At 44.6% G+C, this 288,358-nt stretch overlaps 1 protein-coding gene across 2 annotated transcripts; it reads right to left on the reverse strand.

The window, feature by feature from the left end:
• Nucleotides 1-3,251: 3,251 nt before the first annotated feature.
• Nucleotides 3,252-193,540, reverse strand: RAPGEF5 (Rap guanine nucleotide exchange factor 5). 2 transcript variants are annotated; one of them, XM_087821202.1, is made up of 26 exons: nt 193,316-193,540; nt 157,071-157,121; nt 155,260-155,366; nt 150,848-150,969; nt 149,210-149,378; nt 135,448-135,514; nt 116,567-116,615; nt 96,344-96,417; nt 86,091-86,216; nt 62,703-62,812; nt 62,135-62,223; nt 42,075-42,153; nt 38,230-38,374; nt 36,742-36,839; nt 34,777-34,807; nt 33,835-33,913; nt 31,096-31,245; nt 27,500-27,597; nt 23,862-23,984; nt 21,918-22,096; nt 19,139-19,229; nt 17,041-17,091; nt 15,926-16,013; nt 10,936-11,000; nt 6,737-6,791; nt 3,252-3,823 (listed from the first exon to the last, which is right to left on the reverse strand). In XM_087821202.1, the coding sequence occupies exons 1-26, from the start codon at nt 193,538-193,540 to the stop codon at nt 3,705-3,707; spliced, it is 2,640 nt and encodes an 879-aa protein (XP_087677328.1). In that variant the 3' UTR covers nt 3,252-3,704. The 2 variants fall into 2 exon arrangements, with proteins under 2 accessions (XP_087677328.1, XP_087677327.1); XM_087821201.1 differs by having other exon boundaries at nt 62,703-62,815.
• Nucleotides 193,541-288,358: the final 94,818 nt, after the last annotated feature.

Here is a 288,358-nt window from a genome sequence, read left to right on the forward strand (position 1 = left end):
GCCGACGATGTCACCGTCACCGCAGTCCTGATTAACGACGCGTTGAAGGGCAGGGGTCCTCGCTTCAGCTCGCTGATTTCATCCCAGTATTTAATAAGTGTGATACGAATACAATAAATAGGCTATGCAAATAAATAGTACTCTGCTAAAAAACGTTTAGTATATACAGCTTTGCTTTTTACAGTAGTACATTTTCATCTAGCTTTTTGGCAATTTTTAAAAACTCCGCCTCCCCCCCCCACTAGTTTTCAGCACAGTGGCCCGCTCGTTAATAAGCAGGCTGAAATTTTAAGGACATGTTTGAAGCGTTGAAAAGAAACTCTGTGTTAGACAAGTGCAGTGCACCGGACCGTCCCCATCGTAATGTTTTTGCTTAGTTTCTGAGAAGCTTGGGCTAGTTGTGCCATTTGGGAACACCACGTTTGTGACTTGTGGCTGTAACAAGGTGGCCGGGCTGGGACTGAGGCAGCAGGGCAAGCCCAGCTCTGGGGACCCCAAGTCACCGGCACCCTCTCTCTTTCCTGCAGCCGCTTCTCCCACTCGGAGGTGGGTGGGAAAGCCTCATAGTGCAACGTCTCCTCCTGCCAGCTGGGAGCGGTGGGGTTTTCCTTTATCTTCCTGCTTCTGAGGTCAGTGAACGCTCCACCTGACCTGCCTCTGGATGGGGATCTGGGTGAATGAGTTTATTCTAAGCATAATTAGTGATACTAGACTGAAGTGAATGCAGGCCATAATATTTATCATGACAACCATTTGGCAGGTGTGCAGATTATAACAAAGAGTGGATCTGAAACACTGTGGTCTTTGGAGCATCTGTAAGTATGTATGTCAAGAAAATAAATTCGGGAAGGTTGCGATATTACCTAAGGAACTTGTCTGGTGCTAACTTCTGAGCAGGACTGGTTTGCTGGGATTCAGACGAATCCAGGCCCCCAGGACTGTTGAGAGCTGTGCTGCAGCAAAGAGAATCACTCAGAAGGGCCCATGCACTGCTTGCCGGTGATGGTGGGCAGATGAAGATTTTCAACGTGAATGGAGATTTTATGTGATCATAAAAATCTAAAAGAGCTGGAAAGCAGCTTAGAAGTCTTCCAGTCCACCCGTCTGGCCAGAACAAAAGCTATTCCAAAGAGGCAGAGGCAAATATTCAGAGAGGGAACACGGCCCATCCCTATTAACAGGGAGCTGCTAAATCCCTCGTTGGCCGCTCGTTGCTGGACAGCTCAGAGTTTTAGCAAGAGCTTCAAGTTGAGCTAACCCTGGCTCCAATTCCGCCTTGAATTCTTTAATTCTAGATTAATGTCTCCTCAGAGCTTCTGAAATTTCTGAGAGCTGCTGCCTGGGACATCTCTGGAGACACTTAAATTTCAGAAAGATGTGGACATTCAGAAGCTGGGGATGGAAAAGCAAATCTAAACTAAATGAAATCCTCCCTTCCCTTGGCTGCCCTGAGAGCCACTGACCATGGCTGGAGGAAATGGTGCACAGTACCATGCTCTCCCCAGCCTGTGTCCACCCAGGCGTGAGGCACGTCCTGCCTACAGCATCGAGATGTGTTTAAACTTGATGCATGTGTAGATTTGTTCGACTGTTTACATATCTGAATTGCAGTCTAAATTGCTGGGATTGCAGATATCTGAATTGCAGTCTAAGCAACAGGTACTGACACACTTCTCTCCTAGAGCAACTGAAATAGTTTTAGTTGGAGCAATGTAAATCTTACATGAATAAAATTTAAATTGCAAAACATGGAGACAATGTCAAAATGGCCTTAGATGATTTGACTGGGCAAATGCTACTCCTCAAGCACAGAGAACAGACAAGAACGCCTGTGTGTGCTGTAGGCCTGTGCTCTCTGCAGTAACTGCCAAGAGGAGAGTTTTCCCACTGCTTGGTCAGCCATGAGAAAAGTCTGCCTTCCCTGGTTCCAGCCTCTGGTCTCCTCCAGTGGGTCTCATCCCATTCCCTGCAGCCGGGAGCATTACTCTAAGTGGACCAGCCCTGGATGTGCCTTTTGAGAAAACCCTGTTAATTTTCAGGATTGAATTTTACGTGCTGGGACAGACTGAATCTCTTTGAAAGTTCTTTGAAAGCTCTGTGGCTCCTTCCGGTGACTTCTCAAGCTCAGCGTGGCTCCTGAGCCCAGGAAACAGCACTGCTATGAAGGTGTCGGGAAGCACTGGACGCAGCTCAGGAAGGAGGTGCTGAAGAGACAGAAGGAAGCGGTTCTGCACAGGCACCTGAGAGATGAGCAGGAGGCCGTGTGGAGCGGTGCACTGGGGTTCACAGGTGTGGAATGTGAGTGGACCTGACACAGGAAGCCGGGCCCTTGCATTTTAGCAACATGACAAATGTCCAGCTGGCTGTGGTGGATTTCATGACTGTATCCCACAGACGTTTTTGAAAGCAGAGGGAACTTTAATCAGTTCTTGAGAATAGCAAGTGTCTAATTTACTGGAGAAGCCCCAATCTATAAAAATAGGCATAAAAAAGACTCTGGGGGGAAAAAAAAGACAAACTATAGGAAGGCTGCTGTCTTGGTTGGAAGGTGAACTACAGGACTTGTGAGTGTCCAGCATAGATCAGACGTTTGGATATTTCAGGGCTCTTTTCATTTGCTGGGAGACGGGCAACCACCACCATCTTCAGACCTTGATATTCTCTAGGGAGGGATGCCTTGCACATCCCATCCCTCTTACCCTCCCTGGACAGGTTGTGACCCCTGCACGCTGTGGGCAAGGAGCCTGGGAGGAGTGCAGAGCACTGGGGCACATCAGGCACAAGAGTGCAACCTCTGTGACTCTCGGTCACCTTGGTAAACAGTTACAGAGCGCCCACCACGTGTCAGGCACTGTGCTCTTTCAAAAATCATATTGTTCCCAATAGGAGATGAGAGCCTGCCTGCACATGTCAAGAAAATCCCCAGAAACTGAACAGCGAGTCAATTTCCCAAAGATTCCCATTTTGCCTTATTGGCAAAGCAACTTAGCCTAATTCCTAACTGCCCATAGTTGCAGATCAGTTGTGCAGAAACAAATTTCACCGGCCAGCAGACATCCCTAAGTGATTGTGGGCGCAAAGAAACGCGCGCCCTGACATTTTTCCCTTTAGGAACTGAGAGCATGGATGCCAGCTGCTGGTCCTCACTTACTCCTCAGACACAAGTGGCCTCTGCTGATGTCATCGTTTGTATCGACAGAGACCACGCCGTCTCCCTGGAAATCCAGAGATGCCATCGCTGTCTTCTGGTGTTCAAACAAGCCACTTCTCTGACAGCCTATAAACAATAATCTGCTCCCAGGCAAAGTAAAACTGTTTCCTGTTTCATGCGCACTCTTACTGAAATATTTGGTCACTGTAACACGACAGGCTCCCTTGTCTTGATGCTGGCACATCTCAAATTGAAAACTGGATGGGATCAACAGCGTCGGCATAAGAAACCAGACTCCTCCATTTGAAGATGCTCTGAGTCCTCTGCCCTCTCCTTCTGAGCGCAGCGAGGAGAGGCCGGGCCCCTCCCCGTCTCGGGTGGCTGGCGTCACTTCCTGAGCACGCTTCGGTTGGCTTTCCTGTGTATGTCTTGTGAGTTACTGATAAAACTCAGCAACTTCTTTTCTCGCAGGAAAGGGACGTGCTTGGCATTGACATTCCCGCAGCTCGAAGTGCCGCAGTTACTGGGGGGAGGGGAGGAGGCCGGCGCGGGCTCACGCCCGGGGCTCGATCCTGTGGGAGAGCTCAAACAGGGCCTGCTGGCTGTCAATGACGTACAGGTGGTTGACGTAGGACTTTAACTCCTGGTGCTCTTTTGGAGACATGTCTCCTCCTAATTTTTAGAGGAAAAAAAGACAGTCATTCTCACGATGGCGGCGATGCTATTGCTAAATACCAGTAAAACCCCACATTAAGGCTTAGCATAAACCTACCAGGCAGACTCTCATTAGTCAGAATCACAGAAGAGGGATCTTCATGCTAACGGTGCAGTTACTTTTTCAGCTCAGACTAGGATCCTCAGGTCAGGTAATTAGACTAGCATGGTATTTGTTTTACCCACATTTATATAATGTTTATTGCCCAACATTACATGGTATTCAGTGACTGGGTTATCATCCCCTTAGAATGGAAACGGCATGGACACCAGTAAGTGGCAGCCGGGACTGGAACCCAACCAGGTGGCTCCCAGGTCTCTGGTGTAAGGTCCTGTGTCACAAGAACTGCCGTTTCAATGGCTTTCACTGGCTCTTAACCTTGTTCTGGAGCTGTCGGAAATAACTGCTAACCAGGGGAGTGCACAGACACAGTAGTTCTTTTTGGTGTTCTTATTTTTGGGGGAAAAAATTAAGGGACCCATTGAATGAATGGATATCACAGCACTATAGGTACAGCTCACAGGCGAAACAGGTTCCAAAAAGATGTGGATGGGTTGCATCTACCCGGTGAACAGCGAGGCAAGGGGGTTTTCTGCTCCCCATTCCAGGGTGGTTAAAATATGGAAAGGCTGCAAGAGGCTCTAGTGTCCTGTGACCACACTTGAGACAACCTAGTGACAGCTCTGATAAGGAACCAGAGATAAGGCGCTCTGGACAATGGGGTAAGCCCACTTCCCACACTCAGAAAAAAAAACAAAACCCATCCACACCCAAAAATCCCCCAAGGCATCGGGAAACCGGCTAAACTGCCTGGTAAAGAGACAATGTGAATGTGAGTGGCGGTGAGGTCACATCCTTTGGCTTCGGCTTTGGGAACTCCGACTGTGGCTCAGCGTGAGCCGGAGGACTGGGCCTGAGGAGGCCGGGCATTGTAAGGCAGCCGTTTTTTCTCTATGACAATGCCTTTTGTAATTTCAGGCCTACATGTCATAGGTGGCTTAGAATTCTTCAGTTTCATAGAAACAAGACTCCCTGGTTTCAAAAAGTAAAAGCACCAGGCGTTGAAGTTTCTACCGTCCCACTTGTTTGAAAGAGACCAAAAGCTGTGTCGTTCCAGAATGCCGTTTTGGGAGACGCTGAGGGACTGCTCTCGGTTTAGTACGCACTGGCTAAGAAAACAGGATGTTTCCGAGATAATTTTGTTGTTAAATTTTTGGCCTTAAAAGAAGGGGATAGGATGGATGATTCCAGCCATGACAACTGGCACTTGAAGGCACTTGATAATTTATAAGGAGCAGGATAAATATCATCTTATTTTTATCCCAAAGGCTGACACTGGTTGACCATGCCCATGTAAACTGACAACATGAATTTAGGTTAATTCAGTCCTGTGCATGATTTTTAAAAGTATAGAAATGCGGAACACAAACGGGCCTCACAGTTACTTGAATTTCTTCTTTACCTTGTGCTGTGGAGACCTACTCTCCAGCGGTGGGAGGTTGGAGACGGGCGGAGGCCAGCAGAGCCCGCAGAGCCTTCCTGCCCACCCTGCAGCACATGTAAACCAGAGCCCCTTCATGACGGAGCCTGAAGCCTCGAAATTAGCTGAGTAGCCATAAATATTGGGAAGCGAAGGAGGAAAAGAAATATGATCTCATCGGCGACATTATGCGTGCACATTTGAATGAATCTCCGTGACAATGTTATTACTGCTGTTTCTGTTGTAACAGCGTTGTACTTGTGTACTTAGTGGAGACTTATCTAAGCACATATCAAATGGTATGAACTGATTTATTTAGAAAATTAAGTCCGGTATTTATCATTCTCCCTCTCAAACAGAAACTTTGTAATTCGTACAGAAGTTCAGCTGCTTTGTTGGGGGACAGTACTGCAAGCCAAGGCCAGCCCGGACAGAAAAATAGATTCTTAAGAATGTGCACCCATCCTTAGGAAGTGTGACCTTTTTCTACCTTTGTATATATCCTATATTGTTAAAAAATTGTTTTACAGTGAGGATGAATTACTTAACAAAGTAAGTTTACCTAGTGGCCACCTTTGATTGATTCACAGTGATTGCGTTCAACTTTCTGTTTTTTTTATTGCCCCGTATATCTACCAAATCTGCACAAGGCAGAGGGAAGGGCATGGACCAGGAAATCGGGCCGACTTGGTCTGAACAGTGGCTGCACGAGCTGACCTCTGAGCTTCCTCCGCTCTGCACCCACAAGATTAATAATCTCTATTCACCAGTCACAGATACTGGTGACAGGATCCCACTGCCCATGTGAAAGCTCCATGAACTCAATAAAGTTGATTTCCTTCCTTCCTGCAATGTTAAAACACGATCTAAACATGATGCAAATGACGACTGAGATTCAGAAAAGAACAAATATTCCTACTTACATTGGTCTCAGTGGGGAGTCTACAAAAGTGCTCAGAAAAATACCTTTTCAGTGAAAGGCAGCTCCAGACAGGAAATTTTTGTTGGAGGGGAGGAAAGACTCTGGAAGGCTGCATCGGGCACATTGACAAACTATATTCCTGTTCCAGGAAGGCTCCAAGCAAAGAGGTTAGGGGCAGGTCGCCCCTGATAAACCCACTAGCAGTTCTGTGCCAATTTCGGGGGGGGGGGGGAGCTTCTGACGGTCCAGAGTCACTCTGTACAGTACAAACTTTCTGACGCATCTTGTCTTTCTCTGCACCCCAAACATGCAGTGATGAGACAGAGAGAGAATTCAGCATAAGCGTACAATATGCACATTACACTTTACAATCTGTTTGTATTTATTACCACCAAATACTTGTGACGGGGCCAGCGCCTATACCACTGGCTGGTGAATTTACATTGTACACCGACTGCAATTACTCACCAAACTGGTTGGTCCTGCAGTGTCTCAGGGTTCGGACGGTGTCTGCAATCATGTGCTGGAAGGCAGAGAGGGAACGTATCAGTGGGAAGGTCGCTGAGGGTACTGCTGATGTACCTAGCATGCCTGCCGCCAGGATCAGAGGATATTTACACCCTTGGGTGTAATTTGGAGCTGGGCTTTAATGGATAATGTTGAGCTTGGGTTACAGAGGAATGTTGAGTCCTGTCTATAGAAACAGTGGCTCCCAAACCCAGCTGCACAATTCTAACTGAGCCACGGGAAAACACACGGTAAGAAATGCAGCTCCCACACCCCGCCCACCTGTCCTAATTTGCGAAGGCTGTTAACTTCAGGGGGTGTCTGCCTTTTCCCCATGAGGCCCTTACTGAACTTGGGGGGTGTCATTCTCAACCTTCTCACTGTTCTTTGTACGATGTCTATTGGCTTTGTGTTGTATTTGTTGTGGATCTTTTCCGGCTACCATGTGTCATACACGCCGACTCACACCCCCCTGCTGAATGGAGGGAGGAATTTGTTGTGGAATCAAAGGTTCCAGTGTCTCAAATGGTGACAGGAGGTAAGAGATTCATGAAAGACAAACATTTTCTAAAACACCAATATCTTCACAAAGATTGCTTTCTACTCATAATTTATATCCCCTCCTACACTCTTCAGCATTCTACTTCAATTTCTTTCTTTAAAGTTCTCACCGATCTCCAGGCAAAAGTCTCCTTAAACTTGGAGCTGCTTCTGACAAGGTCCCATCACCTCCTATGTGTGCACCTGTCAGTCTTCTTAGTGCTGTCATTTCCAGTTTTCCATGACGAAGGACATACAGCATTTACGGCCAGACCCTTCTCCACTACAGTTTCTCCCATCAGGTTCCAGAATAATCTCCAAACAGTCTGTCATCATGCTCTAGTCCTCTGGAAAACCTGCAGTGCCTCCCTAATCTCATGCCAAAATCCAGGCATCATCCCGTTAGTCAAGGATCTACACTGTTCATTACCTGGTGCCTCAAACCTAACCCAAGTGGGTCATCGCCTTCCACGCCTGTGTGTATACACTGAGCACCGGTCTGGCCATAAACAGCAAACCCTCAATGGATTACTGCTGACATAAAGTTCATTCTAATTTCTTGTAACTTAAAATCCAGAGGAACGACAGAAACTGTGTCTGACTAGGACCCACGTATGAAATTGTTCTCACAGATGTAACCCTCCTCGGCAGCGGAGAATTAAATAGGACAGTGATTAGAGCAGTAGCTGCAGTGGCCTTTGTAAGGAAACGAGGCCTGACTCATGTCTGCGGGCGTATTGTTAAATTTCCTCCCCCCAGTTCGCCGTTGTTCCCAGGACAGTCCCTGGTGGTTTTAAGCCACGGATGGCGTCACACCGATTTCTATCGTGTGCCATTTGTGTAGCTCGTGCAGGCTCAGTCCTGAGTGCAGCATGGAAACCTGAGCCCTGATCCTCATTGTTAGGTTTCCCGAAGGGGAGAGAGGACAGTGTGGTAAAAGACGCTCTTCGCATCGAGGGACCGAGAGGAGAAGAGGGGAGAGCACTGGTTTCTTCATTATTTCAGTTTAGGACTGAAATGTGTAGAGTCGCGGAGGCCTCACAGGGGACAATGGGAATCTTATTAGGCCCAGTGAGTGCTCCTGGGTCTTCGTGTCGTCTGGTTTAATGCGTTGGCCTGGATCAGCCAGATAAAGATAATACACTGAATTATCTGCTCGCTGGCTCAAGCTAATATCCATCATGAGGAACTGGCCCCTCACAAGTTAATTCAGTTACGTTCCACTGGTTCATTACTGTGAAAGATGATCCTGTTTTAGCTTAAGTGAAACCCTATCCTTTGCTGAGAAATATTCCTTGAAAATTCTGCCTCTGCTAGGGAATTCGGTGTCCTTCCCCGGCATCCGAGTATAACACAGGGTGTGTACAAGATAAAATAGAGGTTTGTTGTCCTAGAAAATTCTAACGTCACCCTATCTTTGCTGTGCAAGGAGGGACTCAGCAGGAGCTGTGCTGTGTCTGATATGCCATCAACTTTGAGGACCGGGAACCCACTGTGTGTCCTAGGGCTTTATGTAGCTGCACTTAGCTTCTGTGTTTTTAATAAAATTTCAGGAATTTAACATTAATAATAGAGTATTACTTATATATGCCATGCTGTTTCCTAAAACCTTCTAAAGAAATTAAGGGCACCATTGACCCTAGCAGAAGTAGTATAAGCTAGACTTTCTTAGTTTTAGTCCCAATGGTTATTTTGAAGCCTCGGCGCCTATGAAAGCAAGACTTCAGCTGGCATCGACAGCCTTCCCCTGGACTGTGGATAAAGCAGGGGAGGACCAGAGATGCTGGTCAGAAGCAGAGAGAAGGGTACAGGGGACCCTCCCATTGCTCTTTCCCATCTGTGCCATTGTTCAATTGCTCCCTCACTCTGGTGGCACTTATCCAAAGGGAAACGACACAGTGAACTTAACCAAATCACAGGTTTACTTTAGGTAGAAGGTCAACAGCCAGCCTGCCCTTGACAATGGGTAGGAGTCAGCGTATAGAGTACAATCGTTTTCCCGTATCCCCTGGTTAGACAGAAGGAGAGTTGCTAGGCTTGGCATGACAGACCTCATCCCATATCGTTGCCACACACGCTCTCCAAAGCTTATCTGGCGATCTCAGCCAGGTGCATCGGCCAGGATTTGGAGTAAATATCCACCAAAGGCTTTATGTTCCTGTGATCATTTCATTAATACCAAACACCAGAGAGAAATCTGCCTGGAAACCAGAATGTTAGTGCCCACAGCCTTTAGTTGCAAGTAGGTGCCCCGTGACCTTCAGAACAGTACACAGCGACAGAGAACACATCTCCAAAGAGTAAGTACCGAAACCCAACACTTTAAATATCCATTTCCAGTTGTGCCGGTTTGACTGTAGCATCTAAATAAATGAGCTCTGATTCCAAGGCACTTGGTGCGCAGAGAGACTTGAAAAGTTACAGGTGTATTCACTTTAGAAATGACTAGTCCTAAAGGGACTGTCCTCAGGGATTAAAATGGGCCTGTGGCAAGACAGCCGGAGACGTCTGTCTTCAGGTCCTGGGTGTGTGGCTCTCGAGTTGTACGGCGGTCCTGTGCCTCATCACCCTACGCGTGGCGCGTTAACCCGATGATTAGAGCAGGGAGCTCGGGAGGCAAAGGTCAGGCGCCAAACCTCATGTGGACTTGTCAGTTTGCACTGTTGTTTTGGGGCCTGGTCTGCGGCCCCCACCTCCCCCCCCAACCCCCAACACACCTCTCAGAGGGAACTGGGGCCAGTTCCTGCAAGAGTTCACACAAATCCATTAGCATTACTGAAAAGGTCAGGACCCATGGACAGGGGTCACTGGCATCATTATGAACCATGAAGGACAATCTAATCCATGACTAAAGTTCATCTGTCAGACAAATCCATTCTTCCCCTCACCCACGGGGTTCTCTGGACCACTCCTGTTTTATATCTGCTCCGTTCTTACAGGCAACTCCTCCTCCGCCCTGGGAGTGGGCTGGTCACAAAGGCCAGGAGGAGCTGTGCACGACAAAGCCCTGGAATGTCCTGGAAATAGTTCAGGAAGAGTCCTTGTAAGAAAGGACTGACTGGGGACCCCTTTCTTGTGAGCAGGGAGGGCACTGTGTCAGAGCTGCTCTCTACCGTGGCCCCCTCAGTCCACAGGCTCATAAAAGGGTGGTCCTTCCCCTCGTGCACAGACCCTACAAATTCCACCTTCACATCCAAGCTGGGAGCACTGGGGGGTGGACACACCTTCCCAGAAGGAGAGCGTCTCCTGTGCCCGGGAAGCATCAGAGAGATGCCCTTACAGCTGTAACGCTTAACGGCTTAACCACATGAGTGTGAATTCCCCCGACAGGGCCCTCACGGTTTTATTTTTAGTCCAATAACATACACTCATTGCTGATGTTAATGTAACGAAGTTTCCTCTTTAACAATAAAAAGCAGATTTTTATGCTTGGTTCTCAAAACCTTGCTGGCTCACGTATTTTTAATTGCAATACATGTTACTGACAATGCACAACATGCAGTAAAATAAGCTCCCAGAAATTATCATGCATTCAGTGAGGAAAGGGGCTTCATCCATCGGTTTTTTTAGCATGAGAAAGAAATGTGAACATTTGAAAAAGAATAACAAAATTTACTTACCAGCTTTTCAAAGTTGACAAGATTATCCAAAAATGTTTTATTTCCCTCATGAATAAATGTTACATCTGGAAATTAAAAGCAAAAAGACACATGTACCATTAGGAATGGAGTCATGAATCAGGGCTGAAGAGGTCTAGATGCAATGTAACTTATTAATTTTTCTTAAACATTATGGATTGTCCTGCGCATTTGACAAGGCAACTTGAAATTGAATCTGCACACTGTTCAATGTGAAAGGGTATAATTTATGTGTGTGGGGAAAACATTATAACATTAATGCAAGCATATATTTAGCACTTACAATGAAGTGTTTGACTTCACCCGGCTTCATATAAATTAAGACTATTCTATCTGTACCCTGACTGCTCCATTATGTTTTTAGGCCAGAACATTGAGCAGAAAACAACTGAATCTCCAGAAATAATAGGATTTTATGTTATGTTGTTGTTGTTTTTTAAAAAAACACACAATTTGTGGCAAAGTGTAGGGAACTTGCTTTATTCAAAACGTTCAGATTTAGATTTAGATGTCTACATTTAGATTTTTAGCTCTCAAAGTCAGTGCCTGATTGTGTATGAGAAGTGGGTAAGGAAAGAGACAGGTCTGGAAACGGCAAGGTTCCTGGCCCTATTTGACCAGTAGGAAGAAAGCATCACTGATGAAAATAATCTAAGGAAAGTAGGATGCAGGTACACTGTCAGCGGAAGGGAAAGTTACATTTGGTTTGGGCCTCACTGCATTTACAGTGACAGAACATATTCAAATACAAGTGTTCTTGTGCTTGCGCAAAACACAGGGGTGCCTGCCTCCTCAAGAGACGGGAATTTAGGAATTGGGTACAAAAAAGACAGCAGCTGAAGCTGTGAGGATGGGTGATGTAAAAACTCAGATTAGAGGGCCAATGACTGAGCACTAGGGAATCCTCACAGACAAGAAACAAAGAAATATACTACAATTTGTAGAGCATGAAAATAATCAGGTTATAGCACGGATGTGGAGGGCAAACCAGTGTAGATAATTTTCAAAAACCTATGAAAAAAACCTGATGTAAAAGTGGGAAAGAACAGCTTAAAATTCCTTTAGACAGGAAGAGGAAGCATTTGCATTTAATCAAGACTTTGACCCTGCTGGTTCCTAGTGGGGCTATGAGGGCGAGGTGCCCTGTAAGCCCGCCCACAGCACGCCCGGCCACCTCACTTTGATGCCCGTCAGGGGGCGGCAGGAGCCACATCGCTGCACAGACACGATGCACTTTCCTCAGGGCGTCCCTTACAAAGCTTCCTATGCTTTTCTTTCTTTCTTTTTTTAAAAAACTGATGTCCTAGCAGGAAAACGATTCACAGTTACACAGTCATTTGCCAACATTTCTGGTTATTTTACTACCTCTCATGATTTTTGCTTTCAGAAGAAAACTGCAAGTTTTCATTGTGTGACAACATTTAGGAAAGCAGTCAACACGCGTAACTTTTACCTTTTTTGTATTGCAAACAAAGCGCTGTGTGTGCTCTTTATCTACGCGAACCACCACCTAAAAGCCTGGTCTCTCCGAACTCCCTGAGAATTTGAATTACAAATGTCCTTTGAGTCCATGTCCCCAGTGTTACCAGGTTTGCCAACCCCTTCCTGTGTTCCCAAGGATGACAATGAGGGCTGATGAACATAACAACAACTTGTATTTGTTAACTGCGTAGGACACAGCATTAACTCCCTGGATCCTCCCAAAAGACTGAAGGTGAAGCCCTAGCAGAAGAAATGTGAAGAAACACTGGTCCACAGAACGTGTGCAGACGACCCATGGTCACAGCTCTAAATGTCACAGCCAGGATTCGAACCCAGGGAGCCCGATCCTCTCACCACTGTCTCTCTGGTACCTCAGCTGCTGAAAGGACCTGACCTTTCTTACGGCCTGTGACAGTCAACTTGCTGAATTCACGGCATGGGGGGCGCCCTGCCGCAGTAAGTCCCCCCTTCCCGGGTGGCCTCAGTTAATTAACCTCAGTCTCGGGGACTTGTCCAGGTGAGCAGAGGAAGGTGGCTGCTGTTTGAGGGGCTGCCACCCGTGAGAAGGGGGTGCAGGTGACTGAGGGTTTCGACATATTTCAATGGCAGGTGCGGGATGGGAAAGCCGTGAGAGAGGGAAACCAACAGGCGGTAGAGCTCAGAAGCTGGGATCTCAGAGCTTACGGGCTGTGAAGCAGCTCAGGGTGTGGGCAGTGGGCGCCTCCAGGCCCCTTTTATGGGGAGACACCTAACATGCCCCAAACGCTTCACAGAATAGAACTGCGGGGCGAAACGACTCCATTTGAAGAGATGGCAAGTGGAGGACAAAGAGGAAACGTACAAGCACCCTGCCGCTCCCTTTCTTTAAATACCCCACAAAACTGCATAATGATGTCTACCCAAGACGCATGCCCAGCCCACGAGGACCCCAGTGTATCTTCAAACACCTGGTGAGTATTTGCTCTGTGGGGAGGGACCGCCATCTCCAAAAACGCTGCGTAATACAGAGAGTACCCCGCTGCTCTGGACCTTTAGCTCGGCTGCAGCCTTTCCTCAACACTGATGCAGGGACTCCACGCCGCAGCGCCGGGGAAGCATGTCGGAGGGCAGGGAATTCAGCTGGGAGGTAGGAAAGCTGGCGGCTGACAGGAGCCTCAGGCTACGTGCCTACTTGACAACCTTCAGGCTTACTGGGCACTGACCACCTCAAAATATCAAACATGGGAGGCCTAACCCTTCCTAACACCCAACCAGTTCAGTTCGGTCCCTTTACTCTAACTAAAGGGAACCCAAAGTAGGAAGCACAGGTGTGTTGGGTGGGGTGGGGGTGCGGGGGTTTCATGAAAAAATTGGGTCCTTCTAAAGTAGTTTATTGCAACTTTTAAAATAAGTTTTCAGTTAAAAACAACCCTAAGAATTAATGTGGTTCACTTTTTCCCAAAGTGTCTGTGATACATACATATTTCTATTTTTCATCCTATTTTCCTTTGGAAATTATTTGAGACCAAAATGGCAACTTCAAATACAAAAGAATGCTAATGATGTTGATTTTTATCATGACAAAAAGTTAAAGGAAAAATAAGTGCTTATTTAACTCAAGAAAGCTTCTAATGAAAAAAGAAAAAGGTGTTTAAATTTACTAGTGCGGATGAGTGATGTGTATTCAGTAAAAAAAAAGGGAAACTTGCTGTGCTGCCAACGAGGTGTCTCGATAAACTCAGCAGAGCAGAAAATTGCATCCAAGCTAAGAGGTGTGAGACGCTCGACGGCATTAAGTGTTTTTTGGGGAAAATCACTAACATACAGCAGAAAGCTTTGCTCGTATCTAATTAAGTTGAAGGGGTATTGTCAGCTAATTTCTCATTACCTTAAACATATTTGTTTCAAAAATCTTAATTCCTAAAGTCAACTCCTTTCTAAGATCTGACCTCATATTCTGTTTTTCCTATGTGTCTAAGAGTCCCTGTGTTGCTTCCCACCTGCCACCCCCACTCTCCCGTTAAAGGTGTTTCATTTTGCAAATAAAAATCATAAGCCCGAATAAACCTATCCTAAAAGGAAATAAATGTGTAGAATCACATGAACTTTTAAATTATTTTGCTATTACAGTCTCTCCTTATTTCATCCATTTACATTAGCGGGATCTTTTCAGCTGGATGAAGTATCCGCGCGCCTCTCGACCGGCCTAGTATATTACTGTTTTTATTGTTTCGCAGAGATTCCCGCTTTATGCCACATGAAGACTAAAGGAGTGGCTGCGAGTGCGCACAGCAACTCGGTAATTCTCCAGGCTGTGCTTGTTCTTGAGAGAAGCGGAGAGGGAATATCAGCTCTGCTGCCAGTGGGGCGGGTGAGGGGAAAGGCTGGGGAGGAGCTTGGCCAGGCCAACCAGCAGCCCAGTTCTGGGAAACCCGTTTCCAGAATCACAGACACAGGCCCAGTCATGGGGCCGGCCCAGCCGAGGTTACAGCCTCTGAAGAGCAGAGGCTATATAAAAGAGTATTTCTATAAAATCTGTTTAAGGAATCAAAATATGGCCAAGAAAAATGACCAAATCCACCTTGCTGGGTGTGGTTCAGTTGGCTAGAACACCATCCTAGACACCAAAAGGTGGCTGGTTTGAGCTCCATTAAGGGCACATACTTAGGTTGCAGGTTCGATCCCCAGTTGGGGCATGTGCGGGAGGCAACCAATCAATGCTTCTTTTTCACATCAATGTTTTTTTCTCTCCCCCTCTCTCTGGCTCTCCCTTCCTCTCTCTAAAATCAATAAAAAGGAAAAATAATTTAAAAAATGACCAAACCCCCTTTCCCTGGAAAGCACGCAGGTAAGACATAGGCAGAATGTCAGGAGCATAGGCCAGATTAAAACAAAATTCCCCTACATGAATTCCCTGGAATTGAAAGAGTCTGGTGATATCTCATTAGTACATTTAACTAACATGTTTCATGACAAATTATTTGCTGCTCCACAGAGGAGAAGTCAGTGGACTAACGTGGAGCTGCCACAAACGGATCCCACTCCTCGAAAGAAGGGAGCCCATCCTTGCCCAGAGCTGTTCCCCACCCAGCAGCGGGCTGTGGGCTGCAGCTCCGAAACCTAGGTCGCTAACACAGCACTCGACCGATCACCACTGGGGGGGTCTTCATCTCAGCCTATTCTTGGTTGAATTAAGTGGATTGTAAACTCACAGAAAATCAAATAGTGCTTAGAAGCAGAGTAAAGTGAAAACACAGAAGTTTCCAGTGACAAACTCTGTGAGTGAAGAGAAAATGTTTTCATGTCTGTTCGAGTACAATTCAGTATTTTGGGTATCTCAGAAGTAACGGAGCATCTGGAAAACGATCGCCAGCAAACACCGTGAGGGTCTGAGTGTCAAAATTACTTTAAAGAAATAAACTGAGTGCTCTTTTTTCTGTCCTCTATAGTTACAGTGATTAATTTCTGGAAGGTGAAATTACATGGCATAGAAGAAAAAAAAAATCGTTACCTTTAAGCAATAAGGGCATGAAAGGGATTTTGGGTGGCTTCATCTTTTTGAATGCATCTCTGTAGGCTTTGTGGTTCAGGGAAGGATCCTGCCGAACCAAGCAGATTACAAAGAGAAAGAAAAATCAATGCGCTATAGAAACAATTCTCAACCCGCTTTTGCTAAGCAATCTGAACATGATTTAGATACTGAGAGGTCCTCCCTGGGAACGAAGTAGACAAAGGTTTCCTAGGAAAATAAACTCACTAAATTAGGGCAGGAAATCTAGGCAATGAATGAAAGCCAAGTTATTGGTTTACAGTAATGGGAACTGGCTGCAAAAGACACCTTTTGATGGCCCTACTATTTTCCTCCAATCGGTTCCTTAAGCACAGTTTCCTCTGCGTTATTTCTGTCAGTGTCTTTTGTCAGTTACACTGCAAAGAAAAACTGCCCTCAGGATTCACAGACGACTGCAGAGAAAACAAGAGAACGCTGTTGCATTGTGTTCTGAAAAGAAACGGTACATTTTTGTTCCTAAATCTACGAAATGGCAAAGAGGAGAAAAGAGTAATGCATAAGACACTGGCTGCAAACTACATTTACACCCATGCATTCCACTGGCTTTGAAATGGGCTATACTTAAAAATCTGCCTTCTAGCCCGGCCGGGCGTGGCTCAGCAGTTGAGCGTCAAGCTAGGATCCAGGTGATCAGGGTTCGATTCCCGGTCAGGGCACATGCCCGGGTTGTGGGCTCGATCCCCAGTTGGGGGCGTGCAGGAGGCAGCTGATCAATGACTTTCTCATCATTGATGTTTCTCTCTCTCTCTCTCTCCCTCTCCTTTCCTCTCTCTGAAATCAGTAAAGACATATTTAAAAAAAAAAAAAATCTGCCTTCTAAAAAATCATACTAAGTGGACCATTCTCGCTACCGTTTTCCACGGAGAACCAGCAGCATTATTTATAAACTTGCTTCCCTTCCCTTCCTAAGACACGAAGCTACATTTTCGTAGACAAGTGAACTCGTCTAAGCTCCCTGCCCTGGTGGCGTGCAGGCACCCATGGCTAAATTCTAGAAGGAGCTTAGACGCTAGCAACTCATCTGAAGAATAAATCCCCTCTGGTCAGCTGCTTACCGTTAAACTTTCAAGTTCAGAGAAAAGTTTCTTGAACTTCCCAGGGATTTTCTAAAAAGAAAAAAGAACAGGTCAGAGGGGTGAGTTATTTTGAGAGGCGACGGGGGCAGCGGGGGGGGGGGGGGGGGGGGGGGGCGGCTGTTCATTAAGTTGTGCTCACAGGTGCCATGTTTCTGACCATAAATACATCTGTCATCTGCTTCTGCCCTGACTGCTTCTCATGATCCAATTTTCATCACCCCGTAATGCGACATTCCTTGGGAATGTAGCTAAAACCGGTTTCAAATACATAACAGCCACAGGACTGGAATCTAGCTGGTTAGACATTCCACACGCTGGTCACTTTTTAATAAAAACTTGGATTGCAGTCCATATTCTACCTTTGGCAAATGCCCTCATCTTAAGGGCAGATGAGGAAGAATGAGTCCCTCTACTTGCTCCTCTGCGGTCGCCTGGACTAGGTTCAAGATATCCTGCATCAGGGCACACTCTGTGCTGATCTACCTGACGCATTCCCTTCCTGCGTGAAAATGCAGTGCCTTGCACAAGGTAGGCAATCAGTGTGCTCACAGAATGCGTGTTGTTTAAATTTAATTTCTCCTCCCAATTTCTGCAAATCAAAGCTTCTTTCCAGGTTTAGTTCAAATTCCACTACCCCCTAGCCCCTGCCAGCTACCTGCTCCTCCTCTGGTCAACCAGGGCATTCGTCGCCTGCCTCCTTCATATGACGGGCACACATGGTCTTGTTTGCTGCACCAGAGCAGGCGAGCCTTTCATTTCTTTCTTTTGAACCCTTTTAAGGAGCACTGACCCTGACCCTCAGGCCCCCTACCACAGTGCATTCCATTGGAGTATCTCCCTGATTCACAGAAGGGGAACCTGTAAGTTGCCCAGAGACCTATGCTGAGATCTAAGGTAAGAAAAGAAACAGGTGGCCTATCGGTTTCCCTCTGGCAGGAGTTTGCACTGGGAACCACAAAGAGAATGGAGCAGTTAGCGATTGGAGCTGAATCTGGGAAGAGTGGGGAGAGGCTGAGGAGACCGAAGTGAACACGTGTGGGCTAGAGACAAGAGGAGACTTGATGGCTAAAGAGAAGAGATGAAGGAGAGAAATGGTCCATGGAGCAAAGTAGCCAGTCAGTAGGGAACAGAGATTAAAGGAAACAAAAACCCAAGGAAAGAAGGTGACCGGGCCATGGGAGAAGCAGAGAGCTCTATCCCCCGTGTCTGGCTAAATTTAGGGATGCCCCAATTTCAGTTCTTCCCACATGTGCCCTTCAGGTCCATGTTTGAGAACGTGTGCTAATTTCTGGGGGCCTCTCCATCTCAGAACCTAAACAGCCTTCATCCTATGACACCAACAGAGGCCGAGCCAGGACTTTGGGAGGCCTGAAACGTACAGCATTTTGAAAATGAATACAAAATTACTTCTGCAAATTTTGCAAAGATGTACACGGTCCATGTGAACACACTGCCAGGGGCCCTGCAAGTGTGAGGCCCAGAAGTGTAATTCGTTAGCATCTTAGCTAACAGACTTCTGGACACATATCATCATGCAGGTAGGTGAGCGGTTGAAAGGACACCCATGGAACTGTACCCATGCTACCACGGGTGCAGAACCGAGGAAGACGAATTCCGGCTGGGGAACGCTTTACAATTCTCATCTCTTTTATACACGTGACACAAGCATTCTGAAGACCACTGGTTCAACATAGTCCCTACCAACTGGTCACATTTTTTTCCTAGTAATACTTATGTAAACCATTTAAATCAATATACACATTGTAAACAAAGGGTTTTTGCTGGAATGTCTCTGGTTCAATTTTTTTAAAATACATCTTTATTGATTTCAGAAAGAGGAAGGGAGAGGGAGAGAGACAGACAGAACCATCAATGATGAGAGGGTCATTGGCTGCCTCCTGCACGCCTCCCACTGGGGATCCAGCCCACAACCCGGGCATGTGCCCTGACCAGAAATCGAACCTCGATCTCCTGGATCATAGGTCGATGCTCAACCGCTGAGCCACACCCGGCCTGGCTCTGGTTTGGTTTTATTTGTCCCTCCTACTCCCCTCTCCATGAGGACCCTGAGGCTCACCTCCCAGGTCTGCGACAGCCGGCTGACAGAAGCAGTGTTGAGACCCATCACAATAGCAAAGAAAGAATTCAGGTTTCTCTGGGCTTTGCAGCTGCGGCATAAAAGAAAGCAGAAGGCACTTTGAGGCAACGTCCTTTCTCCAGGTGATCACAAATGATACAACTGAAAACACTCCACACTCCCCGGGGCCACAGAGTTCAACCTTGAGGGCAGGGCCGAACCCCACCCTACAGCCCCCAATGCCTGTGAGCGTCCCTGTGGGAGGGTGGTGTCCCCTCTGTGGTTTCTAAAAGAAATGAACTGATTCCAGGTTCCAGCTCATCCTTACCTGTAGGAGATCTATGCTCTCATACCCTTTGACACTCCAAAATCTTCCTCCTTTTTAGCAATCTATTTTGGATGCATTTACAGTTTGAACTGAAAATTCTTAAATTCATCTTTCTTTATATATAACATGCTCTCATTATAATAGTTCCCTAGTCCCGTCCTGTTCGCCAGCAAGATGTCTATTTTTGGACGGGCAAGCCCCTCTCACCTCACAGGTCTCAGCTGGCCCTCCCATTACAGTCAGATATTGGACAGGATTCCTGGCTGGACTCCCCTGGCGCTGAGGTTCATTCACTCCGTGACAAGAACAGACTGACTGAAGCTGAACATTCCAGGTCAGCAAACACTCCTTTGTCTGTGCGAAGGAATAAAATCCACTCTATCGGCAGAGGTGGGGGCGGGGATGGTGAGGAGGGGACCCATGAATATGCAAATAGGACGCCTCAGGCAGGGAAAACACTTTGTGATCACGGAAATTACTGTTTTCCCAGGTTACTCCTGCTGCTGTGATTATGAAGAATTTCACTTTGTGTTTCTATTGGCATTCCAGTCCGAGAGCTAGGGTTAGAGACCAGCGCCATAAATAATTCAAGATCATGGGGCCACGTGGGGACGATATGAATAGATTTCATTTCCCCAAGGATAGAAATAATCTTATATTGGGGAGAGAGCTGTGTGGTGTACTCCTTGGGACATTAATGTCCCATTTCTCCAAGTAACTGGCATTTATAAGAATGTTTTTGATTCAGAAGAGCCTCACCTTTAAGTATTTCACAGGCTACTATGGAACATACTAGCCAAATTAAAAAAAAAAAAAAAAAAGAGCATTTAACATAAAATGAATCCAAGATTTTGGTGTGTCTGTTGTCTAGCTCTCCTTCCATTCAAGTCACACCAAACTAGTCAGGTACTTCCATTCTCTCTCGCCTAAGTAAAAGAAACGCCCTGCTTCTGGGGTCTCCTGCCTACGGTTCGGTCTGCGTGCACTTTCCAGATCCGCCTTCCAAGAGGCGACTGATCATCAGCTTCCTGCACAAACATGTTCAGTGAATTCCTGCTGCCTCCTCCAGGCAGCCCAAATCTTCACTCTGAAATCCCAAATCCTTTACAATTTGGTTCCATCTTCCCTTACAGATGAATCTCCCACAACTTCCTTACAAATACCGCCCCCCTAGGGTCAAACTGGACGAGGGTACTTTCCTGGACCACATGTTCTCTACCTCCAATGAATGACACCTGTCAAATTCTACCCAGAATTCAAATACAGCCCCGATGCTGCTGCTTTCACAAATGTTTTCCTTCCACAAACTGTTGGCATGTGAGTGTCCCCTCCTCTAAAGCCCCCAGAGTGTGATCTCATAACAGGGCATATCCCCAGTCTATTCTGCACATTAGCTACTTGCCTTATAGAAGTACTGCCCTTTCCCCCCAGCAGACTGCAAACTCCCTGAAGGCGGGAATGGGGTGCAGGCTCAGTCTGATTTCCCCTCAGTACCTTACATGGATCTGCACCTATAATGAGTGATCAATACCTATTTCCTGAATGTTACACTGACATGTACTCAAAACACTGTTTGATATAAAAGCTTATTTTGGAAGACAAAGGAGAAATAAAATGGGAGGGCCGAGAGGTAGAAGGAACTGGGAAAGGTTTTGGTCCTGGTCCTCTAAGGTTAACATAGCCCAGTGAAGGGACCCTATATAAACAGATAAGTTCAATAAATATAATAAATAAGCTTTTAAAAAAGAAAAAAAGCATGCATGGGGGTTGGGGTTCAGGGTAGGGAGTAGCTGACCTTTGCATTTGAAAATCAGTGATGTCTTCAGGAAGAAAGAAACATTTGACCTATGTCTTAAAGAATGTCTGCAATCTGCTGGGTGGAAGGGGGCATTCTTAGCAGATGCAACAACACGTGTCCATGCTTGGAGGATGGCGTGCATGGGAAAGGGACAGCCACTCAGGGTGGCTGTGGCATGGGTGCACCCAGTGGGTGAGGCCCAGAGGTCATGAGGGACCAGCCAGTGCAGGGCCTGCGAAGGAGTTTATCAAGTTCATACTGTTGGCATCAAGGAGCCAAGAGCAGAATTCTCAAATGTGCCTGCTTTTCAATGATTCCTACCCCCTCCCATCACCTTTCCCCATTTTCCTAGCCTGCTGTGGCTCACTGGCCACACTGCAGTTTAGCTGCAGGATGGAGATGTGGCCCTGCCTGCTTATTAGTTCTATAGCACAGAGCAGAGTGCTTTGGTCTGGTATTTTGACATTTACTTTAAAATATAAATACTTCAAATGCAAAGATATAAATATTCATGAACAGACCTTTCCAATCATTTGGTCACTTAACTCAGTATTACACGTTTACATCCAGCCCTTCCTATCATCACGAGGGGGAAAAACTGTACTCCAGCAAGGAGATGAAAGGAATTGTGCTTTTCACCACTAGACACTCACTGTGCGGCGATTTTGATGAACTTTTTCACCAGCTGCACTCGCTTGCCCAGCTGGCTGCAGAGCAGAATCTCCGTGGCCACCCAGAGCTGCACCTCATTGCACCTCTGGAGCAGGAGGCTGAGGTTCACCGTGTGCTCTCCACTCCCTTGTCTGCTGAATGTGAAGTAGATCAGCTCTTGCTGAAAGAAAACGTATTCATGCCAGTGTTTATTTTTAGCACAAAGTCAAGTTGATATAAAACTCAGTCCATTTTTAAAAGCTATTTCTGGTAGCCACTCCCATATCATAACATACTACAACTTACTAAATTTGAAACAACTTATCTTTAGTTTTAGAGATGCCTCATTGACTAATGTTCACTTAGACTCCTTATATAAATGTATTTTTTTTTTTTAAGAATGTAAGAATGATGCTTTTATGTGAAAATCTAAGGCATTCAAAGTTTAAATCACAGGTTGAATTAAATCCAAACCTCCTAAACTTGCCATATTGGCAAAGTCAAGTGTACATGAATACTATTACTAGTATTTGGTAAGATTCACATTAGACCCTCACAGGCAGACTCTCTAGACAAGGGTTCTCAAATTTTACTGCGAATCAGGATCACCCTCCAACCAGAGTTTCGGATTCAGTTGATATGTGATAGGGACAATAAAATTTGATTTGTAACAAGTTTCCGGGTGGCGCTGATGATGTTGGTCTGGATGCGCACTCTTTGAGAGCTACTGATATAAGACAGCATCAAATCAGAAAGAGCAAGTTCCAAAAAATAAATAAATAAAAAAGAGACCAGTAACTATTTATTATATACAGACTGATCCCATGTAAGGCAACAGAAGAGATTCGTTTCTAAATGGAGTGTGTGTATTTTACAGAAGTAATTCACATTCTCCCACTGCATAAGCAGGGACACATCCCGTTCTCGTAATGTTTCCAAAGTCACAAGTCATTTAGCTGGAATGACTTCACTACTTGCTCAAATTTAGATCATCCTGTTGTAAATTTAACGAGAAAATATGAAGACATTTAAAAGTCATTCCAAAATGAAAGTGAGGCTCAGGGATCACGTTGGGCACAAGTTCCTCCTTCAGAAGGAAAGACCGTTTCATAGTGAAAAGGCAAATGCAACATAAGGCTGCCCAGAGCTGTCTCACTGTCTGTCTTCTGATTCCTGTGAGCCTTTCCTCTGGCTAAATTTACTCATTAATTGTCAGTAGCATTTTGCCCACAACTCATTGTTTCATAAATGTTATAAGCTGTCCTCAAGGGAGAAGTTAATGGATGTAAAATTCTGAACTATATCTCAAAATTTTCAAGAAAGTATTTGATGTCTTGCCGAACAGTCTAAATTTATTGAATGTTCTTAAGTATATACATGTGTGTGTGCACATGTATATATACATAAATATAAATATGATTTTTGTGTAACTACTGTAAACTTCATGGGAAAAAGTAAAATATCAGTATCAAAAGTATTGAATGCAAAATATATTTTCAACCCCATTAAAGCTTCATATATATATATATACACACGCATCATAATATATATGTCTAGATACATAATATATAGGGGGGTCCCAAAAAATGTATACACACTTTAAATAATTACTAATTCTAATGGGTTAAATCTAAAAAGAAAGAAACATCAACTGAGCTATCAGCTGTTAAAGTGTGTATACATTTTTTTTGACACCCTGTATATACACATACATATGTATTCATACATGTAAAAATATAACATGTTTATACCACAGTCTACAAACATATGTTTGTACTAGGAGATATAAAGCACGACCATGTATTCTGATTTTCCTAGGACTGGACTAGTCTTTCTAATATCTCTTTGGACCATGGTATCTTAGTCACATGCATAAATATTCTTCAAAAACAATTCACAGTTAAAAGAGCACTAGCATTTATTTGGACTTTTCCCTCCTTTCTCACCTCGTGGATTGAATTGAAGAGACTCCAATCGAAATTCATTAATTCCAGAGCGAGATCCCAAGTGTTCATCCCCAAAATCCTCAGGGGCCTTTGCTGTGATTCCTCATTTTCTGCAAATGGGTTCTAAACCAAAACAAGCAAGAGGATCCTCAGTGTTTCCCAATGTTTGGCACTGCACTGGCGGCCCACAGAAAGGCACTAGAAGCCCAGATTAGAAAAGCAATCTTGTCTGAGGGCACTTAATATTTCCCCCGGTCCGTTCGCCTTCAGCGAGCTACAGCCAAGTTAGGAAAGCGCCTGAGAAATAGTAGGATGTTGTCAATGAGCGAGTCTGCCCCACCACCTGCCCCCCACGTGCCCGCACAAATCTGATTATAAGACACTGCCGGGCAGGCAGCGTAATGAGAGCGAAGGCTCTGAAACCACTTGGGCTTCTGGTAGGAATTAATGTGCCAGCGGGGCTAGTATGAAAACAAACAGAAGAAATGTCACAGGGCACGTCAATAAAGACAGACACGGCTTCTACAGGAAATGTGTTTAACAAGTCTCATCCCAGACACACACACACGTATTTTATTAGAGAGCTTGTGGAAAGCGAGTTATTTAAACATGAAATAAAAAATAAAAGTTACTTCATTTATACCCTATGGGGGGTGGTTATTTTAAGCATCAACTGCTTTCCCTATACAAGTAGGTATGTGTTAGGGTACAATAGTTCCTTAAAATATAGCATGAAATTACTAAATGTCACTGCAACTTTAAATCTATTGTCACTGGCAAATGCATTAAAAATTATTCGGCATCTTTCCGAAATATTTGATATTTTTAATTAAAATAGAAACCCTCCAATTTCAGGGGTTGGACTTGAATAGTTAATGATGTTGAAATTGTTGGTGACTTGGAAAACAAAGAGTAGGACTTGGCAAACTAAATGACATCACAGGATGAAGGGAATAGTTCAGATTCCAGATACTAAGCTCTGTTTCTAAACTGCAAAATAAATAATTTGCCTTTTAGAATTTTTACATTTATGAATAGTTTTTCTACTTAAAAAATAAATGGCAAAAGACCTTCACAGAGCTTTCCCACAGACTCGATTCTGTTCAGAGCAGGTCAAGGTACAAACTGTCCCTGTGACCCCAGAGTGGGAGACAGAGTGGGGCTCAGTAAGGGCAGACGGCATAAATGCGCGTGCAAATACTGAGGTGTTGGGGTGGGGAAAAGGCAAGGTTTCTCAGGGACTGTCTGACTGGGACCAGATGGCCACCACGCTGCACAGCAGACATTCAAGGGGAGAGCCACGAGTTGAGAAGAAGCACTAACCTAGGTTTACTGATCTGGAGGCGTGAGGATATTTTCACCTGGCCTTTAACCGCCCCCTACGCTCTCCCCAAATATACTCCTTCCCCTGGTACCACCCTCTGTTTATTCAAGATTGTCCCCCACCCTCTCCAAGAAACATTATATATGTAATTCTCCAACCCATTCATCCAGGGCTCTAGTCCCTGCTTTCCAAGAATATAGTCCACAGGCAAGTATACTGGATACTGGTGGTTTCACAGGTCATTCTTCCCTTACAATGTCCCATGTCAACTGGAATATTTTGGTAATAAAATACCTATAGCTGCCCAGCTGGCATGGCACGATGGTTGAGCATCGACCTATGATCCAGGAGATCAAGGTTCGATTCCCGGTCAGGGCACATGCCTGGGTTGTGGCTTGATCCCCGGCAGGGGGCGTGCAGGGGGCAGCCGATCAATGACTCTCATCATTGATGTTTCTATCTCCTTTTCCCTTCCTCTCTCTGAAGTCAATAAAAACATTTAAAACAATACCTAAAGCTATGATTCTACTTGGGAAATTTTAGGTGGTGTGCCAAGTTGGTGGGGGAAACATTCCAGGGCGGGATGGTGTCTGGCTCGTCTCGGAACGTACTTTGAAGCACCCATTTATTCCATTAAGACATCGAGTCAGGCCTGCCTTCCCCTCTCTGAAGCTGGCCCTGGACAGTGGAGATGAGAGCCCTGGGGATGAACACCAGGTCACAGCATGAGAAGTCTGCGTGGCACGAGGCAGGAAGGCGGGAGGGCGGGAAGACCATTAGAGAGGGTTCCCTCCATCACCAGGAGCCCAGAGCAGCTACACAGCAGACTTTCCTCCTTCATGGGGAGGGGTGAAGTCAACTCAATTTCATTATTTACTCAGATGCTGTGCAGCATCAGTGTGTCCTGTGTCGATGATGCAATTACATCATGTGCAGACAGGACCAGTGACCTGCCGGGCACTCAGAAGCAGGACGGGTCCAAGTTAGACAATAGGTTTCCCTCTTCTTTTCTCTCATTGCATCCCAATGAAAGGAATGGGCAGGCGCTCCGGAGCCAAATATAAATGGACTCAGTTCCTAGCACCATCCCCTCCTTGGTTGTAGGAAGCTAGAGTAAGCTACTCGGCCTCTCCGAACTTCACAGGGTTACTGGGGATGGTAAATGAGATGCTGTATGTAAATTAAGCAGCACATAGGTGTCTGATAATAATTATCAAAAATGACAGTGACTAATATTATGGTAGCGTGATATCCTGTAGATAATCTTACATAAAACATTTTTATGATAAGCAGTTTTGGTTTTACCCACGTGGTATATACATCCAATTATATATACAGCAGGAACCAGCTAGAAAGCCCCAGCCCAGGGATGACTCCATGACACAGACCAGGACCATGAGTCTGGAGGACACAGTCACAGTCTGGTAAAGCCGGCTTCTTACGGGTGATGGATGCTACCAGACAGAGAGCAGCTGTAAACTGAGGGTATTTTGTTGGTTTTTTGTTAATTTTCACCCAAGGATATTTTTTTGATTTTTTTTTTTTAGAGAGCGTGGAAGAGGGAGGGAGGGGGAGAGGGAGAGACACATCAATTGGCTGCCTCCCACATGCACCCCGACTGGGGCTGGGGACTGAACATGCAACTGAGGAACATGCCCTTGACTGGGAATCAAACCTGAGGCCATTTGGTGCACAGGCCAGTGCTCTAACCACTGAGCTCATGCTGCCAGGGCTAAACTGAGGTTTTTAGAAACAACAAGCAAATCATCTAGTTACGTGTCAATGTTCCTAAATTTGAACTGAAGTAACTTACACTTATGCGTTCTACATTCCTTCAAATGCTCACTCTTCAGTAGCACCTGCTGTCCCACTGGGATGAGACCATTTTATACGGGGAAGGCTGACCTCCACCCTTTCTGCAAGGGAAGGGTGCACTCCAGGTGTACCAAATGGGTGGAAACAAAGGGCAGGCTCGCTTTCCCCTTAAATCCTCACGGTGCATTTCTCAGCCTACTCTCCATAGCTCCGCCAGAAAAGTGGAATTAGAATTCCATTCGAGAAGGAGTCTCTTCTCCCAAATCCTTTGTTTCAGGGGCTCAGAGGGAAGCAGGAGTTGACTTAGGAAGCGTTTAGAATTCTTCGAGCTGTGTGTCTTTGATTTGCCAAAGCATTGTTACTTGACATGTGTACTGTTGGCTAGAAGAAGAAACAATTCCATGTATTTTTCTAACATTCATTATAAAACATGTGCAAGTATGTTTTTAGTCTGACACTTGTGTCTGCGTGATCCAAGTGCAAGGCTAAAGGTCCTCACCAAGGTGTCGGCCAGGTCTTTCCGGTAGACATATATCCGACCAGATGCTTCCAGGGACTTGGAGATGGCCAAGTCGTTGGGCTGAAGTTCATGCTTTCCTTTATTTAAAAAAAAAAAAAAAAAAAGGAATTAGAAACACAAGTACAGCAGTAGGCATACAAGGTACATCCAAAGAGTGAAACTTGCCAAAGAAAAAGTATTTCCAAGTAAATAGGACGTATAGTAGATTTAATTGAGTTCTGCATACTCTACATAGTGGTACCAGTGGGGGCATGGCTGTCACCGCTCATTATCTATAAAATGGGATCCTCCTGTGATTCTCTCTTATAATATTTAGTCATTTTTTGGAACACGGAACATTTTAGGAGAGAAAATAAAATTCACTCAGAATCCCATCACTCTGAGATAACCATATGATGGGAATATTGGTTCACATTTGGGTATATTTCTGTTCTAATCTGTATGTAAGAGTGTGTGTGTACATACACATACATATAGTGGTAATTATTTATACATATGCATACATGTTTATTATGAATACATATATTTGCAATTATTCCATATGTAGTCTGATAGTCTGATTTTATTTAAGCACTTACCCATTTGTCAAAATTATTTATGTCATGTTTAATTGGTTACATAACAGTCTATTATACTATCACTTAATTTTTTCACTGTTGCTGAACATTTAATGTTTTCCAATTTTTTTTGGTCATATAAATTAGATGGCAAGATGTATGCTAAACACTAGCACAGGGCCTGGCAGAGAGCAGGGGCTTGATAAATGGGGTCTGTTGTTATCCCAGTCATAATACATATTGCTGAAGTCAATGTCCCTGTGCATAAATCTTTCGCTGCTTATAGATGATTTTACTAAGATTGATCCCCTGTAGTAGAATCACTGGGTCAAAGGGAATGAATATTTTAAAGGTTTGGACGCAAACTGCCAAACTGCTTTCTAATGCTAACACCAACCAACACTGATCATTACCTTTGGTCAGTTGGCTGTTTTGCTGAAGCCAGAAACAGGTTTGTGGGGGGTTTTTTGTATTTCTTGACTACCAGTGATGCTGAAATTTTTCACATATTCTTCTTCCATTTTATTTTCCTTATTGCAAATTGCTCCTATCCTCTGACCATTTTTCTATGGTCGCTGAAGCTCTCTTGTACCACAAGAGAGTTAGGAGAAATGTCCTGCTCCTAACTACAAAACGCAGGTGGGAATCGACTAAAGGGATATTCAAGTCTATTCCACTGTCAGCTCCTCCCAAAGCAGCCCTTCCGATACCCTGCGCGGTTGGGAAATGCGATATCCCATGTCTTTCTCTCGATAACCTAATCAGCTAAAAGGCCAAATTTTGCTTTGAACAGTCCTGTTTCCTACAGAGCACACAAATGATAATCTAATATATTCTTTATGGCCCCGCATTATAAAGATCAATAGGACTGTCCTGTCAGGCCGCTGACGTGTGTACTAAATGGTTCCACAGGGCTGGGCTCTGAGGTTCTTCCATCTCCTCCCTCATTGCCTACAGCTCCTTGCAACCCTCTGTGTGTCCTTCTATACCTTAAATATCAATTTATGAGAGCCACTCCATGGAATAAAATGCCATGGCGTTCTGACAGTAATATTCCCACGGGCTAAGACATTTTTTTCCTTTGTTTTTAGGTTTGTCATTATACTATAAGAGATTAAAACTGATCAGTTGATAAAATTTTAAGCTCTGAATAACTGGGTAGGTTATTGTTACTCCATACATATACCTACCACCCTCGATACAAAACAGCATAAAGCCAACTGAAAGCTCTGAGGAGAACAGTACCAGTCCTTTGAGAAAAATCCACGAAACCTACAAATGGCCAACATCTTTAAGCTTTTTTTTTTTTTTTTTTTTACAAAACTAAAATAACAGTAGATCTCATTGTCATTTTATTTTGCAGTAGCATTTAAAATATTATTTATTGAAAATTATGTAATCAGAACAAGGAATACATTAAGCTCTGTTGTTTGTTTTTTCCTTCATAAAAGCGTTACTGTTTGGGGGATATTAAGCTGCATGCAGAAAGGTTCTTAATGGACAAAACAACTAATCGATGGGAAATAATGGCACATTTCCACATCTGTGGGATAATTCAAGAGATAAGCTGATATTTCTACTGGTGATTAGCAATGAGTCTATATACACATTAAAACGCCACTGCCCACCCTGATGAACCCGATTTAATAGAGTGTAAAAACGGCATTTCATGGCCATCACATAGAAATTGGGTAGTAAAGGAGCCACTCGTTAATTTCCAGGTTCACATGTGGCCCTGCTGGGTCTCATGTGGCTCTCCTGTGCCGCCAAGTTCACTCGAGGTCCCTTCTCCTCTAGCACCTTCTGTCTGAATGGGGACCAGATGATTGCTTTTTGTAAAGCTAGTGCCTTGAGAGGCAAATGTTGGTTTAGATGAAACTTAAAATTGTTTAAAATCACTTAATAATTTTGGTCACCTAAAATTAAACATAATATCCATTTGCCATATCTGTCTGGAATATCTGAAATATTTTATTAAAAACTTGGTCACTCTCTGATTAAAATTCACGTAACCCACATGTTTCTTAAATTTTTGCTCTTTGTTTTCTAGATAATGTTTTTGATGGGATGCAGTTAGGGCCCTAGAGAGGAGGCATCTGGACAGAAGGCTGTTATGTTTGCATTGTAATCCCCTGGCCTGTAGGACCATTTCAGCTGGCTCTGAGGAACCACGCAATAGAAGCAGTATTCAGTCACATACTGCTAACGGGTAAACAGAAGTGCGGATCCTCTGCTCCCCCACCCCTCACTTCTGTTTGGTGAGTTCACAGAGTTCTCCCATTTTTCAAGGACTGATGCAAAGTCACTTTCTTTATATTTTTCTCAGGGTTAATGAGATATTAAATAAAGATTGTAAGCCCGAAAGGAGGCCAGGGAAGCTGAAATCTGACAGGCTCTCATGAAAACGAAGGGGTCTGTTCAGGTCGCACAGATCAATAGTGTCAGCTTGTAATCTGAGTGATCTTACTCAAAACAGACAATAAACCATCCTCCCAGGATAAATGAGGCCCAACAGGGGGAAGAGCTATATAACCAGGCCTCACTCCCACGTCCACCTGAAGGGACACTGCCTGTGAGCTTGGGGCTCATTGTTCAGTTTTTATTTCCTTCGGTAGGGAGTCTTTAAGTATTAAATTGTCAGCCAGCAACACGGCTAGCTCAAGGCGGTCCTTTTTTCTTCCTAAAGTAATTCTGTCCTTTAGCAATTTCCCAAGTTAATTTAAATATGAAAATAGAAGGCTTATCTAGAGTACAAAATATGAAAAGCTTTATAATATATTTCAAAACATGGGCATGCCTCTCTACTCAGCTCTAGGGGAGGAAATTCAGCATCCTACGGCCCCCAGCTGTTGTCATGGAAACACCTCTGGCAGGCGGCTTCTCCTTGTTCCTGTGGTCATCCAGCTGCGGACCCAGAAGGGACCAGCTGCACGTTTACTCTATAAAAAAAATGTCAGCTCCCTCCCGTCAGAGAGGATCCAGTGAAAGATTAATATTCAAGGACAGAAGACAATTTACCCCCGGAGAACGTGACGGCCACCAGAGCCAGGTCCTCTTCCGCGTGCTGGATCTTCTCCGCCACAACTTTCAGGACCTCTTGGGCCGTGCTGGAGACTTTCGCCTTCACGCTGACGTAGGAGTGCTCCGTTATATACACGTGGCAGAAAACTGCACGAGACAGAAGCGCTGTCAGTAACCAAGGGCCCTGGCTGCGGGGTGCAGGCTCTGTTCAGTCAAGGCACCGCCTTCCTCACCTGACCGCAGCTGGACTACCTACTTACGCGTGCACGTGGGGGCCTGGGGGTGCACGCACACAAATGTGCGCTCGCACACGCAAGATACAGACGTCACCCGCTGGTGAGCAAGGCCGAGCAGGACCTGGGCTCCCCACACTGTCATGAGAGACCCAAGCGTCTGCTCGCCGTGGAGATGGTCTGACCACAACACAGAGGAGTGTGTGGAACATGCACTGTACTTTCGGGGCCCTTCTGTGACGGTTACTGAGACCTCCCGAAGCCGTATATTGAAATGTCTAACTCACATGTTTTTATTTTACACTCCATTTCCCGACACAGTGGCCCAATCAAGAGCACCACATTCTGTTATTAGAATTCTCATAAGCTTATGGAAAAATCTATCGTTTGCCATGGTTCTTGTGTTCAGCCTTCTTTTTATTCTTATTTTTTTAACTTCATTGTTGACAGTTGACATTACTGTAGATGTCCCCATTCCTCCTATCCCCCTTTGCCCACCTCCGCCCAGCCCCCGCCACCCCTTCCCTCTGGCCATCACCACACTGTTGTCTGAGTCCATGGATTACGCATATATGTTCTTTGGTTAATCTCTTCACCTTCTTTCATCCACTCCCCCCTCACCCCTCCTCTCTGAGAGCTGTCTGTCTGTTCCATGCCTCTGTTTCTATTTCATTCTTCAGTTTATTTTGTTCATTAGATTCCACATATAAGTGAGATCAAATGACGTTTGTCTTTCTCTGACTTGCTTATTTCACTCAGCATAATAATCTCCAGGTCCATCCATGCTGTTCAAACTTCTTGATTTTTTAAAGTATGACCCTCTTCCCCCTGCCCCTTCTGCCTCATTAATGTGATAGCGAGTTTAGTTTCCAACTAGAGGTCACATTTCTAACCATTTTAATTTCATTTTTATTGTCTGCGGTGCAAATAATTATTACTAGGACATTATTACGAGCTGGGCGAATGGGTCCTGGAAAAATGGTTCTTTATGATTGGAGAGCAGAAGCTGTTTTAATAGCAATTGAGATAATCGACACATTACTTGCTTCTTATATCAGCTATTCTGAACAATAAAATACTAGCTTCTTTAGAAAAGACAGAAGGTCAATAATATACTTAGATATTTTTCTCTCCTATAATACAAAACTTTAAAAAAAGGAGTGCAGCCGGGAGAGAAATTTTATACGCAATTTAAATGGCTCCACAAAAATAACCCCTGGAATGTTTTCACAGAAATGCAAGTAACGCAAAAGACAAACCAGGAGTTTCCACGTGTCAACCTCCAAGTAAACAGGCCACCAGGAGGGATTTACAGTTGGGTGTGTCACTAAACCAACAACATCTAACAAATAGTTGTTTTATATGTTGTCAACAGGCTTGTGAAAGACAAAAAGCCTTTTTTCTTTGCATATGAACATGGAATTTTTGAGCAAGGCAAAGATTTGATCTATAAATCACTAAATGTGCTTAACAAACTGATGAACTAAAAGAGGCCGGGGGGCGCTGGAATACTCAGACTCTCTGAAGCTCAGCTTGGAAAATTATATAATTAAGTTGTGAGACAAGTAGGCAGAAAGGTCAGCAAGTAAGAAATTAGGAGGTAAGATAATTTCGTTTGCTCTTTCACTTAATATGATACAACAGCACTCTCATGAGCAGCATTATATATAAACAATGTAACAGAAGAAGCATCCTTGTGACATTGCGTTAAGTGTTCAAGAGGCTGAGCAAATGTTAAATGCTCACTCTTGGAACTGCAGGACTTACTGAAAGGCCAGCTAAAAGAGAAAGTCTCTGAGTGACAGAGCGTGAACATTTTAATTGCTGTAAGTGTTTCCTGGCTCTGCACTTGACTCAACACTTATCCAAACAGCAGGAAACCATTTTCTGTTCCATTATAAAATATCACCACAGAAAAGCACGTCAGTATCTTCAGGGTCTGAACAAGTGTTTCCTCCTGTACTGACCGAGCAGTTTTCCTCCTGCCAGGTCGTGAGCCCTGTGGGCACTGACGGGCACTGGTTGAGACCATGCTGGGCGTGGGGCACTGCCCGGCACAGCCTTGCCTTGCAGGAATTGCGACTGCACGCCCTTCCTTTCATTATTTTCTCTGAGGTTTTTTCTCTAAATGTGCCCTGCACCTTGGCTTCAGTGGCCTTTCCAGTTAGTCACAGGCCATCATGGGCTGACAGAGGGGGGAGAAGACGTCCAGAGGAAGGCTGCATTTCCAGGCAATTTTGCAACCCTTCCCAAGAATGCAGGAGGCTCTTTGCAGTCTCCTTTCCTTATTTCCCAAATTAAAAATGTCCTTGGTCCCAGGGATACTATCAAGAAAACGGTAATGCCCAAAGCAAGAAAAGAAAAACATTTTTTATGCTAACGTGCTGGTGAAAGGGTGTGAGGGCTGGAAATGGTTAAAGGCAGCTGATGTGTTAACGCTGGAGAGCCATGGTGATTGACAGCGGCTCCACCTACCCCAGACCCTGGTGAAAACCATACTCACTTTCCTCTGTTTCAGTCACAGTTCCTCTATGCTGGAGCCAGTTCTCCTTGAGACTGAATTGGTGGAAAAGGGCTTTATTCTGTGAGGAGGGAACGAGAACAATGAATGAATGTATTCCTGCCCTTTGGAAAGTCACAGCTGTTTACAGCATGTTCCAAAAGAGCTAGCCAATTTCTTTTTTTAATATGAAGTCCACCCATCCAATCATAGAGGAATAAACTGGGAGTTGCCTCAGCTAATGCATGTGGAGGTGGAGAGTCTGAGCAACACCAAGACCTCTGCCAAGGCCAGCAGGGCAAAAAGTCCCTCCAACTATTCCCTGCAACATGCTGGGGAGAGTAGCTGGTTACGACAAACACCCTCAGACTCTTCTGAAAAAGACACTGTATACCCATCCCAACATCAACCTTGCATTTGGATAAAGCAGCTTTGAGGCCGTTTCATACTCTGCTGTAGTACAGTGATTTTCTTAAGGGAAGCAGGTATCTTATCAGCTTCTATAAAATTCGTGCCTGGCATCTCATTTTACATTCTCTCCCTCCAGCTGAGTAGGAAACACATTCATTCTGGCTGCCATCTCTCTTTCTGTTGGGTGGAAAAGTGCAAAACTTTTTCTTCCAAGACTTCGTTCCTTTTGCAGTCAAGATTCTAGCCTGGGTTGTTGTTTTTTAACCCATCGATGTTTGACATTCAGATTTGTGCCACTCTGGGGACACTGGGGAAATTCAAAACGTGCCACAAAAATATGCGGCGTGAGAGCAAGTCAAGGGCACAGGGCTGACACTGCATCTGCCGCAGCTCAGGGAAGGTGACAAACGAGCGAGTGTGAGCAAGCTCAGCCTGGGTTCCCTGCCTCGCCTGTCCTGCTTGAGGCCCTCCTCGCGTGCACCAAGGGCTCCGAGCTGAATCACCCCATTTCAGGTGGAGAGGGGGCTGCCTTACCTTCCTTTGTGGTGAATATTCATCTACGGTGCTGAAAGGAAAACAACAAGTCAATGTCTTTCCCAAACCCAGAACAACGCAACTATTGTCACAAGACTAATTTTCAGGCACTGGGCGGAGGCTTGCTTTCCCCAAAGATAAGGCGCAGTGTTCATTAGCTGACTACGGATAACTCACTTGACTTTGGGTTCTGGATTTCAAGGGAACCGGGAAGAAAAGAAGCGTCTACTCAGCAGGTGTATTTTGCTTTCTACCCACAGAAAACGAACAGTGAAGGAAGAGCTGCTTCCTTCTCTGCACAGAAATTCCAGCTTTCTCATATACTCATAGATTTGGGTTGAAATCACTGTCATGAAGGTCGCTAAATAAGTAGCCGAACTGCATCTTTTCCGGAGTATTTCTATGTGTGGTGGAGCTGGGGGGACATTCTGCAGGTCCCCAGCTCAAATCTTCTTCCAGAATTTAAAGATATTTCATAGCCCTACACCCAAGACACAAGGATCTTGTCTTGTATCATTTTCTTATTTAATCTATTATTTCCCACTTTTATGTAAGTTCCTTCATGGAATGTATTAAATTCCATTTATGTCTTCAATGCACTGAAGTGGATTCAACCATGAACTGAGGTTCCCAACAGTAATGAGGCCTCCCTACAGCACAGACCAAATTCCATGGAGGGGATTATGTTGATGTCGTTTGTCTTTTTTTGTTGTTTCATTAAGTTGTTCATATTTTCATACTAGTCCTAGACTATGGAAACAAGAGTGTAGACCCTGATAAAAGAAAGCCACCAAAATTCACAACATTCATTTCTAACACACTGACCTAACTTACACCTCATTTCTGCATTTCCAAACATGTGATTTGTGTGCTTGAGGATTAATTTGCAGTAAGATCTCCCTTTGCTAAAATTAAGCCAGGCTTTAAATCTCACATCAGTAAGGGGGAGGCCTGAATTAACATTTTCTATGAGGTGTGCATTTGTGACTGCTGGAAGCTTAACAGAAGTTTTCCACCCTCTGACAACAAATGTGTTGCATGTTTGTTAAGCAGAAACCATATTGTAAATCAGAGAACAATTTTCCCCTTCAGATTAACTTTGCAGCTCTATCTGAATAATGACTTGATGTTTCCATTTACCAAAATAAATAAGGAGAGTTTGCATAATTACAGTGAAGTAAGGGTTTGGCAATTTGAAAGACAAATGATAGATACCTGGGGACCTATCATTCGGGATGACTTGGACATGCCAAAAGTCATTGAGTGAATGGTTTTCTTTAATTTTTCAAAATTGATAAAGAAACCTCAGGGAGTCCATAAAATTGAGCTTTTAAAATGCTCCATGACTTGCTGGGACCTATTTATAAAACATTTTTTCCTATTCCACTAGAGATATGAGCCCCCAAAATGACAAGTTAAATATCTGCACTTTTAAAATCACATAATATATTAAATGATTGTTTTTAATTCTTGACTTACCATATATTTATTATTACTATTTTTTAGAGAGAGGGAGGGGAAGAGAGAGAGAAAGAGAGAGAGAGAAATATTGATGTGAGAGAGAAACATCAGTTGGTTGCCTTCCTATGCCCCTGACAAGGGATCAAACCCAAATCCTAGGTATGTACCCTGACTGGGAATCGAACCCGAGACCTTCTGGTGTATGGGTCGATGCTCCAACCGAGCCACCCAGCCAAGGCTTAAATAATTGTTCTTATGCGCCTAGGTTGTCTTGGCTCAGTTTGTTTCTCCTGTATCAAAATTGGGTTAAAAAGTAGTCAATAAGCTTGATTTAATGTTCATTAATTTTGAGATATAAAAACAAAACACAATTTACAACTAGAAAAGCTAAAGAATCAAGAGGAATCTCAGACTTGTTCAAAATGAACTTTATAGGACATCTCAAATTCTATCACATTTGCTGCTTTCTTTCATTGACTGTAATATGCAAAATTAAATACTTACTGACGACGGTGCATTCCAAGGATCTTTTGAAATTCTTTCAGTTCTTTCTCCAGTATTGGGTATTCATAGACATCGTCCAGTACATTCCTGTATATGGTCTGGGGGGAAAGGAAAATGGCAGTTGAATGGGTTCAGTGCGCATTTAGTCAGGATTTAGACTCATGCAATGGTTAGTCTGCCCAGGGAAATGGGTGGAACCCAGGACAACGCAGGGGGGTAACCCAGGTACCAACGAGATCCTGAGTTCCCGGGATCACACCTCCGAGCCCCTCCCTCAGCTGGCCTGACTCTGCTGCAGCTCTTGGGGGCTGTAGGTAGGAAATGTTGGAGACTTAAAGGTCTCTGGTTGCCTACTGCAGATTGCCAGGCCTATTTTATGTTTTTTAAAATGATATCCACATAATCATCTGGGAGGAAAAAGCATCAATTGAATTAAATTACCCAGTTGTTCTGAAATAACATTCATTTAGTCAAAGAGTTGGTTAAATAGTTTGTTGTTGTTTCTCACTGATTCTTTTAGAGACAGTGGGGGGGGCAGAGAGAGAGAGAAACGTCAATGTGGGAGAGATGCATCGATTGGTTGCCTCCCAGATCAAACCTGCAACCCAGGTATGTGCCCTTGACCGAGAATCAAACCCTCAACCCTTTGGTCCGAGGGTGGACGCTCTAACCTCTGAGCCACACTGGCCACGGCTGGTTAAACAGTTTTTAACTGGGTGTCTCAATGATATCTGAACTTGGAACTCTAAGTGGCTTCCTGCATGAAAGGCGGAAGAGTCAGACCCTTGCCTGTTCTGAAAGAGAACCCCTCCTTGCTCAAATGCCATTGACCCCGTTGTGTTAACCTGCACAGCTAATGTGGTTTTGGTGGCCAAAGGAATCCAACTGACTGCAAATCATCTCCAGAGAATGATCTGTGTTGTGGCCTATTACTGATTAGAAAAATATGTCGGTTTACCTAATTTCCAAAGTAAATCTAGATTAGCATCTATTTTACAAGCTATTATTTACTTAAAATTCTCAAAATACACCACATCCTGAGAAAGTTTCATAATGTATATGTAGTAAGTATAGTTTTAAAATGATAATATTTTATCTAAATAGAGTATCTATGAGACTGATTAGTTCAAATTTATAATAAACCACAACATATTAAGTACTATTAAGTTTTGAAGTAAGCTTTATTTTACCTTCCTTATTTCATTTGCAATCAAACTTCCCATGACTTATGTAAAAGAACATTAAATTAGAGAATGTAAAATTTGCCCTCTATATTTCTTAATAATGAATTCTTTAAAATTTAGAAAATTCTATCTATGTAAGGAACAGGCCTTAGAGGGCAAAACAAATTAATGCTTTGTTCTAATCGCAACTAGCATTATTACAAAAAGTGAATGACTGCAACCTGCAAATGAGATTTTTCAAACCCGTGACTAAAAGTGAAGTCAGTCATCTGGCATCGGAGAATCTGTGGAAGTTTTACTTTACCTTTAAAAACACTTTCGAATGTTCATCTTCATGTAGCCAGTCTTTGTACAGAGCAATCCACTGGGAGACAAGATGTAAGACCTTGCGTTTCCGACAGGGGACATCTGAGTTTCCTTCTTTGCCTTGATATGTCTTAGCAGAATAGGTGCAAATGGTTAAGGAAGAGTATTATTGCCTTGTCGAGAACAAAAATATGAGGATCCATTTATTCTTGCTAGAGCATATTTCCTAAAGAATCTATAGGCATCTAACATACAGGAAGAAGAGTATGTGTAGGGAGGCCAAAACGTGTACATCGAAAAGAGAAAAGTAAAGCCACAAAAATGATTTATGTCCACTTGGTGACAGGCCATGAAGATGAGGGTTAGATGATGCCATTGATGGCTGCTGACATAGTTCTATAGGTGGCACAGGTTAATGCCACCTCAGAGAGATACTAGCTGGCCCATTAATCTCATGGGTGGCTCCAAGAGATCTGGCTGCACTTTATAGGTGGACACCGTTTCCAGAACAGTTAGAAGAGAGCCAGGCCAGGTAGCCTTTGATCCTCAGAAATTCACTCTGTAAAACCAGTTACTTCTAACGAAGCTCCAAATGAGCACAGATTTCTGAAGCATAATTCATGACATTTTTCAAATGCCCACCCCTAGGAATTTACTTGAAGAAGAAATTTACTAGGAATTAACTGTGCAAACATAAATAAAAAAGGATTGCTAATTTTCATTTTCACTGGAATAAAAAAAAGAAAATATGAATAACCTAAATGCTTTAATCACTGAGGATAGTTAATGAAATTATTTACATATCCATTTAACAGGCTATTCTGCAGCCATAAAACCAATGGCCCAGCAGTATATTTACTGGTAGAGAACCTCCCGGTATATCGTTGAGTAGGAAAGTAAGAAAAGAACATGTTAGGATGATCCGTGTCCATTAACGATGCTCATTTATACGAACAATTCCATTACCTGGGAAAGATATACTGACAGTAGCTTCTCAAGGTAATGAGACTTCAGAGCACATGAATTGTTACTATACTTACAAGCATTTTCTAATTTGTATACAAGAGCGATGTGTTAACTATGTTGTTAAAATTATTAAAAAAATAACCTCAAAGGCAACATGCTTAGAGCTTGAGGAATGAGACAGAAGCTTGGTGTTTTCCACCCAACCTAGTGTTTCTGTCCCCCAAATTACTATTTCTGAGTCTCCTGGACACACGGAAAGGTGTACTAGGAATAGGAAATATGGAAACGCTATGATACAAAGCACGGGCAGGCTTTGGGGTGCATGCACAAGTGTCTATATTCCTGAATGCTGATACATAATTGCAAAAAAGAAAACAGATTCTTAATCGGGCTTTGTAAGTGTTTTAAAACATCATTCAGTCACTATCTCCCGAACCTGCAAAAATACATCACAGCCATCTGATTTCTTTAATTCCTACCGGTGAAATAAACTCAGGCAAACATGCAAAGACCCTGGTCAAGGATCCATCTTGTCTAGTTTTTCTCTTGAAGGTCAAAACATAAAGATTGATCCCACATTCTTTCCACTTATGCAAATGTCTTTATTTCCTTTTTCTGTAACTATCATGGCTTGACTAATATAAAGAAGAAAGAATCTGGAAAATGAAGAAATACTGACGGCTTCTTTCTTCTAGGTCAGCGCGTGTAAGCGATGGCTGTGTATATGCTCTACAGTTACAGGCCCGCAGGATGAAGCAATTTTGGGAACTGAAATTTCCACAACTCGTCTTCATTCATAGTTAATACCATGTATTCGCTTAATCATGTTCTCTTCCCTACAAGATGTATTTTAAAAATATTTCCTGGTTACCTTTACATTCATATTTTCTGGTTTTCTGTATCAGGGTATATTCAAATGTATATTCACACATCCTGTGTATGCTAAATTATATTGATTTATACATTTAGCTGGGGGTGGGGAGAGAAATAGTGGAGATATATTCAGCGTAATGCAGTGAACATTAGCCCACCTACGTCTGTGAGCCTAAATAAGGCTCTTTATGACGATAAAAGCTGAAAGTTATTAAATTCTATTACAATCAAAATATCCACCCAACATATCCCAACACAGCACAAATAGCTCTAACATATGAATAATGTTAAAAAACAATGGGGGGCAGGAGCCAAAAAGTAATGTGGGCCGTTCCTGAGAATGCAACAGGAGTAGGATATAAAAGATACCCTCACTAAAATGCACATCAAACTCTCTCGGACTACATATGGATGCCATACTTTTGTTTGGGGTTTGCGTTATTTCATAAAAAGGCAAAGGCTGTAAACATATCAAAGTAGTCATGTATAAAGACTCCTGGCTTAAGAGGTTCTGGATTTCAAGGGTTTTGATAATTAGTAAAAAGGCTGCTAAGAATCTGAACTAAATTTTTGTATGAAATGTCTTAGTCAAAGACCCAAAACATGTTTATAACTAAGTAAAGTTTTGGAGATTCTTCAGGGAAATTCTATGAGGCATTAAGTTGCTCAATGGTAATCACCAATTATGTTAGGGTCATATTTAAAAATAATCGTTGGAAGGCATGTAGTGTGTTATAAAACAAACTATTATTTAATGGATGGTAATTCTTTTGGAAATATGTTAGCATTAAAATATACAAGAAATCAGATCATAGGTATTTTTTCAAAACACTTTTAAAGAAGAAATGGAAAACTTTGTAATTTTTGCTAAATTTCTTAGTAACACCCCACTGGGAAGCTATGGAAGAAACACATTTTTGACATCTTCCAAATTCAATGTTATGTTTCAAGATCAGTTTTACAAACTGGTTCTGAAAAGTTTCAACATATCTATAGCGGCCACACGTAGTAAAGCACTAAAAAGTAGACCCCATTTCTAGCTTACATATTTTTAAGAGAGATTATGCCCTTTATAAAGTTTTAAAGTTCTATTTTAAGCAAAAAGTGCTAACGTGGTGGAGAAATGTAACAATTATTTAACAGGAAAGAAATATGACCAAGACCATTACAAGGTCTCAATAAAACTTAGATGAATGCAAAGAATTAAAAAAAAACAACAAAACATCTTTCTAACAGTTTTCACGTGGGCTCCAATGGAGTCTTCAGTTTGGTTTAATAAAAACCTGACAGCTAACAGGCTACCTGGATGCTCCTGCAGCATCTTCCTTCAACGCCGTGAGGCCAGAAGCGCATTTGGGGAACTGAGTGAGTTTTCCTGGCTTGGCTTTTTGGCCTTTCATCGGCTGCCTCTCTTCTCCTCAGTGTATAGAACATAACGCTCCCTAAACTGGTCATTAACCTTCTAATCACATCTGTCATTCTGAGAGAGCATGCCTTGACAAAGCTCCGAAAAGAAGGCCGCTGACTCCAGGGGGTAGTTTGGACCTCCCAGGCGGGGGGCCGGCTTGTCTCCCCCGGGAAACTTGCCCAGAAACATGATCTCACACTTGTACACCTCCCAGGCCCAGTGGCCCAGCACCGACTGATGGACTGATCGTCTTGGGAGTTCACTTATTGCCAATGCACTCAATCTCTTGACTCCGGGGCTTACCCACGAGGTCAAACTTGCCTTCAGAGTTGTAAGGTCTTGAGGCATAGGTATGAAGAAAAAAACATAATGAACAGTACCGTTCAGAATGCGAAAACAGCAGCTGCTGGAATTTCCAGGCCCCCTGTCTGTTCTGTCTCATTTCATCTTTTACCTTGGATATCATTACATTAATATGGAACATAGCCGCACGCTACCGGGGGGCTGGGTAAATGAAGAAAGGCAGTTAATTCCTAAATGCGAGACAGCTGCCTGCGAGGAAGGCGACACAGCCTCCTGAAGCTAATGAAGGATATTGCCTCAGCAGCGCCTGGCACAAGTCGTCGGTTGTCATGAAGACGGTGTACGTGAGAAGGAAGTCATCAAGGAGGGTCTCTGCAAAGAAAAAAACACAAACACGAGGTAAGCAGAGCAGTGACAAGAAGGGCAACTGCTTATCCAGGCCCGGATCTTGCAGGACAGAAATGATAAAAGCTGGTGCACTGGGAGGGGGCTAGGAAGGAGAATTTTAGCTACAAAATACATTATTTATTAAAGTTAAGATTTTTAAAACTCCTTACACAGCCCTGGCTGGTTTGGCTCATGGTTAAAGCATCCTCCTGAGCACTGAAGGGTCTAGGGTTCAATTCCTGGTCAAAGGCAGGTACCTGGGTTGCAGATTTGATCCCAGGCCTGGGTCCAGGCTTGTTCAAGAGACAAGCAATCGATGTGTCTCACTCACATCAACGTTTCCACTCTCTGTCTCCCCCTCTTCCCTCCCTCCCTCCCTTCCTTCCACTCTCTCTAAAAAGCAATGGAAAATATATCCTTGGGTGAAGATTATTTAAAAAAAAAAAAAAAATCTTACACAAAATGCCTCAGGCAGTGCGATATTTTTATTGCAAGACTCTAAACATACAACTTTTGTCATCTTTTCCCCCCTAAAACATCATTCATAGTTGTAGGTAAAGATGTTATGGAAAACCCATGCATAAATCATGTGCTTTTAGAAATAAATTTTATAAGATTTCCGAGGTATACACTCCAGTCCTACAGGGAATGAAGCCTGCATGTTCTAATAAATTAAGGCTTTGAAAAGCCATCTACCTAAGTCCAGAGCAAGAACAATGGCCAATAAAACTTGGAGGACATGTATTAGGTTCCAAGGTCATTCACCTTTATCTCTCAGATGTGTCTGTAAGAGGCTGGGAAAGTGGTGAGTGATGTTCTTATTGCTGTGAAGAGAGACGGAGCGGAGTCCATGCTCCTTCCTAACTCCTCTCCTACCTCTTTGACCAGCAAGCACAGGTTCCGTTTTCATTGCCTCTTTGCCTTGAGTGTTCTTTGAAAGGCCCAGCTTACGTATAATTATAGAACTGCTTAGCCGGCAAACGCTGACCTCGAATGCAACCCCCAAACTGACGGAGAAGATAATATGCAGAATGCAAAGGAGAGCTGCTGCCCTAAGTCTCTAATCTTCTTAACTTGAGGTTCACTTTACTATATGATTTCATGTTCATATCTTTCACATTCTGGATATCAAATTTTTAGTTATTTGAAATACTAATAAATTATAAGAAGAGCAGGCTATTTGTATACTCAAGAGCATTTATGCTCTCCAAAGTCTATATATTATAAATGTGTGGACAGAAAGAACTGCCCAGTACAGAACTTTATAGCTACAGGTTGAAGACTGGAAAAATTCCAGAATTTTTAGAATGAGTAACATTTACTTTAAAGGTGTTCAGTGCAAAGCAACAAGGCTATGCTTACGAACACAAACCTCTGATAAAAGAGGCTGTGGATGACGCTTATGGACCTGTATCAGCTGCAGGGGTTAATTTATGTCTATGCTTTGCTTACGTTGCAGAATGTCAACGTAATCCTGATCCAACAGGTAAGTGGTTGCAAATGATAACGCTCAACAACAACAAAAGAAGGGTATTAAGGGAATGGAATTTTTCCCCCCAAAAAGATCTTTATTTTAGGTAACAATATTCCTTCTTAAAAAATAAATTTGACAAGTGGCACCTAAAATATAAATTAAGCCTGAACTTATAACGTTGTATCAGACCGCAACATGTGAACAGTCACTGGTCTAACTTGCTGTTACTTTACGGCAAAAGCAGGGTTCCCAGACACATGTGCCTGGGCCTTGCTGAGCATGGTAAGTCCCTTACAAGTAAACTGTGGGAAGGTGGCTGGTTGGACAATTTAATGTGAGTGGACATGCACAGCCTACATTCATGGAAGAGCTAGGAGTTCTCTACTGGAGTCCCTGTTCACAAAAGTCTTAAATCTGTGCACGAAAAGGCAGGAGAAGCTTTATTTGAAGATCTGCCCCCAAAGTCATTAACCTGGCAGCAAAAATGTATCACTGGTCACCCTAATGAAAAATGTGGAATAAACATTTGAAACTTTATGTATCTTTCATGAAGGTTTTAAAATAGTTTAAATTAAAGTCAAACAATGGCATAATGCCTGAATCCCTGGGATATTCTGGAATACAATTTAAACGCTCTCACTCTGGGATGCTATTGAACAGAAATGTTCACATAGTGTAACGTTTTTCTGTACTAAATGTAATTGATGGGAATCCTCAACTTCTCTGGTCTGATTAGAAATTGAGGGTTTTATGTGTGTTTGTTTGTTTTTTTGAATTCAGTGGTAGATACAGGCAGCAAGGAACAGAGAATAGTCTAGAATCTGTTTCAGATTGGAGCCAATGACATACAGAAGCCACTGGGTGACAGTGCTGAGAACATTACACATTCAGCATTTAAAATGCTTGACGTGCTACTCAGGTTCAGACTCTTCGGGATGTTCTTACACTTAGCAAATTTAATGAGGTTGGAATGATTCTCTAATCAAGATTTACTCCATTAGTAGCTGAGATTAAAAAGAACACCATTAACTTTGACATAACCAGTCATTCCATTCTGGAACAGCCTCCGATAATGAAGGAGGGGCTGTGAGAGTCTGGTTGGATGTTGGCAAAACAATTTGGCATTCAGTTCAATTAATCAGCTCACATATGACAATATTTTGTTAAGGGCTTTGACCCAGAAATGCTTATTTCCCCAAAGTTACTAGCATATTTAATATTCAATGCATTTACCTAATTATCTCTCCTGCCATAGAAATACTAATTAAATAAAAACAATCAGGAGACAGAACAACTTCTCCAGCTAAAATCCTAATGAACAGAACAGCTAAAAAGTGTCAAGAATAGAACAGATTCCCAATACTCTTAACTCACCTCTTTCTCTATTTAGCTACCATATTGTTCTGAAAATTTCCTATATATAAAGAGCTTTCCTTTATTCTTTTTCAGCGCTGTTCTTTTTCTTTTTTTTTTGCTGCACATGAAAGCAATTGAGTGATATAATCAAAATGACACACTTCAAGTAAAAGTGCATTTTATAATAGCCATGCTTCAAAAAAGGCTGTCCCATTGGTATTTACAGATATTTTTAGAACCGCAATAGCTACATAAATGATCCCCTGAAGACTATTAGAAAACAATAGCCATTTAGAAAGACTAGCAAATCCATTGGCATCCACATTAAAACTCTATAATTATCTATTACAGTGTATAGTGCTTAATTAATAGTAATTTAAGACTAGGCAGAAAAGCACCTCTGTGTATAAAAGCATCTTTCATTTAAACAAATTCCTGGTTGCTGTGTACACTAACGTTCTTATAAAGAGATTCATTCATTTGATTTCTGACTCCGTAAATACCAAGGTATCAATACACAAAAACCTTTTCTTTGAAATTCTAGTCATTAAATCAATCACTAAATCTAATCCCAAATTCTTGGCTCATCCCTGACAAAACTATTTGGCCATTCCTTTGGGAATACCCCTTCCTTAAAAATAAACGATTTTTTTGGTAATGGCTTTTTAAAATACAGGAAGTCCTCTTACATTCTAAAGGTAACATGCTGATGGCAATCAAAACTGGAAAGCAAACAATATTACAATTTTAAGTGCTATGCAACGTGAAATAAAATGTATCAACGTGCAGTCAAAGAGCCCTAAAGTTCAGTCTACCATTAGCTGCAATGATGTTCCTACAAGACTTTTCCTAGCATCTGTTACTGTTTTAATTTTAAGGCATAAGAGTTGTCTATTTTTATTTGGCTTGACTTGAATGTATTTTTCTTTCATATCTAAATTAAAATATTCTCTCAGTCTCATGCTGAGTGTCTCAAGCACTCATAATTTCTATTTTATTTCTGCAAAACCCAAGTGTCCCTGGACGTGTGTCACGGTGGAACAGTAATTGGTTTGATGCAGGTCCTTTTTGTAAGGGTCTATTACATAAATGTAATCAAATTAGAGAGGGACTGAGCTAAATGTTTCCAAGAGGTCTAAGCTTAACGCTTTTTTTTTTTTGGTAAACAAGAAGAGAGAAAAACACCATAAAAACAAACCCTGAAGTCTAGAAGTCATGAGTACAGGGTTACTTAGGAGCAATCAGAGAAATCTAATCTAATCAGTTATTTTTCAACACCCATCAGCAAAATGCATGGCGATGATGAAACCACCCATCTGCTAAAGGGAACCACCAAGAAAGCCAATGAAAAGCACTGAGGAAGGTAATCTCTGTTCTCACCTCCCCTGCAGCACTGTTAGCAGCTCTGTCCGCCGGGATTTCCACCTCCGCTGCGATGGACTTTAAGGCACTCGAGAACACGTTCTCCTTTCCCTTTACTTCAAGGAGCCAAGAAAAGCTCTGTCTTGAAAGGGCCCCTTTCTGGCCCTGGAATGTCACAGCTCACCAGTATTTTTTGAGAAGCTGTGCCAACACGTACCATGTAATTTGATTAAGTGCACACGTGTGCATGCGTGTGCGCGCACACACACACACTTTAACGTTCATGTTTGAATCGTAGGTTAAAGTACTATACCATTCAAAGCTATGTGTCTTTCTCTGTGTATTTTATATTTCTGAAAGTAATATTAATGACCTCCAGTGCAGCGTTTAAATTCATTCAATTCCTTGCACATTTTTGCAGTTTCACCAGGGTATTGCTTAGACAGTCTAAAACGACCAAATCTTATTTTTCAATATTGGTTTCACAAGAAATGCTTACTATTTAATACTGTTTCTACATCAAACCTTAAAAGTCAGCCCTAAAATAACAGGGACTTATTACAGACAGGCCTTGGGTCTCTCTCTCCAGATGATGAAATTGGTTTTCATTTTAGGAAAGAAAGATTTGAATATAACAGGTATTATGCTCTTAGTTACATTCCATGCCACGCGCTGCCTTTAAAAATGCCACTGGAAGGCCCAGCCGGGCATGGCTCAGCGGATGAGCATCGACCCAGGGTCCAGGAAGTTGAAGTTCGATTCCTGGTCAGGGCACATGCCCGGGTTGCGGGCTCGATCCCCAGTCCAGGGTGTGCGGGAGGCAGCCGATCAATGACTGTCTCATCATCGATGTTTCTCTCTCTCTCTCTCCCTCTCCCTCCTCTCTCTGAAATCAATAAAGATCTATTTTTTTAAAAAAAAATGCCACTAGAAGAGTCATGGAATAATAATCACAGGGCTTGCCTACCTTTTCCACTCCAAGGGTCATGTTTGCGGTCATCCTGGCTCTAAGAGATGGGACAGGCCCTAAGAGCTCCTGCTGTCCCAGCCCCACTCGGCCGCTCTCAGCATCTGGGTACAAGTATAATCACAACCTATTTGTGGCTCATGCATGTGTCTGCCAAGCCTGCTGGGAAGCTCAGAAAATAGTGTAAAGAACCAAAGAGAACCAGAGAGCTGAATTTCTACCTGGGTACTTAGCCTCTCTGGGCCTTGGTTAAATCACCTGTAAAATAGGTATCACATCCACACTGAGCAGAACCGTAGTCAGGATCACACAGGATATCTAAAGCATCTGGCAGAGAACCTGGCATATGTCAGGCACTCAGTGAATACTACCTGCATCAGGGAAGTCAGACCGGATAAAGAATAAGGGGGCAGAGGGAGTGTTTACTTTTAAACACTTTGAGCTTGAGTCTCCTGGGGTTAAGGGAAGCTACTGGGCAAAAACATCAAAGACTGGAGGGTGCTGAAGAGGGCTGGATGGCTGTGGGAGCTACTGCAGAAAGGGGGTGGCTGGGAACAGCGAGAATTCTCAGATACAGTCCTGGAAAGATGGTAGCAGGGATCTGAGGGTTGAGCTGGGGTGATGTTCGCATTTGGGCAATAGTAGGAGAAAGATGAGTGAAGGAAGGGGAAAGAGAGAAATAGGAGAACTGGGACACACAATTGTAATAGAAGCCAACGAGGAAGAAGGGTTGGCAAAGAGAGCAGACTTTAAGTGTCAAAAAAGTAGTTGGAAAGAGTTTCAAGAGCCTGGGCATTCAAAGGCCACTGGATTTGGTGTGTGGATGGTCCCTGGTCGGATGGCTTTAGAGAGATGCCCCTGGTAACTGGTAGGGGCGTACTCCAGTTAGACTAGAAGGAACCAAGGATATTGTGATAATCAGCTCTCACACCGTCTCTCACACTGTTTCCCCCAAAGACTCTTACTGCACTTGTATAGCTCATTGATTAGCAACAGCAGTTGCTCTCACCAATGAGCCAGGAGGAAAAATTTCTTTGCGATCGATGCAAGTATCATTTTATTAAACAGTACAGGGTTGGAACGTGGCAATCGTCATGGGTATGTAGCCTTCACTACCAATCTGCCAGCATCTACCAACAAAAATTAATGTCCAGTTGTGAGATTCACTCAATTGAATGTAATTGACCTCTCTGGGTTGCTCCATCTCGTATGATTAACATCACATAATGCGTTCCTATGATATAAACTGTGTTCCTATAGGCTTGCCAATTAAACATTCTAAAATTTCATGTAATAGATTAAAGAAATAATTGAAACATTAAACCTTAAATTAGAAGTCTGGGGCATGGTTATTTCAGGCAATAACTCTAATACTACTTGAATCAACTTAGGACAAGGTATGATATTTTATCTCCCAAGCACCAAGAAGAACCTCTACTATCAGCTTTCTTTCAAAACTAGAAATAGATCACAATTCTGAAAGTTAATTTTTTCCCCTGACCACTGTAAATCATTAGCACTGAAACAAGTAAAATTTTATTTATTATTTTTGTTCTGGTTAACAGAAATTCTAGGGATACTAGGGAGAATTTGTTTTCCTTCAAGTTTAGCAATGGATAGTCGACTGTCTATTTTAAGGCTAAGAATCAGCATGGTAGCTAGGTATGTTAAAGATAAAAAGATATTGTACAAACTTACTAATTTAAAGTAAATCCAACTAAACATAACTAAGGCTCTTTCTAAACAATCGGGCACAAGATCTTACATACACTGAAAACTTCCAATATGGGAAAATTTATTTTAGTGTGTTTCCTATGATTAAAAGCATTTCTAGGACAGATATTTCAACCAGTGGCTGACAGCAGGTACACCTTTGTGTTCCGGTTTCCAGAGCAGTTTCCAGAGCTGCTTTCTTTCTCACCCAGGTGGAAGGGACACTTGTGGTTTAGGGCCACAAAGAAAGGTTTGGTCGCAACCGAAGGTCTGTTACTTAGGGTTGAGCACTGTGTTCTCTGCCATGAAGAAGACAACGTTGTAAGATATGGTCTCAACTTCTGTAGGGGTTTGGAATTTGATTGGTGAGATCATTAAAGGACCACATAAGGCAGACCACAAATCCAGGCTGATAAATATTCCACTCAAGTGAATGTCTGCACAAACCTCCACACCCCAGCCCCTACCTACCACCACTCTACACAGGCTTTGGCCCTAGAGGACCCCAAATCTGCTTTAAACCACACCAATTTCTTACTGTGCACCAGGAAGCCAGTGGTGGCTTTGGTGGGCAATGAGGAAAGTAGGGATGGTAAGACAGTAGCTACTCTATTTGGAAATAATCATAATAGCCACCCTTTAATGACCATATATACCAGAGCTTTACCCCCTGGTCTGTGCTCCCCATATCCACCCTTGGAGGTCAGTCTTACATTCTCTTTTGTGGATGATGACACTGAGACTGAGGTAAGTAAGGGAAATAATCACTGAGTTATTTCAAGTTAATGCTGGAAGGGGCCTAGATCCCAAGCGGGGCTGAGCCTCAGCTCTCTTTCACTGCACGACACTCTCCTGAGGCTGTGGGTCCAAACAGTCCATAGAGGGGCTGGGGAAAGGGAGTGCAGGAAAGCCACGGAACTCGGGTTTGGACAGGGAGAAGTCCCACAGATACAGGAACATGGTCTTTCTAAACCAAACTAACATAAGCTTCCATTGATAAAATTACATTCCATTTCCCTTTTCTTTAGGAATCAAACTGTGATTTTTCTTGGCCATATTTCCCCCCAGATAGTTTAAAAAAAGAATCATACAATATATTTCCCAGCTTCACTTGCAGCTAGATGTGGTCATGACTAACTTTTCGTTCATAAGACAGGAGCAGAAGCCACGTGTGATGAAGAGGAGGTGTATCTTGACTTGCTCCATCCTGACGCCTGGACCACAATGCTAGCCAGCACCCATCTTGGTTCATGAGATGACGGCCAGACTCTAGGGTCACTGGAGCAAAAAGCTGGAAGGAATCTCATACCGGATGATTTCAGAGTGGCCTTACCAAAGCTCTGGACTGCATTTCTTGATTTTTATTTTCATGTGAGAGAGAAGCACATTTATAAGCTTGTCTATGTCACTGTCAGAGTTTTTATATTGTATGCAGCCAGGCCTAATCACAAATAACATACACACGGAACATTTTCAGGAACTCAAACACATGAGCAGTCATGTGGTCTGGTGCTGAAGTTTCTCAATTATCAAAAGCAGGAAAAGTACATTTAAGGAGAGAAAAATATTATGAATTTATCCTGACCTCACTTGCTTTGAATGTTTTTCTTTGTTTGTTTGTTTTTTAAAGAACAAACACTCTCCCTGGGAGACTGTCAAATAATGTAAATTGTCAGAATTCTGAAATGTGCACTCACATTATGCGAATCAGCACTGGCAGAACCTGAGCTTACTAAAATATTTCCACAGAAGTCATCCATGCTAAATGGCTGTAATGCCTTCAAATTTAGATCAAACCAAACCAAGACACAAGAGGCTACGTTTTACATGTCCAATTCTGGGGAAAAGATCCAAAATTAGGATGAAATATCTTTACCCTGTTCATTTTTCCTTAACAAAATACATGAGATTAGATCGACGTTATCTTTAAGCCTACTATACAAAAACAAAATATGTGATATCGGGCAAGGCAGGAAGAAAATTTAAGGGGAAAAACGCCTAACTTGTCCTAAGCGCTATGGAAACTCTCCTCAAAACAAATATCGTTAAGGTGCACCGAAAGGGATATAAGAAGGAAAATACCAGAAGCGTTAATATTAGAACCACTCTCCATCATGAGCCCTGACACAGACACCCACTCACCTAAAACTGTGTCCATTTCTAGACTGAGAATTTAGGTAGAACTATCCGGCCAGGTGTGCAAGGGGCAACTGTAACCTGTGCTTTACATCTTTACGCTAAGTTAAGCTCACTTACAGGATTAAACGACTTAAAAATTCGAAGAGTCACCAAGTATCCTGAGAACAAACAAGAACAGTAACTCTGAAATAGAAAAGGGTACAGAATTACTCTGAAAATAATTTTCTGTCCCTATTTAGATTAAAACGAGATATTCTGGGCATTCTAACAAGAGAGTGTAGTTTTCCACACTTTCTGCTCAGCCACATTTAACAATTCTGTCTGATTTCCTATTTGTTTCTGAGATTGGGGGGAAGGACTGCCAGCCCAGTGGCTGCCTTAAGTAGAAGGCAGAGAGCTGCAAACAATGAAGAGAATGATTTCAATTGTAGAGCGAGAAAGCCCCAAGGGCAAAAAATGAAGGTAATGGGAAATGGGAGGGAAGGTTATAATGAGAAAGGCTGCAAAATGAAATGAGGAAAAGCTCCATTGCAGGTCCGTTAAAGGCAAAAACCCTCCCGCCTCACAGAACACCCCTTTTAGACGCGTGCTTGTCAATTACAGCGATCCCGGGGCGATGCACCCCGCAAGCGAAGCAGGGACGTGGCTGACACATGCTGTGAGCGATTAACACGCAGTGATTACAATCAACAGATTGCCGCCCACTAACGTTCTCCCCTCACATGTGGAAGGCTCTGAAGTGCACGCTCTCACCCTGAAAAATCACTTTTCTGTTTCCAGTTTTCTGATAGGACGCCCAATTTTGCTTGAGGGAAATGTCGCGGCATTTAAAAACACAGACAAGGACCTCTGATGAGCTCACTTTGAATGCATCAACCGTGTGGGGCGATGATACATGAGATCTCTGAGAGACAGAGACAAAAAAAGACAGAGAGAGAGGAGTTTTTTAATCCTTTGATATTATCCTCGAGTAATTTCAGTCACTGATGCTACAGTAAAACTAGGGTTTTGCTAAAATTACCAGATTGTCAAACTCACTGCTGAACACAGTGTATTTTGTCTCCATGAATTTCAGAGTCTGTTGCTCCTTTCAACTTGCTGCTCCCCAAAATATCTGGCTTGCATCACACATTTAAGCAAGTTTCTGGAAACACGGCTGGGCGCAGAGAAAATCACAGGTATTTCTACGAAAATGCAGTATTAATTATGACAACAGACCCAAAACTCACTCAGGAAATATGATACATTTAAAAAGCTTAAGATCTGAGAACAGCATTTTCTTGTTAAAGGAACAAAAATCCACTTTCCTTTTAAAATAACAACAAAAAAATAATTTATAAGAACAAAAGTCAGCACCAAACTACTGGGAACCTGCTGTAGAGATTACAGAATTATAGACAGAAAAGAAACAGACGTAGCAGCCTTCACTCTTAAAGGGGAGACATTAGGGAGACAGACTGTGAAAACTAAACAAAACCATCATCTTTCTCAAACTTATTTTTATGAGGAAAACTACAAGTTATATTGAAGATCTGTGTTTCTGAACAACCTTCATCCCATGACAAAGAGACAATACAGATTAAAGCCAATACCTTATTCATGTAATAATAAAACTGAAACCTATTAGGACCTCCTAATTCTACGTGAACTTTGTGACGTATTAGACAGAAACTTGCAGTTACATGTGCATTTCATTTAGAACACAGAGTGGAGGAAACTTTCAAAGACCCTCTATTTTACCTCCAGGCTCTAACCCATTAGAAAAGAAGTTGTATTTCCCTTAAAAGTATTCAAAGAAGAAAGTCTAAAAACTCTTGCTAAGACGCTCAAGGTTTTCAAAAGTCTTGTAGTCAGGAGGCTTAAGATCTAATTTCTGAGGTAATCCTTGCCCCTCACATATTTCATTTTCCATTTCCTGCCTCTGGATCCTCTTGAAATGAATTTCCCATAGCTGTGCAACACTTTAGCTTGTTCCTAGAGTGCTCTAGAGTTCTCTGTGATCTCTAAGTACTGGAAGAGGTCCTGTGGAGTCAACGTGAAAATGATCCAATTAAAAAAAACGCATTCCAACGGTCCATTCGGTTCCTGAACAGCAGGCTGGTGCCCGGTTTCCGAATGTGCTCCGCTCCGGAAGCCCGTTCGAGCTCTGAAACGTCCGAAAACCAAGGGATCAGCAGCCGACAGCCAGGCCTCAGGACCTTGCCCTCAGCGGGAGCCGTGGGGCATGTCCCACTTCCGAGGCATGTTGGAAAACCGAAGCATTTCCTCCCGGGCTTACAGCGATCGTAACCCGAAATGTTTGTCAATGGAGAGGTTTGAAAACCGAGGCCCCACTACTTCCATCCCTTCCCATTAAACACCTTCCTTTGCCCGCTGGTTATGCTGTAATGGAAACTTGCGCATTTCCACTCTTAATCAGTGCATGTTAACGACCTTATGCCTCATTACCAACAAGAGTATTAATGAACCCACAATCTACTGGCGGTGTAACAGTATCAATTCCCTTGTCATACACAACAGCGTAAGTTCAGAGGTGGTGTGGATAGATTAGTCCAGAAGATGATCTCCTCAAATGCAATCCACAGTCAAAATCTGATTTCGAATCACTTCTTGTGTGAATGTCCGATACAGCACCACCCGCTGAAACTGGGACCTCTCCCCCGACAGCCCATTTCTTCTGTAACCTCTTTGAAGCAGTCAGATCAGCAGTGGCCGTTCTGCTCACAGCTGGAAACCAAGAGGCAGGTCTGTGCTGGAGATCAGATCGCTCTTAAGTGGCTGCTGAAGCACCTGATTTGGGGTTTATAGCTAGAGTTGAATGGTAGGTTTTTATTTCATGTATGCCTTTCGTCCATGATTCTAGTCACTAGACAAAAAGTGATAGAGGGATAAAACTAGGCATCTACGGGGGTTCATCCTGATTCCAATGATCACCTGATCTCTGAAACAGCTCAGTTAACTTCCTTCTTAGCTCCTCTGTCCATTAGGCGGGGATAATTATCCTGCACAAGGATCCATCTGATGGAGAAGAAGCTTGGATAAATGGAGTGGTTGTCTTGAGTGACCTTCAAGTCCCGGCTCTCAAATCTGGAAGGGACCTCAAACGTCACGTGGTCTAAGTCCTCTGCTTTCACAGATGAAACTACTGAGGAGAAAGTTTCTACACAATTCTAATGATCTCATCACTGTGTCAATACTGATTTATAAAGTCTCCCAGTGCTTCATTTACAGCAAATCCATCGTGTTCTTCTTATCAGTAATTAGGAGAGAAGCTAAGGGAATTGCCAAAAAGCAAACCAAATCAAAAGAAACAAACCCCAGAGTAGAAAGATGAGAAAGCAGAGCCGAAACCATATTCTAATGTGAGCACTTCTCCTAGCTCGCCCTCCCTCAGCAGCACGTGGGGATTTTCATATCACTGTGCATAGCTGCTTCAGGCCTTTGCTTTATCTGCTTTATCTGGAAAAACAAGCCTTCATGAACAGTGGTGCTCCACATCTGTCTCCAAGGCTCACCCAGGGCACCTGGGGTTGGTGCTAATGAATTTATTTAGTCTTCTGTGATATTTTTTATTAGTATGTATGCAAACAAAATTAGCTTAATATTTAAAACTGGCAGTTTCATAAAGCTGAAAGAGACCTAACTGGCAGCGTAATCCAGGGATTCGTCTCGAGAAAGCTATTTTTACAGGCCAAGATGATAAAAGTTTCCATGGATGCAGATTCCACGGCACCCAGCTGTAGCCAGGACCATCTGGAGTACATGCACCTACTTCAAATTTCTTTTATTTCTGTTCTTCCTTGTATTGTTCAGTTAAGTCCATTTCCTTTGGCTCTGAACTTTATTGAATAGGACCAGAAGTTTCATGTTAATTCTCTAAAGTACTTTAAATGCATTAACGTATCCTCTAGCTTCTTTAAAGATGCGTAGACAAAGTTATCCTAAACCTGTCGCGATGCTGGTTACTTCGCATCCATCATTTAGTATCCACAGTCTCTCCGCTTGCTTTTGGCTGACTCCCTCCCTAGAATGTCCACGTAGGTAAGGAGTGTGCAGATTTTGTTTTACAGCTGTCTCCTACATCTAGAACAGCGCCTATATAATAAGAGGTCAAAGATATTTGTGGAATGAAGAAATTAAATTTTCCTAAGGTTATTAATTCACATTCATATAGAAATGGACTAATTACAAATGCACTGTTAGATTTTTAGCACAGAAGCAGTGTGTAGAGTTAAAAGTAAAGGAATTATGGGGGTGGCTGGTAGAAGAGACAGGCTGTAGTAGCTTCATCACTGGGGGAAACTGATGCTTTTCTCCAGCACAGACTGCTTCTGGATAACCCAAAATGGCCTGGTAATAAAACTCAGCCAAAGGATTTTACTGGTAGGTGATAAATCAAAGCTATTCTTTGGAAATGTTGTAGCATAATTTCTCAAAGGAACTTAAAACGTTTCCCATTGGACAAGGTTATACATATACAAGCATACTTATTAAATCATCACCAGGCATGGCCACGGAGCCTTGGATTCCAAGTTTCCTACCCCATCAACATCATAACCGCTCTCTGAAGCCAAAGAAATGCAGTAGTAACATAAAGTAACATGAATGAGACCCAATAGCTCAAGTCCTTGTGCAATGGCTAAGGGACCGTGATTTCAGAATAAACCACCACAGGTTCTGGAGGCTGTCTCCATGAATCCTAGTGTCTCCTCCAGGCCTAAGTTCTACTGTTCTGTGACATATGTTGAAAGGGAAGAAGCTGCTATAGCTCCCTTTGAGTCCAGGGTTTTAGTGATGAAAGACACTTTGGAGATCATCTCCAGTATGACGTGGTCAAGGCAGCAGGCTGGTTTATGAATGGAGTCCAGGTGTGGGACCCAAGGCTTCAGAATCCCAGTGTAGTTCCTTTCTACTCTTCCGCATGCATTTCTCCTTCCTTAAAACATTGTTTCTGGCCCTGGCCAGGTAACTCAGTTGTTTAGAGCATTGTCTGGATATACCAAGGTTGTGGGTTCGATCCCAAGTCAGGGTATATACAAGCAGCAACCAATGAGCGCATGGATGCGTGGAGCAGCAGATCAGTGTTTCTTTCTCCCCTCCCTCCCTCCCTCCCTCCCTCCCTCCCTCCCTCCCTCCCTCCCTCCCTCCCTCCCTCCCTCCCTCCCATCAATGGATAAAATATCCTCAGGTGAGAAGTAACAAAAAAAAATTTAAAACAAACAAAAACCCATTATTTCATACAGAAGTAACGTTCTTGGTGATGACACCTAAGGACCACCCAGAGATCTGTGCAGCGTGACAAAACCCCGGCAAAATTCCAAATGGGTTTTGTTCACTATATTACCACTGCCTCTTTCTAAGGGTTGAGAAATCAAACAGCTGTGTGTCCACCTCTGTCTCCCCTGATTGTTTCCTTTTCTCAAAACCATTTCAGTGATGGACCAGCAGTGCAGCCTTGTGGACTCTGAATGTCTCAGGCTGCAGAGGCCACAGGGCAGGGACCAGTGGACATGAGGCGGACACAAAGCCCTGGAAGGGGAGTGGCCGGGGAGGTAGAAGAACGGGGGAGTGAAGTCCCTAATGCTCAGAGGTGACTACATATTTATAACTATTAGAAACTTGGAATACATCCTTACCACAGAAGGGGGGGGGGGGGCGTGAGACAAAGTCAGTGCTCCATTTCAGTGGCTCTCACACCTGCCTGAGTGTCAGCATCACCAGCAGAGCTTTTAAAGCCCATAAGCCTTAGTTAGGGTCCACTGAATCAGAATCTATGGGGTGGGACCCAGGCATGGGTATTTTTAATTTAATTTAATTTTAATTTATTGATTGGAGAAAGAAAGGAAGGGGAAGAAGGAGAGAGAGAGAGAGAGAGAGAGAGAGAGAGAGAGAGAGAGAAACAGCAATTTGTTGTTCCACTTATTTATTCATTCATTGGTCACTTCTTGTATGTGCCCTGACCAGGGATCAAACCCCAGATTTTGGCACATCAGGACAACGCTCTAACCAACTGAGCTATCTGGCCAGGGTGGCACTGATATTTTTTAAAACTGCACCATGTGTGGCTAATGTGCAGCCACAGTACAAAAAGAAAAAGAAAAGATAAATTTTATGTGTATATCAATTGCACAAAATCAGGGAGAGACTTAACACAATCTAAAAATTTCTGTGCCTATCCTCAAAAAGTTTTCTTCCTGCGAAAGCCAGGCTGCTACAGGTTAGTAAAGTCTTACCACCGGCAAGAGAAAGCCCGGGACAGAGGCACCAAGTATCTTTCCAGAAACCTGGAAAGGTAAGGAAATCAAGAAGAAGTTCGCCCAAGTCATGTTCTATCTTTCCAAGGAGAAAGGCGTTCTTACTTTCCCTTCACAAGAAATAAGTATCAAGTGCATACGACAGGCTCGGTGCTGGAAGGAAAACGTGAATAGAAAATGTGGTGCCTGTCCTAGCTTTTCCCGAAGTTCTGTCGGTGCAATTATGCTCTAAAAAAGCCACGAAGCCGGCGGTGGGGAGTAGCACTTGGACTCTATGGATCGAGTTGAGACGCTCCCATAATACAGACCAGGTACTTCCACAGACGTTGTTGCCCTGTTACAGCGACACGCTCCGCCTACCAGGTGCTGAGCACACTGCCAACACTGAGGCACCCATGACACGGTCAGAGCAGGCTGGTAGACACCCCCACACTGAGCACACGCTAACAGAATATACTGCATAAGAACCCATGAAGTTAAAAAAAAAATCAGCCATACCTGAAGAAATCAGGTCAGGCCTAATAAGATCAGCTGGGAGGCTTTCCCTAGTTTCTCTGTCCTGTTCCCTGTTTGCTTGCTTTTCTTGGAAACCTGTAATCATAGCACCTTTTCATCAAGCAGATGAATAAAGAATAGGAAATTAAAAAAGAAGAGGGCACACGATGCATCTCCTCGTGTTTTCCCTAAGGTCGATCTGTCATAACGCAGACTTAGAAAAATCAATGAGGAGGTTTTTCTGCATATAATCCATCCGATGTGTAGTCGTCCCCCCCCCCCCCCCCCCCCCGCTTGGAAACAGAAATCGTTATTCCCAGAAGCCTGTCTAGTAAAACAGGCTTCATCCTCTTGAGGGTGGGGAAAGGGTTACACAGGGGCAGGGCCCAGGGCAGACCCTCCACCCAGGGCGGGCTGTGGACCAGCTCCACCTTCCCCTCTACTCACTGCCCCTCCTTTCTCTTCCTTCCAGTGGTGCCTGCCCTACTCTGGGAAGATGAAAGATACAGCTGCTTCACTTCTCTCCAACACCCCAAATGTTTCAAGTTAGAACCTGAACCTTGAAAGGAAAGGAGGTCTTTCAAAACGGCTTCAGTCACCTTCCACGTTCACAGATACCCAGTTACCAGGCCTCAAATAGTTGTTCCATTTTAAACAATGAAGAACCCGGCCGGTGTGGCTCAGCGGTTGAGTGTCAACCTAGGATCCAGGAGATTGCGGTTCGATTCCTGGTCAGGGCACATGCCCAGGTTGCAGGATCGATCCCCAGTCGGGGGCGTGCAGGAGGCAGCCGGTCAATGACGACTTTCTCATCACTGATGTTTCTCTCTCTCTCTTTCCCTTCCTCTGTCTTAAATCAATAAAGATATATTTAAATATATATATGTATATATAAACAATGAAGAATCATTCATTCATTGATTCCACAGACATTCTCAGGATGACTCCCTGTGCCTGGTACTACCAGGGAGGAAAGGTATGCTCACAGGGGATTACGGAAAGCCACATGGTAAACAAGTGTTGTGTCGACCTAATCATTTAGGGGAAATCATGAGGAGATGGCTTTTAAGCATCTCTGATACTACTTTTGCTGTAAGACTCAGTCTGATTTGGTGGTGGAATACCCTATGAACTCAGGTACAACAGAAACAGGTTATCCCAATAACCCTCACATTCTCCTTTCTTTTCCATTTAATTGAATAGACTTCCCCACTTGTGTGTCAACATCAATTAAAATCACTTCAACTTGTCCTTTGTGATATCGAAGGTTTCTTCTACTTGCCTGGCACCTACATTTTCACAATGAAGTGACTCTTGTGGAGAAGAGATGGGAAATAACTCGCATCTCACGCTTGGTTATCTCTCCCAACCTCTGGTGGGTACGGGAATGTCAGGATCCTGGACAGGCTCACCCCAGCCACCAGGACCATTTATTTCCTCCCAGGTGCCCCTTTCCTCCTCATTGCCATTGGGGACATGTGGAAGCCCACCGTATGGCTCCACCCGGCCCCATATGGCTCCATCTCCCTAAAAGGGGCGCTCAAGAACATAAAATCGTTGCTGCATACTTTTATTGCAGCCCTTTCTCATTTCCCTCCATCTGTCTTCCATATGTTTAAGCGACTCTATCAGGCTCCTGCACACATAGGGCTTTTATACCGAGGACTGCTGGCCTGACCAAGATAAAGAGCGAGACTTCACCTCTGACGGTGACAAGGAGCCTCAATTACTTGAAACATGTGATTCACTTAGTGTTCCAGCTACAACACACTCATAACCACTTTTCTTCAGTTTGTACATAAAATGTATTTTATTTCATATTTATGATCTTTCTTTTAATTTTATCAACAAGGACCACATGGTGGCTTTTCTGTTGATAGCGCTGTGGGTGAAGTTTTAAAGAACTGCATGTGACTTCCATTTAGGCATCCCTGTTACATGCACATGAATCTAAAGTTAACTTTTTTATTTTAAAAGAATGGTTTACTGATTTTTAGAGAGAAAGGAAGGGAGAAGAGAGAAACATCGATATGAGAGTGCAACATTGACTGGCTGCCTCCTGTGTACATCCCCTTCAGTATTGAGCAACCCAGGGAAGTGTTGTGACTGGGAATCAAACCAGCCATCTTTTGGTGCACAGGATGACGCCCAACCAACTGAGCCACATCGGCCAGGGCTTGACTTCTCTATGTTCATAAAATTCTCTTTGATTGGAGGAAAAGTTGTTACAATTTTCCCCCTCGAGTGTCTGTGCACTAATAGGAAGTGTGTCTTCCACAAACTCTAAGAAAATCAGCAGGAGAGGCTGATCCCAATGGGCTTCTTCCCGCCCTGCTTAGGTCAAACCACTGCGTCTAGTCCCCTTGGCTTGGCTGAGCACGTGGCTAAAGTGACATATCTGACCCTAGAATTGGTATAATTGATAAGTAAGTGGAATAACAGTCACTAGACACCATGCACAATACCATTTCCCCACAGGAGGCAACTCCTGGGCATTTGTAACAGTAATCGGGGCAATTTCTCATTCCCAGTGTTAAATAGTGGGAACTTGTTAGAGGGCACCTAGGCATCTTTCACAAGAAACTAATGACAAGGAGAAAGAAAAAAAAAAAGAAATCAAGGTAGGCCTGGTATTGGCTTTAATAATTTCTACTCTTATCAATATGACCTGGACACAAAGTCTTGTATTAAAGAATAAACTGCGGTGCTATTAAGAAAAGAGCATTCAATCCCCCCAAACCGCTAGCCATATTTAAAGGTGTCCTCCTCATGGCAGGTGATTTGCCGATATTCTAGTCCAAACCACCTGCGTAAAGCAGTCTGGGAATCAGTACATGGAAAATCACGGCCAGTTCCACGAGGATTATCTCTGATGATGCAGACCGCGGGATTTGAGTTTGTGCTCAAATGCACAAGCTATTGATCGACAGGGCACACAAACATAGCCCAGCAAATGCCACGAGAATACATTTTTCTTTTAGTTAGTTTGTGTACAAATGACTACTGATTTCCCTCCCAAACATACATACGCAAAATAAAGTATTTATTGGAATTCTGAGATCAAACATAACATTACTGTAGACACCTGACTGGGTCATGTTGCTTTTTTTCTCTTACCCAGTGACATTGCACACACCTTTGTTTCTCTTAACGTCTTTAAAATGCACCGTAGGGCGAGACTTCAATTAGGTTCAGACAGACCTTCTGGGACCCAAGCAAATTCTTGCTCCCACCTAAGCTGTCATTTCACAATCCTTCCTGCATGCATGAAAAACCTAAGGAGTTACTTTGTACTAACGCAACCAAAAAATGCCCTTTCCTGACGCAGTCAATATATGATCACAAACTGTGGGCATCACAGGTGCTGGGGGGGGGGGGGGGGGCAGCAAACAGTGCATTTTGGTCAGGGGATCAAGTTACAGAATCCAGGCTATAGCCAGAGGCCTATTCATTGGAATAATTGCTCTAGGCTGGAACAAATTACAAATTCTGGTTTAGAGAAGCAAGGACTCACCCTTCTGTGAAAAAGAAAGTGTGGTTAGGTCATTCTGTAAGTGCAACAGTAGTATTTGCAAAAGTGCAAAGCTGAAAACACTAAACGGGTATTTTGCTCCCAGATTAAATAGACAAGACAAGAAGTCTGACCAGGAAGACTTCAGTGAATTATAATTTCTGGCCTGAGAAGCTATTCGTATCCTGTTGTGCACAGCAGGGCGTGCTCTGGGCAGTTTGTAAACCACTTGGGAAAAGGCAGAAGTTGCTAAGCTGACAGTTGCTGAGTAGTTGCATTAATTGTTGACATTTCCCTGGGAGCCTACTCCCCCCAGTTCAGTGCCTCACACAGGCCAGGTGAATGCTTGCTAACCCCCTCGCTTTGCATTTCTTCCCATGGAACGCCGGCTAGTGAACGCTGGCCCCTTGCCAACCGCCTTTAGGTGAGATCGGGTAAAAACTGCCAAAGAAACCAGAACATCTGCCTTCCTACCCTTTTTGTACAGCTACTTCCCAGGCAGCTGCTTGGATCTACATGTGTCCATTTACTGGATTTAAACAAAACAGCACGGGGCCGAGGGGGAGGGGCGCGAAGCATATGCTGGATCAGCCCACCCGGGCGCAGCGACAGCGGGAGCCGGGCTCCTCCGGATGCCGACAAGGGCAGGCGCTGCTGGGTCTGCAGGCGGGAGACAGGCAGCCGCCCGGTCTTACCTGTTTCTTTGTCCTGGACTTCTTCCAGGTGCAAGTCATTCAAAAGGTGCTCCAAGATCTTCTCTGGGGTCCCGGACACGACCACGTATCTGTCAGAGAGCAGAGAGTCCACGGAGTCATCCTCGGTCGAGGACTGCGAGCGGCTGCTCCATTCATCGTCATCCTCCTCGTCAATGTATTTGAAATAAGGCACATCGAAGGTGGGCAAGGGCCGCTCTCGGCCTGAGAGCCCCGCGGGGTCCTTCCTCTCCAGGTGGGGGTCAGAGACCCTCAGCCGGGAGCTGCCCATGATGCCGGGTGACTAACAAAGGCATCCCCTAAATGCTAACAGATCTTGGCCATCTCGGTCTTTCCCTGGGAACTGAGTCCATCTGGCTGCTAAGAGCTCTGCAGTCAGCTAGGAGGCTGGGGAGGCGGAGAGAAAAGGGAGGGGGGAGGAAAGGGGAGGCAGAGCAGGGAGTGAGATGGAGCGGGGAGGGAAGGCAGGCCGGGGAGGGGAAGGGAAGGGAAGGGAAAGGAAGGGAAGGGAAGGGAAGGGAAGCGGGAGCGAGCCTCGGTGGAAACTCACCTCCCATCGCCGTCTGCGCTCCCGCCTGGGGGGGCCGGGCCACAGCGCTGCACTTTCCTCAGCACCAGGACGTTCTGCTCTTGCTCTCTAACAGTCGTCACTTCAACATCCTGCTTTCATTGGGGACGGGAGAAGGCAAAAAGGGAGAGAGAATTAAAAAGAAAGAAAAGGAGCTAACTACAGCTGCATTTCCTTGAGTTGCTTTGCACCAGAATTTCTGTAAAGGTTCAGAACAAATTAGGAGACGGGTCAAAAATCTCCCTCTTGGGCAGTGTCCAGGCTCAAGTTCTAAGGACACATAAAGCATGAGGGAAAGAGAAATACTTTAAAGCAAATAGAAAAATCATAAAGTGGGGGTAGGATTCAGAGAGTTCGCTTTGAAAGCTACCTGAATGATCTGAGTTGAAAGATCCAGAGTTTCAAAAAAACACAACATACGCACGGCATGTGTTTTCCCTTTTCCCTGGTTAATGCTTAGTAAACAATCACTCTTTTAAAACGGGAAAGTCATTTATAACATCATTTAAATATGAACGCGAACAAGCCACGTTAAGGAGTGGCGGTAGATAGTATCCTACTCCATGTGGAAGCCTTGCTTTAAAAGGTGGGCCCCAAGCCGCCCATTCCATCACTCGGCCCATTTGTTTTCCAGGCTTGAGATGGCCCTTCCAATCTATCATGTACTTGTTTCGCCAGGGTACAAGCAACAATGGATCTCTAGTGAGAATCTCATCTAGGCTGAAATTCGGATGTCATGGGTGAGTGCACTGACTTTCTTCACCTCAGTCCCTTTGGAAAGAGAGAGAGGGCTGAACAATCACTCATTTCTGCACACGCAGCTTCCACAGCCCAGAGCCAGCGTGGCCCGCTGACGTGGCTGCCGGACTCGGGGAGTCGGGCTCGCTGCTGACCCAGCAGTGTGCAGCCTGACCCAAGTGATGAACATTTCCAGAGTGTGCGTGTGAAATTCTCCCCATGGGTGACACCCGGGAAGCCTAAGGGAGCCTGGGAAAAAGAACTTTAAAATACATGTAAGAAAATCTTGCCTCTGTCTGAGGATTTGAGCAAAAGATCAAAGCAAGAAAAGTTGATTGTAAGTAGGCTTCGTCTTAAAAATGATGTCTCTTCTTTAAAAAGAAAAACATGTCCTAGGGTTCCTAGCATGTTTCTGCTGCTGACAGAAAACCCTACCTTATAATTAAGTACAAGCATAAGGAATATCCTTCCCCAAAGGATAAAAGGTACTAAGTCTGTTCTGCCTCATTATTAATCAGCTCCACAGACCTATCAGGGATCTCAATGTATTTTATTCACTCTTCGTAAGAAAAACAAAGCCCTCATCTTGTTATAACTGTCAACTAAATCAGTGATAAAATTATGAATTCAGCTCCCAGAGTCCTGACCCCTAAGAAAACGTAGGGACCTAGTCATTTGGATCCTCCAGGATCTTAAAAACAGAAAATATTGGTCGTTCTAAACAGCAACATAATTTTATGATGATTCTTTTTAAATCTTTTAGTGGCAAATAATTTTCCTATGTAAAGCTGATGTATTACATTTCAGCAAGGTCAGACACGCAGTTACTGTGGCAATTAATGTTGGATATTCATTGTTAAACTCCCCAAGGACAGCAGTGTGAGTCCTGCAACATGAATACCAATGTGTAAGTGCTATCTTTCATTTTTCCAAAGGGCTTCTTTTGTTATCCACGTGAAACAAGGTGGCTAGAGAGAGGGGCAGATAATGAAAATCACACACCAAAAACAGGCAGAATGTGGGTCTGGGATACTGAGACACACAGAAACAAATAATTCAGTAAACAGTAGATTTGAAAGGCCAGAATTGTTTCCCTGGTTTTCCTCTTCTCGTAAGCCAATACTCATTTTGTATGAGCCCACCGTTGTTCTGAAGTACATTGTACATTCTCCGTGCACGTGATATATGGCATTATTAACTTCCACGGGCCATGCACACACATATGGATGGGAAGGGCTTTCCTAATGTCTGTGCAACTAATATGCATTACAGGGCTGTGCACAGAGCAGCTACCGTCTGCTGGGCAGGGGAAGAGCTGAATCATATTGATGTACTATCAATAGCATCTAATGTCATAGTGGTAGTTTCCATTTTGAAAACCTGTTAAAAATCAAGAAGAGAGAAAGCAGAAAAATCGATGTATAAAGGGAGATGTAAGTTATCTAAAATTGCCATGAAAACACAGTAACCCTCTGTATCATAGCTGGCTCTAAAGAAGGAAGGGTAAATGTATGCCTCCCAACCCGAGCATCCTCACCTACTTGCTCTTCCCGAAAAAGAGCAGAAGTAACCATGGTTGGTTCTGGGTGTGAAACTTTATTCTAGTGCTTGCTTGGTTAAGAATAAAAGTATTTAGAGAACTAATGATGGAAAATATGTTCAATGACAAATAGCTCATGAAATGCAAGTAAAACAATAAAACACTTAATTCACAGTCATTTATTCAACAAACAGTGAGGATCTCCTTTGGAAAGGCACATGCCGGCCACCAAGCGGCACGCAGAGATGAATAAGATGAGTACCCTGCCCTTAAATAGCAAGTTAATAGGCTCCATAACAACGTAAGTCTAACTTGGCGAGCACCCTGATGAGGCCAAATGCAAGAGACAATGCAAAGCTGTAGCTCATGGGATGTGATGCTCAAAGATGACCGTGGGTGACAGAGGATGGGATGCCATTTAATGGGACAAAAACGTACAGAGAAACTGGTTCTGGTGAGAGCGATGAGTCTGGCTTCAGACAGTGGGTGTTTTAGTGCTGATGATACATCATGCTGTCGATGTTTAGCAGGCAGTTAGAAATAAAGAACTAGGCCCCTGGACAAAGGTCAGGGACAGAGACAAATTTGTGAATTATTCAAGTCTGGGGAGTGGATGAGATTGTTAAGAGGGAACAGGAGAGAAAGGGAAGTATGAAGATGAAGATAAAGAGAAAAAACAGAAAGTAGGGGGAAGAGGTAGGGAATCAGAGTCATGGAGGCGACCGACGGGCAGAGATTACGAAAAGGTAAAATCCAGGTGAGTCAGGAGGGCCTGGAGGGTACTGTCGCAGGAGACTCAAGGGAAAGGCTTGTCTGACGCTGTCAAGTTCACAAAGACAGTAAGTCTAGGACACAGCGATGGAAAGATCCCTGTAGGTCTAGTGGTGGAAGAGTGGTGTTGAGGCGTGAGCGAGTGGGGAGGAAGTGGACAGGGGAGACCGCCTCCTAGGAAAGTCACCATGAAGGGAGGGACTCAGCTGCAGAGCCTGCATGGCTGGGGGAGCAGTGAGGTGAGCGGGGCGCCGTGACAGGTCAGAAACACAGTGGAGGGGTTAGGCTATAAAGGGACTGGGATTTCATCCTTTTGGAGAGGATCACGAGGAGGCGGATGGGTGAAGATTCAGAAAAAATTAAAGTAGAGATTATAGGGAAGCTGAGCTAGATCCTGGGAGATGGGCTATCTTCTTAGTACAAGGGGAACTGAGACCATCTTATGGAACTTGAGTTGGTGGCCTAATGAGATTATTGGAAAAATGGGTTCAGGGGGCGTAACGGGATAAACAAGTTATGAAAAAAACATTGCCGGGTACTTTGTGGACTGCTGAGGGTAGAGAACCCCTGCTGATGGTTTTATGTCTTTCTGCAGAAAAGCTTAGAAACCTCAGAGGGTAATAGTGATCCATGGGGCTCACCCGGGGGAGGGGCTAGCAAAGGAAACAAGAGGGGGTAACGAGGGGAGGGATCTGGGAAGCCATCGATGAGCCATGAGAACAGCTCATCACCACATGACCCCTGACTGATTTTTTAAAAAAACGTAAGATGAAGAATTGCTGTTCCCCGTTTGGCAGATCTTAACTTGTGCTGTCCTGAACCATGTTTCTGACTATATTTATATTTCCACTTACCACCAACACTAGCAAGAGAGAGTGATCACTGAGGCCTGCTGGGATTGCCACATGGCTTGCTTGCTTTTTCCATAGTAGAGATAATGGAAAATATTCCTCTCCCAAGTACCCACCTAAAGCAGCCACTGGCATTCTCCATGGCCTCATGTCCCTGCTGCTCTATGAGCACCAACTCTTACAATAGCATTTAACTAGGGGTTCATGGATGGGCTTTAGAGACTCAGAGAACCCTCATCGAGTATATAAAATTTTATGTGTAGGCACATTTTTCTAGTCAGAGTCCAGAGTTCTGAGTCTCCCTGAATCTATGAACCCCAAAAGGCACAAACCATTACATACAATGCAACTCATATTTATCATCAATCTTCTTTGACATGTCTCCTGCATCTAACTCCCTCCATCCAGATGAGATGCCCAAAGAACCCTGTCATGACACCCATCGCACTGACCCCTAATTATCCACTCCTCCTGAGTTCTCCACTAAATGATGACATCTTGAGGGCAAGGGCTGTGACCTCTGTTCTTCCTCCTAACACAAAGTGGCCTGGCACGTGATAGTCACTTGATAAATGTTTATTGAACATGCAAATTAATGAGCAAGCAAGAGAGTGAGTGAATTACCTTTAAAACAAAGACTCCTATCTCACATGGCTCAAAGGTCACTTTTGTATTACAAAGCTCATAACATAAGATGACTGTTTTGAACTTGAGGGTTATATTTATTCCATCTGTCAGAATTCTACCAAGTGAAACTCCCATGCAACCCACATATAAGAGGCCATGTAACTAACACAACACCAGGAAGGCATTCCCTAAATGGTACTGTCCCTCAGTGTAGGGCACATGAAAAAAAAAGGGGGTGGGCATGAATAGGTCCAACTATGGGCTAATCTATGAACTGGGCGAGATGTGTATTTTTTTTGCCCTCTAATCTCCCCTTCCTGTTCCATTTGGCCCCAACCAGAATCCTCGACATTCCTCATGTGGCCCAGTGCTCCCTAATCAAACCTGTCTGCGGCAGGCAGCACCAGGGACCCTTCAGATGGAGAACACAAAGAATCACCTAGCCTGATGCCATGGCATTCAAGGTCATACAAACGGCACAAATCATGATGCTGTTTCCCCTCAAGTTTGTGAACACAGTAACGAAAGAAGCTAATTTATTTATAGGAAGGCATTTGCTATGGACTGAATGTTTGTGTCCGCCATCCAAAATCTCATATGTTAAAATATAATGCCCAGTATGATGGCGTCTGGAGGTGAGGCCTTTGGGAGGTAATTAGATTATGAGGGTGGGGCCCTCATGAATGGGATTAGTGCCCTTATAAAAGAGGCCTCAGGAAGATCCTTCATCTCTTCTGCCATGTGAGGACACAGCAAAATGATGGCCATCTATGAACCAGGAAGTGGGCTCTCATCAGACACTGAAACTGCCAGTACCTTCATCTCACAGGACTATGAGAAATAAATTTCTATTGTCTATAAGCCACCTAGTCTGTTGTATTTTGTTATAGCTGCTGGAACAGACTAAGAAAACATTTATAGCCAGTAGCTTGTATGACTCTTTTCATATCATAACCTTCTTGGTCTAACTTTTATTCATCCCACAAACTTGACTTCAAGAATCACCTCCTCCAGGAAGCCCCCCTGCTTCCCCAGTCTGATTTGCTTGGCCCTTCTCTGTGAAGCCCTGGGCAGCATGTGAGTCCTTTTGACTTGGCATTCTCAGGAGCACATGTTGATATAATTTTTTTGTCTCCCTTCTAAAGTATAAATTCACTTGTGGGCACCAAGGAGCTACAAGGGGATTTGAGAAACATACACTGTGAGGTACAGTTCAGGTAGCTGGAGTGTCTAAGAAAGAAGAGATCTGGAGAATGAAACCATAGTAAGTAATTTCCACTCTGAGCTCCCTGCCTTGTAAGAAAGGGAGCCATAGGATTATTCATGAGGTTCTAGGAGGAAAGTTGTAGCTTAATTTAAGGAGTATTGACAACAGAGAGGCAATGAGCTCTCTGTCATCTGAGCAGAGCCTGTCAACATTATAGAACAAATGAAGACAGCTCTTCAGTGAGTGGGAAATGGACAAGATGACCTCAGCATCTTTCCCAACACCAAGATGCTACAAAATTCAGCTGCCTTGATTCTCCTTTTCTCACAGAAGCCAAAGTGTTGTCTCTTCTAAACAGGAAAGATGCACATGAGTTAGCAGTTGGGTATCTCTTCTCATCTTGTACTACGGAAATCCACACACACTTAGCAAACGGAATCGCCAGTGTCCACATCTATTCTTGTCCTGTAAATGTGGGTACAGCAGAATTGATGCACTCATCGGAAAAAAAAAATCTCTTCTGGCCAAAAACAATTTTGTCTGAGAACAACCTTCACAAAATTTGCTGACAGTGTATCTCATGATTCTTTATTCTCCTGGGGGAAAAAAGTAAACAGATTGAAAAAAAAAAAAAGGTAAAAAAATATTGCTGGCAAGATAGAGCTGATTAGGAGAGTACACTAAGGGAAAGATTAAGTAGGCAGATGTGTGTGAAGGTGAGCAGGGGTTCAGATTGATCAGAGTGCAAAGTGCTGACCTGACAAAGACGGGGTGTCCCAAAACAATGCATACACACTTTAACAGCTGACAGCTCAATTTTGAAAAGGAAATGTATTTTAATCAACATTGCCTTCATAATTATTCAAAGTGTGTGTACACAATTTTTTGGGACACCCCATACATCTTTGTGCAGGCGACTCTGGCAGAACCGGAGTATTTAAATCATGATAATTGCTTCCTTTTAAAAATCTCACACATATTAAGATTAATAACTCAAAGTAAAGCCTAAGTGGGACCAATAGGATTCATCATTCCCAAAGTTACAAAATCTAGGTAAAGTCTGACTTCCGTAGGTGTGAAGGAAACACAAAGTTGTTCCGCAATGTGAACGAACTCCCACAGGAGACCAGTAAGCAAGACTGGATAGGAAACTCCGGCTGCTAGAGAAGAACTGTACTTAATTAAATCTTATTGCCGCTAATGACTACCATGTAAAACGACTTGTCTAAGAACCCTTAAATTAGGGCAAGCCCGGGACTTTGACCCCGAGGCCAATTTCCACCAGTAAACCTACTGCAGAAAAGAGCGGGGGAGATAGGACTGTAAAGTCTAGAAATATGAAGTCAGTATCTTTGCGTCCCATGTATACATTTCAATATGCTTTTTTAGCTTAATGGATCATCCTGGCAAAAAAGAGAAGCACACGTAGCCAGGGTTCTGAACGTGTTAATGAAGGGGCTATTATTTACAGGCGTGTAGGTAGGTTTGAGGAAATTAACCAAAAAATGGTGAGATAACCATAAACCAGCAAAGAAGGGCAAGAGGAGGTCAGAGTGAGTACTGGATCCCACCGGGAGCTACAGGCGTAACAGAGACGCTCCCAAGGAGGAGCTGCAGTCACCGAGGGGTGCGGTCATGGCCAGGACTGCAGTAGGAGACAGGGCAGAGGTGGGAAGAAACACCCTGACCTCTCTCCCACGTGCTGATCTGCGACATTTCCCAATAGCCAAGTCCCACTTGACGGTGGGAGGCAAATGACTGTGGGTGACAGTCCATGGGGGGGGTCAGAACTCAGTGCCCGCAGCGCAGAGCAGGGCTAGAGTGAAGGAGGGGACACGAATGGGGATGATCTGGCACACCTGACCTTTCCGCTTCCAGAGAAGCTCGTGTCAACTCATGAATTTAGATGCCCCCACGCAGGTCATGCAATCCACCCTCTCGATGCCAGGAAAACAACTCGCACTCCAATAGCTTTGGAGTAGAGTGTGTTAGCATTTCCCTGCCTGACTTAATGTAATTCTTGCATGCTTTATTGTCTGGACACTCTTTCTTATCTAATACCTACATCAGTTTAGCGCATTTCACATCCTACAATTTGCTTTACACTCGACCCCCTGCAAAGGGTGGGGTCCATTTCCATTCCATGGGTAATAACCAATTCTTAGTACAAAAATTAAACTCAGATGATAGCAGCCCTTAAAAGAACTTATGGCCTGAATCAAATTAAACTGATAGCCACACCAAGTGAAGACAGACCTGCCTGGCTTCAAATCCTAGACTTTCCTAAGCAGCCCAAAGATGGGATAAAACCTATGCTAAATTATGACTCAAAGTCTCTATATTGTAGTAGCAGATACACTTGTCACCGACTAGGGCTGTAATTAATAATGTTTAAAAAAAATTGTTGACACTATTACAGATGTCCCCACTTTCCCCACCTCCACCCAGACCCTGCCCCACTGCCTTTGGCCATCACCACACTGTTGTCTGCGTCCAGCTTCTTCCATCTCGTTCCCTCCGTCCCCTCCCCTCTGACCTCTGTCGGTCAGTTCCATGTATTCATGCCTCTGGTTCTCTTTTGTTTGTCAGTTTAGTTTGTTCCTTATAGAAAAAGCTAGCTCTTAACTCCAAACAGATCTAAAAGAAGCATTCTTCAAATTTAAAGTGTATCAAATACCTGAAGTTTGCTGAGAGAGTAGCTCTTAAGGGTCTCTCTCCCTTCCTCTCTCTGTCTCTCCCTAATGGTAGCTGTATGAGGTATGGCTGTGTTAATTAGCTTGACTGTGGTAATCATTTTACAATGCGTAGGTATAATAAAACATCGCATCATGCACCTTAAGTAGATATAATTTTTATCTGCCAATCGTACCTCAATAAAGCTGGAAAAAATTTTAAAATAAAATATAAAGATAATATAAAGTAATATACTTGGAAAATGCAAAGGCTTCAAGTCAAGGAACTCTATAACTTTTTCAATCTCTTTTGTATGTATGTCAATGTGCATTTACCTGTGGGTGTCTGCGTGTGTGCTTGCAAATATGCTTGTGTGTCTGTGTGTACCCTGGTGCAGGTGTGTGACTTCAGAGAGGGCAAAGCGTAAATAAAAAGGGCAGCCTCAGCACTTAAGCAAGTTATGGAATAAAAGATTCCTAGTTACCATAGCAACTGCTAGATCACTTAGCATGGGAGCACGGAGAGACAAAGCATTTTAAGTAAACACTCTTGTTTATTCACGTTTCACACATTCCTTGATGTTTTTAGAGAGGCACACCTTTGGTCTCTGCAGTAACCATCTCAGAAACCTCATTTCACAGTTTGCAAGGAGGCTGGGAGAAAGGTAAGATCCTGTCACTCTTGGTCCATTGCACGGCCATGGAAAGTTGATATTAAAATAGGTTAAGAGAATTTAAAAATGCAACAAAATATTGCTAAAACTATTGGAGGGGCAAACAAAATTGAGAAATAAAATGGAAGAGAAGGGGTTAAAAAATGACAAAATAAATATGGTTGCACAGTAGTAGGCTGAACTCCCTCTTTTTCTAGGGGGGGTATGAGGGGAAACGATAAGAATGGACTGAAAAGAAATGGAAGTATTTAAGTGACAATACAGACACCTAAACATTCTCTTTTCCTGAGTATCAGTGTGCACTTGGCTTGCTCATGAGGATGGAAATCTGCATATACAAACCTGCCCAGGTAAGGTCCTTGCTCCATGAACTATGACTCATTGAAGTTTGAAAGTTTATATCTACTCTTCAGCAAGTATGAATTCTCCCACAGGCTTGTCCACAGTTACAAACTGACCATTGGAGACGAGCCTCCTTGCTTTTTCTGCTTGTCATTTCCAGGTTAATTTCCCAAAGTACAAAACCTTTAATTTAAAACTTTAAATCTCTGATAACTGGAATCCTGGAGCTGGTACCACTTGGATTTGTAGAGATTTGGCCTGAGGGCTTGAACTTGGGAAACATTTCAAATCACCCACAATTGCCTTCTCTACCAGATTCAGGTTCCCAAAGTGACTGAAAGCCTAGTACTAGGACGCTGGGGATAAAAGTTCAAGTAAAACATGGGATTGCCCTCAAAGAGCAAATTCTTTATGAGAGAGATGTGGGAGAGATATAAATTTGCATTTTCTAAAAGTGGTGGTTTGGAGCTCGGCTGTGGATAGGGGTTAGCTAATGAACTTAGCCAGTAAAAACAACTAGGGCAATTTCTTGTCATTTCCAAGAGTTTAAAGCAGTAAAATCAAGTATTTTTTTGTTTGTCATTACTTGGGAGTTCCGTATCTCAGTCCTCATCAGGACATTCTGAACTCAGAAAAACAATTCCAAATATTTAATGACTTGTCTTGAAATACGGCTTTAATATCCTGACAGCAGAGATCCTTCTAGTGAGATATGTTAGATCAGCCATCTGTCCCATATCAGTACCATTTCACATAGAGCAAATTTTTAGAAGTTCTATCCACAGGAGTATTTTTAGAACATAAAAGAACAGAATGATTCTTGGCATCGACAGGCATATTATACCAGAGTAAAAACTCAAAGCCTCCTGAATAATCAATTGGTATCCACATAACATGATGCTATTTCCTCCCAAATTGTTTTAACACTCAAAAGTATGGATGCTGCTGAACTTGGGGGGGGGGGGTCTTCAATTTAAGAAAGGAATTTTGGAGCTAGAAAAAACCTTAGGTCTTTCATCTTTTAACTTTAGAAATGAGGAAACTAAAGCTCACAGAGGTAATATGACTCACTAACTTTGTACTCAATAAATTTAATTTGGAGGAACTTTGTCAACAGAATTTCACTTCCTCCAGAATAAAATGGATTTTTTTAAATACTGGTAACAAAAATAGTAAATTAAATGAAGAAAAATGTTGTATGTGATAGCTAATCAAGAAAGTTTACTTTTGCATTACAAAAATAAATCCCAGGTATACTGAAGCCCTGTGTGGAAAGTGGCACTCTAGAAGAAATAGAAGAAAATAAATAAAATTGAGTATTCGGCCAAAACATTGGGAAGGGCTTTCTAATTTTAAAAGCAATTTTAAATTAAAAATATGAATAAACAGTTTTGCTCATATATGTATAAAAATAAGTAAATAGGTAAGAAACGAAATGGGGAAAACTACATGCAACAAATATGACAAAGATTTATATCCTTAATATTTAAAGAGCTTATTCAAATCAATGAGAAAAATCCCAATGGAAAAATGGGCAAAGGAGGTAAACAGATTATTTACAGAAGAAAGATAAGTGAATTAATATGAATTGTGAATACTCAACCTCACTAGAAAAGAAATGTAAATTTGAACAAAATAATATAACCCCCCACCCCCCATTATCCTGACAAGAATACTTGGTTTCTCCTCCTAAGAATCCTAGCGGGTAAGGGCATCACAAAACAAGTACTTTCATGTGTTGCTGATGTAAGTGAAAACTGGCACATGCTTATGGAAAGTAGTTAAGCAAAAACATAAAAGATTAACACAGTTCATACCTGTAGGTAGTAATTACTCAGCTAGAAATTTATCCTTAAGAAATATCAACTTAGGTCAAGAGTTTTTTGTAGAGATGTGCATGTCAGATCATTTATAAAGGCAAAATTTTGAAAACGTGTTTGACCCCAAAGGGAAGGGTGGTTAAGTAAAGTATGTTATGGAAACATAAGGAAAGCCTCATGATATACATACTAAGAACATGAGGGGGAATTGTGGTTTGTTATCACTACATCCTTCTTTTCCTCTTTGTAGCTTTTTTGTTATTTTAAAATTCTCTTCTGTCTGCTTTGCTGCCTTCATTTTCTCACCCGGCTCCTTCACTAAGTGGTGGGTGCCTTGGGGGCTCAAATCAGATCTTGCTCACTTCTCTCTCTGTTCTATTTCTGTGACGCCTGCTTCACAGGTGCTCAGCCAATGCTTTCCCCCCACTGCAGAGAGGCAAGAATAAATTAATCTTAGCCAGATCTTTTAAAAAAATGTGCTCTGTATGTGAAAAGGGGAAAGTTCTCCTGAGATTAAAAATTACTTAGGCCTTCAACAAAGCCAGCTTTATGTGTTGTGGCTGAATGGCGTGAGTGGCAGGTAGGAGCAAGCTAAACAGCTATTGGACTGTCTCCCATCTTCACCCAGGGAGATTCTTTCTAACGATCTCTATGAGCTCGGGCATGGGCATCTGAGATAAGCTGCTAAGGGTAGGGAAACTAAATCTCTGACTGTGTGATAAGGGACGCTGGCCTCTGTCTGAACACCCCAGTGAACAGGTAAGTGACTGACATTCAGCTAAGGACACATTCAAATCACTATGGGTCTTCCATAGGCCTGTGCCACCCAACTCTTCTTTCTAGGGTCCCCTAGACTGAGATTTCCGCACAGCCTGCCATCCTGTATCACTCAGAAGGAAAAGACACCATTCCTGGCTTTTCTCTTCTGAATTGAAGCAGTCTCAAAAGTTAGGTTTGGCCCCACCGGCATGGCTCAGTGGTTGAGCATCGACCCATGAACCAGGAGATCACAGTTCGATTCCCGGTGAGCACATGCCCAGGTTGTGGGCTCGATCCCCAGTAGGGGGCGTGCAGGAGGCGGCAGATTGATGTTTCTCTCTCATTGATGTTTCTGTCTCTCCCTCTCCCTTCCTCTCTCTCTAAAACCAATAAAAACATATATATATTTTAAAAACCACTTAGGTTTGGGCCTAAAGGGGACCATCACCAACGCTCTCACTACATCTTTCCCTGAAGGTTCTGGAGCAGCCACATGTGGAGCAAAGTAGAAGTTAAACCTAAAATCCCAAACTGGCAAACAGCAGAGGGTGGGGCCCAGGGGGGTAAGCAGCTGCAGCTGCTGAATATACCCAGGGCCACTCTGATCTTTATTAGTAAGGATTTTTCCAGGGTGTGGCGGACTTTTCTCAGGTCTGTGCAGATCTCCCACGTGTGCCAATATTATGAGTAATACCGAAGGACAGGAATTTACTGACTTGGGACGGAAATGGGATCTACTGAAAATTGAGATAAAGGTCAGATTTGATTGCTGAATTACAATGGAAATGGCATGTAATCGTTCAGCAAGTCGTGAATGCTTCTGACCACAAGCGTCTGGCAGTCAAGTGTATTCCCTCAAAGACAATCAGAAGAGGGCTGGCTCTCTGCTTTGTTCCAAGGTTTCTTCTCTTGGGTTTTAAGGGTTGGTCAGAATTCTGCCTTATCCAAGGTCAAGGTTGAAATCTTCCCTTCATCACCTTGGTTGCTTATCCCTTCATCTCACCTGTAGGTATAAAAAATCAACACCACCTGGGCCACATGTGCTCCTGTCTGTTATTTTATATTCTAGCTCTACTCACATCTTTTAAAATTCAAGCTGTACAAATTGCTAAGGGAGACAGTTATCTCCATGGCTTCAATTACCCTCTCGGTTCCCCTGTTTTTAGAGTCATGTCTAAGTATTGTTCTAATACGGAGATAATCTGTAGGTCTGTGCTTCTCTATGGGTGTTTAATAAGAAGCACTGAATGATCCCATTTATTCTTTGCTGACCAAATTGTTTGTGCCTGGCTTTCAGGAGATGCTGTGCTAATTTTCGGACTGCGTAATGGCTGATAAGTAGGGGAGAAGCAGTTCAATGGAAATGTTTTACTGGGGCAAAGGTCATTTCGATCAGGCTGGCCTAGCCTTAGGGCCCCACAAAATACAGCATCAGGAACACAGAGAGAAAAGACCACAAAGACTGAATGCAACTTTCTCTAACAAACCTCTGTTAGATCTCTGCTCATTGCTATTTTTATTAATAATTTTTGCTTCTGATTACAGAGGCTAAAAGGTATCTATTTCACTAAAAGAATATCATCAATGAAAATATTTTTTAAACATTTTCTCGTGTTTAACGAACCTCCAACAGAATTAATGGGTTGTACAGCATTAACTGCCCATTTTAGAAGAAACTCTATAATCCTATTGAGCAGGTGCCAGTTTTTGAATGACATGTTTTCTTACCCAAGCAACCAAGACACGTGACATCGAAAGTTCTTCCCAATACCCGTGACTCTCAGAGGAAAACTCCACGATACTCAGGTTGATTTAGAAAAATAACTCATCATTGCAATCCCCCAACTTGTAATAACAGTAAGTTCACTGAGCAGGGAGAAAGTGATAGCATCCGTCAACCATAAAATTCATTTTGGGATTTTATTATGCATCACACCATTTGGGGATCGTTAGAGTTCTTTATTCCTGGGAGTATCAATACAGAGCGTGTTTTAACTCTATAAATCCTAGCCAAGGGAAGACCATGAAAGGTTTAAAGAATCACCTGTATGAAGTCTATACTCTCCTCTCTGTGATTGCAAAGGGCCAAAATCTCACCTTAATATTTTCCTTCCCACCCCCACCTTTGTGGTCACACCAAGCTATGCGCCTCTGACTCATTACATTTTCATGAGCCTCCTAACAAATCCCTACCCCCAAGCTACTTCCTGCCACCTTAATTGTCTTATTATCACCATTACTCTCTCCCTCTAGGTGTTCCTTGGATCTTGAGGAGCCCCTAATCCTTAATTCTGACTCAGCTTGCCTCAGTCCTGCCCAGCCATTCCCGGAACCTGGACAAAGAGAACATTCACAAGTGTTTGTTAAAACTGTTGAGCTTTATTCACCTAATTATGTCCAAATGTACAATAAAGGAACGTGCATGCGATATCTTATTGCTCCATTTTTTTTTTTTTAAAATTATAGGAGGAAAATATTGGAAAAGAAAAAAAAAAAAATAGAAAAAAACCTATTCCAGGCAACCCTAACTGCGACAGCACTGACTCCCAAAGATGAAAACAAGTCATTTTCCCTTCAGTGACAGAGTGGACTATTTTTAAAAAATTAAAGACAAATTTTCATGTAATGACAAATAAGAACATGGTCATGTTTTAAGTAAAATATGGGCATTTAATATGACTTATTAGAGAAATATGTACTGCACATTTGCCCACAGTCTGTTGTGTTCTGTTACGGTATTTTCAGCAATCTTCTATTTTCGCTATCTTAGAACAACATTTAGGGCTGCTGTATGCCAGATGGAATTTTTCCTTCCCACCCACTTCTTGGTGCAAAAGGAAAAAATGGTCCTCTGCATCCCATATGGAAATCTTTTATAAATTCCCTTTCCTCATCTTTATCGATTGGAAGTATTCGAATCTCTCAGAAATCACCAAGCTTTGGCTGAATCAATCTGGGGCAGACACCATACAGCAGAGTGAGTATATTTAAAGTGAACATATATGCCCGTGTGGTGTTTATGAACAGAAAATGTTCATAGTACATGCAAGCTGCAAATTCATTTCTACAAAAACAGGACTGAATCAGAGTCAGCTTTTGTAGAACCAACAGAGACATGTGAAGAGGAGAGTCAGAAAGAAAGCTCTGAGAGCAATGCATGCGACCTGCTCTTCCGCAAACCATTTCCACAATGCAGCAGAGGAACCTCAGGAATTCGAACCTAATCATCTTTCTCTCTCTTACTTACTAAATTCCTCACAAGAGCTGAACATTGCTCTTAGCACACAATTTTTGGATAAGCCTGTAAGGCCCTGTATCCTCTGACCCCTTGTGCCTCACTCACTGGCCTGCCCCTTCCCTCCTGCCCCTGGCCCCTATGGTCCAGACACCTGGTTTTGCTTCTAAAGCTGCAGCATCCCCTGCATTAGAGCCTTCAGGTCATCACACATGCTCCTTCGCCCACCTGGAATGCTCATCTTTTCTCACTTCTCCTGGTTACTCTTCTGACCCCTCCGATTCTGTCTCTCCATCAGGGACACATGCATGTCTCCCTGGACCAGCTGAGCTCCGTGGGACAAGCTTCCATAGTGCCCTGTATAACGCTGTACAGGTAACTGAACTCAGCCTCTGAGTTTCCTGCAGAGCATTAGCTCCCTGAAGGCAGTGGTGTATCAGGGCAACGCTGGGACCCAAGGCACATGGTAAATTGGTACCTGTGTCCCTCTACTTCTTGATATCTCTTCATGTTATGTCTCCATGCCTCAGTAGTACACATTGTCATAAAGGACTGTCCATCTGTCTGTGAAGAACTGTTAGCTTTTCTCTACATTATTGTCTTAAAGTGTCTATTATATACCCAAATGAAACTGAACTAGCAAAGATTTCTAGTGTTATCTGATCAGACAACAATCTATAAGGCAATACAATTGTTATGTTAATTCACATCAGAACTTGATGCAGGTAGAAAATGAAAGAATAGATAGTTGCCAGGGGTCTACCAATGAGGATGCCAAAAGCCAAAGAAAAATAGCCTATTTTTCAATATTTCACCTTAATGATTTCTCTAACATAATTGAGATGATATGGCTATTTTAATTCAGCGGGAACTTACTAAACTCAGGGAGCAGCATCTGTACTGCAGAGACTACAAGATCCTTGGAGAATACAAAACATGAGCTCAATAAATCTAACTAACTGAGCTAGTATCAATTTTCTTAATTGGGCTTTTTAAAATAAACTTGGATATTTTCAGAAAAATACACAAAAAAAGCATAATGACAAACCCCTCCATCTTTAAAAATGCTGAAACTAAATTTTTATAACTGGGGGGACTTGCAATGGGCTTCTTGTGAGAACCTAAAAATACAGCTAATGAGCAGATGGCTCCAGCACATAGCATATCACTGATTTTCACCGGCTGCCTGGCTGCCATTCTTCTGAAGGAACGTGCGCACGTGCACGCACACACACACACACACTCAGAATTAAGTGAACTCAACTTGTAAACCCTGTGTTTGAAGAGCATGATTAATGCAATTGGGGAATATGTTTATGGGAGGTATTTTTCACTCTCTGAAAGCCTGTGGAATTACTTAAATATGCTTTTTTATTGATTTCAGAGAGAGGGCGAGAGAGATAGAAACATCAATGATGAGTCATTGATTCGCTGCCTCCTGCACGCCCCCTACTGGGGATGGAGGCCCCAACCTGGGCATGGAATTGAACAGTGATGCTCAACCACTTAGCCACACTGGCCAGGCCTGTGGAATTATTTAAAACACTTCATTAAATGCTGTCTTGAAGGGTTACTTGTTTCTCATGTGTGAAGTTCCCCACCAGCTAGATTGTAAACTGCTTGGAGTCAAGAACTTATCTTGAACCACTTTTGTGTTACTCTGGTGGCCATATTAATGCTGGTTAAAAATGAACTAAAATTACTCTCAAGGAAGCTATTTCCTCTGAAAATGTGCTTTAGTACCAAACCAACAGAAAGTCGGGGTTTTGTTATTAAGAAAAATAACATGGTTTCCACCTAGCAACTTCTCAGTTTATAGGTGGGCAATTTAATGCCTTAGGAATCGCCTATTATGCCTGAATTCTGGCCTTCAACACTAACCAGTAACGTCATAAGATTCTTATTGTCTTGAGGTAGTTTCTTGGTTAAATTAAATTAAGAGTAAGCGTCAAATAATGCCAAGATTGCTCTTAACTTTACTTGACTAGGTGGATAATGCAACTGTGAATACAGAATGGTGATGCCTCTTTGCCTTTCAGTATTTCATACAGAGGGAAAAGAGGACTTTCAGCTTTTTATTTTAACAAAGGTGAAAGTTGGAAAAAGGCAGCGGCCAACTTTTAACGTGTGAAATGAGAGTGACAGCAGCCAGAACACTCCGGGCCACTTCTGCCCTAGTAACCCTTGAACAAGGACCCTTTGACGTGGGCAGAATTCCAGGATGAGGCTGCAGGAAGCAGGGAGAGGGAAACCCCGGCCGGGGTTGGGCGCGGGCCCTACCCCGGCAGCCTGCGAGTGCAAAGCCCCTTCCCACCCACATTTCACAAGCGAGGCAGGAAGGGGGAAGGAAGTAGGGTGGGCCCGGCCTCAGCACAGGAACCCAAGAAAGCGGGCGGGGCGAGGGAGGGGTGCAGACAGGGTCCCCAGGGCAGGTGCCGCTCGGCACGGCTCTCACGGACGCCTCACGGACCCCCTTTTCTGCAATCTGGAGGCGGGGGCTCGGCTCCGGAGCTGCTGCTGGTGTTTGCACGTAACTTCACTGCACAGCGTAAACGACATTTCGGGGAAAGCATAGTTTCGGTTTTCTGGTAAGCAGTGCAGCTGTGTTCCAGAAAACAGGACCCATATCTAAATGTATATTTTAATACGGCTATTTTACCAATAAAACGTGAACAGCTTACAAGCTTTTCAAATCTGAGCAAGGGCTCCAACTCAGCAAGCACCGCTGCATCCCTGTCTCTCGGATCCTTCCCGCACCTAAGCCCACCATTTCAATAAGTAACCGTCTGTCTGTCCTGCGGGGCTGTCCTGCTAATCAGACCTCTTCCTCAGGGCTGTCGTGATTCTTGCCATCTTAGCTTCCTGGCCCCTCTCGGTCCCCCCTCCAATGACGATGGCCGAGGGGCCATCAGACCCGAGTCCACGCTCAGGCCGGCTCCGCTAACCACGCAGCGGCCTCAGCTTCCTGACCCGTCAAACTGAAAGGACAGCATCTGCCTCACACAGGCCTCCCCCATCCTCTCTCTTATAAAAACGCCCAAGACTAGTCAATGGCTCCTCGTTATTTCTAGAATGAAGGGAAGCTTCTCAGCCCTCAGAGTTCTCCACAGTCTGGTCCCAATCTCTTTTCTCACTGTCTTCCTTCTCCTTCCTCACCCCCCCCCCCCCCCCGTGGTCCTCTGGGGACATAGAATCTCCTCCCTCACCCCCACCTGTGGTCCTCTGGGGACAATGAATGGTTTTGGATTTCCAAAAAAAAAAAACCTTCCATTTTGACATTTCTGTGCATTTTCGCTACTCCTTCCACTGGGAGTTGCTTTTCTTCTACTTGAATTATTTAAATCCAACCTAAAACCTACTTTAAGGTCCTCATGAAACTCAACATCAGCCACAAGAGAATCCTGTCCCTCCAGGTGTAAATTCTTCTTCTAACGCCTATGTCTTCTCTTGGGATTGTCATCACTGCTTCCCTGTACCTGTTATCTATGTCAATGTCTTTTCTCCACAACTTGACTATACTCCTTCAGGGTGGGAGCCTGACTATCCGACCTCCAGGTTGAAGCTACCACAACATCAGCTTTAATAGAGGCATATTGAATGAAGAAGTAAGCAAGAGTGCTCTAGAACAACAGCACAGCAACACCAACTCAGACTGTATGGGTCAGGGGAGTGTCCCTAAATCACAGTTAATTCTGAAGAAGACATACACATCATTGCAGCAAATGCCAAAGCTTTGGCCAAATAATCTAGTTTATTCTGGGGCTTCCAGAGATTCTCGCTGGTTAAGGTATTGTCAAGGTGTCTGGTCTAAGAAGAAGGTTTATGTAGTCCCCATACTGTTACCCAGAGGCCTCATCTAATAGTTTGTTAATGAGATAAACACTGTGTGCCTTATGAGACACCCTGGAGGAAAACAAAGCAAGGTAAATGTCTTATGCATCTTTTTGGCAAAGGTGACCAACCATTCTGGTGATAAACAGAATATTCTTATGTTTAGCACAATACCAAAAATCCTTAATAAAAATTCAAGAATTGCTTAATATGAAATAACACACACACACACACACACACACACATTTCACCACCTAAAGGACTCTCAAAGTCTACAGCCTTCTTATTTCCCATAGTTACCTCCTTGGTTTAGGCTTACATCTTTCAACTGACTCACTACAATAGCTCCCTAAGGGTTCCCGCCAACACTTTCTTCTAAATTATTCCTCTAAAGAAATGCGGGAGAGATCTTATGAAGACCACATCAGATTATGCCGCTTCCCATCTTGGATGGCTTTCCTTTGCCAGAAAAGCAAGTCTCAACTCCTTAGGTTGGCTTACTGGGTCTTTCACAACTGAATTCTAACCTCCCCTACAGCCCATTGCCTTCTTTCCCCATGAATCACCCAGGGCTCAAGTCATATGTCTTCCTGCCAGTCCCTCAGCCTAAAACTCTTCCCCACCCTGCCCTTCTATGACCATCAGTTATCCTTCAAGGTCAAGCTCAAAAGTCCCCACTTGGCAACATGTGCCCCTCCTTCTATCAATATAATCATAGAATTAAGACTAGGAAATAGGATGCCTATATAAAAGGTAATTTCTTTAAAGAATTAATGACCAAATGTTAATCTCACTAGCATAATATTTAGAAGAAATAGCCAATTTCTGTCCCCTTCTTAAAGTTCTCACATAATTTTCAACACTTAGGAAGAATTGCTGGGTAATTTTGCCTACAGCTAGCTCATAGAAATTAGGAAAACCAAGTGCTTCCTGAGAAACTTGTGAGAATTATACATTTAACTTTTTTTCATTTCAGAAACATCTTGGCAGAAGCACAGAGTGAAGTGTGTCTCTAATTGCATGCATTTATAATCATGGCATTAACCAGTTTAGGCAAATATTAGAAATGCCTACTCAGAAAGCTCTGAGACCCTTCAATTTGTAGTAAGACATACTAGCAACAAAAGCTTTATTCTATCAAATTCATGTCTTCCTCTGTGCAGTAGCTCTCTCATTTTGGCACGTATGTATAAAAGGGGATGTGGCATTCTAGAACTGGGGAAGCAATGCAGTTTAGTAAAAAGAATGACTCGATAGGCAACTCGAATTCTAACTTGAATTTTACCACTGCCTCCTTAACCAGCTTTGGCCCAGGAATGGTAGATGAGGTAGATGAAGCATTTTTAAAACATGAAAAAGGAAACCTGTATGTCACTCCAGGGTTTGCTATTGTTATAACAAGTAGAGGAAACTGCAGGCCTAGGTTTACACTAAGTAAACTGTAGTTTCCTCTGTACATGCTGTGTGTTGTAATTGAGTTTTTATGAGTAAGAGCAGACGATGGCTATTGAAAAGAAAGGAAGGGCAGGGAAAATGAAAATTCTGCACCCACCTTAGGGACACTGTGACCTCACCGTGCAAGGACAGGTATCAATATATTGAATGCTTAACACATAAAGGAATAATATAGCCTACCAAATGGTTTTTATTACCGATAAACTATTATAAAAAGTATATGCATCTAGTATCAAATAATCCATTTAGTGGAGCATCAGCCTTGAAGATGGAAGATGGAAGCAACCTAGGTGCCCATTCAATAGGTGATAGATAAAGAAGCGGTGCCTTTATACAATGGAATATTAACCGGCCATAAAAAAGAATCAGGTCTTACCATTTGCAGCAGCAGGGATGGACCTAGAGGGTAGCATGCTAAGTGAAACAAGTCAGACAGAGAAAGACAAATACCATATGATTTTACTTATATGTGGAACCTAAATGGACAATATAAACAAACAAACAAAACAGAAACAGACTCATAGATACAAAGAACAGACTGATGGTTGCCAGAGGGGAGGGAGGTTGGGGGACTGGGTGAAAAAGGTGACGGGATTAAGAAGTACAAATTGAAATTTAGAAAATAGTCATGGGGATATAAAGTACAGCATAGGAAATGTAGTCAATAATATCGTAATAACTATGTATGTTGTCAGATGGGTATTAGACTTACGAGGGGGCATTTCATCAATCATAGAAATGTCTAACCACTACGTTATACACCCGAAACTAATATAAAATAGTACTGAATGTCAACTGGAATTGAAAAATTAAAATACAGAAAAAACAAGATTAGTTCAACTGGTGTCATCCTGTAGGAAGGAGACCACAGAATGTCTCCGTTATATTTATCACCAAGGAAGAAAGCTCCTAACCATTCCTTACTTTCAGCTTCAGTAGGAAAAATCTACACAGAAAAAGCCATAGTTCCAGTGTTTATTGATAGTCCATCTTTCCTCCCAGAAACACCAACACCTCAGAGCTGTTAGCGCATCCATGTTATGACATTACGCAAGAAGTGAAAAAACCTCAGAGCTCCATTTTACAATCTTAACATGAAGGTTTGAAGATGACAGAGTAGATAACATAAGCAAAGTTGCTAACCTCCTACGACTAAATTTCTGTCTCACGTTAAAAGTATTTACAGTCATTGGCACCAACTTCAGATTTCCATTTTTACATATTTGGATGGTATTATGTTCTCATTAGCTATAACTATAGTATTCTGGATTGAACTAAATATAGGTCAAAGGCAACACAAGTACTTTTTAAATAAGCATAAAGTTGTTTGGGGCCTAAGGCTTGGTGAAGTGGTACTCTACTGCTTGTTTGATTTCAAAAGATCTTGCCCTATGCTCAGGTTGTTGTTGGTCCATTGAATCAAATATGCAATGCACTGTAAAATATGTCATTCATTTTAAGGACCACTTGGAAAGAAAAGGGTCCACAACTAAACTATAACATGTTTTCATGTCATCAATCATTAAGGCCCATCCTGATTTCAGAGCTGCTGAAAAGTAGGGGAGATGTGCATCTTAAAATTAATGAAATATGGCATATGAAAATGTTACTCTTCTAATAAAAAAAAATCAAAAGGAATATTGTTTTGAGAAATTTAAGTCATGGGCTGGGATATTCAAATATGCCACAGATGAGGTAGGGGTTAGGAGTTAGTCTTTGATACCGTCAACCAACCTTCAGGGTGCTTTCAACAACCTAAATTTTTCAATAGTACCTAGCAAAGTGAAGGTTCCTGAGACCTCCATTTGTCAAGTCAACAGTCACCCCTGAAACAGCTCAGTTACAAGGCTTTGAAATTGCCGAATTATCTTGCCCCTTTAGCACCAATTGTTAGAACCTGATGTTACACCGTGGGAGATGTGTTATGTCATTAAACCAAACAGCCTGCTAACCTTGAACATGCTCAAATCCTGCTCAGTAAAAACCCTGGCATTGGTATTGATAGCCTTGGAGCAGAAAACGCATGAAGCACTTTTTCCCTTTGGAAAGGGTTGAAAATAAAATTCCAAGGAAAAATGAAAGTCAGAGAAAGACATGTTTATAAGCACAGAGGAATTTTCCCCTTCGCGAGCAACGCTGGCTAGTTCAGCACTGAGAGTGAAGTCTTACAAACAACAACAAAAGTCAACAGGCAACAATGTGCAGCAGAAGAAAGTGGCTCCATTGTCTTCCCAGAATGACAGCAGAGGCATTGGTTCTAAGGCTCAGTCTGAATAACTGCTTTCAGGGGACCGAGCCCAGCGTCCCTTCCCTCCAGTTTAACCACATCCAGACAATATAACTCTTGTTGGAACACAAACATTCACAAGATGCTGGGAAAACTCCCTTCTGACTCTCCCACCTGGTGAGAGCATCTATAATCTGTTCTTGTCTATTTCTAGGGACTCGGGATACATTTGTTTGGTAACTAGAACCACCCTTGTACTAATCAATCATAAAAAGTGTACATTCTTTCAAAATCCATATTCCACAAACTTTCTGATGGGATGAAATTCCCAAAGTCCAACTTGAAAGCCATCAACTCAGGATCACAAACAGACATGCATTCATAGCTGCTTACATGTGTCCTTTTATTTCTACACAATTTAAGAGTCCTCTTATAAATCCAGTGTTGTAAACCACTGGCTTTGAGCAGTCATTTTTACTAAGGAGGATGCTCTTGGGGGGAAAATATAAAAAGCCAAACCTTAAAGAATTTTAAGTAAAAAATTATTTCCTTCAAGCATACAACCAGACAGAAACATTTCCCACCCCTCCGAATCTGCACCATCAAGAGGAAAGGGCTTACGTGTTCAGATTTCTCCTGTTCCTTTTTGTCTGTCTGCAAAAACTGACAGTTTTCTCTCGCCAGCTTCTGGACCAGCTCGATTCGTCCGATGTCATCTCTCCCCTGAAGCCTGCACATCACTCCTGCCTTCAGAGTTGGAGAAAAAGCGAAGATGTACTTAAACCCACAGTCCCAGGACATGACACCGCTGCAAAGTTCACCTTATAACAAGCTCATCTTCTCCGTCGCTCGGACTCAATCATGGTCTTGGTAAAATATTGGGCTTTTCCCCAATTGAAATTGTATTATTTTAGCCTAGGAATGCCACAGCAAAAGTCTTAAAGTTGAGATCACTGAATGGTCTACTTTAAGAGAGCGACGGGCAGAGCAAACTAAATCATTTGCTACTAATGTGTGCTCCTGATACGCCACTATTTGTTCCTGACAGCCTGTTTCCTGTTACATAAGCAAAGCCTAGCGAGAAGGTTAAAAACTCATGGGAAAGTTAGCCAGGAACCACTCCGGCAAAAAGGGCGCAGTGATACAGAGTTCTAAAAATAACAGGACAAACCTCCTAATGCTTTAGCTCCACCAGATCATTCCATGTACAAATACACAGTTAACAAGAGCACAAGGTTTTGTTTTCTTTTTCACAACTGGAAAGTTACTATGGGTTATTATTAGCAGAACATCTCCATTGTTGCATAAAATATAGTGGAAAAGTTTATTAAAAATAAGCTGGAGCCCTGGATGGTGTGGTTCAGTGGTTAGAGCATCGGCTTGCGCACCAAAAGGTTGCAGGTTCAATTCCTGGTCAAGGGCACATACCTGGGCCGCAGGCTCGATCCTTGGCGCAGGTTGGAGCACGTGCGGGAGGCAACCAATGGATGTGTCCCTTTCATCTCAATGTTTCCCCTCTCTCTCTCCTCCCCTCCCTCCCTTCTACTTTCTCTAAAAATGAATGGAAAAATATCCTTGGGTGAGGGTTAACAGCAACAAAAAAGCTGCAAAGAAAGGCTTAAAATTTCCTCAGGGTTTGGAAATGATCCATAAAGCATCATATTTTTGTTTTGTTTTTACATGAAACAGAGTTTATTCTTTTTTTTTGAGGTTTTTAAAAATTTTTTAAATTTATTTATTTATTTTTAAATTTATCTTTATTGTTGGGGGCATTATATTTTTGATTAAGCCAAAGTACCTAAGTAATAATAATATGGAGAAGAATCTAGGACTTTGATTAGACAAAAAAATATGTTCATTATAACACAAGTTATGAACTTTTCTGCTCAAATTCTTTAAAAAATGGCTCATACTGACATATCAGGACATGATCTAATAAATAAATCTAAAGTTACTCTTAGCAAGAGCAGTCAAAACTATGGAATTTTTGTTTTACTCAACACAAGATTTAAATGAACTCAGCGACATAACCAAATACGGAAAAGGGGCCAGAGCTGATCACAGCTCCATGGTCTTAACACTTAGTGATAAAGTTACCCATTTTGCTGAGTGGGCATCAGAAAATGAGACCTGATATGCAAAGCAATGACTAAATCTTCATTTCTGGGGGCAAGGGCATCTACTTATCTACCAGATTCTCCAACAACCAGGAAGGAAACAAAAAAAGTCCATGAAGTGGCCAACTCCCGGACTACAGCAAGTGGATTTCCTCCACCCAAGTCACAGATTTATTTTTACAACATCCTCACAGGAGATATTCCAGTTCCTTTCCAAGGTTCCCTTGGACAGGCATCTCAGTTTATCTTAAGACAGCCTGTGTTCTTGTGAGAGTCAGAATTGTTGGAAAGTCCCTTCCACACTAGACAAAACTCTGGAACCACTGAACTTCAATCCATGAGTACTAGTTTTGCCTTTTAAAGCAACTGAAACTCTATTTCTTATTCAATATGACAACCTTTCAAGTATCTAAATACCAATATTTATGATAGCCCCCTTATGGCATTCCCCATATACATCCCTATTTTATTCAACGATTCATTCTTTCATTCGCTCACTCAATAGATTTTATTTGAGCGACAATCATGTGCCAAGGTCTACTGTAGGTTCTAAGGATATAGTGGTAAACAACAACTACAAAATACAAAGTCCCACGTGTCATTGAGCTTATATTCAATAAGGGATGTGGACTATATTGCATACAGATATGAAATATCAGGATATGACAGGAAGGAAAATAAAGCAAGGCAAGGGGGCAACGGGATGAGTGGAGGATTCAGACAGAAATGTCAGGGAAGGATTTTGTAGAAAGATAATATGTGAATGGAGACCTAAAAAAAAGTGAGGAAGTGTGTTCCAGGCAGAGTAACAGAAGTGCAAGGGCCCTGAGGCTTGCTGGGCTGTATTTGATAGGTTCAAGGACGAGCAGAGAGAACGGCATGGCTGAGGCAGAAATTGGTAAGGGGGCGGGATCGGTGGGATTGGTCAGAGAGGTGTGGTTCGAGCAGATCACGTAGTTCTGATTCTTTTTCTGAATGAGGTGGAAATCTTTTATAGAAGGTTTGAACACAGGACTGGCATAGTCCAACTTAGATTTTAACAGGAGCATTCTGTCTTCTGTGTTGAGAAAACACTGTTGGGTGGGGACCAGTAGTTGAAGCTAGAAGATCAATTAGGAGACTGGTCTTCGGACAAGAAATGGCTTGGAACTTGTAGTGGTGGAGATGGCAGGAAAGTGGTTAGAATCTGGGTGTTTTTCAAAGGTTGGGGTAACAGGTTTTGTCTCCAAGATATCTGGCCTGAGCAACTGGAAGGGTAGGATTATCATTTACTACAGGTGGGAAGCCTGGGGAAAAAAGGTCTGGGAAGAAATGTGCCTATTAGACGCCCAAGTGGAGCTGCCAGGTAACGGCAGTCTAGAGGGCCAGGGGAGAAGTCCAGGCTGGAGCTAGGGATTTGGGAGTCATCGTAGTGTCGATGGTGTTGAAAACCAGAGGAATGAGTGAGGTCGCCAATGGAGTGATATAAACAGAGAAGAGAAATCCAGGAGCTGGGTCTCAGGTTTAGACATCGGGAAGGTGAGGAGTAGCCAGAAAAGGAGACCAAGAAAGAGTGGCTCCAGGAGGACAACCTGGTGAGAGGTGGAGAAGGTACTTCGAGGGCGAGGGAGGGGTAAATGGTATCAAATGCTGCTGAAATATCAAACGGGAGGGGTGCAAAATAACTGGCACCGAATTTGACGAAAGTAACTCGTGACTTTAAAAATAGCTTTTGGGGTTTTTTGAGAGAAAAGTGGTGGGGGAAATCCTTAGCTTGGGTTCAACGGAGAGTGAGCGACAGCTCTTCTAAAGAGTTTTGTTACAAGAAATGGGGCACTAGCTAAAGAGTGATGTCGGAGGGAGTTTTGCTTCTTGCCGGTATAAGGTGAGGGGGAGTCCAGCGTATTTATCTTCATTAGAAATCACCCAGTATGGAGGGAAATCTGATGACTGAGGAGGGAGAGAAGGCACTTTCAGGAGGAAGGTCCTTGAGTAGAAAGGCGGCAGAGATCTACTCTCAGACAGAGCCAGGACTGCGGCTATGTCACTCACTGCAAGAGGAGGGAAGCTGAAGTCCAGGGTAGATACGCAGGGAGGCAGGCGTATCTGGTGGTGGGACATGTGGACATTCTTTCCTGAAGGCTTCTATTTCCCAGAAAAATAAGAAGTCGGGTTATTAACTGAGAGTAAGGACTGTGACAAGGTGCTGGGGGTATGAGAAAAGAAGTCGTTTTCAGTAGCAAAGGTTGGCAAACTTTTTTTGTAAAGAGCCAGAGCGTAAATATTCTAGGCTCAGCGGGCCATGCGCGTGGCCTCTTGGGTAACTGCCCGATTCTGCAGTTTTAGTGCAGAAGCAGCAGGAGACCACGCGTGGATAGGAGAGCGCAGCTGGGCCCGGCGGTGCTCTCGGTACGCAAACGGGCCGTGGCTGCGGTCGGTCAGCCCCGACTGGGAGAAGCAGCGGAGCAAGGAAAGCGGGGTGAGGCTGCCGAGCTTCGCGACGGGCGCTGGGCTTTCCGCTCCCATCGTTACTGTCCTCGCCGTCCTCTGCAGCATGTACTTTTGTTTGTCAGCATTTTAACGGAGCCCCAAACCTGAAACAATGCTAAATGTATGGGCCAACCTTGAAGATGCTATTTTTTTTTAAGATTCTTTTAAGATCAGTAGCAGAGAGTAAAAGAGTGACATTAGGTACCCTCCTTTACGTTAAGAAAGCAAGGCGACTACTCACTGAAATCTCTACACGGAAATGATGAACATTGTTTAAATCTTTTGACATTAGAAGGAATAAGTTTCTGTTATCTAGGAAATTCACCGATGCCGACCATCCCTGTCATCCTCAGTTTTAGATACTCTGCCCTGCCAGTGAAGAGAGGACGTCAGTGACCCTGCAGCTCAGGCCCTGCGCCCTGGCTGGCTGCTCAGCAGCGTGATGCAGTAAAGGGCACGCGCGGGCTTGGGCGGGCTGGGGGGCGCGGGGGGCAGCACGCACAGCTATCTAATGAGCCTATTTCGCCTTCTCTCCAGCACAGGCTCCAAAGCAACTGGGCTAAGCCCCCTGGACTCCAATGTGAAGAGAGAGCCTTTCCTTCTGTTTGTGGGCCACTTAAAAAAAACAACCGATGACATCATCAGCAATAAAAGGGTGGGGCTGAGTGGAGGAAATTTAAGAGACCTTGGCTATCTTTTTTGGTTTCTGTGTAAACATAAGTTTTTAAGGAACCTTAAACATTCTTCATATCATATGCATAGGATTCGAAGTACAGACTCCTCTTTTTTAAGGAAATACATTTTTATTAGAACCTGATACTTGGGTGCACAAACTATGTATTTTAAACATAAAATGCTGTTACTTTTAAAAATGGGTTTCAGATTGACTTATTTCATATTTATAATTAAATCATCTTATAATTGAAAAAGAAATACTGTTGTCTTGATTTTCTGGGTTCTGCATAATTCCTAGATGCATTTTCACACAATAATCAATTCTAACCAATCTTACAGGAGGTTTATGAATCCTTCTTTTTGCCCTGGGGTACTTTAAGCCCAGAGCAATGCCCATACATCCTATATCGTTCTATAAGGCCGCCTTCTTTGGAAGCACCACACTAAACCAGGTGTTTTCAGGGGGTCCCTTTCAAAGCTCCACAATTTAGTGATTTAATTCCAAAAACCCATGTATTTATTAATATACTTTAGGAGCTTTGTTATAGCAGGAGAAGCAGGATAACTAACAGCTCTTGCTCCAGACTTTCACGTTCCTGGACTACTTAATTTATTGATATGAAATTAATTATAAACAGTTTACCTAACACTGCTAGGCCAGAAAAAAAATAAAAGATTAATGTGTTCACATCAGAAGAGTTATCAAAGAGCCTTATGCCAAGGTCCGCTTTGGAAAAAAAAAATCTGTGTAATGTATCATTAAAACTATTCATGATTTTCAGTATTTGAGAAGAGAAATGTTATGAATGTAAATGAAAAGTCTGTTTCCTTTATAAATGGAGTCATAAAAGTGTTGGGCTCATTTTTCAGCGGTAAATGAAACTTGGACAGGATTCCCTTAGGAAAAGCTGCAATGATAAATGAACCACCTTTCTGACAAAAGGTGAAAGAGCACAGTTCTATGTATGAAACATGTTCTGCATTATTGTAACTTTAAAGATCACTTAGAAAAAACAGCATGCAAAGATTGCTATCAAGGGAAAATCCAGGATGGAAGAGCCTGTCTTTTATGAAGCACTTTTACAATTACAGAATGCTAGGCCATACAAATTTAGGGTATTAGGACAAATTCTTATTGATTATTACATTATAGATTCATTTCTTTAAAAATTAAATCTTGACTAGAAAGTCACAAAAGAATTTTTTTTGCTACTCGAAACAGAAAATCCAAATGGCAGAATCAAACACTGATGGGTTGGGATGGTACATTTCATTACTCAATTATCTGTGCCTACTTCCACCACAGAAAATAATACGATATGCTGGGGCCTCTTAGGGCCTTAGAAATCAATCATTGACCCCCAGGCCCTCACTGTACACGTGAAGCAATGCAAATCATGGTGGGTCACTCCTCTGGTTCTCCTCCTTTGTGGAATCACCTCAACACTGGTCAGAGCACCCATCCTATACAAACACTAGGTGATACTGCATCCAGCCCGAGCATGCTGGGAGCAGGCAGAAACCATAGGACATGAAATTTATTTCTGTGATTTCCCTCGAATGTTTTCTTGGTCTACTATACGCATATAATTTTCTCTTCTGATGAAACTAAATACATTATATTTTTACATAATTCACTAAACAAGGGGTTCATTCATCACATATATCTGATTCCTTGAACTTTCAGACTAGAACAGAGAGGTCACCAACATTTTATCTTGCTCTGACCTGAGAGAAATTACAGATCAGATCTATATATATTACTGATCACACTGCCGAGCAGGGCAGCAAAGCTGACAGATAATAAAGGAGTAAAACAACCGAATAAGTGAATTCTAATCACTTCTAGCATAAAGGACTTAAAGGGACCATCGGTTTTCTATGGTACCTATCACTGACTTAAATAAGAGCTTTCTTCAACCTACTAAGGAAAAGTTACTCTTGGGCTACTGATAAATGAATCATCAAATATTTGTCAGTTAACTTGTGTAATTAACAGTTATCAGCACTTAGCATTAAAATAATCTATTCCAATGGAGGGTAATGAAAATAACGACCAAATCCAGTGGTCAATGGCCATCTAAACAAATGGGAGAATTTCCAACGTTCAACACGTTATAAATTATCATCGAAGGTCTCACTAGAACCCTTAAACTGGGACCTGACAAAAAGTCTGCACATTTTGATAAAGATTCTTTAATCCTTAGTCCTACACAAAGAGTTACAGCGAGTGAAAGGACTAGAATGGTTATGTATGTGAAGACACCATAATGGTAGGTAGAGAGCACTGCTGCAGCCCAGCTGCGTCAGGCACCTTGAATATTCAGGCCAAAAAGCAATGTGACAGATGATCATGACGATGATGACACCTCACGACGCTGAGTTTTTTTGAGTACTACATGCCAGGCACCGATCTAATTACTTCACATATACTCATTTAATCTTCAAAACAACCCAACATTTACCCCCATTTTACAGCTGCTAGGAAGGCAGTTTAGTACAGTGGTTAAAAGCAAGAATGCCCGAGCCAGACTGCCTAGGTTTGATTCCTGGCCCCACCACTTACCAGCTCATCTGTAAAGTGGTGATATTTATATTATGTGCCTCACAGAGTTTTCTCTGAGGTTTAAATACACTAATAATAATGAAGAGCTTAGAAGAGTGCCTGGTGCAGATGGAGATTTGCATTCATAAGTGTTAACTCTCAATCCTATTACAGAAAAGGACCGTGGGCCACAGGAGAGTGGAGTCACCTGCCCAAGGCTGCTGTGGCAGAGCCAGGAAAGGAACCAAGGACGTCTGGCCTTCGGACGCTCCTCTGTGTGCCAGTATGGTCGGCATAATTTACGTTGCTTCATTTCAATCTCATGACAACTTCTTAATATCTCCGCTTTACACAGATGAAAACCAAGCATGCTAATCACTGCCTAGCACGATGGGGACACTTTCATGACAAAGACACAGATGCCACCCTACAGGAACCTATAGGTTTAGAGACATAAAGAATTGCCTACAGGCACCGGCTAGGAGGGAAGACGGGCCAGGAGGCAAATTCAACTCTGCGTGCACTCCTCTCCACTCTGCCCACACATCACGCATTAAAGCACGGTGTTTCTTAAGCAGAAAAGATTTTTACTAAGAAAAGGAAAAAAGGAACCAACACATTAGGGAGAACTGGAGTTTTCTGGTAGGTGGGAAACCTCTGTACAAGGCCAGTTTCGCTGGGGTTAGTGATGGTCTTACCCCTTCATACACCCAATGTTTTCAACAGCCTAGGGGCATTTTTCTCCACAGTGACACATTTCATCCCATATGGGAAAGGAATGAAAAAAACAATTTCCACTTAACTTGTCTAAAATATGCTCTGGAGTGAAGATTGCAATCATGTGAAATACCATAGAGCCTGGCATATAGGTGCTTGGTCAATTATATGTGCATACATCAAACATCAAATTAATAAAAGTGGTTCGGCCAGTGCTGCTTAGTGGTTGAGCATAGACCCATGAACATGGAAGTCACAGTTTGATTCCCAGTCAGGGCATGTGCCTGGGTTGTGGGCTTGATCCCCAGTAGGGGGTGTGCAGGAGGCAGCTGATCGATGATTCTCTCTCACATTGATGTTTCTATCTCTCTCTCCCTCTCCCTTCCTCTCTCTGAGATCAATAAAAACATATTTTTAAAAGAAATTAATAAAAGTGGACGCATGTATACACACCCATAAGCACACACATACATCTATTTCTAATTCTGCCTAGATAGCGGATGGGGAATCTGAACGTTTTCTTTAAGCTCGCCTTACATGCCTGGAACTCCTGAGGATTCTACCCAGAGTGTCTGCGTAGATGGACCTGCAGAATCAAGGCAAGAACCTGGTGCTGCTTCTGCAGTAGCAGAAAAAGCTTTCTCAGATGCATCAGGGGGTGATGGCTGCCTCCTTCCAACACAGCCGAGGCCTATGACACTGTGATTGTGCATCCCGCCTGGTGAACTTAACTCCTGACTTTCAAGCCTAAACAGAATCTGTTCCTAATCTAATAGACTCACTGGCTTCAACTGCTTTCATGATTTCATGCCTCTGTATGTCCTGTGCGATTATGTCACTGCTGCTGAAGAAAACCCCCAAATCTCCAAGAGCGGGGTCTGTGTCTCCTTTTGAGATACACAAAGAGATAAAACTGCATCAAGACAGACTTCTGCCCACAGAATTAGTTCAAACAAAAAATAACGATTTAAGTTTAGAAGCATCTGTCTCACTAAAGACTTAATGATTTAAGAAAGCTTCAAGAAAGGAATCCCTGCTGGGTGTGCTTGGAAGCCTGACATGTACTTTCGGAATGAACTTGTGGATCGCAGCATTCTGAATCATTACCATAGCAAAACAATCCCAAACAATGCAATCTTGACTGAAAACCTGAAAGTGATTATTCTGGACAGTTTCAGAACTTTAAAGGGGAGATGCGATGGGTTAGCCAAGCTAAGATTCTTTCCCCCCGTTTTTTTGGCTTTATTGAAGTATACAAAAAGTTTGCACATACTTAACGTAAACATCTTGATGAGCTTGAACATGTGTGATATTGTGATATCGTTGACACAAACCTCAAAGGCCATTTCCTTTGCAGAGTCTTGTAGAACAGAACAGCTACCTGTTCTACAGAGGGCTCACCAAAGACTCACATGCTCCCAGAGTTTCTCCACCGTCTGTCTGAGCATACAGTCTGCCAGGTTTTTCTACCTGGGTAGATCAGCCCTTTGCTCTGGACATGCCACAATCCATTTCAAACTAGTAGACTCACCTGGACCCACTTCTTTCGTGTCCTCATATATAATAAAATCCAGTGGCTTAGTTATCTTACATACTTTTCTTTTTAATCCTCACAACTATCCTGCCAGGTGGGTTTATAGGTGAGTAATCTAAAATTCAAAAGGGTTAAGAAACCAGCTTAAGGTAGCCAGCTCTTTAGCTATGTTACATAATGCTATAGCTGGGTGTCAAGGGGGGGTAAAATTCTGAGAAGTAGAATTGAATTACTGGGGACTTGCAAAAGAATGTCTTTAAATTAGGGACTTGCAAAAGGAAGTCACTCATGCTGTTTCTCTTCCTGCTGTCCCCAATAAAAACCTCTAAATGCTCTGCTTTTACATAAAGTTAACAGTTCACAGCGTTAGGGTGTCCAAGTTTTTATGCTGCAATAGTATTTGGAGGTAAGTTGCTACTAAAAGCATATCCATGCTATGATACTGGGGCTGGCACTGAATCCTGGCCGGTGAGGCATCGCGCTGGCCTGTCTGGCCATGCCCCGGCTGTGCTGTTAGCTGAGCCTCCTTGGCTGTCTCCAGGGGATGGTCTGCCCGAGGGGTGCTCTCTCCTGATCATTGCTTACTTTCCTTGCTTTCTCTGGGAAGTGGAATGTGTCTCCCTACCTGTCCCTTCCCCATGAATGAAATTATAAATGTGACTTATAAAGCCTTTTTTTGATGAAATATCTCTCTATAAAAATAAGCACTTTATTCTCATAATATGACTATTTTACAAAACACAAAAGATAAAACATATCAAACCTGCACTAACACAAAGAAAGGCACAGCGAGGGGCTGGCCCAGAACTGATCCTACCTGAGGATCTGGAACACTGTCAGCTTCGGCCACAGTTACAGGTTTGTCGCTGCTTTCCTCATCTTGTCCAATCGCTTAAATAAATAAGAAAGAGCGGTATTAAATACACACAGCATCCTAAGAACACTGTTTCAGATAATTTTCTTTCTGGTAGCAATTTGAGAGGTAAAAACGTTAGGTAGAATCACAAAATGTAAATATTGGTACTAGTTTATTACTTCTTGGATGAAGAGTTTAACCAATGGCACTGGGCACTTCTCATGCAGATTTTCTCATTTATTAAATCAGTGGCTGGGAAAACTTTAATCTCATTTTACTTTTCACCAAAACCTATCAGGACATCAACATATCAGTTTTGTGCTTCGCCCAAAGGGGAGTTGGGTTGTGGATGAAGGCCTCTACTAAGTTCATGTGAGAATGTCATTTTTTACTGTGATTTTTTTTGGTCTAATAGTTTAGCGTTATATAATAAAGGAAGCACAATATTTTGTATTTGGCTTGCTCAATGCATTGCTACCACACAATTCCAAGCCGTGGAGCCTTGAGTCTACCCCCTCTCCCACCTTCCCGCAGCATCTCCCTGTCCAAGTCCTTGTCTCCCTTTCTGGGGTGGTGCAATAACCTATCACAAAGCCCCTGGTTCCAGCCTCCCTAATACAATCCAGTGAAGGCACATCTGCCAAAATAATCAATCTCAAAAAATACAACAAGTGCCATGCTCTGGCCTATGTGTTGCTTATCTTATCAAGAGTGAACTCTGTTCATCACTGGAGGTCTTCCTTGAGCCCTCTAGCTTCCTCCTAATCTCCAACTTCACCCTGACATTCAACACCAAAACATACTGTACCCAACTCGGACACAAGCACAGTGATTTCATTATTTTTCTCTTTATGCAGCTTGCTCTTCCATTTTAACAAATAGTTATTGAGCATCAACGATATGCCTAGCACTGGGTTATTCCTGTGAACAAGACAGATAACGCCCTGACCTCATGAAGTACACATACTACCTGGGGAAACAGCCAATGAACAGTTACTACTACAACTAATAATAACAATAGCAACAATAATTTGTAAAAAATAAAATGGAATTAAAGATCACGATAAATGCGGAAATGACAGAAAAACACGTGGGAGAGGTCATTTTGGAGAGGAGACAAGGGGTGATGCTTCTATAAAGAGGTGATATTTGGGCTGAGATGGAGCCGCCTGTGGCAGGCGAGAGTGATCCTATGAGACAAGGCTGCAGAGAGTATGGGCCACGGTAAGTTCAGATTTTAGCTTAAGAACGTGGGGAAGCACTAAGGAATTTCAAATCGGGAATTGCACGATTTGGTGCATTTTTCCGAAGTTCTTTTTGCCTTTTTTGTGGAGAACAGAGTTAAGAGAGTCAAGACAGGAGGCAGAGAGACCAGTTAGGTGACTCTTGCTCTCACCTTGGGTAGAGATGGCATTGGCTCAGACAAGGGAGGCGGCAAGGAGCTGAAGAAACGCGGAGGATTTGAGCGGTATTTTTAGACAAAATGGACACAATTTGCCAATGAATCGTAGCATTTATTCTTTTTAGCCCTCTCCATCAAAGGCAGACCAAAAAGTCCCCAACCCAGGCCAAAAACATACCGACCCCACTGATAATGAGGTCGCCCACTGTACTTTTGGATTCAGTCTGCATTGTTTTGTGTACTTTTAAAAACTATGATTTCTGCTTGGTATTTTTAAAAATATCATCTCCTGTACCTTTTGCTTTTGCGTGCTTTTTACGCCCACCTAAACGCCGTGCACAGTCCAAGCTCTGTAACTACTACTGGGTGGAACAATTGCTCCCCAGTGACCCAGAAGCCCCGTCTTTCATGCCTATTGATAAAAAAAAAAAAAAGACGGGAGGGAGATTCTGTTAAACTCCGTGGATACCTAGGATAACTCCTACCAGCTGAGCATCAAAAGTCCAGGCGGGAGCAGTGAAAGTGGGCAGAAGCTCTTTTGTTTCCAGCAAAAAGGTCCATTCATGCTCGTTCAAAGAAGGCCCCCTGTTGTTACTGCTGCCAGATTAGGAGGAAATTTAAGAATAAAGAAAAACACTAATGTTTTCTCTACTAAACTAGAGGTGAATGCAAAGGAAAGCATAAAATATAGAATAACATCCTAAATTCCACTTAAAAATCAGTGGGCTGGAGAAGTAAGGAAGTCCACTTAGCTAACTGAAATAATATAAGAATTCGTTCCTCACCCTGCAAGGGGGAGTCATTTTCCCGGAGGGGACAATCGATACGATACCCATGTGAGACGACTTCACCCACGTGAAGGACCAAGGACACCCTGGCACTTAATTTATACTTTACTTGAATTTTTGTTCCTTCAAGTTTAAGTTTTGATGAAAACAAAGAAAGTTAAATTTTGGAATATTTTTTACCTACTAAGTTCATGTTTTTGTTTTTAAAACAATAACACTCTGGGGTAAAGGCATTTCTTTTTACCTTTTTATACTAAGAAATAGGACATGCAGAACAATGAAATACAATTTCAGGATTGAGAGTTAACACTTCTTTTTGAGTTTTAGGCAAAATTCTTAATACATATAGATAGAAGGAAGGTGGGAAGACATTAACACAAGAGAGTACTTGGGATAAAAGTTCAGTCCTATATAGTTCTAGCTTCTCCCCAACAATAGTGCTGCATTTTCTGGTCATGTCTTGGAAGATCTCAATATTTGTTGTCTGCATTACACTTTGTTTAACAGAGTAGAAATAGAAGCACAAGCAAGTTAAGGGGTTTGGCAAAGGGAACTCAGCCATCGATCTCAATCAGCGTAGTGGGGAGAGTCTCTAAGTTCTGGGGGACTCTTAACCACAGCACCCTGATCACGAAGTAAAAACCTCGGTCTCCCCCAACACAGAGATAACATTATTTTCTTGGAAATACTGAAAAATTATGATTCCAAAAATGCTTTTTAGCCAGTGGTTCCTATATACTAGTTGAGAACAGAGACTTAATTTATACTGGGCTTAAAAGGATTTGTGATTTCCCCATGAAGTCTCATGTATGAAATACATAGTCAGCTAAACGGGAGAGCTCTACGGCCCTTCAATACAAAGATTAATGTCAAGGAATAAATAAGGAGGCAGTTTCTCTCTTTGTGTCTCCTCCTGGTGCAACTCATGTGGTAAGAGGAGGGGGAAGCAGTTATTTAGATTTCTGAGCTTAGTTTTTTCTTTTATCTGATCAGAATATGAGTTGGTTGGGAGAGATTTCCTCTGCAAATATTGATTCTGGGACAGCTCCCTCCAGGGTAACACGTACACAGGAATGAGAGCTCCTGGGACCAGGGAGGTTCGGAGCCTCACTCTGCCAACACAAACCGTTCCCTTATCTCTCAACACCCAGAGTCTAAAAGCAAGAAAAGGCCTTTGAAAATAACTTACACAACAAAAGTCACAAGCACAAGATCAAAAGCATATATTTTGAATGGTGAACATGAGAGCCTACATGAGGACTAAGAATATATGTGGACTAATTAGCACTAATTCACATAAGAGCATTTGGTTTAAATGTACCTATTTGTATGTTGACAGTCTCCAAGAATTAAAGGGCTTACCTGCTATCACTTTCTTGTTGCCTTGGGGACAATAGGTATTCTCTCCCTACCACCTACTACAATGGTTGCTAAGAAAACTCTCCTGATAACTCTACTAATACTATTATTTAAACATAAAGGATCAATGTCCTTTCAAAATGATGCTTATTTAATTTCTGCTGATCAACTTTGTAAAGGTAGGAGCCACACTAACACATGAAACACGCAATGATTATAATGCACTAGGTGACTATAGTTGTCAGCATTCTTTCAAAATCAACCAAACTACTTTTTTTAAAATTTACAAATCAACCAAAAATTTAACTACAAACACAAAGTTAGCATTTTGAGTCTCAATGTGAAAAATCAGCAAACATAGTTGAGAAAAATAATGTGTTGAGTATTTTGCCAAGAATTAAAGATTTGTCAATAACCTAATCTTTCACCTGTGCAGCATTTTATGGGGAGAAAGCTCTTTCATGAAGGGTCTCATTTGATGTTCACACAGCCCGACGAGTCGGGCAGGTAAAATCAACCCCAGTTTATACGTGAGGTTAAGTAACCTGTCCTTGTTTTTAATATAAAACGTGTGCATCTGTGGCAGTCAGGCCTGCCTGGGGCAAGGATGGGGCAATACAGTGCTGGTCAAACTGCATGTCACAAATCCATTCATGTGGACCCATGTCTCTTTTCATTTCTTTCATGAAACAGAACAGAATACAATAGAAAGAATAGAAAAGGATTTTAAAAATGAAAATGCACTGCCACTAGTATTCTTCATAAATGTGGATGAGCTGTGCACCAGGTCGGGCTCTTTTGTGTGTTCTGTGGGTTGTAGACACAAAAGTGTTAGGAAAACACAAAGGTGTTTCCGGGCCACAGGAGGCGGGACCCAGTTCCTCATTATCTAAATAACCAGCTATTTTTTTGTACCATTCCTGGAGAAGGGCCATAATATTTGCTTTAGGAGGCCCCTCAACCACACACCATCGACGTCCAGCAGGCAGTACATGTCCTGCGGGTGGCAGGGAAACAAGCCTGCGGCAGGGACTGCTGAGAGCGTATGCTCAGTGCTGGTCACCAGGAATAGTCACAAATGCTTCATGATGTTCAAACCTCTCCTGTTCTTTGGAAAGTAAGGGAGCCCTGGCTGCTTAGAGCGTCGGCCCACGCACCGAAGGGTTGCGGGTTCGATTCCTGGTCAAGGGCACATACCTGGGTGGTTGCAGGTTCAGTCCCTGGCAACAGTCAGGGCGCCACATGCGGGAGGCGACCAATTGATGTGTCTCTCTCACATGGATGTTTCTGTCTCCCCCCCCTTCCCTTCCTCCCTCCTGCTCTCTCTAAAAATCAATGGAGAAAATATCTTCAGGTGGGGGTTAAAGCAAAAAAATAAAAAATAAAAGGAAAAAACAGCAGTTGCAACCTTCACCTTATTACTCTTTTTTCAGTGTTAAAATCTGAAAATAGTGGTCGGCTTTCACCGCCTTGACGTGCCGTATGTGCTAGAACCCGGCCCTGCGGTGCCTGTGGACCGCCTCTGAACGCTGACCAGCGGCCCTTTGTCTCTGCCCGGCTCTCAGCTCAGCCCCAGTCAGCCAGCTGAACTCGAGACTGTTGTTTTAAACTCTCGTCTCCATCCTATGACCCTCCGCCCTCGGAGAACGCAAGCTTCCCGCAGGCCCCCCTCCTGGGCGATCCTATCTGCTGCTCCGGTTTCAGCCCGCAGCGCTCTGCGGGCTGCTCCCAAATCTGCGCCTCCATCTCTGCCCTCTTCCCGGGCTCTGGGCCCACAGTTCCAGTTACACGCTGAGTAGGTTCCTTCCGCAGACTGTCCCGTATCTGCTGTGTGAGAGCTGCTGTGACAAGGGCAGAGACACAGCCTGTCCTCGAGAAAGTCACCTGTTGACCAGGGTGAGAGGACGCAAAGGCCTGAGGTCGCGCGCAGCGCCTTCGCCATATTCCACAGGCCTCTCCCTCGTCCAGGGCCTGCGTTTTAGTTTAGATCACCACCAGGCATCTTCACGTTTCTTCCTTTCCCTCCGTGCTCACATAAACCTTTCCCTAAATCCTGTCACTTCTAGCCCTGGGACGGTTCCCTCCTCTTCTTCCCTGCCACCGTCATAGCTCTGGACCTCTCCACCTCTCACCTAGGCCATGGCCACAGGCGCAGAGCCAGCCTCCTCTCGGCCTATTCGTTCTCCACACAGCTGCCCGAGTTCCGCTTCCAGGGGCCAGGCTGATGGTGGCACCCCCCACCCTTTAGACTCCCGCCTCTCCCCGCTTGGGGACCCTGAGAGGCACACAAGAAGCTCAACACCAGCTCAGGCTCCAGGGCCCCATTCCAGTGTTCCTGATGCAGAGGGCTTAGCCTGGGGATGCACACCTTGACCCAGGTGACCCCCACTTTATTAATAATCACTGGCCCACATTGGGGCTGAAGCCTCAGCCAGGCCTGGAAGGCGGGGCCATCGGGGCTCAGGCTCTATCCCCAGACACACCTAACAGTTATTTGATTCATTTCATATAGAAATTGACGTAAGTGAGATCATACATCTGTTCTCCCAAAGTGGACACTTACCCCAAGTGATGTTTTAGGACAGGTGTATGGTTGGCCTTCTCCTTAATCAGATTCCTAGAGCTATTATGATTATGCTCACTTTACAGATGAGAAAACTGAGGCTCAGGGATGTGAAATAGCTTGCCCAGAATGACACAGGAAGAGGGAGTTGGTGGAGGAGATAGTTAAATACCCAGGTCTTACTCTTTTCCGCTCCAATATGCTATGAAAATTTAAATTGCCTGAAATGAACTGCACAGGAGTGAGACGGAAAAGACAGAAAACAGGGGGTTTATTGCAAATGGTCTAAGGACTCACTTCAATTTCCTGGCTGAAGCCTCAGCAGGCCTGGAAGGCCAGGTCATTGGGGCTCAGGCTCTATCCTCAGACGCACCTCAGGCTGGAGGCAGCTCAAGCCACTCAGAGCAGGCTCGGGGGCGTCTCCCTGCCGACGGCTGACTGTGTGATTTATGCCCCCCTAAGGCAGACAGGATTCCATTTCAGTTCTGTCTTTGTCTCACAGCAGAGAACCTCCAAACCTCCTTTCCTTCCACTTCTTAATGGGTTTTTACAGTGTTTTCTTTTGAGTAACATTTAATACACGTCCAGTTCATGGGAAAGTTATTCGACAGAGAAAAATGACACCACCACCAGAGCACAGTGTATCCTGTATCAAATCCTTCAACTAGATCATAAATATTTGCTCTGTAGGCCAGAGTAATAAAGAGCTAATCCATACTTGATCCCAATAACCCATCTGTTTGCCCTTCTTATAAGGAAACGTACCAGAAAAAAACAAGTTTCCTTTCATGCAAAGATGGCTTGTCCATGATCCAACTAAAATAAAACCTCAATAAAAAAATCAAGTGAAACTTAGCTATAATTTTTCTTCAACATTTTTTATTGAGAAACAGAAAAGCTTTAGGTTAAGCACATTTCAAGGATGTGTCCTGGTAACAGGACAGGTTCAGGTCAATCTGCTATGATAAACACAGTAAAAGACAGAGCAGCAATGATGCTCAGACACTGCAAGACATGCATTTTAAAATATCCTAGTGCCCTCTACTATTCTATATGCTTTCTCTCAGGAATAAAAATTAAAATAATTTTAACTTCGGAGGTAAAGAAAAGTGGTTTCTGAGCCTATGTGCCAACATGAAGCTATAAGGCCATCTCATTTTTTAAAAAATATGTTTTTACTGATTTTAGAGCGAGAGGAAGGGAGAGGGAGAGAGAGAAACATCGATAAGACACATCAACGTGATCGACTGCCTCCAGCACGCCCGCTGCTGGGTATTCAGCGCACAACCAGGCACGTGCCCTGACAGGGAATCGAACCGTGACCTCTAGGTTCATGGGTTGACACTCAATCACTGAGCAACACTGGCTGGGCTATGCCATCTCATTTAACTCCCCCACCTTCCCCCAGAACAAGCCCCTAAGCTATATGCCATCAGCTCCATTTCGTAGAATAAGAAAATGATCCTGTAGAAGCTGCTGAATCATAGCAAGTGGTTCTGGAAGAACTGAACCTGAGCCTGTGGGTTTGTTTTTCACAGCTACACAAATGTGCCTCTGGGACTGTAAACCAGAAAACACAACAGGTCAGGTCTACACTGACTCCCTTGTTACGTAAGGTTTCATGGTAGACAAGAATCTACATTTAAAAAATAACATTACAACTTCCTGCCACTCATACGATTCTCTTCAGATTTTTGGGGTCCTGAATGTTTAGCAATTCCATTGCTAAATTGTCCCCTTGACGTGACAGCAGAATTCATGGCAGAGGAACCACCAAGAACTCCCTGAGAGACCTTGTGTTTGCAAACACAGGCAAAGCATTGGTTTAATCAATCGATTGATCAGTGGAGGGTGGGCAGCCCAAGAGGAGGCAAAGAAAGGTTTGAAAATTTCCCTTAACCCTCACCTAATTCTAATCTGTTAGGATTTAAAGGAAATTCCTTTTGTTACACATTCGGCATCCTTCCTACAGTATCTCTAGTGTATGAACTTTTCCAGTTATGTCAAGTCACCAGACTTCAACTTTATTACTTGTCAAGGGGATGCTAATAATCACCGCCCGCAGGATGGGCGTGTGGAAGAGGGACGGCTGTAAGGCGCTCAGTCAAGGGTAGCTACTTCATGCTCTAAGGCATGGTGATGTGCTTTTACTTCTGCGTGTTCATCTGTGGATGGGAGCTTCTTTCTATTCAGACCCACCTCCTACTGGGGTAGAATGGAAGATGAGGAACGTAAAAACAAAGTCATTACTATTTGTATTCTGACATCCAAGGTGGAATTTTGTAGCAAGACAGGCTTGAAAGGGCAAAGTCTGTAAAGAAATGTTACTTTCCTCTGCACATCAGGAGCCAGCTCTGGGAGGCTCTGCTCTCTGGTCTTTCTCTGTTGGAAGAACTAAGCCAAGTTTGTTTCCCTCAAGGAGGCAGTCAGGACAGCTCGAGGCTGTCCCCAAGCTGATCCAAGTAGACTGCAGGGAAGAGATGGGTAAAGAGGCTGCAGAGACAGAATGTCAGAGCTGTGGGTCCCATCTTCCCTGGCTGGGCTTAGCTCTGAGAAGGTGATGACATGGGGGATGGGAGTGGAGGTTGACACCCACACTGGGCCTTGGCATAGAGGAGACTGCCTGGAAGTCTGCCCCCAGCCCCACGTAGGGCCCAGCACACTCACAGTAGATCAGCAGTGAGCACAGCAGGGCTAAGGGAGGCCAGGTGTATAGCTTATTTTTCCCAAGTTGCTCTTCTTTCCCAGGATAAAAAGTTTGCAAGGACTCAAAAGTTTTTACTTGCCTTGGGGACAAAGGCCAGTAAAGGAGCCAACCTTCATAAAGGAGAGGCTGGGTGAAGCGTGTGAGAGGGGTGTACGACACCGACAAGAGGCAATATGAGCGGGACAGCCAGGAAGGCCCAGAGGCCCTGACCCAGCCGAGGTGCCACTGCAAATCCTCAGGGGGCAGCAGGGCCTAGCACGGGCACCTCTGCAGAGACCAGAGGAACCTAGGGACACTGTGGGGCTCCAGCAACCTTCACATGCCAGGGACCGAGCGATGCAAAAGGGAGGGTTTAAACTAGGCCCAGGCAGGAGCAATGTTCTGAGCAGACCATTTCTCACAAAAACTGTTCAAATCAGAAACACCTAAAGTGCAGCTCACTGGCAGTGCTAGCAGCTCGTGAGGACCATGGCACAGTTGTCGAAAATGAACGCAGCATTTCCCATCTACGTTTCAGTGCTGTGAATAATTTTGAGAACCTGCTACATTACCATTTTTAAGTATCAGAATAAGTGCTTTAATGGCTCATAAGATAAAACGATCTTATAAAGATTATCAGATAACAAACTAAGGCAAATATATTTTGAGGGGGAAAAAGTTATGTTACAGCATTGGCTATTAGCCCAAACTATTTTTCCTATCCATGCCAAAGGCTCTGAGCCACTATTTCCTCTCACATAAGTAAAAGTATATATATTTTGAATTTCACATAAAATAGACAAAATAGAGGTTATTTTATCTGTCTGGCTTTCTTCTTAAAATATCAAAGTAATAAAAACTGCATTAGGGCAGGCCCCAGGGAAACTCCCTTGGAGGGGACTGGACGACTCACATTAATGTGATCTTTTGATGAGACTGTCCAGTTGGTTACAAGACTAACCCTGAAATTAGTCGACTCATGCAGGCCTAATGTTACCAGCAAAAGAAAGAACTTCAATGACTTGGATTTAGGTACAAATGCTAAGCCTGAATTCTATGCCCTTCATTAATTTCAGTGATGATGCTGAGAGGACTGAAGTGGCCAGTGGTAGAGCCCACAGCTTAGGTGTGCTGCTCCAACGCCGTGAGGCCTGCTGATGGAACCTGCCCCTTCCCTGTTGACCAGACAAGGTAGTCACTTCCTGGGACAATGCCCACCCCCACCTCCACTGTCAGCAAGAGGTGTCCTGGCCAGGGCTTATCGACCATCTCCAGTCTCCCTTACTGGCCCCTATCTGAAGGATGGCGGTTTGCTTTCTTACCAATTGTGATAAATCTGTGTTTGCTGTATAAGGCTCCCTTTAGACAGAGGAGAAGGTCCTGCACTTAGCTCCACTTTCGGAAATAAGATGTAGGAATGGGTCTTTTAAACAAGGAGAACAAAACTAAAAATCGAAAGGAAGAAAATAAGAACATATAAAACTAAGTTGGCAATTGCATCTGCACACTTTGCTCCCTATTGCAGTTAGAGTGGAGGGAAACTGGCAACATTTCTAAAAACTACCATCTGTTCCTCAGGATACAGAGATAACCCCAATCTCAAATGTATCAGTCATTTTTTCTACCAGAAAACAATAACAGGATAAGGTGGAAACTTCCTCAATTGATCTTAATAGGTCTTACAGTGAATGCTTCATTTTTTTAAATGTTTGCATTTCAGTAGATAGAAGTTAGCCTTTAGTTCTATTGACTTGGGATCCGCCCACAATTTACAAGGAAATGGCTTCGGTTCAGGTGCGTTTATGTGGAGCCAGGGTTAAAGTCGTTTCCCTTTAAACCACTGCAAATCATTCCCTCCCAGATGTCTTCCTGCTAAGTTTAGTATAGAAACTTCAGTGAGAATGTTTACTTATTCCTGAGTCTGTCCACCAAATAAAACTTGGTAACAATTCTCTTCTTTTATAAAGCTTTTACTGCCAATGCCATGAGAACTTTGTAATAATTCTGTTATCATTCCCATGAGAAAATCTCCCCTCAGGTAGAGAAACACTGAAAAGTTAGGCAGTTGTCCAATAAATGAGTGAGTAGCAAAAGTATACTCACTTTCGATTCCCTCTACCATGCTTGGTTCATTAGACCAACACCCTGCAGGAAACACCAGCTGGCTCCCTGAGATTGCAGATCACACAGGCTTTGGAACCTCTGTCAAAGTGAGGAAACTAAATCACCTAGGGGTGAAGGTGGTTAAAAATTCAGATGCCAGGGCCTCCATCCACACTTAATGGGGAGGAGTGGCAGGGCAGGGATTAGCACTGTTAACAAATACTGCAGGAAACCACTACGCAAATTCAGTATGAAGACCACTGCTTTAGGAAAACAAAATTTTATTTAGTCAAGGAGGAATTTTGACGTAGCTTTACAGAAAGAAACCCAGGATTATTTTTACAAGTATGTATCCATCCCTGTTTCCTAATCTCCAAACAAAAACATGTATGTCAAAAGATACTGTTCAAGCAGAAGTTGTACAATGTGAGCCTTCGCTGACTACAGGGTCAAAATTTCTATCACCAATCTCATTCCCAAAACAGATCACAATCATTGTGTGCAGTATTAAAATGAAGTATTTTTATAGCGTGTCTGAAAAATGCAAATAGCTAGACCCATGGTTTGTTTAGCCACCTTGAAGGAAAATGTCTGATTTAGAAATTATCAAATGTTAAGTCTTCATGTGTCACATCAATGGAAAGAATAGTATATGGCCCGGCCAGGCGTGGCTCAGCGGTTGAGCGTCGACCTAGGATCCAGGCGATCGGGGTTTGATTCCTGGTCAGGGCACATGCCCGGGTTGCGGGCTTGATCAATGACTTTCTCATCATTGATGTTTCTGTCTTTCTCTCTCCCTCTCCTTTCCTCTCTCTGAAATCAATAAAGATATATTAAAAAAAAAGAAAAAAAGAATAATATATGAAGTAAATTTCACTTTTATCAAAACAGCATCACGTACTCTGGCAGAATTCAGTTGAATCAAATTGCACACTTTGCATTATATACCAGGGAGTATTATTTACTTATATTCACACAAGTTGTCATTTTCAGTTTTACTGAGAACAGCTCCATTCTCATAGCTGTTTATACAATTAGACTTTTAATGTGACGAATGATGGACAATAGCTGGGTCATATGGCCAAGACAAAGATTTCCCTTGATAGCTCTTACTTCTCAATACAAATGACAGCAGAAAATGTTCCTGTGTGTGTGTGTGTTGGGAAGATATGTGTGAGGGAAAGAGGATCTTTGATAGACTTTCACTTCGGAAAAATGTCAATGAAATGAAAGAAGTTCAGAAAACAAATTAAATGAGCAACAGTTATTATTCCTAAATTCTTACTGAATGGACAGCACTGTATGATTAAGAAAAACAAAGCTGCCTGGTGCTTGGTCTTGAGGACCTGACCTGCAGGCCTAGCGTGGCTCCCTGGTCATCAACCAAGCCTGACCTCTCCCTTTTATAACAAATGGGAACAGGGTGAGGGAAGCCAGCGACTCACCAGAGTGAACACAGGCCAGCGTGGGAGTCCGATTTCCTGACTGCATGCCTAGGACGCCGGATTCGGGTAGGAGATGGTGTTTACCAGACGGCAGAATTTCGTAACTTCATAAAAACAGCACATGGCCAGGATTCTTCTTCTCAAGGAATATTGTAGTTCATAAGAGAGATGACTTTAGCCGTGAATCTAGCTTTCTTTTTAATTACCTAATCATCTTCTTCTTTTATTATTTCCTTAAGTAGTTTATTTAATATGTTAAAACATCTACAGATTACTTTTATTCGGTACCTTAGGGATGTGCACAGAAGCAATCGCATAATTATAAATTTTGAAAGTAGATCTTAGATCAATCCTCCTGCCCTCACCCACCTCTCAAAGGCAAACTTTCATTCAAACACACAGAATTAATCAGATGCAGGGTTTTAAGTGGCTGCTGGTCCTTTTGGGGCACTTGGTAAATAGCACATCAGCCTCCTGGGCTGGAGTCCGAATGCTGGGCGGCATTTATCATATGTTTATCCGGGAAGCAGCTCTCACTCCCCGAACCCCAGGAACCTCTGAGCTGGCAGCCTTAGAGGGGAAGCTGGCCAGTCCCCAGTGTATTAAAGGCACCCATCAGTCGCCTCAATCAGCTAATTAGCTCAGCAAATGCAAAACCTAAATCATTAAAGAAATGGCCCCGATGGCATTGTTGGCTTTTGGTCTGGTGCCACTTACCCAGCAGGGTGGGAACAGGGTGATTCCACAGAAAACGAAACACTCCACACTGGGGAGCTGGGGTGGGCTGGGACTTGATTTGTTAGGGAAGTTGAGCCCTGCCAGAAATTTTCACTGCGGAAAGAGGGGTACCGGGGAGATCTCCCTGTTTATGCTTTGAAATTTAAATCAATTTAAATATAAATTGCTCTCCTTTGCTGTCATTATGAGAAAGAAGTAGAATGTGGGTTTCAGATCTCTGGTGTGCAAATGGTCATTAACTTTCATCTGACCTTGGGTGTAGAACTGATATGGAATTTATGCACAAGGTACACTCATTAGACTCATTTAGTTTCCTCACAGAAAATATGTTCCCAGGAGCTGCGAGGCTAGAAGCTGATGTTTCAGCAAAGAGAAAATGCCATCCACCCATTCACGCCTTTCTCCAGCCTTACACCCACCCCTCCGCTCCGAACCTCAGGAAACTGGTTCTCTAGACTCGGTAACGTTTATGACACATAGGCAGTAATAGGTAGGGATCCGAATGATGTAAAATCATTGTTCTGGACCGCACAGGACCACATAGACCCTGGCTGTGAGCCCTCGCTTTCCAGGGTTCAGGGACCGCCGATGCTTGTTCTCCATCCCAGTATCTGATTCTCTAAAACAGGAACAAAGGCCCACTTAGAGCTGTTCAGGAGAAATCAGGGCAAGGGGCTACCTTCTTCGATAATGTGTCACTGAATGGTTATTTATCATCTCGGCTTAATAGCTCTAATTACAAAAGACAGTGTCACGGGATCTTTTTTTTAAAAGGCAATTTTCTTTGTATCCCAGTGGGAGAGTTGGGAAAAATTTACAGAGCATCTGCTGCGTGAGTTTTCAATTGTTCCTGGGCTTTACGGGATGCTATTATTTTCTCGGTTGTAAGAATTTTACATTTTTAGCTACCCTCTAACTTTATACTGCCCTGGGAATTATGGTTTCAAGACTCTTATTATGGTTTTATGTCATTAAAATGAAAAGAGGGAGATACAACCCGTCAACCACTGAATGGATCGCTGTTTGGTAAGGACAGGCACTGGATGCGATGCGAACGTACAAAATCTGTTAGCAAGCAGGGACAGAACAGTCTCGGGAGATGTTAGAACAAGGGGTTATTATAGCACCGGAGAAGGAAAGAGATTTTACAGACTTCAGCAATCGGCATGGTGTCAGACAAAGCCCTCTCTTCTAGAGAAAACATCCTAGGCCATCAATCCATCAGGGAAGACCAGAATGCGGTTGATTATTTTAGCAGAAACACAGGCTACTTCTTTCCTCATGGTTAACAAATGCTAAGTACCACGTTCAGTGGGGTCACAACACAGTCGGTGTAGGTCTGTGCTGACCACAATGGGAGTGGTGGCCGCTGGCCAGCTCAGCATCCAGGAGGCGGCCAAGGAGAAGAAACGACAAAAACCAAACTGTGTGGAAATATGAGAGAGGACAAGGTACATTCTTTGAGGGCACACTGTGCAAGACTCAGAAAAAGTTAAGTGGTTGAAAGTCTCACTAAAAATCAGGCACAGGATCTTAATTACTCAAAACAGAGCCAACAGACACCTGCCATTTTAAACTAGTATTTTTTAGCTCAAATATTCATTATATGAACACTCAGAGATTAGATGAAAAAACCATTCAAGAGATAATCCCTATAGCTTTTAAAAGCATTTAAAATTTTTCAATCAAAAGTTATCAGAGAAAACCAAAAGGTAGAAGGAGTTTGAGACAGCAATACTCGTACTAGCACGTGAGTCTATCTTTGCTGGCCCTTACTTTTATTATGAACATCTACTCTAAAATCCCACTGTAGTACGCAGTCCTCTCCTTATGAGTGATGTGTTTACACAGGATGCAAATGGCCCGGCTGCACGTGGCTCAGTGGCTGAGCATCGACCTAGGACCCAGGAGATCGGGGTTCGATTCCCAGTCAGGGCACATGCCGGTGTTGCGGGCTCCATCCCCAGTAGGGGGCGTGCAGGAGGCAGCCGATCAATGACTCTCATTATTGATGTTTCTATCTCCTTCCCCCTCTTCCTTTCTCTCTCTGAGATCAATAAAAAACATATTTAAAAAATAAAAAAGCCCTCAACTTGCCTGGGGGGTCCACCATGACTACCAGATCCAGGGGTTGCCTCCTTGAATGTGTCACGTACACAGAATTCAATATATGGCAAATAGCAGTAACCAGGTTGTTGAAATCACACAAATGTTCAAATGTTCTTGAATATAGGATTCAAGCAAAGATGACCAAACAAGAGAATGTCCGAGGCTAGGAAACAATTTAACTCCAATGTAAAACACTGACTGCCCTCTGATCCTTTCTAGCCTATTAAAAATAACACTTAGCCTATTAAAAATAACATTTATAAAAAGCCAAAGCTAAATGCAACAGGTAAACCATTTTTTACTATTTTATGTTATATATATTTAATATGTCAAAGAAATAATAAAATATCTTAGTACACAAAAAACACTTTAACCTCAGTCCCTGGCGATTTGTCTTGGAAAGAGAAAAAAAGAAATGCTGCCATCCATTACACGAAACGTTTTTGAGTTGCCACTCTACTCTTCTCCACTTCCAGGAACAAAAGTGGAAAACGGGAATGTCTTTTCACCCATCACATCCTCACTCTCATAATCCGGAAAATTACTAACCAGGGAGGGGACCCAATGAAGAGTAGTCGGAAAAGCTGGAGACGGAGCCTGGGAAAGCCTGGGTTTGCGCTCTGTCTGCGGACTTTCTAGCCGGAGCGCTCTCAAGCACACACTTCCTCTCTGAATTCTGAGACTGGGTCAATTCAAACAATTTGGCTTGTGGAGAACACATGGGGCTCTGGTGACCAGCAGCCCTTCCCTTTCTGCTGGTTTTCTCTGAGGAGCCACGCCTGCCTGCTCTGGCCTCCTCCATGTGCCTTGCGTGGGGCTGACCTGATCTTTTCCCCTCCCCGCAATGCTCCTGCTGGTCTGGAGGTGGGCATTTCATACATCCAACGAGGTCCCCACCAAGACTGCTGCTGGGCCTACCAGGAAAGAGCTGCTCTATTTCTGCTGAGATTCTTTAACTCCATAGATTCTCTGAGCCAATCAACCCCCTTTCTGGTTTCCAGTTTTTCTATCATTTGCACCTAAGAGTCCTGAATAAAATATTCCCAGGGTTGTAACTCCATGAAGGATAATGAAGGCAATGAATGAAAATATTCATTGTTACAATGAAATGTTTGAGCTGGAAGGAATCTCTAAGGGTACCAGATTCTACACCAATCCTCACCTGCCCCCACCTCCAAGATACAAACTGGAATCACTTTGCTAAGGTCCCAGAGACATTTAATGGCATAAACAGAGCCTAAAATCCTTCTTTCTTTTCTAAACATTAATATCCTAGGTATGGTCCAGCCAGTATGGCTTAGTGGTTGAATGTCAATCCGTGTACTGGGAGGTCTCTGGTTCAATTCCTGGTGAGGGTGCATGCCCGGGTTGTGAGCTCGATACCCAGCAGGGGGCGTACAGGAGGAAGCCGAGCAATGTTGATGTTCCTCTCTCATAGATGTTTCTCTCTCTCTCCCTCTCCCTTCCTCTCTCTCTAAAATCAATAAAAACATTAAAAAATAAAAATGTTAAAAAATAAAATATCCTAGGTATGTAGTTTTAAAACACTTAACTAGCCATGGGCTAAGCAGAGAGAGTGAAATATAAAAACTGCCAGAGATTTACCAATATGAGGTTTCCGTCTTTCCAGAAATAGAAGCCCAACATGGCACAGGGTTCATGTGATCTAAAATAACAGAGCTAAAAGTGCTTTGTCTGTGAATTTCCTGGAAAAGGGAAGAAACATACCTCCCAAGACTCAAATTAGCCAACATTAGTAGTAGAAGAAGCAATCCAATGACAAGGAAGACATGCAAGGGTATCTCAGCTAATTTTTTAAAACCCTGTGAAGCCTTAAAATGCAATTCACATCCACTAAGGTTAGCAGTTAGAGCAGAAAACTGTTTAAAGGCACATCCTAATGGCCTCTGAGAAGATTACAACAAAATGGATTTTTTACTAAGCTGGGGTCTTGAATCATTTATATAATTTATTGATTGGCTGTTTCTTTCGTTTCTGTTTGTATGGTGAGCTGAAGCAAAATACTTTTTCTTTATACTAATTCTTGTTTTAATAACCCTCTGCAGTGAGACATAAATCTGGCCTGACCACCTGAGCCCTAATGAGCAGTTTTACTGCAAGACATAAGATATTAGGGTAATCAATTCCTTTTGTCAAGCCACAGATGTACCAACTATCATTTTTAAGACTTTTTATTAGGTGTTTACCACCTCCTTTAAAAAAAGCACACCCCTAAAAATAGTTTTAAAAAACAATAACAAGCCTACAAAGAAAGTACCACTCTGCAGCTGGAACTCTCTAATCCTTACCTGAGGACATGCTTAGAGAGAGAGAAACATCGATGTGAGAGAGAAGCGTGATTGGTTGCCTTCTGTACGTGCCCTGACGAGGGATCGAACCCACAACTTGGGTATCTGTATATTAATATATAATAATACAGTACCTACATATTCATAAAGAAAGGTCAGGAAATATATACAAGAAAAGAGTAACAGTGGGAAAAAACTCATAGACACAGACTAACAGTATGGTGATTACCAGAGGAAAAGGTTTGGGGGAGGTAGAAGAGGAGATGGGGGGATAAATGGTGATGGAAGGAGACTAGACTTGGGGTTGAACACATAATACAATATACAGATGATGTATTATAGAATTCTACACCTGAAACCTATATAATTTTATTAACCAATACTACCCCAATAAATTCAATAAAAAATAAAATAAAAAATATTTTTAACAAGAGTAATAGTGGTTATCTTTCTTGGTGAAATAACGGATGATTTTTCAATTTCTTCATACATTCATGCATTACCAAAAGTTTTTCAATGAGCATGCTATACTGTAATTACAAGAAAAGAAATAATTAAAGCTATTTTTATTATGAAAAAGAGAAGTAATACATGCTTATTGTATAGATTTTTTTCCACAGGACATTTTACTACATTAATACTTCAAAATACAACCTTAAAAGCTTTTCATCATTCCATTATGCTGATCTCCCAATTTTACCATTTCTCTACTATGGGGACTTAAGGATTGTTTCTAATTTCTTATGTTAAAAAACAACAGTGCAATAGATTCCTTCTACCTGAATCTTTATATGCATCTCTGATTATGCCCAATAGGAACTCCAGTTATGGAGTTACGGGATAAGAGAGTTAAGGATACTAGAATACTGAAAAATTGCTGTCCTAATAAAGTAGGAATATGTCCCCATCGTTAGTGTATGTGTGAGAGACCATTTCACTCTGTCCCTGAGATGTTGCCAAAGCGGTGTTTGCATTCCAAGCTCCATAAGATCAAACAAGTAAAAACAGGCATACTAACTTCATATAGCCACGTCGAGGCATAATAAAGTTGCCTTCACACCAATCTTCCGCTTTGCACAATCTAACATGTATGGACCTTAGGCTTCTTCATTTCCCTTCACCTCTAGAAAGTTCAAACTCTTAGCCTGACAATCAAAACCTACCTCTTCACCTTGGTCACCTGGCCCCAGCCACTCTCACATCCTTCTGCTCCTCAAACACATCTCACACTCCTCTGCCCAACACTCTTGTCCGGATCCACAGGGCTCACCCCTCACTGACTTCAGGTCTTTGCTCAGAAGTCCCATCAGGGGCCTTCCCACACTACGCTGTGCAAATAGCAACCCCCTCTCCAGCCTCCCTGCCTGTATTTACTTGCTCTGTTGTCCTCCAGCATTGACACGCTATGAGTTTTTGATTACCTTCCCAACATTTTCTGAAATTAAAGAAAAAAAATCCTCCAAGGCACGGCCATCCCAACTTGAACAGACTGTAAGTTTGTCTCCTCAGCATTACAGGAACCAAGATCAGCTCTAGCACGACTTATTTCTAAGCCCTCCCTGACAACCTTTACGTTCATGTCTCCTCCATGTTGGCCTCCATCCATGCAAATGCCCACAGTCCGATGCTGTTCACCTGGGAGCTATGCACACACACTGCCCTCTCTGTGCAATAACCTTAGGTCAAGATTGCTGGTCTTACATCTTCCTTCCACCTTTATAGCATCCAGTCTCTGTGTCCTCTGCAGCAGCCAGCTCAACAAAGGTTGGTATAAATGTGATCAGCTAATTCGTACTAAGGTGTGTGTGATTCAATAAGCAGCTGAGAGAAAAGCAAATACTTGGAGGTCCTAACTGAAAAAAAGAAAAATGTAAAAAATGTGTGGCTTATGTCCCTAAGACATTTCCATTTATTTCCTCAAATTCTGTCATCTCTTGTATTTTTGTCTCAGTCTTTGCACCTGAAAAGTCTTATTCCAGTTTGATATTATCCAAGAAGCATCTCCCTTGTGTTTGTCATTCTATTCAGCACTGACCTCCTCCCTCTGAACAGCAAAGGATGCCTCCTTCTGACATTCCTCCCTAAGCAAGTGTTTTTCTACTTCAGTGAGTCTCCGTTTCATATTGGATTTCAGCCTCTCCTTCCAAATGTATTTGAAAGCTCTTTCCCACATATCACTTCCACAGACTGCTTCCTACAGGTACTAGGAATCAGACCCATGCAATCAGTCCTACGTAAAAGGCTGGCTTTTAAATGTCACTACACAATTAAATTATTTTTAGAAGAAACTACTTGGAGATAAGAAATATATCTTTTAAAAAAAGAGAACCTTGATGTCATTTGTTTTCCTCTGTCATTATAATAGGCAATGCAACGTGTCTGCTTTCTGCTGTTGTACACACAGACGTTTTCATGGTTGCAAAGAACTAGAAACATTTTAATTTTGAATTTCATTTTTCTTTGAAATGTAAAATAAAGCAAGGCAGTGAAAATTTAAAGAACCATACGTAACATCCTATGCTATTTTGATGGTAGAATAAGTGATTTTAAAAACAATGGTACTTTTCTGCATTCTACACCAAAAGTTCCTGAGATACGCTCAGCTGCTCACTAGCACATGACATATGAAATATTCCCTAAGAATTAAAACCTTCCTTAGACCCCATGAAAGACTGTACTCACCAGACTTCTTGGCTTTCAAAGCAATAACAGCTGCTAGCTCTCTCTGCACCTAATAAAATATTAGGGAAAAAATCAATTAGAGTAAGAAAAACGTAGCTATCAAAAACAGTACTTTGTTCTTACATATGCAACCCAAATTAAGAGCTATTGCAATCAAAGCTTAAATTTGCTGCACTTTGGGGGTTTCTGTTTGATTTTAATAATGTGGAAAAACCTCTGCATAGAAATTTTGGGCCAAAATTCTAAAAGAATCATACTGACTTACTTTAAAAAAATTAGACAGTTGCCAGAATGTATATTTTGTAAAACACTGGTATTTTTGCCATACTGATGGGAAGAACCTCAAAAATATAATTATAAAACACTCAGAAACAATGCAAATAACAAATTATTAAAACAGCCAGACACATTGGCAAATATATTAACCCTATTTATCCCTCAAAGATTCTAGTTTATACAGAAGTTCTAGAACAATTAAGATAGGTGACCTTAGTTTAATTGGACCTCTGCTCAAACACAATAAATGTTCACTTGAAGTCTGACAGGTTTCCAGCAAACAGTTAGGAAAATATGCCACATAAAAAGCCAGTTCTACTGACTCATAAGGTCGGTGAAACGGGAACAGACAAGACCAACTTAAAAATCCTAAGTGCCATAACCCCCTCCCCATTTACTCGTCCAGAGCTTTGCTTGCTCAGTCTCTCAACCCCACACACTTCGAGTGCTTAAATCATTTCCTAAAAGCCTTCCCAAAGAGGAACATAAAAGAGGCCCAAAAAACGTTGATCACAGTCACTTTCAAAGGTAACGTTAAAAAAAAAAAAGGAACGAAGATACTCTGTGTTTGGTAGCAATGAAAAACTCCATATTGAGCAAGCTCACTCCTCTACGGGACACGACCTTTGAAGCTCGGAGGTGTGTGTGTCTTCAGATGTTTGGAGGTGGTGGCGGTGGTGCTGAGTTTGGCAGGGTCTCGATAATGACATTTTCAAGTGAGAACACGGAAGCTCAAGGTTAAAGAAGATTTGCTGCTGAAATTAATCTAATTTATATTCATTTACTTGTAGGCAAAGTAGCACAATACGCTGGACACTGGGACTCCACTTAGGATACCGCTTTCACGATGGCCAGGGCATGATCGCCCTGGCACTGCTCGGCTGCCAGGCCTTCCCTGCTGGCAAGTCCTAATGGCATCCAAAAGGGCATACTCCTGAGTTAGCTGATTCTTTGATACCTTAAGGCTCTCTCCGGAAAAGTATGCAGTAATGAGAAGACATTCAGTTCTTCTCCAACCTTGGAAGTCTGAGCTCTGAAAAAGCTCATGGTAGGAAATTTTCAGTTCAAGATCGTACAGGGAAAAAGAAGGCTGGGGGAGAGAGAAGTGATGAGTGGCTATAGAAAAACCTTCCCAAATACCCGTGCAGGCAGTCAAATAAAAAACAACAAAACCTCAATTATTGCATATTTTATACACTTAAAATTGTTAATAAGTTTTATTATAGTATCACCATCTCTTTTCAGGATTGTGCTCCTTCACAGTGTCACAAATATTTGGGGGTGGAGTCAAGAGATGGACCATAGCCATTCACCGGGATCGTGTTGACAGCTGCCCAATTTTTTTGGATTTTATGGATTCTATGACCGCCCCGGGAAGAGCCCACCATGGCTCAGAGACAGAAGGAGGGCAGAGGCGGAAAATGATGCTTATGGGCCGCTGCATTTGCTCACGCAGGACCCAAACCAGCCTCCTCCCCGCCCCCCTCTTTCAGTTTTCCATGCCTGAAGTTCTCTTCACAAGATCTTCAGCTTTTCTTTCTCTAATTAGAAGTAAGGCTCAAAATACAAATAGCTCAGAAAAGGAAAATATTATATTCCTTCCACTGAATAACAAGACATCTTTTTAAAGATTTGGGGGGGGGAAGAAAGGGAGGAATGGGGTGTGCAAGAAGCCAGCCTAGCACTGGGGGACCTGGGAAGGAGAGGAGAGATGGCAGTGAGAAAGGACTGCACGGGTCCGTTTAGAAGGAACCTCAGCCTTTTCTTTCTTGAAGCATGCAGGAAATGAGACTGCTCTAGGACGCTAAACCCCCTGCATGCCTGCAGCCTGGGAGGAAGGAAGAGGGCTTTGCGCAGGGTGCGGTGCAGAAGAGCGGCCACTGTCCCAGGATGCAGGAGGTCTCCTGGCAGAACCCCAAAGGTAGGCCACTCTTCCTGCAAACCGCAAAGCACAAAGCACTGCTCAAGCAAAAGCACAGACGAGCTAAGCTCCCATTCTAAGCTCCTACAGCATCTTCACAGCACTTTCTTTTCATTTAATTTTTTTTTTTTTTTTTTACTGGCAATCATTTAATCATTTTCAATTGTATGACTAACACCCGTCCTCTGGGTGGAAGCTCCACTGAGGTAGGGGCCTGTCTGTCTTTTTATGCTATAATCCAGGGCAATCAACACTCATTCATTGACCTATGAGAGGTGGGTGCACAGGCTTCCACCTTACAAGAACATAGGAAGGATTTCAGGGAGAGAAAAAGCTGCCCCAGGGAGGGCCATGAAAATCAAAAGAGAAGGCACTCCCCAGTAATGAGCTACCCCCATCAGGAATCTCCAGAACGTATTAGCACGCAAGGTCTCCTCTGCAAAGAATTGTTAGATTTATATTGAAAACTAAAACTTTGAGCAACTCTAGAAGCAGAAACTAGAATTTTCTTTAACAAGGAATCTGTTGGATTGAAAAATAAATGCCATCCATACCCCAGCACCAGTCAAGCCTTCAGAGGACTGACATCCTGGCCCACATTTTGACAACTTTCTGAGAGACTGTGAGCAAAAACCATCCAGATATAAGATGTTCCTGAATTCCTGCCATTCAGAAACTGTTCGAGATAGATAATACATGCGTGGTTTTAAACTGCTACACTGGAGGGTCGCTGTTGATGCTGAAGAGTCTTTTGCAGGATAATGATGATTTTTCTCCTCTGTCCACTTGTGTGTTGCTGGTTAGCCTTAGTTTCTCTCGCCACGCCCGAAATGGAACCCTCTTCTCAGGCTAGGCTGCAGAATGGACACATGTAGAGGCAAGAGCCTCGTCTGATACTACTGGCCACTGTTTTCATTAAATGCGGGTGCTGAGCTGCTGCCTAAGTAAGTAGGAGAACGGCATTCTTAATCTGACAGGAAGACTTGACTACCTTGGCCTTCCCTACTACAATCTGAAATCACCCTGGGGCTGGATGGGTTTCAAAATTCAAAATGTTATGCATTTCAGAAAGGTACCCTACTGACGGCACACCCTCGGTGAAGTCTGGGGCAGCAGCTTGTAATCAGAAATCAGACACATTAATATTTATGCAAAAGAATCTGTGATTATTCATACCAAATGGGATAATGAAAACCAGAAAAAGACTCAGGATTTTCCACTAAATATGTTCAGTAGGTTAAATTTTTTTTTTTCATCGAGTAAGTTACGAAAAACTTTTGCTTTTCAGAGCTTTCACATTTCAGAACTGAATAATGGATTGTAAACCTCTACTAATTTTACACTAAAAGTTCCTCTCCCTCATCTTGTTCTCACGTTTCCTCTTGTCAAATAGCGACACAGTCACTACTTAAGGCTGTGAAGAACTGCTTTCTTTAAACAGTTTGGATTTTCATCTACCTGTTTCAGCAGTTCTCAAGCCTGGCCGCACATTAGATCAACTGGGAGCTTTAAAAAACTTACTGATACTTGGGCCCCAACTAAATCAGAACCTCTGGGGGCGAGGTCCAGGCATCCGTATTTGCTGCTGTTGTTGTTTCAAAGGTTCTTAAGCGATTCCAGGTTGTATCCCGGGTAGACAATCATTCCTCTATTCAATAGCATATCCTAGTGTTCCCAAGACTCAGCCTTTTAATCTTACAACCATTTCAATGGACAGCCGATCTTTCCTTTTTGTTTTGTTCTCCTCTGATTTAATTCATTTGTGAAGGAGCGAGGCCTTCGCTGCGTCGTAGGTGTTAAATGACACTATAACCCGAGCCGATGATAAGATTCAGTCACCATCAGCAGTTTGACAGACATGATCTACTCAGGTACAAGGAAAGTTGCAGGGATGCTTTTTAAGAAGCTTCAACTTTAATTTCAAATGCAGTTTATTCAACATAAAAAAAAAACACTCTATATATTCAAAACGTATCTGTAGCTTAGGATATATTCACTTTTGTAAATATCTAGAGAGAGGATAATTAAGGGACTGATAAGATGTATTTCAAAATGTTCCCTCTCTCCTGGTTACCCATCAGAGGCATGTTGAGTTGTTTTGGTTTTCTAGCTTCAATAACCAGCAGGGCTGTTCACAAAAAAGCCCTGAAATTTAACAGGCACAAGTGCTGATCTTATTTCTAGCATTCTGCCTTCTTTTCTCTCTGGTACTTTAATAGTGCCTTCAGCCTCAAAACCTGAATGCCCAAAAAACTGTTCTGCATCGATGCCAAGACTCAAGAGGCAACAGAAAGAGTCAAATACAAACTCTGAGTGCAGGGAGCATCTCCGTGGGAAAGGTGAGCTGCGAAGGCGAGCAGGCTTCGTGGAGCAAGAGGCCCTTGACACCCAAGCAAGGAGCTGATTAGAATGAAGGTCATGGGGGGACAGACCAAGAGTGGCAACCGTCTTAGCTAACCAAAGGGTGGTCCTGACAAACCAATTTTGAATAGAATCACCAATTCATTTCCTAAGCATTTTCAGTAAATCTGTTCGTTTTAGAAACATGTATATTTTGAAACCATAATAGAAATGTTTTTAAAACACAGAACCCATCTTCTCATTTCCCAAATTAAAACGTGAGAAGAAACATAATCCAGTATTCTTTCCTGTTTTGTTCCCAAATATACTTACTTTTAAACCTCTATAAAATGTTAAGCTATTAGGACTTTAACACTCCAGGGGGAAAAAAAAAAAATGCTTCTTAATCAATGTACTTTTAGATAAGACACAAACTAAGCAGTGACGGTGGCTAGACTTTTGTCCTATGAATACTGATGGGCTAAGTAACAATTTTCTTTGTTCCTCAGAAGCCTGTTTGCCCATTTCCAAGTTCATTATCTTATGGAAAAGCTAATATTGCCACAAATCTGACACACAGATAATGTTGCAATTACCTGTTAATGTCAACCAATAATTGGAAAATTAAGAAAGATATATAAATAACTGTCTAGACACCACTGTTCCCCACCTAATAGTTTACTTAACAAATAGTAGTTTCCCCAGTAATTGCTGTCACCACATCAAAGACATGTTTGTTTAGCATGCTGGGAAGATAAAATATGCTTATGCTTACTCATCTATTTCAAGGCTAGGGATATTTTTAAAACCTCTTATATAGACTTTTTTGTTGAATACATACAGATATGCCTATTAATTTCATTTTAACTTAGACGATAGCTGATCATTCAAAAAGTAATATGTGGAAGTGGCCTGAAAGTAACAGAATGAATGGGGATAAAGTCCTACATTTAGGTTTTTAAGTCTCTTATTTAAGTCTGCTACATGTACATACATCTATTTGGACGGAGGTTCACACTGAAAAGATCTGATACAAGCATGGTATGAGTTAAAAATGGAAATTAGATACTTATAACGGATAACAATGTTTTTAGGAATATTACCAGAAGAATGACATTCAGATCACACACACACAAATAATGATGGACTCTAGAAAGGTCAATATCTGGATGGTATTTGGTTTGGAGTACCATTTGTTTAGGTTCATGAGGCGCAGACTGTATCGACGGGAGGACAACCAGGAGATGGACACCTCCTCATAGGTAAATGCAACAGACAGCAGTCTTCATGTACCCTGTCCCTGCAGGAGTTGACACTGTTACCCACTGGGATTCCATGACACCACATGCTTCAGGCTTTTCTCTTTCCTCTCTGGCTGCTACTTCTCTTCTCCCATGGCTCTCCTTTTCCTCTGCCTTTCAATTTTGAGGATCCTTAGTGATCGATCCTCGGCCCTAGCCTCAGCCCTCTTGACCTCCTCATTTTGTTCATTTACCCTGGGCAATTTCATTTACTCACAAGGCTTCAATTATATCTGCATCTCCAGGGTCTTAAAGCCCCCTCTCCATCCATCTCCTGGACCTAAATGTCCCACTAGTAGCTCAAACTCAACACTGCCAAACACAAAGCCACTTTCTTACCACTTCCTTCCACCCACAAATCTGTCCCAGGTCCCATATACCCAGTCAATAAATGGTACCACCATCTGCCCTGGGACTCACACCAAGGAGTGAGGCACCCCTGATTTACCTCCGCCCACCATCTTCTCCGACTCAGACTGTTGTCTCTTACTTATCTGTCTTCATACCATGTCATTCTTTACCCTACAGCAAGAAAAACCATCCTAAAATATAAATGTTATGATATTGCATCCCTTGTGAGAAAACTCTTCAAAAACGTCCCCATGACACCATGACCGAGTCCAATGTCAAATATTGGATATATTGTACTCTTCTGATCTCAACTTCAGTATCACCTCTAATCCCATTTCTCCTCTCAAAATCCATGTTTTTAAAAAAACACCAATATCCCAGCCTTAGTAAAATAGAGCACTTGCAATTCTCTGAAGAAGCCATGCTCTTTCTTTGCTCTGGGCCTTTCCATATGATTGTCTCTCCGTCTGGGATGCCTCTGCACCTCCCCACTTTGTGTGGTTGCCACTTGCTTGTCCTTCAGGTCCCAGCTTAGTTACCATCTTCTCTTGAATAGAGTCCTCCCTGTTTGTACTCCAGGAGCATTCCACACTTCCCTCGATTATAGCACCATCACAAGCTAGCGAATTCACCTCTTTAGCTGGGAATCTATAACAGTACATTCATTACAAGCCCATCGAAATGGACTCCTTCATTCATCATTCTGCCCCTGGCTCCTGTTACCATCCCTGATACGTGTCTGTGCTCAAGAACACAAGTGAAGTGTTTGTAGTTGCTGCTGAGAAGAGAAGACGTAGGGGAAACGTGATCATTAGCTTCAAATATTTAAAACGTTGAAGGTAAAATTCAGACCAATGAAGAGAAGTTGCGAAAGGGCAGATTCAGCTCTAAGAACTTTCAAGTAATCAGAGCTGTCCACAGTGGAAATGGTCCATTTTGTGAGGTTCACAAAATGCTTCACGCAGGAAGGTAAATATCAGAAGCACCCAGGCTAAGGAATTGTTCTAAAGAGTTGTTTTATGAATGCCTCTTCTCAAAATCATCAGCTACCAGAGAGAACAAGCACGAGCCTCCAGTGGGTGGTGATATCTGTCAGCCTGCAACTGAGCGGTTGGAGATGTTATAGCCATTTAATCCACCCAACAGGGCTGGAGGTAGTGCAAATCTTAACAAATAGATGAAAAAAAAATGTTAGAGGCCATTTTTTGGTTGGGGAAATCTCAAATTTCATGGCACAAACAACAGGAGAAGTTATATATGTACTGGTTGAAAAAACCTTCAAAGAGCAAGCTAACGACACTGACATCTTTTCAAAAAAGTAGGACTAGGGAGAAACAACATGGCGGCGCAGGTAACCGCACACCCGCCGCCTCCCGCAACCACATCGAAATTACAACTAAAATACAGAACCTCCATCACTCGGAGCCTCCTGAGACCTGGCTGAACAGAAGCCCCACAGCCAGGGAATTGAAACAGCACCGAGACCCATAGGAGGGGCGGAGACGCGGGAGGGTCGGGACTGAATCCCAGAGATGCGGCAGTGGGCCCACACCGGGTGCCGCAGGTTAAACCCGGGAGGGAATCTCGGCGGTGGGGGTTTCCCGGAGGACTGAGGGGTCCCAGCCCCACAGCAGGCCCCCAGCCCAGGGCTCCAGGGCCGGGAAAAGACGTCCCCACAACTTCGGGCTGTGAAACCAGCGGGGACTGTCGCTGAGGGTCGAGGAGGCTGCGGGAGCCCCAGCAGCTCCTCTAAAGGGCCCGGCACGGACTCACTCGGACGCTCCCTCTGAGCCCAGCGCCGGGCAGCAGCCTGAAAGGACCTGGGACACTCGGGGAGGAACTAACCTGCCTGGGATCCGGGCGAGAGGCGGAGGGCGGCTTCCTCCCGGGCAGAAGGGCTGGCGGAGGCCATGGCCCCTTAGGTGAGTCCTCCCCGCACACAGCCGGCAGGCAGGCGCCATGTTTGAGTCGCCAGCACCTGACTCGCACCTTTGGCCCCGCCCCGTGATTCCCAGAGGCCCCGCCCCTCCCCACCTGCAGCTCATCCAGGCCATTTCCAGGGGCTTTTCTGTGCAAGTGGCCTCTCGAGCCTCATGCTTAGGACTTTCCTAAAATCTCTCAAACAAGCAGCAGCGGGCCCCATAGGGCTTGATAAGCGCCCAGGCCTGGCACTAGCGGCAGCTGCACTGGCTCATAGCTTGGCCTCTCCTGGGCACCTCCAAGCCCAGCACAAGCAGCAGCCAACTACTGTTTGCTGAGTAGCTCATGCTGGGTGGCCCTGGGCAAGGCACTGGCACAGGCTGACTTTGCACCTCCCGGGAGGCCCCAGAGACAGTGCACCTGGTGGTCAAACTCAACCACGCTGGATTACAGCCCTACCACATCCACAAGTGACACTCAAGGGGCACACTTGGTGAACACCAAAGCCCCACTGAAGTAAATTCTGCTCCATAGGGGTGTCTCCAGAACGGCAGCTCTTTGGCTATAGTTGCAGCTAGTCCTCACAGCTGATTGGCCGGGGGGTCAGTTCCTCCCAGTGATGCCAACAGCAACCAAGGCTCAACTACCACAGGACAGTGCACACAGCCCACACAGGGGAGCACCTAGAAGGCCCAGATCAGGTGATGGGAGGCTGAGCCACTGGGCCCTACAGGACACCTACTACACAAAGCCACTCTACAAATTCCAGGAGACAGAGCAGCTCTACCTAATACATAGAAACAAACACCTGCAAGCAGCCAAAATGTGGAGGCAAAGAAACATGTCACAAAGGAAAGAACAGAAGAAAACTCTAGAAGAGGAACTAAATGAAATAGATCCAAGCAAGCTAAAAGAGTTCAGAATTTTGTTTATAAGGATGTTTAAGCAGACTATTAGGGAAATAACTGAGAAAATCAATAACATAATAAAGTACCAATTTGAAATGAAGGCTACACAAACTGAAATGAAGAATAATTTACAGGGAATCAACAGTAGAGTAGAGGACGCTGAGAATCAAATCAGCAATTTGGAATATGAGGAAACAAAAAACACCCAACCAGAAGAGCAAAAAGAAAAAAGAATCCAGAAATATGAAGATAGTATAAGGAGCCTCTGGGACAACTTCAAAAGGCCCAACATTCGTATTATTGGGGTGCCAGAAGGGGAAGAAAGAGACCAAGAAATTGAAAACCTATTTGAAAAAATAATTATAGAAAACTTCCCCTACCTGAGGAAAGAAACAGACTTACAAGTCCAGGAAGCACAGAGGGTCCCAAACAAGAGGAGCCCAAAGAGGCCCACAGCAAGACACATCATCATTAAAATGCCAAAGGTTAAAGACAAAGAGAGAATCTTAAAAGCAGCAAGAGAAAAGCAGTTAGTTACCTACAAGGAAGCACCCATACGACTGTCAGCTGATTTCTCAACAGAAGCCTTGCAGGCCAGAAGAGAGTGCCAAGAAATATTCGAAGTGATGAAAAACATGGAACTACAACCAAGATTGCTCTACCCAGCAAAGCTATCATTTAGAATTGAAGGTCAGATAAAGAGCTTCACAGATAAGAAAAAGCTAAGGAGTTCATCACCACCAGACCAGCACTACAGGAAAAGTTGAAGGGTTTTCTTTAAGAAGAAGCTAATGAACAAAACAATCTGATGAACTAAATAGATCCAGAGACATTGACGTATGCAACAGACGATCATATTTCAGAGGAAAGAGGGAAGAGGGGTGGACAGTGGGAAGAGATTAACCAAAGAAGTTATATGCATATATGCATAACCCATGGACACAGTCAATAACAGGGTGAAGGCCTGGAGAGGGGGTGGGAGCGAAGTGGAGGAGGTCAATTGGGGGGAAAAAATGGGACACCTGTAATACTCTCAACAATAAAGATAAATTAAAAAAAAAAAAAGTAGGTATAGCTGCTCCTTCAGTCCTCAGAGCTGCTCTTACTACTCCTGATCTGTGATTTCCTCAATGCCCTAATTGCTGTTCAACACTAATATCTTGACAAATATTCACATATATGAAATGTATTTTAAGGAAACAAGTATACTTGGGAATATACTTTCTGATTTTTTGCTATAATAATGAAATAAAACATTGATTATATTTATATCATTAAGTTTATGTCTCAAGATTTTTTTTCATTTTCTGATAAGCCCATAGTATTTTCAGTCTATACCATATTTAAATGATTCTTCAGTGAAATTACTTGATATAGTTTATTTAACAAACTATTTTTAAAGACATACTATAACTTGCAAACACATGTTTTACTATACCTTTTATTCCATGTTACATGCCACTCCTTGCATAGTAAAATGCCTTTTCTCAATCATTGTGCTTTTTGGAGATAAACTTCCCAACTATAGCAACATTATAACCACAGCACTAATTAGTATCCCAGATATTTTAGGGATCTCCTACTGTAACAGTCTCCTATCTGTAGGGGGTAGACTCCTGTAGGACCTTGAAGGAATGTTACAGTAGAAACACTGCACTGGGATGAATTCAGATCAAATAAGACCTTTTCCAACTAGAAAATCGATCTATACAAATCGCTAACATGGGAGAGGTTCCTGGGAGAACACGATTCCAAACTCAAGATTCAAAAGCCTAAAGCAGGCGAAGGAAATCTCCATTTATTTTAATGCCAATCTTGAAAGAAGTCCTAGGATTCCAGTTGGTGGGTCGGAGTCACAGCCCATAGAATTGTTATAGAATTAAATGAGTTAATACCTGAAGCATCTGGAATGGTGCCTGACACTGAGTGCTTTTTGAGTATTAGCTATCATCATCATCATTATCATCAATCAACAACATCATCATCACATTATTATAATTAATGTAGTTAAGCTTAACAATCACATAGATGAAAAGACAATACAGTCCTTAATTGCCTTAATATTTCATATTTCTCACCTAACTTATAAACTCCTTGACACCCAGTACTTCCGCTGCTTATTATATCCCACCTACCTAGCAACACCCCCCTGCAATTGGCATAGAAGGGACTGAGATGTTCCATTGAAAAGTTGTGAACAGTGCTTAAAGTGCTTGTATTTTCAGAGTTTACTTTAAAAATAAGCTTCTAGGTTTCGCAGAATTCTAAAGCCCTTTATATAAATGAGTATATGAAGGACTGACTTTAGTTTTAGAAATTCACTTTGAAACTTCAAAGGCTTCGATCAGCTAGCTGTGTCCTGGCAGCTTTTGACATTTGGGAGAGAACTGTTATTTTATGAATAAAGGGATTGTGGGTATGTGTTCAACAGGAAATGTGTATTATTAATTTTGTAGTTCTGCCATAATAAATTACTACACATTTAGCGGCTTGGAAAGACATCCATTCATCATCTCACATTTCTGGAGGTCAGAAGTCCAGGTAGAGTGTGGCTCAATGGGATCCTCTGCTTAGAGACTCACGAGGCCAAAGTCAAGGTATGGGCAGGGCTGTGATCCTTCCTAGAAGGTCTGGGGGAGAACATGCTCCCCAGTTCATTCAGGTCTGGGGAGGAATCTAGTTCTTGCATCTATCTGTAGAACGGGGGCACCTGTTTCCTGGCTGAGTGTCACCTAGAGGCCTGTCTCCTCCTCAGAGCCAGCAATACTATGCTTAATCTTTCTCATGATTGGGTTGTTCTACCTTCTCTTCTGCCATTTCTCTTTGACTTTTGCCAGGGCAAGTTCTTAGCTCTTAAGGGCTCGAGGGATTTGACTAGGTCCATGCAGACAAGCCAGGTCTGTAGCCTTAATTATATCTGCAGCGTCCCTTTTGCCATCTAATGTGATGTTTACAGGTGCTAATTAGGGTATTCATCTTTGGGGGATGAGTCTACCTACCACAGAATAGTAACACAGATCCTCAGATCCTTCCTGAGAAACTATCCCTCAGCACTTTTTAGGGCCTTAGAGAGTCTCGTTCTGGAAAATGATTTACCTGCTGTAAAATCTTTATCAGGCTTCACCCACTTCTCTGAATGCACATAACCAAACCAGAAGCCCTCAGCACCAGTCTGAATGAATTCTCAGTTGCTAAACCACACAGCCATGTTTACCAGTATTTAATGATTCCTAGCCGTTTAAAAGTTAAAATGTTATTTACTATAACTTGACAGGTCTCATCCCATAAATTTTCACACCCCAAGGACACTGACCATGGTGGGGAGAGGGACTGGGGAGGGGGATGGGAAGGGGTGGAATGGGTCATTGGGGAGAAAAGGGGGCATCTGTAATATTTTACACAAAAATTAAATTAAAAAACTGTGGGGGAAAAAATTTTATAATCAAATCTTAAACCCCATTTGTTGAGACCTAGTCAGTAACTATAAAGTGTTTTAAGCAAAGATAACGTGGGAAATTGCTTTATGAACCCTAAATTATTATTTTTTTTAATCCTCACCTGAGAATATTTTTCCACTGCTTTTCAGAGAGAGAGAGAGAGAGAGAGAGAGAGGGAAACATCGATGAGAGACACATCCATTGGCTGCCTCCCCCTCCCACCCGCGCCCCGACCGGGACGGGGATGGAGCCTGCAACCAGGCACGTGCCCTTGGCTGGAACCAAACCCGGGGGCCGATGCTCCAACCACTGAGCCTAACGGCCAGGGCTTAAGTCATTTTTGATTAACGTGCGCGCTCAGTGAGTACCGTCTACAGTGCTCCATCTCTCCAACGCGAGTGACAACACACTGCTGGGTGCGACTGAAATGCGACAGCGGAAAAGCATTCGCGGAATGCCCGCCCAGGTGAAAACTCCACGGCTGCCGGTCCTTCTCAGCCTCTCCCCACCTCTCAGCTGGTCGTATGAAATAAACAGGCTAACAAACTAACCTCTGCAAGCCAGTCTTCCCTGGTAATTTTTACTTTTTAATATGCCTCCTAGTCCTTCTGCAATATGAACATGCTATGTAAAGCTATACCATTGACTTAAGAAAGCTAAATCCCATTTCACTGAAGCAGCTATAACAAGTTTTATTTTAAACAAATGCCCAAAGCAGCAGCTCAGTATGAAATGTTCATGGATCATCCTTTTAAAGTTCCTATAACTTCCCTCAGAGAGGATTTCACAGCAACGCTTCACGCACTCATGACTGTCAATACACAAATTGAGGTAAGTTTCTATTCCGTCAATGAAAAATGTCTGTTTCTTATGTGCACTGCATATCAAAAGAATTTTCTTCATCTTGAGAATGATACCCAAATACCACAGTATACATATATATGTACACACATGTATGTGTCCACGCACACACACACACACACACACTTTCCCCATTCACAAGGGATTCGTTGAGACACATTTTATTCTTGAATGGGTTCTACACACTCAGAGTATCCTGAACAGAAGATTTTAAATAAATGTTCCCCCACTGGGCTCATTTCAGGAGGCAAAACAGCATTTATTATTATTCTCCTCACCGAAACTAAATTCTCAAGGCTAGAGTTAGATTAGCACGTAATCTGGGTAGGTGGAGAAGGTGCCTTTGGAAGTAGGGATGGGAATTTAGTATTTAATTTTGCAAAGTTGTGCATGTACATCTATGTCTTTTGGAAGTTGGGGGTCTATTTCCAGGATGAAGAACATCGTTTTGATGTGCCACAGACATAGGACATCTATGTATTTTTTATTGACATAGGATAGAAATATACCACTCAGCTGTCTGTCTAGGTATTGACAGTCATAAGTTTGTGAAATGTTACTGTGAGATCCTTCCTGAGGAAAGGGGCTCTCCGATGGTCCCAGAGACCTACAATCCACAGCCCAAGGCCCTTTGGACACCAGCTGACTAATGAGCCCCGTGACTTCTTATAAAAACAAGAACAAGGAACACTATACCAGAAATGTGCTACCATTCCTCTGGTGCTTTTTAAATGCTCCTTGAAACCAGATCTGTCTCCTAGGGTCTCCCTTGACACTTTCTCTAAAAACTCAATCCACCTGGCCCTTCTCCAAATCACAGAGTAGCTCTGGAGCCACTGGAAGAGCTGGAGCCAGGCTGAGGATTCCAAGTAGGAATTTTATGTTCCCGACAGATAAGAAATATAAGGTAACAAGATGTTCACGATCCTGTGGCAGCCAGACAGAAGGTTAGTCATTCCCTGAGGGAGTAGCTTACTTTTATTCTCTGAACAAACATGCTCGCTCAGGTCTGACAGACGCAGAAAAGGGAGATTAACGACACTCCGTGTCTCCATTCCCCGGAAAGGAAGAGGCAGCCAGCCAGCCAAAAAGTGAGTGTTTTTTACCATATTTCTAAATGTGGTAAAAATCATCACTGGGTTGCACTCATCATGTATTAAATGTGACAGGTTCTCCCCACGTTGACTAACCTAAGATTATTTCTAGACCTTGTTAACTTGGCATACTGTCTCTTAAGTAAGTCTCTAAGAGTCTAACTTTTTGAGATTCATCAAAACCAAAATCCCATGAGCCAGCACCAATTGGAAAATTTCTGATCTAAAAAGCTATCTCTGTTATCTTCAGATCCTACTATTAAAAAAAAAATTTCTCCAATGCATCAAATCCAACTTGTAGATTCATCAAGGAATACAAACTACAGGAATCCTGGCCAGTTTGTACGCTTCCTTGACCCAGAGACAGTATCAACTGAGTCCTGCGAAAGTCACATCCTTAAAGAAACTTCCTGAAGCTTCAGGTGAAAGATTAGACATGCCAAAGAGGAATTTTAAATGAGTGAAAGCAAAATATAAGAACTGGCACCTAGAGGATGGAGATGGCTGACAAGACAGAGAATCTCGAAAAGCTGACGTCACTGAGTTTCACAGTGTCATGCATTCAGCGATACAGGACAATTGGTCGTTGAGTAGGACCCCTTCCCTTGTGCCTCTGTAGCCAGTATTTCCCAAGAGAACTCTAAGGAAAAGACGACTTGGAAGAAAAACCAAAGGTTCCAGTTAAGTGCAGGCCTTAGTTAATGAGAGTAAAATCAGATCCATGCTACCTGTGAAGCAGGCTCCCAAATGGGGGGAGAGTGAGAACAAGACTTGAACTAGAAAGAATGCCAGAAATCGTGAGAACAAGTTCACAGCCGATATGAAAACTGATAGAGTTACGGCACAGTTTCTGGGCACTGAGCAGGGAAAGATGTTTTTGTGAAGTCGACAATGTGCAGCAGTTAGCAATAATCATCTCTCTTTTGTCTTTATTATCTTTCTAGAGAAATACATAAAGCAATTCCACAGTGGGTTTCTTTTTCTCTAACACTTGCACCAAAAGCATGGCTTATTTGTTTCTTGGGGCTTCATCTGCTTCAAGATCTTCTAGAACTTACAGCAGACACCTTCATTTATAACTTGGGTTTGATTAGCAAGTAAGATTTTTTAGCTCAGGGTTTTTCTCAGAGGAGTTGGTAATGCACCCAAAGACCCTATGAGAACAAATATAGAAAATACCATTAAAAGCATCAGAAGCTCGGGTTCTACATCAAAGTTGGATGAACTGAAGAACACGAGGGGATAGAGCAGAAACATGCAGAGAAACTGAAACTGATGAAAATTATAAACTAAATCATCCCTGAGAAGGAATATGAGGGTATAAGAATGTCCAGTTAAATGGCCCCAGAATACTGGATTTTGTTCCTATTCCCACTGACCTCTCTTCCTAAATTCCAAACACTTGATTTGTAATTTTAATTCATCTCTCAAGATCTGGCCACAAACTCTCCACCACTGTCACCACCAAATTAGTGTTTTATTGCAGGCACTCAACACTGTTTACTTTCACCATCCAAGTGATGGCTGATTTCACAGGGCCGAGCAGCACAGAACAGCAAACCACATGCCCCCTGACCTTTTATAAATGCCACTAATGTAACCATGCCACCAAACAGGCATCTAATACACGACATTCACATCTCAGCCTAACTCACATCACCTCGGTGGTTCGGCAATTAGACTGTGTGAACAAAAATCACAAGTTTCACTCAAGCTCAGATAAAATGTTTGTGTTCTCTTATCCCTACAAATTCAAAACATCATGAAAATTTAGCCTAAAAATGAGATAGTTTAGTAGGGATTGCTTGGGATGTTGGTTTTAAGGAAGCAAGGGACGCAAGTCTAGAATCAGTTTTTATCTCCTATTTAAGGATATCTATGTTTGTATTTCCTGTCACTGGATGCTTCCCAAATATACTCAGTTCTCTACAATGTCTCAAAGTTAAACATATTTCCTAAATTTACATCTTAAGAACTTTGGTTGTGAGAGCAACACTTAATTCATTGTGAACACCTCCCTACATTTTTGTTTACCCTAAATTGTAATAAGAATATATAAGCCATATGATCAGTTCTGAATACTCTTTTTGTCATGAACACTGGAAGAATTCATGTTTAAAAATAAAATAAAATCATGCTCAGCACTTCAATGGAAACTGGTAGGCTACATCATTCAAGGGCCCTTCTCAGCCCCCCAGCTTGATCAGACCAACAGAGACTCATAGTAAGTGAAAAAGAGAACGTTTTTAAGGTAACAAAGTTTGTAGGGTCAGAAGATATTAGAAAGGAAGCTAAGGAGTTAAGGCAGAAACTGTATGTACAACATGGAAACAATTTCACGATAATAATGTCCAGAGGGTTTCTGCAGACTTTTCTATAAAGGAAGGATTCTGTTATACCCATGGCCTTTTCCCATAAGCTGAAAACTTCTTATAGAGTTTTATTGTTTAGGTTTGTGGATATCAGGCACTTGGGAGGGTGGCTCTTTGCTAAAAATCACCAGAAACATGGCTGGAACATTTAGATTGTTCATGTTTGTATAGATTCAACAACTGTAAATCTGACTCTATATAAAGACATTTTTATTTCTACACATGCACTATCTTCTCATGTTCCTTTAATATGAAAATTCACTTGTGTTTCGTTCTAGGGTAGAATTTCAGGGATTATTATTATTTTTTTTAGATGATGAGATGTTTCCTTTGATGAACCTAAACTGGGGCTAAGAAATAAACTCTTGGGGTTAAAGAAATGAGGATTTTTTTAAAAAAGACACCCACCTACAAAACTCCCAAGTTTGAATAAAATGAGATCATTATACAAGGCAGTACAGTGAACAGCATTGCTGGGAGCCACTCCCCTACACCATGCAAACCCTTGAGGAGCATGTTAGCAACTCTGCATTACAGATGTCACTTTAGCTTTCCTTTAATGAATGCATTCTGGGTCACGGTAGATGACAGCTGTCACTTGAGTGAAGTATGTAAATATTTTCCTTCCTGCATGGTGTTCAAGTTTTTATACCATTGTCAACAAAAGCAACTACATTATAAAAACTGAAGCACAACAGTCCCTTAATAAATGCTTATACAACGATTGAAGAAATTAAAAATAGGACTAGCAAATGATCCAGCAATTCAACATCTAGGTAATGTATCTGAAGAACATGAAAAACTAACTAGAAAAGGTATCTGCACCCCATGTTCACTGCAACATTATTTACAAGATATATAAACAACCTAACTGTCCATGGACAAATGGATAAAGAAACTGTGGGGTGTGTGTGTGTGTATAATATATGAATATTACCCAGTGGTGGGGGTGAAGGGTGGGCAAAATGGGTGAAGGGAGTCAAAGGCATAAACTTGCAGTTATAAAACAAGCAAGTCATGGGGCTGGTAACTTTAGTTCATAATATTGTATTGCATATTTGAAAGTTGCTACGAGAGTAAATCTTGAAGGTTCACATCATAAGAAAAAAAATTCTGTAACTATGTATGGTGACAGATGTTAAGTAGACTTACTGTGGCGATCCTTTCACAATATTTACAAATATCGAATCATGTTGAAAAGAATATAATGATGTGTGTCAACTTCAATAAAAGAGATAAATAAAAGTAAGCGGCAAAGGTCACGCTAAATAGTTCTTCTTAACATGCTGTCAAGATTCCATTTCACATGAAGTTTTATACCACTGATCACTGTATTTAGTCAAAAATTACTTTTCTAAGCTACATTTCAGAAGAGTAGGAAAGGCAACTTCTAACTTCCAAGCTGTGCCCAGGTGCCAACCCGGTGTGTAAAACTGTACAAGATCAGCTTCACCCACACACATGGCCCAGTCCAACATGATTTTCAGCAATTACTGTTCTAGCAATAGAGTTAAAGCAACTTAAAGAATCTCTGGCAAGGCTAGAAAAGTTTCCTGAAAGACAAGCCGTTGGAAGAAGATTGTGTGTGAAGAGCTTCAGAACCGAAGCGCCATGATTAGTGACCGCAGCTAGCTTTTCCTGTGAAGGTGGGCACGAGCTTCTCTTCAGCCAGCAAGGCAATTACTCACTCTGATTCATGGCTTTAAAAAACACAAGGAAAATGTTGCAATCTAGTACATTAAAAACCAATAACCTGGCCTTCTGTTCACTGTGCTAATTTTTTTTTTTTTTCCTAATGAAACATACATTCTTTCTCCTTTGTGCAGCAGGTTGCAACCTTCCCTAGTTTAAGTCATAATGCATTTAAGAAATCCGATATGATGAGTCTCCTAAGGTTCCAGGAATTCTGCACCAGGAATATCTATGGTCTTGCAGGAGAGGCTGCAGCAAGTAGAACAAGTCAATGCCGCTGCCTCCTTCTGCCTTGATTGGGGGGTTCCCACAGGGCAAGTGTCTCTACATCAGTACCCAAATGCCTCCCCCCCAAACCCTGGACTCATTATTTGTGCACCCGGAGGAAGGGAAATTGCGTGGCCTTACCGCAGATGTCAGACGGGCAAGGATTTCATCACTGCTTTCTACCGAGTCTTCAATTTTCCGATGAGACCTTCGAAAAACAAAGAACGAATTACCCTTCAGCTTTGGTTCATCGGATCGATCTACCAAGTTATGGGGAGCACGTGGCATTCCCCGTGGTTTAACATGTGATTGTTTATTATTATTTAATACAGTAATGAAAGTACCCAAGCAAATAATGTGGTGCCAATAACGCCATGGGAATTCTGCTCTGTTGCTGCCCAACTGTCTCTTCAAAATCACTTAGCGAGAACCTCTTTACAAAGCACCAGTTAAGCCCTGAGGGTGGAGTGCTGTTCTCCAAACGACTTCATGGAATAATCCCGGCTCACTAGTCTGGCAGCTATAGGCCTGCACGAAGCACAGTGGATGTGAGTATGTGATGGTTAAGCGCTAAAATTCCCTCTAGTCTAAACGAAATCCAGACTTTGAAAATATGAATCATGAATTTTCCACTCCATCTGACTTTCAGCCAAAACAGATGTATTATGAAATGGCCTATTATAGACCTAACACTATGATAGGATTTATGTGGAAAACAAGAGCAGAAGCCCTTTGTTCTTTTTTAAGAGACTCAGCCCGAGAAGCAAAAAAAAAAAAAAAAAAGCATATGTTAAATAACTAAAGAGACACAGAACATATTACACAGTATAAGATCAGTTTGTTTAGGAAAATCACCTTTCTAATGTAATTCATGAAAAAATTTTCACTGCACAAATGTATATACTAATGTATAAAATTATCTGCTTTTTAAAACAAATCTTATGGAACTGTATTCTTTTTCCTGGTTTGGTCAAAGAAAAAAATTAACTACCGCTAGTTGAATATACAAAATTGCCCCCAGATCTGTGCCCACAAGCAATCCCGTCTAGCCCTCTGTGGAACCGGAGGGGGTGGTGATTGCCCTGCAGGGCAGCGTTATCAGGATGGTGGTCCAGTGATTGATTCAATCTTGGCAACTGCAGTGGGCCGGCTGCAGTGCTGGGCTGCTGGGGCAGGAGGGCGGCTCCCAGCTCCAGGGGAGCTAGGAAGCAGCTCTTTAAGAAAAGAAAAGCTAGTCGGATCAATTCTGGCATTGGCTTCCTGCTCTGTACATGTTATTAAACCTTTTCATAAAAAGGCAAACAAACAAACAAAAACACACCAAAAAGCCATCCCCTTTCCATCAGAGCAGTGAGTTACAAACTACTCCCTTTATAAGAACTGCATGATTCAGGTATGAAACAGTGCGGATGTTGTCCAATAACTTAATTACTTGTGCAGCAAAGCGTTTGAAATGTTAGCTAATGACTTGCCCAATAAAAACAGTGGGAACTGAGCTCTATAATTTACCGTATTCCCCAAAAACCAAGTTATGTTGATAATAAATATTTCAAACAATCTTTATTATTAAAATTATCTATTCACAAGGTTTCCCTATACATGAAATTATACTAAGGAGAGGTTTGCAATCCTTTATAACTTAAGCCACCAAACCAAATTCATATGATGAAGCTGAGGTGACGACAGATCGGACAAGGGCTTCGCCGCCGCCTGGGTCCGAGGTGAGGCGTGGGCTGGCCATGCTGTCTCACGTCTCTCAGGCCCCAGCAGACACCTGGAGGATTAGTTAACGGGATGAGGTATTTCCCACCACCGCAGATTCCGCCACGAATATCTTTTCAGCAAACTGCTGAAAGAAACTTAAAATTCCAAGAGAAGCCCTTGCGCACGTGACTGAGAATGTCTATTTCATGAGTAACGGCCGAGCAGTTGCCGGTTCAGTGGCAAATAATTTAGTTCCTGTTCAGAAGCAAAACTATCTCTCATCATTCTTCCAGCACAAAACATGCCTCGGCAAAAACGTTTCTAAAGGCAATGTGTATGAGAAAGACAGGGTGATGATCCCCTGAGAGCTGCCCCACAGCCCACATCCCATTTTTGTCACCTCAATCACCATGATTTACGCCCAGAACTCCCGTCTGTCTCCAGCCCCTGAATCTCCCCTGAGCTCACCTTGGCTTTCCATCTCCCTTCCAAGTGGCTCTAGGTGGTGGCAATTCCAGGGTATTTTTGCCCATGTGGGGAATCTTACAGGCTGTTTGAACTCAACATAACTCACAGTGAACTCCTCTGGCCTCCTGCCCTCCCTGTTTCCACTCGGGCCTCTCACAGCTCAGCCTCGTGGTCGCCCTGTGGCCATTCCCTTCCTCCTGCACGCCCGGCCTTTACCAGGCACCAGACTCTCACTTCTCTTCCTTGGGCTCTCCCTTCCTTCAGTCCTTCACGGTCAAGCCTCACTGACAGGAGAGGCCTTCGCCTTCTGCACAAATTATTTTAACAACCTTCTGACTAACTTCTCTGTCTCTGGCTTCTTCCCTTGACACCGCAGTCTTCTATAAACACCAGGATTACCTTTCTAAAACCCAGATCTGGCCCGGCTGGGTGTGGCTCAGCGGTTGAGCGTTGACCTAGGATCCAGGAGATCGGGGTTCGATTCCCGGTCAGGGCACATGCCCGGGTTGTGGGCTGCAGCCAATCAATGACTCTCACCATTGATGTTTCTATCTCTCTATCCCTCTCCTTTCCTCTCTCTAAAATCAATAAAGATATATTTTTAAAAAAAAAAAATAAATAAATAAAAATAAAATAAAACCCAGATCTGGTCTTGCTGTTCCCCAGACTCCTAACCAGCAGGGATGATCCCACTGCCTGCTGAGAGCTCTAGAGTTCAGAAGCTCTTCCTTTCCTACTAACGTGCCCCATGTCCCCTGCAGCAGCAGGCGCCTGCAGCTCACCTGGTGGACAGGAGAGCCTTGGGAGCAGAACTGGTGGGAATGGGCAAAGAGTGGAAGTTTGAAAAGAGGGAAAGATTGAAGAAGGCTAACCCTCAACCACTTGCCTTCCTCCCTCCCCAGCTCGATGCCAAAATGCCCAGAAATACCAGACTCTCTTTTCCTAGCAAATATTTTCATAAAATGTAGACGAGTTCTGATTATTTTATGTATGTAAATGACACATCAGTGTAGTCCAGTAAAGACAAAATTCTCAAGTATCAGATCAAAATAGATAATGAAACAGATGAGGCAAGGGAGAGTAAAGAGAAGAATTAATTGCAATACTTGCATATTTTCACACAGTTACTAACAGGGGCTGTGCTGCTCAGTGGACAAGAGAGGGAGAGAGAAGTTCCGAGTGTGGTCAGGGAAGGGAAAAACAGAAACCCTGGCTGGAATCAGCAGGTACCGGCGACTGCAAGTTGACATTAAGACAGAAGAGAAAATAAGTGACCCCAGGAAGGAAGACCCATCCCTGAGGGTTTGTGCCAGTAGGAAGCTCCCACCCAACAGGCACAGCCCTTTAGAAATTCTCGTGGCTGCTTCTCAAGGTCTCTGCTTAACAACAGCCCGGGCCTGAACCCAAGTCCTAGTGCTGCGGGCAGATGTCTTTATAAGTTCGAGAGGTTAATATCTAAGGGTACATTTGCGAGGACACGGGAGCGGCAAAAACCTGTGGTCTTCTGCCCTTGTCCCTCTAACTATCAAACTGAATATATTATTATTATTCTACCCAGCCCCCAGCAAACAAACAAGCAAAAAACAAAAATCTTGCCCTCTCTGTAGTCTTCCACCACCTAAGCTAATGGCAAGTCCATCCCCCCAGTTGGAAGTCATCCTTGATGTCGCTGCCCCCCAAGCGCACCCACCCACCCACATTCCACACTGTATCCATCCTGGAATCCCACGGGCTTCAAGGTCAAGCTCCTATCTGACCACCTCTTACCACCTCTACTGCTACCACTGTGGTCCTGCCTGGGCCCAGGAGCCAGGGTGGACTTACTAATGCGTAAGTTAGATCATGCCCCTCCTCTGCTCAAAATCCTGGCTCTCCATCTCCTTCTGCATAAAGTCAAGGTCTCTACAGGGGCAGACGAAGCCCTTGGGATCAGCTTCCAGGTCGTTTTCTCATCTCTCCCCCTCTTCTCTCTCCTCCAGCCACACTCGCTTTGCTTTTAAGGCTTCTGCCCTGAGCCTCCGTACCTGCTGTCTTCTCGGCTGGAACACGTTCCTCAGAATCTGCACCGCTCCTCTCCTCACATCCTTCAAGTCCCTGACAACTCCCTGGAGAAGCCCTTCGGACCCATAGCCATAGCCCTCATTTCTTACTTTATTTTCCTTATTGAAGTTTTCCACCTTTAACCGAGGTAAATGTTTGTTTATGAAATTCTGCCCCCACCCCCACTAGACTGCAGGCTCCGTGGGAATAGAGATTTCTGTCTGTTTTGTCCATTGTTACATTCCCAACACTTAGAACACAACCTAGCACGAGAGGCAGTCACTAAATATTTGTTGAACGCAGGGTGGGGCAAAAGTAGGTTTACAGTTGTAAGTATTCGAAACACAGAGTTTATTCTTCTATTGTTCACTGTATTGTTTTCCATATGAACAACTGTCAACCTCTTGCCACACCCTATATGTTAAACTTCAAGGAATGCTCTGCTATGAACTACCATCCCAGGAGTACCACTGCACAAGATATTAGCTTGTTAGCAAGTCAGGTCAACTGAGGGACTCTGCTTATATTCAAGAACTACTATTCCCTCTAGTTATTCCATCCTACTCCTGCTCCCTACAGCCCGTCTTCCTTTCAATGGCCTTTTTTTGGTCACCAAAATCCAGCAAGAATGACTTTCTTGTATCTAATACCAAAGAACTGATAACTCTGAAAATATATTAAAAAACAGCAACATAATTATCACCCCCATCTCTTCATCTTTCCCTAAGAAACAATTAGTACAGAATTAATGACAGTACCAACCTAGGCAATTGTTTGACAATCATGTACGCAATTCATAATGCAAAAGAAAATAAAAGAAGCAGGAAGGTCTCCACCCAAGGAGGTCTCCCAACCCAAACTGTCCGCTCCACGTGGTTGAGCTCCAAAAGAGCCTTAGGAGGCAGCCGCCGGAACCACGATCTGGGCAATGAAATCCACTTCATACCGTCCCAGTATACTCTCTAGCAACTTGGATTTAACTGGTTTCCCTGCAGAGGTTCCCAGAATTCTCTTTGTGGAAATTCCTTCATGAGAATTAGCATAATGGGTTTGAGATCATTCCAAAGACGAGTCTTGAGGAGATGCAGGGCTCTTCCTCTGCCAAGCTGAGAAGGAAATTAAGTTAAACTGGCAGATGACGCCACAATGCACATTCTCCTGGGACAACCCAGAGTCCATTCTGGGACTTTCTCTTTCTGAACTATTTCCTGGGCCAGATTTGAAATTTTTCGTCCTAAGAAATCATTGCCAGCAAGTCCTAGACACCAAGAAAGAGAATGGTCCTCAAGGTGGGCTCAACCTCTACCACATCTAATACCTACTGACCCCCCGAGGGTAAGAAGGGCATCCCATCTCACTCTCAAGCATCTCCCAGCTACATACCCTCCCGTAACATCTATATTCTAGACAGGTCTGTTCTTCTCACTAAAGCAACTCTGATGGCAAAAAGAAAACGTGGGATGGTAGAATAATGAGAATTGGATTTTTTTTTCTTGAGGTCTGTGATTTCGTGAATATAAACACCTCTTAACCCTTCTTAAGAGAAGATACCTTTTCATAGCATCAGGCTACTAGCTATGCTTATAAAGGCAGTTTATCAAACAGTAGCAAATGTGAATGGGACAGATTTCACTAGGAGTCTGGGGGACAGAGTTATACACTCATCTAAAATGGAATAAAATCAGTTATTACTGATACCTCTTTTGTACATTTTATATTGAGGATTTTAGGATTAAATTTTTTTAAAAAAATACAAGATCCATTTATGATAAAAACAGAGAGAACATACCTCAACATAATAAAGGCCATACATGACCAACCCACAGGTAACACCATATTCAATGGTGAAAAGCTGAAAAACTTTTTTTTTTTAATCCTGACCCTAGGATATTTTTTCCATTGCTTTTCTTTTTTTTTTCTTTTTTTTAAATTTAATTTTTAAAATTTTTAAATTTTACTTTTGTTTAAAATATTACAGATGTCCCTTTTTCTCCCCAATGACCCGTTCCACCCCATCCCCTCCCTCTCCCCAGTCCCTCTCCCACCATTGTCCATGTCCTTGGGTTGTGCATATATGCATGTAAGTTCTTTGGTTACTCTCTCCCCCTCCACCCACCCACCATCCTCCATCCCTCTGACAGCTACAATCCAAAAGCTAGCACACAGCCAGGCCTAAAAGTTCAATTTTTGTTAAAATCCCTGTACTACTCTTAAACATTGACGTACTATGACAAAGGTAAGCAATCTGTTCCCACACCTACAATAAACCTTGCGTGTAAACAATGGAAATTTGGGAGGACTGAGTGTTTCCTTGGGAGAAGGGGTGCTGAGTAACAGCAAAGATTAAGGTTGGCTGTCTTCAGAGTAATTTTTATACAAATAATTTAAAGTGATAAATGGAGATTATCTATTTATCCTATGATCTTAACACAAAACGTATGCCAAATTCCATCATGAAAAACATTTTTGAGAAATACACAAAAAATGTTTGTTTACTCATACGGGATTTCCTCTTCTCCAAAGATCATAAAATGAAAATCTAATTAGGAAAGTCAAAACGACCAAGGGTAGGTTTAGGATGGTGGAATGGCGCGCTTGAAGTCGATCTCCCCAATTAGAAGGGGTTACTCGAGCACGATTTCAAAAATTAAGGATGCCCATGGGTTTCTCATGTTGCTTCTTCTATAAGTCAGGTGGAAAAGGAACAGTTAAGGAAGACATGAGAATAAAGGGAACAGAGGTGACAGGGTAGTGGGTGGCGGTGGTGCCAGTGTATATAGGGTGCTAAGGGGACACAGGGACATAAATTTGGGGGTCATCACTGTGGAGTTGATATTAAAAACGTGACTGGGTGAGGGCACATCCAGATGAGAGAGAGAAAGAGAAATCTGAAGACTAAGGTCAATGTTCCAAGTGTAGGCTTTATTATTAAGCAGGTATGGTGAGGCCAACAGATCAGGAGACAACTGGCATCGAAAAGACAGGTCAGTTTGGGAAGAATTAACACCTTAACAATATTGAGTCTTCCAATCCACGAACGTGGGTACATTCTTCGCTTACTTGACTTATTTGATCTTTCATTTGATCTTTTGTCTTATTTGATCTTTTCAAGTATTTGGCACATAGCTGTTGCACACGCTTTCTAACATTTATACCTAAGTAACTCACCCTGGGCTTTTTGTCCTAATACATAGAAATATAATTGAATTTTATATATTGACCTTGTATCCTGTGACCGTGCTAAGCCCACTTATTAATTCTAGTGTTTTGTGGACTCTTGGGGATTTTCTATGTATGTAATTACGTCATCTGCAAAGACAGACAAGTCATCTGTATGCCTTGTAGTTCTTTTTCTTGCTTATTGCACTGACTAGTGTGGAAGAGAAGTGATGAGAAGAGACGTAGTCACCTTGTTCCCGGTCTTAATAGTGAAAGACTGAACTCTTTCCACTAAGTATGATGTAAACTACAGATTTTTATCAGATTGAGGAAGTTGCCGTATACTCCTAATTATCTGAGAATTTTTTTATCATGAATGAATATTAAATTTTCTCAAAAACTTTACCTGCATCTATGGAGTTTACCATATAAGGTTTTTTTTTTAGACTGTAAACATGGTTAATTACATTGATTATTTATTTATTTATTTTATATATCTTTATTGATTTCAGAGAGAGGAAAGGAGAGGGAGAGAGAAAGCTAGAAACATCAATGATGAGAGGGTCATTGATCGGCTGCAGCCCGCAACCCGGGCATGTGCCCTGACCAGGAATCGAACCCTGATCGCCTGGATCCTAGGTCAATGCTTAACCACTGAGCCACGCCCGGCCGCGCTACATTGATTTTTTAAAGAAATATATGCCTTTATTGATTTCAGAGAGAGGGAGGGAGAGGGAGAGAGAGAGAGAGAAACATCAATGATGAGAGAGTCATTGATCGACTGCCTCCTGCACACCCCCTGCTGGGGATCGAGCCCGCAACCCCGGCATGTGCCCTGACCGGGAATCGAATAGCGATCTCCTGGATTATAGGTTGATGCTCAACCACTGAGCCAGGCCGGCCTACACTGATTTTTGAATGCTAAACCATCTTCTTATTCCTGGAATAAACTCCCTTTTTCATATCATGCATTATCATTTTTATACATTGCTCAGTTCCATTTACTAATATCAGTTGAGAAAGATTTTTGTGTTTATATTCAGTTATATTGGTCTGTTTCCTTTTTCTGAACTTTGTCATAATAATGCTGGCCTCACAAAAGGCCTTACATTATCTATATATTGTGATATCCTTCACGGAGCAGAGCAAAGTACACAAACCCAATAATCAGTAAATGCCTATTAAGTCACTTAGTAGAGTGTCAGTGACAAGTGGTTGTCTTTTCCCAGACCCTCTGCTCTCTGCCCCTTTTCCTCACCTAAGAATCAAGAGGAGCAAATGCAATTACCTAGGAAGTATCTTCCAGATATAAATGCTTAGAGAGCTAAATTTATGGAATTTTCAGAAGTGTCAGCCAAGTGGCGATAGGCACCATGCTCGATAAAATCTTTTCTACATTATAATATTAATCTGGCTTCTTTACATAGTATTTTGAGACTTTGATTTAATTAGCACTCACATTTCCTGTCATTTAACAGAGCTCTTTCTGTAAGGGCGACTCATAAAACAGTCGTTCTCAACATTGGTCTGCATTAGCCTCACCGTTAGAACGTTACAGAAAACACTGATATCCGTGTGTCATTCCCTCTCCCAGTCCTGATTCAGTAGGTCTCACATTATACCTCTTTATTTCTTAAAAGCATCACGGTTACGTACCACTGACAGAGGTCATTTCCAACTCAACCTTCAATTCACATGACTGCTGCTGAGTACAGAAGCCTGTCCCTTTGACAAGTTAGGAAACCTGCCTTGCGTCAGTTCCCTCATCTAAAAAGCCAGAACAACAGTAACGTCAAACAGTTGCATTACATTAGTCATTACACGTAATAATGCTCAGAGCAGTGCCTGGCACGTAGCAAGTGCTATGTAAGTGTTAGCTATTACTGTTATTATTGTTTTCATTATTGTCACTGCCCGGGTAGCTTAGGCAGAACGACTGAGTCAGTTCTTTTTTAAGTAGGGGGACTCCTTTCATACAGAAACAGATCACAGACCCATAATCTCTACATGCAGGTTGAGCAGATAAATGACAAAATGTTGCTGTGAATTCAAGCAACAGTATCTCGACACAGTGAAGTCATTCTCTCTATTCAGCGTGAAGACAATGCCTGGCTTCCCTCCCTGTGGACTTGCAGAGCCCTGAGATCAATCTGAGCCTTGCTCCCGCCCCTCTCAAAGCTGAGCCCTGCCGGGTACGACCCACTGCTCTGGTCACACCAAGCTGCCTTCACTGCCTCAACGGGCCACCAGTCTTCCCACCGTCATTCCACACACTGTTCCCTCTGCCTCGGGTGCCCTCTCCCCTCTGTCTGGAGCGTGGAACCCTGAATGCTAAGATATCATCTTAACCCCCTGGATGGAGCGTTCCCTGGAGTTGGTCAGTGAGGAACCTGAACGTTAGCAAACCAGCCGCCGAAGCGCACTGCTAACCACAGTAGCAACAGTGAACGGGTATGGATTTAAAGAATCAGGTAGAATCAGGGAAAGTCAGGCCGGGACGAGTGAGAGGGAGCTGTTTCAGCAGAGGTCACGTGGCTGGATGAGACGTCTGTGGGAGCCACAGCCAGACCCTCAGGAGCATGAGCAATGCCAGCGGGCACCCAGGAGGGCAGACCCGCCAGGCAGGGCCCCCAGGCACTGATCGAGCCAGGAGAGAAAGACCCAACTGACACCAGCCCCAGGCTCAACAGCAGGGTACCCCAGGGTCACACCAGGGGTCACTAGGGATCCAGCTGCCCACCCACGAGGCAGCACCGGAGAGGATGGGGAAGGTCCCCCCTGCCAGGGAAGCCTCTGCCAGGGGCCAGGGCCCACGCCACTCACCAATCCCCCCGGCTGTCCTGCTGAGGAGCAGGGAGGCGGTGCAGAGAGGCAGCCTTTTCTCCGAGATACGCCGAACGGCTAACTAAAGGGACTTTTAAACTTGCTCGATTCGAATGACTTTACTGGAGTCGACTAAAAATATGGGGCTTCTCCCCCCTCCTTCTGGCTGCCCGGCAGGAGGCAGGCCTACGCGGGAGCGAACAACAGACGGCTGGGAGGAAACCAAGACGCCGCACGCGCGAGTGGCGCGAGTTTAACTTCAGCAGCCCTCTGCAGCTCGTCTGAAGACGGCACAACTGTTCACTGCCCTGTAACTGGAAGAACTCAGTTTCATGGATTCACGGTTCCCAGGCTCGGCTGTTCGGAGCCCCCACGCCTACCGATCCCGGCGGCTGAGTTGAAATGGCGAAGCCTCCCTGCAGCCTAAATTCTCTGAGGAGTCGCAGTGCTGGAGAGAAACGTCCATTAGTCCTGAAGGGATTACTGGGCCGCCTCTCCCCTCATTGTTCCTACCCCCCCCCCATTAAAAACAGGGCCTGGAATAAAGTGCATTCAGCCTGGTTACCTGATTGGCTTTCAGTTCGAACGAGGTACCGTGTCTGATATTTTTTTCCCCCCAAGAGATAATACCCTTGACAGCCGACTCACTCCCTCCTTTCAAATTATCTACTCAGTTTGGATATGAAAGTTATTTTGTATAGAAGAGGAATTTGGTTGCCTTACATTAGTCTAGAAACCTGCAGCAGCTCCACTTTCCTTCCTGCTTTAAACATTTCTTTAAAGTGGAAAAAAAAAAATCCACTTTTCTTTTTACAAAATGCCTTTGTACTGAATAGGTTGTGTTTTCACAGAGACATTAAGTGGTTTCCTCCCATAGTTTTAAAGAGATTTAAAGAGAAGACAGCAAATTAGAGAGGCCTAATGGAGAACTGCACAGGCAGACCTAATAGCCTTCAAATATCAAAAAGCTTATTAAAAGGACCACAAGACTGGGTTTTCAGTTCATGAGTGATCCACTTAAATTAATGAATCAAGCAGACGTTAGAGGGCATTTGAGTGGAAGGGATAAAAGGTAATGGGTGACACAGCAGAAGAGACAGGACTAAGAATGACAGAAAAATGGGGGCACATCTTTGATACAAACAGCAAGAACAGTAAGTTATTAAAAGAAAGACAGACATGGACTGGAGACAGCATGGAAGTTTTGCCGTCAAAGTAGGACTTGGGCTCCCCCTTGAGGGGTGGGTAGAACTTGACTCGACAGGAAAGAGGCGGAGAAGAGAGAAGAGCACCCTATGGGCACCAGGGAGTAAGTGGGTGTGAGACTGGGTGGGATGAAGGGAGATCGCCTGGTGAGAGCAGAGTTATGACAGGATCGTATGCATCGAGCCACAGGAAGGGCTGTGACGACTGAAAGGGGACAATGTCCCCCGCCACCTTTTTTTTCTGACTATAGTTTATGCTAAGTCTGGATAACCTAAACCTTGGCTTTCCAAAATTTGGCTAAAAACACTCTACCATAGCTTAGAATTTTGCTCACAGCTCTACTATAGAAAACATAGATGTCCTCTCTCTCCCAAAGAGACATGCAGTGGTTCAGTAATTTCGTCTTTTTACAGTTAGTACTTACAGTGTGGGACAGACAGATCCATGGCTCCCCAGTGACCAAAGGAATTGCTACTCCCAAATGCGCATGTTTACACCAACCTAAAAATTTTGCTGACAGACAAGGCATGCTACAGTGATTCTCAACTCTAGAGGCATAACGTTTGCGTTCAGTGACCAGTGGGACAAAAGACAGGAAGTAATCTGGAATAAATATGAAGACCCAAATATTTAAAACATTTTCATTTTCAGAACTTAGAGCAGACCTAGGGCTTTCCTGTAGCCAAGCTGATGCACTCACTGGCATTCCAATCTGCTCTCTAAGGGGAGCAGAAAGGCCTGGAGCTATAGCGCAAGGACAGCTTGCGAGTTGGTTCAGTTCCCCTGTGCCACCGTTCACCTAGGTATGCCCGTGGCAATGCACAGGTTCCATCTTGCGCTCGGGACAGGAGCTGGTTAAGAGCTGCTCAAGTCTGCCAGAGCCAAAGCAAGTCACGGCCACCCCTAGCTGAAACAAGCATGCCACCCCTTCTTGGAAAGCTTGTTCGAGTTTATGGAAATGCTCCTTGGCTTTTCTCAGGAAACGTCTGACCCATGTTGAAAGCATATTACACTACAGAACATTTTTTGTACTTAGTCAGCTGAGTGGGGAATTACATTTGAACGTTGCTTTACCATTGCAAGGTCCTCTGTAAACAGTGGTGGCGGATTCCTAACCACTTCAGAGTCAGTCCAACATTTTTACAGCTTCCATTAATAACATCTCCGAAAGGGAAGCTAGAATGACCCCCGTAACGCCTAGGAACCTGGAGCAGGTGTTGAAAGCAGGGGCGTTAGAGCGAGGCTGGCAAGCATTCAAGCCCTAACCTCTCCCTCACCGCCTGGGCGACCCTGGGCAGGTTACCTGACTTCTGCATTTCAGTTTCCTCACTTAGGAAATGGGAAAAGTGGTAGTAACTGTCTTATGGGATTCATCTGAGGGTGAAATAATGAATACAGAGCATTTAGCATAGTTCCTGATATAAAATGTGTTCTGTGCAATCCCACTTGCCATTAGCACAGTGCCTCATTAGTATTCTGACACTTATTCTTCTAAAAGTCTGTATTAACTGTTCAGTATTGTCATTTTTTAACAAGTGTGACTTATCTTTGTTATGGTCGTAGGTGTTGCTCCCTGAACCTACATTCTTACCCATGACATGAGGAGAACACTACTTGCCCTGCTAACTGAAAGAGTCAATAGTATGGGAATGGATTCTGAAAACTAAATATGTAAAAGTTATTAACTGAGAATTTTAATCTGCAATGCACTAACTGAAGTAAGCTTGTCGTCAATGGTGTGGATAAACAAAGGCATGTCAGAGTCACCATATCACGACAAGTCCTTTTCCCCAAACCTTCTCTAATGAGTTCATTTTAATTCATTTTAATCATATAGTGATTCAGTATTTTTTTAAAAAATATGTTTTTATTGATTTTTTAGAGAGAGAAGTGAGAGAGAGAGTGAAACATCAATCGGCAACCTCGAGCCTGCAACCTCAGCATGTGCCCTGACCGGGGATCAAACTGGTGACCTCTCAGCGTAAGGGACGATGCTCATCCAACTGAGCCACACCGGCCAGGGCAGTAATTCAATATCTTCATGTGATTATGACCCACATATTTTAATTTGCCAAACGTTGCTTCTAGATTATTTTCCGAAACATCTGTTGAGCTCTTTCTTAGGAAAGTCACAATTTGGGTAGTGAATGAAATATGAGTTATTATTTTATTCTCAACTCAAGCCAAATCATGTTTATTCCTAATTTAAATCATCTACGCATAGAGCAATAATTAAATTAGGCTCAGGATGGCGTGGCTGGCAAGGCATGGACTTCTGGGATCTGAATACTAGTTCTAATTTTATTATTATTATTAAATAATAGCTGATTTAATTTTAAGCGATTTATTTTACCTCTCTGAACTTGCATCTGAGAAATGGGACTTGAACCACTACCTTTTAAAGGAGATGGTAATCTTAAAGAGCAAAGCTCGGTGCTGAGACCCAGGAAACGTTCTTAAAGTGAGAACAATTTAACAACAGAACAAAACAGCATCTACTTACAGGTCGCAGATGCCAGCCCTGGTGCGAATGAGAGGCACCAGCTGCAGTAACTGCTTCACCCCATTCTGCCACTCCTCTTCTCGTTCAAATTCACAGTACAAGTAGCTACACTCGTCAGATGAGAACTGGTAGAAAACATAGGTATCCTGAAAGTACAGATGCTGGTCCACTGTTGGAAAGACAAAAGGTGTGGGGATCAGTCTTTCAGAGTATATTATTTAGAGAGTCATAAGCCAAATACTAAACTGAAAGCACTACTGATTATTATTCACCAGAGGTAAGACAATAATTATAATTCTAAGTCCATTCGTGTTCACAATCCCAGTGAATTAAAAAGTATATACTGGCCAATCTATTTTTAGTACTTGAAGGTTTGACCAGCATCTTCACATACATTTTATCATTTTTCTGCTTTAGGGACAGTTGAAATCTACAGTAATTCAAAGACAGTGGGGAGAAATTTCTTCAGTGTCCCAAAGCAAGCTAATACATGTAATTACTTTAGCGGTACCCAAACACAACATGGTGGCGAGTGTTAGATCAGTGGTTCTCAACCAGGGTGACTGTGTGTCCCCCGCCCCCCACTGGGAACATCTGGCAATGTCTGGAGATATTTTTGGTTGTCGCAGCTAGGAGGTGCTATCGGCATCTGGTGGGTGGAAGAAAGAGATGCTACTACACATTCTATAAAGTACAGGACAGCCCCCTTCAACGAAGAACTATCTAACCCAAAATGCCAATGCTGCCAAGGTTAGTAAACACCATTTTAAAGGAATCAGAACTGGAGACTTTTCCAAAAAATATTAACACAAAATGTTTTGTTGAACCTTGCAAGCAAGCTGATAACATTGCTCAAAGGTACCTAACTGATTTTGTAAATAAGAGCATCAGGTGCCAGGTATTATTAACTCACTAAGATTATACCCACGTCCCCATCTGCACGACTCTTTCACAATGGGACCTGGGTATGCCTTTCTGACCTTACTATGCTCTGTGGCCCTCAATATTTATTACCTACAGGGAAAAAAGGGCTTCCCAGTGACCCACCAGCACCTGTGTGATAGAGCTAAATAAAAAATCAAATTGCTTTACTCCTCTCCTTCAATTCCCTGGGCTCAGCTAAGAAAAGAGATATCTACCATCTTTTTAGTTTCTAATTAACATCAATTTGTTCTTCTGTTTAAACAGCTAATTTTTATAGGTTGTATCTCTAACTGTTCATGATTACTTAGTCAATCAAAATGGCATACACATTCCACTCATAAAATCAGTTCCTGATGATAATTCTAAGTACAGCAAGATAAATCACACATTTAGGGCAACTAAAGACGTCACTGATTTTTAAAAAAATTGTGAGCAGCATTTTGAGTAGAGAAGGGAGTGGGTAAGCAAAAGATCTGTATAAGTAGAAGTCTATGAACCAGCAGGTACCTAATTATTTTTACAAATGGTGAGAGAGAAATAAAAATCAAACGATGACCTGTCACTTTTATTTATAAGAGCGAATGCAGAATTTACCTGCAAAAAACAATTTCCATTCAGATTGTAGCATCCTCTAGAAAATCAAGTGCATTTTGGTCTGGTAGCTTAATACAATTTTTGAAGGACTCCGTGCCTTCAAAAGCAGGTACTACTTACCTGATGACATAATCCCCATGTCCAGTAGGAGCTGCCAGACCCCGATGGCCATGGATCTGCACTGGACGAAAGGACAGTGTTCCAGCAGCCAGTCCACCAGTTCTGACCCAACACAGCTTCTCCTGGACAAAAAGAAAGCCACTCACATAAGACACCGTCTCCATTCATTGGCCAAAAAATTGATATTTAATACCATCCCTCTCGTGTGCTTGCTTTTTTAAACAAGTGACTCAAAATTAAATGCCATGTACCTTTCACTCATTCATCTTTCAGATTTCAGCTCAAATATCACTTCCTTAGAGAAAGTTGGAATCAAACCCTCTTCTACTTTTTCCTCAAGTCACCTACCATTTAATAATTATGCGTCTTTCTGAATGAATAGTATCTGCTTTCCTCACTTAAGAATAATTTTCAGGAGAACAAGGACAATGCATAACTCACTATTAAACTCCAACAACTAGGACAGTCCAGGTGCACAGTAAGTTCTCAAAATGCATAACTTTGAATAAATGAAAAAATAAATTTGGCAGTCCTTTATAGAAAGAAAATGTTTCTGCCTTGGTAAGACAAGTACCTCAAGTTGGTGGTGATAAACTTTGGTTCAACCACTTGTAGATTTTTATCTAGTCTCTTAACAAAATTTTTTAAAAATTGATTTTAGAGAGAGGGGAAGAGAGAAGGGGAGAGAAACATCGATTGACTGCCTCCTGCACGCCCCCTACTGGGCATCAAGGAGGCAACCCGGGCATGTGCTCTGATGGGGAATCGAACCAGCAACCTTCCAGTATTCAACCAACTGAGCCACACCGACCAGGGCTTATCTAGTTTCTTTAATAAGAACAAAATAATTCCAAGAAGGTTAGACAGAGTTGGGACCACAGTGCGTGGTATAAAATTTTGTTTGCTACTTTTAAATCCTACAGTCTGTCTCAAAGAACAATAAATTTGACTGTGAATCTTTTAAATTTAATATAATCTAAACAATCTAGCTAAGCAACCTAGATCATAAAGCCCATAAATCCAGATGTGCGCAAAGGATTCCACTAACCACACACACAAAATATTCTCTGTAATCTGTCTTAAAATATACAACTATATTCAAAGAATGTCCCAATCTTGGCATTACAAGAAGTATCTTCATGCCTACTTTTCCCTCTTCATGAGCCCGGGATGAAAAACCAAAAGAAGAAAACTTGCTGAAATATGAATTTTCATTTGCAGAAATTTCATTGAACACCATTCTCCCTTATGAGAAACTGTCACCAAAATGTTTTTTTAAAATGATGTATCGTGTAAATGGCCATGTTCATTCTGTATTTGGTATTTAAGGACCGAAAGATGTCAAAGACTTAGGAATACTTTATTTGTATTCCTAAAACAGAAAAATACGGCCTATCTCTTGTGATTGGCATAGGCACAAATGCCTAGAAATCACACAGTAACCAACAATATGAAGAAATGCCATGTGGTGCTACATTTTCCAAGGTAAAGAAAAAAATAAAGTAGTAAGTTTTTCTGCTGAGAGATTTGATCAAACATTCCGGCTTTTGATAACGCATCACTTTTTTTGGTCCAGCGTCACTGTTTGTAAGATGCTCAAAGGCAATTAAGGCCACATCAGACGTGTTTAATTGCAGGTTAGCATTAAGACGTGAAAAAGATTAACAGTCAAATAAATGGATGTGTTTTTTAAACAAAAGGAGAAAACAGATCACAACAAAACAGGCAATTAGACCAATATTAATTTCTAATTCACAGGACACCTTTCATGTTAAAGGCTCCAAGTGTTAATTAATGCCTCAGCACCTCTGTCAATTAGCCGCATCTTCGCACTAATTGCTCGTAGCACAGTCGTCACATGGCGGAAACACTGTATCGTTTTTAATCATCTTCAGAAAATGCAGCTCCTTGGCCTCCGCTGCGGAGTATGAGAGAACGCAACGGAACATTTACTCAATAAACTAAACCGCTGCACTGCACAAGGGGGCTCGACGGACGTGTGCATGCTTGTTCGCAGGTGGGGGCGAAATGTCTCAGCAGGGGCTCCTCAAAATCGTGGTCAGGCGTTACCCGGAGAGCCTGTTACCCTGCGGGCTCCCAGGCAGGGTGGCCGGCTGCGACCAGAGTCCTCAGTCCTAGCCGGCTCCCCGCGATGCTGGCGACCACAAAGTCTACCTTGTCGCCGGGTGGGGGCCTCCCTGTTTGGGGGGCAGGGCTGAGGTGAGCTGCCCGGCCAGGCGTGGCTCAGCAGTCGAGCATCGACCTAAGATCCAGGCGATCGGGGTTCGATTCCCGGTCAGGGAACATGCCCAGGTTGCGGGCTTGATCCCCAGGCGGGGGCCTGCAGGAGGCAGCCGATCAATGACTCTCATCATTGACATTTCTATCTCTCTCTCTCTCTCCTTCCTTCTCTCTGAAATCAATAAAGATATATTAAAAAGTTAAAAAATAATAATGAGGTGAGCTGCCTCGGCATTGAACTCATCCGCCCCTGGCTTCCGAGCAGGCCCGCCACAGTCCAGTTAAAATACCTAAATCCCCAGGATTCAGGGGAGAGCAGTGAGGAGGAAACCCAACGGACGTGGTTGAAAGGGGCGATCTGACTACCGAGAGAGTTCTCCCTCCTGGTGTGTTTTCAGTCTCGAGCTGAATCCAGAAACTGCCCCAAGGGCCTGTGGCTCTAACCATAGCAGTGGGCTGGGTGGGACAGGACCACTGCGCTACAGGGGATCGGCCACAAGGCCGACGTGATAACAAAACATCATTTAAACAATCTCAGTTGAACATCTCTCAGCTTCCTTCTGCCTCTGGTTACATTTTTAGCAATAAATTCACGGTAGTGCGGACATAACTTAATCTTGATATAAATGCGGTGACAGTGTTCAGAGCTCAGTTTTGAAGGTAATTCTCATGTGGTACACGGGGAACACGTTACGTTAATTCCCCATCCGACGAATGAAAGTGATCTGTTCTGGGCCATCACATTAGCACTTTGTCTTTATACCCACAACATGAATCAGTCCTTAGATTTTAAACAAAGGAGGTTCTGGCCTGACCATTGGGAATGTGAAATAGCAAAACACATGCTCTCCCCCCATTCTGTTCCCATCAGTATGTTCTAACTTTTCCATGAACCCAAGTAATGTACATCTAATTCTTTTTTCAATCTATATCCATAGAGATCACATAAAGAAGCAAAAGAGAACAATGGCAGGCATTACACACGGCCTTATGTGGTAGCTCAAACGCATCCTAGGAGCCCTGGCTGGGTAGATCAGTTGGCTGGAGTGTTGTCCTGATACGCCAAGGTTGCGGGTTCAATCCCCGGTCAGGGCACATATAAGAATCAACCAACGAATGCATAAATCAGTGGAACAACAAATCAATGTCTCTCTCTCCCTCTCTCTCTCTCAAATCAATCAATAAAAAAGAAAATTAAAAAAAAAGAATCCTGTGAACTTGCTCACAAGCAAATACAGTTTTTGCTTAAAAAAAAAGAAAAAAAAATCAGACATGTCTAAGTTTAGTTAAAGAAACAACCTTTTATTCTGGAAATCCTTCCTACTTTTTGTTGCTGTTACTTATCCTAAGTATTCTTCCTGTGCTTTATAGTATTATAATCTCATTTCCGTAAGAAGGAATAATGGTAATGAATGATAGCCGCTTTTTCTCTTTCTTTTCTCTTTGTAGTTTTATTTTGGTGTTGCTTGGTGTGGTTTAATACCTTTACTTAAAAGTAAAAATAATAAAAATATGGGAAAATAATTTTTAAAACTTTTGCTTTTTCTTTAAACTCCAGAAAATGAAACCATGTGCTCCAAACCTTCTGAGTGACCACTCTCTTGGCCCAGCTGTACTTTAAAGCTGGCCACCAACCCGCCCACTTACTCCAATGCCTCTGCCCTTATCCACCAACCAAGGCAGAGAAATGCCATCCTAGGCCAACCTACCCTTCCCCCTCTTCCTAGCACCCAAGAAGGATGCTCACCCTCACCTCGCCAGCTGAGCACGAGCTCTCTCAGTCCATGGCCCTCCAGAGAATCCTCTCATAGTCTCCTAAGGTCCCTGAAGGGGGAACCCCTATTTATGGGTGTCCCAGTGCAGCACATGCCCAATAAAATTATTATAAAATGTCCCATCTCAGAGAAAGCAGAGGCTCTCTCAGGAACCCATCCACACCAGGGGGTGCCAGACCCTAGCTTCAGAACCAGGAGTCCAACTGTCAACAAACACTTAGCTATGTTTAAAGAGGAGATAAGTCACCACCACTAACCCAAAAGGACACTTCAGACAAACTGATCAACCCCTCCTGCTACTGATACAGCCTGTCTCTCCGTGATCAAGGTTAAGATTTTAACACATTTTTTTTTCACAAGGAGAATTTATGACAGGGTGTTAGAAAACTGTGTTACCTGTAAAATCCCTTGAGGTTCACTCTGTCCTTTATCAGGTCAGCTGCCTGAACGATGATAATATTCCTCAATGCTCTTCCTGCACAAGAGGAATTCTCCCCATAAATCTAAATGGAAAAAGCAAACATTTGCTATAAGTTTAGAAAAATCATGCAGTAATTTGTGAGACTACTAAATATAAAAAAACATGACCAAATCCATAAGCTGAAGACACTTATGTAGCTACAAACACAATTACCTATTTTATTTTACTTTTACTATTGGTTCATTTATGCTCTAAAGCTATAATAGCTATTTTCCATATGCTAAACTGCTTTAACCATAATTATAAGTAATCTTTTTTACACAAGTTTTTAGTGTAAAATATCCACTGGTTTTAAATACATAGTGTTTCTATCAATCTGGCAAATCAAAGAATATTTTTATTATGCATTAACTCTGCCATATTCGTAACACATCCATATAAAGGTCCAGGGAGATGGGAAACTGACTTTTCCCTCTCTGGTGAACATCTTGCACCATGACACAGTTTGATACCAGGCTTCTGCCTGGTTAGCTTTTAAGCTTTGTTCAGCTGCTGAGAGTTCAGAGTTAATTCCAAGAATCCTGGTTTCATCTACTTCGCGATTCCATCTAGCAGATAAAAATTTCATTTAACTTCGTTTTTTAATCTTCTTATTTGCCCCTCTGAGTCTCTGAGTCTTGGAGGAGGAAGGTATTCCTTAGATCCAGAGAGGTTTATGTCCCCTAATACGACCTCCTTTATCCATAGCTGGCACCTCCCTCGCAAGTGCACTGCGCTGCACAGGCAAAGGAGCTAAATGACAATGAACTGTCTTCATACGTAAAGGCTCACGAGAGTGAATCGATATAGGGGGTATGTGTTCATATCTGTTCACTCGTTTCTTGGTGAACTCTTTTTGCACCTACAAAATTTTGCCCCTATAAAATATATATCTTCTCTCCAAGCAAACAAATGGATAATATGTTGATTATAACTTGACAGGGAAGGATTCAACTTCATCCTTATACTTCTTTAATTTTTCTGTTATCACCTTCTAAACACAACTTTATGAGAAAGTGAGGACAGGGAATGATTTATTTTTAACGTGTTAAACTTAACAAAACTATGAACAAGCTAGAAAGCAGAAACTATGGCCCTAAGAGACGCATAAGTCAGCTGACACTTGACTAGGCCTGACGTGATACCAATATGCAGTCACTCAGTCATTCGGAAAAACAGTTAATGAGCAACATTAGGTATCAGGCCTCAGTCTAGATGCTGGGGATACAATAATGGAACGAGGCCAAAAAGGGCCCTGTCCTCACAAAGCTCATGATCTCCTGCTGTTTTAAAAAGGCAACTCTTTGTTGCCTGATTCTTTAACACAACACGGTAAAGAAGGCATCCTCATCATTTCTCACCAGTTAGCATACAGTGATATTCTAGTATTAGATAAATATAAATGTAAATGTAAATATAAATATAAATAATCCCCTTGCCGGTTTTCAGTGTAAAATATCCACTATTTAAAAAAATACAGTGTTTCTATACAGGAAATTGAAAATATTTATATGATGGATTAACTCTGCTACACTGATAATGTATTCATGTGAAGGACTTGGAAGAGGGTCCTTTCTATCTAGTGAACATCTTGAATATGACACAATGATCAGGACATCTCATTTCACTTTGGCTGTGTCATCCCCAGGTGAAGGAGCAAAGGGGACAGCTATAACTAGAGAATTTTAACATCAGGATCTGTGAATCGCTATTTCAGAAAATACAGTAAGAGAGAAAAGAGTCATACCTGGGAAGAAGTATGTTCCAGGTATGGATTGGAAATTCTTCTCGGGAGAGCCTATTTTAAAAGAAAAGGGGGGGAGGAATTAGAACCAAATAGAAATCACTGTACCATAAGAGTACAATTTACACAACAGCAGAAGTCCCAGTAGTTGTCCATGCCAAGAGATGAGCTTAAATCTCAAGTCACAGAACACTAACGTTTTTACTCTCACTCGGTGTAAATACCTGGTCAACATTCACTCCAACGGGGCAGGAATATACCATGTGAATGACTCCCAATCTGCAAAGTATAAATTTAAGTGCTACAGAAAGACTGGGATGTCTTTGCCTTGCACTTCTCCCTGGCTTCTTGACTCTTCAAGGTGTACTGACTAGAAGAATCTGCCACTCACACACCACCTCTGCACCCCCATTCTCTGTTAGAAAGCCCTCAGTCTTCCCCGATACGTTCCTGAATCCCACCAGACTCAAGTCCAGGTTTGTGCAGGAGCCTCCCAGGCGAAGCTCCTCCGACCCACCCCAGTCCAGCAGGGTTTGTCGCCTTTGGAGCTCTTTGCGTTTTCAGCTGTTCCTACGGCAGCTCCTGGGTGCTCTCACTGTCGGCTGTCTTGCTGCGGGTGCATTGCCCCAGCTAATCCATAAGCTCCTGGAGACAGTATCGGCAGCTTATACAACTTTGCTTTCGCGGCACCCAGCACAGCAACGTTCATCTTTCTGTTCACTTACTTGTAGATATTTGTATCTCTGTATCAACTCAGCAATATAGGAGCTAATTTTTCCAGCCTAACAATCCAGTAGGCAGCACAATCACCCGCATATGCTTAAGCACAGTGGAAAATTGTTATTTCCCGTTGTAGTATAGGAAAAAGAACAGAGGACCTAACATTGACTGAGATTTCAACCCATGTTTTAAAAGCTCCTGACACCTCTATTCCTAAGCTTGCTTTTCAGGTCCCACAATTTTTAGTCTGTTGCCTCCACTTCTTAGAATTTGCTAAATTTACAAAACATACCCTGCCGATCATGGCTTCGAGCATCTGAACCTTCTACCAAAATTCAAAGTAAGACAGAATTCCCATTCCGCCTCTTGCCCACTCCACATGCCTCCCATCCTACTTATCTTCTAATTAAACTAAAATAGATATATAGACCCTTTATCCAAAAATGCCAATTGTTACGCTCTGCTGAAGATTTGCAGTGGCTTCCAAGAAAATGAAATTAATAAGGTACACGGGCCATTCTTAATTCCCATGTATTAAAACAAAATATCCACCTACCCCTTCTGGTCTATCTATACACACTCCCAAATGGCTCTTCCTAGGCCTTCTGTCATCCCAGCCTTGGCAATGTATTCACTTATTGAAATACTGAACAATTTAAAATTTGCATATGCACCAGATTTATAATTTGAAGATGAATCATCATGACAAGTGAATTTTTTCCCCTCAACAGAGGGACTTTTAAATATCAATATGGCAGGCCAGAACTGACAATCTTTATTACTCATCTAATTGCCTGAATCGCTCAGAAAAGCAAATACTTTCTATGATCCAGTTTAAAAGACAGCGTTTAGGTAGAAACAAGTTCTAAAGAACCAGGCAGGGGCCCTTTCACAAAAGAAAGCAAACCACTTCCTTTCTCTGCGCTGCCAACTTAAACCTGGCTGTTTCAACACTAGTCTTACACTCGCACAATTCCGCTTCTCAAAAACTTCCCCCCTGGATGGCTCGTTTGAAAAGATTGGTAAGGTGAGTAAATAAAGCGATGGGATTCTTCCAGGCTGACTAGATAACAGGGGGAGATAAGCCCCTGGCCCGCGGGGACCCGAGAGCAGCATAAGGCCTGCCTTTCACAGGACACAAAGCCTGGGTCTGCTCGGAACCGCTGCGAAGCCCTCTCCTAGCTGGGCCTGAGCTTTGTTTCATCCACGCTCCAAGGCGCAGCTCAGACTCGGCCTAGCTCCCGAGCCACAGGGCTCTCTGTAGAACTTCGTAGAGTACTGATTTGTTAAACTTAAAATAACTGCCCTAAGTATGTATTTTTTTTAGAGGTCACTCTATGTAAGTTGTTGAAAGAATAATAAGTGCTGAAGACTTGAGGAAAGAACAGGGAGGAACAGTCCATCCGTTCCTCATTCAAATCAGGTACCGGAAAGGGCTGTGGGGTAATTTCATCAGGGGGCAGCATGCGCCAGCTTCCAGGAACCCGAGACCCCCTGCTCTAAGTCACCTCACAAATGCCCTCCGCATCCACCCGCAGGAGGGGCCTGCAAAGGCGCCCCCCCTCCTCTTCAAGGTGCTTCCTCTAATCACAAGCGCTCAGCTCTTCTCTTGCCGCCTTTGAATCCCTTGGTTTTACTTCTCTCAGGATTCAAGGGGTTCATCTAATCACTCCTCCGAAAACTAACTTCCACTCATTTCACAAGCATCACGAAGCCCCTCCTGAGCTCCTCTCCAGGCACTGTGGGAACTTCCACAGACACACATGGGAGCAAGATGCCTGCCCATCCCTAATGCAGCGATCACTTAGGAGAAGACACGGGGTCTAAAGAACACTTTAAGCCCACGAGTTCTCTGTCTGGATCCCGATTTCCTATCAATTTACTCTATAATCTTGGACAGCTGGTCGAATCGATGCAGGTGTCCAGTTTTAAATGGCTCTCACCATCACACCTCATAAACACAATACCCAGGCAAGATAATTTCCAATTTCCTAGAATTATTTATGTTAGATGCAATGATTCTTTCATGAAAGACATACGTACACCGTAGAGAGAAGACTGCTAACAATACAAATAAAATTAGATTGTAATTCAAATTTATTTTTTCTTCTTTCCATTTTAATAAACCATGACAAAGGATTCCCTAAACGATTCTAGGCAAACCTCATATTTTAAACATGTGTGAGAAAATTACAACCCTTTAATATTCACAAATGAACTTCCAGAAAAAAAATAACAGCATAACTCAAGAGGATAATTGGTTAGCAATCATATATTACCTTCATGGTTTTTTAGTTAGGTATCCACTAAAGTTAAGCTATAATAGCCTGTGAGGCTGGGTCTGAACCAAGGATGAAATTCATTCCAGTCACTAAAATTATCTTGATAAACTATACGATAGACTTAAGGCACATTTTTTATCAGCTCTTAAAGGACATGTCTTAATACTCTCCTTGGACTGAGTTAAAGAACTTGGGCTACCTAAGGGGAAAAGAAAGGCTGAACCAGTTTAATCCCCACAGCAGTGCGACCTGCTCTATCACAAACACAAAGCTTACTGATAACTTGAGAATTCAGTTCATGACACAACTTTCTATCACCTCCAGCCACTGTCCTGTCCCTATTCTGGGTGATCAAGTAGAATATGACGATGTTAAGGTAGAACAAGTATAATTAGATTTCTCACAATCCTATGAAGCCAAAAAGCTCCGTAAGTAACTGCAGGACACACATGTTAAGAGATCGTGGACTAAAACAGTAAAAGGTGTGATCTAGTAGGCTCTCCAGTAGAATACTAAGTCTGTGGGTCCTATTTAAGCCCGAGGATACACTGACATCTCAATCAAAGCTTGATCAAGCTTAAAATGACAGAATCCCAGGCAGTGTGTCGGCTTGAGAATTACACGGTCATCACAAGTTAAGCACAGTGCAGTCTGGAGACATGAGCCAGCTGGTGAAATGGAAGGGCAGGGCAGTTCACCACGACTCCCCTCCTGCAGGCTCCGGTCACGATTCAGGCCCACAACCATTTCCCCAAGGAAGGTGCTCCCAGCGGCCAGTCACAGCCACAAAGGCCCTTCGTAATACTATCTTCTCAACGTAGCCTGGCCACATTAAAGTCCACGATGTTCTTAAGATTACATTTTTCTCTTGCTCTATGACATGTAGAATGAAAGGGAAGGTGGCAGAAATGCTTACTGAGCATTTCCCTTGTCTTATGCACCTTCTCGTATTAGAAATTGTACCCACCTATTTATATTTTTACAGACAAGAGGCCTGAGGGTGAGAGAAATTAAGAAATTTACTTAAGGTCCCAGAGCTAGAAAGTAAGAGAGCCAGAAATAAAACAAAAGTGACGGATTCCAAAGCCACCACTCTCCTGTAACATGCTGCATGTCATTAAATAATAAATAATTGCCCTGGCCAGTGTGGCTCACTTGGTTGTCCTGTACACGGAAGGACTGCGGGTTCAATTCCAGGTCAGGGCACATACCTAGGTTGTGGGTTCCATCGCAGGTCAGGGCGAGTGCAGAAAGTAACCCACTGATGTTCTCTCTCACATCAATGTTTCTCTCTCTCTCCCTCTCTCCCCCTCGCTCAAAAATCAGTAAGCATATCCTCGGGTGAGGATTTGAGTTTCTAGTATGTGCTAGAAGTTGTGCTAAATATTTTACATGCAACATAGCACTTAATCCTTGAAAAACTGTGAGATGGGTACTATTATTAATCCCGTTTGCAGATAACAAAACCAGACTTAAAGAGGTTAAGCAATTCACCGAGTTTGCGCCTTAAGCCTATCTTTAGCTACCACCCCATATATGTGTCTTCTGAGTTAGAATGTGGTGACTTAAGAGGAATGTGACAGACGAGGGCATCTAACTGCAAGAAGGAGTCATAAGTAGCATCCACTACATCCAGCGGTTCTCAACCCTGGATATGAATTAAGCCACATGGGGAACTAAACAAATAAACTAAACAGGCGGTTGGGTCTCGCCCCAGACCCACAGAATTAGAGCCTCTAGGAGCGGCACCTGCTGGGTTTGGCCAGTCTCCCCAGGCTGTTCTAACGCAGGTTTGAGAAAACTGTCAAAATCAGCGGTTGAAACTGGTAACTTGAACATCTCATCACCCACCTCGGCCACGAGGCTTGCAGCACCGCTCAAGCGTCGCCTGTCACACTCCCAGCTGAGTTCCCAGCACAGTACAGGAGTAAGTCACTTGACCAACAACACTGGGCTCTGCGGCTGAGCTTCTAAGTGTGGCTGGTGCAGAACAAAGGGCCAGTGTTTCGGCAAAGCCCACGTTGCGCCTGTTCGTGTGGTGTGTTTTCCACACGCCCCAGCCCAGGCACAGCCCTAAGCCAGGATGCCCTCACGTCTGCAGAGCAGCGCAGTCCCTCCGCGCCTTCTCAGAGCACGCGTACCCTTTCGACGGCACCCACAGCGTACAACTTTATTTTTACTTCCCGTTATTAAGGGACTCTCTTCTAGTACAAACATGTTTGCCCCACTTAAAAGCTGAAGTAGAAAATCAAAGAGGGTTCTAGGAATACCTGTAAATATTTCACAACCTTGCCTGCCTAGGGACATAAATCAGCAAGAACCTGCAGCGTCTGGAAAATACGTACACAACAGCTATAACAGAAACAAACCCCAAGGTGTGATCAACTTGATTTCATTCAATCTCTGGGAAAATACCTTTCTTCTCACTGTGTTTACAAACAAGAGGGTAGTGTTGGCGAACAGGGTGGGCTTCCTCGGTGAATGCCATCACAGAAAAGCCTTTAAAGTTTAGGAACCAAGTCACTAAAGACTTGAATCAACAGTGAAACATCCAAGTTTACTTATCTCTGCTTTCCACTGAATTCCTGACTTGTAGCAACACCAACCCACTAGTCATGCCTGGACTCCAAGATGAACCCTTCCCACGGCAGCCAACAGAAGACGCTCCCACTAGCCAAATCTGGGACAATCTGAGCAGCTAAATAACTATTACATTATAACTGATAGAATAAATATCCATGCGTACATACAGCTACAAATAATTGAATAAATAAATGTTTGGGGGGGCAGCTCTTCCTTACGGAATAATTCTAATCACTAAATGCAATAAAAAGAGGAAAACAGAAGATCACCATTAAGCAAACACAACAGCACTAAATGTTGCAGACAATGTAGACAAGGATCATCAATGGATGCCAAAATTTGTGGGAAAAGTGTGAGATGCAGGATATAGATAGAGTATAATGAGACACATGGTGTCTCCCCACAGGATATGAATGAACAGAAGGAAAAAATAACTTTTCAGTGGAAACTAGCTGATGTCACCTTAACAAGGTGATAAAAGTTATCGATCATGAGACAAGCTGACATCATTTGCCTGCTAAGATGATACACTGATAAAAGACACTTTTATGGTATTTAGCAAAGCGCATACCTGAAATTAATGAGAAAACATCAGACAACTCCAAATTGAGGGTCATTCTTCTATATAACTAGACTGTACTGTGCGAAACGGTCAAGGTTAGGAAAGACCAAAACCAAACAAATGACAACAAAAAACCAGAAGCAAAAAGCTGAGGGGCTACCTCAGACTGAGAGAGACACAGGAAATGGACAAAGGCAACGTGCGGTCCTGGACCAGGGTAAGGACTTGAGTGGGGCGACTGGCAAAACTTGGATGAGTTCCGTGCTTGAGTTAACTGAGGTTTAATGCTGGTTTTCACAAGTGTACCGTGGTTATAAGGGGACTCCCTTTGTATTATCCGTATAGATTTTAAGTTCAAAGTTATTTCAAAATGAAAAGTTAAACCAACAAGTAAAGGACTCTTGCCTTTCTAGAAATAAAGTCTCAAAAAACCCCACAACGTTCAATTATTGTTTCAAAAGACAGCATCTACTTGCTTGGGAAAAGCTGCACTGCCTTCAGCATGTTATTATCTCGGCTGCGCAACAGAATGGCCCTGCGTGCTCCCTGCCCATGCCGGCCTGCAGCACCTTCACACAGATCAGGTTAATCTTCCCAGAGCATCTCCTTACATATCTCCTTGTGGTTTTTGTTTGTTTCTTTGTTGTTGTTTTTTATAATCCTCACCCTGTTTTTTCCATTGTTTTTCAGAGAGAGAGTGGAAGGCGGGGAGAGAGAGAGAAACATCGGTGTGAGAGAGACACATCGATTGGTTGCCTCCTGCATATGCCTGACTGGGGCTGGGGATCGAACCTGCAACCGAGGTACGTGCCCTTGGCCACAACCAAACCCACAACTCTTCAGTCCACATGCCAACACTCTAACCACTGAGCAAACTGGCTAGGGCCACCTCACCTTGTTTTTAAGAAGTAAAATAGTTATTTAAAAACAAACACAGCCCCACCGGGTGGCTCAGTTGGTTGAGCATTGTGCCATAGGCCAGAAAGTTTACAGGTTCTATTCCAGGTCAGGGCACATACCTGGGTTGCCAGTTCCATCCCCAGATGGGGCGCATATGGGAGGCAACCAATCGATGTTTCTCTCCCACATCAATGTTTCTCTCTCTCTCTTCCTCTGTCTCTAAAATCAATAAAAATATCTTCGGTGAGGATTTTTAAAAATTATTAAAAATAAACATAGTTTACTTTCTCTGAGTGCTCACAGACAATGTTCTAAGTCTTCACCCGAGCAGTCAATGCCCTCAATGCCCCCTAATCCCTGCTGCCCTTCTCTCCTACACACTCTGTGTTGCAGCCAGGCAGGTTGTCCGACGTTTACTAGGCAAACCATGTGCATTCTCACCCAAGCACTTGCCATGACCTCTGCTCCCTACATTTCTCTGTTTTTCCACATTCTGCTCTTCCTTCGATTCATGTAAATGCTGCAGGAAGCCACCCAAGCCCCAAGACTCCCATGACTTATCTCTTCCCCCAACACTCTAACACCTGTATTTGCCACTAAAATATAATCCCTCAGGCTCCACTGTATGTGTATGCCATCTCTCCTCCACCAGCCTCATAAACCCCAGAGGGACTCATACCTTCTGTGAATCTAGGATCTTCTGCAGTGTGTTGAGGGGCTGTCCCAGAGTCCCACTGCCTGATGATCCAGACTCAGGCCACGTGGTAAACATGATGTTACCACCTCAAAATCTAGGAAGCCCTTTGCCACCTCTGCCACACCACCGCCACCACCGTTCCTCTCATTTCTCAACTCTGTCTTAAGTGGTCATATATGGAGCAAGCGTCTATAGAGAGTACAGTAAGTACTACATCGTCGATAGGTTTTTGGAAACTGTGACTTTAAGAGAAACTAAATATAATCCATATGATTTCACTTTTATGTGGACTCTAAAGAGCAATATAAATGAACAAACAAAACAGAAACAGAATCATAGATACAGAGAACAGACTGATGGTTGCCAGAGGAGAGGGAGGTTGTGGGACTGGGTGAAAATTACACACAGAACAATTTATGTGCTTGTTTTAAAACTTAAAGATCCACTTGAGTACCAATTAATTCTCTGTAATGAAAAACACTTCAGTTAAGTCACTGTGGTCTTCAAGAGGGGAAAATGTTCACTTTTCCTTTCCTACATTACTGGCAAGTTAGAAACGTGAAAAAGAAATACACTTGGGAGTAGCCACCTTTCTTCCCTTCTTGGACTCTGGAAATAAATCTTAGCGGTTTCTTGTGAATTTGTACATAAATGTTTGAATGATGCAACACAATCAAGGTGATAATATACAGTCTTCTAGCAGAAGGCACACTTAGAAAACGATTTCTAGTTTTATTTCTCAATTACTCAACTAAGACATACAAAGAACGTCACAAAGGTACCACCACAGAGGGTGTCCTGAGGTCACTTGGCCCATTTTCACCGCCTTCATCTCAACTGTGCAGTCAGGTGGGAATTGGGATCAGGGAGCACCAACTACGGCCCACAGGACAAACCCACTGCCACCTGTTTCTCATAAAGTTTTATTGGAACACAGCTGTGCCCATTGGTTTACATATGGTTTCTGTTCTCCTCTCAAAAATATTCACTATCTCAACCTTTACAGGAAAAGTTTACCAATCCTGGTGTACATGATCAAATTTTATACAGCAGGAGGCACTCTAAAATCTCCCTAGCGATATATTCCAATGTTTAAACCAGTTACTGATAAGAACTTTTTTCATTTGAACCAAATAATCTCCCACTACAATTTAAGATGATTTCCACCAAAACTGCTCCAGGTACATTTCCGGCTGATAACATGTACGACGTATATAATTCATGACACTTGGAATCCCCGGCTATGACACAGATCCTCCACAATTAATAACCACCCTTCCAGCAGAGCTGTGACCCCCACATGCGGGCTCTCGGGATCACGGAAGGTCATGTTTCCAGCTCTCCCGAAGTCAGTTAAAGCAGGTGGGAGCTCCACTCCTGCCTGTCTTGTGCAACTCCAGTTTGAAAAATCGCTCTCTTGATGGAGATAAGACTAGTGTCATCTCCTTGGTCAATATCTTGCCATTTGTCACGGGGAGCAGGCCTAGGCCTTCCTTGTTTTCTTGTTCTGATCACACATAAAACTGTCAGCTTCGCTGGCCTTCACTTGTTTCACAAGCTCTCAGTTAGCAGGCACCCGAGTCTTACAGGCTTGTGAAACTTTATTTATCCTGGGTCACATGGCCTCCTTCCTCTGTGTGCTTGTCTTTTTAAATCAAAGGTCCGTTGAAAGCTCATTTTATAGCCACTCGAGTTTATTTCCTTCCACTTTTCTAATACATTCTAAGAGTAATACTATAGAATCAGAATTTCATTCACATCTTGTTCATATTTCCTTTTACTGTTTCCAGAGATGACACCCTAACTATCACTTCTCTTAATTTCTTAAAACCAGATTCCAGGAAGCGCAGGGTTCAAAATGGGGTCACTTCCCCGCAGACACCCCCCCCCCCCCAGAACAGGCTGAGACAGATCAGCCTTGTGTGGCATTGATGCCGATGGCCGCGTGCTTACCCCTTCCAATGCCTTGCTTTGGATTTAGATTTCCTTCTACCTCCGCTGAATCACCTTCTTTCTAATCTGCCCACCAAATTATTTCTTCTAACCTGTCTAGACAGCCTTTCTTTTCTCTAATAAATCATCACAGACGGGCTGTTTCAGACTGTTTCCCGCCTCCCCCACCCACAGCACCCCCCCAACTTTCTACTCTGGCACCACTACAATCTCAGCAAACATGCCCAGCGATCCCTGCAGCCAGGACCAGAAATAAATCACATACCCGAAGGTCACTGTAACAGCGTCCGGATGTCCTGGAATTCAAGGGGATCTCTGGTCTCCCTCTGGAAACCCCCCTTTCCCCACTGCAGGCATCAGCATCAGCAACGGCCAGTCAGCTCTTCCTGATCATCGGGGGCCTCCCAGGAGAGGTCCCTGGATGCTACTAAAACCACCTGGAAAGTATGACCTTCCTCAGGCCTCCTCTCAGCTAATAGCAGATGCTAGTAACAGTTATCTGTCTACACCCTTCCTCCAAGGGCGGTCTGTGGGCATCACCAGAGCTCTCTCGCCCCCACCACCATTCCAGCTCCATCCACACTCGGCCTCTCCCATGACCTCATCCAGGTACATCAATATTATACAGCCATTACAAATATTTTAAAGAACTTGTGACGCATGGGAATATTTGGGTGAAAAGTGGGGGGCTCTAGCAGGGGGGAGTAAGTAAAACTGAAGAGACAGTGCAAGGTCAAGTAAAACAAGTAGAAAGGGCTATCTACCGAAGTGCTAATAGCAACGGTCTCTGTGTGATCGGCTACTGGTAAAGTTTCTTTCCAAACTTCCAGCTTTTCTATATTAAATATATTACTTTTATAGCCAGAAAAAAAAAAAAATCTGCCTTAAAAGCAAGATAAAACCTCCACTCACACCGCTACCCTCCCCTCCAGCCCTAAAAGGAAGGGCCAAGTTACGCAGATGGAAATGGTGACTTCGTACATAAAGGGTTAAGAACACGTCCACAGTGGGAGAGAAATCCAAACGCGTCACCTCTAATGTAAGTGCATCGACGGGTGGGGGAGAGTAAGAGACACCTGTAGGGAAAGAGCCGAGCAGACAGGACTGTTAAGATTCTACAGCTCCCTCCTTTCTGCTCCGTGGGGGGCATCAGCCACCCCTCCGCCTGCCCTAAGGACACAGGACAGGAGACCTAAGGACACAGGGCAGGAGAGGCGCCAGGTAAGGGGAGGGAGCCCTCACTGAGGCAAAGGGACAGCGAAGGCCAGGAGAGGAGGCTACGGTGGGGAGGCCTCAGACAGCAGGCAAGGAGGCCTGGGCCGCCCTCCCATTTCAGAATGCCTTTATAACTGACACAGGATCTAAACTGGGCTTTGCCCAAAGTTCTTATTCTAATGACATCACTGCTCAGGGTGTCTTGTTTTGTGGCCCAAGTGCGGAACTGTTTAGGATCCCTTTCTCTGGCCATGAACCCTCTGAATACTCCGAGCTAACGGCATCTAAAGAAAACAATGGAGGGAGTAAATACCCCAAAGTCAAATATCAATAATTTGGGGGTTCCCAGTGTTTGACTTTAATAATCTGCACACAGCCAGGTCAGATATCAGCTTCCAAGGGAGGAATGAGAGATGCACAATGAACAAGCCACATTTAACACGTGACAGGAAGGCACGGGGTCAAGGCAGCTCCCAGTAAAACCTAAATTCCCTGCCCTGTCCCAGGCTACAGGTACTGCACTGCTCTTGGATACACAAACTGCACATTAATTGTTTTAATTAATCATGATCCTCAGATATGGGACACGGGCTTCATCAGAGCCATAAGCAAGAGTTTGGGTCTCAGCCTCACGGTCTTCATTGTCCACCACATTCCTTCCGGAGCCCCAAGTGACAACTCTCCAGGTCCATACAAGAGAATGTTTTCAGTGCTCAGACCATGCAGGGAGGGACGAAGTTCTCAACCCACGGGAGGAAGGGGGTTTTAAAGAGCCTTTAAGTACATATTCAAGCAACTGCTTTCCCACACAGATCTTTCAATGAACATAAGATTAAGTCACCAAGATAGCTGTGTTTAAAGCAGTTCCAAAACCAGGCTGAAAACTATTTCAAAACTCACAGATAGGATGTAAAACTGAATTAGACCAACATCTTTGCAAAAGAACTCAAGAATGAAACCCTTTCATTAATTTCTAAGAGACGCCCCTCCCTGGGGTATGAGGCCCACAGAACCTTGATATTCCTGACTGGTTTGAGTTTGATAGCAGGTGTGTCCCCTGAATAAAAGGCCAAGACTCCTTTAAACATAGTTACAAGAGGCACTGAGCTGACCAAGAACTTCCAGGAAAGAAGTAGTGAGCATAATTCTGCTACATGTTTCAAAGCCAAGATTTAGATGAGACTTGTTGCGTAATGCAAGAATGCAGAACACTGAAACGTTGTTAAAATCCTAGGGTAAAAGCATAATTATAATAAAGCTTTTTATACTCTTCTGGCCTGAAATCCATACATGATTCTGGAGGTTGGTTGCACAACCATGTGAATGTGCTTAACCCTATGGAACTGTACACTTAAAAATGGTTCAGATGGTAAATTTTATGTTATTTGCATTTTACCACAATTAAATTTTTAAAATGTTGAACTATATTTGATAGGTTCTGGAATTCCAAATTTACTTACAGATGACAGTCTCCAAAAGTAAGAGAACACATAACGAAAGCCATACTACCCAGGGTGGAGGTCATCGTCTAGGGCACTGACTTTGCCTGCGAATTGCCTGTGCCTTCACGTGATGGGGAGATTTAATGCCTTGTCAAGCCCACTTCTTAATTTCAATGAGGTTTTAAATGGCAACGTTAGAAATGTAATCACCAGCAAATGAAGCTCCAGGAGTCAATTAACACAATTGTGTGCCGATGTTTTCTTTTCAAAAAATGTATTTAAATGCAGCACAAAGAGTCATCAGAATAAATACAGCCTTAGATCTGAAGGTAAAAGTGAGAGAACAGGTCCTGGCTCTTTCCTGGCAAACCACTTTCCCCCTCACTCGCACCCACATTGCTGCAGCTGATTCAAAGCTAACAAAGGTTTTCAAAAGTCAACCCCCATTTCTTATTACTGACAACATGTGACACGCAAGTTTTTGAAAGCTTTTCAGTTATAAATTAATTCCATGACTCATGGCAGGCAATTCCTTTCACATAATTCTCAGTTAAGTCCTATGGCTCTCCAGCTGGATAACAAACACTTGGGCACAATCACAGTCCTGTTAACCATGAGGTGATGCAGTTCATCTTGAACCACTGTCTCTCATTTTCTCACACTCTCCTATACCCTACGGAGCTGCCCACTACAAGCTGAGTGGAGACACAACTGGAAGAGGCTGTGGCTGTTTATTTTTATTTATTTTTATTTTGTAATCCTCACCTGAGGATATTTTTTCCATTACTTTTCAGAGGGAGGAAGGGGAAGAGAAAGAGAAACATTGATGTGAGAAAGACACATCAATTGTTTGCCCCCTGCTTGCACTGGGACCAGGACAGGGGATTGAACCTGCAACTGGAATTGAACCCAGGACCCTTCAATCCATGGGCTGATGCTCTAACCACTGAGTCAAACTAGCTAGGGCTGTGGCTGTTTATTTAAATCTTTGCCTTTCAAACTTCTTTGATTGCAACCCACAGTAAGGAGTACATTTTATATAGTGACCCGGGTCTCATAAACATATATATATATATAGGTATATAACTGAAATAAAACACTTTAAATCATCTCCTTATACTGCCTGCCAATGAAATCAACTCTGAGCTCGTTACATATATATTCATATTAAGTGCTAATATTCCATTATAATGATTCTACAATTCTTGTGTTCTCAATAAAAAAACTTCCACTTGTTTTTAGCTATTTGAATTTTCAAAATATTCAATAGATTAATATTTTAAGTGCTTACATATTTACATATTCAAAATCAGGCTGAACTGCATGACTATATACAGTCAAAGTTCATTTCTCAAATGTCTCCCATCTCGAACGATTAGGTTCTCCGCCAAGCTGTTCACAGAAAAATATGTCTTAGTTGTTGAACCAAACTTTGTTTTAGACCTGACAACCGTCTCATGCTGATACCTCAGCGTGACAAAAATCGTCTCTCAGGCAACAAACAAAGGAGAGAATGCTTTTTTGCTGGTGAAATCGATGATTAGCACAATTTTAAAACATAAGGTAATTATAGGGCGAGCACGTGTTAGTAATCAGTAGTTCACCCCCGCCGTATAGATAGGTTATCTCTAACAATTTCTCGTTACGGGCAAGGCCCCTAATTCAAATTACACTAGATAGCTGGGGGTGGGGGTTCAGAAGTTTCTCTTGAGCCCACAGGGTCTCAGTTGCCTCCAAAGAATCCGCATACCATAGAGGCACATCTTGGGGTGGCTCGTTCTAAACCCCTACACTGGCAAAGTGAAACTAAAGCCCCAAATGTAGAGACTGGGATCTCTATGTGCTTCTGTCGTTGATAATGTTCCAGAATCGATGTTTCTGCGGGAACCATAAAGAACTGAAACAGAACCCTTGAGCAAAGGTTGGCAAATTGTAATAAGGGAAAAGTCAGGGTGAACGAAGAAGAGGTTTGAGACATGGGCTCTCTGTGGCCTAGAGAGCAACCTGGCATATATCTACCAGCTAAATACATTTATACCCACATATTATATTATACACACATAAACACAATTAGACAGACATAGGGTGTCCCAAAAAATGTATACATATACATTTTTTGATAGCTCAATTGATGTTTCTTTCTTTTCAGATTTAACCCATTGGAATTAATAATTATTCAAAGTGTGTATACATTTTTTGGAAACCCTGTATGTATTTACCAAACATTGATATACTGTTATCATTTGCCAGGCACTGTTTTAAGCACTTTTAATAAATACTAATGTGTTTATTATTCATAATTATCCATGGAGGGCAGTTAAGTAACTTGCCCGTGGTCATTCAGGTGGTGAGTGGCAGAGGCCCACCCAGGCTGGTTGGTTTCAGCGTCTGCACTCACAGTCCCTACATTCTGTGGCTTCTCCTCGGTAAACACTTTTGGTTCCTGCCCCTTTGGATGCCCACCTCTCCAGTCGTCCAATAATTCTGCAGGTCAAACTGCACTCCAATATCTTTTTGTAATTTTGGAGTTGGCTTCTCTGTTTGCAGTCAAGAACCCGGCCTGACTCGTCCCAAATCCAATTATAGAGATGGGCTTAGGTGGACATAAAAGCCTGCCCTATACTCTGGCCCAATAACAAGCCAAGTACCTGAGCAACACTGGGAAGGAGGTAGGCATGGGGAGGCAGGGGCACACTTGTCATGTAAATGAGCCAAATCCTCAGCTTACAGGGTGGGAAGCAACAGCTCTCATGAAATTTATGAAAGCAAGAAATAGGGGTGTTCCCTGTTCGAATTTCGAGCAGAAGGCAGGAGGGTTTCATGTGGTCAGCCACAGAAATTCACAGTCGTCCACCCGAGTCCGCCGTGCAAAGCAGCTGTGAGTATCTCCAGGCCACAATTCCCAGGACTTCACACGCGGGGACATTTAAGAACTGGGAAAAGCCAGGAGTGATGAAAGGAAATGAACATTCTCTTTTGTACCCAGTCAGCTGCCTCTCTTCCCACATGAGCTATCTTCTCCCTTATCTGCCTCCGCCAAACCCAAGGTTGGGTCTGAGGGCAGCTGGCACGCCGCTCGGCCGCTGATCAGCACTGAAGGTGGGGCCCTGGCACCGAAGGTGGGGCCCTGGCACTGAAGGTGGGGCCCTGGCACGGAGCAGACGCAGCCTGAGGACAAGGTGGTGGGGAGGGCGTGCGGGAGGGGGGGCGGGAGGGGAGGCATCCGATTCCCTCCGCCTGGAGGCCACGAGCCTGCCCTTCAGCTTCTCCTTCCCTACATCAGAAAACTGAAACTTCAAAAAACACCACCATTCAGTCATTTTGAAAGATCCCCTTTCCCTGTTTTTCCTTTACATGAGCTGACTTACACACACAGAGACAACTTCTCATCTAAACACACATGCAGTACTCTCATAATTTCTTAAATAAGTGTCTTGGGACTCTAAGAGGCCTTCTATGTAGAATAAAGACAACTTTTGTCATCTCTCTTTGGTCATATTTCCAACAGTTATAGCCTTCTTAACACCAGGGACTTATTTTGAGTGCTTTCGGATTTTTAGCTGTCCATTAAAACAGAAAGGAGGTCACTGGATCCCAGCACCCACCCTTCTCTGCCTTGGGGACTTCTCATTCCCAATGGCTGCATCTAGGGACAGGCCCTCAGCCCCAGGCGCCTGACCCAGCCTCCTAAGTGACTTCCCTCCCGTCTGCCCCACACCAAAGCCTGGACTAACTCCTCTAAAGAAACGCTTTTGTCAACTGATAGCTCCCGCCACCTTGCATCTGGCAGACCACATACACACACAGTCTCAATCTTATTGTGTCCCCAAAACTCATACATGCACTGTATGAAGTGGTTCCCAAAATGTCTATGTGAGGCCCAATAAGGACAATGTAGTAAGTTTTTATAATTAAATTTATTTAATTATGAAGAGTAATCCTTTATTCGACCTTTTTTTTTTTTTTTTTTGGTGTTTTTTTGGCCTTTGTGCTAAAATGTCTTTCTCTTATGAAATGTAAGAGCTATTGAATTTTTTCAAGCTTTATTTTGCAGAATAAAAGAAGTCTGAAGCCATATGTTAGATCCCACTTAAAAAATTCTTTTTACTAGGCATTAAATACAAAATCTGGCACCCTCTATAGTAAACAGGTTTTCCATTGATATTTTCCATTGCTGTTAACAAGGTTAACACAAAGACAAACTCAAGATCACTGATCACCTTTCCCGAATTTACAGATCCACCCTGTTTACCCTACTCTCTCCTGCCTCAGCCAGGCCACCCCTCAATGTCCCTACCACACGCCATGCTCCTTTCTGCCATGACCTATTTTCTAATGTCTTTTCTACAGTCTTACCAACTAGTTAAGTCTTGTCCTGAAATACTACCTCTGCCCAGTAATCCCCTTAAATCCTGCTGATCGAGCTTGATCTCCTTTCTCCTTGGTATAGATTGTCTAAACCAATTATTCTTAAATGAGCCTTCGTGGCACACTTAGCTGCTATGTGCCATACAAGCTTTATTAGTAGTAAGTGAAGTACTGAGGTTTATAAATAAATTATTATTATTTTTATCAAAGCAGATTGGTTCTCAAAAACATCTTCTTTCAATATACTTACTCGGTGGGTGGAAGAACAACTTCATGTATCATTTGGTAGAATCCTTATGGAAAAAATAATCTGCCACGTGTTGACAGAGAGGTCAACATAACCATGGAGTGGTCTAGCATGTGAACACCACCCTTCGTGTATCACTCAGCAAGAAAAGGCAGAGAGCCACCTGAGTGCACCAAGCAACATCGGGGAAGAGGTGTTCCACGCAAGTCCATGATGTGAGGAGACAAAATTAAGTCCTAGCATATGACACTCAAAAGGAGGAAGCTTCTAGAGAGCAGGAATCCTATTCAATTCTGACACACATTAAGCACTCCAAAACTTGCTAAATTTAGCTAAATATCACAAGCAGAACCAGGCAAGTTGCTCCGCCAGACTATGAGCTCCTTAAATGGTTCCCAATCTTGCTCCCCTAGGAAATGGTATTGGTGCATTACAATATTTACTGAATTAAAAAACAGTGAGGCTTTACAGATGAAAAATATATGTACATATACAACTTTTTGTACAGCTCAGAGGAACCCTTATGGAAAAAAAATATATCCGCCGTGTGTTCAACAAGTATTATTGAGAAGCTATTATGCTTTAGCCACTGGTCTAACTGGTTATGGACATAACCATGTATGAAACAGAGAATAATCCTGGCCCTGGGGTAGCTTCCACACTAGTGGGGGAAGACTGATCATAAATAAAATAAACAAGTTACCTATCCATTATTTATGTTAGAAGGTGGCATAGGAATAGGACAGTAAAAGGAGGGAGATGTTACAATCTGACAGGTGGCCAAGGGGACCTCATCGAGAGAACGGCCACTGAGTGAAGACTGGAGGCAGGTGAGTAGGTATCTGGAGAAAGAGGGTCTCAGACAGAGAAAACAAGTCCAAAGGTCTTGAGATGGGTCTTCCCAGCATGACAACGGACCAGCAGGAGGGCCAGTGGGGCAACAGCAGTGAAAGAGATCACGAATATTATTTTATTAGATCGGAGGATGAAACTGGCTTCTTCTGTCTATAAAGCAAATTCTTGGCACTGTTAACACACCACCCACATTTCTATCTAATGTAAAATACGTCAGAATCTCTGGGCAAATCAAAGTATTTCATATGCAACCTTTGTTGCCAAATAACTAACCCTGATTGTTATTTTACACTTGACTTCGTTCTTGCCTTACTGTCACAGCAAGTTTAATTTCTGAGATCAAAGAACTGTCAGTAGCGTAAAGGCTCAGTGGAAGTAGCTCTTGCAAATCTTCATTAAATAGCCTTGTGCGTTGCATTTCATGTGAACCAGCAGGTCTGTTCTAGTGCTGACAGGCTGTTGTCATTTCTTTCTTCAGGTCTTCAGAAACAGATAAGCCTATTCCTTTGAGCTGTACCCCAAACTATTAGTTTAGATGTTATGCAGCCCATAAAATAAAATTAGATACCACCCTTACCGAGGTAATGTGGATGCAAACCTGGGGAACAGACTAATCCCAGCTCTCATGTGACCTCCCCACTCTGAAGCCTTCCTCTCATTCCCAGGCCCAGGCAGGTAAATTCTCTCCCTCTCTGCTCCCGAGGTACTTTCTGTTCTATCATAGTGGTTATCATGCTATGTATCTCGTTTTTTGCACAGTTTTGTAAAACTGTATTATAATACTATTAACGTGTTTACGTCCCTCGCTGGACTTAGAGACTGGGATCATGCCTTAATTCATTTCTGCATTCTCAGCTTCTATGCCTGGGGAAGACATCACTAACATGTGTCCCTCTTTGCTCCTTCAAAGCTCCTGGGAAGGAGACGCTTCCTCAGTGCCTTGAAATCAGGTAATGTGACGCTTCGGCAAATGACAAGTGAGCAAAAGTCACTTCAGGCAGAAGTATCTAAAAGCTGTGTGAAATTCTCCATTCTGTTTTCACATGTTGTACTCCCCGTGGAAGACAATGACATGGAAATGTCACGAGATGGAAGCAGAGCCACCCCATGGATGGAGCACCCTGACACAAAATGTTCCTGTTGTGAGCAAGAAATACACTTTTCTTGTGCTAAGCCACAAAGGTTTTGGTGTATTCTTGTTACTGGAGCAAAACCTACACTATCCTGATGGGCAAATCAGATTGTAGGGGCATAATACCGATTTTTCGGAAAAAACACACCAGGAAATGTAAAATAGCGGGGGGACCGTGCCAGAGTTCAGTCTGGGATGTGAGAGAAGAGCTACATTATAGGAGGCTGTCTACAGTTAAAGAACAATGAACGAAATCACTAATCCACTTTATTCTGTCGTCTCTCGCCTTGTGCTCCCAAAGCTAATTGCTGAACTAGAAGCTTCTGCATTTATGACAGTCATCAAGATATGAAACGGATTTTACATTTCACAGTCTCACTTCGCACCAGAGCAGTAACCTTCTTGCATACTTTCTTTGGCCAAGACAGAGGTCCCTGTTCAAAGTTTTGAAAATGTAATGCTGCTCAGCAATAAACACATTGGTAGACTCTCCATGGCCTAGGTAATGGTGACTTAGCTGCAAAATTTCACTTCTCTTGGTGGGGGTGGGGTCAGGGTTAGAGGCAGAGGTGGAGAGAAGGTAAATGTTTTAAGAGCTTCAATAAATACTCTGAAAAAAACTTTAAGGGAATTTGGATGAGGGACTCTCGGAGAGTCATAACGTGATTGTCTTTAACCTGCAGAAGTAGCCTTGAGTAGCCTCGTGTCACCCAAAGTCCTTAAGGGCAGTGAGTGAGGAGATGGGTCTTCAAAATGCCAGGAGAAAGGCTACGCAGACATTTCTTAGGGCCAGTCAGGGTGGAAGGTGCTGAGAAAGGGCTCCTTCCCCAGCGAGGACGTCATTCCAGACAGGAGGTGGAACCAAGGGCGGTCGAGGTAGGCAAGGGCTGTCGGCATGGCGGGGCGGGGCTGGAAAAGCAGCCTGCGGGCCCGGGCCCCTGCACCCACTCCACGCCGAGCTCCTCTGCTCCCGGGCCCCTGCACCCACTCCACGCCGAGCTCCTCTGTCCCCAGGCCCCTGCACCCACTCCACGCTGAGCTCCTCTGTCCCCAGGCCCCTGCACCCACTCCACGCCGAGCTCCTCTGCTCCCGGGCCCCTGCACCCACTCCACGCCGAGCTCCTCTGCTCCCTGAACGGAACACGGACCCTCCACCAGGGTCAGGGGCACCGGAGCCCCCTTACTCCCACTGGTCAGTTTCCTCAAACAGGTCACGCTCGTGAGACACCGCTTCTGGGCGGCCTCCTTCTAGGAAGGCACCCCTCCTCCGCAGATTTGTGCTCCCAGTGCCTTCTCTTCCAGCTACCAAGCCTTATTGGATAAATGACCCGAAAGGAAGGAAAAAACAGAGCAAAAACCAAGGGCTCCTATGCCTTCGATCTGTGCCACAGTGAGTAACAGGTGATTTCATCGCGATCTGCCTCAATTGTAAGAGGTCAACCCCCGACTCCCTCACACAGCCATGTTTCCTGACAAACGATACAGGGTGTCCCCCACAAATGTATACACACTTTGAATAATTATAAAGGCATTTCATTTTTGAAATGGAATGGAATCTACAGACGATTGTGTACACATTTGGGGGGGACACCCTGTATATGAAAACCCAGAAAGAGGGGGGAAAAATTCAAGTTAATTTTCCCTCATAGAGAACTTTCCTTCTTCCTGAAGAATTCTAACAACAGAAACGTTAAGACCGAGGGCCTGTTTTGTCTTTAAACATTTCATTTATTAAGACTAGGTACTTGGATGTTGGTATTCAACCTTGGCTATGGCAAAATTACCTACAGGAGCTGTGAAATAGTTTCAGCCTGGGCATAACATTTCAACACAAGAGAACTGATAAACAAAGAACTGGTATGAGTTTATGTTGTGGTCCCGCATCACGGGGAGGTTACCGTAGAAGATGATTTGGCCAAACACCAAAACCATGAAGAAATGTTTTTCATTTTATTGACACGCCCATCACTGGAACCCATGGGCCAAGGAACCGAAGGTGTAATTATTCCATTCAACCATTTGTTACTTTGTGAATGCAGTTTGGGCAGGCATTTCAGAACGTGTTCAATATACTGTGACAAAATTTAGCAAGATCAAAGGACCCCGTAAAGGTCTTTTAACTCCCGGGTATAGACTAACAATGCTAAGGGTGTTTGGGAAGAAAGCATGGGTAGGGAGAAAACACCGTGGGCAACTGCAGAGAGGGAATGCAAATGCCTCATACAAAAGCTCCCCTGGTTCTGAGCCCTAGCCATCCAAGTCTATGCACAGGAACGATTCGGGAAAGGCAGGTGGGCCACCTTCTAGCACAGTGTAGCTTCTACCAGGGACCTCTCAGGGCCTCCTGTGGTTAAGCCCAGCAACACTTTAGAGGCCAGGCAGGCCCCTTACCTGCACCCCTTACCCTCCACCTCAACTTCAGGGGCTACCCTGGCTTCCTGGCCTGTCACTGCCAATGCCCACTCCATTCTGAGGTTCTTCGCTTCAAGGCTGCACGCCTACTGTCACTCCTCCCAGCACTGCTCTTCCCCGGGCTCCTACATCAAGGGTCCTCTCAGGAAAGTCTCTCGAAGATGTCCAGGCAAGGTTCAGAGGCCCATCGCTGTAGCACACAGCGGCTAGTAATGACAAGTCTTCAACAGCCACGGGCAGGGGGGATTCGGGAAGATACAGCTTTACGGGAGGCAGGAGGGAGCCAAAGCAATTGAGGAGGGACCGCCCGGTGGTAGCTAGTTATAGACGGTCATGGTCACTGCCAGCACCACACTGAAAAAGGGAGGAAGCAGGAGCGATAGGCACCCCTGACTTCTCTCTCCTCCTGGCCGTCTATGGACTGAACCCAAACCAAAGCCAGATGGTCAAGTGAGCCCTGGATGAACATCCGCTGAGAGCAGCCTCCAAGGTAGAGACTAGAACAGAAAAGGGGAGAGGGTACATGGGATGCACACAGACTAACCAGCACAGCCGCCTTGGGCCCTTTATGTTCCACACTTCATCACTTCTTTTTAATTGCCAGTCACCCCATGGAAACCAATAAGGGGGATTTTCCTATATTATTAAATCGGTAATGGTCTTACAGCCATGGTTTTCCCCTTGGTTTGGCCTTCCACCATAAAGGTGGCCAAAAGAAAACCAGGCCGACTCCCAGTCTCAATAATTTTCTCATAACGAAAGTCAACAAATTTTTGAGGCCCTTTAGACCAGTGCTACTAAGTGTGGTCCATGGACCAGCAGCATCAGCATCACCTGGGATTTGATAGAAATGCATATTCTTGGGCCCCACTCATGTGCTATTAAATCAAAGTCTCTAAGATCGGCGCCCTGGAATCTGTGCTCTCACAAGCCCTCCAGGGATGCTCATGTATGCTAAAGGCTCAGAGGTGCTCCTTTAGACCCCACCTTTGACAGTTATAAGGGGAACCTGGTGAATAGCCTGTCAGAGACACTTGCATTAAATGGGGTCCAGGCTACGGAGCCCCTGACTCTGAACTTCCTCACTGTGACCTTCAGCTAGACACCTGTGTTTGAGCTGAAGATTTTGTACTTAATTGCCATCAATAGAACCAGTAAGATCTCTTTCAGCTTTTCAAAGGGACTGAACTTGGAAACCCTCAGATCTGTCATTCAGGCGATGATGGTGATGGTGATGGTGATGGCGGTAATGAAAACAGCAGCAGCTCACGCCTAGAAGCCACCTCTACGTGACTAGCTTTGTCTTAATAGCGCTGCACATACCAGTTAGTCTCAGCACCCTCTGGGGTGGGCACTATCTCTGCTCACAGATGGTGAGGTCCTGACATAGAGAAAAGCTCGGTAACTTGCTTTTGAGCCTGTATAAGAAAGAAGCACTTCTTCCAAAGTTACGAAAACAGTAAGACAAAAGTGGATGTGAAAGCACTTAGTAAATGTCAAGCATTATATAAATGACAGTCCCGTAAACACCCAGCTACTCATGAACTAAAGTTGCCGAGTTTTTTAAGCTCTAACTTCATTAGATATTCAAGGCAAATTAGGATATGACTAAGTGGAATTTTTTTTAAGGGGTTATGTGCCAAGAGGAGGAGAAATCGAGCGCCTGCAATGGTGCTATCCGAAGATTTATGATAAATTTTAAATAGTCAGAATAAAACAAATGTTGATGCTAATTTGAGGCTAAGACACAGCTTTCATCGGTGACAAAAAAAACAGCAACAAACCTCTTATCTAAAGAAGATAAAGCCGCCTTGTGAGATCTCCCCAGGCCCAAAGAGTTGGCTGGCCACAAATCCTCTTCTGACGCCTCTCCCAGAATTCTGGTTTGTGGCCAAACAATTTAATCTTCTAGAAACATATTTATAGATATGTCCCTTTTACTCTTCTGACAGGACGGGTTCTTGATTTCATCCGGTTCTTCCAATGCTCCTCGTGCTAATGCATGAGCTCCCTCGTCCCCAACTCAGGAGACGTGGTGGGTATTAAATAGCCATCTTCCCACTGATCTAAGGTTGGCCCCAGAGCATCCCGGGGGTTCAGCTGGCATCTCAGTGCAGAAGGACCACCGCTCTGACCTCGGTCAGACCAGAGAGGAGCAATGAAAACGGACTCCCTCTCCCCCGCTGATTTCCGTGAGCGAATGCTGGGGTTCCGTGAGCGAATGCTGGGGTTCCGTGAGCGAATGCTGGGGTTCCGTGAGCGAATGCTAGGGTTCCGTGAGCAAATGCTGGGTTCCGTGAGCAAATGCTGGGTTCCATGAGCGAGTCTGGGTTCCGTGAGCGAATGCTGGGTTCCATGAGCGAGTCTGGGTTCCGTGAGCGAGTCTGGGTTCCGTGAGCGAATGCTGGGTTCCGTGAGCGAATGCTGGGTTCCATGAGCGAGTCTGGGTTCCGTGAGCGAGTCTGGGTTCCGTGAGCGAATGCTGGGTTCCGTGAGCGAATGCTGGGTTCCGTGAGCGAGTCTGGGTTCCGTGAGCGAGTCTGGGTTCTGTGAGCAAATGCTGGGTTCCGTGAGCGAGTCTGGGTTCCGTGAGCGAATGCTGGGTTCCGTGAGCGAGTCTGGGTTCCGTGAGCGAATGCTGGGTTCCGTGAGCGAATGCTGGGTTCCGTGAGCGAGTCTGGGTTCCGTGAGCGAATGCTGGGTTCCGTGAGCGAATGCTGGGTTCCGTGAGCGAGTCTGGGTTCCATGAGCGAATGCTGGGTTCCGTGAGCGAGTCTGGGTTCCGTGAGCGAATGCTGGGTTCCGTGAGCGAGTCTGGGTTCCGTGAGCGAATGCTGGGTTCCGTGAGCGAGTCTGGGTTCCGTGAGCGAATGCTGGGTTCCGTGAGCGAGTCTGGGTTCCGTGAGCGAATGCTGGGTTCCGTGAGCGAGTCTGGGTTCCGTGAGCGAATGCTGGGTTCCGTGAGCGAGTCTGGGTTCCGTGAGCGAATGCTGGGTTCCGTGAGCGAATGCTGGGTTCCGTGAGCGAATGCTGGGTTCCATGAGCAAGTCTGGGTTCCGTGAGTGAATGCTGGGTTCCGTGAGCGAATGCTGGGATTCCATGAGCGAGTCTGGGTTCCGTGAGCGAATGCTGGGTTCTGTGAGCGAGTCTGGGTTCCGTGAGCGAGTCTGGGTTCCGTGAGCGAATGCTGGGTTCCGTGAGCGAGTCTGGGTTCCGTGAGCGAATGCTGGGTTCCGTGAGCGAATGCTGGGTTCCGTGAGCGAGTCTGGGTTCCGTGAGTGAATGCTGGGTTCCGTGAGCGAATGCTGGGTTCCGTGAGCGAATGCTGGGTTCCGTGAGCGAGTCTGGGTTCCGTGAGCGAATGCTGGGTTCCGTGAGCGAATGCTGGGTTCCGTGAGCGAGTCTGGGTTCCGTGAGCGAATGCTGGGTTCCGTGAGCGAGTGTGGGTTCCGTGAGCGAATGCTGGGTTCCGTGAGCGAGTCTGGGTTCCGTGAGCGAATGCTGGGTTCCGTGAGCGAATGCTGGGTTCCGTGAGCAAATGCTGGGTTCCGTGAGCAAGTGTGGGTTCCGTGAGTGAATGCTGGGTTCTGTGAGCGAGTCTGGGTTCCGTGAGTGAATGCTGGGTTCCGTGAGCGAGTGTGGGTTCCGTGAGTGAATGCTGGGTTCTGTGAGCGAGTCTGGGTTCCGTGAGCGAATGCTGGGTTCCGTGAGCGAATGCTGGGTTCCGTGAGCGAATGCTGGGTTCCGTGAGCGAGTCTGGGTTCCGTGAGCGAATGCTGGGTTCCGTGAGCGAGTCTGGGTTCCGTGAGCGAATGCTGGGTTCCGTGAGCGAATGCTGGGTTCCGTGAGCGAGTCTGGGTTCCGTGAGCGAGTGTGGGTTCCGTGAGCGAATGCTGGGTTCCGTGAGCGAGTCTGGGTTCCGTGAGCGAATGCTGGGTTCCGTGAGCGAGTCTGGGTTCCGTGAGCGAATGCTGGGTTCTGTGAGCGAGTCTGGGTTCCGTGAGCGAATGCTGGGTTCCGTGAGCGAGTGTGGGTTCCGTGAGCGAATGCTGGGTTCCGTGAGCGAGTCTGGGTTCCGTGAGCGAATGCTGGGTTCCGTGAGCGAATGCTGGGTTCCGTGAGCAAATGCTGGGTTCCGTGAGCAAGTGTGGGTTCCGTGAGTGAATGCTGGGTTCTGTGAGCGAGTCTGGGTTCCGTGAGTGAATGCTGGGTTCCGTGAGCGAGTGTGGGTTCCGTGAGTGAATGCTGGGTTCTGTGAGCGAGTCTGGGTTCCGTGAGCGAATGCTGGGTTCCGTGAGCGAATGCTGGGTTCCGTGAGCGAATGCTGGGTTCCGTGAGCGAGTCTGGGTTCCGTGAGCGAATGCTGGGTTCCGTGAGCGAGTCTGGGTTCCGTGAGCGAATGCTGGGTTCCGTGAGCGAATGCTGGGTTCCGTGAGCGAGTCTGGGTTCCGTGAGCGAGTGTGGGTTCCGTGAGCGAATGCTGGGTTCTGTGAGCGAGTCTGGGTTCCGTGAGCGAATGCTGGGTTCCGTGAGCGAGTCTGGGTTCCGTGAGCGAATGCTGGGTTCTGTGAGCGAATGCTGGGGTTCTGTTTCAGAGGCAGGCTCAAGAGGCCGCCTGACTCACTCCAGGTCGCACAGGCGTTAAGTGACAAACACGGAGACGTGTCCTCTCTACTGCACCACTGCCAGTTCTATTTTAATGGACTGACAGAGGCATCATACTTCCCCCAATTGCTAAAAGGTATCTTCATACATCTTCCCTGCCTTTGTTTTCTACAAAAGACTTCATACCTATATATATATATATAAGTTCGCAGCACACCGTGGAGCAAGCCACTTGCAGGGTTTGTTCATTACAGTCAACACTTGCTGTGTTAGATCAGAGAGGAGCGATAGGCTGTTCACGTCCCTAAGAGTAACAGGAGAGCGTAAAACAAATTTACAGTGCGCACCGAAGGCGTCGGCGTGGGGCAATCACAAGTGTTTGCCTGTTCGCCTCGTAACAGCTGCGGGTAAATGATTTGACAAAGTCTAATTCAGCTGAACGACAAAACCACCGACGGGGCTGTAGTTTAAGTTGCTAGACCAGTTAGGAAAAAAAACAAACCAAAAAAAAAAAACCACAGGAAGACAACCAGCTAGACTGCAGAAGCCCTGGTTTTCCAGACCCCTTTAACTGCAGTACCGGTTTGTTTTGCCTTTATTAGAAATCCTGAATTAGGTCTTCTCTACAGGTAACACAAACAGCGCGAAATAAAAGCAAAGCAGTTTACCAGGGAGAAGCCAAAGCCCCGTGACAAAGCAGACAAACTAAAAAAAGGTGAACTGAGTCACGAGGTAAGATCTGCCAACGCACCACACAAAGTCTGGTGACTCAAAGGCAAGTCTGAATCTATTGTCATTTGAGTATATTCACAGGTCTTAGTTTAAAAAAAATAAGAAATTTACATGGGAAGTTTAACTTTAAGTTTTACCTTTAAAAACACCTGTGAGGAAACCAATAATACATTTTGTATGTATATGTCACTTCACTGAGAAGAATTTTGGTTTCTTCTACTTTAACATTACTCTGAGGCTATTATTCAGACATTTTGAAGGAAAAATTTAAATTTATTCTCCTCTGACATTTAAACCAACACCGAGGCAATATCGGTATTCGTATACATTGTTAACATAATCTTAATTCACATCTTTCATACTTCATAAATAGACATGGCTTTTGTTTTAAAGCTGTGATTTACTTTGATATTTCTAAAGATAAGCTATGCAGCTAATTTTGAAAACTAAAACATGACTTGCTATAGTTCCTATATTCTAAAACACCAGCATTTTAAGACACACCATCACTTTAATTATAGCTTCATTGGGGGGGAGGGATGTATCCCATGAAATGATCACATGAATTGCAACATACCACCCTGCTTCAAAAGTGTTGAGACAGAGAGAGCGAGACTGCGATCAGGAAATACATTAATTATTTTATTTAGAGAGAAGATACGGCAGAATAGGTAGGCCTTGTAAGATGGAGCCCGATCTGGCGGGTTCAAATCTTGGCTCCTCCACTTTAAGAGGCATCGCAGGCCGCTTAGCCTCTCTGCACTTCATTCTCCTCTTTGGAGTAACAAGAGACAACGGGAGCATCTGCCACATTCAGGTTGTTATAGGGATTAAAAGAGTTAATGTTCTTCAAGTGCTTCAAACAACTGGACACCGTCAATGTTGTACAAGGACTTGCTAAATAATAATAGTTATCATATCACCAGGGCTCCTAACACGTTCGCTACATTCAGAGCAAGCAAAAGATTTTCATTCAAGGAGACATTTACTGACAACAGAATCATTGCTTGATACTATGTTAGGTGCTGGAAGGAAGGAAAGAGTTTTTAAAAAGTGAAACAATTACAGAACCACGGCGCTGCTCCCCGGAAAGCAGGGTAGGGAAGGGCTTTTGAACCAGGGCCTGCAGGGACCCAGGCTTCGCAGCATCCACCGGCCGCCTGAAATGAGACGCAAAAGTACGTCCGCACGTGAGTTTCACTGGGGTGCTATCTTTTGATTCTTTAAAAGGCCTGGGATCTGAAACGTAGGGAGCCATTCGCTTAGGGTCATCGCACCACATTAAAAGATAAAGATACCAAAGTTTAATTTTATGAAAAGATGTTTGTGTGTTCTCAGTGATTTTATTCAATTGTAAGCACGTCTCACTTCCTAATCTGAAGTTTCTTAGCTATCAAACAAGTCGTCATCAGCAAGGGAAATCCTGGGTTACCAGAAACTCCTCTGTCTTCCTCCAGTGTCCCATACAGTCCAGGAGAGGAACCTGCTTGTCTTCTACACCCCCAAGTACATTTGCAATATGGAGCTAGTCAGCTTCCAAACCTCCTGAGAAAACAACGGCTTCTGGGATGAGTCATCACAAGCCTTCGTGGTTCTTGTCGACGCTGGTATTGCTGGGAGATGATGGACGGCTGCTGCTCAGGCCATGGCCAAGCTTGTGTGTCATTGAAGACTGGTCCTGGAAGCCATTACTGAAGACACTGGAAAGAACACGAGCCAGCCGGGCTTTACACTAAGACTTGGAATATCCGGTGCATCCACTGCATCCACAGACCACGTGTTATAATTATGTCAAAGTCTTAGGTGACATGGTATTGTGGAAAAGACATCGATATTTGGAATCAGACAATCCTGAGCTCCATTCTGCCTCTCCTGCTTCCTAGCTGCGTGACCATGGGGAAGTTTCTTTACCTCTCTGGACTGTAGTTTCCTCCCTTTAGGGGGTTATTGAAGTTTCAATCTGATAAAGATGAGCCAGTGTCCACAGTGTCCTTTTCCAGATCCATTTATGAATCATTTCTCATAATAACATTTTACCACAAAAAGTTAGGTCACTGATTTGAACTATTTTACCTACACAGAAAATTGTATAACTTCTCACCAACTACTTCCAGATCACATTTCATCACTGAAATGATCATGTCCCTAACAAGGGTTGTTATGCAATACTGTATTAGAACTAATAAGAAACCCCAACTCATCACCAATGACTTATCTCCTACCTTTCCACCTATTATTAGCTGCACAAGTTACCAATTACTGCCAATTTAAGAGATGGTGCAAGTGTGAAACTCAGACTATTCTGTTATAGCCCCAGTATTTAGACACCACCTAAAATATTCACTTTCTGTTAGGATATCACAATTTAAAAAAAAAACATAGAATCTGACATTGCATATGAAAGCAAAAAATTTTTATGCCTAGATTTCCATAAATATGTCTGTGAAAGCCCATTCACCCAGAATAAGCATCCAGCTGGGGAAGGAAAAATTTAAGCTCCAATGTGTCCCAAACTTTCTATATCTTATCTCTATTCTTGGGAAAACCTGACCCACAGTGTATCTCGTTACAGAAGAAGAAATTCGGGCTTAAAGAGCTCAGAGAATGTCATGCAAAGATGCAGAGTGATGGCACTGGGATTCCAACCCTATCCTGAAGCCATAACTGAGGCTCTCTGACTCTGATCTAATTATGCAGCCAAAGCCTACGTGAGAGTCGGAGGGGAGAGAAAGAAATGAGTAAATTAACAGCATTAACTTGCCATTGAGATCCTTTACTAAAATTCACATGAAATTAAAGTAGAATAAATGAATCTGTAATTTCTTTCCCTTCTCCCCAGATATTTTTAGAAGTGGCATCCCTGGAGTTTTACTTTATTCGTAGCCACGGTAAACATAGTTTTACCATGTTTGAGCCATACTATCAAGGCTCAAGCTAGCAGATAATCAATGCTTCTGAAATAAGATCATCATGAGCCGCCTGGCCAGTGTGGCTCAGTTGGTTGACCACCCTCCCATGCACCGAGGGGTAACCGATTCTATTCCCGGTCAGGACACACGCCAGGGTTGCGGGTTCAGTCCCCAGTAGGGGGCGTGCAGGAGGCAGCAACTGATGGTTCTCTCTCATAGGTGTTTCTCTCTCTCTCTCCCTCTCCCTTCCCCTTTCTCTAAAATCATTAAAAAAAAAAAAAAATTTAAATCATCACGTGTCCCCTGTGTCTGATCTGACTCAGCTTCCCAGAAAGATGCATGCCTCCCTTAGCGGCCTTTATCTTCTGATAGGCTTCCATGAGCAGATAAAGAAAAAGTAAACAGGTAAAATCACAAGCCTTTTGGATTGACCTTGATTAAGGTGGGCCTGGGTGATTTTTGCTGACGACACATGGAATGCTACTTTTAATTTTAGTAAATACTAGTTACCATTCACCTATAGCCACGATACTGTCCCTCCCTTCCTGCCCCCACACCCAGTAGGTCTATCACAAGCATCGGTGTGTTCAAATGAAAGAAAAGTTAATGTCCAGCATTACCGACAGCCTTACCTGACGCCTCTCAGAGTGCTAGGGTCATATCAGCAGGCACTGTAAGGCTATGGTAGACTACAGTAAATATACCCTTTGCCCTCAGTGCACTTGAGGAAAACCAGAGAGTCAATTCAGAGCATGAACTATGGAACCAGAATGGCTGGATTCAAACCTCCCTCCCTCCACCCACTCTGAGATGTGGGACAGGTAACATCTGTGTTTCCCTTTCATCATCCGTAGAATGCAAACAATAGCATCTAACTCACAGGCTTGGTGTGAGGGCTCAGTGAAGTTTACTTACATCAGAACACGCATGGCACCTCATGAAGTGTCATGAAGTGTTAGCCATTGGTTTTAATTTAAATACGAAGAGCAAATTACATGCTTTGCATGTAAGATATGTGTATAAAATGACTATAAATGGGGCCTGCCACACTTGGAGTAGTATGTGTTTCTCTTTCTTTTTTTAATCTGTTTTTATGCCATTACCATGCTGGGGTGTTTTTTTCTTTACTTTATTTCTATTGTTGACACTATTACAGATGTCCCCATTCAATATGTGTTTCCAAATCAATGAAGTCTTATTCCCGGCAGAGGGCAGTGCTAAGTCACACGTTAACGCACTCCACCTTGGACAAGGCAATGGGCTACCTTGTTGCTCTTGGAGAGGGGACCATCTGGGTCGTGACTGGAAATGAAAGTGAGCGAATCTCATGCCCAGAGCCAGCAGCTGTTCCCCAGTCTCTCCAGCTTCACCCGCCACGCCACGGGGGACCCTGCCTGAGCGAAGGGTGCTGCAGGGAAGAGGTCAGGGGAGAGACGATCCAAAGCCCGAGAATCACAGGAGGGCCTTGCTGAACAACCCGGCACATTGGTGAACCCTTCCAGCTGCTGGAAATGCAGCAGATTTCCAGGAGCTGAAGAAGGTGGCAGAGCCCTGCAGAAAAGATCCCAGCAGTCAAGGCCCAAAATAAGTCAGCGTCGGCTCCGACAGTAAATATAGAAGCAGGAGTGGTCGTCACCGGCTATTTTACTGCAGGGAGAAAATGACAGTCTTAGAAGCGGCCTGATGAGATGGATTTAAAAGAAACGAGAACTTCAGATGGAAGGCTTAAGACCAAGGTAAAAATAACGTCATCGCTACGAGAGGCCAATATTGGGGGAGATAAATGGTTTTCAGTAAAAAGAATCAGTGCTCCTTGGGAAAAGGGCTGACTTCAGGTCTGAAGCCCGGAATGGACAAGATAAGCTTTGAATATCTTGTACCAGAAAGCAAGAAAGTATCGGAGACCGTTGGGGCCTTTGTGAAAGTGTACAGGACACAAGGAGAAATTGAGCATCAAAAAGAATATTGACTGCGATGGACTGAAACAAATACACTAAGATCCACAAGTGCTTAATGATACTGAAAAAAAAGAGAAACTCATTGATTATCATGGGAGGTTGTTAGAGCACCAACCATTACACAGAAAATTGATTAAAGGAAAAAAATTAAGCTTTTTCCCTGTCTCTCCTACAGAATCTAAATTTCAGGTCTAGCCAAATAGCACACAAGGGTGAGTTCTGTACAGACAGAATTCCAATTAATAAACGCAAGAGGAGTGATATCAAAAAGACAAGAAGTAACACGCGCTGGCGAGGGTGCGGAGAAAAGGGAACCCTTGCGCCCTGTTGGTGGTGGGAATGTAAATTGGTGCGGCAACTATGGAAAACTATAAGGAAGTTCCTGAAAGATTTAAAACAGAACCACCATAGGACCCAGCAATTCCGCTTCTGGGTTTCTGTCTGAAAAAAACAAAAACATTAACTTGAAAAGGTCTACACAGCCCCATGTTTGCTGCAGCATTACTTACAATAGCCCAGATAGGGAAGCCTGAATGTCCGTATCTTGGCTGGTGTAATGAATGAACAAAGAAAGGGTGGCACAGAGACAACGGAATATTATTTAGTCATTTAAAAAGAATGCAACAACGTGGATGGACTTTGAGGGCATCGCGCTAAGTGAAATAAGTCAGACAGAGAAAGACAAATGTGATCTCACTTATATGTGGAGTCTAAAAAAAAAAAAGCTCATAGATACAGAGAACAAACTGTTGGTTGCCAGAGGTGTGGGCAAAAGTGGGTGAAGGGAGTCAAAAATATAAACTCCTAGTTATAAAAATAACAAGTCAGGGGATATGATGTACAGCATGGTGCCTATAGTTAATAATACTCTCCTGTATATTTGAAAGTTGCTAAGAGAGTAAATCTTAAAAGTTCTTATCACAAGAAAAAAATCTGCAACCATGTATGGCGATGGATGTTCACTAGACTTACTGTGGTGCTCATTTCACAGTCTCTACAAATACCAAATAATTATGTTGTACACCTGAAAGTAATATAATGTTGTAAGTTGCCTTTACCTCAATGAAAACTATACACATTTTTCGAAAAGAGGAATCACAGATTTAGTTCATCACAACTTTACAACCCCTAATGAAATGGATCTAGGTGACAACCATCTGCAATGTTAAATCGTTAGGTGAAATGGAAAAAGGTAAGTTGCCTCTACCTGAGCCCGGCTACTCAACGTTAACATCTCAAAAAGAGCCATCCAGACCTCTTCTGTCTTTTGACATGATGCAATGGATTTTAGGCAGCATCACCTATGAGGGATGCTTGTCTTTGAACGTGAATCTAATCAAGCCTCTGCATCTCACCGCCAGATTACAGGAAACGTGAAGAACACAGAAAGAAGTCAACCGATACCATGGTAAGAGGTCAGCCCAGAAAGTGGGACATTCTATTGGACAAATGACCCACCACTCTCTCCATCAAATCGATGGCATGAAAAAAGAGGCAAGGGATGAGGGGACGGCTAACAAAATAGATTTAGAAACCTAACGACCAAACGCAATGTGTGACCCTTACTTAGTTCCCGAATTCAACAAATCATAAGTAAAAGGATATCTTGGAGAAAATCCGAAGAATGGGAATTATATTAAGGAATTATTGTTAACATTTTTAGGTGTAGAAGCAGGCATAGAAGTTGTTTCTTTAAAGAAGAAAGTTCTTATCAGAGATGTAAATTGAAATACTTATGAGTGAGATAACATGAGGTTTAAGATTTTACCTTAAAAGACACCAGCTCCCACAAAAAAAGGTGGGGAAAGAGGAAATCATTGAAATAAGACTGGCAGGTGCCAATAACTGTTGAAGGTTGGGTGCTTATTATAATAATCTCTCATAACCTCAAAAAAATGAGGAAAGGGTTTTCGTGGGAATTCAAGCTGTGCCTTATCTCACCACTAATTTTTAGGCAGTAGCCTGGGTCCTCCCACAGGGCAAAATTTAGTCATTCCCCACTTAGCCTAAAGAAGCGCAAAGAGTCTTAATCAGTGTGCATTTGGAATTCAATATGATTAGAAGTGACTGAACCAAGGAACCCTGAAATTCTGCAGTATGAGCCAAATGTCTGCTTAATTTTCCCCAGTATGCGATCGCCTACAAGGCACTGGCTTGGGCAACACATCCCCCAAAGAGCTTACTGGATGCTGAAATTGCAAACTTTCTTACCAATTTGTGTAATGCACAGAGATGCTTTTTTTTTTTTTTTTTTTTTGCTTTTTTTTAATCCTGGGGTAATGATTTTGTGCTAACTTGTCCATATAATCACTTAGCTGTAATCTGGAGGTGTAGCCCATGAGATACAAAACAAAAGGTCCACAGAAGAATCTAGCCATGAGTTGTTCGCATTAGCATCACTGCCCTAACCAAGGCACTCACCAGATGACCCCAGCTGCTCACAAGACACCAACTGGTTTGGTGTATATATTTCTTCAAAATGCCCCTGTGATGGACTGAATGTTTGTGTCTCCTCAAAATCCGTAAGTTGAAGACCTAAACCCCAGCATGGTGGTATTTGGAGGTGGGGGTCTGTGGAGGGTATTTAGGGTTAGACTAGGTCATGAGGGTAGGGCCTCTGTGATGGAAATAGTGGGCTTATTACAAAGGAAGAGAGTGAGTGATTATCTCTCTCCATGTGCATGAGGACTGGCCATGTGAGGACATGGGGAGAAGGCACAGGGAGAAGGCGGCTGTCTGCAAGCCAGGAAAAGAGCTCTCACCAGAAACCAAATCAGCTGCCACCTTGATCTTGGACTTCCCAGCATCCAAAACTGTGAGAAAATACATTTCTGTTGCTTAAGCCACCGGGTCTATGGTATTTTGTTATGGCGGCCTGAGCAGACTAATACAGGTACACATTTCACCAGTTTTTCTTTTTGCCCCCCAAATCCCTACATTTTTGTTATAGAAGGTTCCAAAATCACAAAGGCAGTTCCAAAGCCAGAGGAGGGGAAGACAGTTGAAAATTATGAGTTTCCAGCAACGGAAAATTCGACAGTCTTCCCCCAGTAAGAAACTGGCCATGCACTTATGAAATGTGTTTGGAATGTCCCAAAGAGAATACAGTGTTAGAACCGACGAAGGGTTAATAAAGTATACATGATCTGAAGTAACCCCATTCAGAATAATCTAGAAGATAAGCATAAATTTGTATATTGGCCAGGCACACAACATCACCCCAGGCGGCGAGAAACACAAGCCTGTGTGCAGATGAACACTGCAGATCTGTTTACACAGAAACCCTCAGCACCTCTCCTCCCAGACTGCCGGGCCGCCCTCCTGTCTTCAGTGTTCTGTGCCATGAAAAAGTAACTGTCATGGATAACAGGAACAGGAGCTGACCTACTTTCCCCTAGGTTCCTGCAAAGTCTACAACTCTGGTTCTCGCCTTTATTTAGTTATCACACCTTCGGGACGCGAGGTCACCTGTGGGCAATTCTTCAACCCCCCTGGTCAGGAACCTAAACACATCTATCCCACCCAGCTACTCCTCAGAACATCCTCAGAAAGGTGCATCACATCCATCCATCCCAACGTGGGTAAGGAGGCACCTAAAAGGGGAAGAAAGCGGCCTAGAGACGTCGAAGACCTACATCAACTCAGGCCCTTCCCTACCCTCAGGAAGCCACCCCAAAACAAGTGTTCCCCCCTCGCTCTAAGTTTCCACCAACCCATCTTTGCAGGAGCTAAAAGTCCCCCGCTGAGGTCTTCTTTTAAAGGCAGACAATCAAGACTTCATTTCTTAAATTATAGCCCGCCCCCCCCCCCAAATCTACCTTGCTGCAGCTTCTCAGTAAAACCTGATTAATAATGACACATTTAAAAAACACACAAACTGAGCAGAACCCACCAAAGGTGCCCCGCCCAAAGCCCTTGGTGCGCAGGGAAACCCGAGTAAGTCAGCCAGGTGGCCTGAGGCCCCGTGAGTGGCCAGGGAAAGACGGCAGGAGATAGGCAGGCATCCGCTTCTCCAACAAACAAAACCTGTCTAGGTCAGACACGTTAATGCCCAGGCCATTAGATGCCCTTGGAACCCAACGCGGACACTCCTTCACCAAAACATCGTATCTGAACACACCATCAGACGGTGTTAAGATTTACGATTGGGGGAAGGGGGGGCGCGCCCTCCTGTTCAAGGGGGCGTCACTGGAGTGCTAAGTGCTGGAGACTTCGGAACCCAGGGGCTGGAAGCTCGTTTGGTCACTTCCAACTCCAGGGTGTCCCCCCTCCGTGGTGGCAATGCCCAGAGCTTGCAAAGGGGCGTCCAAAACAATCGCACACGCCCCCTGCCTCCTGCAAACTGGGATCCCACTCGTGGGCCCTGCCGTCGGGCCAGGGCTGGCCGAGCGTTCGGCACCGGACACCTGCAGCTCCCCCTCTGGGGCCGGCCAAAGGGCCCTCCTTCCGGCGATGCCCGCGGTCCGGCCGCCGGAATCCAGGTGCTCCTGGGGGAAGTCAGGTGCACCTGGGGGGAGGGGCACCCTCCGATCCCGCCGTCCCGGGACCCTCTTCTGCCTGGCCCCGCACTAGGCTGCTCCTTCTGCCACCTCCCCAACTTTCAGACGCCCCCGAGCGGCCCCCGGGGGTGGGCGCGCGCTCCACGTGCGCGCCGCCCGGGCCGGTCGGCCACTCACCCGGCCGCCGGCGACGCTCCGCTTCCTCCGCAGCGTGAGCCCGCTGCGCAGCAGAGCCGGCAGGTCCCGCAGCCGCGGCCGCAGCGGCGCGGGCGGCGGGGCGCGCTCGGGCTCGCAGGCGCCGGGGCTGCGGCGCAGGGCGCTGTCCGCCGCCGCCGCCGCCCGCGCCAGGGCCGGGCTCTCGCAGGGCGGCTGCATCCTGACGGAGCCCACCGCCATCCTCATGCCCTGGCGGCGCCCGCGGCGCCCGCGGCTCCTCTCCCCGCGCTCGCCTCCGCGCGCAGCCCGCGCCTTCGCCAGGCAGCGAGAGGGCGCGACTGCGGCTCGGGCGCGGGGCGCGCTGCCAGCCGCTGCCCATTGGCGCGCGCCGGCCCCCGCCCGGCCCGGCCCCGCGCGCCTCCCCCTGCCCGCCCAGGTGCGCTCGGCCCCGCCCCGCCCGCCCCGCCCTCCCGGCCGCACCTCCGCCCCGGGCGCGGGGCCCCCAGCCGCTCCCGGAACCCCAGGGGGAGAGGGCAGGGCGCCTCGGGCACCGGCTCCCCCGCGGATGCGGGTTCCCAGAATCCTCCACCAGGCCACTTTCCTGCCCACCCCCAACCCCAATTTCCTTGAGGCTGGAAGGCCCCTCTTTCCCCAACAGCCGGGGTTGGCTTGGACTCCGACCAAGCGACACGCCCTCCCTCCCAGCCCCTCCGCGCTTCTCCACAGCCCAAGTCACCATCGCTATTCCTGGAGACGGCGGGCGCCCGAGAACTTCACACGGGCTCTGTGCTCCGCGGCGAGACGGACACACCGAGCCAGCGCCGCCCGCTCCGCGCGGACCCCCTCTCTGGCACACTCATCGTGACACGATGAGGGGAGGAAACTCGCGTTATGATCGGTGTTTAGCAAAATAGAGGCGAGTCTGGTGACCTGAAGGTGAATCTCCGCGAACGTGTTGGAACCTGACCGCCCCGGGAGCCGATGCGCGTGATGAATGCGCTCGGTAAAGCGCGGAGGCCGGCGCGGTGTGAATCATTGTTTACGCCGTTCCAGGGGCCGGGAACCGGGGAGCGTGGAGGGGAAAACGATCCCGGCAGGGCCTAAAAGTCCAGGTGGCTGAGAGTCTCCGCGTCCCATATCCTCAACGAAGGCCAGTCAGGGCTTTTACCCCTTGTCAGGGGGCCCCTGGGGGCCCCATCTTTGTCTAAGACTTGTAAGAATTGAATAAGCTTACTGGCGTTAAATAAAGAAACCGGACAGATACGGATTACAGGAGGTCAGGGCCCCCAGTTGGTTTTCTGTGTTCCCTCAGCCCCTCACCAGGGAGATGCTTGGCAAATATCTATGGAAATGTGGCCCTGTAAGGAAAAAGGAAGAATGACCTGTGACCTTTGACTGCAGAGAACTTAGGACTTGGCCCAGGAGAAAATAAACATATAGAAAAACAAAGAATTGCCTTGTACTCTGGGTAATCGCCAAGCAAATGCAGAAAATGAAGTTTCTGAGCCACAGGAGTGAGATATGCTTCTGGCCTGGGAGGAGCAAATAAAATTCAATGAAGGCAGTTCAGACTGTGCGTTAAAGCTGAGTGGGGAAGAGTCAACCAGGCAGAAAGGAGGGGAAGGGTCCTACAAGTACAGAGGAAAACCGGGAGAAGGATGCCAAGGTGGTATCACACAGAGCCTCTGAGGCACTGCATGTGTCATACCGGCGAGAGAGAGAGAGAGAGAGAGAGAGAGAGAGAGAGGGAGCCATAATATAATGGGGAAACAGGAGCAAACATCAGAAAGGATGCTGGTGACACACTGCAGAAGGCCTTGAATCCTGTCACCATACGCTGTGCGGAAGGAGCTCTGCAATAAGCTCTCTAGCCCATTACAGTTTCCAAATATCTATCACATTTATTTATTCAAGGCTGAAATCCCACTTGTGCATGCCATATAAGACTTACCTATTGCTATAATGTTGAAATACTTCAGCTCCAGTTGGAAATCGGTCATTGCCTTGAGCCCCAGAATGTCACCCCGCACTCCAGACTTCCTCCTGAAACACCACTGAAGGTCCAGTAGCCCTGGTCCTATAGAGGCCCTCCAGGACACTTTCAGTCAATGTTCGCTCTGATTAGTGGGTGCCTGTGCCATTTCATTCTTGATGATACCTTGTGAATCACACCATGAACCTACTCTGCTCCAAAACTGCACACATGTGTTCGGTCTCCTAGTCTAGACTCTTGGTCTTTACCATCTTTCACACAGCTTCTCAATGCAAGACCAGGGAGTTCAGACTTCATCCTGTAGATTCTATATAGTATTGACCAAGGGTCTAAAATTCAGTATCAATAAGGACCTTTGGAAAGTTGCCTTGAATTACAGAAATAAATGAAAATTGCTACTCAGCTACAGTATAAGGCAGACAACAGGGAGTAGTAGGAATGTGTAAACAGAAGAGCCACGCCACTATTTAGCATAAGCCAATCAATGTCCCACCCCGGGACCTTTGCACTTGCTGTACCCTCTGCCTAGAATACTCTTTCTCTGCAATGCTGTCCAATGGAATTTTTGCAACAGTGGAAATGTTTGTATCTGTTTTGTAGCCACTAGCCACATTGAGCACTTGGAATGTGCCTAGTGTGCCTAAAAAAATGAAAATTTTAATTTTATTTAATTTGAGTTAATATAAATTTAGATAGCTACATGTGGCTATGGGCTACTCTATTGGAAAGGGAAGTTTTAGAAATCCATGTTTCCCTTTCTCTACTCCTCACATTTTTTAACTGAAAGGCCTCATTTCAGTGAGGCCATCCATGACCATGTGGTTGAAAATCGTAGCCCTCCCCAACCCCTCTTCTTATTTACCCCTTCCTGGCCCTCCACAGAGCTTGTTGCCATACAACATTCTATATATTTTACTTCTTTATTTATCTATCGCCGCCTCTCCACGCCAGAATCTAAGCTCCACAGGGACCGAATATTTTTCCTTTTGTTCAGTATCTAGAACATATTAGTTGAGTGACTGAATTTCCACATACGAGAGCCCACTTTTTCAAAAGGAGCCTAATCTGGATTTTACAATGTTGAATGTTTCTAAAAAAATGTAAATACTATATATGTCAACATCACAAAGATCAAACAAAACCACTCTAGTACTCGAGCCAGTTTTTGCTTCAGAGAATGACATCATCAAAGCTCAAGTTTATGGAAATACCTATGTAAAAAAATACAAGTTTTATTGGCTATTTGCAATGAAGGGACATTGGAGAGCAGGAAGATAACTCTAACAATTAACTAGCTACAAAGAGAGGAGGGTCTGAATTAGTGGAGCCAGTGGCAACAGGGGGAGGTTAAGATGCTAAACTTTACAAAAGAAGGCCCCTTAGGCTTCTGACACATGTTGGGAGAAGTAGTAAAGGACTTCAGGTGGTGGTACAGATATTATTTTACAAAGATGACCAACGCAGTATTCCTATCCCTAAGGTCTTCCCCAGTACGATCTTGCCACTCCCCCATGAAGAGACGGGGTTTATTTCTCCATCCCCTTGAACCCGGGCAGGCCCTGGGACTCTCTTGGCCAATGGAGTCCAGCGTAGGTGGCAGTGCCAGTTCTGTACGTAGTGCACACTGTCCTGGAAGCTTCTGCTTCCTGCTCTCTTGGCATGCTCGCTCCCTGGGTGCCCCCACTCGCAACCCAGCTTCCTTGCTGGGAGAAGCCCAAGACCCACGGAAAGTTCCTGCAAAGGTGCTGTGGCAGCTGAGCTTCCACCCAACCACCACCACCAGCTGCCGGCCGTTCGTACACCCAGTTGGGACACCCAGCCCGGCGGGCCTTCATGTAACTCCTGTGCTAACCAGCGCCTGGGTGCGGCCACGGTGGGAGTTCAGCACGGGGACTGACAACCGGCAGAGCCCAATCAACTCGCCAGACTGCGGGAGAGGACAGTGAGCTGCTTTAAGCCGCTAAGTGTAGAGGTATTTGTTACACACCAGTAGAACCCATGGTTCAGAAAAGCATGAAGAATATAATCCCCTGTGAATAAAAAAGAAGAAATTTTATCTTCGTATCTGTACCTGGATGAAGACACTTGACATTTCTTGCAAGTGGCCGGAATTGGCTACATGGGGAAAGGAAAGATGAGAAATGTTTCATGTATAACGTTTTTGTTTTTTTAAAAGCATGTGAATGTATTACTTATTTTTAAAATTATAATTTAAAAAATGGTCCCAGATTTAGAGAGGTCGTGGAAGTAGGGGGAGCTGGTTCTGAGGGTTTAATTTTACACGGCAGTGAAACTGACCAAACTAGAGGGCGCCCAAGTGAAAAGCTAACCAGCAAGAGCAGCTGGAGCTCAAGAGAAAGGGCTAGAGATACAGATACGCTAGTGTCCAAAAATACGACCGTAAAGGGTGAAACCGGACTGTGGCGCAGAGGGTAGGGAGGAGCAGAGGCTGTCCCCCGCTTCCTAGGTGGCCCGTGGAGAACACGCAGGAAATGACTTTCTGTTCCCGGTTGCATGGGCTTGAGAGTAGTGACGCTCATGGATTTTCCTCCCTTAATTTTTGTGGTCTCACGTGATTACCATGAATTCCCAGGAAAGCTGGAATTTCCCCTGTGTTTTTCCACTCCCTGAGTACCTGCGCGTCTCCTGATAAAAGTACCAAATGCATGTCATGCTCATGAGTCTCCTAACACCTTGATGAATTCTCCTTGGAGCCCATCCCTTCCCAACATCTTCTGGTTTTACTTTTCCCCCCACTGAAGATATTTTGCAGTGCTTTCCCAGCCCTCGAACACAGAAAGCCTAAATACAGCTTTGTTTCCCTCTTCCAGCCTGCCAGCCCTTCAGCGTGTAATGATCTAAATGACTGAATGCGGCCTTCCCACGGGCAAGGCTGAGCAGTGGGAGGTCAGAAGGCAGATAGAAACCCAGTACCGTCCATGCTCCCTCCACTGAGCACTCCAGATAGAACTGCGTACGTGACACTAACACTATTTTTATGCTTTCTTGTGGGATGAATATGCCATTGAGAGAAATATAGCAAAATAATGGGACATGTTTCCAACCTAAAAATGTGAAGCCTTACTCATTTCATTTTTGAGAATCCTAAATAGAACTATCTGCCATCAAACTGTTCGTGACAAACCTGTGTGATGCTGTGCTGTTATTTTTGTAGCACATCACGGACCACGCATCATGCAAATATTCCCCTCGGGGATGCTGCGTTTTCTTTACACTATTTGCATTGGTGGCTCCAGCCGGACCCGGGCTGATAAGGATGGGTGCCGTTCCTTGTAAATGTATCTTCTATTCATTACGCTCATAATCTGGAGATAAAATCTGTCTGCTCATGCCTTTTCGGTTGCTATGTACTGTCATTCTCCTAGAAATTTCCTTTTTTCTAAGAAGTCAGGTGTGCAAGCTTACCAGGCCCTTGAGTGTTTAGGGGACTTTTGCACAGACACACACACACACATACAAATCTTTGTGGTCAAATGCCTAAGAAGACGGACGAGAGAGCAATCAATAAGAGAACTAACTGGACAAACAGCGAGAAAGCCAATCTTATCCCATTCTCCCTGCTCTGCTCATGGAAATCTCTCATCTTCACAGAAACCAAACAGTGCCTCCTCTTAGAAACCTTCTCTGCTCTTCCCACTGGGTGAACCTAAAGGCTTACCCACAACTATCAGTCTACTTTCATCACCTCTCTTATCACAGTCTATCTTGTACTTGAATTAAATGTTTCATGTAAGACCTATATGAGTTTACAAATCCCTTGAAGACAGAAATGATTTATCTTTGTATTTTCCTGCAATGCGGAGCCTAGCACATAGTAGATGCTAAGTTAATAAATGCATGCAAGAGCGAATGCTGGGTGAATGAACAAATAAATGAACAAAATTGCAATGAGCAGTTGACCACTGCCACTGTTGAGAAAAGCAGGACAGAGGTCTTAGCAGATGCATAGTCTAGAAGGTCACAGGAAAATACATCATCCCAAGGGTGACAGGAGGCTATAAATGGAGTCCAGATGGTGGCATGTTCAGATCAGCAGGAAAGGAAGATGATTTTAGCATCAGTATGTAGAGTGATTTAGAACAGGGAGACGCTGAGAGCTGGGCAGCCAGCAAAGCAGGTTGCAGAATCCCAGGCATGAAGTATTAAGATGGTAATCCATACAATCGGGTTAATGGAAACTTCTGTGTTTTTCTTATACTACTTGCATCAGTGCATTCTGGGCACAGTTCCTGTGCTAATTAAGTGAGCTGATGTTTGCAACTGTTTGCAACTGTTTGCAAATGTTGAAGCACCTATATAGAGCTGCCTTGCTGTAGGGGTGAGGGGGAAGGGACAGATGAAACAATGCCTTGGAGAAGGGTGCTGGAGGTCATACAACCAGAAGAGAGACCTTTAAGAATGTTCGACATTGACCCAAGTCAGAGCACAGAATGAGCCATAAGAAGATCTGCCTTAGAGGGTTCTGGCAACATCATATGAGCTCAAATTGGTCTTTGAAGATGTTGGAAAGAAGATACGGATTTGGGGCTAGAGAACACTCCAAGCAGGAAGGTCTCCAAAGTTCTTAAACATAAAGGTCTTTAGCTCAGAGAGGATGACAGCACTCAAGGGGCAACGAGGTAGTTGTTTTCAAATATTTTGAATACGTAGAAGAGAATGGGACTAATCTTATACAGCTTTCAGACCAAATTGGGAAACCATTGAGAAAAAAGTTTCTTCTCAATGGATAAAGGCTCTCTTATCCATCCAAAGTCCTTTGAACATAGGGGACTCCTTATCCTTGCAAAATGGGGAGCTGAGACTGGACTTCGTGGGATTTTGTTTCATCAAACGGATGACTGGACTCTGACCTGTAATGTTTCTTCCAACGCCAAGACCCAGTTATTTCACCAGCCCTCGTCCGTGGTGAAGTGGGGGTAGGGCAGCAACTTCCAAAGTGTGGCCTGGAGACTTCTGGGCGTCCTCAAGGCCCTTTCAGGCATCCCACAAGGTTAAAGCTAGTTTCTGAACAATGCTCAAATGTTATCTTCCCTTTTCGTTATTCTCTCAGGAGTGTACATTGGTGGTTTTTTTAGGAGGCCATGGACATGTGATGTTACGACAGACAGATGCAGGAACAGATAAGAGAAGCCAGCTGCTTCTATAAAACCAGATATTAAAGAAATTAACAGAATGTAAACCATGTCACTCTTCTCACTAGATTTTGTTTTGTTTTGGAAGACAGTTATATTTCATGAAACATTATTTATATTAACATATAATCAATTCATTATTAAATTAATAAATATTTTTTTTAAATTTTCTGTTTTAAATTTTAATATAGTTAGTACCCATAGATATAATCCACATAACCAAAAGCTCTCTGGGGTCCTCAATAACTGAAGAAAGTAAAGAGGCCCTAAGACCAAAACACTTGAGAACTTCTATTATCGGGCGTGGTCAGAAAGGGTTTCTGATAATACGAGGAAGAAATGAACAGGCTAAAAAAGCTTTCTTACTTGCCCACTTCCCGGCTACCTGCGTGGAGCTAATGTCACTTTCATCCTGACACAGAGCCAGTGATTTCCACCAAGGTGGCTGCTCTGGGGACCTGGGGGGTGAAATGGAAAGACTCGTGCTTTGGCATCAGACGGGCCTGAGTTCAAATCCAGATTTGTCCACCTTCTAGTCCTGTGGCCTTCGACTGATTGCTTGGCCTCCCTGAGCCCCATGTCCTGCTCCATGTGAGCACGCACCCTTCCAGCTGGTTGAGATGAGACAGGACGGATGTGAAGAATCTCACCCATGAGGCGCCCCCGAGCTCGCCCGTGTGCCCCGGGCTGCTGTTAGTCAATCCCCGGCGAGCTGCAGGGAAGCCGCCTGACCCGCTGAACCAACGACGGTCCGGCTGCGGCCTCCACCGCCTTTCCCCACACAGTCGCCTCTCCAGGCAAACGCCAGGTCTTACCAAGGTTATACAGGTTATTCCTGAAATACCTTTTTTACTGCCAACCATGAAAATACAACTTCGTCATTCTTTATAAACCAAATAAAGCTGAGGGTAGTTAGAACGAGCACTGAACCTGGGTCCACATTTATTGATTTATTAGCTCTGTGACCTTAGCCAAACACTTCACCTCTTTAAGCCTACTTCCCTGTCTATAAAACAGGGGTAATAAAACCCATTCTGTCGGGTGGTTATAAAGGCTAAGGTAAGTAACACTTGTACAAACATCTTGCAAACTGTAAAAATATGTGTTAGGGTCATTAACAAATCTCATCTATTCTATGTTCAAAATTGGTCTAACCTAAAACATTCCACAGGAATATTTAATCAAAACTATCTCCACAAACACACACACACGCACACAAGCACACATTTATTGGATATTAATGTGAAATCTGCACATATTTTATTAATTTTTTTATTAAATTTATTGGGGCGACAGTGGTTAATACGAGCATACGGGTTTCAGGTGTGGGTTTTTTCTATGTTACAAGATCTGTATATTGCTCTGTGTGCCCACCACCCAAAGTCATATCTTCTCGAGCACATATATTTTTACAACCACACACATGTTGTGAATGTGTTCTGGGTAATCCCCAAGATTGGTTTTCCTGTTCTAAAGCTTTATATCAAGCCCACACAGAGAGAAACACTAAGACATATCAATCTTTATTTCTACTTAAGCTTACTTAAAAGAGGTAACTTTGATAAGAGCAGCAAGGAAGGCCTTTCTTAGAAAATTAAAATGTAACACTCATCTGATTCTCTCTTATGACTGAGTCCCTTGGGAAGGAAAAGAGGACCCGAGGAAGAGACCCTTAGGGAGTAATAACTCATAGCTGCTGTTGACAGGGCTGCTAACCAGATCTCTCTCTCTTACGCCTGTTGATTTAGGCACGGAAAAAGGTGGCAGTCATAAAGTTTCTGCTTTTTCCTGGTGCAGTGTCAAACCGGCACCGTCCAGGCTGACTCAGTTCTCCGGTGGATTCAGGGCGAGTCGGCTTTAGCCCCAGTCTGGTGGGGTGTCTGCGCATTTTTCACCCTTGACTCCTCTGTGACCTTCCTGAGGGACTGATGTCGCTTAAGTTCCCCATTACTTCCAGTGTTGTTCTCTGTGCCCTGGGCCTTACATACAATTCCAGATCGAAACTGACATTGTTTCACTTTTCGAATATGTAGGATTGAAACATTCTCTTAGATACTGTTGACAACGGTAACAACAGAATTTCCTGTTTATTTACAAAGGCGGCTCAGAGGATCAATAGGCCTTCATGTTTGTAAAGTTTCAACAGTTTGTAAAGCTTAATAGTTTCCTCAAGGTATATGGACAGGATGATTTTTAGATCTCTACTTATGGTGTAGACATTAGAAGGGATGAAAGTCTATGAAATCATAGGAGAGGCTTGGAAGCGCTGTGTGTTTTATTTTAATAGCTCACTTATCACCTTCCCTTACGGTTCCTAATCCAGGGATCCTAAACGAGCACCAGGTGGTACCGTGGCCTCGGGGCCCGACTAGCTGGGTTCAGATCCTCCCGCTGCCTTTTACCAGTCCTGAGGAGTTAAACAGGCTCTATCTTTGGCCTCAGTTCCCTTCACCGTAAAACGGGGATCACCGTAGGAACTGCCTCCTTAGGTTATTGCGATACTATGTGTGAAAGCACCTAGAATGGTGCTGGCACAGCCGGGAACACAGGTGTGGTAGAGGTTATTTTTATTATTATTCTTTTCAATCTGGGGTCCAGATGCTTTAGAAAGGCTGGGTACATCCTGGAATTAGATGAAAAATGCCTGTGCACTTTTTTTGCTAAAAGAGACAGAGGCTTTTTATCAGATTTTCCAAGTGGGCAATCTAATAAAGGAGCCTTCTAAGACCTACAGTATTTGGGTGAGGGCCCAGCTTCCTAAATGTGAGCTGTGTAGACAGAGGAAAACGAAGACGGATGTGAGCTGCCCCGCTCACACCATGGGGTTAATTATGAAATTACGAATCCACTACCCTCTAAAGAAGTGTTCCTTCTCTTAGCGGACATCTAACCAGTGCAACTGGCTCTTCCCCCAGCCACCCTCCCACACAGGATACGAACCTGAAGACGAAGCCGATTAACACCCCACACTGGTGTACGTGGGGTAGATCAATATCTGCTGGCAAAGAGATTGTTTGGAGGAATTTTGGAAGGGGCCTGGGAAAGACAAATGGGAATCTAACACCTCTGTTTATGCTCAAATCTTAAAAATACCCTGACGACTTGCGGGCCATCACAGATCAGTAGGAGAGGTAAAGTGCTGGGGAAATGCTGGAGGGGGCGTCTGCACCGGGCGCCTTCTGCCCAGGGCTGCGTCTGTCTGTCTGAGGCAGCGGGATCCTCGGTGAGCAGACGGACAGATGGGACGACAGAGTTCTGCGGCTGGGCTTCCTGGAGCATTTGCCAGAGGACGTGTGACTCCTCGTAGTGACGGTCGGATAGGTATTTAGAATCATTTTCCTCCATGACAACAGGTAATCCTCATGAAATTTCAATCTCTAACAAGAGGGCAGAGGTGTGGCTTTTCTAGCTCTTCTGCCTTTCCGTTTGCACATTAATAACCTCGAATAGCTACTCAGTGCTCTGAATAATTGAAGCTGCCTTGCTTGGAATTTCCTTTACGGTTGTTGCTTAAAAATGATTGATTTGTCTTCTCTCTGGACCGTTTTTGACAGCTTCCTGGAAAGGGCCTTGTTGCCTTGAGATTACACCTTTGGTTCGCGTTAGATATTTCTGGAATCCAAATAGGGGTGTTGCTGATTTCGCCTTAAGAAACATATCAACGCTCGATGTTCTTTTCCCTTTCCTGTTTAATTGTAGGTCGTGCCCAGGAATCAAATAATCAATATTTATAGGACACCAATCCTGTGCTCAGCACCATGCTAGCTACATACAGGGTGCCCCAAAATATGTATACCCACTTCAAATAATTAATAATCCCAATAGGTTAAACCTGAAAAGAAAGAAACATCACTTAAGCTATCAGCTGTTAAGCGTGTATGCATTTTTTGGGAACACCGTGGTTTTTTTTGTGTGTTTTTTTGTTTGTTTGTTTTTAAATATATCTTTATTGATTTTTTAGAGAGATGAAAGGAGAGGGAGAGAAAGAGATAGAAACATCAATGATGAGAAAGTCATTGATCAGCTGCAGCCCGAAACCCGGGCATGTGCCCTGACCGGGAATCGAACCCCGATCTCCTGGATCCTAGGTCGATGCTCAACCGCTGAGCCACGCCCGGCCGGGCAGGGAACACCGTTTGTGGATGGCAGCGACCATGTCCCTTGAGGGGACCAGACACTACTTGGGAGAGTTAAAACAGCCACATATGAAAAAAAGAGAAAGCTGCTCAGCATGACCAAGCCCCTCGGCGTCCTGCCGTAGAGACGGGGAGTTGAATGAGAAGGACTCGTGCCCTGTGCCAGGGGAGTCCTTACAAGGAACTGCTGGGGGTAAGAGCTCGTAAGACTTCCAGAACCTCCTTCAAAGCAGGAGGAGACAAATGAGAGGGGGCAACGTTAAGGAAAACATCCCAGCTGAGGCCCGTGTTGAAGGACGAGCGGGATTTAGAGACAGGCAACGTGAAGGAAGAAAAGCGGGGAAGTAGAACCAACCAGCTCCACATGACGCTCGCTGCTGGGGGCTGTCGCTTAAGTAATACTTTATGGGAGCAGTGCCCTTTGGCATCTGGACTTGCACAAGCAAACCCACTGCCCCTGGAAGTGATCGTGACTTGTTGGTGGTAAGTGGGAAAAGCAAAACATATTGAGGAGTGAAAATGGAGAGTGTGCTGGGGGCGTGGGGGACAGGCTAGATTACGGAGGGCATCGGCGGGCAGGGGACCCTGAGAGGGCGTGGTAAGCCGCAGGGAGTGTGGCATGTTGCTGAGTGGGGGAGGGACACGGTGGAAGTACCTGTTGGGGACAGCTCGCCAAGAAGCAGAAGGCACGGTTGCCTGGAACATCCAGAATTAAGATCCAGGAGGCCAGCCTGGAGGCATCATAGTGACACGGGGTGAGGTGATGACAATTAGGCTACCATAGAGTCGAAGCAGGAATGGAGAGGAAAGGAAGAGTTGAGCATATGGGAGCAAAACCCAAGAAGCTGGCGAGACGGGCGATAAAAGAGAGGGTTCAGGCAAAGGGGATGCCTGCTTCAGCAAGCTGCCCAACGCAGTTTTGGAACTCCGTGCCCTGGTCAAGAACAGCAAGAGAATATCAAATCTTCAGTCTCACAAACTCATTTGCCATTAGCAAAACATAACAAAAACAAAAAATATATATTTTAGGAAACAAATTCTGGGAAACCAAACAAGGGATTTTTAAGCTTCGCAGATCGCTGCTAACCCCGTTTGCATCAGGGCCAAACTAATGCCCCAACGGGTTGCTAGGAGAAACTATCTTGCAAAACACGTTTAAACTAAAGTCAGGATTAAGTCCCTTGTCCTTTGGCAGAATGACCTACTTCAAAGGAAGTCCATTTAAATGTAACGGGTGGATTTACACCAGTTAGTAGACAGACCCAGGGCCTATCTGAAACCTGCTCTCCATGTAATACTTTAATCAGGTCACAGAGGAGACTCTTCTTCCTGTTAGGTGGGAAATACTAGAATGCCATGCACTGTTATTATTTCTTTTTCCTAGTAAATGAGAAGGTAAACCAGTTGGCTCAGATGCATGGAGCGGGTCAGCCACAGCGTTTTAAAACTGTGGTTCTGGCCTCAGCCCTCTGCTGTGAAGACTGTTGTACTGACTGCTGGTTAAACACTCTGGAGGACACTTGAATGTTTCCTACAAATCCCTTAAGCCAAAAATACTTCTTCGGATGTATGCACTCATATATAAGATTCATGAAAGAGGCAACAAAGAAACAGCTTTAGTGACAAAATTTTTCTGAAAGGGGCAAAGACAAGTGGTCTCACCGGCAGACACCTGTCGAGGCTGAATGCCCAGCCAGGTGAGGCTGTGCCTTATCTAGAGCTTGTCCCAGAACCCTCTTCATGCCAGAACTATGGGGCTTGCATGAAAATAGTTTGCAGAGGCCTAAGAGAGCCCAGGATGCTGAAAGTTACTTCATGAGGAGTGCCCTTAGCATTGCTCTGAGTAGTCACTGAGAAGACCTGAGCCTCTGCCATCCACCCCATCCACCTGAAAGTGAAGGGAACAGGCTTAGGGGCAGCGGTCCTTGGCGATGCTTCGCTGCACACTCGGGGCAGCTTGCACTGATCCTAAGAAGTTTGCTCCGGTCAGTATCTTGGACTCGTATTTAGAATCACCCCCACCCCCACCCCTAAGGACCAACTAAACTTTATAGCACTTATTATAGCAGCCCCATAAGGACATATTTGACTCAGCCACAAGCCAACCTATTAACATGATACGATCCTGATGCAAATACGTCTACCCAACATACACATATGACGCAAGACTGCAAGCTAATAAAAGCCTATCCACATTGAAAGGATTGGGCTTACTTTCCTGTTTATGGAAGAAAAAAATTGCCAAGCGGTTGATTCGAGGCAAAGGCATTTACACAAGGCAGGGCTACAGAGCTCCTCATCCTGCAAGGGGAGGCTCCACGAGTTCACCAGAGGACGGACCACGTACCCCAGAAAGAACTTGATGCCAGTGTGCCAGCTCATTGAATGAGAAACCACAGCAGCGCCTATACATGTGGACGCTTCCTAGGCACACGCAGGGAGCCAAAGAGCAGACTGTCTTCGTGGTGGAGTCTCTAGAACCACACTCTGAAATAACACTTCCAGAACAAACAATGGAAGAGTGGAGCACGTCAACGGGATAGGAAGGGAGCCAATGAAAGGTGCATTACTGAGAAAGATTAAGGAAGCTCGAGCCTACTGCAGAGCTCTGGAAGCCAAAAGAAAGTTGTCGGAGTTAATCCATTTGAGGGTGGGAGAGCTGGGGGGCTTATACTCCAACTCCCCTCAGTCTCTGGGCCCTGGTTCTCTGGCCCTTCCGTCTGTCCTGAGCACTGACGGAGCAGGTTTCAGACACCAGGCAAGAACTTCCACACGCAGCAATGAGATGCTGGTGATTTAAAATCTGGCTGGTGTGTGCATCTGTCACACGGGTCTTCCTCAGCAAATCCCTAGGTATTAGTCCAGAAGACAAGAGTTTCTAGGCAAACATGCCCTTTCTCCCAAAGTATACGTTTCTACCACGGACTTCAGGCAGCTAGATGCCCACTTCGTCTTTTCTGAAGTTGCATGACTGAAAAGAGGCAAAGGTCCAAAGGAAGAAGGATGTATGAGTTTGCTACGGCTGCTACGACCAAGAATCAGCTGGGATTGTGTCACTTGGCTGAGTGCACGGTGACTCAGAAGACTAAAAGTCAGTGAGGCCTGTGTTTTAATCTTGGCTCTGCTATTTCACTAGCTCTGCAAATTGCTTCTCTATCCCTCAGCTTCCTCATCTGTTGTGTTGGGATAATAGTGCACCTGAATGGACAGCAAACACTTAATATGTGTGACTTGCTTAGCACACTGCCTGACCCATAGAAAGCTCTAAATAGAGGTCAGCTCTTGTTACTGGTCCTGCTGCGCCAGGGTTTTGTCAGTGTGAGTTTGTCTTCGGTAATTACCTCCATTAGAGAACAAAGCCAACGCAGCCAAAGTCTCTGTGGGGCTCAGGTAGGGTGGTTCATTTTGCATGGTTCCAAGGCAGTTCTGCAGCCTGACTCTGCCTGGCCATTTCAAACACGTGTCACTGTTCAATAAAGGCACAAGGACAAGAGGAGAAAAGCACTCTATTGACAACAGGGTCAGCGGCATGTCTTCCATAGACAACGTACAGGCATTTTTAAGACAATTTTTTTATTGTCTTAAAAAAACAATAACAACAAGAAACCATATCCAACCTCTGTTGCACTAAGGATTTATACCACAATTACATTCAATCCAACAAACAAAACTCTATTCTAAGAGATGAGGTTGTAGACCTCAACATGCCCCTGCATGATAGCACTTTAAACAAGACTAAGGACAGAAAAAAGGTATAAATACTTCTAACATTTGCATACATGAATTATATATATGTTCATAATTATTCCTCAGCTGGTGATAATCTGAGTTCCCATTCCCTGAACACACAGGTACTGATTGCATCAAGGGAGAGAGTGATGGGTGTGGGCTGCCAGGTAACCCACGAGGCATTTTGAGTTTGTGCTGAGTGAATCCTGCCTGGAATGGTGGGGATGGGTCTCCCCTGAGAAGCTGCATAACCACAGAGTGGCGGGACTCAGGAGGGCCCCTCCTGTATTTCTTTCCCTACCCCACAGGGGTTGAATGCGGGGCCAGACCCCTCTGCTATCTGTGTGTCCTGAGCAAGTCACTTAGCCTACTAACCTCGGTTTCTCATCTAAAAGAGGTACTCAGCTGCTCCCTCTGACATGGGATTGCTGTGAGAGCAAAACATACACAAGTGCTTAGCACAGCGCCTGACACAGAGCAAGCACCCAACAATGTCAGCTGTGTGTATTATTGTTAAGGTCAGTCTATCACCCCTTTCAACAAAATGCCCAGAAAGTTCACGGGAGCGGAAGGAATTCTGTGCCTCTCCGTTTCTCTCTCAAGGTCACTGTCACTTTCATGCCTGAAAGGAGAGGGTGCACTTGGTTTCTCCCCTCCAGGGAAGTCAGATTTGTGAGGGTGAAGAGGGCTACGGAGATGTTTGTCCTGATGGTTCAGACACAGGAAAAAAGAAGAGCAGAGTTTCAGAGTTGAGAAAATGACAGCAATGGCTGACCTGGATGGGGGGCAGGGGCGAGACAAGGGGTGCTCAGCAGTTATAAGTTAGTTGTTCCTTTCCTGTCCCCCCAAAACCTAGAAAATGTAAAAGTAGTTGTTACTGAGCACCCAAGGCTTCGTGTAGATGAGCTATGATGAACATTTTTGCATCATTTCCCTTGGTTGAGTAACAGTCATTTACAGGGAGGTACACAGTCAGATCAGCACCCCCACATCCCACCGAACAGTAAGCATTCATATCAGGTACAGTCAGCCGTGCTGAGGGCCACCTCCCACACTCGGAGAGGAATTAACCGGATATCCTTCCTCCGTGAACAGGTTTCAGTATCTCAATATGCAGAATTTATAACCAGACGCCCATGGAGACGTGAACGATTCATCTTCCCCCCATGTCTGCGTGGAGAACCCCCTCCCTGTCGTGCAGACCCTGGAGTGAAATCCTGATGGGTCCCAACGGACCAGCATCTTAGCCAATGACTGTCCTCACCTCTCCCTTGACCCGGGGACTCCCGGGCAATTCTGTGGGTGAGTTTTATGACTTACATTAATTTACACAGGCTTTAAAAGGGCCCTCTTCAGCCTTACAGCTTCTCCTCAGGAGAGTAAAGCGTAGGAGCTGTGGCAAGAACGTATAGAACAGTCAAGCGCAGGGGCAGGCGCCTGGGGAAATCTGACCGGGAACGTGGATCACTGGGGATAAGCACAGGGCTACAGGGCTGAATTAAGATGCCAGCTGCACCGGGATACAGGCTGTTCCCCGTGCCACAGGAAGCCATCCCTGGGAAACGGCCGGGGACTAGGTAATGAGAGAGGGGGGAGAGAGAGAGAGAGAGAGAGCCTGAGACGCTGGCGGACAAGACAGGGCAGGCGCCTTGGGGACAATAATTAGCAACTAGAAGTGCGTGGGCCAGGGCAGAGGCGAAAGGCAGTCCGGGGCACTTGCTTTCGTTTGCCTTTTTCTGCTGGTAGCTGAAAATCGTGGCACTGATGATCCATGATCATTGCGCCTGAATGCACAGTGCTTGGTTGGCCTATTCATCTAGAAATGACCGTTTTGATGGCTTTATGCTTTTATCTTATGTTCCCTTCCTATGGGCTGCAGGCATGGGGTCAGCTATTGCCAAGACAGCCTTCCGTCCAGCGTAGGGGCTCTTGGAGGGGCTGTTCCTAGGACTTAGGCCAGTATGTCTGACAAAGATAGAGAGGGAGCTCTTGACACAGCCTTCCTGGGAGACGCAAAATGTAAATTCATGCCACTTGCTACAAACTCCGAAAAGCTCTTGAGCATTTGCATTTGCTTATGAAACATGCTCTTGACTTGAGCAAATGGAAAACATAGTGAACCCTGCCCACGGGTTATTTATCCCAGCAACAAACATTCGGAGTGTCTGAGATTCTACAGTCGTGAAAACCCCTTTGGACCTCAGGCTCTTTCACTCTGAATTTAAATAAGCTAGGCGCCTTTGCATTAGTCCCCATAGGTCATACATTTGAGTGACAGAATCATTGCAGAGGCTCTGCTCTGGGCCCTCTGTCAGCGGGGAGACCACGCCGACTGATCAGGCCCAGCTGCCTAAGCCAGGGCTCAGTAAACCCCAGTCTTTGGGACGCATGCACCTTGCCCCTCATTTTTTAAATAAAGTTTTACTAGGACTCATGTGCATTCATTATGAATTGTCTGACTGCTTTCAGGTTACAGCGACAAAGCTGAATAGTTGTGACAAAGACCATCTGGACTGCAAAGCATAGAATATTTTCCACATGGTCCTCTATAGAGACAGGCTGCTGACCCCAGCCCTGTGGCCCCTTCTCCACACTTCACAGGATTGCCTGGTAGAAGATGGGAGGGAGGAGGAATCCTGACCTAAGTCTGTTCCCTTTCCCCTCTCTTCTTGTATCTTCCTCACTCCTGCAACAGGAATCAGAAAGTTTTGTTTTTTCCTTTGACCAGCAGGTTCACAGAGGTGAATGAATTATACTCTTCAGGCCAACTCTCTGCCTTTCTATCTCGTTATGAATCTGACTTCTATCCACACACATCTCAGCATCGCGGACAGACAAGCAATCTTTCCAATTTGCAATTAACAAAGATTAAGAAAGCCTCTCTGAAATTTAATCTGGGAAGACCTATGCTTCTAGTCTGTAGCTAAAGAGATTGTACACTAATTTAGTTGAAGTACTCACCAGGGTTAAAGCAAGAAATTCCATGAAAAGAAAAGTCTGGAATGCATCGATGAGAAAAGCATGAAACATAACAAAATTCATTTAAAAATATTTTTTAGGATACATAGATATAGTAATAAAGATCTTCACATAGGAGAAGACTGTTTTATTAATTCTAATTAGATACCTTTTTTGAAAACTTGGAACTAGAGACTGCTTCAAATGCCCCTGCAGAATCCAAGACCTTCAGCGGTCAGCTGTGGGCCTTTCTGCTCAGCAGTTGCCCTGCTAAGAAATCCTCCCCTTTCCTGCCTGCATCCCTAACCCATAGTCCAGAGTTTAATCACCTTTTCCAGTAGCACCTAAAGATGTATGTTCCACTATCTGTCATCCTCGCACCCACATTCTAAAGTCGCAAAATGGCAGCTACCATTTTAAGACACACAAATGAGAAAACAACTTCTCATGTCAGTTTAGCCTAATGAACAGAAAATATTTTTGGAGCTTAGAGGATGAGCGCAAAGGATGTAACAAATAGCGTTTTCTTATATGAAAAAACTCTACACAAAATATGCTGAATTTTCAAAGGTCACAAGATACAGAGAATCTATAATTACCTCAAACTGACAATTTCCATTAGCAAAACAAAGTCCTAATTTACGAGTCAGTACGTTTATGAAGTTAAAGCTATATGTGTGTGTGTGTGTGTGTATGTGTGTGTATAAATATATATAAATATATATAAGCTCAATATTTTTCACATTTGCTTTTTAAAGTGTACTTACTGAATTCATTTACATCTACATATTTTCTAAAGGAAATAATAAACCACACTCCTTCTGTATCACTTGACACTTTCAGATTTTGAGTGGCAAAGGGTCTCTTAAAATTTTCAAGGCTGTATTATGTTTCAAAAGGATTGGCCTAGATTGGGAGACGACATGAGCGATGCTAAAGCATTTCTTTGTGCCTGTTGACAACACCTAGGATATAAGCCACTAGGATGTCCTGTCCTCCGCCTCTCTCTCCCTCATTCCACCTTGTCTCCACCCAGAATCTTGGTTTTCTATCATGTCTAATGTCTGTGCAGGAAAACAAAACGTGTGTCCAAAATTCACCAGCAACAAATGGTTAGTATAGTGCTTGGAGGGAGGTGGGGAAGGAAAGGTTTCTTTAACATCGACTGCTACGAAGAAAATACTCCTTAGCTCTGCCTTGACCTTAACTGTTAAGGGCTACTCCCCGGGAACTTCTACCAGGCACCCAGCTGTCCCAGCTGGCAGGAGAATTCAGAAGCTATTTTGAGTTTATAAGAATATTTCCTTTTCATAGTCTTTACTCAGATTATTTGCCAGCAGATGAAAAGGTTGTGGTTAGAAACAAACTCTAGCCCGGCCAGGCGTGGCTCAGCGGTTGAGCGTCGGCCTAGGATCCAGGAGATCGGGGTTCGATTCCCCATCAGGGCACAAGCCCGGGTTGCGGGCTCCATCCCCAGTCGCGGGCATGCAGGAGGCAGCCGATCAATGACTCTCTCATCTTTGATGTTTCTCTCTCTCTCTCCCTTCCTCTCTCTGAAATCAATAAAGATATATATACATATAAAAGAAACCAACTCTCCATCAGAATATTGTAATGGCTTCAGCTTCCCTTAAAAATCAACATATTTAATGCCATTGGTATCTGCATGGTAAATTACTTTCAAAGTTGCTAGAATGTAAGCTTCTAGAGCGCAGAGATTCTTATCTGTTTACTTCCTAACTTATCCCAAGAGACCAGCAATAGACCCATCCACGCCTTGGTAGATAATTGTTTTGATTTTCCAGCTGTCACAGGGCCACGTTGTCATCCCTTCCTCTCACCGCCAATGTACAGGGTCAACAGATGGATGATTGTTGAGACTGGACGATGGGCACAGTCTCTCTACTTTTGTGTATATTTCAAATTTTCCCTAAAGATGACCGACCCCACCACTGACCATGAGAAGGAAGGGACGACCCACAGTCTTATATACCCATCTTTTTTTTTGCATTGGGTAACTAATTTGGAATTTGTGGGTAACTGTTACTAGATTTTAAAAATTTATACAGCTAATTCTGCAATGACCAATGCTTAAAGCATGTTCTATGCCTATGATATATAAACATAGATTATATTATAGGTCATTCTATAAAGTTATTTTAAGTTGCCCCTTTTATTTGGTGAGTATACAGAAAAACACCAGTTAAATAGTATTTAAATACCTCCTATAATTACACTGAAAAATCTTTCCCAGTGCTACTGAAATCGGTTGCAAAATTTGCTTCCAGATACATAAAGTACTAGAAAAGTCGCCAAAAAAGAGACATGGACTCAGGATGCTGCCAAAAGTAATAATAGAACTTTAAATGTTAAACAGTTCTTTAAAAAGCTCTTCTCTGGAATGAAATGCATTTACTGAAATTGTTTCTCCCCAACCTCCTGCTTCTGGGCATAGAGGTGCCTTTCCCATGACTTCGCAATCACTGGGTGGGCCTGATGCAACCGGGTCGGCGGCTGCAGCTCTTGATGCGGACGTGTGGAGCTGGTGGGAACCACGGTGGAGAGTGGAATGGGGACCGAGCACTTTGGGCAATTTCAAATTGGGGGAAAAAACTGAGCAGAAGTACTGAGTAGCCATCGTGAGGGCAAATCTATTGCTCTTCTCCCCTCTGCAGGCACCAGGAAACATACTTGATGATTGAGGCCAAAATTGGCCTATTTGCTTTGTTAACTTTGGTGGAAAATGAGAAGATCAAGGATTGTCCTCTGGTGGGCATCATGTTCCTCTCTACACATGTTCTTTTCTCTTACAAATGGTTTTGTAGGTCATGCAAGAGGTAATGGGCCAGAGTTCATTTTTCTATCGTCACTTTGAAAAGTATAATCAGGATGTTTTTTTCCAAGCCATCCACCCTTGTCCGGTTGTGCCAGTTCATGTGCTCAGAGGAATACTGGCAAGGGGACCCCTGGACAGCATAGAGTGCTGTGATCTCCCTGGTCCATCCAGTTCAGCCTGGATCCTTGAGACCTCAGCCAGCGTGGACCACTGTGCAGAAGGCTGCTCAGAGCTTCCTTAAATTTAGGGAAATGTCACGAAGCCAAGTCCAGGTTTCAGTCAGTTTCCCCAGTTTTAGGAAGGGGCGTTTAATGACACAATTTCCAAACAGTCAACACTAGAACCTGCTTTTCAAAACTTTTAATAATACAAAATTAAATTAAACAAGATAATGTGTGTAAAGCCCATAACATAGTGCCCAGCACATGCCTAAAGTCACTAAATATTAGCTCTTATTGATGATTATTCTTGCCATGAACATGAAAAACTTTGTCCTAATTACTTATTCATTCATTTAGCAAACAATTATTGAGCACCAACAGTCAAGCACTGTTGTTGGCCAACAGGGATGTAGTTGTGGATGTGCCAGGCCAGGCCCTTGGTCTCATCAGATTACATACTTTGGGATGGAAAGCAAGCAAATAGTTAAACTAAATAATTTCATTTAATAGTTGCCATGAATAAAATAAAACAAGACAAGGAGACAGAGAGTGACTGAGGGAAAAGGGATGAAGAGAAAAGTGGACTCTCGATAGAGTGACCAAGAAAAGCATCTCCAAAGATGAGGCTTGAATAAGATGGAGCCTGCACTGTGAAGATTCAGAGGTGCAGCATCCCAGGCAGAGGGAGCCGCAGAGCAAAGGCCCTGGGGTAGACCCCATCTCAACACTGCACTGCATTACCTTGTGCAATGGATGCAAAACTACGTTCCCCTTTGCTGTCATGTTAACAGTTTCCATTTTCAAGGCTTCTAAGTACTCAACCTGCAATTAGAATAAACTGCCACCAGGAGAGTTGTGGTACTTTGGTGAGAAGAAACCATTTATATAAATAGTGTAGAAATTTTAGCTTAACCAAGCATAAGAACTGACTTTTTAAAAAGATTTAAAAAATTTTTTAGAGTAAGAAAAAGGGAAAGGGAGAGAGAGAGAGAAACATCGATGTGAGAACGAAACATCAATCACTGCCTCTTGCACTCCCACTATGGGGGATCAAGGTCAAAACTTGGGTATGTGCCCTGACTAGTAATGAAACTGGCAACCTTTTGGTGCGCAAGACAACCACCAACCAACTGAGCCACACTGGCCAGGGTAAGAACGGACTTCTTGGCTTGGCATTGCTTAATATCACTATTGCACCTTTCATTGGGAGAACCCATCTTTGATTTTGGGGCCAGGTCCAAAACCTACTGTTACTCAGATTCACAGATGTATAACCAGATTATGAGATGGGATGACTCCTGCTTTGCTGGCGACCTGCTGTCAGCTCTTGAACAGGTCATTTAGACTCGCTGTGATTCAGTTTGCTAATCTATAAAACAAGAGGAATGGGTTAGGCCAGTGCATCTAAAACTTTAATGTGCCTCCCAGTCCCCTGAAGATTTTGTTACATGTAGACTCATTCTATAGGTCTGGGGTGGGGCCTGACCTCCTACGTTTCTAACCAGCTCCCAGGTGATGCTGAGGCTGCTGGTCCTTAGACCACACTCTTAAGTAGCAGAAGTTTAAATTGTCTCTAACGTGACTTCCAGCTCTAAATCTATGAGTCTCTGTCTAGACTTACTATGACTTGAACTTCAAGTCCTTGATATAATCTCAGTCACCTAAAGATCTGTGATGACCAAGATATTGGTGACCTTCTTGCAATACCCAACCTGTGCTTCCTTCTGGTTGTCCAACCCTTGCAAATCAAGGTTGCTGACTCACACCAGCTCCCTCCTACAGCAACACCTATGCATTCTAGGGCAGAGACCAGTGAAACTCCTTATCACTTATCAAATCCAACATGATGAAGTGAGGCAACTTCGATTTCATAAATGTGCCAACACTCAGGCTGGAACGGGTGGTAAGTTTTTCAGAGTAGGCAATAATAAAGGAGCATAACATTTTAATTTACATTTTTAAACTAATGAATGCAATCTTTAGGTAAAATGTTTTGAAAATCATGCAAAATTCTACATAGTTCTGGAAGATCAGTGAAGGATGTCATTGCTGATTTTACCTTAATTATCCCTGCTGCGTTTCACCTTGAGGGGGTTATTAAACAGGTTAAAAAAACCAACCTAGATTCTCACAATTCAAAAATCCCTCAACTCTTCTCAGCAAGATCAGTTGGCACCTTGGCTCTTTATCTCTGAAAGAGGGGGTTAGGGGAGTTGTCAGAAGATTGATCACCACTGAGCAATGTGAGGGGAAGCATGAAGTCAATGTAACCACACAGAAACTCCATTTCTTTAACAAGACCCTTTCTGTCCATCCACTCCCTTCCTTAATCATTAAGCCCTTAGGACATCAGATCCTGGTCAGCATCAAACTGTCTTAAGAACAAAGCCTCTGGACTTTTGAGCACATCTTGACCTCTGTTATGTTTCAGCCCCAGGCCCACAAAAGCAGAATGACCCTACCGATCATCCTCATGAAACCAGACAAATGACTCCATGGTTGACATCGGGACCTGATGCAATGATCGATTACTGCCCACCCTGGCCCAACCAACCATTAGAGCCCATAACCCCAACTCCCTTAATCACCAAGATTAATCACTTTTCCTGTATTTAACCTGTCCCCATGGGGGCCATTCGGGAGCCAGGCTTTAGAGCACTAGCTTACCTGTGTCTCCAGGCTTGGCACTATCTCCTTAATTAATAAACCTCTATTTCTTTGCTACAAACTCTTGTTCATGTTTTATTGGGTTTTGATGTTCACTGGCCAACAGGCCCCTTTAGTCCAGTCACATCAACTCAGGAAATTACTAGTTCTTGTTAAAGGCGCTGTTCCACTATTTAAAGTAGGGGAAAAAGGGGACATAATGGGGCATCCCGTCACGGTGATAATGATGGCTTACATTTGAATGTCACTTCAAAGTTTTCAAAGCGTTTTCAGGCGGTGATTATGGTTATCCCCATTTTATAACCAAAGAGAATGAAGTTAGCTAAGAGAGCTACAAACTGATATCCTGTGAAACGGAGTCTGAACTCAGGTCTTCCGTCCAGTGTAATTTTCATGTGGATAATGCTCCAGTTACAGAGCATTAACCCAGTCTCTGCAAACTTTCCTGAAATCGGAGAGCGCAAAACATAGAGGAAGGGTAAGAATCTGCCTAGTTCTGACTCTCGGGTTGACATTCTCCACTGCCAAGCTCAGCACTTGTGATTATCTTTGTTGGCTTATTAGGAACACAAAAATCTATATTTCCCATCAGATGGGCTCCCCTGTAGAGAGTTCCCCTGAGGATAGATTGAGCCTAGCCAGGATGTCAGTAAATGATATAATGGCGCTAAATGGCATTTCATTCATCCTTCAGTGTTTCTTCTCTGAGACATCAGTCCAAGGGACCGTAGTGTCATGGAGCATCCATCGAAGGAGAAATAAATGAAACGTGACTTACTTTCCGGAATCCTTCCAGGCTACACAGGGAACTCCCTGGTGAAGCTGGCCATTTCAGGAAAGATACTATAAACACTGGTTAGTTGGGTTCTGCATTTCCAATTGTCTTTTATATATTTATATTTGCTATCAGGGAGGATTCCCTACCTGAAGTGGGTGAACATATATTTCCAAATGCGTGATGTCACCGGACACTACTCACGGAGAAGCCAATTCTTTAGAAACACTTTTCACTGCAGGAAACAAATAGCAAATGACATTGACGTGCTTCTTGGCCAAGAATTGAAATCAGTTCAGGGAAACAACAGAAAGAGAGGTATTTATATAACTGTGATTTCTGCCTATTGTGGGCTCTTAAACTACTGTTCACAGGAGCTACAACAAATATTTAGAAATGATCGTGATGCACAGATAGGCAACAATATTAATAGACAGCAAAGCTTGGGTTAGCGCTGCTTTTATTGACTTCCCAGACACAGAAGGCACTTGGAACTTACAATTATGTCCATGGGTGGGAGTCTCTTAGCACCACCACACAAGATGTTTTAAAAGTTAATTTCAGTGCTGACCGGTGTGGGTCACTTGGTTAGAGCATCATCCTAGGCACTGGCGGGAGGCAACCAGTCAATGTATCTCTCTCATATCTCTCTCTCGCTCGCTCCCTTCCTCCCTCTCTAAAATCAATTTTTAAAAAATTAATTTCAACCCAAATGAACCACACCAAATCACATGCCAACATCCACACAATATAGGGTTGACTATCCCAGTTCCAGATACAATGGTAAGTCAAATGTCAAAAGAAACATCTAGGATTTATTTCTTATGTCTCTTTTCGTCTCACTTCTTGTCCTTTGCTCTCAGTAGGATAGCACTGGCTTTTACAATGGGCGTGCTAAACCAACCCGAGGCGCTGGCCCAATCACACTGGCCACATCCACCTGCCCCTTCGCCCCTCTCCCTCCTGAGAGTGGGCCCTTAGCTGAAGAAAACGGTAGAGCTTCCCAATGGCTGTAGGGCTCTCCAGGGAACCCCAGCCCCATGCTGCCGGTGGGTCAGCCCTGCAGTGCTTGCACTCGGGTATAAGGAGCAGCAGTAGTGGGGAGCTGACCTCTCCCACCCTTTGTTTATTCAGAACCTGAAGGTGATGACCTCGCACGTGTCTGCTGAGACCCCCCTTGGGGTTTATGACCATTCTTATCCTATTCTGTTAGAGAATAGGTGTGTAGGGACTGGGTAGGGTGGGTGGGGTGGGGACCAACTGAAGGGAAGGGTATGGGAAAGGTTCTGGCAAGGTAGCAAACTTGAGAAAAAGGCAGAGGGCACACCATGGACCAGGTCCCGTTTCCTTAACCCCGTAGCTTTCTTCTCCTCGCTCTCTCAAAGGACATTGATTACTTGTTAGGAGCTGGTACAGGATCTGGGCGCCCATAGCTGTCCGCTCTCCGAATGGTAAGTAGGCATGGACAGCCACAGAAGTCAAAGTCCCGAGGAAAGGGAGTCCTGGAACCAGGGGAATGCTGGCCCATTGAGAGGGCCTGGATTCCCTTCCTGGCACCCATTCTGGCTCCATCCCATTCGATCTGGCTCTGACTGTAAAGACACTTTCCCAGAGAAGGAGCAGCATGAAGGACTGGTACTCATTTTCAAGAATGTTGGCCTCCCTCTCTTGGTTATAACAGTGGACAGAGACCATCTTACACCAGGTATCCCCTCTAAGGCCCTGTTTGGGCTGTAGAGAATGGATCTAGCTTGGCGAGGAGGGCTTTTTCCCCCCACACAAGCTCTCACCTGATATCCTCAGAGAGACCTGTGCACCACCACCCACTTTCAGCACTCTTCCTAGAAGCTTCAGACAAGGGGAGAAAGGTGGTTGGGAGCATCTGTAATCAGCCTTCCAGAACTGAGTCAACTGTAAAGAATTTCTGCTACATCTCTTCACCTTGCTCGGTCAGAGGCTGCTGACTCTTGGAAATGGAATCCACCATCAAGTGCCAATCAGAGGCCTGCTTTTTGGCTCAGAAACACCTAAGGACCCATTAGAGTTCATTTGGGTGTCTCCTGGTCCTTCTGCCCTATTTTTACTTCCTCCCCTTGCTTATCTTGGATAACCTAGAAAGGAGCTGGGAGATGTAAACAATATTTCTGATTGTGGAGATGTGGGACCCAATCAGCAAGGAGGGGTGTGATTAAATCCAGGCTGACTCAGAGATGACAGACAAGGACAGCAAGAAGAGCAGACATCCGCAAGGATTTGGGCGGCTCATCAGGGAGGAATTTTAGGAACTGAAGAGGGAGAAGCTCTGGTAAAGACCGGTACCAGGGAACAAGAATCATCTCCCACTCCCACACAAAACAGCCTTTCACTCCACGTGGCTGGGTCTGGAGACACACAGTTAGATAGGACCAAATCCTGGTTGGTAGAAACAGTGCGCAATAGGGTTCTTCCTAGGTTTGAAAAAGGAGGGACTCAATGTCATTGCCAACTAAGTTTCGTTTCCATAAACATTAATTGAGCGCCTATGAAATCCCAGCACTGTGATCAGAGATAAGAAAAACGAGAGAGAAACAATCTCTGCTCCCAGGCTGGGAATAGTGCTTTAGAAGATGTAGCCCCAGATCCCTGTATTAGGTTCTAACAAACAATCAATGTTCAATCACAAAATGAGGAGGAAAAAAGCAGAGGTCTGAGCTGCAGAACACGGAGCCTGGCTCAGCTGCAGCCCAGGAGCCTGCTCCAGTGGGAGCCCATCCCAGTCCCAGTCAAGCATAGCCTGGGGACCAGGGCCTGAGACCGTGCTGAGTTATTCTATTAGTCAGTTACAAGAAGGCACTTGGGATACGTCGGTGAACAAAACAGTGATCCAAACAGGCCAAAGTGTCTGCCTTGTGAGGTGTTTACATTCCTGGGGAAGAAACTGTTCATAAATACTAGTAATAAGACTGAGTAAATTAATGTGGCATATTAGAAGCTGCATGTATGGAAATAAAAGAAAAGGTAGAGTAAGGACAGGAGATCAGAGGCATAGCAGTTCAAAAAATAGGGTGCTCGAGGTATGTCTCTTTGAGAAGGTAACATTTGCGCAAGGACTTGAGGACAGGAAGGGTCACTCAAGGAGCAGATGTTGGGGTCCTGAGAGTAAACCTTGAGGCTCTCCTCACGTGAGTCCATCAGGCCAGCGAGGGCCTCCTCCTCTGCAAAGCGAGGGCCTAGAAAGCAGGCTCCTCCTTGTACACGCTTTTCTTACAGGGCCTGGTACTTAGTAAATGCTCAATTAAAATCCAGTGACGAGGCACATTCTGGAACAACATCCTGAGCCTATTCTGATTAAGGCCCCTTTCCTGGGCTGAACAAGCCCATGGTAAAACTCTGAATACAGACAAATTGCTGGTACACCATTATAACAAGAGAGGATATTGAACACGACCTTAAAAATAATTTCCTGTCTTCAAACTCTCAGGTCATAGTCCCTGCATAATTGCTCCAATGGGATGATATACTCCAGACCCAACCAACTAAGAGCCACATTGTAAACAGTTTTCTGTCCTGCCTGAATTGTTATGTAATCTGGCCAGCAGTACAGGTCTTTCATTCTAATAACCCAGTGTAACCATCTTCGGCTCCTCCCTGTATCAGACCCATTTTAGATGCCTTCTCAGGGGCTCTGTGTCTCCGTGTCCCAGACCTTCATCCTTTTCTCTGCTACATCAGCCACTGCTGAGGCTGATTCTGTGAGAGCCATGGGCAGGTCGGCCTGGCCACCTGAGGCCCGTCCTTGGAGCTGGATTCCCAAGTCTCTACCTCTCTGGATTCCAGGAAGCCTTGGCCATGAACACTAGATCGGTATCACACCTTGGCCAGGTGTTGTAAAAGGAAGTTCAGGGACCAGAGGGAGGGAACAGATAATTGTACACTCTTCCTCCCTCTCATGACCTGTTCCAAGAACAGAGAGCACACAGTAGGTAAAGGCAACTAGTAAGAATTCTACTAGTTCCCCTGGACAGGTGCCCCACATGCATTTTAGATGTCTTTGTTCTACATACAAGACACAGCCATAAAAATTCAAGGTAAAGTCCCACACCCAAGATTCAGTGCTTTGCCTGGCCAGTGTGGCTCAGCGGTTGAGCATCAACCTATGATTCAGGAGATTGTGGTTTTGATTCCTGGTCGGGGCACATGCTCGGGTCAGGGCTCAATCCCCAGCAGGGGGACGTGCAGGAGGCAGCTGATCAATGATTCTCTCTCATCGTTGATGTTTCTCTCTCTCTCTCTCTCTCTCCCTCTCCCTGAAACTAAAAGAAAAGACTCAATGCTTCAAGTTTTTCAAACCACGAAGGACTCAGGTTTCTCCTGGTGACAAAGACTATATGATTTCTTTCACTCCTGGAGTCTGTTTTAAAATTCACACCTCTCCCTAGCCCTCCACTTCCCTCTCCCTGTAGGAGACGAACAATACATGACGCTACTCTAGGTTAGAGGCACTATCGGACAGAAAGATACATCTTAAGACACATGTGTGTGCGTGTCTGTGTCATTTCCCGACTCGCAGAAGCCGGCTAATGCTTTTAAGCTCTTCTTTGAAATTTTTTAAAACTCAGATAATTTTCCAGGATTTTATTTGGCTGAATTCATCAAATGCACATTGTTTTTTGCCTCTGGGGATCAGCAAAGGCAATTTTCCGAATGACTCTGGAGGGATTATTTCTCTAATGTGTTCCTCCCCGAGACCTGTTTGCCTCCTTGTGAGCTGAATCTCACCTCCTTCATGCGGAGATAGAGGTGGGCGGAGTGAACCCCTGGTCTTTTCCACACCAGAACAGCAGGAAATCTGCTTTCCACTGATGTTCCCTTTCCTGGGTGGAGGCTCCGGCTTCGTGTGTTTAAACTGGGCCTGGAGCGGTGTTTGGTGAAGGTGTGATGCCGGGGGCTTACCATGCTCTCCTGTGGAGCTGGCCTGGACTCAATCAATATTTCTTTGTAGCACAGACACGGAGGAAATCACTCTGCTCTGAGAGCATGAACTTTGGCAGGCCCTGGGGGCTGGTGACGAAGCTCCGGCCTCATGCTCCGCAAGCTGGTCTGTGGAGCGGGTCTAAGGGCGCAGGCTGCGGGGAGGGGCTTTCGGAGAGGGGCCCTGGGCTCGCTTTCAGCACCCGGCCCATGGACGCTCCCCCCCAACCGCGGTTTAGGGTCATCTCCTTTGCACTAACAATACATCTTAAACTCCCTAGACTGGCACCCAGGACCCTTCGCAGAATACCTACGAGCCACCCCTCCGCCTTGAATTCCCTCCCCTGGGCCACACCCTCCGCAAGCAGCACGCCTGTCCCAGAGCAGACTTGTATCTATCACCTTCCACCTTCCGTTCTCGCAATTCTGGCCCCTTCCTTACGAAGATCCCACTACCAGAAAGCATTGCTCGCACCTTCTGAAACCACAGTCACCTTTCTGGGCCCCAATTAAATGGCATCTCCTCCAGGAAGCTTTCCAGATACCCCTTCCCAAGTGGAATTCATTTTCTTGCCCCCCACACACACACACACTCTGAGCCTCTATTTCATGGGACTTATTGGAAATATGGGCAAAGGAGGGCAGTGTGGCAAGTGTTTTGGGCAGTTAGGAGAAACTGGGGCAAATCACAGGCATTTTGAATTTCACTCCCCTTTTTATTAGGAGGGAAGGGTGATGCTTGTGGGACTGAAACCAGGTGGAAATCAAGCAGGAAAGTCTGGTGGGTTTGAAGAAGCAAAATGTTCCAGAATATTCCAGCATAGTTAGGGATGAGGTCTCCACAGGACAGATGGAAAATGGGACCAAGGTTTTTTAAAGTCCTAAGTATGGAATGAAAGCTGTAATTTGGCCTATGTCTATGTTGGTGGTGATGCTTAATAATAGCTATAGAGAGACACTGCCTTGCATAGGAAGAGCTATCCAAAATTCCCTCTGTCTCTGAGGGCAAGACCCCTAGACTGGGTGGTGAGACTTAATAGGGCTAGAGCACTTATCACAGAGCGCGGCGGCTCTTGTCTTTGCACCTGTCCCCTTCACGTGGCTTTGGGCATCTTGAGGGCAGGGATCAAGCCTGACTCATCTTGACACCCCCACTCAATAAATAGTGGTTGTAGAATTGAATTGAACTGAATTAAATTGAATGAGCCCTGGTAAAGGCTTCTATCCTAATGGTCTCTTAATAGCATCCATAAGAAAACTAGACTCAATTTTATATAACTTTAAAAACTCTTATTAAGCCTGAATCTGCTTCCAGGAGGAAAATGTTTCTGTCAAATAGGTATGAAAATATAAAACCACCCAGTAGAAAGGGCCTGTTCATCTGGAACATTGTCTAAGCCCTAAGAATTCAGTCTAGCTTTGGTCCAATACTGTGAGGTGTTTTCTCTGTACTCTTTGCTTTGAAATGTAGAATCTTTTTCAAATGTTAAAATAATCCTGATACAGAGAATTCATGTCCATTTTATAATTGGATGAAAATAAAAGTGTTCACACAAAAAATATATTCATGCCACCCAAAGATAAATAAACGCTTTGTCTACATTTTGGTCAACATTTTAGTGTATGAGTTTCCAACCCTTTCCCTGGTATCCCTGGACCTCAGCTAGGATCTAATCCCTACAGGCGTCCAGAGTCCTACTCTGGGGCGATGGCTGGCATCCTTTCCTTCCTGATTGGCCATTGCCAGAGTCTTACCTTAGATATCACCCTACTTTCTCCATCTGGGTTGTCCCCCACTCATTTTAGGGTCTCATACTTTATGCTTTCCCTCCTTCCCCTATCTGTTAAAACCTGCTCTCAGAAAGAGCTCTAAGTTACACACGAAAGTATAAATGACAGATGAGTCTTTGTGTGCTGCCATTCCAGAGTATTTGCATTTAATTAGACGTGAAAGCCTTAAATGAAAGGACTGCTCCCCGGATTCTCAGCGGCAGAGCCCTCATAAAACACTTCTTTAACATTATCTCTGGAGGCATATTCAGGTTTGGCATCCTTTGGCATCTGACTTGTTCTTTCCTTTATTATTTATAATTCCTTATAGATTAATAAATAAATATAAATTTATATGCATTATATAATTATTATTCTCTTTAATACTAAGGGCCCTCCTTATTCTTTCCTTTTTCTTAAGAAACTCTGGTAGACTCACAATTATGAATACAAAATTAGGTACAAAATAATACTGACTTAGAAGAAAGCTACGAAGTGGGGTGCTCTGAAATTCAATCGTCAGGAGCTTGGCGGTAAACTCACTTCTGATTTTTTTCATTGATCTTTACCATTCCAGTGAAATGAGCAAGGTAAGTACCATTAGTCCCACTTTACAGATAAGAAAACTGAGGCCCAGAGAAGTCACGCAATCAAAAAATAGAATCACGTAGTGATGGACACTGGAAGTACCCACCCTAATGAACTAAAGGCAAGAAGAGTTCAACAATGTTTTATAAAAAAGAAAATATTTGCAGATGAGCTCCAACCCCAGATATTCTGACTCTGCGCCTGCTGCTGTTTCTAGTACCTGTGCCGTCTCACTGAACTGAAGCTGTGACTCACATCTGCCAAACCTCTGACCAATGCTTTTCTACCCAGACCCATGTGGATTGACCCCTAAAAAGAAAAGAAAATAGGTACTATTGTTGCAGATTTGGCCTTTTCATAATTACAAACATGGTGAAAAACAAAACTAAGAGTGTCACCCTAATATGTAAGGAGTCCTGAGAGAAATAGGGATGTGTCATTTCACGTGAAAGGAGTGCCCAGAAAATTTGGCAAATTCATAAAAACTAAGTTACGCAGCAAATAGAGAACTCACTCTTTTAAGGAACTCAATAATAAAGCCTTCTGTTAAAAATTAAAATAATTCTTGTCAATCAAAGAATAACATCCTAATTTCTCTTTCGACAGTTTGAATGTTCATACCCAAGGCTTTCTCCAGGCCGAGCCCAATTGTGCTCACTAGGAAACAAGTTGGAATTGAACAGGCCTGTGAGGTGGGCAGAATGGAACCTGAGCCATGGCTGGGATTCATTCAACGATAAGAACAGGCTGTGAAAATATATGTCAGTCTTGCTAGTTTTGTTTTCATCTCAACCATGTGGATGATGTCAGTAGGGTTTCCTGTCCTATTTTCCAGACAATTACTCTGTCTAGTCTCTTAGAAACTCTGCTAGATTGATTGCAGTAATGGCCCAATTGTCCACACCTCTTAGGATCTGCTCCCATCAATGCATTACTTTGCACTTCTCTCATTAAGTGGTGGAATCTATTTCCCCATCTCTTGCATATGGGCTGGCCTCACAACTTGCTTAGGCCAACAGGATACAGTGGAAGTGGCCAAGTGCCAGTTTTGAGCCTAGGACTCAGGGGGCCTTTCATGCTTCCACTTACAGTCTTGGCCCTCCTGGACCTCAGTGTAAACAATCCTAGGCCAGCTTGCTGCAGAATGACAGCCATGAGGTCCAGCACCCCTTCTCCACCCACCATTGCCTGAGCTGACAGTCATCCGACTGCCAGACATGTGAGTAAGGCCATGCTAGAGCAGCCAGCTCCTGACACACCCACCAGCTGGCTGCAGACCGTGAACAAGCCCATTCTATATCTTTGGAGACTAGTCTAGGCAAAAAGAACCATCCAGGTGATCCACAGACTTGTGAGCTAAATAAATATTATTTTAAGGCATTAAGTTAGAGTGATTTGTTTTTGCAACTAACTGATACAGGAAACTGTAATACCTTTCTAAAAAGAACTGGCTACTTTGAGGGCATTTTTTGCTTAAATAACAACAAAAATTTTAGCATTGGTGGTTGATATACCATCCTTTGTTTGCTTTAATATCTTGGAGAGAATGCTGAACTGTATAATCCCAGCTCAAATAATTCCACACTGTGAAGATACTCACACGGATCACTGACACATACGTTTGGCAAGAACATTGTTCTGGCAGTCACTAAAAAGCAGAAAAAGTAGAGTTTTCAGAAAAAAGAACTTTTTTGATGAATAGAGATATAACCTCACACTCACTCTAAAGATTTAATGCTTTTTCTTCCGACATCTCATCAAACAATTAAGACTTATGAGAGAGGCTGTAATTATTCAAGAGAGTAGGAGTTAAGCAGACTGGCCACCTATTTTTGTCAATAAAGTTTTACTGAAATACAGTCATGCTCATTCATTGACATATTATCTGTGGCTGCTTTTGTACAAACAAGTGCAGAGATGAGCAGTTGCAACAGAGAACCTATAGCTCACAAAACCTAAAATATTTACTATCTGACCTTAAGAAAAAGTTTGCAACCCTGCAGTACAGCACAAATATTTTTTAAAGTAAATTCATTAAAATGGCCATTATTAATACACTCCAAAATTACAAGCTCTAGGCGAAACCTAACCAATCACGTTGCAGGGGAGAGAGTAAGAAAGGGAGGAAGGAGGATGAGGGTATTGTCACCAAAAGATGTGGGGCTGCGACTCTTGTTGGGTCTATTGCATGGATTTCCCCCAACTAAGCCACAGTTAAGTTCTAGAAATAGGTGCGCCAATAGTCATAACAGTTTCACAAAGTCAAGCTCCGGTGAGCTTTGCCCATGCGTTGTTTTTGTAGCTCACTCATTAATCATGTCCCTTAGGAATCACCTGATTCCCTGGCCAGGCCCCATAGTTACGTCCCAGGGATGTTAGAGCTCACAGCCAGGGGGGGCAGACAGCTGGGCTTCGCATTCACTTCCTAAGCTTTGGTTTCCTTGTTTATAAAATGACCCCCAGGTGGTCCCTGAGGTTCCTCCCAGTTGGTCACCGTGACTCTGAGCTGGTGCTCTTGGTTGTGTCCTGCTAATGTGGCAGCAGCTGTGGCAGCTAGTGGCACTGCTCCACCAGCAATCCGCTCACGCACAGGCCCTCCCGGGTCCTGCGCACCTGCTGGCCCCAGCTCAGGACTTCGGAGGGGACCCCTGGGGTCTCAAGCTTTGGCAACCTCACATTGATGACGGAATGAGGTCCCTACTGGTGCCTCACACAGTGAGGCCACAGGTGAGCAGTTGGCAAGATGGTGATGCCACCAACTTGTCCCCAAAACAGACAAGAAATGTCTCTATCTGGCAGGAAGCGATTCTATACCCTCAAGTGTTAGCAGCATAACTCTGGGCGGTGAGAATGCAAATGCTTTTAATTTTCTTCTTTTTACTGGTGTGCATTTTCTACAGCGGTGCAGACTGTGTAAAAAGAAAAAGGAACAACAAAAGGTGTTTTTCAAAGGACCTCAGTCCCATCACGAAGGCAATACGATGACCGGGGCAGACTGGTGATCAGACCCTCGCTGACTGAACATTTCCCTTCTGAACAACAACCACTTCTCACCCCCTCAAACCTAGCCTCGTGCTTGTTTTAGAAGAGGCTTCCGTGGTCATAAAGGGGGATGTGTCTTGGGCCTGCCTCCCTCACCCAGGCCTGCTCTGGTCTGTCCCTGTGCTTGGGAACAATCTGATTCTGCTACGGCAGGGGCTCCAAAACTGCCTGGCCGTGGAACAGCCAAGGAAGCTTAATGTAAAGGATTATTTCTAGGGGCCCAGACTGGTTCAGTAGAGTTGGAGCAGGGCTTGTAGCTGCCTTTTAACATTCCCCAGGTGGTTTCAGGGATCAACTTAGTTTGGGGGCCCAGATCTTCATGGGACCACAGCCAGAGTCTGAGTCTGTCTTGCTGGGAAGGGCCTTATAGAAGTCAGCGAGAGAAACACGGCAAAGGGCTTAGAGGGTTACCTCTTGTCAGTCATTTTTTCCCACCTTCAAGTCCTTTTTTAAAAATTATTCCCTTTATTGGTTAAGAGCCTGAACTCTGGAACCATTCACCTGCCTTTGTCACTTGTTTCTGCCACTTTCTTGTTGTGTGAATTTGGGCCAGTTTCTTAACCTCTCTGTGCCTCAAGCTCCCTTACCTGCAAAATAAAGATACTGGTAGTATCCACTTCAGAGTTGGGAGGGTGCAATAAATTGATATTTAAAGTGCTTACAGGAGTGCCTGGCATAAGGTGAATCTAATTCATGCTGGCTATTTTTATCATCGTTTGATTTTTTTATTTTTATTTTTTGGTCTAGCATGTCGTCCTAGGCACTCTTGCCTTGGACTCCTTTCTAGAAGCATAGTTTCCTTGAGGCACTGGAGCAGGTGCCAGGTCAGAGAGGAAGGTTTGGGATGGGCTTGTCAATATTATGCATATACAACTCCATGCATGACAGTCAGTATTGAGGGGTACACTGTGTAAGTGACACTTCCCAGAGGGGCTGGGGACCAGGAGCAAAGCAGCTCCTTGTCAAAGCAAACCTAAGTGGGGGCCACCCACTCCAAGGCATGCTCTTTTTTCCCATTAATATGGCCGTTTGGAAAATGGTCAGTATTTCAAGATGTAATGATCAAAACAATAGACCCCAAGCAACTGGACGAGGTAAGAAATCTCATCACTTGCCAAGTTTCACGTTACAATTGTGGAGTGTTCAATTTCGTGAATTCCTTACTCCGGCTCTTGCTGTGAGTTAATAAACAACCATGGCCACTGCTGATCACAGGGCGAGGGAGAGAAAAACTTTCCTCTGACCTGGAGCAATTTGGGATGGCAGACTTCCAGAAACTGCAAAAACCTGCCATCAGCAGTGTAAATGTAGCCTCTTACCCGCACAGGAGCTGCGCTTCTTGGTGGCTGCTGCTTTTGAAGCAACAGACACATTAGCAACCTGGAGTGAATCAGTTCTTTATTTTTAGGCACCAGGCATGACCCTTTATATTCCCAGGACAGCATCAGAGACTTCACCTGATGGTTTAATGAGCACGCCCCGTAAAAATAGCACAATTATCTATATTTATAAGGCAGACATTTCTAGTGTCAGCTTATGTCTAGTGGTGTTGTTTCGCATTTGCTAGAAGCCCTCGAGGATAAATAAATGCTAACTGCTGTGGAAAATACCCCTTCAAACACTTACAGTTAGTCACTGATGGGGTAGAAGGAACAAAAAATTCAAGTGAGACCACCCACATATGAGGCCCAGCTCCAAATTTTGTGTCTCTTTAGGTACATTTCTTGATCTCTCTGAGATTGCTTCTTGAACCAGGAATGACAGATACCTTAAGCAAGAATCTTTGCTAATGGCAAGGAAATGAGTGCTGAGAAGTATTCCATTTGCTCCCCTGCACTTCCCAAAGCTGTGCAACTAGGTGGGGTCACCTGACCGGTCCTAGCCAATGAAGAATGAGTGGAAACGACCTATGTCACTTCTGGCTAAAGCAGTGCAAAACCCATGTGTGACTATCCTATTCCTCTCTTACCTGGTCCAAGGGATTGAGAACGCCAAGTTTTGTACTCCCCACCCATGATGGAGCCCTTTAGATGGTGAAACCTCTTTCAGCCTGGGACCCTGAGTGACTTTGTGGAGCAGAGCGTTCACCTCCCCCTCCCCCCACTCCCACCTCCCCAAGGCCCCTTAGTGAATATACAGTGTGGATAAGCAAGAATCTTTGCTAATATGGTAGCACAAAGATTTCTGAATTCTTAAAGAATTTCTGGCATGGAATTTCTGGGTTACTTCCTTTATTCCCAGTATAACGTAGCCCACCTTCACTAAGGACCAAGGTTATTGTGATGGGCTTGTCAATACTGTACCCTCAGATACCAAAATTCATGGAGACTCAAGTCCTTTAGATAAAATGGCATAGTTTTTGCATATAACTTTTATTTGCATATAGGCTACAGCAGGGTGTGCCTACATACCATTCACATGGATTCAGGGCAGTGCTTGGTGTGTGGCAAAGTTTTGCTCTTTGGAACTCCTTGAGATTTTTTTGAAAAATATTTTGACCTGCAGATGTGAAACCTGCAGATGTGGAAGGCTGACTGTATTTGAAGGGCCCAATGTGGTGTCTCAGGAGAGCCTAAAGCACCTACAAGAGAAGGGCCCAGAGACTGTGCTGCCATCTTATGACAATACCCGTCAAGTATGGTCAAGTATTTACAAGTTGTCTGTAGTGCTCAGGAAATGGATATGGGCATCTTACCTACCTATCCCCCAACCTTCCTCCTGCTTCAACCTTGAAGGTCCAGAAAGTGTGGTCTAGAGGTCCAGTTAGTCTAAGGAAGAGTAGAAATATAAGACACAGAAGAAAGAAGCAACCAACTTTTGCTCTTATTGGACCATTGAGGAAATAGAAGCAATTCATGTCCAAATTGTGACTTAAAGTGACTGGAAGATTCTTGTTATCTGAGAAAAGTTATCAGGAAAGTTGTAGTGCTGCCCTGAGCTTTCCTCGAGGAAACAACCCCATTGAACAGGTTTAAAGGGGCAGTGGGAAACAGAAACAAAATTGTTTTTATGGTTCCATCCCACAAGTCCTTCTGGTTCAACTTATCAATTATATACAGGTCAGGCTGGGGAGGGGTGGGGCAAGAGGTTGCAGACAAGACAAGTTGAGTTTGGGTCAGAAGGAAGTGTTTGCCTTATCTGGTTGAAGGAATTCTCTCCAAAAGACTCCTACTAAAACACAAGAGATTCCTGGGGAAAGTAGCTCTTGATCCCCTTAGTCTACATAAATACAGATTGATTGGTTAGAATAGCAGGTTCCCACATACAACCGGTGGGAGAAAAGCCTGGTGCTTTGGATACTTGAGAGAAGGCCTGAGGAAGGCACTGAGGGTGCAGGGAGGGTGGAGGGAGAGGCAGGATGCACCTGGAATGCCCTGGGAGGAGGAGACCATGACGTGGAACCAAGAAGAACATCAGGACCTGAGGATTTGGCCAGGAGGGGCTTTCTGGCTGCTGTGTTAGAAACGTAAGCAGACATAGGACCTGTAGCCTCTCCAGAACAGGTTATCGCAGGGCAAAAACTCACCATGAGTCACGACTGCTGCAAACAGCTCCAGGGACTTAGGAAGAATGCTCACATGCCCTTTGCATCGGTCACATCTCTCAGAGGGCACGCTCTGTCATTCCTACACCCGGAATCCCACGGGAAGCTTTCAGGACAGCTCTGATACCTGCCTCCTTCCGTGCAACTCAATTCCATGATTCTTAACTTTGGCTGCCCTTGGGAAGCACCTGGCCAGCTTTCAAATATATCGATGCCTGGGTTCTTGCCCCCCCCCCCCCAGTTCCATCAGGATTCTGATTCATTGGTTCGGGTTGTAGCCTGGGCTATTTAAAAGTCCCCCAGGTAGTTCTAATGTGCAACAAGGTGAGAACCTCTGCCTAAAAAAACCACAGGAACCGGAGAGTCTGAGTCAGGAGGTCGGGGGGGACCCAGGAATCTATGTTGAAACAACCTCCCCAAAACCGGTGGTACCTGGATTCTAGTTGAAGGGACGATTTGCTTTGCTATCTCTACGCTCTACAAGAACAGTATGAATCTCAATCTGTCAATTCAGGAAAAGCCGATCAATCTGATTATCTAGCATTATGTAGACACAACGCCTGTTTGATTGATTGAATTTTACCCTTTTCAAGCAATTATCTTGATATCCTTTTGAAAGGGCTGTCTCGAACAATTTGATTGCATCGATTGCCTCATTGCATCAGTGCTGCCACTTCTAGTTGGAGGGATCAGAGGGACTGGCCCCGAAGGACCGTCTTCCCAGCCTTCCCTTTGTCCCTTATCTCTCACTCGACCCACTGCCATGCGCTCATGTGTTGCAGGCTTAGTTTATGTTCCGTTGTCAAGCCCAGAGGCTCTGCCCCAGGAATGGGAACCAGAGGTGCTGCAGGAAGCTCTCTCAGACTGCTCTAGTTGGTAAGGAGGTACAAAGATGATGATGATGATGGCTGACAATGATGACAGCAATTAGAATTACCATAATTCGAATGCTTACTATGTGCCACACACTGTGTCCAGTGTCATTAGATTCCAATTTTGCCATATCTTGTGAGATAAACATTTTTCATTGTGTGCCCATTTTGCAGTTGAGGAAACTGAGGCCCAGGGAGGTGTCAGAAGCCACACTGCACATCAAAGAGCGCACAATCCAGGCTGCTCTGACTACACTCTGTCTACACGGCAGTAGAGTTAAGCCCTTTGGGGTGTCTCTCTGTCAACTTCACAGCCAGGCAGTTCCATTCATGTTCAAATTCGATTCTGAGAGTTTACTTTCCGGCCTCCGGGAGACCTCTGCTATTGTCAACACTCTTTCTGAATATAGACATAGCAGGAGGAAGCCCGGTAAACCAAAAGAAAAAAGATTTTTCCAAGCATTTTTGTAAGAAATGGGATCATTAGCATTCTGAAGAAGCCTACGAGAAGCATAGATATGCTTGATATTCATTGAGTTCAACACCAAGGCCAGCAAGACCAGAAACTCATTACATGCTCGGTAGGGAGCTTAGAGCCGGAGTGCAGACCTTTTCTCCGATATGCCCCGACTTTGTAATCAGAACTTCCTATGGGAACACTTCAGTACAGATAAAACTTTGAACTTGGAATTATCAAAGTTAACTTTGAAATTAAATGTCATTATCAAATAGTAGGTTAAACTTTTAAGGAAATATGCGAGAACTTGAACATCTATCTGAATGTTTTTATCTTTAAAGATGTTACCTAGAGGAAGTTATTCTCTTGGTTAACTAATAGTGTTATCACTTGAGAATATTAATAGCCCTATGTTTAGAACTGTTTTCTGGTTTAATCTAGGAAACACACAGAAAAAGAAACCCTCTGTGTGTGCTTGTGTGTGTGCACGTGTGTGTACGTGTGTGAGTGTGTGTGTTACTATGCAGTCCATATTTTTGGTTCAATTCAGTCACTTGAGTTACTGAGTAAGTTTGGTTCTAAATGACTTTATGCCTGTTCTAAAAATAAGCTCCACCTGCCACCTACATAGTAATCACGAAGGAGAGCCAAAATAATACGCCGCACGCTCTGCAGGGCAATTTCAAAAAAGTAGTCCCCCATCAGAACAGTCAAGGTGAACACTCTGAGGATAAACATACTCATTTGCAGTATTTTTAAAAAGATTTTTATCCCACAACTTTAAAAAAGATTTAAAGCAGTCATCAATCATTTAAATTGTCACATTGGTTTATCCTAGCGTTTCACATGGGCAAATTTCAGGGAAAGGCTCGTTTTTGTTTGAATGAGAAGGAAAAAGATGAAGTTTTGTGTGAAGAATTGGAGATATTGGGAGAAAAGGAAATATTGGGAGTAAAAAGATCATAAAAATATTTCATTTAAATATAAATTTAATGGGATAAAAAGACACGACAAACAAATGGTTAAGGGGAAGTTATTTTAAATCCTCACCTTATATTATAGAGCAGAACAAAAGAGAGACAAGTGAAGGAGCATCGTGTAAAAGGACTGTGATGACAGTGACAGGTGCTGGCAAGGATGCAGAGGAAATGGAACACTGCTGGCGAGAATGCAAAATGCACAGCCCCTTTGGAAAATCAGTAGCTGTTTCTCAAAATGTTACGTGTATGTTTTCCATATAACCCAGCCATTCCCAGTAGGGGAATACTTAAGAGGAGTGAGAATGGTTGTCCACACACAGGCTTGTATGTGGAGGTTCATTGCAGCTTTATTCATAAGAGTCAAAAGGTAGAAACAACCCAGAGATCCATCCGTGGATGAATGAATTAACAAAATGTGGCCTCGCCATCAGTGAGAGACTGATATATGCTCCAGCGTGGCTAAACCTTGAAAACATTACAGCCGGTAAAAGGAGCCAGTCAGAAAGGCCATACACTAGGCAACCCCATTCCTATGAAAGGCCCCAATGGGGTTATCCGTGGGGACAGGAAGTGGATTAGTGTTTGCCCAGGACGGGGAGCAATGAGGAGTGGCTGCAAATGAGCATGAGTTTGACAGAAATGTCCCAAACTTAGTTTCTGGGGAGGTTTGCACAACTCTGTAAATTTACTAAAAATCACCGAATTGTATATCTAAAACAAATGAATTTATGGTATGTAAATTATACCTCAATAACACTGTTGAAAAATACATACTATACTTAATGACTTTACCTTCTATTTATTTCTGGTTCCTAACCATAAGTTCAATGTAAAGACCAGCAAAGGGATGATAGATAGGATTATGTAAAAAATTTAGAGATTTTATACATTGAAACACAAAATAAAATGCAAAGAGTAAGCTGAAAATAATATTATCATACTTAAGACAAAAAAAAACTAATTCAATTAGTAAGCAAAGATTTCATATGAGTCTATGAGAAAAAAGTACTGAGATCCCAGTAATAAATAGGAAAAGGGCAGGAGCAAACTAGTTTACCCCTTCAAAAAAATGAACAAAAAATGAACAGTACATACACAAAAATACATTTAAACCTAAGAATCACCAGAAAAATGCAAATTAAAAAAGCTATAATTTTTACCAATTAAAATAGCAATTTAAAAAATGTAACATTTCATACTGGCCTAATGGTGAGACAAATCCTTATGTATCCTGTTAGAGTAAATATAAATAAGGATATCCCTCCAGGGAAATAATTTGGCTGTTTGTCTCAGAAGCCTGAAAAATATCTGTAACTTTGACTAAATAATTCTACTATAATTATAGGATGCTAGTTTAAGAAACTGATTAAAGATGTAGAAAAAAACTTAGTGAACAAAGAAGTTGAATTGAGTATTACTTATAATAATAAATAACAGGAAACAACCTAACTGATAATAGGAGAATATTTAAATAAACTGCCCTACGTTCATACAATGGAATACTATGTTATCATTAAAAATATTTATGAAGAATTGATAACAACATGGGGAACTACTTGAGTCATCATGTTCAGTGGTTAAAAAACCCCATCAGTACACACATTAACTGAAAGAAATCACACTGCGATACAGTATCACCTCTTTTAGTAAAAAAATATGTGGAAAAAGACTGGAAGGAAATATACTAAAGTATTAACTGTCATCACCTCTGGGTAGGTGGAATTTTTCACATATGCATTGTAATAGTATCTTTATCGCTTTTAGAAAACATAATTTAATGCCGTTTATTAAAAGGAAAGCTTCAAAGCAAAAGACCAAAGGCAAGTATCCCAAAATAGCTCATTGCCTCTGTTTCCAAGCTTATCTATCAAAAACTGGGACTGGATTAAGTGAGCCAGTGATTGGTGTGATACATTAAAATTTATTTCACTGGACAGAACGCTGCACTCTATGATTTACACGCTTTTTAAACCAACAAACTGCTAGGTTGGCAGCAGTAGGTTATTTTGCGAGGAGAATGTTCGCAAGCCATCTACTATCTGGGGCTGCCCACTGTCATTCATGGCCTGTCTGTTGCACTTGATCATGGCCCAGCAGAGCAATCCCTGTCTACCATCTATCAGAAGAAACCGTGCAATTAAGTCAACTCAGGCCCGAAGTCAGTCACTTCAATGAGACAAATAAGGTTTAACAAGAAAAATGTCAGTCGGTATCTTATGCAGCAAGCAAATGGGTTGACTGAACTCTCAGTTTTCCACTGATCCGCACAGTGTTCTGAACGCTCCAATTTGCAGGCATTTGGCTTAAGGTATAGCCTGTTTCCAGCTATAGTATCTCACTAGTGCCAATAATAATTTATTGTTTATCTATTTATTATTCACAGTATTACAGATGTCTCCCATTTTCTCTCTTTTTGCTCCCCCGCCCTCCCCACCAGGCCTTCCCCACATCACTGTCTGTGTCCATGGGCTATGCATATATGTCCTTTGGTTAGTCTCTTCCTGTGCCCTCCCACCTCCCCACCCCCACTGAGATCTGTCTGTCTCTTCCAAGCATCCATCCCTCTGAACCTATTTTGTTCATCAGTTTACTTTGTTCATTAGATTCCCCATATAAGTGAGATCATGGGATATTTGTTTTTCTCTGCCTGGCTTATTTCGCTCAGCATAATACTCTCCAGGTCCATCCATGCTGTCCCAAAGGGTATGAGATCCTTCTTTTTTACAGCTGCATAGTATCCCAGGCTGTAAATGTCCCACAGCTTTTTAATCCACTCATCTAGGATTCTAATGGTTTCAAGACTTACGTTTAAGTCTTTTATCCATTTTGAGTTAATTCGTGTGTATGGTGTAAGTTGGTGGTCTAGTTTCAGTTTTTTGCATGTACCTGTCCAATTCTCCCAACACCATTTATTGAAGAATCTATCTTTACTCCATTGTATGCTCTTGCCTCCTTTGTCAAATATTAATTGACCGGGAAACTCATACCCAGAATCTTCAACAGGGCCAGTTCTCAAACTGATTGTGGACGTATAGACATTCACTATAATGTTCTTTATAATACCTGCATATATATATATACGCACACATATATATATAAATATATATTCATTTATGTATATACAATATTTCCAAGTGTTTAGTTAAAGTAGGTGAACCAAATGCTTTAAAAGCCTTCCAATCACTTAAAATTCAACCCAGGTAACCTCATTTCTCTCACCTACCTTTTGGGAAAAACAACATAACTTTCTCATAGGATGTGATGAAGATGAAATGAATTCATGCCCATAAAGTGCTTAGGTTAAAGCCAGGTGTATATTAAGTGCTCAATAACTGTAACTAATACCATTACCATTGCCTTCCTATTTACCATCAGCCCACCAGGAGAACACATCTTTACTATTATGATCAAGGAGAGACATCATTAAAATCCCTAACAAAGGAAGAAGTTGTTAAGGAATATTTGGTATTACTGCTGGCAGCAAAGTGAGCGCCAGCCAGGAGCTGACCTCGTCTCCTCCCTCGCCAGTGGCTGGCCCGGCTGTGACAGCAACCAGCTGAGTCGCCAGGCTTACTCCCCAGAGAGTCATGATGGGTGACGCTGGGAACGCAGCACCGGTTTTGCCTCAACACCCAATAATTCTCAAGGGATGTAAAGAAAGCTGTGACCTCATTCAAAACTGTCTGTCCAACCTGCCCCAGGCCTTTTAAGCCTGACAGACAGACCCACTCACTGCCATGACTCAGTCTTTGTCATTGTCTCTTGACCTGCATTTTCCCCGACCTTGTCTACACCGGACATGGGACCCTTGGCTCTGTGATTCCAGCTTCCACCTCTCCACGGGCATTTTGGATTTGATCCAGTCCTTAGTTTCCCCCCATTTACATTCCAGTTATTCCTATCAAATGATAGCTTGTCTTGCCCTGAGGTGCTCTAAATTCTGGAGTGCACCGAATAGGAGAATGTTCTCTGGTTCCAGGCCCAATCCTGGTGGCTTCAGTGAGATGCTTTTGGCTGCAAGTATCAGAAACTCCAACTCGAATTAACATAAATGATAAAGAGATGATATGGGCCGGGTAATTTAAAACTAGCATAATAAGGTGAGTTTCAGTGGCCCAGTGATGGCACAAGGCGACGATTTTTCACTTCTCTTCCATGCCACCTGCTTCCTCCTGCAGCTGGCTCCCTGCTGGTTGCAATGTGGCTGGAAGCAGCTGGCGGAGCTGCGTGTTTCCTCATGTATGTCTAGCCAAAGGGAAAAATCTCTCTCTCCCTGTAGCTCTCATCAAGTGACACATTTTCTTTTCCAAAGTCTCTAGAAAAGTTGTCCCTTAGCTCATTGGCCTGAATTGTGTTGTGTGCTTTGAACTCAACACTGAGGGTAGGGGTTGAGGGTGGGGGTGGAATTCATTGGGTGGGAGTTAGATCACCAGAGCCCAAGGCTATGGTTTTGGAGTGGAGTCTCCTCTCCCAGAGCACATGGGCTGGGGCAAGAGGCACGAAACCTGTGCCGTTTGGCCCTTACCCTCGATTCATTCTCTGCTCTGTCCTAGACCCTCAGGGGCACACTCTTGGGACTTCATCGCCCAGCTCACTTGCCCCTTGGCTTCAAGGTGGATTTCATCCTGGGACACCACCAGCAGATGAGAAGGCAGGAGGAGGAGAGGGAGGGGTAACGGTTTCCTCAGCTTGGTCCCTGCCTTGCTGAGGCACTGACAGAGGCTGTGGTCCGCTGTGTTGAGTGGTCCCCAACCTTTCCAGCTCCAGCTCCAGCTCCAGCTCCAGCTCCAGCCAGCCCTGGTCCCACCAGGCCCAGGGGTGGTGATGGCTCTCTGCTGCTGCGAGCTCCTTACCTCCTCTGTCCTTGGTTGGCCCCCCCCCCCACCTCTGTAAGCAGCCCCTTTGTGAAACCCTGAGGTGGTGCCATCTATTTCCTTCCTTGACTAGTACACTATCTGGATGAAGGCTGGAAAAATGTTGCAGGAGGAAGGGACAGCGAACGCCAGGCAGCCCCAATCAGCTGACGCCCTCTGTCACCCCCCCACCCCTCCCCCATGCCAACTGGGAACAGGAAACCTTCCCGTCACCGGTTTCTCACAGGCAGTTTACTATTCTAGGTCATCATCCTGCTATGGATTTCTGACGATATGCACAATGAATATTCTCACACGCACATGCACAAGCACACACACGAGTCTTATCTCTTTCTAGAGAAATGCTGTCATCGTCCCTGAGAGCCAAGGACTTCCAGTTGCTTCATGAGCTCAGCCCCAGGCAGGAAAACGCTAAGATCTTCAGACCCGCTGTTGCTGCCAATAAATGCCGCCTGGCTGCCCAGGGCACACTTCAGTCATCAACAAGAAACCGAAACAGAGAAACAGGCGAGAGAGCAAGACAGGGGCTCTCCGGATGAAGCAAGACAGCGATGTGAGCTGGTCGGCGAGAAACGCTCGCGTCACCGCCTCCCGCTGCTCTGACGGGAGGTCAGCAGCGGCCAGAAGGCTCCGCACACAGGCCCCGGCCCGCACTCCGACGCCTCAGCCCCGGGAAGAGGCGGTGCAGTGCTCGCAGCGGGGCAGGTTAGGCCGCACACATTTTGGGGAGGGGGATTCATATAGGAAACGGGGCACAGGTTATGGCTTTTCGAAAGGCCTGTGACACTGGAGAATTCTCACTGGGGAGGAGATACTGCAAGGTGTCCATGTACAATAGGGAAATGTCCATTAAAAGATGGGAAGAGACGGGCTCATCTATTAAAAGATGTGAAGAGACGGGCTCAGGACTGTGGAGGCCTCATTCAGAAATGTTACCCGCCCCTACCCTTCAGGAAAGGGCGAGCCCTTGGACCTGGTGTCACGGATTGTCAACTGAGATGAATTGCAGAGGAAAACCCCCTGGCTTTGTCATGGCAGATGTGTGCATAGAATCACGTGTTTGTGTGTGAGAGAGTCCCCAGCACAGAGGACGTCTCCTCTCTCCTCCCCTCTCCTCTGCAGCTTTCCTGGGGAGCCCACGAACATCCACGGCCCCCACCCTGGCAGCTGGGGAAGGACATCTGCAGCCACATGGAGGCCTGCCCCTGGCATTCCGCCTCCCCACAGCTGCCCCGGCCACGTAAGAAGCACGAGGGTCACCCGTCATCCTCCAAGAAGACAAAGGGCAGAGGATGCCGAGGGAATTGTATCAAAGGGATTCGACTTCCCGGATGACCTCATTCCGAAGATCTGCGGGGCCCAGATAAGCATCGCAGGGCCCTGGCCGAGGGCCCCTCCGGGGAAAGAAAGGGGGCAGGAAGCTGACTTTCGACGGTTTGTCCTGCCTTCCTTGACTGAGAGACAGGGCACCTGTGGGTGTCAAAAATCAGGATGACCCATTCTGGCTCCTGCCAACTCCACGAGAAAGACAAATGAGGGTCACGTCTCCCCCAGTGTAAGGCCTCCACGGACCCCCACATGGGTCCCCGGGGAGCTTTTCCTTCTGTGTCCCCACCACAGATTTTTCATGTTTTCAAATAAATTCTTACATCATTCTCGAGCTTTTCCTTTCTTTCATAGTCTCAGAATGCACAGCAATAAAATAGAACAGGTTAAAGAAATTGGTGCATCTCAGAATAGAATCCATGAGGCTAACAGCGATAGTTAGCAATAGAGAAAATTAAATGATGTTTCCAAGCATTTATTCATTCATTCTCCCGTTTTTGAGCCTGTTCCATGCCAGTCACAAGTTTGAGCCTGGCAGAGAGAAACATGAAATGTGCTCCCTGTTCTGGAAGTTCTCACAGATTTGTTGAAAGATGCAGATACTTAAACAAATAGTTATATAAGTAATTTTATCCCTAGAAGTTCTATTAATAATTACATCAGATAATGAATAAGCCAGAATAAGAATCATTCCTCAAAACTTGGTTTTCTACTGCTCAGTTTTGGCTATAGAATTTGTTAATTTATTCAACACTCTTACCCCAAATCGATTGCCTTGTTCCAGTAGAACTTCCTGCAGTGATGGAAAAGTTCTAAATGTGTGCTGTCTAGTAGGGTAACTGCTGGCCACATGCGGTCACTGAGCACCTGAAATGTGCCTACTGTGGCTGAGGAACTGAATTTTAAATTTAATTTAATTTAAAAAGCCACGTGTGGCTAGTAGCTACCATGTTGCATAACACAGTTCCAGAGTCTAGTCCTATGTCCATTGGGCCAGATTTATCAAATTGAGTGAAGGTCAATCCCTTGAGACTAAAATCAAGTAACACACCAGTGGGAGTGGCCAACGGGGCATTAATGGGTCAACTGCCTGCCCATCGGGACTCACTCGACCATAAATGTCCGGAAGAAAATGAGCCCATTGCTCAGATGGGGCAGAGAAGGTGGAATGTGCAGCCATAGCACAAGGCTAAGCAACTAAAACGGAAGCCCCAGGCAAGAGCAAACCAAAGGGTAAGTGTGGGGCATGGTGGCACAGAGCTGGCAAGTGTCAAAAAGCAGAATTAAAGCAGGTTCAAACTCAGGTCAAATTTCTAAAAGCCTGAGATACAGCATGTGCTTCGTAATGACATTCCAGTCCGCAGCCGTCCACATCTATGAGGGTGGCCCCATAAGACTGTAACAGAGCTAGAAAACGCCCATTGCTAGCGATGCCGTAGGCGCCGCAAGGTCCCGGGACGACGCAGTGCTCGCGGGCTTGTGGCGATGCCGGTGTCGACAAACCCCCGCCCTGCCGGCCTACGCAAGTGCAGCGCACACAATGACCGTGGCAGGCTGCGCCCCTAGGCTTGCGTCAGGGGGCTCTGTGATGTCTGCGCAACAACAAAATTGCCTAAAGGCGCATCTCTCAGAACGTATCCCCATCGAGAAGGTGAAACATGACTGTATTAGAGAAATCGATCGAATGCGATCCAAAATCCATTCATTGACAACCCTCCTTCCACCAACAAATGTTTTTCTGAACGCTTCCTATGTGCTCAGCACCAAGAGGGGGTTATTAAGAAACCGATAGTATCTATAAGGCATCAATCTCTGCCTCAAAAAAAGATTTTGCTTAAGAGACTCAATATGCACATGAAACAGTAAAAAACAAAAAAAAACAAACAACTATCCAGGACAGCACTCGGTGAAGTACTAAGCTGCATTTACCTTGGCTGGAGCTCACCTGTAAAGGGTAGGAGGCTGAGAGGCGGGAGGGGAGGGGAGGGCGTGCCCCGGAGGTCTTGGTGGGGAGCAGGAGTGTGGCTGTGGCTCTGTGCAACTAGCAGGGCTCAGCTCAAGTTAGCAGGCAGCCCGGGCCTGCCACGGCCTGGCCTCCGCCTCCCTCCAGCGGCGCCTTTCATCAGGCCCACCCTGCCGCTGCTTTTGCCAAAGTGTCCCGCAGCTCCCAGTGCGCAGGCCACCTCTGCGCGGAGCCACTGTACGCGGGACAGCCTGGTGGGCCTGCGGGGAGCGGACGCCCGGCGCCGGAGTCTCAGGCCTCCGCTCACACCCCAGCCTCACTAGGTCCTGGGTGGGGGGCCTCAGGCAAGTGCCTTAACCTCTCTGAGCCTTGGTTTCCTCATACATAAAATCAGAGTAATATTACCCATCCTAAGGACTTTTGTGATACCTGAGATGAATAAAAGGCTTACACAGAGCTCTTAATTTTTAAACGCTTTTCATGCTTTGCCTGACAATCTCCAAACTATCTTTTAAGGTTCTGCTCGGGTGCTCCCTGTCCTGACCTCCCTTGCTGCGGGGTGTCTGCCCCAAAGGCTTGCCTGCTTACTTCACACACAGCCAGAGAGATAATACAGCCCGCCTCACCCGGGGCAGTGCCAGTTTAGGCCTGGCATCCCGTGAAGTTTTTGTAGCATTTGTCCCAGGCGGTTTATTTTTCTATAAAATACTGTTAGTGGAGATTGCATTAGAATTAGCTGGGGTGAGTTTGGTAGCTGTCCTTTGTCCTTGGAGCTGCCACCATGGTCTGGTCTGCAAATATGGGATGTATGGTTCTCACTTTAACACCATGCTTGAATGTGAAAGAGGGCCCGCAATGACCTCTCCCTCTTCTTCAGCTTTTCCAGAACAGCCAGTAACTGGCATCTCCCTTTCGAGATCAGCATGCAGGGCACTTGCTGCTGATTGTGTGTGTGTGTGTGTGTGTGTGTGTGTGTGTGTGTGTGTGTGTGTGTCCTTCTGGTCTTAGAAGGTGATGGGAGATATATTCGGCACCACTGTTCCTGCTGGCCATTTGGTGCACCAGCCAGGTGTGTCTTGGCCAGTGCAGTGGCCTGAAAGATGCACAAAGTCACCAGACCTCCAGTTAGTGTAGTCTGGAAAATAAGGGAAATTGTAGTTTGTGTCAAGTGTGTGATGAATAATCTGAACACTCTCGCCTTGGAAGTTTTTCATTGATAATATGGCATAAAATTACAACTATTTATTTTACCATATGACAACACTTTTTAATTTGGCAATAAATGTTTTCAGCAGCAATCGAACCAAAAAAATGGATGTTAAATGAAAAACTAAGTACTGAATTTCCAGTGTATCAAGAAAGCTGATAAATGTGTAACTTGTACAAATTCTTCGATGACATTTTCCATCCACCATCAGATCGTGGGGACATCACTGACCAAATAAAAACCAGACACAAATGTGCTGAAGTTCCAGTGTCTACTTCAAAAACCAGACCTATTTTAAGAGGGCTGTGCTCCTAAATGACAATTTCACATGTACAACTGCAAAAGGGACGCATGTTTACGTATCACCCTGTGAAGCATGACTTTTCATTTAGATCAAAGAACTGTTCTTCTCAATTTGTTTTGCCTGTTTTTATGCTAAATCTATACATACAGAAAGTGAACTAATAGTTATGTGTGTATTGGTGACATTAGCAAAAGAAGAGAGGCTGACCAGCTGCATGAAGCCCTTTTTACGTAAGTCCTCGGACACTTCGAATAGAAAATTGTTTCATTCCAATGATGGTGGAATTTTCCCCCCAAACAATTCATGAAATTGAAGTAAAACTGTTGGAGATTTAGTCTCAGGTAAAACATCTGGCATTGTTGGGAATACTGTCATAAATTCAGTTCAAAAGTTCAGCACTGAAGATAAGGTGCATTTTTGCAGTAATAACAGGAGTAAATTTGGAGGGATGCTTAGGTTCATGGAAAATAATGTTCTTACCAAACTAAGAAAGCTGTGGAGCAGAATGTACTAGGAAACTATGGCAGAACACATAATTCATGAAGGTATCCAAACAGCTGTGATATTCCACCAAAGGAAACAGAAACTGTCATTGTCAGAAATTACAAGCGTTTCTATATATAAACAAAGTAAAGTACAAAACTCTTGTGGCAGAGCTTATATTAAGAATCCAATCACCCCTCTCAAAACATACTGACCACATACATCAATAACAACAATAACAATAACAACAAAAGCCTCAGCAGAGCTGCACCCATTTTCTTCCTTTCCCCAGTGCCCACCAGCAATCCAATTTCTAAAATCTTTGAGCATTCAAATAACTACTGTGTAAGTCAACCTATGTGTCCTGAAGTAATTCTTTAAATGTCGGTTATATTTTGATGAAAATCAATTGGAATATTTTAATAAATTATTCAATAAAGGGAGCACAATAAAAATTCAGGTGGTGAAGCTTTTTAGGAATTGTAACGATCTAAAATAGGCTTACACTGTGACACATCGAAATTGTCTCTTCCCAAGCAGAGAGGAAGTGAAGAAATTAAACTGCAGGAGCTCAGAGGTGTGCAATACCTTGACTCGTGGGAAGGAGCTTTTGATGAAGCTCCTGTTTTTAATTGGATCAATTTATATTCTGCACTGAAATGGAATGTAATTGAAAAGACCTGCAATTCAACAACACCCAACCTTTGTGAAACATTAGAAAGAATCATAAATAGCGAGAAATTATTTGACAATTCAGCCTTTGTAAAAATATTTGTTGACCAAAGATGCAAAAGGCATACTCTGTAAAGTTATCTGGGCTGACATATTAACACAATCCAATTCAAAAGCATTAGAATTGAGAATATCTTCCATTTAGCTGCATTTGCTCTGAGCTTACTAAATAATTCAGCACCTCTAGAGAGAGTGTTTTCTCAATTAAAAATATTTTAGTCCACAGAGAAGGGTCAATTTCAAGTTTATGAATCATTAAATGCAACTGTAAGTGATACGGCATTCAATTGTGTTTTAAAAATAAAAAATAAAAAGACATTGAAATAAATGCATTCTTCAAAAATGCCAGCGACTTACTGCAATACAGTTAGTACTGAGAAACTGATTAAAGTATGCCAATATGTATTTATGTACAAGTTGTACAATATTACTGTATTTTGCTTATATTTTCTTAATTTTATATAAGTAATTTATATACTTACTTTACTTATTATATACTTAAATTACTTATTTATATAAAATTACTTATTACATGAAGTAATTGTAATTGTCATTCCTTTGTACATGCACAAAGTTATTTGTTATTTTTAAAAAATAATTTTATTTTTTATGAGTTTGAGCCAAATGGATGTTACGTGGAAAGTAAGATCTCAAAGTACTTCCTATATTCATTTTTTTTTTAACCCTCGCCTGAGGATATTTTTTCAGTGACTTTTAGAGAGAGCGGAAGGGAGGTAGGAGGGGGAGAGAGAAGGAGAGAGAGAGAGAAACACCGACGTGAGGGGGACATATTGATTGGCTGCCTCCCGCACACACCCCAACAGGGGCAGGCATGGGCCCTGCAACCGACGTACATGCCCTTGACCAGGAACCGAACCCGAGACCCTTCAGTCCACGGGCCAGTGCTCTAACCACTGAGCCAAGCCGGTCAGGGCTCCTACGTTTATTTTTTAAAGAGAACTATTTATACTTCTGCACTATGCTGAAACTCATGCTACTCAATAAATAATTTCAAGAACTATTCGTTATTCTAGCCCCCATCTCAAAGGTATCGCAGGTCGGAGAAGTTCTAAGTTCACCCCAGTCCTAGGTTACACCAGCCTTTGTCCTGACCACGCGTCATTCAGAAAGAACTTCCTAGAGAGCCAGGATTTGAAGCTGCTGACTCAGTATCCCTTTAATTACCTTACCTCGTGCCAGGCACTGTTTAACTATTTTAAGCCTTGCTAACCTCTGAGGTGGGCCTTCTAATTACCCCCACTGACAGATGAGAACACTGAGGTGGGAGAGGTTAGGTCATTTGACTATGATCCCGCATCCTAGGCCTTGATTAGCTGGGATCTGAGACCAGCAGTCAGGCTGCGGAGCCCAGGCCGCTAACTACAACCCCGTGCGGCCCTCTCCCAGTGCCTGTGGAGTGAGCGAAAGCGGAATGAGCGAGTGAATGAACGCGTGAACCAGCGAATGAGCAGGGGAAAGCAATGGCAGGCACTGTAACCGTGATGGGTAGAAAGGTCACAGTGCGAGGAAGTGCCTAACGCACAGCTTCCCATTCACAGCCCGGCTGGAAGGTTTGGAGTTAGCACCGGCACCGTGCAAGGGAAAGCGACTTAAGTCACCGGGATTGTTTACTCAGCACATCCACAGCCAGGATGCAGGGCGTCCAGAAAACAAACGTGCTCTTCCAGCTGCTGATAACAGAGGCCTCGGTTCGGGTGTTTATGGAGATCCTGATAACCAGACACCCTTTGAGGAAACCAAGGATGTTGTGGGGCCTGTTCTGCCAGGGCCTGGGTTTCTGGCGCCCCCCCTGGAGGCAGCTGGGAGGGAAGTCCTGAAGGGCTGTGCCTCAAAGGTCAGGGGGTGGAGGGGTGGGTGGCAGGTGTCTGCGCTGGGGAGGAATGCTGGATGCTTATCCGCAGCACCTGCCAGCGCCTGCTGGCGCTCTTGTCCCGGCTGGAATTTTAGGAAAGAAAATTGTCAAGGACAGGAACACATTTCAGTGAGGTTTGGGCTTGTTGAGTTTGGGCCATTTGAAAATTGATCGGACAGAGAGAGAATGTGGCAACGCTGAGAGGGCCACGGTGTCCTGACTCACCTGGCCTCCCGGTGGGGACAACTCAGGTGTTGTTGGAAAGAAGGAAGGTGTGGACACTCAGGTGCCCCCAAGTGGAAGGACCATGGGTGAAGACATGGCTGGACGAAGGAAAAGCAACAACCATTGTCACACCCAGATAAACTCCACCTCCTGCCCCTGAGAGCCCGAGGAGGTGCGGAGCCCAGAGGTCAGATGCAGCTTCTAGAAGGAACCTGCAGTTGGCTGTCTGGCTCCAGCTGCTTCCGAGCTCCCCCGGGGAAGCTGGCGGGCTCAGGAAGCCGGCTCGCACCACCCTTCCTTTTAAGAGGGTCGGATCTGCACAGGGGTCTTCCTCGCCCAGTCCTGCTTATTTGTTTTTAATTTCTCACAGGTGTTTCCCCCAATAAATCTGCACTGTAATTCTATTCCAGTGTCTGCTCTCTGCAGGACCGGGGCTGACACACTCCCCAAATGTTCTGCTCATCTCCAGGAATCTAGGGCCCGGCGTGAATGCTTTACGGATTCATTTATTCAATTAATTATTCATTTACTCAGTCCCTTTAATAGGTATGAGTTGAGTGCCCACCAAATGCCAGGAGCTCTGCTGGATCTGGGGATATAACGGTAAACAAGGGAGACGCAGTGACAATCTTATCTGGGCCGCTTGGGGCATGGAAGGCTGAGCAGCTCGGGGAGGAAAAGCTCTCTCTGGTTGTGGCGGGAAACTTAGAGCAGGATTTCCTACCTGATGAAAAACACACACAGTGACCATCCCACCCACCAGCCTGAAAAGACCTTCAGTTCCACCCAACATAACCTGTGCGCTTCCACAATGGACACACTCGGTTTGTCCTAGGCCTCGGTTTCCTCTGCCGTCAGGGAGAGCGCGGCTTGCGCCTCCCTCTCTGGGTTATCACGAGGATGAAGGGAGATATTGCCTGGAAAGTGCTTAGCACAGGGCAAGGCAACTCGAACGGGCCTGATAACAGTTGGTTATTGTTATTTTTGAGTGTTCGGCTGTAGCCATTGTTAACTTCAGTTACCTCTCCCTATGTATCATTCAACCCTCACCTACTTCCTCATAAAAATAACAAATAAAATGGAAACTCAAATATAAATTCCCTTCCACTTTCAGGAAGTTTTCTGAAATGAAACCCACCAGGAGTATTCCAGGGACATGGGCTGTCCCTGTAGACACTGATCAAGCTCACTGAGCCCCGATTCGGCGGCCGGGGGCTGTGCTTCACCCACTCACAGCGACCCCGGGAGAAACCAGGGCCTCCGAGGGAACAGTAGGAGGATTGTGCCTCTTCCCGGAGCCCCACCTGCGGGCTGGGTAACAGGCCTGATCTCGGGCCTGCTGCCAGGTGGGAAGCGAAACCCTTTCCGGACCTCTCGCTGTTTGTTGGTTTTCCCCGGAGATCTAATGATCTTCCTTAGAAACTGGTAGCGGATGAGCTGTGCTCTCTGCAGAGTGGGCCCTGATGAGACATTTCCTGGGCTCCCTGGGACTCCTCCCCGTGAGTACAGACACTGGGGCCCCTCCCCCTAAGATGAGAGCGGGACGCCCCCCACACCCGCCCAGGTGTGCATGTCCTGTCACCTGAGCGAAGCCCGGGCTGGCCACAGGTAGGAGAAAGCCACGCGGGGAGCTGTGTTACCTCCGTCTGCTTTTGCAGCCCGAGGCCTAAATGAGGCCCTGAAAGAAAAAAGGGCCATTGTTCCTGCTGGCAGGCTGGGCTGAGGATCTGGTGACCCGGTGGCAGTGTGAGGGCCTCTGGGCAGGGCTGGGGTGGGGTGGGCATCAGGGGCGGAGGACCTGGCCTTCCCGCTTTCATCCCAAGCAGGGTGACTGCCGCCAGGTCTGCGATGGCGGCACAGGCCTCCCCGTGTGTCTCCTCTGGGGCGAAGAGCTGATGTTGGAGCCTGGAAGAACAAAGGGAAACCTTTTCCCATGACCTTCATTCGCCCCCATTAGAAATTCCTTTGTGTCTGTCACGTAAGATAAGGGGACTAATTTCTGCAGCTCTTCAGGGAGGACAGCTGGGCCATCTCCCTCTCAGCCTCGCACGCTTTCCCTCGCTGTCCCATAGCTGGTGGCGCTGGGATCCGCAGGCGGTCCTGTGAGAACTGGGCAGGAACCAGCCGGCAGGGCGCCTACAAATTCTCCTTTTGGCATCTGGCTTTTCTCAGGGGCCACGGCTGAGGGGCAGGGCCCCGGGAAGCAGGGCACATCCGTCCCTGGGCCTGGCTTCCACCTCCTCAGCCTGCCTGTGGCACCTTCTGGGGACATTTTCAGCCCAAGGAAGCCAGGCAATGACGCAGCTCCCCGGGGAGCCTCGTCACAGGTGCCCTTTTCCTCCGATGTTACCTGTGTGGGGCGTCCCAAGGAGCCACCCCCAGTCAGGCCTCTTTCCTCCTGATAAGATGGAGCCTTAACAATTGTTTTTAAAAAAATAAAATTAGTAAAAATATTTCCTTTTTTTGGCTTTATTTATAGAGCATGGACTAAGAGATCCCTTATGGGCATTTTAAATAACCAAAAGCAAGTCACAGCAGCAGCTAGCGGTCAGTTGTCAGTGAAGTTCTGCTTGTATGGTTGTCATTCAGAATGAGTCAGGATTTACAAGCCAGGCTGAATATGAGCTGAGGGAGCTTAAAATCCACTGGACGGCGGTTCTCAGACCTCAGTGGACTGAAGAATCGCCTGAACACTTCTTTAAAAGACGGATCCCTGGTGTCCACCCCCTACGGGTCTGGGCCCGGGCCCAAGAATCTGCCCTGGAGTCCCTGAGTAACTCTGACCTTTATATCTGGTGGAGACAGCACTTGGAGGAGCAACACCTTAAGGTAACAGTTCACAACAGGAGGGCCCACCAGCACCAGCAGCACCACCAGGAAATTGGCTAGAAATGCATATTATCAGGCCAACTCCAGACGTAAGAGCCCGCAGTGCTGAGGGCAGGGCCCAGCGATCTGCTTTAACAAACCCTCAGGGGATTTGAAGGTTGAGAAACTCGGCCCTAAGAGATTCCTTACATGCCAGGAGCACAAACCCCAGAACAGAGGGGGTTCTAGGGTGCAGCCCGGACTGAGAACCACTGCTCTGGGTCCATGGGGATGAACTGTAAATACTAATCTGACCTCCAGAGCCCCAGTTTTCTGAGCACTCACCTTTTTTCGACGGGGTTAGAGACAAGGACATGAAGGGGAGAGAATGTGGGCTGTGTTTCAGAGAGACAGGGACTCAAGTCCTGGTCCCACATGTAACCTCCCTGAACCTCAGTGTTTTCACCTGCGAAATGGAAGGAACATGACCTGCCCTGCAGTGGTGCCCTGAGGAGTGATGAGATGATTCCTGGGAAGGAGCTTAGCTGCTGTCCGACGCATTGTAGGAACCTGATTTTCCTCTGTGTCTCCTGCAGTTGTTATTTCCCTTAGTTAATTGGGGTCTGGAATGAGATCCTTAATCTTTATAGAAATATAACCTGAGGGTTTATTCTGCAGAGATCACCAAGAAGCTCATTTTAAAATTCATCTCTCGGTGGTGTAAATGTGGGAAGAGCTCAGTGAGCAATCCTGATTTTAAAGGCCGGGGTGTGAGTGCAGAAGGCCCTCTAATGCTGCTTAACCTGGTGGACTCCACAACCATAGCTGCTTCCTTTTATTTGTGTGTTGCAGTGATGGGCAGAACCTCACGATGTTATTATCTGGTACTTTGCACAAGCATTTCCCTTTCTCAGTTGATCTCCACTGCTCATAAAACGCCAGCTGAACCACCACCAGCTTGGTGACAGGGATCTGTCGTCAACTGGTGTAAAGAAATCACTGTGTGTGTGTGTGTGTGTGTGTGTGTGTGTGTGTGCGCGCGCATGTCCTGGTCAGCTTGTAATCCAGTTGGCTGGAACCTCAGCCGGTTCTGTACGTTTACAAGACAGCGGACTCGTGACCGCTCTGGTGTGAAGCTACGCTGCCTGTGTTTTATATTTCAGATAACACAGGAGGGTTTTATTGACCCTAAATAAACACTTGACTAAATAAACAGTAGACTCTGAAGATGAAATGCCTGCAAGCGTGCCTGCCCCCAGGCGATGACTGAGGCACAGGCCACGTCCTTTAAAGTTGATACTGACCACATCTGTGGGAGCAAAGGGGGAACCCAGGCGTGTGCCCTGATTAAATGCTCCACATGCTTGCATCACGCTGGAAGGTCCCTACGAGGTCAAGCCCTGTGGCAGGCAGTGTGCAGCCCTCGATGACCTCCTAACTTAATTTATGGTAGAGTAACTGGTAGCCCTTAGGGCAGGGAGAGGTAGATATGCCCAAAGGTCATTGCCAACTAGTACTGTAGCTTTAGCTTCAACAAACATTGACTGAGGACCTGCTAAGCATATTTAAATGTACAATCTCATCTAAAGCTCACAGTTATCACTACACACTTTTTACTGATGAGGAAGCTGAGGTACAGAGACATGCAGGCATTTATAAACGACATGCAACCAGTTACTACGAAACCAGTAGGTCTACACGGGTCTTCTGTCTCTAAGACAGTGTTTTTTACTAGGCCACAGTGTTCCCTCTGAAAGGTAAAATGAATATTCCAACTGCCACTGATTAGGAATTTCTAAATCCGTTTTACAGAGGACAATATAGAAGCTGCCTCTCCCAAGGCTACGTCACACACAAGGCATTGAGGAGATACATTATCATAAGCCATTCATTCCGCCGCAGGTCATTCTAAATAAAGACAAAGGAGAAACGGGCTGACCTGTCTCCTGACCTGGGCCCCAATATCAAGGGCAGGCTGTTTCTGCCATTTTCCATATGCTGGGAAATAGGCAGAGAAATAAGGAACGTTCTCATGTATCCCAGAAGGGATTTCTTGCTTTCAGTTGCAGAGTCACTTACTCATTCACTTAGTCATCCAGTCAGACTTCATTCATTCATGGATCTTATAAGTGAGGCAACTTTGTTTACCAACTTTGTTTACCCTGATACAATTTTGGAAAACTACATATCCTCTCAAACTTTTTAAGGATGAAATCAAGTTTCGCTTCCTGCATATAAATAGTTGCAAAGAGTGTAATTCTGACATGCAGTCAATAGCGACAATTTGAAACAAAAATTTTGTTGCTTGCTTTCACATGTATCCAAAGGAATGTGGATACCACAGTAATTTTATATTTATCACCACCCCAAATTTAAAAATACACAAATGACCTTTTAATGGTAAGAATATTTAGTGTTTCCTTTCTTCCTTGAATTCATATTTCCATTCCATTTCCCAAATTTTACCCTGTTGTAAAATCTTGAAAATCTCTTTAATTACCTTAGCATAATTATATGTAACAACAGTATACTATAAATCAAAATAATTTTTTCATTTCCTGCAATGTTAAGCTTTTAGATATTGAAAGTTTTTGTCTGGATTGAGTTATTGTTAAAATTATTAGAACAAAATTAATCAAAACAACATAAGTGTATTACAACTTCAGACAATGCACCACAAAATCAGGGAGAAATGAGAGGTATGCTTTTCTCTCTGAAAGTAGAGGGTGAGCTGGGAAAGGAGAACAGAACCTTTCCCATGGGATCTCCCCTGCAGGTATGTTCTCAGGCTGATCTTATTAGGAGAGAGTACAAGTGGAAGTCTGGGATCTGAAAATTAATTCCCTGAAATATAGCCAATCTAACATACCCCAGCTGGAAGGCTGCTTCCCTAGAAGCCAAAGCACGGAGGCTCAGAGGGGCACTCGACACTCATGCAAACAGCCACGAAAAGAGTCAGATGGCCTGTGTTATATCTGTTAGGGAAATGTCGAGAGACAAGCCCCGTTAGTAATTTGAACAGGGGAAATCTCCTGTAAAGCACTGTTAACCAGGCAAAAGATTAACTCCTAACAGGGATACAAGAGAACTGTAAGGTGTCATAGAGGCAGAAGCTCAGAAGGCAGCTACCGTTCCTGCGGATGAGGGAACAGTAAATGAGGGTCTTGGATGCTTGGAGGATTCCACAAGGCTGAGCTGCAGGCCCTGGAACAGAGGGTGTGGCTGCTGCAGCCAAAAAGAAACAGGGTGCTAGAGGGTGCTCATCTCGGGACCCTGAGGGCCGTCACCATTGCCGTGAACCCTGGACCACTGCTGGGACCCTCTGGACTCCGACTTGCTCCAAAAGGCGGGGGAAACAGCTCGGGGAACAAAAGCGTCCCTCCTGCCCCTTCTGCTTTGCAGCGCCCTCTATTGGTAGAGCATAACATTGCGCCGGCCCTCAGGGCAGAGTGGCACCTGCTGAGTCCAGCTCCAGGACCACACAGCAGGACAGAAAAGGGTGGGTTTGGAGCCGAAAGGAAATAAGTTAACAACTGGCACAAGCATCGAGAGAAAATGACAGTTAAAGGATCACATGCATCCAGAGAAAGGGGAAATGATTTTTAATCTCCCTACCCCACCTCTGGGAAGCAATAGGTGGATAGACTCTCTACTAGATACTGAGCTAACTCCTTTGCATTTTGGGTTTTCTGTTTGGTTGGTTTTTTGTTTTTGTTAATCCCTACCTAAGGATATTTTTTCCACTGATATTTAGAGAGAGTGGAAGGAGTGAAAGAGCCACATCGATTGGTTGCCTCCCGCAGGAGCCCCAACCGGGGCCAGGGATCAAACCTGCAACCCAGGCACGTGCCCCGGCAAAGAAATCACACCTTCTGACCACTGAGCCACACGGGTCAGGGCTATATTTGCACTTTGTAACGGAGAGTAACCGGAAGCTAAACGACTCCCTTGCAGTGATGCCCAGGGCTGGGGATCTTGCCTCAAGTTCACAAAACCTTGACCTTGCTTCTGTGTGAGTGCAAAGGGAGCCGTTTTTCTCTGTCTTTGTGACAGCTGCTCATCCAGGCCTGGTCCTTGGAGATTGCTTTCACTGCTGAGTTTTTTCTCCTTTGTTTTTTTTTACCCAAGAAGAGTAGGAAGGCAGAGAGCCGGGGAGCATCTATTTTGATTTCTCACATTTCTGCTCTCTATTTTGAAGTGAAATGATTTCACACAGCTACCAAATTGGCACCAAGTTCCCCCTTTCGCCAACTCCCCTGCAGTCTTTATCGCTGCAGTCAAGAAGACATTATATATAAAAAAAAAATCACGTCACTGCCAACCAACTGTGACAGGATTTTATTTCAAAATCATTCTCTGTTGGCTTTACTTGTATGAAACCTGCTGCCATATTCTATAAAACACCCCATTACTCATCTCAAGTGTCTTCGGAAAGAAGGCCTCTGTAAGCCACAGGGTGGGCGGAAAGTGCCCCGGCGGGGAGTAAAAAGGCTGAGGAATTTCTTTTCCCACCACTAACTGACTGTGGGCATGAGGAAATCGCTGGGTTTCTCATCGCTTCCCTCAGCGCCTCGGCCTGAACACTGCAGAGGGTCCAGGACCAGGTTTACAGCCATCAGTCTGGGGGTGACCGGAGATGCCAGGTTCATGTTGCTGAGCATTGTCGGGAAGGGTGGGGCCAAGGGAGTGGGCGAGGGGAGACCTTGTCCACACAGCTCTACACCCACAGCCCTTTACAATGGCCTTACAGTTACATTTCTTTTTTAGTATGGTCCTTGTTATTTTATTAAAGTATAATAGACATAGAAACATTGATGACTTTTTACATAAATATACACCTATGTAACTACCTTTTGATCAAGATATAAATATTTCAGCCCTGGCTTAGTGGTTAGAGCTTTGCCCGGGCACTGAAGGGTCCCAGGTTTGATTCCTGGTCAAGGGCATGTACCTGGGCTGCAGGTTCGATCCCGGCCAAGGCAGGACATGTGTGGGAGCCAACCAATTGATGTGCCTCTCATCAACATCAGTGTTTTTCTCTCTCCTTCCCTCCCTCCCTCCTTCCCTTCCATTATCTCTAAAAATCAATGGAAAAATGTCCTCGGGTGAGGATTTTTTAAAATATATATATATAAATATTTCAAATATTACCCCCCAAAATCCTGCACCCTTTCTTAGTCAGTGTGCAAAGGGCTGTTTTTCCTCTTGGTGCGAAGCTCTTTGAAAGCAGAACCACACAACATCCATATCCACCTGTGTGACCCCAGGACCAGCTCAGCAACTCAGCACTAAGGCACCTGCCTTGGAAGCCCTGATGGAATCGCCGCAACGATCTGTTCCAGACGTGGGATGACACCCAGCCTGGGTCTTCGCCTACTCCCACTGATGTTGGAGCTGATGTGGCTAATGAGGGGGTGGGGTGGGAATTGGGAGCCCCAGTACAATCCTTCGGAGACGGGGGCTGATAAGAAAGGGAAAGGACAGTCTGGTTTAGGCCAAGCAGGGATCAGAAGGGATCTGATGGTCCAGTGCCCGAGGGACAGCTGGCTGGAAGGGACAGCAGAGCAGAGGAGCAGCCGGTCAGGAACCCCGTAGCCGAGCTGGCCAACTCAGGCTGCACGGTGGACTCACCCAGGAGGCTGAAATCACACCGGTGCCCAGGCCCCACCACAGACTGGTTGATTCAGGATGGATCATATTGTTTGATTCAGCATTTACATATTGTTTAGAAAGTATTTCAGGGGATTCCAGTGCATGGAGAGGGCTGAGAATACCTGCTCTAGAGCAAAGTGAGGCCCAAGTGCTTCTCTCCAACATTCCCCCTGACGTCTGTGTAAAGAAAAGGCTGATTTGTATAAATCTCTTGTACAAATCCAGAGGCTCCACCACTCAGGCCTGGGTGCTGCAAAGCGAGCAGTTTTAACCTGGATCTGAGGGATAGACTTAGGCTACCATACTGAGGATTTCCCCTTCGTTCACTGTAGAGAGAAACGCCATGGAAGGGAGTTCTGACTTTGAACTTGGGGTAGAAAAAAATAAGGTGAGTTAGAAAGCAGAGAAGGTGACTCCTCTAAGTAAGAAGCCACAATGAGCCAGTTGTACCTGTTTTTGCACCCTGAGAATGTCACACTGTGGTCATTTCAGTGATTAAAAGGTTGAGACCAGAGTGTGGAGGCCCTGAATGCCAAGGTAAGGAGACCAGATGCCTTACAGTGGGGTGGCGCCCACAAGACATGACTCTGCAGGCCAGGGAACTCATTCCTGGAGGAAGTGGCTTCACTAGAGAGTCAGTCTCAGCCCGAAATACCTACAGTTCTATGATATATGTTATTGGCAAGATGCAAAGTCAGTACTAGTTATTTTTGGGTCTGAGTTTTCTTCGCACAGGTCTTGCTAATGCCACCTTGCATTAGTAGCTCACATTCTCCATGTGGGTGCTGCTGGCACTTGCCGGCAGGGCTTAGGTCAAGTGCGGAGACCTGACAGACCTACGGGGAAGTTTTAAGGTTGGAAATCTGAGGTTGGGAAAGAAAGTGCAGAGTCAGCTGCAAGGTCGCACCCACCTGTATAACGACACGGCGTTAGAGAAAGACAGTGGACGCGGTGGACGGCATCGTAATGACCGGGGTTGCCCTCCCCTGAAACCAGAAGGTTCTGTGCCCCAGAGAAGCTCCTGGGAAACCTGCTCTCCAGCCGCCTTCTGTCCTGACCAGACCCTCGCCCTGCGAGCCTTTCCCGGGTGCTTGGATAAGGTTTTTTTGCAGACAATACAATCCAGCTGACAGCTAAAAATTTAACTGTCTTTTATACTTATTACAATTCTGAGTATCATTATTACCCAACTGAAAAAGAAATGAGTTTCGATGGCGTGTTCTTCACTGTCCCCTGGATTCGCTCCCAGAGAAGAGAATTTACAAGGATTTGCCTGTTCCCCTTTTTAATTCGGCTGATGGTGCTATGCATTATCCACTTGAGGTGACATTAGAATAAATTAATATTAAAATATTTAAATTGAGAACAATGCGTTTGAAACGCCATTAGGAAGATTTATCACCTGCAATGGGAAATCAGGGCTCCATTAGCGACGACCCCAACCCAGCGAGCTTGGGGACCTTGGCTCAGATCATGGCCCAGCACCCCTCCCCCTGTGTCCCGATGCTCTGTGGGCAGCTGCCCTCGCGTTCACTGGGGGCTTATTCCACTGACTCGCTTTGCCCCTCAGACGTCAACCTCTGAGGCCGATTCACATACAAGGAAAGGCAAAACTTGCTTCTCGGACCATAGTGCTAAATTTATTCCAGGAAAAGGGAAATGGTCATTCCCAGCTTAGAGGGCAGAGCTGCAAAATGGAATCCTACCAAATCTTGGAGGGTCTGCAGTGTGGTTTTAAAAGTGCAGACTCTGGCCCAGCCGGCGTGGCTCAGCGGCTGAGCGTCGGCCTAGGATCCAGGCGATCAGGGTTCGATTCCCAGTCAAGGCCCAGGCCCAGGTTTCGGGCTCGATCCCCAGCAGGGGGCTTGTGGGAGGCAGACGATCAATGACTCTCTCATCATCGATGTTTCTATCTCTCTCTCTCCCTCTCCCTTCCTCTCTCTGAAATCAATAAAAATATATATTTTTTTAAAAAGAAAAAAAAAGGGTAGACTCTGGAGCCAACGTGCCTGGATTCAGATCCTTGCTACCTCCTGGCTGTGCTGTGTCAAGCAGGTTGCTTTACCTGTCTGTGCCTTGATTTCCTCATCTGAAAAATGGGGCTGATAATAACTCCCATCTCACATGGTAAAGATGTCATGATGTCAAGAGTTCACATATGTAAATGTCTTCAAACATCTGGCACATGGTTCGTGCTGTGGAAGTATTTGCTATTATTACCTAGTCTTTGGGAAAGACTTAAGAGGAAATATAATTACAGATTATTCCAATCAATTAAGCACCTGCCGGCATTCCAGAAGCCCCTTTCTTTATAGGCACTTTCCTTAGCTCAGACTTGTCTCCCTTGGCCAATTTTATTCAAAATGATAATGACCTACTTTCAAGTCAAAAGCCCTGAGGAAGTCACTTAAGAGGAAACCCTCAGAAACTCCCCAAGTCATCTGCTGGGGTAAAAATAGCAGTATCTTAACTTTGCTTTAAATCCATCCAGCCCCAAACCAGTCTCCTACGTTACCAGTCGGGATAGTGGGTTGGCATGTGCTGTTTGATCTGATGCCAGCTCCCCAGGTGTGTCCACTGTGAGAAAACAGATCCAGCTGCACACTTGTGTTGTGTTCACATGTCTATATATATATGCCACTTCGATACAGATTTTACTGGAAACAAATACCCTAGCCCAAGCTCATCCAAGAACATTTGAATCTCTTACACGATCTCCTTCATGGATATTTGAAAATTACTTTGGCAAAGCTCCAATCCTCTAGGGACTAAGCTGAGGCCCGAGAATAGGTCACCCCTAAATAAGGCTCCTAAAACATTAGATAAGTAATATTTGTGCATATTTATACTAAAAAAAAAATACCTGTTTGCCTGAAATTCAAATTTAACTGAGCTTTCTGTATTTTTATTTGCTAAAATCAAATTTCGAATAAACTATTTTTTAGTATAAGGAAATCTCAAATATTATGTGGAATGTATTTATACTAAAAATCTATTTCTCTAAGATTCACATTTAACTGGGTGTCCTGATTTTATCTGACAACCTTATTTTGAGTGTTTTGCACATATGGATTCATTTAACTCTCAGACAACTGAATAAGGGAGGTACTATTATTAACTCCATTTTACAGAGAAAGAAAAGAGGCTAAGTAATTTAACCTAAGAAATCTGGAAACACCAAGTGCTGAAAAAAATGCAGAGCAACTGGAAGTCTCCTACACTGCCGGGGGAAATGCAAAATGATGCAGCCACTTTGGGAAATCATTTGACAGCTTCTTAAAAGTTAGCATACACCTGTCAGGTGACCCTATCTACAATATTGCCTACCAAAACACTTTGGGAAAGTTTTGATTGAATACTGTCAGGTTAAATTAAAAAATAACTACACACACAAACACTGTGCTCGATTTGCTGTATCTGTTTTTGCATAGGGGCAGGATTAGGAATTCTGAAATTATTTCTATACTAGAGAGGAAAATATAAGTAAATGTATTGCAAATAATTATAACTGATTTCTCACTATTGGAGTCCAGCCAGCATGGCCAGTGGTTGAGCATCAACTTATGATCCAGAAGATTGTGGTTCGATTCCTGGTCAGGGCACATGCCCAGGTTGTGGGCTCGATCCCCAGTGGGGGAAGAGGGGGACATGCAGGAGGCAGCCGATCAATGACTCTCTTTCATCATTAATGTTTCTATCTCCCTCTCCCTTCCTCCCTATAAAATCAATAAAAACATATTTTTTCTAAAAGTAGTTTAACATGTTGTGCCAAGGTTGACTTCTTAATTTACATAAATATTCTATGGTTATGTAAGATGTTACACGGGGGGAGGGAGTCAATATACACAGCAAATCTCCGTACTGTTTTTGCAACCCATCTGAGTCAAAAATTATTTAAAAGTAAATATATTTCCCTCAAAACATAAAACCCTCACTTCTCCCGCACAATCCCTTTCTCTAGCAGAAGAACAAAATAGTATTCAAAAGCCTTTTTGGCTACGGGGATAGGGCCAGGCTACCACAGTTTGGCCTACTCAGTGATTTTCCTGATCCTCTCTTCATCTTTAAATTGGGTCAGGAGTCCTAAAGAAACCAGGATTTCCTACTGAAAGTAGCTGGCACTCCCCCCCCCCCCCCAGCTCAATGCCTGACAGTGACAAGGCCCCATCAGTGGCTGTGTCCCCTCTCAGCCTCGGCTGTATTTACTGTTTCTAAACGTGGTCTAGGGGCGGGGGGGGGGGGGGTCCCCAGAGGCACCACGTGCTGCCGGAAAGCCTGCCAACGCCCCTGGAATTCCATGAGAAAAGCGAGGCCGAGCAATCTCACCCAAAGTAAGAACTGCAAAGCCTGCTCCTAAGGATCCCAGTTACCTCACTTGCAGAGAAAAACAACTCCCACCTCTGAACGTACAAATAAGCTAATCATAGTGGGTAATGAATAAAAACTGCTGCCATCTGAAGAGGCCGCCAAACCTGACATTTCACAGGGTGGCCTGTCTACCCCTTCCATCTTTCCGCAAGGCAGAGCTTATTTTCAGAAAAGTTATTTTTACCTAAAAGCAGATACTTTTACCTCATTAAGGTGTTAGGTATTGTATGAGAAACAGACTGGTCCCTGACTTTTCAGTTAGCTCACAAGGTAAAGGCCAGTTTTGGTTAATATAAAATGCTTGCCTATTGATAACATGAATCCTTAGGGGTAACTATTTTTTTTTTTTTTTTCAAAAAAGGATATATTTCTGGCTAATAGAAGAAGAGACTAGCTACCAAAAAGAAAATAGGAATTAACTGACAACAACGAAACCCAGAAACTCAGGGGGCCACCATCGAGGTGGGATTATCTTCGGCAAATTCAGGACACATTGAAACTATTGGTCTTTTGAGCCTCAGGGATTATAGGAACTTCTGGGATGAGAGACCTGCGCCCCCTGCCCCTTTGTCCAGGATTAGGCCAGCCCCTCGAGGCCTCCTGGTGGCTGTGACTGCTGCAACCTGATCTCAGCAGGTTATTAAGAGGCATGTTCACTGGGCACGTTGGGATCTCCCCTTGGAGGGTGGTGGGGAGGGGCTCTCTTCATCTTGTTTCCAGTGGCTCAAGGGCTGCATCTCCCAGCTCCCCATTGTTCCCTCAGAAAACCACAGTCCATGCTCCAAATTGTTGCATTTCTTCTCAGCCTCGGTGAAGAAGGGTGACTCGGGGACCGGTGAGGTGACAAACAAGAGAAAAAATAGTTGAGGGGACCTGAGGAGGGGTTTTCACTTAGTATGTTCATTTCCAACGCAGCGTCTACCATCCCACTTTCTTACAACACCCAGCGAAGGGCAATGAGACAACACGGAACCTGTGTCTTAAGTCCAATGATAGCACAGAAACCAAGTAATTCTAAAATATTTCAGAGATAGGTTTTTGAATTGTTCCAAAGTTCATTCTAGTTCCTGACCCCCAACCCCAAGGATGATGACTCTGTGGGTCTGGGGGAAAGATTGGATTCTTCAGGTTTAAGAGGGTGGTTTTGCCCTGGCCAGTGTGCCTCAATTGGTTGAGCTTCATCCCATGCGCCAGGAGGTCGCTGGTTTGATTCCTGGTCAGGGCACATGCCTGGCTGGGTTGCAGGCTTGAGGCCCAGTAGAGGGCGCGCTGGAGGCTGCTGATTAATGTTTCTCTCTAATCAATGTTTCTCTCCCTCTCCCTCTTTCTCTAAACTAAAGTTTTAAAAAATTATATTTAAAAAAAAAAAAGAGGGTGGTTTTGCTCCACAAAGTTAGGGCTGTTTGTGAAGTAAAGTTAGGGCTGAACAATGGGAACAATGGGAAAGCACAGGTCTGTTCCACTGCTAACAATCTGCCTCGAACCTACTAGAAAGTGCCCATCCCTTCGGCCACATGCTGAGAGTCAACTCCAAAGGCAGGAGATAAGTATATAAACCCATTCATCACCAATGGATGACTTGTTTTATTATTAAAGCTCAAAGGGTAACCTGAACATTTATAGGATGCTAAATTCATTGCCTATCACTTTGAAGGGACATGTATATTATAATCTATGTACTATAGGTATAGGTAGACCTATCTATATATACATCTTCTAAGAGCATGTGTGTGTGTGTGTGTGTGTGATATTTAAATATAATACGCTGTCCAAGAATCAGTCTACTGCAGGCCTACATGCTAGAGATGACATAGAAAAGGCCCTTTACTTCAGTGGTTCTCAACCTTGGAGGTACCTTGGAATCACCTGGGCAATTAAAATAATTACTGATGCCTTAGTACCATCTCCAGAGATTCTGATATTACTCATCTGAGGTATGACTGGCACATTCTAATGTGCATCCAAGCTTGAGTATCGCAGCTTTAGTTAGAGTCTAAAAGCCTCAGTTCTAATCCTGTTAGTTTCTGTGGGAAACCAGTAAGAGCCAGCTTCCTGTGTGGCCAGCAAGGGCTGCGATGGAGGCCACGTGTGGTCCGCTGGTGGCTCATGCAGCTGATGTTAACACTGCTCTGGTCCTTACCAAAGACAAGCTAAACTCCACTGTGCGCAGGCTGCTGCTGTTGGTGGCCTTCTGTATGGGCGAGATGCTGGAACAGGGCTCAACGTCATGCAGCCACGAGCTCAAACAAGGCAATACAGTCAGCTGTAGAGCGTGAACTTTGTGTCACTTGTAACATCTGGGCATCCCGGAGCCTGGCTAGAGAGCTCTTCACACATCTGCCCAATAGCTCACCCCATTTCAGTGGAGACCCCAAGTCCCAGACAGATGGCTGTGTGAACGTATGCCCTAGGAGATGACAGAGAGCTTCTAATTATGGATCTGAGTCCAAATTAGAAATGTCTCCTGATTGCCAAACAACCAGTCGCATATCCTTCAAATGAACTTTCGTATCTAGAAGTAAGACCAACTCCCTGATTCCTCTGTCTCTGATTGTCCCGCAAGCCTGGAGTAATGTATACCTGAGCCTCTCCAGGCTCGAAGGCAGGGGTATGTCTACATCCACTCATTTCATTACCACCACTGCCCTAAGAAGTGGCTTCCTGACCTGGCCTTGTGAGGTTGCTCCTAAGGGGCACCTGACCATCGCTTCTTCAAAGCTACCAAGGGAGAGGCTCCTTCTCCAGTCTGCTCAGCTACCCAACCAAGGGAGTGACATCCATCACCTTAGCCATGTAACGTAACCCAGTCAAGGGAGGGACATCAGTAGTCCTTGCAGTCTTCTATTGATTAGAAGTCACGGGTTCCAACTGCACTCAAGGGGAGGAGATATACAAGGGTATGACTCTTTGGGGGTCACCTAGGGTATGTCTGCCACATTTAGGCCCTTGCTTTTGTGTTTGACACAGACTACAGGATTAGAATTCCTCTTTGATCCCTCTTGACAGGCCTGAACTTGACCTTAAATTTTTGTTACCGATCCCTGACTGTTTCCCACTAATTCCCCCGACTCTTCCTCCCTCCAGATGCTCTTGGATGATTCCGCCGTACAGGTTGGTAGCAATCAGCCTTGACAATGTCATCAAACCTCGGAGGAAACTGAGAAAGGTCAAGTGTCTCGTTCCAGGTCACACAGATTATACTGCAGATGGAATCTGAACCTGGGTCTGTTCGATTCCAAATTTCATGACCTTCATAGCCTGAATGGTAATGATAATAACCCCACCCACCTACCAAGAATGGTGATGAAATAACACATGGAACGGTACTTTGTAAACAGAAGAGCACTATGCAAATCAAATATTTATTAAGAATTCTACTCATTAAAAGCATGGATTTTGGGCTTCTTAACAAAACAGATCCTCACTTGCATTTGCCCTTTAAAAACCCCAAGTCTAGGCAAAATTTTGTTTACATAGTTTTGTGGCACATTAACAAGAGTTAGATCTTTTTAAATGCTTCCCGCGTAATCCAATGTGTAGCCTACGAAGCAGAGGGGGGGGGGGGGATTAATCAAAGAAAACAATCTTTAATCTCCTCTTCTTGGCTTTCCTTTGTTTTTTTTTCTGCTTTCTCTCAGCAGGTTTCCTATTTAGACTTGTGATTTTCCAAGAACAAGCCACCAGTCCTGGGAGAAGCAGGAGTCTGTTCAGACCCCCTCTCCCCCGCTTGCTATCCCAAACTACAGGAAAAGCCCAGGGGCCTCCCTCCCTCCCCACTGGGGGTCCTGTGCTGCCCACCTGAGCCCAGAGCTCTAATTTCAATCAGCAAGACTCGGAGCCGAAGCTGCTGGAGGGTCGGGGTGGGGGCTGGAGGAAGGATGTGAGACTCAGGCCCAGACAGGTCCCTGTTATAGCACCAAACTGGTGAGACCTGAATCTGGTCACAATTAGGCTTCCATTTGTGGATAACTGACGCTGTTCTTAGCAGCTGAGAGGGAACAGTCCCGCCTTTGTTTGAGAGCCTGGGCTTTATCTCCAGTTATTCCAGGCAATGGGGAGAGACGCGGAGACTCCCACGTCCCTGGCGCTCAGACGAGAGGCCATTCCTCCAGTTATTAAATACTATCTATCTGCTCTAATCGCAGTGTTCTCACAGGATGTGCTGGGCTTTCTTCTCGTGCGTGCTCTTAGGATAGCCACACGGCTGCGGTGGGGAGTAGCCTCTTCTGCTCTGAGGTGATGCGGGAGCAGAAGTCAGAGGCTGGACTGAAAACCTGGGTTCGGCCATCAGGCACCTGGTCACCCTGGTCAGCCTGGGCCCTTCAGGGCCTCTGAGCCTCGCTCTCAGGGAAAATGCTGCTGCTCCTTGACCTGGAAAAGTTAAGTGGATGAAAGCACAGGGCTTGGTCTAGACCAGCGATTGTCAGCCTTTCCATTTCATGGTATATAAACTAATTACTAAAATTGGGGCACACCAAAAAAATATATTTTTTGCTGATCTGACCAAAAAAAAAAAAAAAGGTATAATTTTGATTCATCCCCACTGGATGGATACTGTTGTGTTGGCTGCTGTCAATTTTTTTATTTGATAGTCTCAGGGAAAAGAGGTCAGTGCCCCTGACTAAAGCACCAGGTATTGCATGTTTTAAACTTTCTTGGGGCTCACCGGTGGAAGATCTCTGGCCTGCTGCTGAGCACTTCAGACATGGCTAGTTTGGGTTGTGTTCTCTGAATTTTTCCTGCCTCAATTCTAAGAGGAAGGGCAGGCCCTGTGTTCCCTTCCCTCAGGGCACAAGGACCAATTCACTTCCACTCTGTGGCTTCAGTAAACCTGAGCTCACCGAGGGGTCACCCTGGGCGGAAGGGGGACGCTGTGATGGCCACTTTGCAGCTCTGGGATCTCTGCCCAGCTCCCAGCTGTACCTCACTGTCCCCCACTGTTCCCCATGCCCAGCTCCCCAGCTGCACCCCACGGTCCTCACACTGAACTCCCAGGCCGCACCCCATTGTCCCCAGAGCCCAGCTTCTGGCTGCACCCCGGGAGTGGCAGGACCTCAGAGGAGAAAGGCTGAGTGTGGCACCCAAGAGGCTGTCTCCCAGGCTGCCCGCCAAAATACCCAAGATTCGACTCCTGACCAGCTCTGCCATTTGGTTTAAAGGAAATCAAGACATTTCTCCATGCCCAAGGGGACTATGAGTCATCTCTGCTGCTTTAGTGTTAACATTTCTACCAGGGAATAGGCACTTCCCAGAATTCCCTGGGTGGGACAGAGTCACCCACTGGGTGGGCAGTGGGGAGAAGGCAGGTGGGGGAAACAGGAGGGGGGGAAACGCTGCCCACGCCCAGCACTCCCTCCCCGCCTCCCCTGAGCGCAGCCGCCTTGGAGAGCACAGCGCCTGCAGCTCGCGGCCTGTTCACTGGGAGCCTCTGAACTCTAACGACGGCTTCTTCTGCGACAGGAGGCAAAGACACTTTATTCCCATCCAGGGAGAGACCTGGGGGGGGACACGTGGGCGGGCAGGACACCGCCTGCGGGCTGACCTCGGCCCTCCTGATACCCCGAGTGCTCCTGGGAGCCCCCTGGTGGTGCACAAAGTTCCTTCTCTCTCTGCGACTGCTCCCTGCAAGGCTTAGCCGCTACCACGTGTGGCTCTTAAATATTTGTAATTGGAATTCATTAAAATGTAAAATCCTGTCCTCTCTCACACAAGCCACATCTCAAGTTCTCAAGAGCGACATCAGGCCGCTGCCCACCCTACGCGCGGAACAGACCCAGAGCCTTCCCGTCGCCCAGCAGGTCCCTCCACGCGGTGCCGTCCCGGAGAGGAGAGCTGTGCACTGCACTTCCAGGGGAGTGTTTTAAATCACCATTCCCTTGGTTGTTATGAGTAACAACCGATTTTATACGTAAACGAGAACAAGCATCGCCCTGCTTCCAGTCCTAAAGGATCGTAATCCAGAGCCACAATTTTATATCACTGGCAGCTACAAATAAAAGCCGAGTCTTCGCGTACACAGCGCTCGTCTCTATTTGGAAGCTATAAGTACTTGCTGCCTTGGGCCAGCGCTCGTCGGGGACTCTAGCCTGTCTGAGCTGGGACCCAGTGACTCCACAAAGGTGATGACTGTGGGGACCGGCGCTCAGGTGGGTAAAGGCAATGCCCTGCTGCTGGGAGAAATTAAATGTGTGGCAATTTACAGCTCGCCCCAGGGAGACTTGGTCCACAGAAGCCCAGTGATGGGGAGATGCCGTGAAGACAGGTGATGGAGGCATTAAGCTGTCCCCTCCCCTGAGCCAGAGCACTCGGGCTGAGCTGCCTGGGCACTGTCTGCGCCAGCGGGTCACCCCACAGCGGTTTGAGGTTCCCTTCATTTCCCAGCGACGACACGCCTTTCGATGGCACGGGGATTGCTGCTGTTGCATCTGAGCGTTGGAGGAGAGCGCCACCTCCCATCGGAAGCCTTCATCCATTTTAACAGGCGCCGGGCACGGCGTGTCCACACGGACTCCCACACGGACTCCCAAAAGCAGCAGGACCAGAACATCACCTTTCAGGTTCCAGCCGAAAGAGAGAGAAGCTGCTGCGACACGGTGAGTGAAAGCACAGTAAGAGGAAAGGTCTGTGTCCCCTCCGCTCCGGCCTGGCCCAGGTCCAGCTGCCAGCCGTGTGGCCACAGGCATTGCCTCGCTCGCTGGAGGATGACTGCCTGAGGTTAGAGCGGTAATGACAGTGACTAGTTATTTGGTGTTTACTTGGCAGGCTCAGTGTGAAGCACTTAACACACATTTTGCCATGGGGCCCTCCAATAGCTCTGAGGGGGTCACAGTCATGACGCCTTTCTCACAGTGATGGAAACAAGTTAAGCGACACCCAAGCTCACCCAGCGAGAGGTAGTAGCTGACCTTGAACCCTGGTGACCTGGCCACTACTATGGGTTTCTGCAGGTCTCCTGGCCCAGCGTCCTGGGAACTGATCTATGTACCAGTCCTGTCCACCCAGTCGGTCAATTGGTTTCTCCGTTTGCTGATTTCGTGGTAAAGCACACAGACTCCAGGGCAAGGCTGCGTGGGTTCAAATTCCAGCTGTGCCGTTAGCCGTCTGTGCACCCATCTGGGCCTGGTTTTCCTCTGCAGATAGAGGACACTGTGTCGATACCTGGCATTGCCTGAGAGCTGTCAGAAATGCAGAATCTTGGGCCCCAGACCAACGGAGTCAGAACCTATGTTTTAACAAGATCACTTGCACACTTGAATCATTATATACACTAGAAAATAGTGCACTGCAATGAATTATTTTTTAAGATATGTAAGATTCACAGATGAGTTGGTTTATAGGGCCAGGCACCTCTCACAGGTCTAGTTCAACTTCGCAGGTGCACGTGGAGAGCTGGGGTGCTCCTCAGATGAACACAGCCACATAAGACCAAAGGATTATTGTGTTGAAAGATGCGGAAATGAAGCTAAATCGTTGCTGTTAGGACTCAGGTCAATGAGGCAAGGTTAGCAGTGCAGTTCCTGTAATCCATGAGGGCCAGGGAGGAAGTATCATTTCAGTAAAATGAAATCTGTTGGCATCTGTCCCCACCAAGATTTCATGCCTAATTAGGCCAAACCCAGGAAGCCAAATCCTGCTCTGCGGAGATGGAGCGGCTACTGTGTTCTCTGTGGGAACTGAAAGCTCCTCCCAGAGGCCACACACAGCTGAGGCCAAGGCTGGTGTCAGATCCCAGAGCCTTTGCTGGAGAAGCTGCTTTCAGGCCACTCACCAGCTTTGAACAAAGGGTCCTGAGTGGTTCAAACTGTGTCTCTTCCTTTCCTGCCCTCCGCCCCCCCCCCCACTTTCTTAGCAGGTTCCCCAAAGCAGAGCCTGAGGCAAGAACTCTTGTTCAAATGATTGATTGTGGGCATGCTCTCAGGGGAAGGGGTAAAGGTGAGGTTGCCAGATAAAATACAGGACACCTAGTTCAATTTTAATTTCAGATGATCAACAAATAACTTTAAAGATTTATTATTATTATTATTATTATTATTGATTTTTAGAGAGAAAGAAAGGGAGAGGGGGAGAAAGAGAGAAAAACATCGATCAGCTGCCTCCTGCATGCCCCCTACCAGGGATCGAGCCCGCAACCCGGGCACGTGCCCTGCCTGGGAGTCGAACTGGCAGCCTTTCAGTGCATAGGACAACACTCCAACCAGCTGAGCCACGCCAGCCAGAGCCCAACAAATAACTTTAGGGCAATCATGGCCCAAATATTTCATGGGACATACTTATACTAAACAGTTACTCATTGGTGATCTAAAATTTAAATTGAACTGGGTGTTCTTATTTTTATTTGCTAGATCTGGCAACACTGGGGGCAAGGGCGTAGGGCAGGCAGGGGAGTGAGCCTGGGAAGCAAGGAGGTAGACTCCGCAGGAGCCTGACTTTGGTCTGAGCCCATGCAAGGGGCTGCAGTCTGTGCTCTGTGCCACTTGGCCAAGGCCTGCTCTGCCCTCCTGCCTGTGATCCTCGGGCCCTTGGGAAGTCAGCATATTGATGGTTTTAAGCTGGATCTATTATCCCCGCTTCACTGGGAATAGATACAGGGAATGGATAGTAGGGCTTTCAAAAAACAGAAGAAGAGCACCCTGGGTCCACTAACTGCCAGATCTGCACCATCAGCATATTCTCAGGTCAACCTAAGTTGCTTCCGAGAACTGGCTGCTCATTTGCTTTCCTCGGAACTTCTAGAACAAAGTTTCGTTTCACAGAAACGCTTCCTCCCTACGTCCCTCCTTCCAGGCAGCGGGCCTTGGCGGTCTCTGCTCCAGGCTGGCTCAGTGATGTCACACAGGAATATAGAACGGCATCGTGGCTTACAGGTCGGGCATGGATTATACATAAGAAGCAGCTAACAAGATTCCTGGTGCTGGGTTTGATATGCCCCACAGGAAATTAGAGGTGAACAGAAATATTTGGGATCAAATAGTTAAAAAGTCAGGCTGGTAGGAGAAGAAGGAAGATATGTCCCATTGACTCAGCAATGAGGCCACAGGGACTACATTCCCCACCTTCCCTGTCCCCCCTTTCTTCACTTTGTCTTCACTGTCACCACTAGTTATCACAGCTCCTTGCCAGCTACGACTAGATGCTTTTTCCTGAGTGTAGTCCGCGAAACACCCGTCTTGTGTATAACCCCAAAAGTGAGGTTCTGTGTTTAAAAGAGTCCAGAAAAGTCTGCACACTGTAGCTATTTCTTTGGAGCTTCACAATGTCTGTCTGCTTTCTAAAGGCCCTGAGAAGTCCTGTAGTAAAGAAATCCAGTTTTTGCTAATGTATTTGTGTGCAGAACACCAGGAGACCTATGGGCTAGGCACCAGAAAGCGCTGAGAAAGCTCTGCACCCAGTGGAAAGAGGGCAGGGAGGCAAAAGGCAGGCTGAGGAGGGGAAGGCCCCCTCTAACACCTACCCCAGTGAGCCTGGTTTGGGGCCTCTCATTCCCCCCATTACTAGTTTCTTCTGGACAAGAAATTAAAGACAGCTAAAGGGTTCACTTGAATCAGGAGGGGTAACACTCTGCTGTTGTCCCGTCTGTTGCCCAGTGAATCCCTCACACTGTGCCCCCCCCACCTGAAAGGCTCACCTGCAGCAAATCCAGAGCAAAGGCGAGGGGGCCCGGTTATCTCAGAGGCTACCACCCTGGGACCTCTCGGTAACGTGAGAGAAACAGATCAGTGGGTCCCGCCGGCTCAAGAACTGGGAGAGCATCGCCCTTTCGCCTTTGGTAAGGAAAAACTGTTGAGAAAAAAATATCCAGCTCTATACTCACACTGAGGAGAAACGACAAAATCAACTGTGCTCGTTCTGACTCCTGGGAGGAAAATCATCTCAGGGGGAAGTGTCACCCATGTTCCGTTTTGCCATGTTTAACAGAGTTGTATTCTGTGTAAGAATGAGGGGTACAGGCAGAAAGAGCAGGAAATGTGAGTGGATCCAGGGACATGGACTCATGGGACAGACTGAGGGACCTCAGAGGGAAGGCGGGTGGGGAGGGGGGGAGAGGTTAATCAGAGAACTTCTATGCATATGTGCGTAACCCACAGACACAGGCAATTGTATGGGAAGGCCTGGGGGTGGGGCGGATGTGGAGTGGAGGGGATCAATGGCAGGGAGGGGGAACATGTGTAATACTTTCAACAATAAAGATAAATTTTTTAAAATGAGTAGGAAATGTGGCAAGCTGTGTATGGGTTTTATTTGAGAGGCAATGGGAGGGTCTTTCTGTCCCCAGTACATTTACTGATACCTGAAATTCCACCATTAGAGATTGATTCCTTTGAGTTAAGTCAGTGGTTCTCAACTAGGGATGATTCTCCCCCTCTGTCCATGTTCAAATGGATCACTAGATCCCACCCTCACAGTTTGATTCAATAGGAACTGGAGAATTACATGAGAGTCACTCACATTGACAGGACACTCTCTAAATTCTGACAGCCTCTGGAGAAAGCAGAGAAAGGCTCAGGGGCACCAGCACCACTGCAGCTGAAGGACGCCCCCAGGCTTAGGTGAGCATGCCTGGCCTTTCATGTGAGGACAGGGCCCAGGGAAATGTTTAGCTCAAGAGATTCCAACTGGGCCCTGATCCCTTTACTCCCACCCCATCATCTGTGGTCCCCACCTCCTCCAAACACGCCTGGCTTTGTCGCTTCCACCACCCACCTGTCCCAACCAGCTCAGTGTAGAGTCCCAAAGGTCCCTTCTCCAGCCCTCCCCACTCACCTCTCTGACCGGCCTACAGCCTGATCCCACCCCCTGATGTGGCCCTGTGCTCAGAAAAGCCCCTCCAAGGCACTGTCCAGTGGGCAGCTAGCCTGGCATCGGGTGCCCAGTGCTCAGTCTTCCCCAACCACCTTGAGAGCTTGGGAGACAGTTCACTCCTTTTTCTCCCAATGCACTACCAGGTGCAGGTCCTGACCGGTTCTCATCTCATATCTGCAACTGCTCCTACACCCCCCCCTCCCTGAGTAACCTTCATTTCCCTTCCCATACACCCTCTCCTCTGCCAAGGAGTTATCCTGCTAAACACTTAGGCAATTGCTCTCACCTCTCATTCAACAAAATAAATGATGGGATTGGGTGATAGCCCTTTCTTTCCAGCCACACCAGCCATTGGCACTTGCAGTCCCTTCTCCCTGGGCCTTCACGCAGGCTGCCCGGGAACTAGACACTCCCGCCCCCTGACTCCTGCTCAGCCATCCCAGCCCCTTCCCCAGGCACGTGTCCCTGCAGCTGTGCCCCCCTCCCTAAAGGCCAAGGTACAATAAAGGCTGTCACTATAAATACCAAGAGTTACCATAATTATTGGTTTGTCTGTCCAACAACACAGGGGAAGGAAGAAAAAAAACAACAACCAACCCTTCCTTCATTGATAACAAGAACTACATTGATCAAGTAAAGGTAAGAAAGCATGGCTCCTGCTCCAAGGAACTGTCATCTGGTTGGTCTGAGAGCTTCCTACATGTCACCACAAGCTTAGGTCTAACCCCAGCTAAAATCAGGATGGATAGTTTGAGAAGAGATCTTTCAGTTATGTGGTTGTTTGAAAACTCTTACAAAGGAGTAGAAATCAAAGGACATTTCATTATATATTTGGCATATTGCCTTTCCAAAATGGGAAAAATGATACAGGTAAAGAAATATAAAACTGAGCGGATTATACCAATACCGATATCTGCTTGACTAATTGCATCAGGACTGTCCCAGAACGCCCCTCCCTTCCTGCCCCCCATAAATGGTCTCAGTCATCCTGACCCATCCCTGAGGTTGGAAATCCATGAAAAGGGGCTACTCCGCTCCCAGGCCACCACCGAGAGGCCGCTGCTGCATGAGCCTCCGGCCGCATCTGAAACAGGTGGCCGCCGGCCCTGACCGCTGCTCCCCTTCTCTCCGGGCCCCTCCTCGGCTCCCCGGCCCAGGACCAGCAGCTGCAATTTCCCCTTCACCCCCCCCTACCCTTCCCACAGCGGGGAATTCCTTCTGCAGGCTTCCTGTGGGGCCCTGCATTTTAAAAAATGTTTAACTGGATAGAAAAGGAAGGAAGAGCTTTATTATCTGAGCCGCCTCCCTGCCATCTGTTCTCCCGCCAGCCAGAGCAAAGGAGACTGTCCTTGAACAACCTGGTCACCGAGGGGGCTCCTCGCCTATGGACAGTGGGAACCAGCGTTTGAATGGGAGCCCCCACCCTCCTCCTCCTCAATCCCACTGTGCTGTGTTTTGCTCTTTCAAAATACTAAATTTAATCAATCTTGAAATGGAGAACCTGGGAGAATTTTAAATAAACCCCTTTGCAGATTAAGATGTACAAATTGCCAGTTTAACAAAAGTCATGGGGATGTAAAGTACAGCCTCGGAAACAGAGTCAATAATATTGTAAGAACTATGTGTGGTGCCAAGTGGGTACTGGACTTATCGGGGTGATCACTTCTTAACTTACATAAATGTCTAATCACCAGGTTGCACACCTGAAACTAATATAATATTGTGTGTCAACTGTAATTGAAAAAAATAAATAAAATAACCCGCTTTGCTCTAACAAAAGGAGATGGGAGCTAAGGCTCACGACAGGCCTCACCTACCATGCTTCACAGGTGATAATGCCAACGCCCCGAGAGGAAACGGCGCTGACACAAGCGCACACAGGCCCGAGCTGCCGGGGCCTCCCCCTGACTTCCAAGCACGCGGTCTGCAGTCCGCAGGCCCCAAGCCAGCCCCCAGGGAGGCAGAGGCTGAGCGGGGTCCTAGAGAAAAGCCCACCGGGTTCTACATTTTGTCCTGGACAAGTGCCCAAATGGGTCGCGGAGGAGAGTGAACAGAAGATGGTGAGCAGTTGCAGAGGCCTGGGGCGCAGGAGCCTGGGGTACATTTTCCCACTTACTGCTGTTCCTTCTGCCCAAGACTTTTTATGGAGAATGAACACGCACGGGGCAGGCAACAGCGCCACCTGCCGCCCAGAACAGGCTAGAAACCTTGCGGGCGCTGCCAGGGTGGGCCTCCAGCCCCGCACGTGAGAAAATGCTCCGGGTGGCTAATCATCAGAGAGGCGCAAATTAAACCACAATGAGGTGTCACTTCACACCTGTCAGAATGGCTCCATCAACAAACTAACAAACAAGTGCTGGCGAGGGTGTGGAGAAAGGGGACCCTAGTACACTGCTGGGGGGAATGCAGACTGGGGCAGCCACTATGGAAAGCCCTATGAAGGTGCCTCAGAAAATTAGAAATGGAGCTGCCTTTTGACCCAATGATCCCACTTCTAGGAATATATCCTAAGAATCCTGAAACACTAATCGGAAAGTATCTATGTGCCCCTATGTTCATAGCAGCACAGTTTACAATAGCTGAGATCTGGAAACAGCCCAAGTGCCCATCAGTAGATGAGTGGATAAAAAAGCTGTGGGGCATTCACACCCTGGACTACTACGCAGCTGTAAAGAGGAAGGATCTCGTACCCTTTGGAACAGTATGGATGGACCTGGGAGTGACATTAAGTTGAAACTTGGATTCAGTGGTGGCTGTGTCTGAGTCCTGTCTCTGCTGTGACAAATTACCACACGCTTAGTGGCTTAAAACAGCAGAGATAACATAAGGTGTTACCTGGAACTTAAGTTTGGGAGGTCAGAAGCCCAAAATGGGCCTTGCTAGGCTAAAATCAAGGCTAAAATCAAGGTGTTGGCGGGATTGCACCCCTTCCTGGACACTCCAGAGGGGAATCTGTTTTCTTACCGCTTCCAGATGCCCACATCTCTCGGCGTGAATCCCCTTCCTCCACCTTCAAGGTCACCACCAGGTTGCCACAAGGTCACCACAGGCAGTTGAATCCTTCTCACAAGGCCATCTTGCTCACACTGACTTCTGCTTCCCTCTTCTCCACGTAAGGACCCTGTGATTACATTGGGACCAACTGGATGACCCAGGAACCTCTCCTTATGTTGCAGTCAGCTGATTAACACTTTAATTCTATCTGCAACTACTCCGCCTTCCACAGTAGCCTACAGTCAGAGCTGATCGTCAGAACCTTCTGGCAAAGTCTCAGGGAGGGAGGAACAGCAGAATGAACTTCTATGCACAACCTGCTGAGCACACTCACCACCCCCACCCCCAACACACACACACACACACACACACACACACAGGCATTGAAAAGTGTCTCGGGGATGGCACAACTGCACAGAGCTCTTCAAAAGCTCTGTGGTGTCTGTCCTCTGTCTTCTGAATTTCTAAAATACTTCTGTATTTCTTTCTAAACTACGTTCTCTATTTCTTCGTTTAGCATAATACTCTCCAGGTCCCACCAAGCTGTCTCAAAGAGTAAGGGATCCTTCGTTTTACAGCTGCATAGTATTGCATTGTATAAATGTCCGAGAAGGCGCTTGATATGATTTCAATCTTTAACAAGTAGCTATTTTAAAACAAAGTATTATATCATAGTCATATTGAATTCCTAATTATTCTGATGAAAATTTTAGGTTTTCTATTATTAGATCATCAATAATTTAATTTGTTTAATTTATACAGATCTAATATAAACTTTATGCTTATTGTAATATTGTTGAAATAATTTTTATTACAAAAAAATAAAATATGCCAATAAAAAACCATGATTTTAATTGAATAAAGGCATATTTTTCTAATCTAGACAAAGCCACTGATTAAAGCTACCAGTATTCTAAAACCCACCCAGTCTAACCAAGACATAGATCCTTACACCAGAGTGTTTCTGTCTTGACACCGTGCGTGAGGATGGTCCATTCTTTACCCCTCCCTCACCCCAGCTTCCACAGGCGTCCAATTTCATGTGGTCTATGAACTCCCCTAAAGCGGTTCCAACGTCCGGATGGATGTGCATTTGTGCCTTTCTCCCCAGGGCAACTGCTCATGCCTCTAAAAGGTCAGGAACCCTGTATTTTAGGCTGCCGTGGTGGTTCTCACACTAGAACATGCGTTAGAATTACCTGGAGGGCTTGTTAAACCAGATTACTGCACCCATCCTCAGAGTTTCTAATTCAGCAGCTCTGGAGTAGGATTTGCATTTCTAACAAGTGCCCAGGGGATGCTGTTGCTGCTGACCTTGGACCTGCCCTTGAGAACCGCTGCTTTACAGCGTGGCAGGGGCCCCAGTAAGCCCAAGCGGGCAGGGCCGTGCGAACTGCACCCGTCTGCACCAGCAGGGGGCGGGCGCACACGGATCCCAACGTGTGGCGACAGCATCTTTCACCACGAGGTGGCAGCACCTGCGCACAAATCTCTACATTCAAGTCCCATAAATTAAGAAAACTTCATCACAAAGGCAAGATAAAAAAGCCAAGCGAGCAGCGTTTTTCTACAAAATGGATGACAACCCAATCTGGAGAAATGATCGAAATGTTTATCTGTGAAGAACACCTCCCCCTGCAAACCAGGCTCAGCGACGAGCAAAACGCACCGCCCGACAGAGACAGAAGCTGGCTGCTGAGTCGCCTCTGGCCCCGGCCTCGCGCCCCTGGAAGGGACTTCATACTTCTCTGTCTGATGACTTGGAAATGTCCCTCTGTGGAAAGTCCTGCTCTGGGTGCTGCAAAATCACCCTAGGAGCTCATTAAGAACGCAGATCCTCTGCCTCCAGCCCCCATGCGAACTTAGTAAATCCGGGCTTAGGCACAGGCATGTTTTTAACTGCAGCCCCAGTCAGTTCTGAGGCACAGCCATGTTTTGGCCACTTACATGAATACATTTAATAAACACAAACCAACGCTCAGGTATGAATGCTTGTATATTCCCCCCTTTCGCATACGGGCTCCTTCTAGCTTCAGAGGTTGCGACAGTTCCAAAAGCAAGAGAGTGGCGCTTGTGGCTGCCAAGCCCCTGAGATACGGCTGCTCTGAGCTGAGATGTGAGGTCAGCGCTGGCTACCGCCAGATTTCAAAGACTCCGCGACAGAGAATGTAAATAACTTGGACGGGAGCGGAGCAGCGGGGCCTCGCGGGCTCAGGAGCCACACGCTGACCGTCCAGCAGGCTGACAGCCTTCCCGCCCGGGCCTGGGAAGCGAGCCCTCGGCCAGCATCCGCTGCACGGGGCCGCAGCCCCCAGGGGAGAGTTTCCAACTTGAGCCCAAGCCGACTACCCACACTCGGGAGCACCCACTCTCCAGATGGGCTGAGCCTGAAACAGACGGGGTGGGAGCCGCTGGGGTAGCTCCGGGGGCAGTTTCACGAAGGAGAAAAGAGGGGCTACTGGGAATGGGTGTGCGCGTGGGCCACCCCCTGGGACCTGTTTAACCAGGACCCGTACAAAAGCTAAACTGTCTTTTGCAATAGAGAAAAACTGCTGCTAAGTAAACACAATTGTGTTTGTTGTATATTTAGTTACTAGAATAAGAGAGAGCGTGTCCGAGGGGCCTCCCTGAACGCCTGTGCCATGGATGCCCCAAGGAAGGCAGGCAGGGCAGCCATCCCGGGGACCCCGGGCAGGGACCTCCTGGCCTGCAGCACCGGCGTCATGGGGAAACTTGTCAGAAATGCAAAATCTCGGGTTCCCCCCCAAACCTCAGGATTCGGAAACATCTAAGCCTGTAGAGAAGCTCTGTAAGAGTTTATTTCAGTCAAACTGATGGCATGTGCCCAGTAGCAAGATCTCAAATGCCCCAGAGAGTAACAGTTTTGCAGCTTCTTTTATGCGTTTGAAATTAAGGAGCTGGCAGAAAGCAAGGTGGGGACTGGATTGTAGGATAGCTACCGAGATCACGCGCTCTCTTGAGGGTGACTACCCCCTCTGAGGGGTATTACTTCTGGTATTTCAAAGGTGAGTTAACCCAGATGCACAAGAGCAATGAACAGGGCTGGCTTAAAACCTTTCACTAAAGAAGTTATAGGCGTGGGGGTGACTGCCCACCATGAAAGCCCAGTTAGGAATTTATGATCAGATCACCCTGTGAGGTTGCCTCTCACAGAACCCCTTCTTTCGTCCGCAGGATACACCTGAGAACCAATGATCTGGAGAAAGAAGACCCCATAGAAAGGGCAGCCCCAAGGGCACTGAAAGAAATGGATGGAAGTTGCCCTCTGCTGCTCTCTTATTGCACCTGCTGCCGTTGGGAAGCTGTGGGGTTGCCATTTAAGGGACCAGGTTTTGGAGTCAGGACTACCTGGGGTCACAGTCAAGCTCCAGTCCCTACTGCATGACTTGGGGTAGTGACTTTCCTGAGCCAGTTGTGCCACCTGAATGCTGGGGAAATTAGTGCATCCTATGCATGATTATTAAATGAACTAACGCGTGGAAAAGGCCGCCCATGGTTCTTGGTACAGAGCAGACGATTATGGCTAATTATGTGAAAGTAAGACATCGATCAGGCTGGTACAACATGAGCTTCTGTGGCATCTCTCCGCCCAGTGTTATCTTATCCGTGTCCTCAGCATGCTCCCTTTTGTATGGAAATTTCTTATTTTCTATAATCAACCAGTGAATCTACAACAATTTTATCTAATCTCATTCTTGCTTAATTAACTCATTAAGGTTTTATCTCTTCCATCTTCTTGAATCAGGTTTAAACCCATGAACTCCTCGCATGGTTTTAGAAGGCTCCTGCCTCCCTCGCCTTCTCCGGAGGCTGGTTCCACCCAGCGAAACCAGTTTGCCTAGAATATGCGCTCATTTGGGGTCTGCTGCTCTCCTGTCTCTCTCACAAAATGCATGCGGCTTTCACAGCACGGCTGTCAGCGGACGTGACTGTGGCTTTGGAACAAGGGAGGGCCTGTCCAGGGTCTGCAAGCAGCAGGCCTTACTTGCAGGATCTTTCCCCCTGGGTCTCTGAAGGAGCATGTGGGGGAGAAGTCATGTAGCAGGAAATATCATTGCCAAAGGAGCTGAGATGGGCTGAGTCAACAGACACGCAGCTTGGGCAGCAGAAACGCCCAGAGCAGGCCAAATTAGGAATCTGAAACCAAGAATCCCCTGGCTGTCACCTCTCACGGTTTCTGCTGTCAGAGCTACTTTCGGTGCCCTGAGCGCAGGGGCAGGTATCACCGTGCTAAGGCTTCAGCCCATGGGGAGCTCAGGTGGGCAGGTGAACCTCGGGCCTCACCTTCGGAAAGGGGAGAAACGTTCTTCTCATCTCCCCGCCAGCTCTGAGGCTGGAGGAGGAAGCCGGGGTTCCCTGCACCCTGCCTGTCTCCCCGGGGTTCCTGCAGGGCTGGGCTTCAGGTGAGCAAGAGAGAAGGCGACGCCCACACTGGGGATGTGGGGAGGCTGACTTCCTAGAAAATCAAGAGACGTTCAAACATCCTTCTGAATGTGCTCCTGGCCGCGGGCCCTCTTCTGTGGTCTGAGCTGCCTGCTAGGCTCAGAGACTCTTCTTTTTAAGTATAGTTGGTCTACAACATTATACATATTTTCAGGTGTAGGATACAGTGATATGACATTCACATACCTTGCGATGGGATCACTACACAAAGTCTAGAATTCATGTCACCAAACTTATCACAACATTATTGGCCACACTCACCCAGCCCCCCAGCCCCCCACCCCCTGGCAACCCTAAGTTTGAGCTCTGTTTCTACAAGTCTTTTTGTATTGTTTTGTTTTATTTTTAGATTCCACATTTTCCACATCGTGAGTGAACCTAGAGATTATTATACTTAGAGACTCTGCTTGATTTTCACTGCTGGGGGCTGTCTTTGAGTCAAATCCCTTTATGTCATTCAAAAAGGTATTGACACAAAAGCTCTCGGATGCCACCCTTGGCTTCCTGCTCTGATGACTGTGATGGGAGGTCACATCTCACCAGCAAACTCCAGTTAATGGGCACTGGCCTGAAGCCATCCTCCAACAAAAGGAAGGCGGTGACTGGTTATCAATTTCTGTCCAAGGCAAAATGTGATGAACAGTAATAGCCTGAATGCAGAACAGCCACCACCTCGTCCCCAGAGCGATGATTCCGAGACTCTCAGCCTCTGCGCACGAAGGCTCCTTGGGGCTGCTTATTTCATGCACACCTCGCTACAACAAATAAAACCCTGGGGACGTTACAATATACTGAGACCCTGCTGCGTGCGGATCACTGTTATCAGGCATTTCCTAATGTCACCTGTGACCTTCACAACTGCTCCTCAGGGGACATACCTAATGGCTCCTTTAAAGGAGACCACCGAGAACTCAAGGAGGGTAAGCAACGCCTCGTGTCACTGGCCGGGCCCAGGATTTGAACCCAAGCCAGCCTGACTCAGTAATTGGTGCTGTATGCCCCTACCCTAGACCATCTACTGTCTCCAGACCTCTCATTCTTAGGCTATGTCCGGTTTCTTCAATGTAATAAAATTAACATGTTGTTGATTCATGAAGAAACAAAATGCAGTAGATACAGGAGCCGGTCAGTAAATGAACATTGAGTGGATGGATGAGTGGACTCAGCAGTATGTTACCTCCCTCTCCAAAAGCGCCCGGGAACACATGACCTTGGCATGACTCCGGGCTCTGCATTCCAAACTGCCCCCATGCCCTGACCTTGGGGCCCCTGCAGAATCGAGGCCTCGGGTGGTTTCAAGTTGCCCAGCTGGGGTGGCTCAGTTGGTCACGAAGCGTCTTATGTACCGAAAGGTTTTGGGTTTGATCCCGGGTGGGAAGGCAACAGGTTAATGTGTCGTCGTTGTCCCCCCCGCTTCCCCTCTCTAAGCATGTTCTCAGGTGAGGATTACAAAAAAAATAAGTGGTTTCACGTCTCCTGCCAAAGTTTTCCCACAACTCAGACTTTGGTTTCCCTTTGTCTCGAGGCCACGTTGAGAGGCAGCCAAGCCCAGCTCCTTCGGGATCAAGTCCAAACCAAGGAGTTTCATGAAGCGCATGCTTGAGAAAGTGTTAAAAAGTTTCAAGAATGGATCGCTGTACATCATAATCCTGTAAGAACAGCTCGGAGGCACCGGGGACCGTAGATGGCTGGGAAATGCATTCTGGACTCCTAAGAAGGTGAAGACACTGATGATACAAGAGCTTAGGTTTTCCAGATTTGTTCACTGAGGACCCATCTGTACTTTCCTTCCTATAAAACTGGGAAAGTTAAAATAAGGCACCTCTAGGAGTGTACCATGGGCATGACCTAACATTTAAAAACTGATCTTTAGATTCAAGGATCTGGGTGAAATGGAGGCCATGGTTGTTTTGTTAAACAAATTCCAGCCTGGGCAGAAACCACATGCACACAGCAAATGAAGAAGTGGATGAATGACTAAGTGTCGCTGCTGAAATTTCCACTCTTCACGGCATCGCACAGCCCTCCTCACAGGACCCCGGGATGCAAATTGCAAAAACAGCCTTTTCTCTCCTCGTGGTGGGAAAACAGCTGTTTCTCTCTTTAAAACTGTGTTGCCTGACTAACGCCTGACTCCTAGGCCCTGAATAAGGCACAGACGTGGCTTTCGCTTGGGGTGAGCTATCTCTGCGGACAGGCAGACAGACCAGGACACTGCTGCGGGACATGGAGCTGCACCCGTCCCCAGGGCCCAGGACCTGGTACTCCACTTGCTGCAGTGGCCGCTCCTTCTCTCAGCTGCCTCGCCCCGACCTGTCAACACTGAGGGGCCAGTGCTCACTCAGTGCTCGGTCATCTCCTGTTTATCTCATTCCCTGGGTGACTCCGTCTAGTCTGTGGCCTTCCAGGCCATCTCTGTGCCAAGAACTCCTAAACTTGTACCCCAGCCCAGCCCTCCCTTCTGCACGCCAGCCCACATCTCTGAGTCCCAACGCCACCTCTCCACCTTGATGCCTAATGGCCTCTCCTAACTTAGTTGCTCTAGAAAGAGTGCCTGGTCTCCCCCAAAATGATTCCACGGGCAGGCTTCCCATCAGAGTAACAGCAATCTCTGCCATTCTGGGGGTGCCAGCCAAAGACCACAGAGGTGTCCTTGACCCCTCCCCTCTGATATGCCATCTGCCACCTGCCAAAGCATCTATTAGCTTTAAAACACATCCTGCAAGCCGAACTCTTTCTCAGCACCTTCATTCCACTGTCCTCCCCTTTCCACCCTAAGGAAAAGCCAGTCTTCCCAGTTGTCTTTAGGGCTTATGAGGCTCTTCCTCTCCGACCTCACCTTTTCCCCTCCAGCCACATGGCCTCCTGGCTGCTCCTCAAGCACACTGGGCACCTCCCACCTTAGGACCACGGCACTGGCTAGTCTCACCTCCTTCAGGACTTTGTTCAATGCCACCTCCTCGGTGAGGCCCTCCTGGCTGAGAAGACCCTATGTCCTAAAAGAACTGAACTGGACAATGCCTGCAAAATGCACAGGTCAGAGCCTGGCACCTGGTAACACTCGTTCAGTAAATAGTGACTTTAAAGCCAAATGAAAAGAATGGCTGACACATGCACCCCTGCCCAGGAGGCCCCAGGGCTCAAAGGGATGGCGAGAAGTCCAGATAAGAGATAAGTCTCCAGGGGCCGATGCTTCTCTCCCCACGTCTCCTCATGTTTATGTATACAGACGGCGTCTCTATCTTGTTCCCTCCTGCCCATGACCTTGGGGACATTTAGATAAATTCCTGCTTCTATAGCCAGAACTTCTCCATTTCAAACAAGTCCAGACAAGCCTTAACCTTTTAGGAGACTTGACAATGAAAATTGGGCATTTTCTACTAGTTTCCTCACCCCCGCTCCCTCCCTTGGGCCCTCGCCAAATCTACACAAGGGATGGCCAAGAGGATACTTGGAGCGTGAGGAATCAAGCCCTTAATCGCAGAGGGCTTTCCGTTTCATGCGCGCCTACCCCGAGCCAAACTTGCAATGTAGCTGATTTAAATCCAGAAAATAGCCAGCAGTTTATAAGTTATTCTCTCTGGCCACTCGGCGAGGTCTGTGTGAGGACCCTTTTTTAAAATGTCAAATGATAGTTTGAACTGATTGACTTCTCTGAAAACCATATGGTTATTATTTAAGAGGAAACAAGAGAAGTTTTCTTGCCTTTGAATGAGAGGAGAGGGTGTGTGCCTGCACCACCAGTGCTTCAGAGCATCTGAACAAGAACTGGGAAACAGGGAGGCAACTGCTTATCTCTGTCTTTCAAAATTAAAAACTGAAAGCTACGTAGGCTCTGGGAACTGCATGGGAGGCCACACCAGACCCATGGCGAGGCGACTGCCCTGTGGGGCCTGAGCCCTCGGCTGGGGCCCTGGGCACCCTCTGTAAGGGGCTCACGTGCTTGCTGCTCATCTTCTGCGACCTGGCCTGGTGGCCGCGGGTGACCTTCCCTGCACCTACGTGATGCGCAACATCCAGCTGCCGGCACATATTTATCACAACTAACTTTGTGGCAGTTGCGGTGGCCCCGGCAGGAGGCGTGACCTCCACCCACCAGTTCATCTCCTAGTGTAAATAGGAGCCTAGAAATCCTTATTTGCTGAAAGGCTTAAATATAACAGCAAAAGCCTAAGATATAAGGAAAAATTGACTTTCAAGGAAACAGATAATTCAAGGAACAGAACTTAACAATCTGAAAATCCTCAGAAATATGAGAAATCCTTACATCTATAAAACAACAACAACAAAAAACAGAGTGAACTTTAGGAAATGACAAGAGGCACAGGATCCCTTAAGGAAAAAAGAAGAGGGAAGGTTACTAACGAGGCAAGATAAACTGCACAAGAATCATCCATAGAGGAGGCCAATCATCTTCCAAACTGGAATAAGCAGTGAGTAGAGTTCCAACTGAATAGGTTGAATGCTAGGCAATAGACAGATGGAGTTGGAAGCTGGAGGAAATTAATACCATGATCTGGAAGTCATACATTTCCTCCATCCCCAAAGAAAAATCCGTGGTAAACAGAAGCTACAGAGAAACAAACATTTCAACTTGTAGGAGGGAAGCAGGTTTCAGACATGGAGCGACCTTGGTTGCAGCCCAGTTTCAAGGAGTTGCCAGGAGCATGAGAAAGGGAAGGTGCCTGAACACAGGCCAATGGACGGAGCTGCAATCACCCGGGATCAAACCCCGGTCACGCATTCGACTCTGCTGTTCGGTGAGTGGTACCTCAATGATCATTTCGGTGGAAACGTTACTCATGGTTTTCCACGGTTAGAGTAAATCTCTAGGCAAGGCATGGACTTAATTACAGTTATGGAACAGGCTGGAGTATCACCAACTTTGACAGTGGACGAGTAAGTATGGTGGAGGGGAGCCGATGGAAGAGTGGTGTTGTTTTCACACAGTGGGAAGTCCAGATGCTGTCTCTCTAGTTCAAAGAATATCAGGGGGTCACTTTGTATGTTATGTAAGTGTCTAACCTCTACGCTGCACACCTGAAACTAATATGATGTTGAATGTCAACTGTAATTGAAAAATAAAAATTTAAATAAAGAAGAAAGCTATTTCTATGGCAACTTTAAGGAGCTAGAAAAATACCAAACTTAGCGGCTAAGTCAGTTCTCCTCTCATGAGCTATGGAAAGGAAGCTTCCAAGGTCTCAAGTTTACAATGAAAAGGGAAACAATGAAAACAAAACTATGGAATGACAGGATAATTCCTACAATTTTGAAAATGCCCCCATATTTTTTTCCATTTCATCCTATAGAGAAAAATAATACTATCATAGGAAAATACTACTACTTACAAAGTGCTCACCACTTAGTAATCACTGAGAATCTTTACTCTTTACTATCTGTCCTGTGATTATAATAAACGAGTTAAAAGCCTGTGTCTGGGGTTTTAGTAGTATATTTGCCATATGTATGTACACATATATTTGGTGACTAATTGTTTAGTAATCAACTTAAAAATATTATTTGGAGCAGGAGTTGTTGGAGAGGATGGTAGCAAAATAACCAAGGCTCGTTCAGTTCTGTTTCCTACCAGATGTCAGCACTGAGAAAGATATTCAGTGAATGTTTGTTGATTATATAAATAGATGAAATGGTGCATTTAACCAAAATTACATATTAAAACAGGATGGTGGTGTGTACGATATTAGAGGAAGGAAACTCAAGCCACCAGGAGGGGGCTTCTGAAATGATCCATGACATCAGGGTGCCAACATTCTACGGCAGTTATTGACATTTTGACGTCTATACCAATTTGCAATCCCCCAAATAAACTATTAAGCTTTTAACTTCTTTTTCTTTTTTTAGCACAAAATATGTGCATGATGCCCTCCCCTCATCCCTCATTCACCAGCCCCCCTAATTAGCCCATCCACAGCCTATCCTTGACTCTCAACACATTCCTCCTTAGACCACCCTATATTCTTTACCCTTTCCTTCCAGGTACCCCCAAATCAAAATGCTTCTGGTGTCCAAACAGTGTCACCCACTGTCCACACATGGGGCACCAATGGCTTGACCAAGGGTGCTGCTAGTGGACATATAAGGAAAGGCAGGGTGAGAGGAAATGGGAGGGAGCAATCCATAAGACTCGGCAACAAAACGGATGTAGCAGAAGGAATGGATGCAAAGGGTGGCTAGAGGTGACTCTGTGGTCAGCACGTGATGACGAATGAAGGCTATGAGCGAGTAGGGAGCAGAAGAGCGTGAGTGTGGACTGGGGCATGCCAAGGTCAGCAGCACCATCAAAGCCTTAAGTAGCTTCCCACTGGTTGCAAGTCAGAGACGCCACAGATGGTACAAGATGCATGGGCCCAGGACGCACTCGAGTCAGGCTCTGGCCAAGCTGGAGAACAGAAGGAGAAGTCCCTAAGAGGGAAATCCCCCAGTGAGGGGCCTGGCTTCTATGGATGTCAGGCCACGCTCCCCGGTTCACAGCACTGAGGGGACCAGGCACATCCACTCATTAACTACTGAAGGCCCTTCCAGGCTGCAGGGAGGGCAAGGGGCCAACCCCACCCGCCACGGCGGCTCGGGGCGCTGTCAGAGCTTCCCCAGAGGGACGTGCCTGTCACTCTCTCATGCCTGACTTATTCCAATGAAGAACCACTCAGGATTCCTCCCTGGGAGAAAGCAGGGCTGTGGTTTAGAAACCTGCAGGCAAGTCTGCTAGGGCTGCTCTAACAAAGTACCACACACTGGGTGGCTTAAGCAACAGAGATTTATTTTCTCACAATTCTGGAGGTGAGGAGTCTGAAACGAAGGTTAGTTCCTTCTGAGGGGGGCGAGGGAAGGACCCGTTCCGGGCTCTCTCCCTGGCTTATCAGTGTCTGTCTTTAAGTTCACATGGTGTTCTCCCTGCATTATCACCTTGTCTTCCTTCTGTGTCCAAATTTTGCCTTTGTCTAAGGACACTGGTCATACCTAGGGTTACACCCATCCCACTGACCTCAGTTTAAACTCGGTTACCTTTGAAAAGGCCCTGTCTTCAAACAGGTCACGTTCTGAGGTATTGGGGGTGAGGGTGTCAACATATGATTTTGGGGGGAAAGGTGACCCAAATCAAGCCAGGACAGCAAGTTGGAGGGGAAGGATATCCACGTTCCGGGACACCTCCCTCCGAGCGTGCAGCGCTGGCAGGCCTCAGCTTAGCCTCCGGCCTCTGGAAATCCCCTGCATCTGGTTTTCCTAATTATTGTAATCTCATCCCACCAAAAAAGATATCTAAGTACATTCCATGCATTTCTGGTGAGGAGTTCACCCTGCTGCACTCCATGCAATGTGCTAACTAGGTTTTAATTACAGTGGTTTAAATGCTTTGGTTGGGCCCAGATCTGAGACATTTCGCCCATTCCTTAAGCCTAAAAAAATATGATCCATGTGTTTAAGACACCGCACAATATTGGACCTCCTGAAGTTTCGTCTTTTCAGGGCAAATTAGGATATTGGCGAAAGTGGTTGGTGACCCATGCCCATCTTGTCATTGCAGGGAAGCCCTATCTTGAGTTCATCCTAACTGGTTGGAGTGACACCGCTGGGTAAGGCAAAGCGTTTGCACCAAGGACAGGTTAATATGGTGCAGGCTCAGGTTCCGGAGGAGCCCTGACAATGTGTCAGGTCCTGGGCTGAGCCTGAGGATTCGCCTGTGAGTGGAACAGCCTTCTGGGTGGGAAAGGAAATTCTCACATTCCCACGGTCAGGAGAAACTTACAAGTGGGAGGCCCTAGAAACTCAGAGAGGGGGATGGCATCTGTCCTTTCAGCCACCATCCTTGCTTACTGATTGTGCGAACATTTTGATTGGTGGATTTCCACACCATACCTACCAGTTGCTAAATAGCCATATATTACCCTTGTGCGTGAGCATGCTGTTGGGGGGAATTGGGAAGGAGATGAAGTGGTGACCAGGTTAAGCCACACTTTAGATGGTCATAGAGTTTAGAGAATTAGCCTAAGAAAAATGAGCCAGGATCTGCAAAGCAACTCTCAAACTTGTTAGTATCAGGACTCTTTTTCCAGTGTTAAAAGTTACTGAGGACCTCAGAGAGCTTCTGCTTCTGTGGTTTTGTGGTTTATATCTATTAATATTTACCCTGTTAGAAATTAAAACTGAAAAATTTTGTAATGTGTTCATTCAACATAATACTAACTAAACCCTTTACATGTTAACAACATAACTAACACATGTTTCATGAAAATTAACTACATTTTCTCCCCAAATATGTAGTGAGAAGAGTGTCGTCGTGTTATATATTTGGAAATTCATTTAGTGTCTGACCTCAGAGAAGATAGCTAGAATCTCATATCTACTTCTGCATTCAATCTGTTAGTTATGCTGGTTTAGCTAAAATAGATAAAGAAAATCCAACCTTACACAGATATGTAGTTGCAAAAGTCAGTACTTTGTGGATCTCCTAGAAAAAACCCAGGGCTACCCCAGAGGCCCTCTGGCCACACTTTGAGAACCACTCTACTAGTGATTAATATCTTCTGACATCTTATTTGGACCTCCTCAAGCTCCAAACCTCAAGATTTTAATCCATAATATTAAAATTTTATTTGTCTGTGCCATGCACACACCTACAAAGTCTCAACTCTTTTTGCCTCCACATTTGAGAAGTCAGCTTTGTGCTAAAAGTTGCTAGCTTTTAGTTTGTTCACAGTGAGAAAGTTTGTTAAAAAAATAAATTAGGTGCCCAGCTGGTGTGGCTCACCGGTTGAGCAGTGACCTAGGATCCAGGGGTCTAGGTTCGATTCCCGGTTGGGGCACGTGCCTGGGTTTTGGGAGTAATCCCCAGTGGGGGGGGGGGGTGCAAGAGGCAGCTGATCAATGACTCTCATCATTGATGTTTCTGTCTCTCTCTCTCCCTCTCCCTTCCTCTCTCTAAAATCAATAAAGGTATATGTTAAAAAATAAATAAATTAGAAACGATGCTAATTACCCAATACCTATATTTAATGATCAGACATAGTGTTTTTCATGAAGACCCAAACCCTCTTATCTGTGCCCTTAGATGATATTAAAATACGTATTCATAAACCATAGGCAATAGGAAATATTTTGTGACTTTCATTCGGCTGTCTTGTCTTTTTTCTCTTGGTCTTTCGAGGAACTATGTCATATGAATCATGATGACCACTGACAATGCAAAGGAAGGTGAAGGAAATCGGTTCCTTGCCCAGCTGTTCCTTGCCCTGTTTAACAAGCTGTGGCTTCTCTGTGCAGACTAAGGGGGCTTGACCCTAAAAGACTCTGGGTGTAACCACAACGGACTGACCCTCGCAAATCTTAGCCAGGGTACACACAGTCTCACCTTGAGAGCAGCAGCCCGCAGGCTGTTTTGCTGAGCCAGTAGTTTGCAGAATGTCATGACTACGGTTAATAAGGGTGACTGAGTTTGAAGGGACAGTCCACACATGTCCAAAATGCTGAAGAAGCCCGCCATGAAGTTAAGTTTTGAAACCAATGCTTCCAGCCTAAGCCTTAGACCCTAGGGATAGAGGGAGAAAGAAGAGAAAGGAGAGTGCCTGTGTTCTCTTTCTGAAAATCGGGCTGACCCTAGACCACACTTACCTTGAAAGGCCCCCTTCCACCAACCTTTTGCACCCTTTGCCACCTCAGAAGTTCCCTCTCCCTGAACGCCCAGTGATTCCTACTGTCTTTGTCCTGTGTCATTCAGGTCACGCCTTGGCCTCAGCCGCCCTTCTCCTTAGCCTCACTAGCCAAACTCTGGCGCCTCACCAAGGAGTCCTGACAAGATCACTGTCCTAGGTACGTTCAATCTTCAAGATTTCAGTACACATTTCCCAAGCCCTGCCTTGTCCCTCTTCTCTGCGCTCAGCCCTGAAGCAGACTCAGTCTTCCTGCCACCCCACCTCTTTTGCCAGAGCCATTTGCATCTTTAGAAGTAGGTTTGATAGGTGGTCCTTCAGTAGAGTGTCACAAAGAGAAGTGAAAACGCTCAGGTGATGTGAGGGGAAATGTTGGGGACTGGGGAGAAGTCACGAGGACCTCTCACACTCCCACCCCCAAAGCTACTTTAAGTTATTCCTGTCAAGAGAGAAGGGTAACGCCCCAGGAAACTCAACTTTGGGTCTCTGATTTGCTGTGAATTCCCCTACTCCTTGGCTAGAAAAAAGACTGAAATGTTTTTTTCTAGTTTTATTTGAAGAAAAACCAATAGTAGTTCTTCCAGCTTCAAATGAGGATTTTTTAATGCGCGGCCCGTAAGATCTGGCATGTTGACTCAGATCACTGTGTCTTTCACCAACGACAAAATGACAGTGTGCTTTTGTGCTTTCTGTCCCAGTGCAACTCATTGAC

The sequence above is a fragment of the Miniopterus natalensis genome, chromosome 10 (assembly GCF_054644295.1).
Source record: "Miniopterus natalensis isolate mMinNat1 chromosome 10, mMinNat1.hap1, whole genome shotgun sequence".
Classification (NCBI taxonomy): Eukaryota; Metazoa; Chordata; class Mammalia; order Chiroptera; family Miniopteridae; genus Miniopterus; species Miniopterus natalensis.

Coding starts and splice junctions, on each gene's coding strand:
- RAPGEF5 (XM_087821201.1), bottom strand. CDS start 193,540: ATGAGGATGGCGGTGGGCTCCGTCAGGATGCAGCCGCCCTGCGAGAGC. Junction 38,375..42,074: donor TGCCAGGCGCTGCTGAGGCA/ATATCCTTCATT, acceptor AACCATTTGCAC/CTATTCTGCTAAGACATATC. Junction 19,230..21,917: donor TTCATCAAAATCGCCGCACA/GTGAGTGTCTAG, acceptor TTTATGCCGCAG/CTGCAAAGCCCAGAGAAACC.